This window comes from Canis lupus, chromosome 24, assembly GCF_048164855.1.
Source record: "Canis lupus baileyi chromosome 24, mCanLup2.hap1, whole genome shotgun sequence".
NCBI classification, from domain to species: Eukaryota; Metazoa; Chordata; class Mammalia; order Carnivora; family Canidae; genus Canis; species Canis lupus.
The window spans coordinates 18,280,557-18,544,185 of record NC_132861.1 but is presented as its reverse complement, the minus strand read 5'-3'; the positions used below and the strand labels follow the sequence as shown (position 1 = coordinate 18,544,185).

The window sequence follows — 263,629 nt, the reverse complement described above, 5'->3', positions numbered from 1 at the left end:
ACTTTTCACCCATTAGGTTGCTATTATAGAACAAAAACAACAACAAAAGTAAAAAAATAACAAATTTTGAGGTTATGAAGAAAGTTGGAACCCTGGTGTATTGCGGGTGGGAATATGAAATTATGTAGCTGCTGTGGAAAACATATGGCAATTCCTCAAAAAATTAACCACGGAATTATCATATGATCTACTTATGGTATATATTCCAGAGAAATGAAAGTAGGGTTTCACATAGATATTTGTACACCTATGTTCATAGTAGCATCATTCACAGTTGTCGAAAGGTGGAAATGAAGACACTATCCAAACATCCATCTTATCAGTTCAGAGCATTAGACATCCCCAGGCATGGCTGGACCAACCAAGGAACACATAGACGCAGGCTCAAGGTATGGGAAAACTAGCTTATCATTCAAAGGAATCTGTAGGACAAGTAGGGAATCAGCCCTACCCTAGAGGTAAAAATCACTAAATGTACCTAATTAAATCTCTAATATTTATAAAAGGAATAAAGGAATAAAAGTTATTTTTTAGATTCCAAGTCTCTTGAGATGGTAAAGATTTCCAGGGGACTAGATGAAGCGGCACCAGAATACCTTTTCAATGGCCTCACAGACCTTCAATCAGCTGCATCCACCTTCTCAGGAGACTACTGCGCACTGTTAGCTAGGATGCAATGGGGAATTATTTAGACCAGAGGCCTGAAAGATATCAGAAATAGGGAGGAGAACAAAAGCACGGAATGAGTGTGTTCTGTTTTGCAGAAGTAGCCGTTCCCACCAAGGAGCTGCCTAGCTAGGTGTTTCACCTGATAGCCCCTTACTTGAGTCGAAGGTGATTTGGAACTAGGACCTACACATAAGCCCCACTGACTTGTCCTGAAGTTATCATTAGTTCATTATAATAGTAATTTCTCCTATGGGCAGGGCTTGCCACCATATTTTGAACATACAATGGGGATGCCTGGTTGGCTCAGCGGTTGAGTCTGCCTTCCACTCAGGTGGTTATCCTAGAGCCCTGGAATCGAGTCCCGAATGGAGTTCCCTGCAAGGAGCTTGCTTCTCCCTCTGCCTGTGTCTCTGCCTCTCTCTCTCTGTCTCTCTCATGAATAAATAAAATCTTAAAAAAAAAAAAAAGAAAGAACATACAATGTATGTTGACATGCTAGATATGTGCGATTGAACCAAAGTGCCTAAATAAGAGGATATATATAGGTTCCTTAATGGATATGCAAGCTCCCTGCCCCTATCACCTAATACACTAAATAAAAGCTTCCTGTACTAAACCCATGGAGAAAGAGTGCTTTGAGAACTATTTCCCTGTTTCCTTACTGGTAACAAGTAATAAAAATCCTTTGCTTTCAACACTTTCATGGGTTGTATTCAACTTAATGCATCCCAAGGAGTGAGCCCCTTGAGTTTGGTTACAAAAGCAACCCAAGCATCCATTGTCAAATGAATGGATAAACAAAATGTGGTATGTAAGTACAGTTGAATATCATTCAGCCTTAAGAAGAAAACATTCATGCTACAACATGAATGAATCTTTTTTTTTTTAAAGATTTTATTTATTTATTCATGAGAGACACACAGAGAGAGGCAGAGACCTACACAGAGGAAGAAGCAGGCTCCCCACAGGGTGCCCAAAGAGGGACTCCATCCCAGGACTCCAGGATTACTCCCTGAGCCAAAAGCAGAGGCTCAACCACTGAGCCATCCAAGTGCCCCAACATGAATGAATTTTAAAGACATTATGGTAAGTGAAATAAGCCAGTCACAAAAGGACATACAATATATGATGCCACTCATATGAAGTACGAGAATAGTCAAATTCATAGAGAGAAAAACTAAAATGGTGGCTACCAGGGTCTGGGGGAAAAGGAAATGGGAGTTTAATGGGTATGGAGTTTCAGCTGGAGAAGATGAAAAAGTTCTGAAGATGGATGGTGGTGACATCAGTGAACGTACTTAAATGCCCCTGACCTGAACACTTAAAAATGGTAAATTTTATGTTGTATATGTTTTGCCACAATAAAAAGAGTGGAAGCAAAGTAAAGACATTTCAGACATGAAAACTAAGAACGTTTACCACCTACACACTCTCACCAGAGTGTAGCTATCAGGAGATGTGCCTGAGCACATAGAATAGTGATTAGCAAGAAGGAAGGTGTTCAAAACAAGAAACAATGGTGAATGTGGTTTTGGTAAAGTATGTTTGTGAATTTAATTATAACTAATGTAAAAACCTAAAACAACTTTCTTGTGTGTTTAAAAAAGAGTAAAAAGAAAGCTCTGGTCAATGATACCCAGAAGGGGGTGTTGGAAGGTACATATATAGGTAGTTAGATGTTAAGCTTGATGAGAGGAAAAAAATCTTCTAAAGGTCTGAGATATAAGGGAAGCCATTTAAGATTTTTTTAAGTCAGTAAGACTGCACATAACCTTTGTATAGTCTAATTTATGACTCACCAAGCATACATTGTGCACCTACTTTGTAAATGAGTAGCCTAAAGGAAAATCATCTTGTCTTTAAGATTTTTTTTTAAAAGATTTTATTTATTTATTCATAGAGACACACACACAGAGAGGCAGAGACACAGGCAGAGGGAGAAGCAGGCTCCATGCAGGGAGCCTGACATGGGACTCAATCCCGGGTCTCCAGGATCAGGCCCTGGGCAGGCACTAAACCACTGAGCCACCCAGGCTGCCCTGCCCTTGTCTTTAAGATATTGATCAATGTTCCTACTCTCTGCCTTTCTTGAGGTTAAAAATGTGATTTCTGCCTCTATGCTAATCTACAATTTTTTGAGCTTTTACAAGATGAGAAAAGTGTATGACCCTGTAAACACTGTTCATTCTCCAGAGCATGTTCTTCCAGTGAAGAATGTGTTTTCCTGGCAGCTGTCCTAACTTGGGCTCAAATAAAACTAACTTTTAGAGATTGTTTTTTTTTTTTTTTAAGATTTTATCTATTTACTCATGAGAGACACACACACAGAGGGGCAGAGACACAGGCAGAGGCAGAAGCAGGCTCCTCGCAGGAAGCCTGACATGGGACTCGATCCTCGGGCCCAGGATCATGCTCTGAGCTGAAGGCAGATGCTCAGCCACTGAACCATCAAGGCATCCCTAACTTTTAGAAGTTTTAAAAAGTTTGTTAATTTTGTGTGGAAAAGCTTCTTTTATTCACAAGCTGGAGAGAGATAGTGAAAAATTTTGCTAGAAAGAAATTTAAAAATGTATGCTAAAATAAGGGTATTCACTGAAAGAACAGAAATATAATTTCTAACTTATAAACTATCAGAATAGCAGTTGAGAAAAATAGAGAAAAGTTCTTCAGTCCAAAGGAAGATAGGAAAAGGGAGGAAGCAACAAAAAAGGATTGGAAGCAGAAAACATACATGAGATGAGAAAGTTAAAATCAGGGATCCCTGGGTGGCGCAGTGGTTTAGCGCCTGCCTTTGGCCCAGGGCGTGATCCTGGAGACCCGGGATCGAATCCCACGTCGGGCTCCCAGTGCATGGAGCCTGCTTCTCCCTCTGCCTATGTCTCTGCCTCTCTCTCTCACTGTGTGCCTATCATAAATAAATAAAATAAAATAATTAAAAAAAAAAAAAAAGAGAAAGTTAAAATCTACCAAATCAGTAACTAAAATTAATATAGAGTAAACACTACATTTTTAAACATAAAAGTGCTTGGGTAAAGATTGGAAGTAAAATATTACCAGCAGCAATTGCTTTTGTATCTTCCACAGTTCTATAAAAACATGATACTTTAATATGTGATCATTTTTAAAACAGAGGAAAATACCTAGCATACAGGAACAGATGGTAATTAAGGATCATTAAAAATTCCAAGACATCAAGGGCTTATAGTCTCTTTAAATACATATATGTAGATCTTTGCGAAAAAAAAAAAAATTCCAAGACAGATATTGGGGAGGAATAATTTCCTGTGCCCTTCAGAGTCCTTCCAGCTAGACTAGGAATCAAAGGGTGCAAGCTAGATTCACAGGAGAAAACCAAATTTAATAGTGTACATATGGGGAATCCACACAGACATGGAAATCCCAAAGACGGTGAGGCAACATGAAACTTGTATGAGCTAAGGAGAGGGGTAGGGGCCTGAGGATGCCTTGGGAAGGAAGACGTTTTTCGGGAGGTGAGTGATGTTTGGGAAACAAAGGTTGCTCTGTTAGGCAGATAAGTTTCTTAGGTAAAGAGGAGTCTGTCAATGGCTCACTTCCTGGTACAGGCAGGCAGCAGAGGGGGAGGTAAATAACTTCTTTGGGATCTGCTGGGTTTGGGTTGCTTTTAACTCAAAATAATCTTCATGCCAAAGTGGCCCAGGCTGCCCTTGGCCTCCACACAGGCCTTTGTCTTTGCTTCTTGTTGTAGTAGGAATGAATCTCACCACAGTCTTTCGATATGTCAGCCCACCAAAGTGTAGGTGATAGGCTGAAACACATGAAAAAACAAAGTCTGGTTTCCCTATTTCTACTGATAATAAATATTCTTTGAGAACTTCAGCATGGCTGGTTTGGGGGCACCTGGGTGGCTCAGACGGTTGAGCGTCTGCCCTCAGCTTGGATCATGATCTCCAGGTGCTGGGATTGACCCCCACATTGGGCTCCTAGCTCCGTGAGGAGTCTGCTTCTCCATCTCCCTCTGCCTCCCCCTCTGCTTGTACTCCCTGTCAGTCTCTTAAATGAATAAATTTTAAAAATCTTTAAAACATGAGAAAAGAAAAAAGAATGGCTGTGTCCTGCTTTAGGAGCAAATGAGTCAGTGAACGTTGCATATCCTCATTCTTCAATGGTGCATTCAGAGGAGAGAGGGAGCAGGGCAGGGTTAGGGGCAGGGCTGTACGAAGAGGGGAGTGGGCAGCTGCTCCAGGAGGCAGAGGCATCACTGAGGGCTAGCGGCCTGCTTCCCTCACCCCTTAGCCTGTCTTCCAGTAAGGCCTGTGCCCGCGTTACCTCACCATCTGCCCTCGCCACACTGACCGCCCTCCGACCCACTCCACATATTCATTCCCTCCTTTTACTCACTCTTGTAGTAAACATTTTCCAATCGCCCGCTTTGTGCCAGGCACTGTTCTAAGCATGGGGAACAGAGACAAAATCTTGGCTCCCATGAAGCTTTTCTTGTATTGTTCTTTCTTGTATTCTGTTAACCTCCATGCCATGGTTAGAGCGAGCCTTTAGGAAATCAGATCTTCGCAACACACTTGAATGATTTGAATGATGTCCGATGGGGCTTCAAAGGCCTTGCAGCCCTGTTGCCTTCCTACCCCCCACCTCATCTCCTCAGCTCTTTCTTCCCAGCTTCCTCTGGGCTTGCCACCCTCACTCAGCTACCTACTTCCCCCATGGCTTCCTTCTTTCCCCTTGAACCTCAGTCCAGGCTTCCTTAGGTCTTGGCAACGCTGTTCCATCTGCATGCTGTGCCTACAAAGTGTCCACTCCGTTCACCTCGCCCTGGTATTCCCTATCCTGCCTTCAGACCTGGCTCATCTCTGCCTCAGGGGAGCCTTCCCTGAATCCTCCTGTGTCCTGGCCTGGTTGCTAAGGGATTGGATCCAAATCTTAGAGGACCAACCTCTCTTCTGCAGATCATGTCTTTGCTGTGAATGTAAAAGTAACATTTCCAGTACCCATCACTTAGACAGCAGAAAGGCCACATGCCTCAGGAGAGATGGAGTCCAGCTTCTAGTGGCTTTTATCCCTTTTCTTTTTTAATCTCTTTACTTCAAAATAATTTTAAATTTGTAGGAAAGTTATTAAAATAGTATAGAGAGTTCCTATATAACCTACACCCAGCTTCCCTTACTGTTAGTATGTTAGTATGCCGTATAAGCACGGCATATTTATCAAAACTAAGAAATTAACTTTGGTACAACACTTTTAACTAAACTACAGACTGTTTTTTTTTTTTTACCAGTTTTTCCTCTCATGTAATTTTCTTTCTTCTTTCTTTCTTTCTTTCTTTCTTTCTTTCTTTCTTTCTTTCTTTCTTTCTTTTTTTCTTTCTTTCTTCTTTCTTTCTTTCTTTCTTTCTTTCTTCTTTCTTTCTTTCTTTTTTTTTGTTACAGATTTTGTTTATTTATGAGAGACACAGAGAGAGACAGAGACACAGGCAAAGGGAGAAGCAGGTTCTCTGCGGGTAGCCTGATGTGGGACTCGATCCCTGGACCCCAGGATCATGCCCTGAGCCTAAGGCAGATGCTCAACTGCTGAGTCACCTGGGCATCTGTCCTTCATGTAATTTTCTGTTCCAGTATTTGCATGTAGCTATCATATCTTCTTAGCCTCCTTCTGTGCACTCAGACTGCAGTAGGTGACTGTCAGCCTTCTGTGATTGTCTCAATGACCTCAAGAAAATATCAAAAACAGGAAGAACCAGGAAACCAGTTAAGCAGAAGCATGCAGGCAATATTTCTGAATAATCAGATATGATAGAAGCATAACATATTAAGATGACCCAAGGGTCTTTCTTGTGTTTATGTGGAAAGTAGAAAACCTTAATTTTTACATACAACCAAAGCATACCTTGCAAAGCACAAGTACCTGGAGTACTGCTTACCAGCACATATACCCTTTTGCCCTTTTAAATATAGAATCTTGTAGCTAACAGCTTCGGAGCAGTTCTTGAGAGCAGTCTGAGAAGATGTCTCCCAGGCTACAGTCCTTGGTAACACAATGAATAAGGTGCTTCCTAACCTCCGTGGAGGCTGGCTTTCCTTTGCTATTTCTCAGATTTCCTTTGCTTTGCATGGGGAAATACTTTTGAGGAGGATTGACCAGGTATTTTGTGGAACGTCCCTCAATTCAGGTTTGTCTGATGCTTTCCTGTGACTAGACTGGGGGAAGAAAACCGCAGAGAAGATGTGCCTTTCTCCTCACATCATGTAAGGGAGGACTTGCTTTTACTGGTGATATTAGTTTGAGCTCCACCACTTGGATGAGATGCTATCTCTACCGTAAAGTCACAATTTTCCCTTTTCCCCACACTATTCATTGGAAAGCAATCATCAAGTCCAGCCACACTCAAAGGACAGAGAATTAAATTTTACCTCCTGCAGGGAGGAATGTCGAAGAATGCGTGGACATCTATCCAAACCATTACAGTAACTGGTAAGTATTTGGGGAGAGGTACTTTGAGGCTATACTGATTCCTTGTTTCTCTGTGAGCTTTCTGCCAATAATTTTAACATCCATCTGGGGATCCAGGCTGCAGCAAGGCCTTTTTCTTTGCTGCATAGTTGACTAATGATGTGTTTCTTGACTAATGAAATGAAACCGAAAAGGGAGCCCAGAGATTTAGCTGTCATGGTGGGATGACAAGTAGATTCCGGACCCTGATGACTGCAAGAGTTTCTGGTTTGCTTGTATTTATGTCTGCACATCTGGAACTCTGTCCCCAGGAAAGCTTCTGGCCACTTGTTCACCCAGCGGTCCAGACATGTGTTACTGATGGCGTGTGGGTTACAGAGGAGAGTCTGGGCTTGGCTGCTGCCATTGGAAACATTGACTCCTTATGAGAGGACAGCAGGTTTTTAGGAAACGCCACACAACTCCACAGTCTCTACTGCTGTGATATCTCTTTATGATCACTTTGGATTAAAAGCTGACAAATTCTTGGAAAACAAAGGCAGAGATGACAGACCATGCCCCACAGGAGATAGGCAGATGCTAAGCTCTTGTGTGTGTGTGTGTGTGTGTGTGTGTGTGTAGAGGGTTCAGGATTTGGAACATGCAGTCTATGTTACATCCCCATATAATACACTGAGGTACCTCTCCTATGAATGACTATTTAATTAAAAAGTCACTTTCCCCAGACTATATAAACTTTTAAATTTATTTTTATTTTTTAAAGGTTTTATTTATTTATCATGAAAGACAGAGAGAGAGAGAGAGGCAGAGACACAGGAGGAGGGAGAAGCAGGCTCCACACAGGAAGCCTGACATGGGACTTGATCCCAGGTCTCCAGGATCACGCACCCTGGGCTGAAGGCGGCACCAAACCGCTGAGCCACCCAGGCTGCCCTATATAAACTTTTTAAAAGAGTGACTAGGTCTCTTTTGCTTACCACCAAGAGCCCAGCACATTAGTGAGGACATAAAAGGCACTAAATCATATTAATTGAACAAATGAATGACAAGCACCCTGGAATTACGGATATCCGTGCTTTCCCAATCTTTCTCGAACTCCCCCTAACTTTAATCACAGAGGCAATCTTGTAGACAAGCATTATACTCTTAGGTGCTAATAGAATAGTGTTATACTTTGTATTATGAGGTCAAAAAAAAAAAAAAAACATTCGAGGGCTAGTCCAGGGATTGAACTTTGATGCAGAGCACTATTCAGGATAAATTGACTAAGGAGAGTAGGAAAAAAATAGATTGTGGAGTCAGTGATATTTGGACTTGAATCCCAGGTTCATCACTTTTTAGCTACATAGTCCCATGGGATTTATCTCCACTCCCTAAGACTCACTTTCTTCTTCTGCGTAACGGGGGTAATAGCGTTTATCTCATAGTGTTTGTTGTGAGGAATACATGAAATTTGAAGTACAATGTGTGCACATGCATATATATGCAGTCTATGTAAAACAGTGTGTGTATATATATATATATATATATATATATTAATGTACTCATGAGAGACACAGAGAGAGGCAGAGACACAGGCAGAAGGAGAAGCAGGCTCCCCATGGGGAGCCTGATGTGGGACTTGATCCCAGGACCCTGGGATCACAACCTGAGCCAAAGGCAGAAGCTCAACCACTGAGCCACCCAGGCACCCTGAGAAAATGTAATGTTAAGAAATGTGTCAAACAGAGAACAAGAAAAGCCAAGGGCGACATAGAGAAAGCACCCGTCGCAAGAGCTTCCGCCCCTAAGGGCAGGGGCACAAAGGGACGAGGTTGACTGTGGTGGAACCTGGAAGCTTGAAGGAAGGGCCCTGTCCTGCCAGCTGGTGCTGGGCCCCAGGAACACAATGAGCTGGTTCTGAGAGCTCCAAAACAATAACAACACAAGCTGGAGCCTCGTACCACCCGCCACCAGGCTGAAGGATGTGACCCCGAGGACACAGCCGGGACAGCGGCAGGGACAGCAGCACGCCCTCGGCTCCTCCAGCCTCACAAGGCCTCGCCAGGAAGGCAAAACGGGCTTTGCAGGGTCGGCCCAGCGTCAGAGAGCAGAGCCTGTGGAGGGAGGGAGGGGAACTGGAGACAGTGGCTTAGTGACCAGCAACATCAGGTCACTTAATTTGATTAATTCATCATCTTGACAGCTACCAAGAAGTCCAGGGTACAACCTGGCATGTTTATTTATTCACTTCCATGGTGCTGTAGAGTCAAGTGGGGTCCAGAATTTTATTATTTGAAATGACCCTGCAATGAGTATTTCTTTTTTTTTTTTTTTATTTTATTTATTCATGAGAGACAGAGAGAGAGAGAGAGAGAGAGAGAGAGAGGCAGGGAGAAGCAGGCTCTATGCAGGGAGGCCAATGTGGGACTCGATCCTGGGTCTCTAGAATCACGACCTGAGCCGAAGGCAGACGCTCAACCGCTGAGCCACCCAGGAGTCCCTGCAATGAGTATTTCTTTGATACTCTGGATTGTCATAAAATTTTGTAATTGGGGAGAGCTTTATGACATTCTGCCAACAATAAAGGAGATATTAATTAATAATATTTTTTGTCCTGCAATATCAAACATCTAAATGTTATATAAATCTAGGTGGTATAGATGTTTTAAACAAAATATTTTTTCTGCTCTCCATCGTTTTGGAAAGGAAACTCTCACAGAAGGAGGACGGCCCCGGCGGGGTGCATCGAACAGAGCAGGGTTCACTAAGGGTTTGATTCGAGAGATACCCTAACCTATTACAAAGTGTCGCCTAGAGATTCCAAAGATTAATTTCCTTCCCCACTGAGTGTAACCAGTCACAAAAGGCGCATTTTCGTGGCAAATCCAGTAACTCCCTGTGCAATTTCTCTAAGAGCTGGTAAATATTTAGTCTAGGCCTTTCGGTCCAACACCAGTCCAAAGTCTCCACGGTGCTTCTCTTTCAATCGGGAAGTCATCTTCAAAATGTTCTGTAATTTTCTGTACCTTTGCTTAGTTTTTCTGTTAAAGATCATGCTTGGTGCTCAGGGCGGATAAAACATTTTGGAAAAGCAAGACTGCCATCTTGTGGAACATTCATATTTAGGGTTTTTTTTTTTTTAAATAATTTTAAATGAACTGCAGACCTACTACAAATGATTTGCAGGACTCTTTAAATTTTTCTCAATACAGTTTTTTTTCTTACACGTCAACCTTTTGGCATCGGGGTGGTACTAGTGTTGATTTGCACCCCAGCTTTTGAGCACGGTAATTTCCACTAAACAAAACTTAACCCCTCTCCTGTCCTGTGTTGCATTTATCTATTTACCTTTTCTTTATTTGCATCAAATTCCAATCTTGTAGTTTGCCTTCCACTTCCGCAGGGAAAATCAGGGAAATTTCTATAAAAATCCTATAACAGTTACAATTTAGAGGGGAATATCTGCCACATAAGAGGAGCGGGGAAAGAATGTGGAGTTCACTCTCCAAAGGTGGGGTTCAGCTCAGCTGTCTGACGTGCATTTGTTGACTTTGGTTCTGCTTTTCTGTGGTACAGGAGAGCCTGGAGTCTGGAGAAAGGTTTACATATCATAAGAGGATTCCAGGCACTAGTGCTTCTGCTAGTGTATGGGATACCTAAGGGCTTAGAAAGGAAGACCCAAGGACTGACAGGGCTGGCAGCTGAAGGCCTAGGTGGCTGCTCTCTGCTTACCCAAATCTTCCTACTATTTCACCTTTGGTACCATATAAAAGTCTAAAACATGCCCTAGCAAGAGTAGGAGAAAAAGTTTCAAATATATAAATAAAATTAAAACTTTTTCCATAGCTTTTAGTTTATTGCATACTTTCAAATGTATTGGTGAAAGAGGGTTAAGTCTATTGAATTTTTGGAGTAACTTGCTCACTGTATCCTTTTTATGGCCAGGGAGCTATTTTCTTGAATGTTCTCTTAAACTTTATCTGTAAATTTCACTCTGCTCCTCCAGCAGTGAGTAGTTTGCCCTGCATGCCTCTAAGACTCCTACACGGGTTTTGCTTACAGAATTTCAATTTGGGGGAAAAGAATTTACTGTATGTCTGCCCAGTCACTTCACATTCTTCTGAGAGCAGCAACCTCTTCCTTAGAAAAGGTCCCTCCAGGGACGCTTGGGTGGCTCAGGGGTTTAGAGTTGCCTTCAGCCCAGGGCCTGGTCCTGGGGACCTGGGATCGAGTCCCACGTCGGGCTCCCTGCATGGAGCCTGCTTCTCCCTCTGCCTGTGTCTCTGCCTCTGTCTCTCTGTCTCTCTGTGTCTCTCATGAAATAAAATAAAATCTTTAAAAAAAAAGAAAAGGTCCCTCCTCTGCCACACCCCCAACCCTGCAGGCTCCTAGGAGCTGCCATGCTCTCTAGATGCCACCCTTCTGGCCACAGTTGATTGGCCTGGGATGGAACCTGAGCCAGATGGCCAGCCCACCAGCACCTTCCCCAGGAGTTTCTGAATTTCAGAGAGAGCAGAGTTGGTCCTTCTTCGGTGTCCAGTGTCCATGCAGTGAAAGAGAAAGAAACTGATACAGAGGCAGAGCCCAGCAAAGGGTGGTGAAAGTTCTAGTGGTTTTCAAGTCCTTAGCTGGAGTTTTTGTAAGTTCCAGCTGCTCCTCTGACCTTCCCAAGGTTTGGCTATGTGACACCTCAAGGTGTTTCCAATGAATTCCTCTAACCTATTTCAGAATAGTTTTCTACCGTCTGTGTCCAAAAGTCCTAATGAATACACGTGGGAAGAACCACATCAAGGTTGTAGGATGGTCAAGAAAGGCTGGCCTGGCCAGAGGTTTTTTCGTTTTTTAAGATTTTATTTATTTGATAGAGAGAACTAGCGAGAGAAAGCCTGAGCATGGGGAGGGGCAAGGGGAAGAGAATGGGGTGCTGATCCCGAGATCATGACCTGAGCAGAAGGCAGATGCTTCACGACTGAGGCACCTACGTGCCCCCTGACCAAAGTTTTTCATCCCTGTAAAAGCAGCTGAGATGGAACCAGATTATCAGAAGGTTGGTGAGAATAAAATCAGAACAGGGGGCACTAATAATGTGATCAGAGGGTGTGATAACCACAGGCTCTGGTAGCCTGATGTGCCCATCTTTTATTTTATTTTATTTTATTTTATTTTATTTTATTTTATTTTATTTTATTTTATTTTATTTTATTTTATTATTTTATTTTATTTTAAATATTTTATTTATTCATTCATGAGAGACACAGAGAAAGAGAGAGAGAGAGAGGCAGAGACACAGGCAGAGGGAGAGGCAGGCTCCATGCGGGGAGCCCAGCACGGGACTTGATCCTGGGCCTCCAGGATCACGCCCTGGGCTGAAGGCGGCGCTAAACCTCTGAGCCACCGGGGCTGCCCATGCCCATCTTTTAATAGGATAGATCTGTCTCAGAAGAAGGATGCTTCACTGATCAGCTTCCCTCTGTCTGGAAAGTTCTGCATTGCATAGCTTATTTCTGTGGTGTCTTTTCTATGCTTTTGTAGGTGGTCCATAGCTCTTTCTGATTTATTGAAAGAATTCAAAAATATTTATTGAGCATCTACTCTGTGCCAGATGTTGTTTTAAGTGTTAAGAACTGTCCAGGTGGTTATTCACCCTAGTGAATAAGAAAAATTCCCTATTCTTATGGAACAGAAATTCTAAGAGGATAGAGAGATAATAAATTTTAAAAATGTAATCTATAATGGTAGGGGATGATAAAGTTCTATGAAGAAAAATAGAATAGGAAGATGGAGAGTTTTAGGAGAACACAAGAGGATGGGCATTGGTCTGTGAGAGTTTCTTTGATAAAAGAATCATTTGAGCAGAGAGTGGAAGAATGAGTCTCGTGGAAGACCCAGAATCAGAACAGTTTAGGCCAAGTGAATAGCAAGGGACAAACGTCTTGAGGCAGGAGTGAGCTTGGTGGGGGTGGTTTCAGGAGAAACAAAATGGCCATGATGGCCGAGCAAGAAGGACAGCAATGGAGGTATGGTTGGGAGGTTGGGAAGTAGGAGCAGGAAGGTAACCTAAATGGCTTATTTATTTTTTTAGTGGTTACCCTAGAGTTTTCACTATACATTTGTAGCTAATCCATGTCTTTTTTCAGAGCACAGTCTACACTTCCTGGACACTGCAGCTGGGTCCTGCAGTTATCTTATGACTGGGTGTTGCCAATTCCTTCCTCATATCCTGCAATTACAGCATTGCTCTCATTCATTTCACTCATCTGTATGCAGGTGATCCAGAATCACCCAAGACATTGTTGCTGTTATTATTTTCAACAAACCATTAGATGTGTTAGATCAATAGAGAATAAGAAAACAACGACATTTATGTCTTCTCCAGTGCTGTCGCTTTATGTAGAGCCGAGTTTCCGACCTCCATAATTTTCTTTCTTTCTGAAGGATTTCTTTTAACATTTCTTGCAAAGCTGGTACACTGGTAATGAATTCTCTCAATTTTTGTTTGAGAAAGCCTGAGAGTTTTTGTTTGTCAACTTCTCTTTTGAAGGATGATTTTGCTAGAATTCTAGGATGGGGGGTTTTCCTTCCAACTGTTTTAAGTATTTCACTCCATTCTCTTCTTGTTTGTGTGGTTTCTGAAGAGAAGTCCAGTGTATGAGCCTGAGAAGGAATTTTCTTTGAGTATACTAATATATTTTATTAAGTTATAATATGAATCCATTTTACTAGATGTTGTTGCCTACCTCAGATCCTTTAGATGGTTATTTTATATTTTTGTTTTATACTGGACCTCAGGTGCATAGTGTTGAGTTGGTCATACTCCTTATTTTGAGGCATGCCATCATTATGGGTCTAAGCAATGTCTTTCTCAATTTATTTATTTTTAAAGATTTTTGTTTTCCCCTTTACTCCTTTTCCCCAGCCACTCCTTCCCATCCTACCCTCTGCCAGTATTGTCATTCTTATATATATTTTAAATTTGGGTAAATTTTATTTGTTATCAATCTTTTTTTTTTTTTTTAAACTCAATATTAGGGACACCTGAGTGGCTTAGCAGTTGAGCCCCTGCCTTTGGCTCAGGGTGTGATCCCAGATTCCTGGGCTCGAGTCCCACATCAGGCTCCTTGCATGGAGCCTGCTTCTCCCTCTGTCTGTGTCTCTGCCTTTCTCTCTGTGTCTCTCATGAATAAATAAATAAAATCTTGGAAAAAACTCTCAATATTATACTTTGAAGATTTACCCATGTTGTTCCAGTTTATTTTATTCTTTTATTATTTTTTTAAGATTTTATTTATTAATGAGAGACACATAGAGAGAGAGGCAGAGGGAGAAGTAGGCCCCATGCAGGGGGCCTGATGTGGGACTCAATCCCAGGACTCCAGGATCATGCCTTGGGCTGAAGGTGGCGCTAAACCTCTGAGCCACATGGGCTGCCCACTGCTGAGCCACCCGGGGCTGCCCGTTATTCCAGTTTATAGTTCTATGTTCTACCTAGTATTCCACAGCATGCACTCACCACATTTTACTTATGCATCTTTTAGAGGTGGACACTTGTGTTCCTCTACCTTCCTACTACTACAGTTAATACCGAGATGAACATCTTTGGACATGCCCTCATGTAAGTTTGTGCTTGTTTCTCTGAGTGCCTTTGTCCAAGAGTGACACTCCTGAGTCACAGGGTGAGCACATACTTAATTTCACTCAAGATCGTTAGATTGCTTTTTAACCAGCAGCACATGGGGGAGGGATTCCATTACTTTATGTCTACATGAAGTAATGGAATATTATCAGATTCCTATTTTTGCCAGTCTGATAAAGTGTAGATTGGTATCTTGTTTTAATTTGCATTTCTCTGGTTACTAGTGAGCAAACATTTCTTTTTTAGTCACTCAGATCCATCTCCTGCTCACTACACCTTCCTTTTGTGAATTACCAAAATCAGTATTAACTGCTTATTTTTCTGAGATCTTTCTTTCTTTCTTTTTCTTTCTTTCATTCAAGTAAGCATTATACTCAATGTGGGGCTTTAACTCATGACCTCGATATCAAGAATCACATGCTCTAACCACAGGGACAGCCACTCCTCATTTTTTTTGTTGTTGTGTTGTTATATATATTCTAGATAGTACTGACCCTAGGAGGTATTTTTGACAAATATAGATTTTTCTCTTTTGGATCTTTTAGTATAGTAGTGCCTGAACCTATATGCAATGATTATATGTTATTTTATTATGAATTCTTTAAAAAACGTATCATTTTATCTTTTTAAAAATATATGTTTAAGAAGGTTATGTTACCTATGGATTTCATTCAGGATAGGAGAAAGGATATTACAAAATATTTTTTTTAAATGGTGGTGGCTGGGCAGCCCTGGTGGTTCAGTGGTTTAGCACCGCCTTCTACCCAGGGCTTGATCCTGGAGACCTGGGATGGAGTGCCATGTCGGGCTCCCTGCTTCTCCCTCTGCCTGTGTCTCTGCCTCTCTCTCTCAATCTGTGTCTCTCATGAATGAATAAAAAATAAAATCTTAAAAAAAATGGTGATGGTATTAGGAAGGACATTGGGTCTCATTAGGTTAAGAACCACTGATCTAGATATTAATCCCTTGTTGGCCTTTGACATTTCCAAATATTTTTTCTCAGCCTATCACCATTGGCTAATCTTGTCTATGATATGTTTTCTTAAAAAAATAGCTTCGTTGAGATATAATTCACATACCAAACAGTTCAACCATATAAAGGGTAAAATCAGTGTTTATTGTGTATGACCAATTTTTAAAAATTGTGTAAAATACATATAAAATATTCCATTTTAATCATTTTAAGTATGTAATCAATGGCATTAATTACATTCACTATATTGTACAACCATCATCCCTATTTTTTTTCCAAAAATGTTCATCACCTCAGACCAAAACTCTAACCATTAAGCAATAACTCCTCATTCTCGATCCTCCCCAGTGCCTGGTAACATCTAATCCACTTTCTGTCTCTATGAAGTTGCCTATGAAGTACCTCTAGAAAGTACCTATATAAGTAGAATCATACAATATTAGTCCTTCTGTGTCTAGCTTATTTTTCTTAGTGTGTTTTCAAGGTCATCCATGTAGCATGTAGCAGAACCTCATTTCTTTTTGTGGTTGAATAATATTTTATTGTATGGATATACCATATTTTGTTTTCCAATTCATATGTTGATATAATGTATATAATTTATAAGTACATAATGATGCATGAACAATAATGAACATTGCCGTCAAGTATTGGTTTGAATTCCTGGGAGTGGAATTGCTGGATTGTATGGTAACTCTGTGCTTAGATTTTTGAGGTACCACCAAACTGTTCTCTATGAGTGGCTGTACCATTTTAAATTCCCACCAATAATGTAAAGTGTTCCCTTTTCTACACATTCTTGCCAAAACTTGATATTTTCGGGATTTTTTTTTGATAATACGTATCTTACTGGGTGTGAATTGGTGTGATTTGTTTCCCTAATAGCTAGTGATGTTGAGCATTTTTTCATATGCTTAGTGGGTCATTTGTATATCTTCTATGGAGAAATGTCTATTTAATTCCTTTGCTTATTTTTCAATCTAGTTGTCTTTTTGTTGTTGAGTTGTAGGTCTTTATATATTCTGGATATTATCTTTTATCTGATATATTATTTGTGAATATTTTCTCCCATCCTGTGAATTTTCACTCTCTTGATAGTTTCCTTTGATATATACATCTTTCTAATTTTGATAAAGACCAATTTATCTGATTTTTCTTTCATTGCCTGTGTTTTTAGTGTCATATCTAAGAAATTATTGCCAAATCCATTATGAGCTTACTTCTGATGTTTTCTTCTAAGAATTTTTTAGTTTTACTGTTCATTGAGTTTCTTGGATGTGGATATTCATGACTTTCATCAGATTGGGTAAGTTTTCAGCCATTATCTCTGCAAATATGTTTTCTGCCCCAGGTTCTCTCTCTTTTCTGGGATACCTATGATGCATACCTTGGTTTGTTTAATAGTGTCCCACAGGTCCCTCACATTTATTTTTCATTTTTTAAAAAAAATTTTTTTTTTATTTATTTATGATAGTCATACAGAGAGAGAGAGAGAGAGAGGCAGAGACAGAGGCAGAGGGAGAAGCAGGCTCCATGCACCGGGAGCCCGACGTGGGATTCGATCCCGGGTCTCCAGGATCGTGCCCTGGGCCAAAGGCAGGCGCCAAACCGCTGCGCCACCCAGGGATCCCTATTTTTCATTTTTTAAAATCTCCATATCTTAGACCACATAATTTCAAATGTATTATCTTCAAATTAATCCATTGTTTGTTCTGCTTGTTCAAGTATGCTGCTGAATTCCTTTAGTGACCTGTTTGGTTCTTTTTCATAATTTCTCTTTATTGACATTCTCATTTTGTTCAGATATCATTTTCCTGATTTCCTTTAGTCTTTGCTCATGGCTGCCTTTAGCTCATTGAACTAAATATTTAAGGCAGTTAATTTAATGTCTTTGGCTATTAATTCCAGTGTCTGGGCTTCTTCAAGGATGGTTTCTGTGAAATCCTTTTTTTCCTGAGAATGGATCATATTTGCCTGTTGCTTTGTAAATTCCGTAGTTTTTTTCTTGAGAACTCAACATTCTAAGTATATGTTGTAGGAGACCTAATTCTCCCATTCCTGCGGGATTGCTTGTTTTTGTTTTTTTGTGGGTCACAAAAAAACAAAGAGGATATCCATCCTCTTGTGGCTTTCCAAACTATTTTTAAAAAGTATGTTTTCTTGTTTTTGTGGTCACTGAAGTTCTCCATTTTCTCTGTGGCCTGCTACTGACCTGACAAAAATTTCCTTAAAAGTCTGGTTCTTAAGAGGGGGCAAAAGATCTTGCCTCTTGTAATCCCCTGTAGTGCAAAAGCTGCTTGCAGGAAATAGCTGGGACATCTGTGCTGCTCCTTCAGTGGCCGAAAGCAGCAGTTATTAACACAATGTTCTTTTGGCCACCCTGGGTCTAGTAGGCCACACCAGGTCCACAGCTTTGTCCACAGCTGCCTTCCCCTGGGCTGGTAACTGCAATCTTGCAAAAGGCTCAAATTCACCAATATTTACCAGCCTCTTCACTGAGCTCTCCCACATGCTGAACCTCTTCTACTAAACTCCAGAGTTTCAAAACAGTAACTTAGACAGTTTCTGCCAGTTCAATAATTGTTTAGGTGAGGGACAGATTCTTAGTTTCCTACTCTGCCATCTTCCCTGACATCACTCTCTATGTTTTATGTAATTTAGCTCCCAGGCGGTAAACCTATTTCTAAGTCGTGGGATGGCATCTCAGTTTTGTTATGGTCTTTAGCACCTACTCTGTCTTTCAATCATGTCATAGTCCCCGGCCAGATTCTCTCACTTGTCCTCTATGTTCAAGGCAGAGGCCAAGCCAGAGAGGTCTTATAGTTCTGAGAGGACAGCTTCTAAGAGAGCTCTTCTCTTTTTCCTGCCCGGTCCTGTAACAGAATGGCTGAAATATCAGGAAAAAGCATGCACATATGGGGATATTACTTGTCTCATTTTTATGTCCTCCCTCCTTTCCTCCCGTTTCTTTCTTTATTCTTTATTTCTCCCATACTTTTTGAGTAACCGCTATGTGCCAGATCTTTGATGGATGCTGGGGAGATGGTGTTAAAAGAACTACAGGTCCTTGTTCTTAATGAGGTATTAGTTGAGTGAGAGAGGCAAATGAAGAATCCCAGTACACTTGGTGAGGTTTGAAACAGGTGGAAAAAAGATGCTGAGGGAACTGAGAGAGGGAATGCCTAAATGAGTTTGAGGGAAAAGTAGGGAGAAAAATGGACAATTTCACAAATGAAGTAGCACTTGAAGAAGTTAGCCAGGTGGGAATATCTTCCAGAAGCACTATCAAGTCCAGGAATGAGAACATGGCCAGCTGGGTGCTAGCAGATAGTTTTGGTGTAAGGTGTGTGGGGGTTAGGAGAGGAGGCCAGAGAGGCTAGGTGGGGACAAGATCATGTAGGAATTGAATTTTATGTTGTAGTGACTGTAGTGTCACAGGATTGTCAGTAGTGGTGACATGATCAGATTTATATTTTAGAAAAATTAATCTGGTGTGAGGCCCGTGTGTGGTTCAACTGGTTAAATGTTCCACTCAAGGGCAGCCCGGGTGGCTCAGAGGTTTAGCGTTGCCTTCAGGCCAGGGTGTAATCCTGGAGACCTGGGATCAAGTCTCACATCGGGCTCCCTCACCGGGAGCCTGCTTCTCCCTCTGCCAGTGTCTCTGCCTCTCTCTCTCTCTCTGTGTTTCTCATGAATAAATAAATAAAATCTTAAAAAAAAAACGTCCCACTCAATTTTGGCTCAGGTCACGATCTCAGGGTTGTGGAATTGAGCCCCACGATAGGCTCTGCACTCAGTGTGGAGTCTGCTGGAGATTTCCTCTCCCTCTGATCCTCTCCCTTGTTCACTCTCTTTAAAATAAACAAATCTTGGGATCCCTGGGTGGCGCAGTGGTTTGGCGCCTGCCTTTGGCCCAGGGCGCGATCCTGGAGACCCGGGATCGAATCCCACGTCGGGCTCCCGGTGCATGGAGCCTGCTTCTCCCTCTGCCTGTGTCTCTGCCTCTCTTTCTCTCTCTCTGTGTGACTATCATAAAATGAAGAAAAAAAATAATTAAAAAAATAAAATAAAATAAACAAATCTTAAAAAAAAATGGTGTGAAGGCAGATTTGAAAGAAGTTGACAACAGTAATTTAACACATAATGAGGATTTACTGCCATGCATTTTACATATATCTTGTTTAATCCTTGTAACACACTGTTATAATGGAATTATTATTTTTTATTTTTTTATTTTTATTTTTTATTTATGATAGTCACACAGAGAGAGGCAGAGACATAGGCAGAGGGAGAAGCAGGCTCCATGCACCAGGAACCCGATGTGGGATTCGATCCCGGGTCTCCAGAATCGCGCCCTGGGCCAAAGGCAGACACTAAAGCGCTGCGCCACCCAGGGATCCCTTATAATGGAATTATAATCATTCCCACTTTTTAGATGAGGAAATGGACACAAAAATTAAGTACCTTGCCAAAGGTTAGGGTTGGTAAGAGATGGGGCTGAGATGGAATCCAGGTAGTCTAACACCAGTATGGATGTTTAATCACTGTGCTTTTAGTGGGGGTTACAGGATTCTTTTGTGGTGACCTAAGGAGTAACTGCTCAGGGCAGTGGGGCTGGAAGATGGAGAACAAGTTTGGGAGATTTCGAGGAAGTATAATTGACAGGACTTCGAATTTAAATATGGAGGAATAAGAGAGTAAGATTCTAGAACAACTGATTGGTTTCTGATTTGGTCAGTTGAGAGACATTCACTGAAATAGAGGAACACATGTGAAGAAGCAAGGTTTGGGGAGATGATGAGATCAGTTGTGGACATATTGAATTGGGTCAACAAAACAGACATCCAGAAGGTAAATGGGCCAGGAATTCAGGGGAGGGAATAGAAGCCAGAGATGTGAATGACGTCTTTGTCCTTTAAGGGAGTAGACAAGGAGAAAAGAGGCAAGGCTCAGGATAGGATAACCACCACCATCTCTGTCTTCAAGAGATAAGCAGAGAAATACAAGATAACCACCAAAATATTAGAAGACTCAATGATCATTTATTCAACACAATCACAGTAAAGGAAATGATTGAAGATTCAGTTCAGATTAGGAAGTACAGCTGCTTTCAAGGTGACTGCCTCCACACACCTAACAGGAGACACCGGCAAATCTAGTTTGCTTTCTGATACAAATATTTTATCCATATTCTTTTCAAATGGGATCTCCAAGTTGTTTGCCGCAATCATACAGTAATGATGAAAATGACATATTCATTTTTGACTTTTTTTTAGTTGTAGAACATTTCCTTTTGTTTCAGAAAAATTGAAGATTGTATCCTCAATTCTTGGAAACTCCTTTTTTTAAAAAAATATTTTATTTATTTATTCATGAGAGATAGAGAGAGAGAGAGGCAGAGACACGGGCAGAGGGAGAAGCAGGCCTCCATATAGGGAGCCCGATGTGGGACTCGATCCCCGGACTCCAGAATCACGCCCCGAGCTGAAGGCAGGCGCTAAACCGCTGAGCTACCTAAGGATCCCCAAGAAAACTGTTTTAAGAAAGCCTACTCCTCTGTTCCCTAACACTGCTTTATTTAAAAAAAAAAAAATCTTAATTTATAATGGCATATTTAAAAAGTTTTCTGGTTAGGGGTGCCTGAGTGACTCAGTCAGTTAAACCTCTGCCTTGGGCACAGGTCCTGATCCTAGAGTTCAGGGGTTGCTCCCTGCTCAGTGGGGAGTCTGATTCTCCCTCTGCTGGAGCTCTTACCCTACCCCTTCTCTGAAATAAATAATAAAATCTAAAAAAAAAAAAAAAAAAAGTTTTCTGGTTAGTTTTGAGTCTCTACACTCTATGTTCCATGACAACAGTGACCATTTGTCTTCAGCATTTTATGCTTGGCAACCTAGCAGGTTGTTTGCATACTTGTTAATGGACACTAAAAGCCTTCATTCCCAGGATGCCTGGGTGGCTCAGTGGCTGAAAGCCTACCTTTGGCTTAGGGCGTGATCCCAGTTCAGGGATCGAGTCCCACATCAGGATGCCTGTCAGGGGCCTGCTTCTCCCTCTGCCTGTGTCTCTGCCTCTCTTGAATAAATAAAATCTTAAAAAAACAAAAACAAAAACAACTTTCCTTCCCTCTCTCTCTCTTCCACTCCTTGCCTTTCTCCTTCTCTTTCTCCTCTTCCTTCATTTAACAAATATTTGTTAGATGCCTTCTATAGGTCAGGTAGTCAGATTAAAAAAATTATCTTTATTTACTAATAAAGATGAATAAGGCGGGATCCCTGGGTGGTGCAGTGGTTTGGCGCCTGCCTTTGGCCCAGGGCGCGATCCTGGAGACCTGGGATCCAATCCCACATCGGGCTCCCGGTGCATGCAGCCTGCTTCTTCCTCTGCCTATGTCTCTGCCTCTCTCTCTCTCTGACTATCATAAATAAAAAAAAAAAAAAAAAAAAAAAAAGATGAATAAGGCATTGTTCCTGCTCCTGATTTAACAGTTTATAGAGGCATACTTGACCTGTAGACAGCAGCTGGATTTCTACAACTTTGCCACGAGGACAGGAGAAGGAAAAGCATCGCCATTTGAAGCTGGTGTATGTAAATGCTATGGGGTGGGGAAACATGAAAATGAAAAGTATGGGTGTATGGGCCAGAAGTTTTATAGGGCTGGAGCATGGTATCCATGGATGTTCTGGAGTGTGGCCAGAGGGAGTCAGTGTCAGGTAAGAAGCTGGAAAAATTGAGACTGTGAAAACACCAGACACTAATCCTGGTTTTTGACTTTTACACTCCTAATGTTGACTCATAAGGACAATTGGGCAGACAGACAGGAGAGAGCCAGATAGTATTTTTATGGCTAAGAGGAAATGATGGAGGATGCACATCCTTCACTTGTACTGCTTATCCTTTTCCTTGGTCTGGTTTTACAATAAAGAAACACAAAAGCTAGTTATTTCTAAAATAATGAGTTAGCACATATTTGTTTCATAATCAGCAGCAAAGTAAATGTGTTTCTATAATTGGGCAAAAGTCTTTACCACTTATCATTCTCAAGCATCAATTATACAAGTCTTCCATGTAGCAGATTAGCATGTTTCCAGGCCTTATCATTTAACTGTGAGGGACAGATTTTTCTTGTTCCAGTAATCAATTAATTAATTATCAGTGTAAACTCACGGATTCTTAGTTTATTCAATAGGCTATGTTCCATTACTGACATTAATTACTTTGATACTCAAATGGAACCATATTTGGCCAGGGAGAGCCCCTTTACATTGGCGTTGTCCTTTTTTTTTTTTTAATTAATTAATTTATTTATGATGGTCACACACACACACACACACAGAGAGAGAGAGAGAGAGAGGCAGAGAGACACAGGCAGAGAGAGAAGCAGGCTCCATGCACGGGGAGCTCGATGTGGGATTCGATCCCAGGTCTCCAGGATCGCGCCCTGGGCCAAAGGCAGGCGCTAAACCGCTGCGCCACCCAGGGATCCCTGGCATTGTCCTTTCAATATGTACTCCAGGCTCATCTGGTACTTTTCCTGCTCTAGTCTCAGAATCAGCCATTTAACCAGGGAATGGAACATGTTTTAAATATTTGCCAAATTCTTGTTTGAAAAGCATATTTAAAAAAAATAATTTGCATTTACTGTGTTAAAAATGCATTTATAACAGCATTTTATATTTAATGCCAATTTTTAGTGACATTTTAAACATTTACCCACAATCCAATATATCCCATGAGACCCTGATATTATGATCAAGATTCCCCCAATTACACTGATTTTTTTTTTTGTTTGCCTTTTTAAAAAAAAAAACCTCATGACCTCAAGATCAAGACCTAAGAGCTCAACAGTTGGACACTCAACCAACTGAGCCACCCAGGTGCCCCACTAGGTTTTTGAATTAAAAAAAAAAAAAAACCTTAAAAAAAAAAAAAGATTTTATTTATTTATTTATTGATGAGACACACACATACACACACACACACAAACACACACACAGAGAGAGAGAGAGAGAGAGAGAGAGGCAGAGACACAGGCAGAGGGAAAAGCAGGCTCCATGCAGGGAGCCTGATGTGGGACTCGATCCCGGGACTCCAGGATCATACCCTGTGCCAAAGGCAGGCACTAAACCGCTGAACTACCCAGGGATCCTCGAGTTTAAAAATTTTTTAAAGTAATCTCTACACCCAATGGAGGTTCAAACCTACAACCCCAAGATCAAGAGATTGAGCCAGCCAGGGGCCCCACCACTCACACTAGTTTTTAAGAACATAAACTAATGAGGCTGTAAAGGGATGAGAGTATTTACATTTGTAAAAAAATAATGTTTAAAACACATGTAAAACAATACATGTAATTTTTGTATCTGTATAAATATTTTATTCTGTTTTCACATAGGATATTGGGATTTACATATTATTTTAGAGAAAATTAATATACAGCTAACAAGCAAAATACACAAGGAGCTTATGAGATATGACATACAATGAGAAAACCTGAGATGTTTTAAATTTAATTTGCCTTACTGGGATCATCAGGACTCCTGGATGTGATATTGGCCTGTGTATCAAATATTTTTTTCTGTAAGTACTAGCCGACACCTTTCTGAAGAGCACATGGTAATACTGCGTCTAAGAAGTCCGTGAATAACTAGGTTTTCCATCTTATCAAAGTACAAAGCATTACTTCAATTCTAGATCCTCTGATAGAATCCAGTATCTATTTTTACTAAGTTCTTTGATGAAATTTTATTAAGAAATTATTGAATCAGAAAGTAAATACAAGGCATCTTTATATTACAAAGAAAATCAAGATAAGTATCTAGTACTTAAAAAAATTTCTAAATTACTAGTACATTTGGAGCAATATAGTTCCCATATTAGCTTTTTCTAAAAGAGACCTTTTCCAGCTTGTTTCCAGACTTCTTTTACTCCTTTAATGCTTTCTCTTTTCACACATTTCCAGTATTCCTGTATACTTTGTTGTTGTGGTACCTGTTAACCAAAGATAAAAAGTAAAGAGATCACTCTCTTCAAGGTTAAACATGATTTCATGTGAGCTCTTTTACTATTTCCCACACGCCTCCAAAAAGTACTTGAGGTAGATTATGTTGTAAAAGATGACTGCAACAGAACTAACTGTAAGTAAGACAGGATAAAAGGCAAAACAGTGAACATGATGTAAGATTATCCTTAGGGTAACTAAAGAATGGAGGCTGACTAAGCATACATGATTGGAACTTCCTCCCTAAGAAGATAATGAAGACTTTGGGTGATCTTCTTCCACCTATTGGTTTTAAAATGTAATTATTTCATAATGCTTTATGATATGTTTCCCTTTTTACGGTGAACTTTATTTAGCCATGTGGAATAAAAATTCTAAGCCTAAAACTTTGGTTTAGCCTTGCCTAAATTAAAAAGAAACTATATTTGATAAGAATCTTTAAGAAGAAATAATATATTTCACCTGAGTGCTCTGTGAATTAGAAAGTTCTGTATGGGTATTATTCCTCTCGGTTAAACAAGAAAGTAAAGGTTAGAAAATATTTGTATCCTGGTGATCACAGGATCAAAGCATTACTGGATATCTGCCAAATGGAAGCAAAAGTTAATTTAGATTTTATATATATAATATAAATATATAGAATATATAAAATACACATATGTATGTGTGTATATATGTTCTTTTTCTGATCAATTTACAGGTCTTCTATTTAGTGTCTTTTGAGAAATGGCAGAGACTGCTTGGTATATTAAATTGTTAACTGTGAAGGCTGGTTTAATTTCCAGGGATACGATTAACTATGAGGTACCGGGTGACTACAAAGCTTGTAAAACATATTTGCTTAAAGAAATCATACATGTTCATTTTCCATAAATAATGTTCATGGGAGGAAATGAATGTGCTTTTCTGAGTTGTAAATAGATAGTTTTATTCTCTCCCTCATTCTCTCTCATCTTCTGGCCTAACCTGCTTATCACATAGTTCTCTTTCCACTCTTGTTTACAGCCTGCAGACTATTTTATGGGAGTGCTTCTAGCATAGCAGATTCGAATTTAAACAAAATTTTGAGTTTTATTTGTCCCACAGACTAATATGTGAATTTGAATGCAATGATAATGGCTAACACGTATTTTGTGTGTCTTAGGCATTATACTAAGTATTCTACATGTAATTCTTATAAAATTTTTTCTGGGAGATCCTGTTTCCTCATTGCACATAGATGAGAAACATGAGGCTCTGAAAAATTAAGTGGCTTTGCAAGATTAGGCAGTTATTAAAGTGACAGGGCTGGGATTTGAAATTAGGTGTGTCTAACTACAGAGCCCAAAGCAAAATTCTAGGCTATGATTTCTGAACCGGATTTCTGGTTAGATTTATTAAAAAAAAAAAAAAAAAAAAAAAAAACATACTGGATCCCACCTCTAGGAGATATCTCGGTGTTGTGATCATAGCTTATAATCTCTTTATAAATAATAAAACTTCCACTTAAGACTACAGATTTGCCCAAATTCGAGGTGTAATATCATTCATTTAATTACATGTAAACATAGTTATTTAAAAAATCAAAATCTTTACCCATAAACCTCGATGCATCCTGTTTTTTAAAACACCAAGAAACTCTCCATGACTAAGACATTCATCACCATCCACATCAAAGATCTTGAAGACGGTGTCCAAAATATTGTTTGAGAGCTCCTGTCCAGTTGCTACTTTCACGGCCCTCTTAAATTCCGCTGAAAGAAAACATAAGACAACTCATCAACTATGTGAAATAGTCTAAGTGGAATTAATCTACATTTTATTATTTAAGAAGCAAAAACAAATCTAAACGTTCATTAATGAAAAGTAAAACAAAACCAAAAATACTCATTAAGAACATATTGAAATAATAAATTTGGTTGAGAAATGTCATGAAAGTAACTGAAAGAGAAGCAGGCTATTTTAATTTAAAAAATTTTAGGGCAGCCCGGGTGGCTCAGCAGTTTAGCGCTGCTTTCAGCCCAGGGCCTGATCCTGGAGTCCCGGGATCAAGTCCCACACTGGGCTCCCTGCATGGAGCCTGCTTCTCCCTCTGCCTGTGTCTCCGCCTCTCTCTCTCTCCTCTCTGTGTATTCTCATGAATGAATGAATAAAATCTTAAAAAATTTTTTTAAAAAATTTGTATTAATTAATTAGCTATTACTATTTTTAAAGATTTTATTTATTTATTCATGAGAGACAGAGAGAGAGAGAGAGGCAGAGACACAGACAGAGGGAGAAGCAGACTCCATGCAGGGAGCCCGATGTGGGACTCGATCCGGAGTCCCGGGATCAGCCCTGGGGCAAAGGCAAATGCTCTACCACTGAGCCACCCAGGCATCCCTTAATCAATGTTTTAAAGAAGGTATTTAAATATTTCTTTTCCCTTCTTAGGGAGAAATAAGGAAGTAAAAGCAAATAAAGTAACTGTTAACTGTGAGAGTCAATGTGTTAAGTCCAGAGTAACCACAATGAATTAATTAAAAGGCCAATGAATTGTTTTACTGACAACTGGCTCCTTGACATACATTCTAGTTGAAGAACAGAGTGATATTGTTTATAGATGACAAAAATTAAACTAAGTCATATAACTTACCCAGTCTGACAGGACGATGAGCTAAACTAAACATTTGCATGGCAATAGCAAAGTCTTCCAAGTGAGTCGTAAAATGACAAAATGACTTGAACTCATCCAAACTAATACTCTAATAAAATAACAAAAGTGAATTTTAATTACAAATTTGTAAATACATTAAATAATCTTAGAATATACACACAAGTCCTGTTTCTATCATAAAGCTTATGAACTTTTACAGCTTTCTAAGAAAGTTTATTAAAAAGAATGGGTAAGGCCACAGTGTATGGTTGCACAGACTGCACACTGGGTGAAAGGGGTCTCCTGCAGCAGGGCAAGACCTGGGGTGGCCTTGTGTTACTGACTGAATTGTCTCCTCAAAATGCATAGGTTGAAACCCTAATACCCAATATGATTGTATTTGGAGACAAGGCTGTTAGGGAGGCAGCTAAGGCTGAGTGAAGTCATCAGGGTAGGACTCTAATCTGATAGAGGACTAGCGTCCCCATAAAATAAAGGAAGAGACTACCAGTGCTCTCTCACTCTGCGTGTTAAGTATAGAGGAAAGGCCATGTGTGGACACGGTGAGAAAACAGGTGATCTGTGAACCAGGAGGAGAGACTTCACAGAAAACCAACCTGCCAGCACCCTGATCTTAGACTTCCAGGCTCCAGAATTTTGAGAAAATAAATCTGTTGTTTAAGTCATCCAGCCTGGAGTATTTTTTATGGAAGCCTAAGGAAACTAATACATACTGTTAAGTGGTCCGCCTCCTTGCTTTTCTGCCCACAGCACTGAGTAAGAGCACTGGGTTTTGGAGTTAGAGGAACCTATGTTGAAATTCCAGTTCTGCCATTTACTATGTGCATGGTCTTAGCCTCTTTAAGCCTTAAGTAAGTAACCTTTCACGAATTAAGTGATTTGTTCACCATCTACTAAATGGAATATCAGGATTCATTTGAACCTTGGTTCATCTGACTTTAAAACCTATGCACATAAAAACAAAACAAAAAATAAGTTAGAAAAACTAGTTTTTCCATTGAAAAAGTAAGTTAAGTCTAAAAAAGTTTCTCTTTATAGGGACCCTTCAGGATCATGTTCTCTGCTTAGGTGTGGTCTTTTTTTTTTTTTTTTTTTTGAAGATTTTATTTATTTATTCGTAAGAGACAGAGAGAGAGAGAGGCAGAGACACATGCAGAGGGAGAAGCAGGCTCCATGAAGGGAGCCCGATGTGGGACTCGATCCCGGGACTCCAGGATCACGCCCTGGGCCGAAGGCAGGCGCTAAACCGGTGAGCCACCCAGGGATTCCCCCTTATGTGTGGTCTTATTCAAGTTTTACTGCTTTCAACCTTTGTGAACTTATGGAATTTTTACTTTTAAAATTTTAACTAAGTTTTTGAAGAGGTAACATATAGATGGTAGAAAAATTCTAACTATGGTCTGTGTAGGTCACTTGTGAGAATCTAATGGCATTTTTATGGGAACCCATTAGTGTTCACCATTATCTCTTCTCTTTGGATTCCTGCACATATGAAAGATTACACTTTTTTGCCTCTTTGCAGTTACGTGGGGGTCATGTGATTAGTCTGGTCAATAGCCAAGTGTGATGTTTCTAGGCCAAAACATTTACTTGCTGGAATGTACTCACTCCTCCTTTCTTTTCCTGACATAAGCTCTGCAGATGATGTTTTTTCCAGATGGTAAAGCTCCAAGATGACAGAACTTGGGAGAGTCTGGGTCACTGCGCAACTGTATGCAGAGCCTCCTACCAGCCCACAATGGAAATGTAGCATGATTGAGAAAGAAATCTTTCTTGTGTTAGTCATGGAGATTTCAGGGTTAATTTGTAATTGCAACAAACCTAGGCTGTTCTGACTAATATAACCATTACATTTATAGATGAATCTAAGGGAGAACTGCTATTAAGATTTCCCATTCAGGGATCCCTGGGTGGCGCAGCGGTTTGGCGCCTGCCTTTGGCCCAGGGCGCGATCCTGGAGACCTGGGATCGAATCCCACGTCGGGTTCCCGGTGCATGGAGCCTGCTTCTCCCTCTGCCTGTGTCTCTGCCTCTCTCTCTCTCTGCGTGTGTGACTATCATAAATAAATAAAAATTTAAAAAAAAAAAAAAAAAAAAGATTTCCCATTCAATAATCAGAGATGTCAATATAATTAGGTAAGTTTTCTTTAGATCCATCAAAACTTTAGTTTTTTTATGTATTTGTTGTTAAATTTATTTTTATTTTATTTTTTTTGTTAAATTTATTTTTAATTGTATGTTTCTATTGTAATTATAAATGGGATCTTCATTATATCTTATTCCCTTTTTCCTTGTTATAGAAATAGCTTTAAAAAATTATATAAAAATATATGCCCACTTCAAAAACATGTATTGGAACAATGAAGTAATAAAACCAATTCATAAAGTTAAAAAAATCATTTAAAATCTCACAACAGTGTATTTTTTTTTTAAAGATTTTATTTATTTATTCATGAGAGACACACAGAGAGAGAGGCAGAGACACAGGCAGAGGGAGGAGCAGGCTCCATGCAGGAAGCCCGATGTGGGGCTTGATCCCAGACCTGGGATCAAGCCCTGAACCAAAGGCAGATGCTCAGGTGTCCCTCGCAACAGTGTATTAATCATTATTAGTAGTTTGGCAATCATCATTTCACATTTATATACACACACTAGTGCCATTAAACATTTTCTAACTTTTAATCTGTACATAGGGCAGTTACTGCTAATATATCAGCACTGTAACAGGAACTTTATTGAATTTTTACTGTTTCTAATGGCTTTTCAATTTGATTCTCTTGGGTTTTCTTTTTTTTTTTTTTTAATTTATTTTTTATTGGTGTTCAATTTACTAACATACAGAATAACCCCCAGTGCCCGTCACCCATTCACTCCCACCCCCCGCCCTCCTCCCCTTCTACCACCCCTAGTTCGTTTCCCAGAGTTAGCAGTCTTTACGTTCTGTCTCCCTTTCTGATATTTCCCACACATTTCTTCTCCCTTCCCTTATATTCCCTTTCACTATTATTTATATTCCCCAAATGAATGAGAACATATAATGTTTGTCCTTCTCCGACTGACTTACTTCACTCAGCTCTCTTGGGTTTTCTAGGCATATAATAACATCTCTGCAACAAAGACAACTGTGACTCCTTTCAGATGTTTATTTTCTTTTATCCTGTTAATTTACACTGGCTAAGATTTCCAGAACAATAGTAAGTAACAGTGGTGACAGTGAACATTCTTGTCTTATTCCTGACTTTACTGGAAATCCAAAAACTCATGTTTGCTATACAGATTCTATCTTAGGTAATAATTCATTCATAAGAAAACAGTATGTAAAGAACATTTCTCACCCTGATTTTATACTTAAATAATATACAGCAACATGGTTTTTGTTAATGTGCAAGTTACTTTAATTACACAAATATTTCTAACATTATTTCATCTGTACCAAGAAGCATAATAAAAAGGTATACCAACCTCTCCTGCTGTCAACTTCTCTCTTACATTTTTCCAATAGATGTCTTTATTTTCAGTGGTAGTGAAAAAAAGTAGCCACTCTGCAAAGTCTTCTTTTCTCATGAAACTCAAACCTTTAGAAAACTGAAGGAATTCCATTTCTTGAACCTCTGTTTGTAAATTCTCCATAAATCTAAATGTTAAAATACAAAATTGATGTAAGGAACTAGTAGTATTCAACTTTAATGCTGTAAACGGGATTCCAAGGCACCTTGAACATTACCTACTGAGTGGCCGGGCTCTTAAAATGTTGAGTCAAACAAAGTATTAGTTCTGTGCAAGGGGTGGGGGAGTAGAGGACACAGAGAAGCTGATTAAGTCCAATACCTGCTTCCATCTGTCACTTCCTATACTCAATTTGTGCAAATTATACTTGGCAACCTACATTCTGATAAAGATTTACAAAATTATGTAAACCATTGCATTGATATATCTATAATAGTTTTTTTTCAACATAGAAAGAAAAATTATTCATCATCAGAGATACTTAGAATTCAGTTGGGCTATTGTTTTTTGAATGTTAATTGTAATTAATGGTTCCTAATATTTTTCAGATACCAAACTTGACCAGCATAATCAATGGCTTTGCATCAAAAACTTAGATTTACCTAAAAACATTTATAATCCTTTGGACAATAGCATATGAATATATGATCAACATTCTTTTAAAAATAAAAACATGGCACTTTGATCAAACTATCAACAGCTCCCTTAAAAAAGTGCAGGTTGAAAGGATATCAGATTTAAAAAAATCTTCTTTGACCAAGAACGCAGAAATGCTGCACCTGATTTATTTCTAACCTAAATCATGTGAAAAGTATTATTATTTCCATGTGTCTCAATATGTTGCAGACAGTTCTATTCACTTTTCTACATGATAAAAGAACTGTACAATCTGTCATGTCACAATTTAATGGAATTATGTATGGGGTGAAAAATAGGTCTATTCCAGTTCAGTGGGACAAAAACTGCCACTGTTAAAAAACTACTTGCTTTTGGCTCTACCTTTATCCCATAAACCTTAAAAGCATGAAGGAGGAGTTTGATTTTAGGCTTCTATCTAGTGTGACAGGTAAGAGCCTGTTACCTACAACATTTCTGAATGTGCTAGCATACATAGATTTATCAATTTATCAATAAACCTCAGGCAGAGGTTTATCTAAAATTTGAAGCAATTCCAGTTTGGGCTGAAAGATCAACAAACCTTTTACTGATATGCCTTGTCCTTTGTTTTACTGAGTTTTATTATACAGTGTACCGTGAGAAAATTCAACTTATTAGGATTCTTAAAAAAAATGCTTTACTTGCAAATGAGTGTACAGTGAATTTATGAAAGTAGAAAATATGGTATAAACATATTACTAACTTGTTCCTTTCCTTTCTCTTTTTCTTCAGGCCCTGAGGTTGAAATATAAATTTAACTGCTGTTAAACTATACATGGTATAGTTTAAGCTACTTTTATCTGACTAATTATACTACTTTTGAAGAACATAAGTATATTTTAGGAAAACCATCTTTCCTATCTCTAAAATTACAGATCTTGTTATGACTTGAAAATCTTAGAACATGATTACTGGACATAAATATATGAATTGAAGAATTTATATAGTACATCAAGTCACCAGATACTTTCTTTTTAAAAATTTTTTTATTTAAAATATTTTATTTATTTATTCATGAGAGACACCAAGAGATGTAGAGACACAGGCAGAGGGAGAAACAGGCTCCATGCAGGGAGCCTGATGTGGGACTCGATCCCAGGACCTTGGGATCAAGGCCTGAGTCAAAGGCTGACACTCAACCGCTAAGCCACCCAGACGTCCTTCACTAGATACTTTCTAAACAAATTAAATAGTTTACAAATTAGTGGATTAATTGGGAACAATGGGAAAAAATGGCTTTTCATTATTATTATTATTATTATTATTATTTTAATTTTTTAGGTCATGGGGTGCTAGAGCTGGCTCTTATCAGCTCTGAGAATCCATTGTGCACACGTTTTTCTACTTTTTAATGTACAGTACCTTGAAATTGGCTTGGTATAGTATTTACATCACTCATTGGCAAATGCTACAAGTCAGGCTGTTCTTCCTGAGAGCAGATTGTTAAACGTATTTATTAGCACAGCACTGCTTATAGACATCTTTGAATTTATAAAAACTCCTCATGAATTTAGAACATTGTCAACTAATTGGTATTTTAGAATTAGTACATCAATACATCAAGAAGATGGCACATGGAAAGATCCTGAACTCAAGTCTTTCAACGGACACACAAAATCTACAGTTACATATCAATCAACTCCCTCTAAAAAAGACTTCAAAACTAGCTGGAGCTCCCGATGGCAAAGGACAAAAGGGCCACATTGTGATCTTCCTAAAAACCCTAACCCAGCATAACCAATTAGGAGGGATCTCACAAATAAGGAGCATATCCCTGAGGAGTAACAGTCCTACTCTATCAGGCATCCCAACCCCTGGCACCTACACTGCAGAGACAAGCTCCCAAAATGTTGGCCCTGAAAGTCAATGGGAGAAACAAAAAAAAGTGAGAAAAGAAATGTAGAAGAAAAGGCCCTAAAGAAAGTAGAAAAAAGGAAAAACGAGGCTGGAAAAACAGAGGTAGTGATGCAGAGTTGGTAAGTGCCATCAACAACTGTCTGAGTAGGCTGAGCATCATTTTTTTTTTCCTGAGCTATATATATATACTGATAAAGAATGGAATTTTAACAATTAAATCACTTGTTGATTTCATAACAATGAATATTCATGAGAGACATAGAGAGAGGCAGAGACATAGGCAGAGGGAGAAGCAGCCTCCCCAGGGGGAGCTGGACGCAGGACTTGATCCCAGGACCCTGGGATTTCGACCTGAGCCGAACGCAGATGCTCAACCACTAAGCCACCCAGGTGCCCTTATAATAATGAATAAACACTGAAATTCCAGCAGACAGAGCTTAAATTATACTTTGGTTTTTATTTAATTGGCTAACACGCATTTCAGACATTTTTTAAAAGTTTATTTACATAATCTCTAAACCCAGTGTGGGACTCGAACTCACAACCCTGAAATGAAGAGTCGAATGTTCTTTCAACTGAGCCAGCTAGGTGCTCCAAAGTATTTAGTCTTTTGACTAATTGTAAAAGTAAAAAACCAAAAACCAACCAAACCAATTTAAAAAACAACTCAAACAAATCACAATTTATCCACATGCTCCCTCACTAACTGATAAGTTTCTCCTAACATGTGGTAGTATCTACTTAATGTGTCTTCTGTCCCTCTGGTCACCTGGTCTAGTGCTAATTCCTTGAAAGCCCATTCAGTGTACCCAACCACCTACTGTGGGACTAATTCTTTCAGAAACTATGTGATTTAAATCTTTTAATAGAAACCTGAGTCTGAATCTTATCTCTTCAATTTCTAATATATATAACCTGGACCAAGCCCCTTATTAATCTCCTCAAATTCCAGTTGTATAAAGGGAAGACTCCTATATGACTTTCTTAGAACAGGTGAAATAATGTATGTGAAATACTCAGACAAATATCAGGCATGCAGTGATGGCACTGAGGATGCAGACTCTAAATTGCTTCAGCCTCTCTCTTGCTCACACCCTCAGCTCCCTGGGGCTGTGGAAGGCCTTCTCCAAGGGCAGCCTGGAGAAAATCATACAACTGCACATAGTGACACCAGCAGAAATTAATGGTCTCCACCTTTAACAGGGTCCTCAGCCTTGCCCACACCCTGCTGCCAGGCTAGAGAGCTCTCCTTTATTTCACTCTGTGGCTATTTCAATCCGTTTATATTCTCTACAAGTCTATCTCACTGGCTTTCTATCTGTCCTCAGCAGATGATCTGGCCAACTTCTCAGAGAAACTAGAGGTCACTACTTAGGAAATGCTCTCATTGTCTTGCTATCACTTGGGGAGTGTTAAAAGCATGCAGTCCTCTTCTCCCCACCTCCAATCTCCTTTCTGTCTCAGTGAAAGGAGGAGTCCCTTTTCCTGTTGGCAGCTACCTGTACTCTGAATTCCACTTATATTCCTTTATTTCTTTCTACTCAGAGGACTTGCTCCTCTAGTGATTCCCATTCACACCTGCATTCAGTCTTTCCCTCTTCACATCATCATTTAAACATGTGAGGAAATCTTTCTTACATTCCTCTCTTGCTACTGCCCCCTCTCTTCCTTTGCTATAGTCAATCTCCTTGAAAGAATTACCTATATTTTTTTCTCTACTCACCCTTCACTCACTCCTCAACCCACTGCAATCTGCTTTCTGCTCCCATCGACCACGTCCACCCTACATTCATCATTTTCTTTCCTAAACTTGTTCTTCCTTGTGTTCTCTAGCTCAGTGAACAGGTATCACCTGTTTCACTGGCTCCAATCAGAAGTCAGGCAGTAGCTCAGATTTCTCCCCCTTTACTCTTCATCCAGTCAGTCACCAATACTGTTAATTCCCTTCTAAATAATCCCTTGGACTCCTCCACTCTTTTCTGTTCCCACTGCTACCACCTTCGTCTAATCATGATCCTCTCTTCTCTATTAATGCAAGTCTCTAACAGATCTTCCTGGCTTTTGTTTGATTTCCTTGGCCAATTTGTGGATCTGATGATCACCTTACTCCCCTCCTTCAAGGCTTTCATGGCTCTCTGTTGTTCTTGGCATGGCATAAAAGCCTTCACAACTGTGTCTGTGTTGACCTTCCCACCTTCATCTCTTACATGTCTGGTTAAGTCACAACAAACTTCTAGTTTCTGAACCTGCCACATCTTCTGTTGCATTTGGACATCTTATCTATTTAGTAATTATTGGGTTTGGAAAACATTGGCTTGATAAATCTTGCCAACATTATGGAAATATGGATTCTTCTGGGAAATTAAAAACATGAACTATTTGAACAGAGCAGCAGTCTATCTACATTTACATCAATTAAATTATTCTGTGGAATGAAAATAAGCTTAAAATATTTCTGAGAATTTTTTTCTAACTTAAATTCACTGTATATTGGCAGTACCAATGAACCTATCTAGGGTAAGACATTCTGTATATTGTCAGTCTGTAATCAGTAGTTTAGGCCAAATAGATAAAAACATCAATATTGTATAAAGTAAAATCTGACCCAGAGATTTAAACAAAATTACTGTTTTATTGGACTGTAAAACAGGTTTTTGAATTTAATTGCTTTATCCTTAGTGTAAAGTCTACACTGGCTAAGAAAGGTTTTTGTTCCAGAGACTTCTATGTTCTTTTGTGTGAAGAATTTAAATTTATAATTTAAGAATTTCAATAACACATGAAACAAAATCTGGAATATTGATTGGTTAAATCTGACATCAGTACCTTTTCCAATTGATAAAAGAACAATAGAATGGAGTAAGCGTGGCTAAAAAAAGTCACTTAAAATGGAGTTGGGAGGACACTGAGGCAGGGCCTATGCACATTTCCTGTCTTGGTTCTCAGAAAAATGCTAAACTTGGCTTGTTGGCAAACTGCAAACATCCTGGATGAACACGTGCTATGTGCAAGAATAGACTTGAATGGACTTTCTGTCTCGTAGTGATCCTAGCAACCGACATACAGAATAGTGTTACTATAACCCTGACAGGGCCAATCATAAAAGAACAACTTATGTGATGTGCCAAAAATTCTTCTTTTAATTTTAAAAATCCCAAGTTTCTTTGTCTCTTTGGAGCAATCTGGGTTGCTGCCTTAATTTCTGTCTCCTGAACTTGCAATTCCTAAGATCCCAAAGAAATGCCTTTATATATATATATTATATATATATATATATATATATATATATCTCATTGCTTTGTAACTTTGTTACTTGTTGGTAGGTTTAATTACATTACTAGCATATTTTCAGAAGACTTTATAAGGCTAGGGATCCTTCATAAAACAGATACAACTTCTCAATTACTACTGAATTTTCAAATCCAAAAATTGGTAATAAAAGTGGAAACAACTTTGCCATTTGTGATGAAAAATACAAGCGGTGTCTGGTTTTCTCTTCTAACTAAAAAAAAATCCTTCTCTCTGAATTTTAAAACAGTCAGTCCTTGGGGAAAAAGATGAATATGCTATAATTTTATTTTAGTTTTGAGTTTTTTCTTTAGATGTTGGATTAAGGAGCCTTCAGGAAAAGAGGCTGAGGAAACTCTAAGCTAAAGAAATATCCTGACCAAGAGAGCTGGGGTATATGCAAACAGAGAAAACAGTCAGAGAAAAGAATTCCCTAAGAAGAGAGATCTGGGAGCTGGAAAACAAAGCTGCCAAAAAGTCTAAAAATAATTTAAGTTGATATGAGTTTGACACATATTCTGAGAGCTTACCATGTATTACATTGTGTGTACTTTAATATATTATATCACTTAATTCTTAGACTTTTCATGTGGGAGGATAGGATATTAACATAAATAAGAGTAGGAAGAATCGAATAAACATTAAGAAAGGAGATATTTGCACGAATTAGAGATCTCTTTTCCTTTATTAGGTTACAGTAAAATTGTTATAATTTATAATCTTTAAATTTACTTTTATATTTACTCCTAACTCTCTAAAGTGGACAGGACAAGCATCACTTTATAAATTTTTACAAAGAATAAAAAAAGGCACATGATTACTTTCTCAAGACCATACAGCTAAATAAACCGCATAAATAGGATTACAGCTATTTGTATCCCAAGTCCAGTGCTTTTTCTCTTTTAGACTGCTGCCAACTTCTAAAATTTTGGAATTTAGTATTTGTACTTGTCTATTAAAATATAAAGTGGTTTTAAAGAAAAAGCAGCTGAATTTCAGAAGCTGAAGTATGACTTCATGCTTAAAACTGTGATTTTAGTTGTTCTCTGCTGATAGATGCTATAAAAAAAGTTTATGTAATTTAAAATTTATTGCTGGTCTTACTACAGTTGTTAAAAAAATATATTACACAGTATCCTTTTTATAGGACCCATGGGAAGCTTTCTTTTTGGCCCTATGGGGGACAAATGTCCCCCCACCTTGTGTCGAATCAGTGAGCTTCTAACTTAGGGATGCAGTGAATTGTGTAACTGATCATGTAACCCTCTTCATATCATCTGTCAAATTTGTGGTTTATTCTTATCAAGTGCATAGAATCTCAAGATTTGCACTTTGTGTATTAGCCTAATTGCTGGCTCCATTTTATGAAACTATCATTGTTTTTCTTTTCTTCATCCTTCTCACCTGTTTCTGATAAGCCATCTACTTATATCTTTTTTTTTTTTAAGATTTTATTTATTTATTTATTCATGAAAGACACAGAGGAGAGAGGCAGAGACACAGGCAGAGGGAGAAGCAGGCTCCATGCAGGGAGCCTGATGTGGGACTTGATCCCAGGACTCCAGGATCACGCCCTGGGCCAAAGGCAAGCACTAAACCACCAAGCCACCCAAGGATTCCCCATCTACTTATATCCTATTACAAATGCCAATTTATAGCTGGACCGTTGTTCAGAATAATTATATATAGCCAACATATTAAAATTATATATTACTCAATATATTCATTATATATAATCACACAATAAATTAACATATATATATATATATATATATATATATATACACATTTATTAAGTAGATATTAGCACTGTGATTTCACAGATGAAGAAATAGAGACTAGGGACTCAGGTTAAATCCCATTTAATAAATGATGAAGTATGAACCTAAGTATGTCTAAATTGCAAATATGTGTTTTTCAAAATCAATAATACTGTTTTCTCTAAATGAGATGCTGATATCTATAGGCAAACATTTTAAGTAGCTACTACAAAAGCTGTAATTTTGTGTCACCTTCCTTGCCTTTCCTTGAAACTAATAAACTATATCTCCTGAAACAATATCCCTTATCAGAGAAGCTATAAGAAGGTGGCTGAGACCAAGCTCAAACATCTCTTTTCTAAAGAAAAGGATACATTAATTATACTCCGGTAACGGTAAAAATCAAACTCAAAGCTCCAAATAACACAGACCACAGGGAGATCCCTGGGTGGCTCAGTGGTTAGCTCCTGCTTTCAGCCCAGGGTGTGATCCTGGAGTCCCGGGATCAAGTCTCACATCACGCTCCCTGCATGGAGCCGGCTTCTCCTTCTGCCTGTGTCTCTGCCTCTCTCTCTCTCATGAATAAATTAAAAAAAAAAAAAAACAAGAAAACACAGACCACAAAAATTTTCATGGAAATTTTATTATTAATTTGGTCAGTATGTTGGTAAAAAGTTTTTAGAAACATTATATATATATACACAGAAGCTATTTTCTGTTACTTTATGACTTATGCAAAATTTTAAAGACATTTTATGATTATTAATTCTAGCTAGTATAATAATAATTTTAACTTTAGGAGAACTCTGTTCTTTTTTTAAAAATATATTTTATTTATTTATTCATGAGAGACACACAGAGAGAGCATGAGGCAGAGACATAGGCAGAGGAAGAAGCAGGCTCCACACAAAGAGCTGGATGCAGGACTTGATCCCAAGACCCTGGGATCACGCCTTGAGCCGAGGCTAGAGGCTCAATGCTGAGCCACCTAGGCGTCCCTAGGAGAACTTTGTTCTGTCCAAGAGACAAATTTTCAAAAACTGCATTTAAAGCATTTGTTGTTAATTGGATGTTTTTTAAACTGCATGATGGCAAGCCAAATCTCACGGAGATCATTTTTTAGAGAAATGCTAGTAAATTTTTAAAAAAAAAATAAGTAAGGATTTTAAGATTTATTTATTTATTTATTTATTCATAGAGATGCAGAGAGAGAGAGAGAGAGGCAGAGACACAGGCAGAGGGAGAAGCAGGCCCCATGCAGGCAGCCCGATGTGGGACTCGATCCAGGGTCTCAACGCCCTGGGCCGCAGGCGGCGCTAAGCCGCTGCGCCACCGGGGCTGCCCAGATTTTAAATAAAAGTACTCCCTTTAAAGAAAATTAAATTTACAACAACTTTAAAAATTAACTAGCTCAGGGAGTCTTAAAATGAAGGGGGAGTGGTGTATCAGTTTGAACAAGTACAGTTGATATGACAATGGCTTTGCTTGGTTTTAAATCATACTTTGAAATTTTAAGAAATGTTAAGATAGTAGTATTTTCAGGTATATAAAAAAGAGACAAAAAATTTTGTGGAGAAAAACTTCTAGAGAGGTTAAATGACCTACTGGAGTTTTGCTATGGAGAACATAGTGATTGGACATAATTCAGACTTGGGTCTTCATGCATTCTACCTCAATCCTCAATCACTAAACCCCACATTTTCATCTCCTAACTAGTTTTTGAAAACTCTACTTCAAAATCCTTATTGCCGCTACACTAGTTCAAGGTTCTCATCATTTCTTATCTGGAGTATCTCTCTCATAAAATCTATCCTTTATTCTGCTGCCAGAATGATAGGCACATCTGACCAGGTACCCTTCATTCTTCATTCTTCAGGGCCTCCTACTGTTGAGTTAATTCAAGCTTGATCTTTCAGAGTACAAAATCTTCTGCAGGCAAGTACACACTTCTCCAACCTCTGTTTTCGTTTTACCATAGTACCTTATGCTTACTACTCTAGACTCTACTGCTTATAATTCCCTTTACAAACCATACATTTTCATGCTTATATGTCTTTTCTAATGTTGTTCTCTTTTCCTCAAATGCTTTTCTGCCCAGACTATTTTTGCCTGGGTAATTCCTGCTCATCTGTCAAGATTCAGCTTAGATGCCATTTCCTTCACAAAGTTTTCCCTGATCATCTACTCCCAAACTCCAAACTAGTACACAATGTGATCTGTGCTATCAAAAACCCCTATGCATCTATGATAGCTCTGACTACAAATAAATAAATAAGTAAATAAATAAATAAATAAATTTAAAAAATAAAATAAAATAAATTGTATTCTATAAAACAGATACTGGGACGCCTGGGTGGCTCAGAGGTTGAGCGTCTGCTTTTGGCTCAGAGTGTGATCCCAGAGTCCAGGATTAAGTCCAACATCAGGCTCCATGCAGGGAACTTCTCTCTCTGCCTCTGTCTCTGCCTCTCTCTCTGTCTCTCATGAATAAATAAATAAAATCTTAAAAAAAAGAAAAAGAAAACAGATACCTCCTTTTCTAATAGGTTAGATATTTTTGAGAATGTAACTTTATATTTTATAAATACCATGTCTGCAGTTCTGGGAAATGAGTATATTCAATTGTTTTGTAACTTCTTACCTATAAATTTCCCTAAATGAATATAAATATTGCATTTACCTTCGAAATTCCCTATAATGAAGTTTTCTTTCTCCTCTTTTTCCAAAGAAATGTATCTGAAGGGTTGTGGTAATTTCAGGTTCTTTTACTGTTGATTCCTATAAAAAAAAAAGGGATACAATAATTTCAAGTAATTATACCAAAGAACAAAAATGGACATGGTAGCCTGGAACTCTTAGAACAATATCCATAAAAGATTCTTGTAACAACAACAACAACAACAACAACAAAGGTGGAAGAAAAAGGTGTAGCCATCCTATCTCTTGCTTTGCATAATACTTTTTTTAAAAAAAATATTTTCTTTATTTATTCATGAGAGACACAGAGAGAAGGAAGCAGAGACATCGGCAAAGGGAGAAGTAGGTTCCGTGCAGGGAGCCTGATGTGGGACTTGATCCTAGGATTCCGGGATCATGCCCTGAGCCGAAGGCAGATGCTTAAGTGCTGAGCCACCCAGATGTCTCATATAGTACTATTCTTTAACTATCTCTGCTTAAGCAGGAGAAAAACAATGAGGGCTAAAACACTCAATATACTCAAGATGGAGTTCAGCAGTAAACAAAATCTTAGAATAGTCCAAAAAGAGAGCTTAGAAATGAAATAAATATTATTTCAAAATGTGATCTTGAGGCATTTTTTAATGAAGCAGGACTGAAAGTCAGAAGGTCTGTGAATTTTTGCTGAATATTAGAAATACTTGAAAAACATCTGCTTTTCATAATTATAAAATTAATGTGATAATTCCATTAAGTACTGAGTAAAGCAGATTCACAGATTCTCCTTCAAATCTCTAGTAAACAAAAATAATCACAAAACAGAACTGCTAAAAGATTATCAGCTGCAACTAAACAATAAGGGGGATTACAAATTTAACCCAAATACCGTGAAAAAGAGCAGCTGGGAAAAGAAACACTAGATTCAGGTGTTGGATGGTCCCCCATGTCTTCTAATCCCATCCCTAACTCTACTTCTCAGAAATGGCAGGAGTGAGACTATTACATTAGAACTTCAGTAAAAACTTCAACTTAATGATAGATTAGTGGGGACAAATTGAGGACAACTCCAATAGAAGCTCTAATAGAACTTGCTAAGCTTAAACAGAGGGAAGGAGGGCTTCCAGGGTGCAGAATCCTTCACGGCACTAGGAAAGATTCTGTATGGGGTGGGATGTACCTTGGAGGGGAGGAGTGAACTGTGTCTACGATGCTTAATGAGATCAGAAGAATGAACAGAATATAGGTTCTTGAAGAAGGGCTGCATTTAGTCCAGAGGAGTCTCTTACCCCTTGCCTCTACACCTTTGGTCTACAGAACAATGGACCAAAATGCAATGCCTGCAGCTCAAAAGGACAAAGACAAATTTGTTCTAGATAAGGCATGAAGAGTATTTCATTTGTGCTTTACCATAGCAATGAGAAGATCTGGACAGAGCATAAGCATGAGCAAAAGAAACAGCATGCCAACTAAGCAACAGAACCATAGCAAGAAATAGAACAAATCAGCAAGACACAAAACACCCAGTCTAGAACACATAATGCAAGGAACAATATATGTCCCCATAAGCCCTTTATTAAAATGTTTTCTATTTTGAGATTAGAAAAAAAATTACTGATTGATGTCAAGGAGATAATTGTTTGTTTTCTTCTTGGGCATTTGTGGTTAAGATAGCGTTCAGTTTCATTCTTTTGTGTGCAGTAGCTGTCCAGTTTTCCCAACACTATTTATTAAAGAGACTGCTCTTCCCCCATTGTATATTCTTGTCTCCTTTGTTGAAAATTAACTGACCATGTACATGTGGGTTTGTTTCTGGATTATCTATATCTATAGTTCCATTGATCTGTGTTTGTTTTGTGGCAATACCACACTGTTTTATTACAGCTTTTCATAATACTGTTTGAAATAATGCACAGTAACACCTCTGGCTTTGTTCTTCTTTTTTTTAACATTCCTTTGGCTATTTAGGGTCTTTTGCAGTTCCTTCTACATAAGTTATGGTATACTAATTCTGTAAAAAATGTCATTGGAATTTTTATAGGGATTGCAGTGCATCTGTAGATTGTTTTGGGTGAATGGACACTTAACAATTTTGATTTTTCTAACATATGACACAAAATACCTTTACATTTATTTGTGTTACCTTCAATTACTTTCTTTTTTTTTTTCTTCAATTACTTTCATCAATGTCTTATAATTTTTAGTGTATAGACCTTTCATCTCCTTGGTTAAATTTATTCCTAGGTATTTCATTCTTTTTAATGCAATTGTAAATGTGATTATTTTCTTGATTTCTCCAATATTTTGTTAATGTATAGAAATGCAACACAGCTTTGTATATTAATTTTTTATCTTGCAATTTTATTGAATTCACTTATTAGTCTGACAGCTTTTTGGTGGAATCTTTAGGGTTTTCTATATACATTATCATGTCATCTGCAAATAGTGCAAGTTTTACTTCTTCCTTTCCAATTTGGATGCCTTTTATTTCTTTTGCTTGACTAATTGCTCTGGCTAGGGCTTCCAATACTATGTTGAATAAAAGTGGTAAAAGTAAGCATCCTTGTTGCTGATGTAAGATGAGTAAGAGGAGTAAGATGTTAGCTGTGGGCCTGTCATACGCAGCTCTTAATATGTTGAGGTATGTTCCCTCAACATACCTCAAATGGGGTATTACCCATTTTGTTGAGTTTTTTTAAATCATAAATAGATGCTGTATTTTCTCAAATGCTTTTTATGCATCTATTAAAATGATACAATAATTAGCCTTCATTTTGTGGATGTGGTATATATTATCTTGATTGATTTGTGGATGCTGACCATAATTGCATCCCTGGAATAAATCTCACCTTATCATGATTTAAGATCTTTTTTTTAAAAAAAAGATTTATTTATTCATGAGACACACAGAGACAGAGAGAAAGGCAGAGACACAGGCAGAGGGAGAAGCAAGCTCCATGCAAGGAGCCCAACATGGGACTTGATCCTTGGTCTCAGGATCACACCCTGGGCTGAAGGCAGCGCTACACCGCTGAGCCACCCGGGCTGCCCATGACTTAAGATCTTTTTTAAATGTATTGTCAAATGGCCTGTTAATATTTTGTTGATGTTTATATGTATGTTCATCAGGGATATTGGCCCTGTAATTTCCTTTTCCTTCCTACCTTCCCTACATCCTCTTTCTTCCTTTTTTTTCTGGTGTCCTTTGGTTTTGGTTATCAGGGTAATGCTGGCTTTGCAAAATGAGTTTGAGAGCATTCCTTCCTCTTCAATTTCTTGGAAGAGTCTGAGTATAGGCATTAAATGTTCTTCGAATGTTTGGTAGAATTCACCAGTGAAACCATCTCATCCTAGATTTTTGTTAGGAGGTTTCTGATTACTGATTCAATATCCCCCAATATCTGAGGTATGCGCATTCTTGGTTGGAAGATGTTTTCCTTTCATCACTTTGAAAATGTCATGCTACTCCCTTCTGGCCTGCAGAGTTTCTGCCATGAAATCTTTAATAGCCTTATTGGGATTTCCTTTGTATGAAGTAATTTGTTTTTCCTCTTTCTGCTTTTGAGATTCTGTCTTTAACTTTTTTTTTTTTAAAGAGTTTATTTATTTATTCATGAAAGACACACGGAGAGAGAGGCAGAGACACAGGCAGAGGGAGAAGCAGGCTCCCTGCAAGGAGCCCGATGTGGGACTTGATCCTGGATCCTGGGATCATGCTCTGAGCCGAAGGCAGACGCTCAACCACTGAGCCACTCAGGCGCCCCCTGTCTTTAACTTCTGACATTTTAATTATAATGTGTTTTGGTATGGATTTCTTTGACCTCATCTTATTTGGAACCCTCTGAACTTCCTGTACCTGGATATCAATTTTCTTCCCCTAGCTGGGGAAGTATTCAGCCATTATTTCTTCAAATACGTATCTTGCCCTTTCCTCTCTCTTCTCCTTCTGGGACCCTTATAATGCAAGTGTTACTCTATTTGATGTTGTCCCAGAGGTCTCTTAAGTTACCTTTAAAAATATATTTTTTTTCCCTTTTCATTGCTTTGCTTTGGTGAGTTCCACTGTGGTCTTCTAGATCACTAATCTATTCTGCTTCATCTAGTCTACCACTGAAGACCCTCTTGGTCTTTTTTTTAAGAGAGGGAGAAAGAGGTGGGGAGGGGTGGAAGGTAGAGGGGTGAGGGGGAGGGAGGGAGGGAAAGGAGGGGATGGAGGGAGAGAGGAAGAGAGAGAGAGAGAGAGAGAGACAGACAGTCTTAAGCAGGCTCCATGTCCAGTACACAGCCTAATGTGAGGCTTGATCTCACAACCCTGAGATCATGACCTGAGCTGAAATCAAGAGTTCGACACTTAATTGACTGAGCCACTCAGCGCCCCTTGGTCTTTTCTTATACTTTCTCTTTGTTGAAGTTCTCATTGTGTTCACCTACTCTCCCCACCGAGTTCCATGAGCCTCTTAATAACCATTAACTTAAATTCTTGTTCAGATAGATTACTTTTCTCTGTATCATTAAGGTCTTTTTCTGAGGTTCTGTCATGTTCTTCTGTTTCTTTTTTTTTTATTTTTAATTTTTATTTTTTTATTTTTTAGTTCTTCTGTTTCTTCATTTTGCTTGACTCTTGGTGTGTTTCTATGTATTAGCGGAAGCAGCTCTCTCTCCCACTCTTAAAGTAGTGCCCCTTGTGTAGGTGATGAAACTTCTCTTTCAACCTTACTTTTTGGTTCTTTGTTGTCTCTTGAACCTTTGTGATTGTCTAAACTACTTGATTTATTCTTGATATGACCCTACTGTTAGGGAATGCCAAGACCTGCCTATTCTAGGGGGAGGAATCTCATTTAACACTCAACTTTAGGTTGATTGGAAACAGACTCCCAGGCAGCAGCTTTTATTTATTTTTTAAAAAAGATTTTATTTATTTATTTATTTATTTATTTATTTATTTATTTATTTATTTATTTATTTAATTTTATTTATTTGAGAGAGAGAGAGAGAGAGAGAGAGAGAGGGAGAGACACAGGCAGAGGGAGAAGCAGGCTCCATGCAGGGAGTGCAATGTGGGACTTGATCCCGGGTCTCCAGGATCACGCCCTGGGCTGAAGGTGGCGCTAAACCGCTGAGCCACCCGGGCTGCCCAGGCAGCAGCCTTTTTTTTTTTTTTAATTTTTTTAATTTTTTTAATTTATTTTTTATTGGTGTTCAATTTACTAACATACAGAATAACCCCCAGTGCCCGTCACCCATTCACTTCCACCCCCCGCCCTCCTCCCCTTCTACCACCCCTAGTTCGTTTCCCAGAGTTAGCAGTCTTTACGTTCTGTCTCCCTTTCTGATATTTCCCACACATTTCTTCTCCCTTCCCTTATATTCCCTTTCACTATTATTTATATTCCCCAAATGAATGAGAACATATAATGTTTGTCCTTCTCCGACTGACACCTGCACCCCGATGTTTATAGCAGCAATGGCCACGATAGCCAAACTGTGGAAGGAGCCTCGGTGTCCAACGAAAGATGAATGGATAAAGAAGATGTGGTTCATGTATACAATGGCAGCAGCTTTTAAAACAAAAAATACATACAGTGCTGTGGGGCTACAAGCATAGTCCATGCTGCCACCAGACCAGGAGATTGAGAGGATACCCCTGGGTGACATTTGCAAAAATTGGGGTTCCAGATAAGTTAAAAGTATAAACTCCTTTCTGACAGGTCTAGTTGAGATGTAGGAAGGCCAAGGAGGTGTGCAAGGATGGTGTGTCTCTAACTGGGTTCCCTGGGAGCACCTCCTTAATTTCCATATGCATGGGAAACCTAAAGCCTGTCCCTTAAGCTGAAGCTCCAAGCTAAGTAAATAGGCCTTTTTCCCAGAAGATTGGGGTTATGTTTCAATCTGCTGCTGTGCAGTGTCCTGAGTTGGTGCCTGCCAAGAACTGTCCTGAGTGTTATATTCCTGTGGAGCTCAGGACTGTCAATCACTTTGGCTACCAGGGCCAGGCAATTGAGTGGTGTCCCTTGTGTGGACAGCATGTATCTCCTGGCTTTATCTAGGCAGAGTGTATAGGGCAAATCATGTTTGCTAGTGTCAGAAAAGTAGCAGCAAAATCTTGACGGTATACCTGTGTGCTTCAGGGTAGAGTGGGAGAGTCCCTTGTCTGTGCATGAATGCTGGCTTTAGGCTGGGAGCCTGAGAATGACAGCCCCAGTCAGAGTTACAGAGTGTTGCAACTGCCTACCCTTACCAATTTTATTTAGGGAATGAGAAGATACCTTGAATGTTGTGCTTGCCTGTCCCAGCTACAGAGTGGGGGAGTGCTGCAACCTTCTGTGCTCTCTAGCATCCTGAAGGCAGTGGGATGGTGTGGTGACTGCTTGTCCCCACCTGTCTTAGCAATGCAGCATGAGGGTGCTGCTTGTGAGCCTACCCACTTTGCTAGCAGAGTAAGTGGAGAGTGCAGAATTGGCTTCTGCCAGCACCTCTAACTCCAGGGAGAGTTTCAATGATCCCTTGCCTTTCCAGAAGATGCTTTTAGATTGTCAAATGAATTTCTTTTACCTGGAGTCTTGGTACTTTTCAAGCTACTACTTTCTGCTGGGTCAGGGAGCATGAGACTGCATGTGAGTGCTTTAAAAGGGTTATCTTAGTTTCCTATAGCACTTTGGGTCCCTTGAATATCAGCCCCTCTGCATTTCCTAGGCCAGATATTTTGGGGGCTCATCTCTCTGGCTCAGATCCCAAGGATGGGGGTGACTTAAGTGGGACACTGTCCCCTCACTCTTCCAGGAGAAACACTGGACTGGTGGGAATCCTCACTGTTGTGTCACAGTGCTGGGGGGATGTTTCTGGTAAGACCATATCTCTGACTCTCCTACCTATCTTGATGTGGTCTTTTTGACTTTTGTTGTCGAGAAACAGTTCATCTAGTTTTCAGAGGAAAATGATCCACATGTCCCGATAGATTTGGTGTATTTGTGGGACAGGGTGAGTTCAGGATCTTCCCATGCTGTCATCTTGCAGAAGAGCTCCACATTTTCTTAAGTATTTCCATAGTTTGATTTTTGACACTATCTTTGATTTCTCTGGAATTTACTTTGCTATAAGAATTGACATATACACCCAGCACTGTAGTCAGTCACACCATTAGTTATAAACAAGGATGTAGTAAATGCCTATTATGTGTCAGACACCATGTTAGGCCTTGGGGCTTCATGGTTTTCTGTTCCTGTTGGGTAACTGGGCATTCAACAAGTTATTAAAGATAGTAATCCAAGCATGAAAGTATTAAGAAGTTCAAGGAGCTTTGGGAGCATATAAAGGGTGTCTGACTCACTTAGCTCAGACAAGGCTTTCCTGAGAAAAATACCATTTAAGCTGAGATCTAATGTTTGAGTTGAAGTTAAGAAAATAAGAAGTGGGAATACAACATTCCAAACAGGAAATTAAAGGTCTGAAGGTGCTAGAGAGCATGGTGCTTTATGGCTGGTAGTAGAAAGCAATGATAATCAATATAATATAATATAATATAATATAATATAATATAATATAATATAATATATATATTCTCGCTTATGTGTTAAGCACAGTTCTAAGAGATTTAAATTAATTTAAAGAGATTTAAATTAGTTAATTTAATCCTCAAAACAACCTACTGAGAAGATTACTATTATTCTTTTTTTCTTTTCGGTTTTTAAATATTTTATTTTTAAGTAATCTCTACATCCAATATGGGACTTTAACCCAAGAGATCAAGAGTCACACATTCTACTGACTGAGCTAGCCAAGCAGCCCTATTATTCTCATTTTATAATGAAGACATTGAATTTTATGCAAAGAGAGGTACGCTAAACCCAGAGCCATGCAGCTATTAAGTGATGGAGCAGTATATGAATGCAGGCAGTTGGTCTTTCTGAGTCTGAGTTCTTAACCATTGTGCTATACTGTAGAAAAAAATGGTACAGCTGGAGGTTGCAAGAACAGTCAGCTTGAGGGTAGTTACATCCTATTTGTCCTTTTAGGTCATACTGGCTATCATGTGAAAACGAAATAGAAGAGACAAGACTGGATGCAGAGAGATCAGTCAGGAGGCCACTGCATAACTCAAGTGAGAAATGATGGTTGTCTGATAAAATGACAGTCGTGGAAAGAGAAGAACAAAGGAAAGATTTGAGAAATATTTAAAAGGTAGAACAGACAGTACTTAGTGACTGAATGGATGTGAGGGGTAAGAAGATGTCAAGGATGACTCCTAGTTTTCTGGATCATTGAAATGTAATTTGGTAATTAGTTTTTTTCCTACTGATTTAAAATGTTATCTATATTATATGCCAATACTCATATGTATTTGAGTTTATATTTTGACTATTCTATTGCTCACTATAACATTTCATTATCCCTCTCATTACTTGCATTTTCTGGAATGTTCTTGGCTAGTCTCTCATGGTTATTCTCCCAGATGAAGTTTAGAATCATTTTGCCAAGTTTCTGTACACTTCCTACCTCTCTAACACTAGGACCAAAAAGGAAACCATCCAAAACCAACCCTCCCCCAAAACACAACCAAACAAAACCAAAATCAAGTGCTAAGTTGTTGAGTTCTGATGTAGATTGTACTGAATTCATATGTTAATTTAGTAGGAACTGGACACTTTACAATGCTCACCATTCCTACCTAAGAATAAAGCCTATCTTTATTTCAATCTTCTCTTATCTTCCTCAATTAAAATTTATAGTTTATAGTTTTCTTCATGTAGATTCTTCTAAATGCTTTTTTGTTTTTATATTTTTCTATTTGTGCATAGATGACACACATTGTTAGTTTCAGGTGTACAACAGTGATTCCATATCTCTATATATTATGCTATGCTCACAAGCATAGCTCCCATCTGTCATCGTACAATGCTATAGATTAATAATTTGGTTACCCTAGATCTTTAAAATATTAACCTTTATTTTTCATATATCTTAAAAACTAATTATTAAATATTCAGTGTAATTAATATAAGCCTCATCAAAATACATTCTTCATGCTTTTGGTATATAGTATGGTATTTATTTTAAAGAGCAAAATTTTATACTGTATTAACTATATCAGTTTACCTAAAATATTAACTTTTAGAACTTATTAACTATGTTTATTAAAAGCCAATGTAAACCTACTGGCAAATTAAAATATGATAACTGCCTTCCGACTTACCATACAATAGAATGAGATGACAAAAAAAAAAACTGGAGAAAATGGTCAAAATACAACTATTCAGTGCTGTGGAATCTAACCAAAGGCAATCAACAAAATGAGAAGTGTTTTTCAGATGAACTACTCAATTTTGGGCAGCACACAATCTATGGCTTTCTTGCCTTGCCAGCTTTACCCCATGGAATTTTTACCAGAGAGTGTCAAGCTGTCCAAAACCAGTTTCCCTGGTGATCTTGGTGGCTTCCTTAATGGAAACTGCAGGCATCTTTGGAGCAAACAATGGACTGGCAGATGGGCAGGTACTTGAAGGTTTGTTTGAGGAGCTGAGACAACCATAAGGACTTGCTGAGCTCTCCTTGTAGCCCAGGTTGTGCTGCACTTACAGGAGAGACTGTATCAGCTCCAGCTGCCAACACATCCTCAGCTCAAAGAGCTGACACGTGTGTGTACTGGCAGGCTTAAAAAGAGCCTAAGTGTGAATATACTCTCACACAGACGCATCAGCAGGAAGAGAGGACACACCTTATTAGCTCTGTGTCTTTAGTACAATCTCTGGCTGGACACTAAAGCTGTGCAGACACGGGAATGACTTCTAGGAAGTCAGGCTAAAAATAAAAATCAAATAGATTTCCTGTGCAATAATTTTTCCCTTGAGGGAAAGGAGTCCATTTATAATAGTAAAAAAGCAATGCCACTAAGGATGCCCTCAAACAAATTTCAGATGAATGAAAAAATTAAATGTAAAAAACCAAAAGCATAACTAAACCAGAGGATAATCCTAGTTTTCTGGATCACTGAAATGTAATTTGGTAATTATTAAATATTTCAATAATTTTGATAGGTTAATATTCTTAAATATAAAATACTCTTAAATCTCACCTTTATTATTCTCTCCTAAATTTACATGTTTAACTATTTACTGCAGCATGATTCTAATAGCAAATATTTGGAAACAATCTTAAAAATCAGTAATATAAATGTCTATTCATATGATTAAATATTTGTTCATTCATTTAAAAATACTTACTGAGCATGTAGAGGATGCTTTGGTGCTTTCCCAGGCTATGTAGATACAACTTACGCAGTAAAGAATTTACTGTACCCAGATAGAGGTCTAGCTTTTGTCCTGGGCTGCTGGGAGGTGATTTCTACAATAAGTGTCTTGTGAACTTGGGGGTTTTGGGTCATACCAGACTAACAGTGAGATTTAAGGTGGTTTGGCTTGTGTCATGGGGTATCAGCATGACTTCCAGAATGGCTAGAGATGGGGGTTAGCAACATGGGCAGCCAACCAAGTTTACATAGCTGGTCCCAGGAAATTTCTGGACATTAGGGCCCTGATTGGCACGACTCTGTGTGTAGTTATACACCTTGCTGGGAGAGTTAGTGTTATCCATGACCCCATTGAGGAGAGGACAACTGGAAATTGCTGGTGGAACTTTCTGGACTGCTGCTTCATGTGTCTCTTCCTCTGGCTGATTGTAATCTGTATCTGCTCACTGTAAGAAACTGTACCCATGAACCTAACTACTTTCAGTGAGCTTTGTGAGTTCTTCCAGTGAATTATGGAGGTCTTGAGGGTCCCTTGAATTTGCAGTTGCTATCAAAAGCAGGTGGTCTTGTGGACTGTTCCCTAACTTCAAACAACTGTAAAGAGAGGAATGATGCTTACAGTTCAAAGCAGGACACAATTAAACAATTATACTAATGTGTGACAGATGTTATGATGGCAGACATACAGGGTATGATGGGAACACGTAGGATACATACATCTAATCTAGGAAAAGGGAATACTACTCAAGGACTTGGATGTGGGAAAAAGAAGTTCAGCACAGGATTGCTCAAAATGATGAAATATAAGAGAGAACTCTGATTTTAATAATTCACAAAATTTGAAGCATACATGCTCAAATGAAATGATGGACTGATTTGGAAATTTAAGAAAATCTCATGGAAAGCATGCTGTGGAATTAGAACTGATTGAAAGATTATCAATAGAAAATTTACTGATCTACTTTAGTGGTGGGAATGAAATCGGTTCACTTTCTATAGGAAATACTTGCTAATACTTGTCAAAATTTATCAACAACCTTAGAAATAGTCATATCTTTTGACCCAGCAATCAAATTTCTGGGAAGTTATCCCTCAGATATATTCACATATGTATAAAATGACATAATTATAGGATTATTAATTGCAGCATTATTTGCATGATCAAAACACTGGATATATGGTAAATGTCTTTATAGAGGGGAATGGCTACATAAACTAGTACATCCATACAACAAAGTATTATGGAGCTGTTAAAAAGGAGATATTCAGATGTATTGAAGAAAAAATGGAATAGTGTGAAACAATGCACAGTGTGCTACTCCCTGTAGAAAAATGGAGAAAAGAAGACATGGATATATTTAGTCACTTCTTTACAGAAACACTTATACACACATGAGTATCTCTGGGTGACTATACAGGACACTGAAAGCACTCATTGCTCAGGGAGAACTGGATGACTGGGAAGAAAATGTTGCACTCTCCACATACTCTTGTGAACCTTTTGAAATCTGGACCACGTGACCATGGGAATATAGCACGTCTCTTCAAAATATTTAGAAAAATGAAGTTACTGATAATTTTCCCAACTATGTGAGAATATTTATTTGACAAACAGAATAGAGAAACTACTATAAATATCAGTCTGTCTGGAAATATTTACTTTATTTGCACATACCTGGGACTCTGTTTCATTAACTATTGTTGTCTTCAAGTCATCTTGTTTACTTATGATCTTCTGTAGCTACAAAGATAGCAAACATGAATTCAGATATGTGACTACTAGACTATTCAAAGTAGCCTAAGACAGCCTAAGCCTAAAACAGATGTTTTTATTATAAAACCTATACCAGTTGCTATATATTAAATTCTTTCTCTATTATAGCTAATATTGTTACTTATTTTTTCTTGAATCATGTAAGAATCAAAGAAGAGTACTTACATTACTATTATTACAATTTGAATCATTTTTTTTCTAAGAAAGCTACTTAATACACACATATTCCAAAGATATTACCCTACAAAAACTTCATGATTACCCTCATTCTTGAAGATAATTTTTATCCATAATTTTTGTATCATTGATAGTTTATGGCCACATTTTCAAGTATAGAGCTTTTTTTTTAAGAGAGGGAGAGAAAGGGGGTGCAGAGAATCTTTTTTTTTTTTTTGAGGTGGGGAGGGGGGACATGGAGAGCCTGTGCATGAGTGAAGGGGGAGACAGAAGGGAGAGAGAAAATCTTTAAGCAGGCTCTACCCAGAGCAGACTTGGGGCTGGATCTCACAATCCTGAGATCATGTAAGATCATGACCTGAGCAGATATCAAGAGTCAGACCTTTAACCGACTGAGCCACCCAGGTGCCCCTCAAGTATGTAGCTCTTAAAAAGCTACTTACATCATATAAAAGTGATCTTCTTCTCCTTATGCATTTATAAAACATGAAAATAATTTTTAAAAAAGATTTTATTTATTTATTTGAGAGAGAGAGAGAATGGGGGAGAGGCAAAGGGAGAGGCAGAGAATCCCAAGCGGAGCTTGATGGCACAACTCTGAATTCCTGACCTGAGTTGAAACCAAGAGTTGGATGCTTAACTGACTGAACCATCCAGGTGCCCTAATCATCAAAATAATTTAAAAACATACATTTCTGCCAATTATAAAATTATCAATAGTATCTTAAGACCAAGTACATTTAAAAGCCTACCTTTCAGAGTCATTTGTACCAATCCTCATATGGAAAGCAAATTAAAAAAAAAGTTTTTAAAAAATTAAATGCAGACAAAAATCTGAAACTATGGATGCAAATGAATTAGGAGACAAACCTTCACTCATTTTTTTTCTAGGCTACTTTTTGTTAATAGTTTGAAAACTGCTTCAACTAATTCCAAGTTAATTATCTCAAGTTTGGCTGCCTCTATTACGTTAGTTTTTAGGCAAATAGTTTATCTCTAATTCCCTAAGTCCCTCAAACTTTCCCACATCTCCTCCCTGCATAACATTTTAGGGAAAAAGTGTTGAAAGGTTTTACATTTGTTTTATTTTTACTTTTTAGGTTGACAAATATATAATGCCAAGTTCAGTATCGTTCTCCTTTTGCTTACCATGCCTCCATTAAAATTTTTTTATGATGGAAAATTTGAAACACAGCAAAGAAGAGAGAAATCTGTAATAAACCACACATTCTTCAGCTTCAATTTATCAGTATTCTGTTATTCTTGGTTTCTTTATACCTCTACCCATTCCCAGTTCCTTCTCAATTATTATTTATAGCTCCTGAGGGAAAATTTATATACACTGAATGTATAAATCATAGCCACACAATTTTGACAAATGGATATACCTATGTAACCCATCCTCCTAACCTGGAATATAATAATATTTCTATTTTCTCAGAAAATTCATTGTGTCTCTTCCCAGTCAATCCTTTCTCTCTGCATCCCACAGAAAGAATATCAGAGTTCTAGTTTTTTTCCCCATCTAAACGAGTTTCACTTAGTTTAGAAATTCAAATAAATTATACCAGCTGGTATATATTCTTTTGTGCTACTACCATCTTTCACTCTGCATAATAGTTTTGAGATTCATTCATTTTGCATATAAGTAGTCTGTTATTTTTTTAATAATAAATTTATTTTTTATTGGTGTTCAATTTACCAACATACAGAATAACACCCAGTGCTCATCCCGTCAAGTGTCCCCCTCAGTGCTCGTCACCCAGTCACCCCTACCCCCCGCCCTCCTCCCCTCCACCACCCCTAGATCGTTTCCGAGTTAGGAGTCTTTATGTTCTGTCTCCCTTTCTGATATTTCCTACCCATTTCTTCTCCCTTCCCTTCTATTCCCTTTCACTATTATTTATATTCCCCAAATGAATGAGAACATATAATGTTTGTCCTTCTCCGATTGACTCATTTCACTCAGCATAATACCCTCCAGTTCCATCCACATTGAAGCAAATGGTGGGTATTTGTCATTTCTAATGGCTGAGTAATATTCCATTGTATACATAAACCACATCTTCTTTACCCATTCATCTTTCGATGGACACCAAGGCTCCTTCCACAGTTTGGCTATTGTGGACACTGCTGCTAGAAACATTGGGGTGCAGGTGTCCCGGTGTTTCATTGCATCTGTATCTTTGGGGTAAATCCCCAACAGTGCAATTGCTGGGTCGTAGGGCAGGCTTTGTTGTTGAGCTGTATCCCATTGTATGAATATATCACTATTTATCCATTCACTTATTGACAGGTGTTTGCACTGTCTCTAGTTTTTGACATTGTGAATCAAGCTACCATAATTTTTTTTTCCAGCTTTACTGAGGTATACTTAATATGCTAAAATTGCACACATTAATGTATACATTTTGGTGAGTTTGGACACATGCATACATCTGAGATACATCAAGGTAATAAACATTTCCATTACGTCCAAAAGATTTGTGTAACTGTTTTTTCCTTTGGTATAAGAACACGTAGCATGTGATGTACTTTCCTAAGTTTTTAAGTGCACAACACTGTATTCTTAGCTATATGTACTATGTTGTATTGCACATCTCTGCCATAAGCTTTCTTATAGAATTCTTTTGTTTTCTGTGTACCTATGTTTCAATATTTCTCTTGGATGAATTCCTAGGAAGGGAACAATTAAATCCTTCTTTATTAAGTTGTTGAGTTCTTTATTCTGGGTACAAGTCTTTTGTTAGATATCTGTTTGGGAAACATTTTCTCCCATCCTATAGTTTGCCTATTCATTTTCTTATTGGGACTCTGAATGAACAAAAGTTTTTATTTATTTATTTATTTTTTTAATTAATTAATTTATTTTTTAAATTTATTTTTTATTGGTGTTCAATTTACTAACATACAGAATAACCCCCAGTGCCCATCACCCATTCACTCCCACTCCTCGCCCTTCTCCCCTTCCACCACCCCTAGTTCGTTTCCCAGAGTTAGCAGTCTTTACGTTCTGTCTCCCTTTCTGATATTTCCCACACATTTCTTCTCCCTTCCCTTATATTCCCTTTCACTATTATTTATATTCCCCAAATGAATGAGAACATATAATGTTTGTCCTTCACCGACTGACTTACTTCACTCAGCATAATACCCTCCAGTTCCATCCACATTGAAGCAAATGGTGGGTATTTGTCATTTCTAATAGCTGAGTAATATTCCATTGTATACATAAACCACATCTTCTTTATCCATTCATCTTTCGTTGGACACCGAGGCTCCTTCCACAGTTTGGCTATCGTGGCCATTGCTGCTATAAACATCGGGGTGCAGGTGTCCCGGCGTTTCATTGCATTTGTATCTTTGAGGTAAATCCCCAACAGTACAATTGCTGGGTCGTAGGGCAGGTATATTTTTAACTGTTTGAGGAACTTCCACACAGTTTTCCAGAGTGGCTGCACCAGTTCACATTCCCACCAACAGTGTAAGAGGGTTCCCTTTTCTCCGCATCCTCTCCAACATTTGTGGTTTCCTGCCTTGTTAATTTTCCCCATTCTCACTGGTGTGAGGTGGTATCTCATTGTGGTTTTGATTTGTATTTCCCTGATGGCAAGTGATGCAGAGCATTTTCTCATATGCATTTTGGCCATGTCTATGTCTTCCTCTGTGAAATTTCTGTTCATGTCTTTTGCCCATTTCATGATTGGATTGTTTGTTTCTTTGGTGTTGAGTTTATTTATTTATTTATTTTTTTAATTTATTTTTTTATTGGTGTTCAATTTTGTTTGTTTCTTTGGTGTTGAGTTTAATAATGAACAAAAGTTTTTAATTTGGATCAAGACTAACTTACTTTTCCTTTTGTGGTTATTGCTTAGTGCCATAAGAAACTCTGAACTTCCTAGATTCTGATTATTCTCTTATGTTTTGTCTCAGAAGCTTAATGGTTATAGTTTTTTTTTTTTTAATTTATGATAGAGAGAGAGAGAGAGAGAGAGAGAGAGAGGCAGAGACACAGGCAGAGGGAGAAGCAGGCTCCATGCACTGGGAGCCCGACGTGGGATTCGATCCCGGGTCTCCAGGATCGCTCCCTGAGCCAAAGGCAGGCGCCAAACCGCTGCGCCACCCAGGGATCCCTAGTTTTTATGTTTAATCTATACATCTCAAATACATTTTTGTATAGACACACCTTGTTTTATCACACTTTGTAGATACTGCAGTTTTTAGAAACTGAAGATTTGTGTCAACCCTGTATTGAGCAAGTCTTGGTGCTATTTTCCCAACAGCATTTGTTCACTTTGTGTCTCTGTGTCACGTTTTGGTAATTCTCACAAGATTTTAAGCTTTTTCATTATTTTTATATTTGAACTACTGTAATGTCATGATAAGCTTTAATGGATTAAGAACTGCTTCTTATGAATGAGCACAGAAAATGGTTTCTCGAGATACAATCCACTCCTGGAGAAGACTGTGGAAATGACAACAGAGGATTTAGAATATTACACAAACTTAGCTGATAAAGTAGTCAGCAGGGTTTGAGAGCACTGACTCCCACTTTGAAAGAAGTTCTACTGTGGGTAAAATGTTATCAAACAGCTAGGGAGAAATAAATCATTTGTAAAGTCAATTGATGAGGCAAACTCCACTGTCTTAGGAAATTGCCACAATCACCCCAACCTCCAGCAACTACCACTCTGATCAATCAGCAGGCATAAACATTGATACAAGGTTCTTCAGTAGCAAAAGAGATGACCACTCACTGAAAGCTCAGATAGTATTTTTTAGCAACAAAGTATTTTTTAATTAAAGTATGTGCACTGGTTTTTCAGACATAATGATACTGCACACTTAACAGACTATGGTATAGTGCAAACATAACTTTTATATGCACTAGGAAACCAAAAAATTCATTTGACTTGCTTTATTGTGGTGGTCTGGAACTAAACCTGTGGTATCTCCAAGGTATGCCTATATATGATGTGAGGCAGGGGTTATAACTAATTTTTTTTCATATACATATCCTCTTGTTCTAGTCATTTATTGAAGAGATTTTTCTTTTCCTGTGAACTAAATTGGTGACTTTACTGAGAATTAAATGACCACATGTAGATTCTTTATTATCTTCTACTGATTTACTTGCCCATTCTTAGATCAATATCACAATGTTACCATTCCTGTGGCTTTGCAGTTAAGTCTTAAAGTCAGGTAGTGTGAGTTATCCAGAGTTGCTCTTGTTTCTAAAGATTGACTTGAGTGTTCTAGGTACTTTACTTTTACACGTATACTTAAAATCAGCTTGTTAATTTCTACAAAAAAAAGCCTGCTAGGATTTTGCTTGGTAAATTAAATCTTAGACCAATTTGGGAAGAACTGACATCTTAACGCTACTGAATCTTCTAACCATTAACATGCTATGTTCCTCTATTTAAGTTTCCTTGAGTTTCTATTGGTCATATCTGAAGTTTTTGGTGAATGTTTTTTTGTTAAATATCTACTTACTTTACATTGATATCATCCAAAGGAGAACTGATTTTAATTTCATTTTCCAACAATTTGCTACTAGTATGTGGATATATAACTGATTTCTCCATATTGACATTCTATATTGAGACCTTTCTAAATTTGCTTTTGGTTCTAGCAGCTTTCCTTTTCTTGTTGATACCTGTGAATGAAGTCAGATTTATTTCTTCCTTTCCAATCTTTTTATTGCTTCCCCCCGACTTGTATTGCTATTATTAGAATCTTCAGTAAAATGTTCAAAAGAAGAGATAATATATCTTTTGCCTCGTTTCTGATCATAAAGGGACAGCATTCCATCTGTAGCTTGATGCCATTTTTAAATTTTTTATAAATGCTCTTTATCAGATTGAAAAAGTTCTTCTCACTTTCTACTTTGCTCAGTTTTATTATGAAAGTGTTTATTTTATTAAATGCTTTATATGCATGTAGTGATAGGATCATGTTAATCTCTCCTTTATTCTGTTAATATGATGGATTGCACTGATTTTCAATAATTAAACAAATTTTGTATTCTTTGCATAAATCTCACTTCATTTTGGTGCATTACTTTATATAATATATAATGTGTTTTGCTCTGAATAAGTATTTTGTATCTTTATCCAGAATAAAAGTTAGTCTATAATTTGCTTTTCTTGTTAGATTTTTGCCAAGTTGTAGTTATCAGGGATAAGCTGATCTAATGAGAGGGAATTGCTCCTTTTTCTTGTATTTTTTAAGTTTGTGAAAATTGGTATTTCTTCTTCCTTAAACGCTTGATAAACTTCACCAGCATAACCATCTGGGTCTGGACATTACGTTGTGGGAAAGTTTTTTTTTTTTTTTTTAAGATTTTATTTATTTATTCATGAGAGAGAGAGAGAGAGAGAGAGAGAGGCAGAGACACAGGCAGAGGGAGAAGCAGGCTCCATGCAGGGAGCCCAATGTGGGACTCAATCCCAGGACTCCAGGATCACACCCTGGGCTGAAGGCAGGCACTAAACCACTGAACCACCCAGGGATCCCCACGTTGTGGGGAAGTTTTTGATAACAAATTCAATTTCTTTGATAAAGGGCTATTCGGATTTCTATCTTGTTAGTTTTGATAAGTTTTTTAAGGCATTTGTCCAGTTCATTTGAGTTATCAAATTTAGTCACATATGAATTAAGTTGTTCACAATATCTATTTTAATCCTTCTGATATTTGCAGAATCTGTGGTGATATCTCCTTTTCATTTCTAACAATGGTAATTTGGACCCTCTTAAAGTATTAAAATTAGATCCAGTACTGAAAATTATTCAAAATTTATCATACATATAACAATTTAAAAATAAAAATAGATGTTAACCATAATGGTTGTAAGTTTTTGTGCAAAATTTTAAAAACATATTTCTCTTATTATGACATTTAATATAGTTGTTACAATCTTTACAGTCATTAAATAGTGACAAGCAAACTAAAGCAAAGATTAATTAGTTCACTGAAATGAGAATTTTTTAGGAGGCTTATTCCAATAGGATGTGGAATTTAGAAGAATTAGGGTATGTCCCAAAGTTTTATCTGAGTGGGTCTGGTACGAGATAAAGCTTGCCATGTTAAGAAATAGAGTGTTTTGGCAAGGATGCAGAGGAAAAAAGGAACCTCAAGCACTGTTGGTAGGGATGGTAAATTGGTACAGCCACTGTGTAAGACAGTATCGAGGTATCTCAAAAAATTAAAAATAGAAATACCATAAAATCCAATAATTCCACTACTGGGTATTCACTCAAAGAAAACAAAAACACTAATTTGAAAAGACATGCGGACCCTTATGTTTATTACAGCATTATTTATATTAGTCAACATACAGAAGCAATCTAAGTTCCCATCCACAGATAAATTGATAAAGATGTGGTATAAACATACAACAGAATATTACATAGCCACAAGGGTGAGATCTTAACCATTCGTGACAACATGGATGGACCTAGAGGATATTATGCTAAATGAAATAAGTCAGACAGAGAAAGACAAATATATGATTTCACTTGTATATGGAATCCCCAAAACAAGCAAATGAATAAGCAAACAAACACAAAGGAGAATCAGACCTATAAATACACAGAACAAACTGATGGTTGCCAGAGGGGAGGTTAGTGGCAGGGAGATGGGCAAAATGGGTGAAAGAGAGTGGGAGATACAGGTTCCAGTTATAGAACAAATAAGTCACAAAAATAAAAGCATCGGGAATACAGTTAATGGTACCATAATAGTATTATATGGTGACAGAGGCTAACCATGCTTATAGTGAGTGCAGTGTAACAGAGCTGTTGAAGCACTGTGATGTATATCTAAAACTAATGTAACATTGTGTGTCAACTATACTCAGAAAAACTAAAAATAAAATAATAAGAACTTAAAAACCTTGTCATGTTAGTCTTATCCAAAACATTTTGATCTGTACTCAGGGAGAGGGTTATAGCAGGTTTTAGTGTACTTTGAAGATAATAGTGCTGTATGTATACTTAGTTCTATAGTAAAAGGTCCATTTGAAAGAGCACAGACATGTTATACTAGGCACAGCTGACCTTCAAAAAACATGGGGGTTGGGATGCCGAACCCATGCAGTCGAAAATCCATATGTAACTTTTGAGTCTCCTAAAACTTAATGACTAATAAATAGCCTACTGTTGATTGAAAGCATTACTGATAACATAAAAATATGTGTATGTTGTATTATACACTGTATTCTTAGAATAAAGTAAGTAGAGAAGGGAAATGTTATTAAGAAAATCATTAAGGAAGAGAAAATACATTTATAGTACTGTATTATAAAAAAAAATCTGCGTGGACCTGTACAGCTCAAACCCATGTGGTTTAAGAGTCAACTGTATCCTCTTATGTAAAAGGATTCTATGGTTTTAAGACAGTTCCTTTTTCTTTTTTTTGTTAAGATTTTATTTATTTATTCATAAGTGAGAGAGGCAGAGACACAGGCAGAGGGAGAAGCAGGCTCCATGCAGGGAGCCCGATGTGGGACTTGATCCCATGACTCTGGGATCACACCCTAAGCCAAAGGCAGACGCTCAATCACTCAGTCACCCAGGCATCCTAAGACAATTTCTAAAATAGCTGTACATGACACTGATTCATGATAGTAGTATAGTTAATGCCTATCATGTAGTGGAAGTGTTGTTCTAAGTGTTGGGAATATAGTAGTTAAGGACAGATAATATCCTTGCTGTCATGAGATTTACATTCTAATGGGCTAGATAACAGTGAACAAATAAGAGAATTTCAAATAATGTCAAGTGTATAACTAGAATAAGATAAAATAAAAGTAGGCTAACAGGATTCCAAGACTACTGGGCATGGGTTACTATTAGATAGGTTTATTCTGTGTGGTTCTTTGTGAGAACATGACATTTGGGCTGAGATCTGAATGATAAAAGGTACCAAAGGAATGGGGGAAAAAGACAGTCTGTGGAAGAAATAGGGGTGCTTTGAGAGAAACAGAAAGAAGGTAAAGTGGTCATATCAGGTAAATTACTTATCTCTATTTTGTTAAGTTGTTTTTCTGAGGTTTTATCTTGTTCTTTCATCTGGAACACATTCCTCTGTTTTTTCATTTTGTTTGACTTTGTATTTGTTTCTATGTATAAGGCAAAACAGCAGTATCTCCATCTTGATGGAGCAGTCATAGGAAGACAGGGGATGCGTTTCAGTTGCTTTTTATGCAGTGCCCTAGGGGTGGCAGCCTCCTAAGAATAGTCTCTTCAATTGTTTTAGTCACGTGGGGCCCAGAATGCAATGCTCCTTGGCCACTAGAGTCAGGCATTTAAAGGGCATCCCCTGTGTGGACTGCACATACCTGTCAATTTGGCATGGTAGGGCAAGCCTGCTGTTGGGTTTAGAAGGGCTGGGCCATGGGAGAGTGCACAGGTGGGGCAAACAGCAGTAGCAAGGTAAAATGGGACTGAAAAAATGGTGCTTGTGAGAACCTCCATCCCTGAGAGAGTTTCAACAGACCCCTACTCCTCCAGCAGATGCTTTAAAATTAGCCAATGAATTTCCTTCACATATGGCCCAAGTATTTTTCAACCTGATGTTTATGTACTGAATCTCAGGGTGAATCTATGCATGAGTCCTTTAAGAGTAGAGTCTCAGTTGCCGACAGCCCTTTGGGTTTCCTGGATGTAAGCTCCATTGGTTTTCAAAGCTGGTTATTTTGAAGGTTTACCTTTCCAGCATAGCTTCCAAGGGTTGGGGTTGGGATGCCTGATGTGGGGCTTGAACTCCTTATTCCTCAGGAATACATTCTTTTTTAAAAAAATATTTTATTTATTTATTCATGAGAAACAGAGAGAGAGAGAGAGAGAGAGAGAGAGAGGTAGAGACACAGGCAGAGGGAGAAGTAGGCTCCATGCAGGAAGCCCAATGTGGGACTCAATCCCAGGTCTCCAGGCTTATGCCCTGGGCTGAAGGCGGTGCTAAACTGCTGAGCCACCCAACCTGCCCATGGAATACATTCTTATTTATTTGTAAGATCCCTCCCACTTATAGGTTGCCATGCTGGGGGTAAGGTTTTTTTTTTTTTTGTAAGAACATGTCTCTAATTCTGCTATTCATTCCCATGTGGCCTTTTTATCCTTTGGTGTGGAGGGGCTGTTCAACTAGTTTGCTGGTCTTTTTCAGAGGGAATTATCTGTACACAGCTATAGATTTGGTGTATCCAGGGAGGAAGTGAGTTTAGGGTAATTCTACACCTTCATCTTCTCTATGCTGTCATTTTAAATTGACTACATCATACTTTGTGAGTTATTAAGTTTACTGTTTTATTTCTATGATCAGCATAAAAGAACCTGTATTGGCTTAGAAGGTTGATCTTTATAGTGTTACGCTTAAAAAAAAAAATCAGTGCCATATCCTAACATGCTTTTTTCCTTGTTTTTTTTTTTTTTCCTTGTTTTAATTCATGAGTTGATCATCTAAGAATTTTCCAAACATTTAGAAAAAATTATAGTATTCAGAAAGTGTCCCATAAATTCAGCATGTTAAATTACGTTGAGAAAAGGTATCTGAAAACTTTTAACATAGGTATCCTCAACAATTTCAGGAATAGAGGCTGTATATGTTGTAAAAGAGACTTGTCTAGTCTCTTGAACTAGGAAACTCTACATTTCAATGTGAGAAGAGACCTGAAGATGACAAATAGAAAAACATGTCCTCTACTGCCTTTTTTCAGTGTCTCCTTTATCTATAGGCTTTGTCATTCAGACTTGATTATCATCAAATGTTAGAATAATAAATCAGAACTTTGGTTTGGTAAGTATGACAGTGATATTACCAAAGGCTCTATTATGTCCACTTTATAAAATTACCTCCAACTTTACAAATCCAGGGATGTATGGATAGTGGACACAGTACTTCTAAGATTTGGCTCCCTATGCCTTGTGACTCCTAGAAATAGAAGCAGAAAGTTCATCCAGGTCTAAGGGAATTATGGTTTGTGCACATTCTAACAGCTTAATTTACATAACAGAATTTTACATTCATGTAGAATAGCCTTTTCATAATTATTAGCCTCATATTGAATAATAATCTTAAATATATCCCTTTTCTTATGCCTGAGGTAGATTGAGTTAGGTAGGATATAATGATATCTTGTGACTTATGACACTGGTATTTCAGGTCCTACTTGTGTGGAGAGATAGGTTTTCTACCTTAAACTAGTATCTAATTAATTTCCTTCCTTAAACATCAAGCATCTCAGAAGAAACTGCCATTGATTTTGCATTTTCTATCCATTCCTCTTTAGCCTTTTGCTCTGAAGCATCGTTCTTTACAACTCTTTATAAACTGCTTCTATAATGGTTCCCAAACACCTACAAAATTTAAGGAGTTCTCTAACTCTGTTGCTACCCTACTTGACCACTTTTAAAAAGTCTGATATTAAACACTTCCTCATGGTTGCTCTTTTCTTCCCTAGATTCCATTATCCTGCACTCTCTGGGCTTTCTTCTTACTTCTCTGGTATTCTGCTTACTACTATGCTTCTTCTCAATTTGATTCTTTGGCTTCTCAGTCTCATTTTAACCTCTTAAATTCAACTGTTTTCCAAGACTCTGATCTTTATCTCCTTTCACTCTACATACTCCCCTTTAGATCACATACTCTCATGACTTAATTATCACCTTTATCAGGATGGTTCCTAATCCAGGCTAGATACTTATCTCCAGACAGTTGCTTGCTACACTTGTCTATCTCTACAGGGATGTCCCAACAGCCGATAAAGGTCAACATTTCCAAGCTCAGAGTTAAGATCTTTTCAACCCAGTCCTCCCTTGCATTCTCCTTCAAATGAAGCAGCCTAACATTAAGGAAAGAGCAGGGCTTTAGAACTGGATGGACTTGTAATCAAATCTTGGCTGCAGTATTGACTGCATATCAATTTTCTCATCTTTAATATGGGGATACTATTACCTACCTTGTAGGATGCTGTAAAGATTAAATAATGTAACATATATGTTGAAAATAACCAATCCTCAATAAGAACTAGTCACCTTTTCTCTTAGATCACTTAATACTATAATTATTTCTAGTTAGGCTGGCTGGAAAAAGGAGTGACCACTGATTTCTCCTTTCCCCTCATCTCTCCAAATCAGTCAGAAACCAGATTTACAGAGTTTATTCCACAGCATATCTTGATTATATTTCCTACTTTTCATTCACAATTGTAAACTGGACTACTCTAAAGCTTAAAGATTTATTTATTTGAGAGAGAGAGAGAGAGAGCGCGCACAAATGCACAAGCAGGGGGAGTGGGAGAGGCAGGGGAGAAGCAGGCTCCCCCTAGAGCACGGAGCCTGATGTGGGACTTGATCCCAGGACTGGAGATCATGACCTGAGGTGAAGGCAGACACTTAATCAATTGAACACCTGCACATCCCCCAATCTCTTCTCTATTAATTCAGCTTTCACACTGTGGTGTTAGATGAATCTGGAACACTGAAGCACAATTCTCTCCATAACTGCCTGCTGGTTTCTCCTGACAGCAGTGTACAGTTCACATTAGGGGGTTCTGCCTCTTAGGTATCTCTGTTCACATTTCTGACACATAAGAACAGCAACAATGCTTTTATAGTGGTCTATATTTTATAAAGTTTGTTTCCTCAAGAGACCATGAATAATGGTTACTGATGCTAAATAGAGCAATATGGTTATTTCTGCTTTCCTTAGCCTGAATAAAGTTGAATTTAAGATAAATCTATGATGACTATCTAGTATTTCCTTTCCTGCCTTTTTTTTTTTTTTTTAACCTGAGGTCCTAAGTAAGAGCCATGTTATCTGGAAATCCTTGTTTTTTTCCACTTTGTCTATTCACAAGCACCTTCAATGTCTAAGTGGAATTCCAGGCTGCTTTGTAAACCAGTTGATGTACAATGGTAAATTTTATCCATACTATTCTTTTGGTAAAAGGCAGATTTGCTAACATTTGTTCACAATGATTTTGTAATAAAATAATTTCTTTTTTTTAAACCTGTATCTCTTACATATAACATGTTTGAATACATGAAACCTTCCAAATATTCTTTTCTTTTTAAAAAAAGGTTTTATTTATTTATTCATGAGAGACATAGGGATAGAGGCAGAGACATAGGCAGAGGGAGAAGCAGGCTCCTGGTGGGGAGCCTAATGTGGGACTTGATCCCAGTACCCTGGGATCACGACCTGAGTCAAAGGCAGATGCTCGACCACTGAGCCACCCAGGTATCCCCCCAACTATTCTTTAAGCAGTTACACAGTATAGTTTTCTCTATAGCTTTCTGTTACTTTTAACTTCTACCACTTTGAGAAAGTGAATACTTTTTTTTCTGAACAGTAAGTGAAACTTCATGTGTCTAAAGGTATACTTCAGGTAACCTCAATCCTCTGGAATACTCCAGCTTTCTTTCTTAAGTTGCAAACCCAGAAGAAAGATGTTTTTCAGCATTTGAAACAACTGTCATGAGGGACATATAATAAAATATATATGAATATTTATCAGAATTTATAGTCTTGTATATTCTAAAGCAGTGTTGTCCCACAGAAATATAATGGAGCTACATAAGTATTTTAAGTTTTCTAGTAGACAGATTTAAAAAAGTAAAAAAAAAAAGATGAAGATGAATTTATATACCAACATTATTACTTCATCATATATTAATATAAAAATTGAGATATTTTACACTTTTTCTTTAAAATCCAGTGTGCATTTTACATTTACAGGTTCATCTCAATTCAGATGTTACATTTCATTGGAAATTCTTGATCTGTGTTTTTAGATTTCATAAAATTTACAATTGAAAAAGTAGATCCATATACCCAACTTGCTTCAAACATATATGAAAATCTCCCAATATCTGAAGCAAATGTCAGGTTTTAAATTTAAATTTTACATTAATTACAATTTAAAAACTCAAGCTTCTTAACCACAATAAGAACCAAGCTTCTTATTTCAAGGGCTCAACAGCCACATGTGGCTACTGGCTAATTTACTGGACAGAGCAAGTAAAGATTCTGTACTTTACATATGATTTTTAACAAACTTTATTGCTGTTTTCCCACTGCATTGGAGACTGGAAGAAAAACTAGATGACTGAAATTGAAAGATCAACTGTTTAGTCTCACTGATATCAGTGATAAAAAACTAGTGATATCCTAACAATGAGGACAAAAGCCAGAAATATGAATTAAAAGCATGAAAGTCTAAGGCCATTCAGTGTAAGGATAAGTATCTCATGCCCTTAGGAAACTCTCAAAATCTAACTAGCCCATCATTATGAAACTGATCTTCATAAGGATAATACTAAGTTGTCAAAAAAAAAAAAAGATAAATTATGCACATTATAACTACTTTGAAAAGACAGGGAAATATATATATTCTTGGAGAGCTTATCAAAAAGAATTACAAATGTTAAAAATTTAATGTTAAAGGTAATTCTCAATTTTAAAAATCATTTATATGAAATATTTCATTGTCTGATACTGCCAACTAAGGAAGTATTAGTGTTACTCCTATAAATTCTAACCTTTGTCATAAGAGGTTTCAACAGGATGTCTTCTGTGTTGGAAAATCTGTAGCCTTGTTTTATGACTTATAGACTTTGATCCTTCTAGTATGTTAATAGTCCACAAATATTAGCTTTTTTCAGTTGCACTGGGACATAACTGACATATATCATTGTGTAAGTTTGAGGCGTACAAGCATGATGGTTTGATTCACATGTATTCTGAAATGATTACTGCAGTAAGTTTAGTTAGTATCCATCATATCATATATACACAATAAAAAGCAAAAGCAAAAAAAAAATGTTTTCTCCTTGTTATGAGAACTCCCAGGATTTACTCTTTTGCTATGTATCATATAGCAGTGTTAACTATGGTTGTCATGTTGTACATTACACTACTAGTACTTATTTATCAACTAACTGGAAGTTTATACTTTTTGATCATCTTCTTCCTAGTCTCCTTCCTCCCCAACCCTGCCTCTAGTAACCACAAATCTGATCTCTTTTTCTATGAGCTTGGTTTTTTGTTAGAGTCCACACAGAAGTAAGACCATACAGTATTTGCCTCTCCCGAGTCCCATTTTTTTTTAGATTTATTTATTTATTTATTTGAGAGAGAGTGAGCAAGCATGACTGGGAGGGAGGGCAAAGGGAGAGGGAGAGAGAGAATCTCTCTCCGTATGCTTAGATTTATACACTCTTTCAGATAATTTCTAAAATGTCAAATACGCCTACCTTTTTTGGATCTGGTTTTATAAGTTTAATCTCTGATTAGAACCTTTTGTCATGTCCTTTGTTTTTAGACTGTGAGATGGTGTCTTGTATATAAAACCAAGTATCTCAGTAATTAAATTTGCAAAGCCTGTGGAATGGAACTTTGTCAAAGGTGTTTCCTGAGGTATAATTCATATGTAATAAAATGCACTTGTTTAAATATAGTTTGATGGGTTGTAACAAATTTATACACCAAGTCACTAGTATCCTAACCAAGATTTAAAATGTTTCCAGCACTTAAAGATGTTCTCTTATGGAAGCTGCTGCTAATCTGCAGTCAATTCCTTACTCCCTTACTCCCTTACTCCCTCTCGACCCAGGCAACCAGTGATCTGCTTTCTGTTAGTATAGATATGTTCCTTTTCTAGAGTTTCATGTCAAAGGACTTATACTGTATGTACACTATTTGTTTCACTTACATACATCCATGTTGTTGTATGTACTGGTAATTTTTTCCTTTTTATTGCTGAGTAGTATTCTATTGTATGGATATAATTTGTTTGTCTAGTCACTTGGTGAACACTTAGGTTGTCTCCAGTTTGGGGCTATTATAAATAAAGTTGTTATGAATATTCACATATAGGCCTTTGGGTAAACCTACGTTTTCTTTTCTTTGACTCTGGAATAAAAACATAGGACTGAATTGCCATGTCATATGCTGAGTATACATTAAGAAGCTACCAATTTTGTTTTCCAAAATGTGTGTATCATTTCACATTCCCATCAGCAATGTAAGAGAGCTCCATGTTTCATGTCTCAAAAACTTTTTTAAAAAAAGTCATAAAGTAGTCATTTATATATGTACTCAGTAGTTATCAATGGTAGGTCTAAGAAGTTAGTATGTACCAAATGCTGTGTTATATATTTATCTACATATTTTATCTTTTTCTTCACAAAAGACTCTAATACATTAAAAACATTTAACTTTGGCACATACCCAAAAGTTTATATGCACTGAGGTATTTTTTTTTTTAATATTGTCATCAACATTCTTGAAATGGAGTGAAATTTACTGGTTGTATGTCTTAGAGTTGTCTTGGAAACATATTTTCAGCTTTTCAAATAGCAAATTTCTGGAAAATCTGCATCCATTTATACCTATTGTAGTTTTTTCATTTTTCTCTATTCTTTATGAAGGCTTAAGTTTTTATTTTTCTTGTTCCTTTTGTGGAGGTAGGGGTGTATAAGAGTAATTTTTTTTTTATAAGAGTAATTTTGAACATATCTATGAGGCCCTTTCCATTTTATTTCCTGCTGAAATCATAAAAATAAAACTCTAAAAAATGTAGATGCACAAGCTCATTTCTCCCACAGGAATCTTATGCTCTATTCCATTACACTTTTTTCAAGGTTGTAATATAGAAAATTTAACACTTTTGAATGTATAAATGATTTCTGGACATTTCATATGTAAGCAGTGGATATAATTTTGATTTTTATGGAAATGTACATCACACAAGCATCCAAATGTTTTATGATAAACCAAAAATAAGTAGAATCTACTTACCTTAAAAAATTCCTTTTTCTCAACCATCTCATTACCATCTGCATCCAGCATTTTAAAAGCAACATGAAACCCAGTATGGGGTTCTGCAATTAAGTGAAAAGTGAATAGTTATTTAAATGTTGGTGAAATGCAAATTATTTACTGATCTATAGGTCTTCAAAAGCTTCCAGAAACTATTATACAAGTGCCTAAACAGAGAAAAAAATAATCTCTTCTCATAACAATTTTCAAAGGCTGATATGTTTTCCTGGCTGCGTTGTTCTGCTATTAAGTGCTTTGCTTCTCAAAGCAAAATTAATTTGAAAATTTATTTCTTTAACTCTACCAGGAGCTTTCCTATATTCTTATAGTAACTTGGTTATTTTCATACTGATTATTAGTCTTTATTTCCCTTTCTCAGAGTATGGCTTTTAAAAAATCTTTTTATTTTGAAGTAATTTTAGACCGAAGAAATGTTGTAAAGATAGTGTATAGTGAGTTCTCATATACTCTTCATTCAGCTTCCTCTAATGTTAACATCTTATATAACTATAGTATCATTGTCAAAACTAAGAAATTAACACCCGTAATAGCATTTTTTTTTTCATTTTTAGCATTTTTAACTGAACTACAGACTATTTAGATTTCATGTTTTTCCACTAATGCTATTTTTCTACTTTAGGATCAAATACAAGAAACCATGTTGCATTTAGTTGTTAGGTCTCCTTATTCTGTTCCAAGTTGTGAAAGTTTCTCAGTCCTTCCTTGATTTTCATGACTAATCTGAAAAGTACTGACCAGGAATTTTGAAGAATGTCTGATGAGGGATTTTTTTTAACATGTGAAGGCTAAGTCTGATTCTTCTCAACAAGTTTTTTAAGGAGACAAAGTTACAGGGAGCCATAGTACAAAGGGAATAGAAGGGCTAATCTAACCCAACAGTATCATTGTGTTAAAAAATAAAAACTAAGGTAGCAATAATGTTTTAATGATAAAGACATAAATACCAAATTTCCAAAACCTTGTTTGCTAAGAACAGATAATTCCACATGATCAGTGACAAAAACTGTAGGGTACTTACTAGTAAGGATTGTAAGCAAGAAAAGATACTCAGTATATGAAATCAGTCCTGAAAGAGATAAAATAAAAACATCAGAAAGTAAGTTTCAGGTTTAGAAGTAATCATACATAAATACTACACGCAAACTTCATTTAATTAAAAACACACATTTTTGGGGCATCTGGGTGGCTCAGTTGCTTAAGCATCTGAGTCTTGATTTCTGTTCAGGTCATGACTTCAGGGTCATGAGATCAATCCCTGTGTCTGGCTCTGGGCATGGAGCCTACTTAGGATTCTCTCTCTCTCCCCTCCGCCACCCACCCCCCTCAAAAAGAAGTGGGGGGAGAAAAAATAAGAACACACATTTTTACTTTAATTTACCTCTCTCTTTGGTATAGTGGAAAATTTCTGTAACAGAGAATTAAGTATAGTACTTATACTTAAAATGATACTATACTATTAAAAAAGGGGAATGGATGTTGGCTAGCAAATAATAGGTATCCAGCACAGGTTTTATTTGCACAGCACTTCATGCAATTTCTGCTCAAATTTCACTGTTCATAACATCTCAAGTGGAGCAAATTTAAAAATTCAGTTGAGTAAAACAAAGATCTCAATATATAAAAGGTCAAACTATATTATTGAAAATGAGGTAATTAAATCTTTGCAGCAGTAACTTGATTTTCCTTTGGGAAACCATTCCTTTCCCCTTCTCAAACATGCAGTTTTGGTAGGATGATTCATCCTCACCTTTGAAGGTAGATACTGACTGGCCTAAGTCAATCACTGTATTCTCAGTGAATCGGTACAGAGATGGCAAAGAGCTGACCCAAGCTAAGGAGCAGGTTGCAATAGTCTGGCTGCAGGGACTAGTTCAGGGATGGGCCTTGACCTAAACTGGGTCGCTTAGAGTGGAATTTCTGACAAGAATGCTTAATCATTCACTTTATTATTTTTTTTTTCCTTCCCCAACCCCCCTGGATTTTGATGATGTGAGAATGTTTCACTTAGGAATGTGAGGCAATGGAGAGAGTGCCTGGAACTGTCAGACAGCCAGTGTTTAGGGCCTGAGAATGCAGCCAATCTTTAATTGGCAGACCTGAAAGATGGATACTGGTGATGTCTGAGCCCTGGATTAAGTTGAACTTGAAGCCAGCTCTGTGTCTGGCCACTAGCTCTATGTCTGTCCTTACTAGCTCAAATAGATAGTGTCTAGTTTTCCGTGCTTGCAATGAAAAGAATAGCAATAAATATAAAACAATGTCTTATAAATCATGGCTTCCTGATAAGCTAAAAAATTTTTCCTTCTAGATCATAAATTTGATATAATAGCAAAATACACAATTAAACTTTATCATGGAAAACTTCAATCATACACAAAAGTAGAGAGAATATAATGAGTAACTTACATATCAACTTTAGTAATTATCAACTCATTGCAGATTTTATTTTATCTGTACTTCTTTTCACTCCCTTCCCCCCCACTTCGCACTGGATTACTTTTTTAAAAAAGATTTTATTAATTTGAGAGAGAGAGAGAGAGAGCGCGTGCACAAGTGAGGAGAAGGACAGAGGCAGAGAAAGATGCAGACTCCCTGCTGAGCAGGGAGCCCAATGTGGGGCTCAATCCCAGGACTCTGGGATCATGACCTGAGCTGAAGACAGACACTTAACTGACTGAGCCACCCAGGCACCACCTCTGTCCACCCCCTCACTGGGTTATTTTGAAACAAATCTAAATATCTTATTTCACAGTAGAAAATTCAAGCTTTATCTCTAAAAGTTCCCTCCTCACAAATATATTTGCCACACCTAAAAAATTACCAGTAATTCCTCAATATCATCAAACTCACATCACTTTTACAAATGTCCCTATTTCAGAAATGCTTTTTTCAAGTGTGCTCAAATCAGGATTCAGAAAATGTCCTTGGTTTGCACTTGGTCAACAGGTCTCAAGTCACTTTTCTTTACTGTGGTAAAATACACATAACAAAAAATTTACCATTTTAGCTATCTTTAAGTATACAGTGTAGTGGCATTAAGTCAATTCATTGTTTTGCAACCATTATCAGAACTTTTCATCATCATAAACTGAAACCCCATATCCATGAAACACTAACTCCATTTTTTTTCTGCCTCCAGCCCCTGTAACCTCTCTTCTGTTTTCGGTTGCTATGAATTTGCCTACTCTAGGGACCTCATACAAATGAAATCATATAGTATTTATCCTTTGTGTCTGGCTTATTTCACTTAGCATGTCTTCAAGGTTCATCCATATTGTAGTATGTGTCAGAATTTCATGCCTTTTTAAGGTTGAAAAATACTCCTTTATATGTATATATACTACATTTTGGTTATCCATTCATCTGTTGATGGACATCTGGGTTGTTTCCATTCTTTGGCTATTGTGATTAATGCTGCTATAAACACTGGTGTACAAGTATCTGTTTGAATCTTTGCTTTTAATTATTTGGGGTATTTACCCAGGGTGCAATTGCTGGACCATACGGTCATTCTGTGCTTAATCTGAGGAACCTCCATACGTTTTTCAAAAGTGGTGGTACCATTTTACATTCCAACCAAGAGTACACAGAGGTTATGATTCCTCCACATCCTGGTCAGCACTTGTTTTTTCTTGATAATAATGGTATTAAGTGGTATCTCATTATGGTTTTGATCTGCATTTCCTTAATGGTTAGTGATGTCAGGCATCTTTTGACGTGTAAATTAGTCAACTGTATATCTTCTTGGAAAAATGTCTATTCCAGTCTTTGCCCATTTTTTAACTGGGTTGTTTGGTTTTCTTGTTGTTGAGTTATAGGAGTTCTTTCTATATACTGGATTTTAACTCCCTATATATGATTTGCTAGTATTTTCTCCTTTCCTGTGGATTGTCTCTTCACTCTTTTGATAGTGTACTTTGATTCACAAAAGTTTTAGATTTTTCTTTTGTTCTCTGTGTCTTAAATCTTTTTTTTTCTTAAAGTAGGCTCCATGCCCAGTGTGGAGCCCAATGTGGGGCCTGAATTCACAATCCTGAGCTCAAGACCTGAGCTGAGATCAAGAGTTTGGATGCTTAACCAACTGAGGTGAATATGAATATGAAGCTGAATATGAAAACTAAATATAAAAATATGAAAATTAAAAAGTGAGAGAAATAACGTCCATATGGAAGAAGCAATGGGAAATAAGCCCACGATGGTACCCAGACATGAAGAATGAAGGCAGAGGGTGATGACAGTGGATTTGCCCTACTGGCTCCCAATCAAATAACACACAGAGTGAGGGCCCAAGTTCAGAGCAAGGCAGGTGAGGACTTTATCTCTAGGTAATTCAGTGTTGTAGTTGCAAATAACTTCAGGTACGCATTTTAAGTGACTTACATTTTTGTGCATTACGAACTTTATGTTTGTCTTTATCTTGGAGCAGGTGTAATTCTTTTTAATAAAAAAGTCCAGTGTCTTCAGATATTTTTCCTTAAAAATATTCAGTGTTTATATGGAAGGAGAATAAATTAAATGTTTTGTCATTATCATAATACCTGAGAGAAGTGCTCTAATATTAGTTGAAGGATTAAAGGATGAAATACTTTGAAATACCATCCCTTGGTAGACTAAAAAAAATGGAGAGTAGCTTTTTTCCCTTTCATTTTGAAGGGAGTACGGCAATGTGAAAAAAATGGCCAAACTGCTAGACTGACGTGGGCTTGGTGCCAAGAGGGGGCCTCATTCTTCTTTACACACACGTATGTGTCTCTACAATGGGACTTTGTGAGAAAGAAAATTCCAGTGTCTTTCTTTGAAATGCTGACTTAAATAAAAAGCTTGAATAAACAGAATTGAGATGATGTGAAAACAGCAACTACACTCCCAAGATAGATTATAAACAGTATGGTTCTACAATAGCATTCTAGGCATCTGCCCTCTGAAAATGCTTTTAAAGAAAACTGATACTTCAGAATATAGGAGAAACAGTTTAATATATGTATTTTTTAATTTAATTATAAAGTAAATGCTGTTAAGTGGCAATGTTTTAAAAGTACATGTTAAATAGGTATTTTAAATAATTATATATATTTTAAAGATTTTATTTATTTATTCATTAGAGACAGAGAGAGACAGAGGGATAGAGACAGAGAGAGAGAGAAAGAGGCAGAGACACAGGCAGAGGGAGAAGCAGGCTCCATGCAGACAGCCTGATGTGGGACTTGATCCTGGAACTCCAGGATCACGCCCTGGGCCCGAAGGCAGGCACTAAACCACTGAGCCACCCAGAGATCCCCTAAATAATTATATTTAAAAATTTGTTAATAAATCCTTAAGGAAAGGCCATTAGAAGACATGACTAAATTCTGTTATTTGCTATGCTTCTCTACAAACATTTTAAATTTGGAACCATTCTAAATATGACTCGCTACTAAGTGCAATTTTGAGAATTCTGTTTCCTAAAGAGAAATTAACATATCCATCATAAGAACATATTTATATATCTTGATGAATCTGATAAATACCTAGGAGGCAGAATTAGAAGGATTTCGTATCTGACTGCATGTGAAAGATGAAAATGGCAAAAAGAGAAAGGGTTCAAAGATATTTCTTGGGTTTTGATAAGGTAGGTGAAAAGTAGTACTACCAAATGAGACCAAGAAAACAAAGCGCTGATTTAGGGAGGACCGTGAGTTCAGTTTGGGATATGACAAACTCAAGGTAACTGAAAGACCCACAAGCAGGCATGTGGCAGCTGGTTTGGGTACAGAAGTCTGAAGCTCAGGAGAGTAGCCAGGGCTACAGATACTGAAGGGGTTTTGAGAGTTTGCAGCATTATCCATGGGTGCTAAACCAAGAGGAGAAGGAAAGCAGTAAACAAAGGACAGAGATCCTAGGGAGCACCAACACTTAAAGGGCAGGAGGAGGAAGAGAAACCAATAACAGAGATAGGTACCAAGAGAACTGAGACAATGTAGTTTCCAAGAATCCAAGAGAACTTGTGGCACATGAATTTGCCTAATAATAATAAAAAGATCTTTTAGTGACACTTGATCTCAAGGCACAGTGGAGGAGCTTTATATATATTATTCCCACCAGAACCATGGAAATAGATAGAGATTGTAACCTTTATTTTACAAATGAAGTAGATGTTAAAGAAAGTTACAAACTCAGGGTATCCAGGAATTATGGAGATCCACAGGTTCAGCCTATGACACTTCGCATCCTTAGGGACGGGTGCTCTTTTCTCAGCTACAGTATGATACAGTGGATGTGTCCGAGGGATGGAGAATATGAAGGGGTAGGATTGAGACTCCAAGCAGAGTGGAGTACAAGCAAGCATAAGAAAACCCACATTAAGAGAGACCAGCATTTGGAAGAATGGTGAGCTAGCAGTTCTTACCCTGCCCTTTCATGGCATTTCTAATTCTTCCTACGTACATAACAACCCTGCTGTTCCTCATTTTCCTGACAGCTGCTTAGTTTCCCTGTCAAGGTTAGGTCATCCTTTGAGTCCTGATTTCAGTCTTTTATTAATGAAGGCTGTTCTTTCATATCTCCTATGTGGTAGGGAGATATGTTTAAAAGTCTCCTCCTGCAGGTGCCCAGTGCAAATTACTTATTCCTTCTCATTGACTTTGAAATGAATGCTATCTATCTTATCTATACTTGCAGTCATTTATTCTTCCTGGATCCTCTTAAAGCCTCTCTCCCTTTCTCTCACTTATCATCTCCTTTCCTTTATTTCTCATACTAATAACTTCATGTACTTTGCATAAAGGAAAAAAACAAAGCTTTCTGCTGTGGACTTCCACTTTCTGTTTTTTCTAATAGGCCATCACTAAAGGCCTTCCCTCCACCTCCCCAGCCATCCAGAAATAGTGGCTTTTAATGCTTTTAGAAATCTTGGAGATGCACGATGCCCCTATTCATTCTGAGAATATAAATAACTCTCCAGCTACCTAACAGGGAGAGAGAACTATCCAATAGGAAAATGTGTGAGTAGGTTGATGAATTTATCTCCTTGACAGTTGGAAAGGTGTATATATATATAGAAAGAGAGACAGAGACAGACATATAGAGATCTATGTGCCTGTAACTGAAAGTTTAAAGAAGTTACTGAAAATCCTCCTCAATGCCTTCTGAAAACAAACATCTATTTTATCTCCCTTATGGCACAGACACAGTGAGGCTGGCAAAGACATACAGAGTCATAGTGCTGCTCCTGAAAACTAGAACCATGATTTCCAGAAGTGACCACACTCTAACAGAGTCCTGACTAAATGCCTCTCATGAGGATGCCTCTCTGACTTATATGCTGATATGCAGAACTGCTTCATGAATCTTGCTACTACAAGCAGAGGCTGAATGGAGAGAATAGTACCCTCAATTTCAAGAAGTGAATAAAACCTTTTAAAACCTTCCCTCCCACCGAAAGGAGAAAGGAATAAAGAAAATATACAGATATTTTTTCCTGTCTGAAACACATTTTAGAAACCGAATAATTGGGATCCCTGGGTGGCGCAGTGGTTTGGTGCTTGCCTTCGGCCCAGGGCGCGATCCTGGAGACCCGGGATCGAATCCCACATTGGGCTCCCGGTGCATGGAGCCTGCTTCTCCCTCTGCCTCTCTCTCTCTCTCTCTGTGTAACTATCATAAATAAATAAAAAATTAAAAAAAAAAAAAAAAGAAACCTAATAACTTTCTATCTGTGGGACCCAGGAAATTGAACAAAATCCCCTACCCCTGGACAAGCAGAACAGGACTGACTCTATTTTGGGCTGCACCCGCCTTGCGCTGACCTGCTTATTACTTAGGGCACTGCCCCTCCCTAGTCAAAGACCAGGACACACCCTCACCGGAAATCCGGCTCAGCGGACCAGCATGACTGTGCAACTTTCTGCGATCCCATTGGCCACTGGCCCCTATAAAGTTGCTAAGCCTCTTAGTCTCGGGGTCCAAGTACCTGCTCCGCTGCCTCGGGTATACTTGGGCCCAGTCTCGAGCTTGTAAAACCCTCGTGTGTTTGCATCCGTGTTGGCTCCTTGGCGGTTTCTTGGATTTGCGATCTTGGGCACAACACTATCTTCCCTTCAAATTTCACTGTTACTTACAAGGCTTCCATTATAGCCTGTTTTATGGAAGCTCCACCACTGTTTGCTACTTCTCTATACCAAGAAAATGAACTTTTGCTTACTGCTCTTAGAAATCTCAACTCCCACATCACGCTTTAGGTCTCAAAAATACCACCCTTCATTTGCCAGATGGCCTCCCACTTCCTTTAGTTTGTTACGTCTTGCCTTCTACTCCATTATCTCCTGTGAAACAGAGTTTCACATTCATGCTAGGGCTGACAAGTCAGCCTCTGTGTTCAAACTCACCTCATCAGAATGACCTGTTTGATTTCCCCAGTTTAGGTAGTTCTGGTTGAATTTCATCAAAGGAGACAAAGAAGATACCACTAGGATGGTAAGAACACAACACAAAACAAAGTATGGGGTACTATAAGCCAAGAGAAGGGACTAGTCTGACGTGAGAACAGGTAATAGCATCAGTACGGCTGGGGTCATAGGTGCCAAGAACACAGAATATCTTCACTGGATCTAATAACAAGGAGGTCACTGATGGTTTTGTTAAGAGTGGTGGTGTTAGAGGATGAGTACCAGACTACAGTGGGCTGATGGCTGAGAGGTGAGGAACTGAGCACAACACAAAACAAAGAGCTTGGCTATGAAAAGGGATTACAAAGTATGGAGAGAGTCACAGGAGGAATGTGTTTCCTTAAATATGGGAGATGTTCATAAGTTATTATGTAAGACGGGAATGATATGGTGCCCAGAAAGAGAATGTGGCAGGGGGAAGGAATGACACCAGAGTGGAGAAGCCTTGGGAAGACAACAGAAGAGGCCTGGGGCAAATACAGAAAGGCAGCACTATTTCTGCTATTGGGAACAGTACTTCTATAACAAAGTGAAGGTGGAAAAACAAACATAGTTGCCGGATGTGGATACAGCAGACTTGGAGGCATTCCTTCATGTAAAGAAAAAAATGCCTTTAAAATTCACTAAATTCTTCTCTGCATAGGATATACATCATAATGAATTTTACTAATTTTAACAATTATCTCCAAGATTGTGAACACAGAATATATGATATTAGAGATACATTCTTATAATCTATGGTAGGGTAGTGCAATTTAAAAAACTGTTTTGTGCTTAACTGCCAAGATCAGGTTTATTTAGTTCAATTAGCTTAATGCACTTTATAGGTTATGTACTTTGAAATAACTATACATCACATAAGATACGGTAATACAATGAATAACTTTAATTTAAATAATATCCAGTTCAGGAAAAGCAAAAATATTCCATAGGATAGTTGCAGGTCATTAAGCATTAAGCTGATAAAACGTTAGTTACTAGGAGGCAGAAGTTTTACCTAATATTATTTTAGAAATATTTTACATCAAAAGGAAGTGTTTTAATGAAAAAGAAGATAAAATTACTTGCTGATAATTTTCATTTTTTTTTCAGATGTAAACATTAGTGCTAGCTGGATTTAATTCTGTTGATAAAGTAATACCAATTAATTTTAACTGGGAAGATCAACAAATTATTGAAAAGTTTTAATTGGAAATATTTTTTAAAAAGATGTAGTTTTTGTACTTTCAATTCATAGAAAGGCTGACTCAAATTACATAACAAAGTCAAGGGACTCACTGAAATAGATCAGAATAATTTGTAATTATCATATTCTTATTAACATTATCAGCATGGCATGCAATTTTAAATGAGCGTCTGTTATGTGCTAAAGAACATTTTAGGCAACGTGCTATGCAAATGACCACACATAGATTTATCCTCTTAGAGAATTTATGGTTTAATTAAAAAATATGACAGACAGTACAGTGCAACAAAATGCAAAGAATGAAAGAGAACAAGATCTCTGGTGGTTTCAGAGATTACTTTCACAGAGTAAGACACCTGATGAGCAGGAAGTTGGCAGGTGAGGGAAGCCTAGCTGATATAGCAGGTGGTATTTGAGGCACTCCTGATAGTATGGAAGATTAGTTAATGCAGGAGATGAGGCTTGTGGAAGAAATTCTTTTCAGAAGTGAAGAGTGTTTCTAAGGTCTTTGAAAATAAGTCTCTCTTCTAGGTACTACAGATTAATCTCTAATCTTTTAGATATTTTTCTCTTAAAATAATCTAAACTTCAGTTTTTATTTTATGACTCTGTCTTAAAATAACTTTTAATAGAATTCCTAAAATTATATACTTATATTAATGATTTATAAAAATGCTGAATTAACCTACTCCTTATTCTATATTCTGCCACAAGGTCAAAATTACTCAAGAATTCTCCCCACCCTTCTTTCTTCCTATGGGAGGCGGGGGAGGGGGAAACAATCAAATATAAAATAACTGAGTTTATATCCATAGACATCACTCAAATTTTCACAACTAGAAAATACAATATTTTTCTTCAAATCCAAAATGTGTTTAGAAAGTATTTGTCAAGAAAAGATATCTCAAAGTTGTAGCTCTGAGCTAAATATCAGTATCTGGAGTTTAAATATGATTCCTAAAATCTCTGAAGTGCCAAATTACTGACAATGTCCTAAAATCTGTATCAACTACAATTTAAAAGGCATTACTTATTTTAACTTATTAACTCACTAATAAGAGGCCAAGATCCAGTTAATACTAAAATCTTACAAAAACATAGAGCAATTACAATGCTACTAATATTATCAGTTATATATTTCCAATGTGCCAGACACATAGTAAGGAAACGGAGACTAATTTGCCAAAGATCAGACAGGTAACTAATAGAGCTGGGAAGCTTAACGCCTATGCTCCTAAGCAGTTCAAGGAGATACTATAAACATTAAAAACATCTTGTTTTATTATATTCTTCAACAATCCCATAAAGGCAGGCATTACTCTCTTGTTTTAAAGGCAATGAAAATGACAATGAAAGAGATAACTTCCTGAGGACAGAAAGCCAGGAAAAATTTGAATTTAAGTCTGCTGATCCAGAACATATGCTCTTATTTATTACCTAGAGACTACCTCTCAGTAAACTGCCACTTAAAAAAGTAAGGAGATTTTTAACCTCTTTAAATACATGTTCTGGTGCTTACTGAAAGGAATCAGGTCAGAGGTGGGGTGGAGGGGTATAAAGATAATTAGACAGTTTAGTATAAGGAACTAATACTTGTAAAATAGACTTAAAGTTTATGTAGTCCACTAAATACACACTGAAGTGTGAGCAGGAATTGATACTAAAATAAGCAATCTGACTGCTACTGACTTCATGGAGCTGGGGTGCTGACATTTTAAAACTAACGTTCACATGCAAAAACAAGGCACAAACAAATGTTGACAAGACAGCATTGCAGATCTCTCGAGCTAATTGTCACAAGCCTTCCGTATTGAATAAACAGGTCAGGAGCCACTAATTTGGAAGTTGGCTTAATTCTCCAACTCCTTCAGAAAAGAGGAAAGAACATTATCACCAACTTCAGGTGAAGACTTTCTCTACTTATCACAGACTGGTCCTTATATAAAAAAGACCACGGGAGCAAAAGACGTGAAGAGAAATCTCACAGAGGAAGACATAGACATGGCCAACATGCACATGAGAAAATGCTCCGCATCACTTGCCATCAAGGAAATACAAATCAAAACCACAATGAGATACCACCTCACACCAGTGAGAATGGGGAAAATTAACAAGGCAGGAAACCACAAATGTTGGAGAGGATGCAGAGAAAAGGGAACCCTCTTACACTGTTGGTGGGAATGGGAACTGGTGCAGCCACTCTAGAAAACTGTGTGGAGGTTTCTCAAAGAGTTAAAAATAGACCTGCCCTGACCCAGCAATTGCACTGTTGGGGATTTACCCAAAGATACAGATGCAATGAAACGCCAGGACACCTGCACCCCGATGTTTATAGCAGCAGTGTCCACAATAGCCAAACTGTGGAAGGAGCCTCGGTGTCCATTGAAAGATGAATGGATAAAGAAGCTGTGGTCTATGTATGCAATGGAATATTACTCAGCCATTAGAAATGACAAATACCCACCATTTGCTTCAACGTGGATGGAACTGGAGGGTATTATGCTGAGTGAAGTAAGTCAATCGGAGAAGGACAAACACTATATGTTCTCATTCATTTGGGGAATATAAATAATAGTGAAAGGGAATAAAGGGGAAAGGAGAAAAAATAAGTGGGAAATATCAGAAAGGGAGACAGAACATAAAGACTCCTAACTCTGGGAAACGATCTAGGGGTGGTGGAAGGGGAGGAGGGTGGGGGGGCGGGGGGTGGGGAGTGACTGGGTTGTGGGCACCGAGGGGGGCACTTGACAGGATGAGCACTGGGTGTTATTCTGTATGTTGGTAAATTGAACACCGATAAAAAATAAAATTATTATAAAAAAAAAAGACCACGGGAGACCCTCTGCCTATTTGTACGAGAATATTCAAATATATCCCAGTGACACTGAAATGAAATTCAGCTTGAACAGACAGGACAGTAAAGCTAAATGCTTTTTATTTATTTAACAATTTTTATTTACAGTGTAGTTAACAGAGTATAAAATTGGTTTTAGGAGTACAATTTAGTGATTTATGACTTACATGTAACACCCAGTACTCATCCCAAGTGCCCTCCTTCATGCCCATTGCCCACTTAGCTCAGCCCCCACCCACCTCCCCTCCAGCAACCCTCCCCTTTGTTCTCTATACTAGAATCTCATGGTTTGTCTCCTTTTCTCTTTTTTTCCCCATCCCCTAATTCATCTATTTTGTTTCTTAAGCACAGATGAGTGAAATCATATGGTATTTGTCTTTGTCTGACTTATTATTTCACTTGGGATAATATACTCAGGCTGTATCCATGCCATTGCAAATGGCAAAATTTCAATATTTTGATGGCTGAGTAATACTCCATTGTACATATGTATATACACCATCACTTCTTTATGTATTCATCTATGGATGGACATTTGGGCTCTTTCCATAATTTGGTGCCTGCTGATAGTGCTGCTATAAACATCAGGGTGCATATATATGCCCCTTTGAATCAGTATGTTTGCATCCTTTAGGTAAATACCTAGTGCTGCAATTGCTGCATCACAGGGTAGTTCTGTTTTTAACTTTTTGAGGAATTTCAATACTGTTCTCCAGAGTGGCTGCACCAGCTTTCATTCCTACCAACAGTATAAGAGGGTTCCCCTTTCTCTGCATCCTCACAAAAATCTGTGGTTTCCTAACTTAATTTTAGCCATTCTAACTGGTGCAAGGTGGTATCATCACATCATGGTTTTGATTTGTATTTCCCTTATGATGAATGATGTTGAGCATCTTTTCATTCTGTTAGCCATCTGGCTGTCTTCTTTCAAAATGTGTCTATTCATGTCTTCTGCCCATTTCTTAACTGGATTATTTAATTTTGGGTTTTTTTTTTTTTTAAAGACTTTATTTATTCATGAGAGACAGAGAGGCACAGGCACAGGCAGGGGGAGAAGCAGGCTCCATGCAGGGAGCCTGATATGGAACTTGATCCAGGGTCCCAAGATCACGCCCTTGGCTGAAGGCAGGAGCTCAACCACTGAGCCACCCAAGTGTCCCAGGGAATGTCTTTCTATTTCTTTGTGTCCTCTTCAATTTCTTTCATAAGTGTTCTATGGCTTTCAGAGTACAGACCTTTTATCTCTTTGGTTACGTTTATTCCTAAGTATCTTATGGTTTTTGGTGTAATTGTAAATGGGATCAATCCCTTGATTTCCCTTTCTGCTGCTCATTATTGGTGTATAGAAATGCCATAGATTTCTGTATGTTAATTTTGTATCCTGTGACTACTGAATTTGTGGATCAGTTCTAGCAATTTTTTGGTGGAGTCTTTCAGGTTTTCTACATAGGGTATCATTTCATCTGCAAATAGTGAAAGTTTGACTTCTTCCTTGCCAATTTGGATGCCTTTTATTTATTTTTTGTTGTCTGTTTGCTGAGGCTAGGACTTCTAAGTACTATGTTAAGTAATAATGGTGACAGTGGGCGTCCCTGTTGTGTTCCTGACCTTAGGGGAAAAGCTCTTGGTTTTTCCCTATTGAGGATGATATGAACTGCGGGCGGGCCTTTATAATGTTAAGGTATGTTCCATCCATACCTACTTTGTTGAGTTTTTTTTTTTTTTAAGATTTTATTCGTTAATGAGAGGCAGAGAGAGAGAGAGAGAGAGAGAGAGAGAGAGAGAGAGAGAGATTGAGAGCGTGGCAGAGACACAGGCAGAGGGAGAAGCAGACTCTATGCAGGAAGCCTGACATGGGACTCGATCCTGGGTCTCTAGGATCAGGCCCTAGGCTGAAGGCGGTGCTAAACCGCTTAGCCACCTGGGCTGCCCTGTTGAGAGTTTTTTTTTTTTTTTTTTTTTTATCAAGAATGGATGCTGTATTTTGCCAAATGCTTTTCCTGTATCTATCGACAGTATTATATAGTTCTTATCCTTTTTAAAAAAATATTAGCATGGTGTATCAGGTTGATTGATTTGGAAATATTAAACCATCCTTGCAGCCCAGGAATAAAATCCCATTTGACTGTGGTGGATAATCCTTTTAATGCACTGTTGGATCCTACTGATTAGTATCTTGTTGAGAATTTTTGCAACCATGTTCATCAGGGATATTGGCCTATAATTCTCCTTTTTAGTGGGAGTCTTTGTCTGGTTTTGGGATCAAGGTAATGCTGGACTCAGAAATGAGTTTGAAAGTTTTCCTTCCATTTCTATTTTATGGAATAGTTAGAATAGATTTTAACTCTTTTTTAAATATTTGGTAGAATTTCCCTAGGAAGCCATCTGGCCCTGGACTTTTGTTTGTTGGGAGATTTTTTTACTATTAATTCAATTTTGTTACTAGTTTATAGGTCCATTCAAATTTTCTATTTCTTCCTATTTCAATTTTGGTAGTTTGTATATTTCTAGGAATTTATCCATTTTTTTCAGATTGCCCAATCTGCTGGTAAATAAGTTTTCATAATATTCTAATTGTTTGTATTTCTATGGTGCTGTGAGTTTTTTCATTCATTATTTTATTTATTTATTTTTTCTTTTTGATAAGGATGGTTAGGGGTTTATCAATTTTATTAATTCTTTCAAAGAACCAATTCCTAGTTTAATCGATCTGTTTTACAGGCTTTTTATTGTTTTCTTTTCTATAACATTTATTTCTGCTCTAATCTTTATTTCCCTTCTGCTGGTTTTAGGCTTTATTTGTTGTTTCTTTTCCAGCTCCTTTAGGTGTAAGATGAGGTTGTGTATTTGAGACTTTTTTTTGCTTCCTGAGGTAAGCCTGTATTGCTATACACTTCCCTCTTTTTTTTTTTTTTTAAGATTTTATTTATTTATTCATGAGAGACACAGAGAGAAGGGAGAGGGAGAAGCAGGCTCCATGCAGGCAGTCCAATGTGGGACCCGATCCCGGGACTACAGGATCATGCCCTGAGCTGAAGGCAGACGCTTAACTGCTGAGCCACCCCGGCGTCCCTATGCTTCCCTCTTATGACTGCTTTGCTGCATCCCAAAGATTCTGGACTGTTGTGTTTTCATTTTCATTTGTTTCCATGTTTTAAAATTTCTTCCTTAATTTCCAGGTTAACCTATTCATTCTTTCTAGGATGTTCTTTAACCTCCATGTGCCTGTGGTCTTCCCAAATTTTTTCTGGTGGTTGATTTCAAGTTTCAAAAGAGTTGTGGTCAGCAAATATGCATGGTATGATCTCAATCTTTTTTTGTATTTGTTGAGGCCTGATTTGTGACCTAGTAATGTGATTTATTCTGGAGAATGTTCTATGTATACTCGAAAAGGATGTGTATTCTTCTGCTTTAGTTTGAATGTTCTGAATATATCTGTTAAGTCCCTCTGGTCCAGCATGTCATTCAAAGCCACTGTTTGCTTGTTGATTTTCTGCTTAGATTATCTATCCATTGCAGGAAGTGGCATGTTAAAGTTCCCTACTATTATTGTATTGTTACAGTTCTTTATGTTTGTAATCAATTGATTTATATATTTGGGTGCTCCCAAGGTAGGGACATAAATATTTACAATTGTTAGATCTTCTTGTTGGGGGGATCCCTGGGTGGCTCAGCAGTGTAGCGCCTGCCTTTGGCCTGGGGCGTGATCCTGGGGTCCCGGGATCGAGTTCCGCATCAGGCTCCCGGCATGGAGCCTGCTTCTGCTTCTGCCTGTGTCTCTGCCTCTCTTTCTCTCTCTGTGTCTATCATGAATAAATAAATAAAATCCTGTAAAAAAAAAAAAAGATCTTCTTGTTGGATAGACCCTTTTATTATGATATAGTAACCTTCTTCATCTCTTGTTACAATCTTTGGTTTAAAATCTAGTTTGTCTGATATAAGGATGGCTATTTCAGCTTTCTTTTAATGTCCATTAGCATGATGAATGGTTCTCCATCTCTTCGCTTTCAGTCTATAGGTGTCTTTAGGCCCAAAGTGAGTCTCTTGTAGGCAGTGTATAAACGGGTCTTATTTTTTTATTCATTCCCATACTGTATGTCTTTTGATTGGAGCATTTAGTCCATTTACATTCGGAGTGATTACTGACAGTAATGAACTTAGTGCCATTGTATTACCAGTAAAGTTGTTTCTGGAGATTTTTTCTGTTCCTTTCTAGTCTTTGTTGCTTTTGATCTTTCTTTCCTACTTGAAGAGTTCCCTTTAATATTTCTTGCAGGGCTGGTTCAGTGGTCATGAACTCGTTTATTTTTTGTTTGTCTGCGAAACTCTTTATTTCTCCTATTATGCCTTGTTGGATAAAATATTCCTGGCCCCATTTTTCCCACTCCAAATGTTGAATATATTATGCCTCTCCTTTCTGGCTTGCCAAGTTGTTGTTGTTTTTTTTAAAGATTTTACTTATTTATTTGAAAGAGAGAGAGAGCAAGTGCACAAATGGCAGGGGGAGGGGCAGTGTAAGAGGGAGAAGCAGATTCCCTGCTGAGTAGGGTGCCTGATGTGGGGGGGATCACAACCTGAGCCGAAGGCAGACATTTAACCAACTGAGCTACTCAGGAGCCCGTGGCCTGCCAAGTTTCTGTGAATTAAGTCTGCAGCTTGTTATGCTTTGTAAATTAGGGATTTCTTTTCCCTTATTCTCAGGACGTTTTCCTTATCTCTGTATTTAACAAATTTTACTAAGATATGTCTTAGTGTTGGCCTGCTTTTGTTGATTTTGATGGGAGTTCTCTGTGCCTCTTAGATTTGGATGTCTGTTTCTTTCCCCAGATTAGGTAAATTTTCAGGTATATTTTCCTCAAATAAACCTGGTGCCCCCTTTTCACCTCTTCTTCTGGAACTCCAATGATACAAATATTATTATGCTTTGTTATGCTGAATTCCCTAAGTCTACAATCGTAATCCAATATTTTCCTTTCCCTCTTCTTTTCAGCTTATTTTCCATAATTTTATCTTCTATATCACTTATATGTTCTTCTGATTCTTCCATCCTTGTGCTCATTACATCTAGTGGATTTCATATTTCAGTTACAGCAGTTTTTATTTTGGCTTGACTGGTTTTTAGGTCTTTTATCTCTGTAGTAAGGGACTCCCTGGTGTCTTCTATGCTTTTCTCAAGCTCAGCTAAGTAGCCTTATGATTGTTGTTTTAAATTTTGATTCAGGCATCTTACTTAGAGCTGTTTCAATTAGATACCTGACCATGACCTTTTCTTGTTCTTTCTTTTGGGATGAATTACTCTGTCTTTGCATTTTGTCTAGGTCTTTGTCTTCTGTGTGTTAGGAAAGCTTGTTATGTTCCCTGCTCCTGAGGGTAATGGCTATATGCCTAGCACTTCAGGAAGTGTCTCTGATGTATGCTGTATGCACTTTGCTCTTGTGTTTTGGCTGCTCTTCCCTTCAGATCAGTCCTCTGTGGAGTTTCTCCTTGCTTGCTCTGGGGAGTGTTTAGACCTTGTCCAGTGTTTGGCAAGTTTTAATTATGTGTGCTTTGGTCTGCTTGTTAAGAGGCTAGATCCTGTTTCCACCAGAGCTGAAGCACTCTATGGTCAGTAGGCTTGGTGTATGTGTGTGTGTGGGGGTTGTGCTGTTCTTCTGGGGGAGGGGGCCCACTCCTGCTCTGGTTCTCAGGCATGCCTGCCTTAGTAAAAAAGCACTTGCAGAGTGCAGGGTGGTGGGGCTTGGAATAAGCAGCTTGGATTTGGATGTCTGTGGGTACTGTGCTGTTTGCTCACTGAAGTCAGACCATGCTGATGGACAGGGGAGAAAAATGGCATCAGTCAGGTCTTTCCTCCCTGGAGTGGGGAGTTTGCACTACCACCACTGTCCAGAAAGCCCTCATAGAAAAGCTATCAATCTTTCCTTTGTTACCTAGACATCCCCCAGATCTCTGCCTTCACCCTGTCTGTGCCCACCTGGCAGCACAGTGCTCCTGTGTTTTATTTCAGAAAGACTGGGTTTGAAAACCTCAAATTTTAGAGACTAGGCATGATGCAGACTCACTCTGATCCTCTGGGGAAGGGTCTTGTTGCGCTGTGGCTGGTGCACGTTTGTCCCAGAAGGGCAGTCACATGAATGTGACACACACACACACACACAGAGAGAGAGAGAGAGAGAGAGAGAGAGGGAGGCAGAGACACAGGCAGAGGGAGAAGCAGGCTCCATGCAGGGAGCCTGATGCGGGACTCGATCCCTGGACCCCAGGATCACACCCTGAGCCAAAGGCAGATGCTCAACTGCTTAGCCACCCAGGCATCCCTACTCTCCCATCTTAACTCCTTTTCACTAAATGCTATTTATAAATTGCTTTTACTCCTATACATGACTTTGGGAAGGTTACTTATTTATTTATTTTTTTAAAAGATTTTATTTATTTATTCATGAGAGACAGAGAGATAGAGAGAGAGGCAGAGACACAGGCAGAGGGAGAAGCAGGCTTCGTGCAGGCAACCTAATGCAGGACTCGATCCCGGGACTCCAGGATCACGCCCTGGGCTGAAGGCAGGTGCCAAACCGCTGAGCCACCCAGGGATCCCCCTGGGAAGGTTACTTAATCCTTTTGTGCCTCTGTTAGCTACTCTATAAAATGGGGGTATGAAATGAAGTTACTTTCTTCAAAGGACTGATGTGAGGATTAAATGTAGTAATACATATAAGAGGCTCAGTATAGTATAGGAAGCCATCAGTAAGGATTTACACCTATTAAAACTGTTATTGATCACGTGCATTTGTTTTGGAAGCACTTACAGCACAGCACTGGTTAGGTCACTCCCCTGGGTGAGTCCCTGACTGACCACTCCTTCTCGAACTTCGTAAAGGGCTGCTCTCTCTTCTGTCCATTCTTTAAACTAAGTTGTTCTATCTCAGGGCCTCTTCTCTCCTCAGTGCTTCCTGCATGGTTGCATCTGTAACTGTGACTTCAACTGCCATTTAGATGGCTCACAATTCTTAAATCTGAACTCAGTATGTCCTAAACTGGACTCATTCCCTGCCTTTTCCTCCCCCAACTTAGTCTTTTCCTTATGATCCATGTATCTTGGTGAATGGCACAACCATTCACCTTGCTGATCAAACCAGAAACTTGAGCACTATACACGATTCCTTTTTCTTCCTCCCTTCTCATAACCAATCACTCATTAAATCCTACTAATTCTATCACCAAAATACCTATCAAATTTATCCTCTTCTCTCCATTTCTACTACCTCTTCTCCAGCCTATAACCCCTTGCACCTCCTGTTTCTTTTGCTCCCTCAATCCACTCAACCCTCAGAGTGACTGTTCTACTCTGATTTGTCACTTTCTTACTTTTCAATAGCAATGCACTCTTCTTAGGATAAGGTCTAAACTCTTCACTTCCCTATAAAGGGATATATGATTTAGGCTCTACATTAACTCTCTGGTTTATGTCCAACTATCCTTAGCAGCCTCATCCCTCTTTCCAAAATGGTATCTCTCCTCTTTGCTTATACATCTGGATGCTGGTCTATCCTTCACCTTTCCTGACTGAACCAATCTCCTACTCCTCTACTCCTCTATTTCTACCCAAATTTTCCTACTGTGCTCTCTGAAATTCTCTTTCCATAGTACACCTCTTTAACCTATTCATTGTATGTGTAGTCTTGCCAAATCCAAAACCCGGATCGCCACTAAGGGTACTGGTACCTTCACAGACTTCTGAAATGGAAGTTACTAATTTTTTTCTGCTTCAATGCTAATTCCAGACCCTTTCTCTTCTAACCTCTTTATAAAATTCTCTGTTTCTCTAATGCTATCCAGCCAGGCCACCTTTTGCTTTTTCTTCATAGTGGTCATTTACCAAAGTCGCCTCTCCTCATCCCTAGTCTCTTTCATGGGCACTGCTTCCTCTTCTACTCCCTTAAATGTTGCTGTTCCTCGGATCTCCCCGAGGCGTTCTTTTGCCACATTCCTCCTCCCCCAGCTTTAAATAAAACTGATGTTTTAATAATTAAGTTGTAATCTCTCTTGAGAAAGTTATTTCTTCCTTAAGTAGTATTTTATTATAATTTAAAAACATTAAAGAACTTGGCATTAAAACATTTTTTAGGTAGGTTCTCTACTGTATATTCTCTACCATACTGTTGCTGGCCTCACAACAATTCCTTAACAATATACTGGTTAAATAAAGCAAGTAAACAGAAATTTAACAAGTCAAAATTACCTTTATCACCAAGGTCTCTGAAAAAGGTTGCTCCAGAACGAGTTGGTTGGATTCCTGCCAGTATATCCTCGATATCCTTTGAATGCACATTAAAATCTTTAAATTTAACTTATAAAAGTTCATTTTTTTGTCACCAAGAAAACAAAAAGAAAGGGAGAAAGAACTCTCTCCCATACATCCTGCTTACCTTTTTTGTCAGCTTCTTTACTGCAGTTTTACCTACAGCAAAGAAGAAACATTATTTAATATCCACATTCCTTGGTAAAACTCAACTTCTACTAAAAACGAAAATCATTTAAAAGACAAAACAGACAACTAAATATTTCTAAGGAAATAAAACTTAGGCAATTTAGCTCGTGTCTTTAAACCAAAGTTATGAGCTAGAGAATTCTAAGTCTAAACACAAAGACATCATGGGTTGTTTTTAAGACCTATTTTTCAATTTCACTCACCCTATTTCAGACATATAAAATCTTTTTTAAAAAATATTTTATTTATTTATTCATGAGAGACACAGAGAGAGAGAGAGAGACAGAGACAGAGACAGGCAGAGGGAGAAGCAGGCTCCATGCGGGAAGCCCGACATGGGACTCGATCCCAGGTCTCCAGGATCATGCCCTGGGCCAAAGGCAGGCACTAAACTGCTGAGCCATCCAGGGATCCCCTAGACATATAAAATCTTACCACCATATTTTACTTCTCTTAGTTGTCTGCATCATAAATAAATTGTCAAACCTGATTAAAAAAAAATCTTTTTGCTTTCACTGATTAAAAAAATACAAAGCTGCCCTTTTAAACCGTAAAAGTTCTCTTAAGTTTTCAGCTCTCTAGTCAATTTAAAAGTCTAGCCAACGTGACTATACATTCCAAAGTTATTTTTAATAATTTCCTATTGGACAACAGATTTATAATTCTTTCAGGTGTTTAGACATCCTCATTATTGCTTACATCATTTTCCTCTTATCCACTATAATTTTTTTTAAAAGATTTTATTTATTCATGAGAGACAGAGAGAGAGGCAGAGAGACACAGGCAGAAGGAGAAGCAGGCTTCATGCAGGGAGCCCAATGTGGGACTCGATCTCAGGTCCCCAGGATCACACCCTGAGCCAACGGCAGATGCTCAACTGCTGAGCCACCCAGCCATCCATATCCACTATAATTCTAAAGCAATCAGGTGCTTCTTTTGTTGAGACTTATTTTGAAGATGGCCTCAAGTCATTTACACATCCAGAATGCTGAAAAATGTTTTACTTTCTTACATAAGTCATATGCATCACAAACTTCCCTTTCTGCTTCAAGATTATCTTATCTGTGAAGTTCCTTCAGTATAATTACATGGTCTATGAAAGTTCAGGTGACAGGTTAAAAAAAATGAATACTTTCAGATGTGCCTTTTCTGTACTTCAGGATGCTTAATTTGGACTATATATCTATTGGGGACACATTCTATCATTTGGTGTTAACAAATTGTCAGAATTTTAATTTTGCATTATTTTTTTAAAAGATTTTATTTATTTATGAGAGACTCAGAGAGAGAGAGAGAGAGAGAGAGGCAGAGACATAGGCAGAAGGAGAAGCAGGCTCCCCATGGGGAGGCCAATGTGGAACTTGATCCCAGGACCCCAGGATCATGGCCTGAGCCAAAGGCTCAACCACGGAGCCACCCAAGCGCCCTTTAGTTTTGTATTATTAATGAAAACAGTGGTTGTGGGCAGCCTGGCTGGCTAAGCGGTTTAGCACTGCCTTTGGCTCAGGTTGTGATCCCAGGATCGAGTCCCACATTTGGCTCCCTGCATGGAGCCTGCTTCTCCCTCTGCCTGGTCTCTGCCTCTCATGAATAAATAAATAAAATCCTTAAAAAAAAAAAAAAAAAAAAAAGAAAATAGTGGTTGCAGATATGACTGTATCATTTTTAGAAACATCTATGACAAATGTTTATAAACTTAGGTGTTACTATTTTGGGATAATTTTAAACAATGTGTCATCCAATGACAAAGAACCCTAGATTCTAATGTTAGGTGCTAATATACCCTTAGATCATCAAATAGTCAAAAGTTATCACCTAAATTACAAGCTTAAGGGTTTGTGTGAATGTGTATATAGAGAGATGATGGTAATACAATGCTGATAACAAACCCCAGAAAAATATGTAATACATATATTTTTATCTACCTTTGTATATTCTATTAAAAAAAGAAATTGATCACGATTCACATACCTTATGTTGTTCTTCTTCATGTTCAGATTATTCATTACCTTAGGCACTTTTATTTTTAAACAATTAAGGTTACTCCCCAAAGAGATTAATCCTTGTACCCAACAGAAAAAAGGATTCTAGGAAGTAATAATTGACATCTTGAAGTTGACAATATGGGTGGTTTCTAAGTAATAAGATTATTTCTAAGGGATCTTATATTTGCTTCATATCTAGATTTCTTTTTGGTCTTTTAACAATTTATGTGCTTAAAAAATCCTTCTACTTAATACTGAGTGAGGAAAGAAGGTAGCCTTTGCTTCCCTGTGGGCTAGAAGTCTTGATGCCAAATACCTAAGCCAGTAAAATTCAATACTATATGAATAAAATACAACAATAAAGTCATGAACTACAAAAATCACATGTAAGAATGAAACTATAAAACCCTATTGAGGCAGATTCCATATCTGTCCTTCCTTTTATGTAGCTCAGTGATTAGCATTTAAATATTGGTTGAGTGAATAACTGAAAAAAAATTAGAAAAGATTCCAGGAAGTCTTCTTATTCAGATCCCTGCCTTTAAGTGGTTAATAATTATTATCCTCATTTTACAAATAAAACAAATAAGGCTGACAGGCAAGAGGAATTAGGTCACAATGTGGGCACTCGAGGATTTCTCTTCTCATCAAGATTTTTCAAAAACAGGTGTTAGATGTCTTCAGTTCTATTAAAGTAGCAATTGGGAACCTGTGGACCACTCTCAACACTTCAGGAAATTTCACAGAACTGAATGATTAAACATGGGATGGTTAGAGAGGGAACAATGGTTATTTCATGTTGATTACAAGTTCTGCTGGTACTAGCATACATGTTTATCAAAAATGGAGAAACTAATGTACCTAATGAGCTTCTCTTGTATGAAATACTCTTCAAAATGGAATCAATAATTTTTTAAATGACAAATCATTTTAGCTGACAAAAAGAGGTCATTCTCTTATATAAAACTCATTTTTAGATTAAAAAAATAAGTCAGAGCTACTAGGGGTAAACATCTAATTTCTCTTGTTTCTTCTTCCTCCTAAGTCAATAAACTTTTCTTTCAGTAAGAGAAGGGGTTGTGATGTTTCAAACTCAGAACACCAGGGTAGAAAGTGTCTTACCCAGGTGTGCCTACCTGTATACCACTTGTTCATGCACTGTACTAAGGATACCACAGATAAAAATAAGAGGTCCATGGTCTATGGTATGATAAACCACGACTTTCATTCTTCTGACAGCAACTACAACATCAGGACATATTAAATATACCCAAATATTTTTGGCCACATTTTTCTATTTAAAAATGAAACCCATTTTATTTTATTTTATTTTTTAATTTATTTTTTAATTTCAAGTTTTTTTTTTAAGGATTTTATTATTTATTTATTCATGAGAGACACACACACACACACACACACAGAGGCAGAGACACAGGCAGAGGGAGAAGCCGGCTCCATGCAGGAGCCCGACGTGGGACTCGATCCCGGGTCTCCAGGATCAGGCCCTGAGCCGAAGGCAGGTGCTAAACCGCTGAGCCACCCAGGCGTCCCGAAACCCATTTTAAATTATCTAAAAAAAATTTTTGTGTGTGTGTGTTTGTTTTGTCTGTCTGGTTTTTTCTTGGAGGGAGGGGAAAATTCTTGCTTTCCTTTCTTTGGAAATATATAAAAAAACCCAGTCTTTTTATATGCATACCTTTCTCATATATATTCACGTACTCATATATGGAAATAACAGAATGGGGGAAAAACAGCAAAAAGGTAGAGCTAGAGTTGAGGCTGTAATGTTTTATTACATGAGCTTGAAGAATGGCAAATACATTGTGGCTTTTCTTGGCAGGGGGAAGCACAGATCTTGAAGATCTATGAAGCACTACAATGGAATTCTGGCTCAGGAAGTAGAATGTTTTTAAAGGTCTCCATCTCTTTGTAGAGATTCCGCCATGTGGCTTTCACTGTTTACAGAGGATTTCCAAAGTAAAAATCAGGAACAGGCACATCTTGTTAAAGACAAACAGCCATTTTAATACTTAAAATACGTAAAACTGCATTAATACATATTAAGTATTATTACAGGTCGAATAAATCTTTGCTGCTAGCCAAAATAAAGTTATTTGATGATTGTAACTATAAAAACATTATTAATGGTATCTAATTCCAGTTCACTTTGCTGGAGGTAAGCAGCCTTTGATACATAACAATTAGACAGCAGAGACACTGCCATCATTTCAGGTCTTTTGCATGAATATATGGAACAACTTGGCATCAATGTTAAAAATAGTATGACAGAACTAGTTACTCCAATACTTGCTTGAATTCAATCACAGCTAATATGAAAACTAAGGGAGAAAATGACATATTAGCAAAACAAACTTCCTAATATCACTAAATAAAAGTGATAACTGGAGGGAAAAAAAGGAGGGCAAATTAAATGGTGCTATTTTCCTTCAACAAAGTATGTGGTTTGCTCATTTCTACTGGAATATTTAAATAATGAGAGCAAGAGATATCCTCTGGTTGGTATTTCTTCCACAGGGAGACAAACAGTGACCTCCAAAAATGTCTGAAACTTGCCTACTTGTCAACTTTGCTAAACTGCTCTTCAAATATATTTAAATTATTTTTGAAGGGGAAAAAAGTGACTATTTTTTGCAACCTCAAGTACTGTGAAATAATAACATTACACAGAACACAGAATACAAAAATATTCCAGCAGAAATAGTAACGTAGTATATAATAACAGCAATAGGTCTCTTTATTCACACAACAAATAATTTAATTACAGTTTAAAACTGATGTATGGGGCACCTGGGTGGCTCAGTGGTTGAGCATCTGCCTTGGACTCAGGTCCTGATCCCGGGGTCCTGGGATCGAGTCTCATATCAGGCTCCTTGTAGGGAGCCTGCTTCTCCCTCTGCCTCTCTCTGTGTCTTTCATGAATAAATAAATAAAATCTTAAAAAAAAAACAAAAAACAAAAAACCCTGATGTAAAGGGGTAAATACAGCAGCTAGAAAGTAAGTAATAGGGGGAGGGGAAGACAGGGAAATCTCCAAACAAGAGATGCTGAAGTGAACATCTTAAGGTATGCATGAATTCGCTCAGAGAAATGGGGTTTAAAGCATTCTGGGAACAGCATGTGCAGTTCTGAGACAAGGAGAGTTGGAGCACTGTAGGAACAGAGTGGGGCCTGTCAGTTACTTCTACTGTGATGAGGAGGGAAGAGTGTGTGGTAGTTTTGGTGGCAGGAAGCTGAGGTAATTGCTACCTAAAGACTTCTATTTTCTCTTTGAGTAGGTGATCAAGGTAGTTTGCTCGAACATGTAGGAGAAAGTATAAGAAACTTAGCATGACATCCAAAGATTGCTAGTATAAAGAAAAACTGACTTTTGTGTAGAGATGCTATATCCTGACCCTGATAACTCACTTATTTTAGTAGTTTTATTATTTGTAGATGCTTTGGGATTTTCTACATAGGTAATCATGTCTCTGACCAAAGACCACTTTAGTTCTTCCTTTCAAATCTATAGGTCTCATTTCTTTTTTTCTTGCCTTTTGGCACTGGCTAGGACTTCCAGTACACTGTTGAATACCAGTGGTAAGAGTGAAGAGCCTTGCCTAGTTCTTGATCCTGGAGGCAGTCAATCTTTCACCATTAAAAATGATAATAGCAACTGGCTCTATGTCCATATGGCCTTTTAGGCCCAAAAAGTGCCATAAAGTCCTTGGAGGCCTAACACATCAATTCTTTTTTGGAAAATGAGTCTATCATCAATCTGTGCTTTTAAAATTTTTGATTATATAAAGACAAGATACCTCCTATAAATCAGTTCACTTTTCTATTAGAATTACCCTAGATGAATATTTTGGTTACATACCTGCTTAGACCCACAGGAGTTCTCTGCTTTAGAAAAGCATATAGTCATGTTTTTATTATTTTAGTGTCTCCATTTATCTTTCCTAAAAGATCGTAATTTTAAAACTAGTATTTTCAATTGGGTATAGGATTAGTATTTTTTTATACATGCATTTTATATAGCTTTATTATATTTCATAAACCATAAAAACCATCCATTTAAGCTGTATAGTTCAATAGTTTTTTGTATATTCACAGAATTGTACACTCATCACTACAATCTAATTTCAGAACATGTTACTACCCCCAAAAGAATGAAAAATCCATTAGCCGTCACTCCTTCTTCCCCACTCCTAGGCAACTGCTAATCTCCTTTCTGTCTCTAGAGATCTGTGTTTTCTGGACATGTCATATAAATGGACTCATATAATATGTGGCTTTTTGTGACTGGCTTCTTTCATCAAGCATTATGTCCTTAAGGTTCATGCAAGTTATTGCATGTATCAGTACTTCATTTTTTAAAAGAGCTGGGTAAGATTTCATTGTATAAATCTACCATATTTTGTTGGATCCATTCATCTGTTGGTGAACCTTTAGGTCATTTCTATTTTTTGGCTATTGTGAATAACGTTGCTATGAACATTCATGTGCAAGTTTTTGTGTGGAGGTATGTTTTTACTTCTCTTGTATGGTCTACCTAGGAGTGGAAATGCTGGGTCCTAGAAATTCTTCTCTTTCTTTTCTTCACTGTCAAGTTTTTCTCTCATCTGTCTATACATACACAATTGTTTTTCTCATCTTAAAAAAAACTCTTCCTTGAACTCACTTCCACTTCCATCTACTGCTCCAACTTTCTCCTTTTTACAGCAAATCCCTCAGTATCTATATTTGTTTTTTCCCATTTTCTCTTTTCCCATGTCCACTAAAAACTACCTTAGATAGGCTTTCATCTTCATACCACTCCACCAAAACTGTGCCTATGAAAATCACCACTAAACCCTCATGTTGTCAAATCCAGTGGTCAATCCATTCATTTACTTATTTGTTTTTCTGACTGAAGTATAGTTGGCAAACACTATTATGTTAATGTCATGTGTACAACACAGCGATTCAACATTTAACACACATTACAAAATGCTCACTATGGCAAGTGTAGCTACCATATGTCACCATACAAAGTTATTACAATATTACTGACTATATTCCCTACACTGTGCTTTACATTGCCTTGAACTATTTATTTGAGAACTGGAAGTTTGTACCTCTTAATCCCTCTCAGCTATTTACCCATTCCACAACCCATCTCCCCTTTGGCAACCACCAACTCCATTTTTTGTATTTATCAGAGTGTTTCTATTTTGTTTGTTCATGTGTTTTGGTTTTTAGATTCCACATTTCACTTAGCCTAATAGGGACCCTTTAGGTCCATTTTTTGTATTTATCAGAGTGTTTCTATTTTGTTTATTCGTTTGTTTTGGTTTTTATTTTTATTTATTTATTTATTTTTTTAAAAAGAGTTTATTAGAGAGAGAGAGAAAGAGGGAGAGAGAGAGAGAGAGAGAGAGAGGCAAAGACCTAGGCAGAGGGAGAAGCAGGCCCCATGCAGGGAGCCCGACACGGGACGCGAACCTGGGTCTCCAGGATCAGGCCCTGGGCTGAAGGTGGCACTAAACCGCTGAGCCACCGGGGCTGCCCTGTGGACCACCTTTAGGTCCATCAATGTTGCTGTAAATAATAAGACTTCATTTTTTTAAATGGCTGAGCAATATTCCATTGTGGTATAAAGATGTATCATATCTTTTCTCTCCCTTCTTCTTTTATGAGTATAGTTGAACATACATAACATTAGTTTTGGGTGTACAACATAGTGATTGGTTAACTTTATATATTATGCTATGTTCATAAGCATAGATTTGTTCCAAACACACTGCATCTTAATCCATTTATCCACTGAAGGACATTTGAGTTGCTTCCGTATCTTGGCTATTATAAATGAGGCTGCAATGAACACAGGGGTGCAGATCCTTTTCAAATCAGTGTTTTCATTTTCTTTTTTTTTTTTTTTTTTTTTTGTGTTTTCATTTTCTTTAGGTAAATACCCAGAAGTGAAATTACTGGATCACACAGTAATTCTAATCTTAATTTTTTGAAGAACCACCATACTGTTTTCACAGTAGTTGCACCAATTTACATTCTTACCAACAGTGCACAAGGGTTCCTTTTTTGCCATATCCTTGCCAATACTTACATTTCTTTTCTTTTTGATACTACCCATTTTGACAGGTGATGTCGTTGTGATTTTGATCTGTATTTCTCTGGTGATTAGTGATGTTCAGCATCTTGCCATGTGTCTACTGGCCATGTGTTTGTTTCCTTTGGAAAACTGTCTATTGAGGCCCTCTACTCATGTTTTAATCAGATTAGTTTTTTTTGGTGTTGAGTTGTAGGAGTTCTTCATATATTTTGGATATTAACCCCTTATCAGATATATCATTTGCAAATATCTTTCCCACTCAATAGGATGCCTCTTCATTTTATTGATAGTTTCCTTGCTATGCAAAAGCTTTTCAATTTGCTGTAGTCCCAACTATTTATTATTACTTTTGTGGTCCTTACCTGAGGAGGCAGATCCAAAAGAATATTACTAAGATCGATGTCCAAGAGTTTTTCACTTATGTTTTCTTTTAGGAATTTTATGGTTTCAGGTCTCATATTTAGGTCTTCAATCCATTTTAGTTTATTTTTAATGTGGTAAAAGACAATGGTTCAGTTTCATTCTTTTGCATGTAGCTGTCCAGATTTCCCAACACCACTGATTAAAAAAAGTGTCTTTTCTCCCATTTTGTAATGTTGTCTCCTTTGTTGTAGATTGTGACCATATAAATGTGAGTTTATTTCTGGGCTCTATTTTGTTCCATTGATCTATGTGTCTGTTTTTGTGCCAATACCATACTGTTTTGATCACTCTGATTTTGGAGGATAGTTTCAAATCTGGAGTGTGATACCTCCAGCTCTGCTGTTTTCTCAAGACTGTCTTTGTTTATTATGGGTCTTCTGTGGTTCCCTGCAAATTTTAAGATCTGTTCTAGTTCTGTGAAAAAATGCTACTGAAATTTTGATAGGGATTGCACTGAATCTGTAGATTGCTTTGGGAAGTATGGACATTTTAACCATATTTATTTTTCTAATGCACAAGCATGGTATACCTTCCCATTTATCTGTGTCATCTTAAATATCTTTCATCAATGTCTTATAGTTTTCAGAGTACAGGTCTTTCACCTCCTTGGTTAAATTTATTCCTGGGTATCTTATACTTTTTGGTGCAATTGTAAATGAGACTGTTTTCTTGATTTCTCTTTCTGCTAGTCTGTAATTAGGCAATAGAATGCAACAATATTAATTTTGTATCTTGTGACTTTAATGAATTCACTTATTAGTTCTAACAGCTTTTTGGAAAAAAAAAAAAATAACAGCTTTTTGGTGGTGCCCTTATGGTTTCTATACACAGTAACCTATCATCTGCAAACAGGGACAATTTTATTTCTTTTCCAATTGGATGCCTTTTATTTCCTTTTTTTTTGGTCTGATGGCCATGGCTGGCACTCCTAGTACCATGTTGAATAAAAGTGGTGAGAATTAGTAGCAGGAAAGGAATGATAAAGATCAGACAAACGAAATAGAAATTTAAGAAAAGACCAATATAAATAAGAGCTGGTTCTCTGAAAAGGTAAACTCAAACTATTCCAAAAAACTGAAGATTCCTCAGGCAGTTAAGCTCTACTGATTTTCAAAGCCAGATATCATGGGGTGTGATCTGCAGGGTGGGGGTGCCCAACGTTGGGCCTGACCCCCTCTTTCTGCAGGGTAAACCTCTGTGCCTTTGATATCCTTTTGGCTTGTAGTTTTCTCTGCTGGGGATCTGGTTCTGTACCTCATCATGTCCCACTCATTTAGATTTGGCTTTTTCTTCATGTCTGTAGCTAATTTCATGGAATACCTATTGTGCTAATTTCAGGTTATTCTCAGAGTAAGTTGCTCTACATGTAGTTGCAGGCTTGGTCTGTTTATGGGAAGAGGTGAACTCAGTATCTTCCTACTTTGCCATCTGCTCCACACCACCTCCAATAGTCAATTTTTACTCCTTGTCTTACTTGACTTGTTACTGACATTTTTCATGGTTGATTATTCCTTCCTCCTGGAAATACTTTCCTGCACTTTGCAATACTCTACTTTACTGGTTTTCTTCATTAACTGCCCCTACTCAGTTTCTTTTACTGCTTTCTCTCTCATCTCTCCAACTCTAAATGCCAGAATACCTCAGAGCTCATTTTTACTGCTTATCTTTTCTATCTAAACTCACTTTTACAATCTCATCAAGTATCTTAACTTTAAATAGCACAAATTCGCTGAAAAGTCTTAAATTTATACTTTTGGTTCAGTTCACCTCCTTACTTGTGTAACTGCTTACTCTTCTTGGAACTCTAGTAGAAACTTGTTAATGAATACCCACTGTGTGTCAAGTACTTTTCTGAACATTTGGTCTATGACACTGAGCACAAGAGACAAAAATCCCTGTTGTCATGGAACAAGCATTCTGGGGGTGGAGCACAGATAATAAACAATAAACTTAGAAAATTAAGTAAATCAGATATAGTATATATTAGATTGTCATAAGTGCTAGGAGAAAAACCTGAACAAGGTAAAAGGGATTAAAAGGGCAGCAGAATGAATGGATAGGTGTGTGTGTGTGGTGTGAGATTACATTTCTTCCCTGAGTAGGCAATTAGGGCAACGGAAGGATTAGCCAAAAGATATCTGGACAATGTGTTTCAGGCAAAGGGGACATCCAGTGCAAAGGCTGTAGGGTGGGAGCATGTTTATTGTTTGAGGAAAAGCAAGGTGCCCATGTGGCTAGAATGGAGTGAGCTAAGAGAATAACAAGTGTTCAGGTTAGGGAGGTGATAGTGGTGGACAGATAAGTTTATACTTTATAAAATACTTTAACGTAACATTATTTTTAACTTTTTGAAGAATGTCCATACTGTTTTCCAGAGTAGCTGTACCAGGTTGCATTCCCACTAGCAGTGTAAGAGGGTTCTCCTTTCTCTGCATCCTTGCCAACATCTATTTCCCTGAGTTGTTAATTTTAGCCATTCTAACCAGTGTGAGGTGGTATCTCATTGTGGTTTTGATTTGTATTTGCATGATGCCGAGTGATGTTAAACATTTTTTCATTTGTCTGTTGGCCAGTTGAATGTCTTTGAAGAAATGTCTGTTCATGTCTTCTGCCCATTTCTTGAACCGGATCCTTTGTTTTTTGGGGTGTTAAGTTTGATAAATTCTTAATAGATTTTGGATACTAGCCCTTTATCTGATAATATCTTTGCAGTATCTTCTCCCATTTCATAGGCTGCCTTTTAGTTTTATAAATTTGACTATTTTTAATAACATTTCTCCAAATGAAGTGTACTTCTCATGGCAAGGATGTATTACTGCTTTGTTACATACATAGCCTTATTACAAAAGAGTTGGTTCTTAAGTTGCTCTGTATGAATGAAGCAAAGGGCATAATACAGAGGAGGTAAAAGTCAGTGCAACAAGTGCTCCGAGTGTTAAGCTAAAAGTTATGGGAAATGCTAAGTAATTTTAAGTAGGAGAGTAAAAGGAACAATTGTTGGTATGGGAAAAAGATGTCTAGACTGAAGGAAAGGGGGTTGTTGCAATAATCCAGAGAGAAGTGCTGAGAGCCTAAAATAAAGCAAAAGAAATAAAAATAGAGAAAGACAAATAAAAGAGAAATTAAGGAGGCAGAACAAGCAGGTCTTGGTGATGAACTGGATATAAAAGATGAGGCAGATGGAGAGGTTTATGAAAACTCCCAAAAGATGGAGTGACTTAGGGATGTGATGAGAGTTGTGCCATCACAAAGATACAGGAAAAGACTTAATAAGAAAGATGATGAATTCATTTCAGACATGTTGAGTTTTCGATGTCTGTGGGGTAACACAAGTTTCTAATGGACAGCTAAGAGTTTTAGGCTAAAGACAAAAATGTCTGAAGTAACAGTCACAAGTGATAATAAAATCATTCAGGGATTATAAGGTGAGTAGAGCTTAAGAGCACATGGGCATTTAAGAGTTGACAGGAAGACGAGGAATCATAAAAGCAACTGAAAAGTAATGAATATATTTGTTAGCAAAAAAAAAAAAAAAAAAACCCCAACAAACTAGGGAATGTGTCTTGGGGAGAATGAAGTTTCAAGGAGAGAGTAAATGCTGTTAAAAGATCAATTAAGAAGTAGGCAGAAAAAGCAGCCATTGGTCTTGGCAATTTGGTCACTGGTAATCTTAAAGATAATATTCAGTAGAGAGGTGAGAGAAGCAGCCAGGTTGTGGTGTACGAGGGAGTAAGTGGGCTATAAAGGAAGGAGCATAGATGGCTGAAATCTGGCTGAGGAGAGAACAGCCAGAGAGAAGTAAGATCATGTTAGGGATTTTTTCAAGATAGTAAAGACATAAGACCACCTGTAAATTTCAGAGGAGGAGGCAGTAGAGATAAAAAGAATGACAAAACTAGAGGAGATGGTGGTGGAATTAGTCTTAGGGTGAGGAGCACACCACTAGGAGAAAGCTAATGACGGATGTGTAAGTGCTTTAGAGAATCTAAGTGAAGTTGAAGAACATGAATTTAGTGGCTCCAAACTGCACAATAATGTGATTTTCTCCCAATAGTTCTTGGCAGGCAAGGTTTATCCTTTAAAAAGGATAAAGATATTTGAAAGCAACTATTAGTGAGTGACAAAATGACAAACCATGTAGCTACAGAAAAGGAAGAAAATCCAGAAGAGCTGAGAGCTTGGGAATAGTAGAAAAATTGAGATTAGAAGCTTTTCTGAGGCCAAGAATAGGTGTATTGGGTATTAGGAAGTGGGTAAGATGGAAGGATAATTGATACATTGTTGCTAGAGAGTGGTTTCTGTAATTTGCAATTTCTAAATTGGAGCAATTCCAGGAAATGGACATGGGATGTGAATGATAAGAATACAGGTCACTGGAATTGAGAACCAAAGAACTGTAAGGCTAAAGAGATTTCAATGTAAAAGAACTTAAATAAGAGAAAATTATGTTTCAATCACATAACCTAGTTCTTAAAGGAGCATGCTTTTTATAGTATTTAGAGTACACAATGGGGAATTAAGGATGACACTGATCTCCCCCAAACCCAGGAAAAAATGAAGAAGCATCCAGCATCCACTTGAAAGAACATTAGCAAAGTATATTATTTGCAAAAAGTTCTGAAAGGTACAAACCAGGCAAAAATGAGTTTAGGATCTAATAAATCTCAGACTGCTTTGTTTCTTTCTATTTATACATGAAGACCATGGGTCACTGGGTTGGCTCTAGTTTTCCTTGTTTTGCTGTTCACCATGATCCATAGGAATGCAACCAAGATTATTATTATTCTTATCCATGATGAAAAATGAAGATGAAGTACATCATATGCATAAAGGATATATTATTTGGCCTGCAAATTACTGAATTCTTGATTTAGCTAAATGCCTTCTGATAGAGTTTAATTGCATTCCAATGAACAATAAAAGTGCAAAAGTTATAAGAGCCCAAATTGGTTAAACCAATGGTTGCATAAAAACAACAATGAAACAAAGAAAAAAAGCCACATAAACTTTAAATTTGATTAGAAGAATAGTATAGGTCTGTGGCTAAAATAAGGTAAAGCAAAAACTAGATTCAACTGAAAAAGGGAGGAAATTCTCTGATGATATTAAGCACAAGAGTAATAGTTTGATGAAGAAGAAAATACAAATGTTTAATGAAAATCAAAGAAGTGAACCACTGAATTAGGTGAAGAGAAAACACTGAATCAGGTGAAAAGAAAACAAACACTAATACATATTATTTACAGGTATACTTTAATATTTTGAGGATGATGATCAATTTTTACAACTTCTATTTGAAGCGCACAAACAAATGAGCACAAATTATAGTATAAGACATAGACAGCATTGACATTTCTGATAACCAAGAGTTGATTGGCTGCAAAATATTTCTAAAGAATTCTTCCATTATCCTTTGTTTCCTCCTATAATATCATCTTCTTCGTTCTGTATCCTTTAGAATCAAAATTCTTAGAAAAAGTAATCTATACTTGCTTTTTTCATTCCTTCTAATTCTCTCTTTTACTGCCCACTACTCTCATGAAACTGATCTACCTAAGGTCCTAATGACTCATGCTAGTGACCAAATTCAATAACCTGTTTCCAGTTATCATTCTACCAGACCTTTCTGGAACATCCATACTACTGACCAAACATTTTCTGACTCATATGACACTGCATTCTCGTTTCTGGTCAACAGTCTTATTTTAAAAATCAATTGCTTCTTTTGCTTCATTTACCTTTTAAATGTACACTTAAGAAGCATTTAAAATTTTCTTTTTTAGACCAATATTATATTTTGCAGAGGAATTAGAAAATTGCAAGAACAAAAACAAAATATAAAAACTAATAATGCCAAAAGCCAAGAGTGTACTATTAGAATTTGTACTACAGCAGTCTGTATTTTATTTAAAAACAAATATAAATAAGAAAAATATGCACTCTTACTCTTTATACACTTTTTAAGAACCTGCTTAAATCGACAGAATTGAAGGGGAAAAGGCAGTTCTACAATAAGAAACTTCAATATTCTACTTTTAACAATGAACAGGGCAGCCCCGGTGGCGCAGCGGTTTAGTGCCGCCTAAAGCCCCGGGCATGATCTGGAGACCCTGGATCGAGTCCCACATCAGGCTCTCTACATGGAGCCTGCTTCTCCCTCTGCCTGTGTCTCTGCCTCTCTCTCTCTCTCTCTGCATCTCTATGAATAAAAAAATAAAAAAAAGATGTATTTAAAAAAAAACAAAACAAAACAATGAACAGAGCCACCACCAAAAAGAGTAATAAAGGAACTAGAAAACCAGAATAACACTATATACCAATTAGACCTAACAGATAAATAGAACACTTAAGAATATCAGTTTATACATACTTTTCATATACACATGAAATACTCCAGAATAGACCATAAGCTAGTTTAAAAATCAAGTCTTTATACATTTAAAAGTTGAAATCACATAAAATAACAGTGGGATGAAACTAGAAATAAGCAGCAGAAGGAAAACTAAAAGACTCACAAATATTATGGACATTAAACAACACACTCTTCAAATAACTGATGGGTCAAAGAAGCAATCACAAGGGAAATTACAGAATACCTTCAGAATAATGGGAATAAAATCACAACATATTAAAACTTATTGGATACAGTAAAAACATTGCCTACAGGGAAATTTACTGCTATAAATGTGTACATTAACAAAGAAGAAGATCTCAAATCAATTGTACACATTAAGAAGCTAGAGAAAAGTGCAAACCAAACTGTAAGCTGGCACAGGGAGAAAATAATAAAGATTTAAGTGGCGATAAACAAAACAACAGAATAACAGTAAAGAAAATCAACAAAACCAAAAATTAGTTCTTTGAAGAGATCAACAAAATATAAACTTTAACCTAGTTTGATTATAATAAAAGAATAAAAGCTTAAGTTAAATTACTAAAATCAGAAATGAAAAATGGGGACATTACTACCGATTTTACAGAAATAAAAAGAATTGAGAGAATACTATAATTAATATGCCAAAAAATTGGATAACCTGGATGAAATGGGTGAATAACTAGAAATAATGAAATAAATGAGCAAAATGAACCCAGAAAAATAGAAAATATGAATATACTCAAACATGGAGATTAAATCAGTGATAAAGAAGTGTCCAACAAACAAAAGCCCAGGACCTGATGGCCTCACTAGTGAATTCTATCATTTTAAATTAAGAATTAACACCAATACTCTTCATACTCTTCCAAAAATTGAAGAGAAGGAAACAAGTCTAAACTCACCCTAAGAGACCACTATTACCCTGATGCCAAAAGTAAAGACATTAGAAGAAAACCATAGGCCAATACCTCTTGCTAATATCGGTGTAAACATTCTCAACAAAATACTAGCAAACAGAATTCAATAGCATGTTAAAAGGATTATATACCATGGCCAAAGGAGATTTATTCCTGGAATGCAAGGGATTCCTTCATATTTAAGATACGAAAACCAATCCATGTATTACATCACTTAATAGAATCAAAGGAAAAATCCCCACATGATCATTTCAATGAGTCTGAGAAGCACCTGACAAAATCCAACATCTTTTCATTATAAAAACACTCAATTTCCTAATGTACTAGGAAAAGAAGGGATCTTCTATAAAGGGCATATTTGTAAAATGAGAGAGAACTATATACTCAATGGTAAAGTCTTAAGAGTAAGATTAGGAAGAAGGAAAGGATGACCAGCTGTTTACACCAATCAGTTCAACAAGTGTCTATAAGTTCTCAACAGAGCAATTAGGCAAGAAAAAAGAATAAAGGGCATCCATTTAGAAAAGGAGAAGTATAATTATTTCTAATAGACATGATCTTGTATGTAGAAAATCTTAAGAAAATCACTAAACACCGTTAGAATAAATGAATTCATCAAAGTAACAGGATAAAATAATCAACACACAAAAATCTTGTATTTCTATACACTAGCAATGAATAATCCAAAAAGGAAATTAAGAAAATTCCATTTGCAATAGTATCAAAAGGAATAAAATACTGAGGGGTCACTCCAGATTTCTTGTGGCAGTTGTTTGTATACCTTTTCCCATTTTTTTACTTTCACTTTTTTTGTTTGTTTTTGCATCTAAACTATCTCCTGTTAACAGCAAACAGCAAATAGTTGGATCTTGTTTTTAAAGCTAGTGTGACCACATGAAAAGATGTTCATCACCACTTATCATGAGGGAAATGCAAATCAAAGCTACAATGAGATATCATCTCATACCTATAAGAATGGCTAAAATCTGTCAGAATGGCTAAAATCTCAAACACAAAAAACAAGTATTGGTGAGGAGGTTGAGAAAAAGGAACCCTCTTGCACTGCTAGTGGGAACACAAACTAGTGCAGCCACTGTGGAAAATAGTATGGAGGTTCTACAAAAAGTTAAAAATAGAACTACCATATGATCCATCAATTACACTACTGAGTATTTACCCAAAGAATATAAAAACACTAATTCAATTACATACTAATTCAAGGGGATACATGCACCCCTATGTTTATAGCAGCATTACTGACAATAGCCAAGATATGGAAGAAGCCCAGGTGTCCATCAACTGCTGAATGGATAAAGAAGATGGTACACGTATACACACACACACAAAGAATATTATTCAGCCATAGAAAAAAAAAATAAAATATTGCCATTTGTAATGATATGGATGGAGCTAGAAGTATAACGCTAAATGAAATAAGTCAAAGAAAAACAAAATACCATTTGATTTCACTCGTATGTGGAATTTAAGAAACAAATGAGCAAAGGGGAACAAAAGAATGAGAGACAAATCAAGAAACAGATTCTTAATTTCAGAGAATAAACTGATAGTTATGAGAGGGGAGAGGTGTGAGGGGATGAGTTAAATAGGTGATAGGGATTAAGGAGGGCACTTGTATGATAAGCACTGAGAAATGTATAGAATTGTTTAATCATTATATTGTACATCTGAAACTAATATAACACTGTTAACGAACTGGAATTAAAATAAAAACCTAAAAAAAATAAATGTAGTCTGACAACTTTGCCTTTTGATTGTACTGAGTCATACATTCACATTTGACAGTGGTACTGATATAGCTGAATTTGTATCTAGCATTTTACTTTTTGTTTTCTAGGTACGTTAGGCCTCCACTTCTCAGGGAGGCACAACTTTAGGTATGCCCACAATCACTGGGATGGTAATACTTTTGGCAGTTCTCCTGGTCTCTTTTCCTGACCATATCAAGATGTTAAACTCCATCCTCAGCTGACTGCTTTACTGTTTCCAAGAATGCTTGGGACATAGGCACTGCTCTGGACAATAATAAAATCAAAATTGGGATCCCTGAAGGAATAGTTCCCATGATCAGTGTTTAATATTTGTTATGAACCCTCTAGTGCTCTTTCCAGCTATCTTTCATTCATTCTCTTTCGCAAACTAGACAGCTTACAGTTAAAGCCAGCTATCTTCATTGAAACTATCAATAATCTCCCAATTACCTTTCACCACAACCTCCACTTGTTTTTCAAAGCACCCTTGGGCTTGAGCTTCTCTATGCTGTTTAAAACAATGTCAGTTTCTTTGCAGAGATATCAGAAGCTTTTTTTTTTTTTTTTTTTGCCACCTCTTTCTTTCCCCAGGCAAAATCTCTTAGCCAGGGCTCTGGAGCTGGGAGTAGGGCTCTCAGTGACACCCCTATTCTAAGAGGTGGGTGGTAGTAATCTCTGATCTCAGAGTGGAAGCAAAGCCTTACGAGCCGGGAGAAGAGACATCAAGATTCCAATATTCTCAGTGGCATGGAGCCCATGCAGAGCCTCCATTCTATGAGTGAGGTTTGGGGGACAAGAAGAAAGCTCCCACCTTTCAATTGCACTTGCACAGAAATCAGCCTCTGCAAGTAACTGAAGGCAGGATGAGAAATGCTAGTGTCCTGCTCCCCTGGGACGTAACCTTCTGACTGGGAATTGGGGATAGAGAGAACCCTGTGTTCTTGGCTGCACTAGTCTGGAAGGGAATTTTGGCTTCACCCCTGGAATGAGGAAGGGATTAGTCTTAGTTCAAACAGCACAGATTCTCACTTTTTATCCTATTTTAGCAGATTTTCTTGAATATATGGTTCTTCATTTGCTGTATGACCTTAGGAATGTTTCCTGAGATTTTAAATGATATTTTAAAATATTCAATCAGTGTCAGTGGGATGCAGGTCCATGGAGCTCCTCATGCTGATGTGATAGGAGTTTATCTTTTCAGTTTGTTCACTTTTAGTACTAAATAAGATACCATTGTACAAATATGGGACAATTTATCCATTCTCCAAATGAGGGATGTCTGGGTTGTTTCTTGGTTTTTTTTTTTTTTTTTTTCTAATACTGCTGCTATAAAATATTCTTATACATATATCCCACTGTATGTACATGGGCAAGTATTCCAATTGGGTTGTACAGTATGCATACACAGAGGAATGGGATTTCTAGATCAAAAGTTATGCAAATGTTTAACTTTATAAGACAGTGCCAAAGTGTTTTCTAAAGTAGCTGTTTCAATTGGTACTTATACCCACTGGGGTATGAAAGTCTATATTGATCTAGATCCTCTACTACCTTTGTTAACAGAATTAACTGCTGCCAACCTACACTGTAAAAATTTGTATCTTACTGTTGTCACTAATAAAGGTAAATGTATGTTTATTGTTCTTGTATGTTTTCTCTTCTGTGAATGCTATTTATTTCTTCCATTTTTTGATTGGATTGTCTTTTTCTTATTGATCTGTATATATTCTGAGTATTAATTGTCAGTCATATATATTATACATAAATGTTACCAGTTTGTGGCTTGTCTTTTCAATTTCTCTAAGGCAAATAGAGCTGATAAACAGAAGTTCTAATTTTAATATAGTTGAATTTGTCAATCATTTATGTTAATGCTATTTGTGTCTTCTAAACAATTATTTATTTATTAAAATATTTATTTGAGAGTGAGAGAGAGCACACATGTGTGCATGAGGGCGGCACAGAGGGAGAGGGACCTGAGGGTCTACCCGAGCAGTGGACCTGCTCCTGCTGAGCAGAGAGCCAGATGTGGGATCACGACCTGAGCCAAAAGGTAGATGCTTAACTGACTGAGCCACCCAGATGCCTCTACTTTTTGTGTCTTATTTAAGAAATGTTTCTCTAACACAAGGAAACAGATTTTTAAAATTATCTTTGAAAAATTTTTACTACCTGTCTTTTAATTGGTGTATTTAGATCTTTCATATCTAAAGTGATTTTTGATATAGTTGGGATTACTATCTACCATATTTGCAACTGTTTTCTATTCATTGTTCTTGCTTTTGTTACCTTTCCTTTTTTGTCTTTTTCTGCCTTCTCTGATTTTAACTGAGCATTTAGTACAATTTGATTCTCTTCTCTCATAGCATGCCAATTATGTTTCTTTAAATATTTTTTATTGGTTTCCGCAAGGTTTGCAATATACATTTATAACCAAACTAAGTCTACTTTCAAGTAACACTATACTGCTTCATGGTAGTACAGGTGCCTTATAGCAGAGTATCCTAAATTTCTTAATCTCATTCCTTCGAACACTGCTGTCATTCATTTCACTTATCTATAAGCTATAATCAATCATCCACTATGTTGCTGCTATTGTTATTTGAATAAACTGTCAGATCTGTTAAGAAAAAGAAATGATTTTCTTGTATCTTCATCTATTCCATTTCTAACTCTCTTATTTTCTTCATGTAGACCTGAGTTTTTGATCTATATCACTTTCCTTCTTTCAGAAGAACATAACATTTCTTTAGAGCAGGTCCACTGGTGACAAATTCCCTCAGTTTTTGTTTGAGAAATTCTTTACTTCTTTACTTTTGAAGGATAATGTCACTGGATACAGAACTCTAGGCTGGTGGATTTTTCTTTGAAAATTTTGTCCATTCTGATACTCTACGTCTTTTGATTGGAGCATTTAGTTCATTTAAATTCAGAGTGATTACTGATGAATATGAATTGAGTGCTATATTACCTGTAAAGTCGGTGTTCCTGTAGACTGTCTCTGTTCCTTTTGGTCTCTCTTTTCCGCTCAAGGGTCCCCTTTAGTATTTCTTGTAGAGCTGGTTCGGTGTTCACAGACTCCTTTAGTTTTTGCTTGCCTTGAAAACTCTTTATCTCTCCTTTCATCCTGAATGACAGCCTTGCTGGATAGAGTATTCCTGGCTGCATATTTTTCCCATTCAGCACACTGAATATATCATGCCACTCCCTCTGGCCTCCAGATCTCTGTGGACAGTTTGCTGTTAATCTTATGTGTCTACCTTTGTAAGTTCGGACCTTTGTTCCTAGCTGATTTCAGAATTCTCTCTTTATCTCTGTATTTTGCAAGTTTCACTATCACATGTCTTGGTGTTGACCTGTTTTTATTGACTTTGAGGAGAGTTCTCTGTGCCTCGGACTTGAATGCCTGTTCCCTTCCCCAGGTTAGGTAGGTTCTCAGCTATAATTTGTTCAAACAGACCTTCTGCCCGCTTTTCCCCTCCTTTCTTCTGGTACTCCTATGATATGGAGTACACTGTCCAGGGCCTGGTGCTTCAGGAAGTATTTCTGGTGTATGCTGTGTACATTCTGCTGTTGTGTTTTGGCTGCTCTTTCCCACAGGCCGGTCCTCTGCTGAGTTCCTCCATGCTTGTAGTGATGAGTGTTTGGACCTTTAAGCCATTATGCTTGGGTTTGTTTAGGATAGGCCTGATAAGAAAGAAAAAAAAAAAAGCCCAATCCAAGAAAAGAGAAGAAAAGGAACAAGCAAGCAAATAAACAAACAAGAAAGTATATGCCTGATTCCAAAGGAAAAGAAAAAGAAGGCAAGAGGGGAAAAAAAAGCCTGATCCAAAAAACTACAAAAAGAAACAAGCCAACAAATGAACAAAAGAACTATAAGCCTGATGGCAGGGGAAAAATATATATTAAAAAAAATATGTGAATAAGGAAAGAGAGAGAGAGAGAGGAAGGGAGGAAGGAAGAAAGAGAGGAAGGGAGGGATAAAGGAAGGAAAGGAGGGAGGAAGGGAGGAAGGAGTAGGGGGAGCTGAACTGAAACGGATCCTTTGGAGCAGTCTACAATCAGTAGTCTTGACGCAAGCAGGGGGCCTCTGTTGGTCTTCTGAGGGAGAGGCCTGCTGCACTGCCTCACAAGTAGACCTACCCTTGTAAAGATTCCACCACCTCCCCTCCCTGGCCACTGCAGGGGGGTGGGGTTTGGTTTAAGTGACTCTAGGGGTTGTGTTTCTGTCTGAAGTCTAATTGTGCTGCTATTAGGAGTGGGGGTGCAGTGGGGGCAGATGGGGTCAACCTGCCTTCTCAACCTGAGGAAAGGAACTTATGGCTGCCGCTGTCCCAAGGCCCTCACAGAAAAGTGAATGATCTCCTCTTCTGTGTCCCAGGCTATCAGAACCCTGCCTTCAACCCATCTGTGCCTGGCGGTTGGCCCGCCCTCCACACCACTCTCTCCCTCCATCCCTGACTCTGCTCTGTGAGAAGGGTTTCCACTGTTCTGTAGTGCCATGACTTTTCGCTCTCCCAATTCATGTCTCTGAACCTCACGTCTGTCACGTTCTTGCCCCAATTGTGCAAATTGTTTTCTTAATCCTCAGATTGATTTCCTAGTTGTTCAAAATGACTTGATGTTGATTTAGCTGTGTTCCAGGGTCCCCCTACTACTCCGCCATCTTAGCTTCTCCCCCTATCCCAAAATTCTATTTTACTCTACTCTCTTCTTGCTTGCATGGTTTTGGAAAAGAAGTATAATTCTTAACCTTGTTTCCCTTTAGGTAAAGGTTTTCTCCCCAACTTCTATTAAGATTTTCTTTCTGTCTTTGATTTTCCATAGTTTGAATGATATGCCTAAGTATAGGATTTTAAAAAAAAAAATTATCCTGCTTAGGATTCTGTGAACTTCTTGAATTTGTAGCTTAGTGTTTACTAATAATTTTGGAAATTTCTCAGCATTAATTACTCTGAATATTTCTCCTGTTCTTTCCTCTTCTGGTATTGCTATTACATTCATGTTAAAATTTTTGAATTGTCCCACACTTTTTGGATGTTGTTTTTTTTTTTTTTTTTTTTCCCAGTCTTTCTTTTTTTCAGTTTGGGGAGTCTTAATTAACATGTCTTCAAGCTCAATGATTATTTCCTTGGCCCAGAGCATTATTCTGATGAGCCCATCAAAGGCATTCTTCATTTCTATTATAGTGTTTATTATTTCTACATTTCCTTTTGATTCTAAGGGTTTCCCCACCTCTGCTTACCTTGCCTATCTGTTATTACATGTTGTGTACTTTTTTCTATTAGAGCACTTAGTTATATTAACCATGGTTATTTTAAATTCTGGTCTGCTAATTCCAAAATCTCTGCTATATTTTTATCTGGTTCTGATGCTTGCTTTGTCTCTTCAGACTGTCTTTTGCCTGTTAACATGTCAACTGAGTTTCCTGAGAATCAGACAGGATTTATTAGGTAAATATTACTTAGAGATAGATCTTAAGTGTGAGGTTCTATTTTATATGGATAAAACTAGGATGAGTTTAATTTCTGCTACAGTTGTATGTGTGAGAGGCTTTTAAACACTTCTTCTGTTGTCCTTGTTTTTGTTTTTTCTGTTGTTTTCATTTCCTTAGAGACTCCTTCATATATAAGGTCTGAGGGTGCAGTTCTTCTGTGGTATTCTCCTTAGACAGGAGCCTTTGTGACGTGTGGTGACGTGTGCAGGGAGGCGAGGAGCTTTATAACCTTATGATTAGGTGTTGGTCTGTTAGCGAGCCAGTGTCCCTGAGCTGTGATATTCACTAGTGCTTTAGGTTTTTTGTTTTCCTCCATAAGTGAAACAGGAAAGCTAGAGGGGGCCAGAGTTGGATATTTCCATTCCCCTAGGTTGCTTAAACTTTGGTAAAAGTTCCCTGTCTGTGTAGCCCTTCACTAAGGAGAACAGAATGCTCTGGAAGTATTTTCAAAATGATTACTTTTCTCCTCTTCCCGAGGGAAGATTTTTCTTAGATAGTCACTGTGAGAACCTGGTGGGACTCCTCTAGGTAAAATTCACAAAAGTACACGGGACTCTCATGGTGGGGTCTTCACAAGTTTTTTATTGAAGTCATCTCTCAATATTGATAATGGTTCCCCAAGTCTTTGTAGTCTTTTTCAACTCAATTTATACTTGTTATTTCTTACTTTGGCCTAGCCCCTATCACCTGTCCCACCTACAGCTACCTACAGGGTAGTACTTCCAGCACCCCCGATAGGTGTCAGGAAGTCAAGAAGTTTTCAGAGAACACTTTTATAATAAAGGCACAGAGGATAGGGCCATATTTATTCTTTGCAAAGTAAAAGGGACCTATATTCATTGTCACTAAATACGTTAACAGAATAATTAATTTATCTAGCATATTAGTTTTTGGTAGTATTGATGTTTTATATTGATAATGGTTCCCCAAAGTCTTTGTAGTCTTTTTCAACTCAATTTATACTTGTTATTGCATACTTTGGCCTAGCCCATATCACCTGTCCCACCTATAGCTACCTCCAGGGTAGTACTTCCAGCACCCCTGAGAGGTGTCAGGAAGTCAAGAAGCTTCCAGAGAACACCTTTATAATAAAGGCACAGAGGACAGGGCCATATTTATTCTCTGCAAAGTAAAAGGGATTAGGTTAGGTGATTAAACTAAGAATTTCTAACATCATGTGGAAAAACTAAAAGTTGATGGTTTATGAAATAAAATTACATAATTATAGCTTCTGGATTTTGCTTCTTATTGTATTTTTTTGGGGTTCTCCCCAACTGCTTTAATCTGGTTTCATTCTTTGCCCAATTTAAAACATCAATACTACCAAAAACTAATATGCTAGATAATTTAATTATTCTGTTAACATATTTAGTGACATTAAAAACTTACTTGTTTTTCTTTTGGTTCTTTAGAAAAACCTATGAACAAAACAAAATAACTATTTCTTAAATACATAAAAAGTTCAACTACACTTCTTTCATGAAGAATATAAAGTCTAAATAATAAGCAAATGCATGGTACAAAGAATTATACTTGAAATGAAAAAGAGCTGTTACCAATTCTGAAAAATAGAAGGTTTTTAGCCTTAAAGTTTGATTAAAAAAAAAAAAACTTAAAAAAAATCCAAAAACAACTTACGTTCCACTTGCTCAAACATCACTGAAAAGAGGAAGTCTCGTGGTGTCATATAATATTCTCCTTCATGTTCTAGTGAAGAAAACTGCATGAAGCGCTGTTTACGAAGGGACAATTTTTCTCCCATCTCTCCAGAGTCAATATTTTCCTAAAAGAAAAAGAAATTGCAATTTAAGACTTTTTTTCAGTAGGATTCTCCAACTTAGCTACTTCTAGAATAATTATTAAAGAGTAGCTTTCATGTTTAGGTCTAACAATCTCCACATTTTTAAATCATTCACTAATAAATACTTACTTACTTGTCTACTTATCACTCTTTCAGGCATGAAGATAAAACAGTGAATGATCCTAACTTACAGAACTTTCATTCCAGAGTGGGGGAAATGACAATGAATACATGCAGAAAATAAGGTGAGATAATGGGAAGCGCCACAAAGAAATAACAAGCAGGATAAGAAAATCATAAGGAGTAGTTTTTAGATAGGATACTCAGGGGAGGTCTTTCTAAAGAGGTAATATTAAAGAGACCAAATGAGGTGCAGTTAGTGAGCTATGGGGCTCTCTGGAGGAAGAGCATCTGAAGCGAAAGGGAGACAGAACATAAAGACTCTGGGAAACGAACGAGGGGTGGTGGAAGGGGAGGAGGGCGGGGGGTGGGGGTGAATGGGTGACAGGCACTGAGGGGGGCACTTGACGGGATGAGCACTTGGTGTTATTCTGTATGTTGGCAAATTGAACACCAATAAAAAATAAATTTATTATTTTAAAAAAAAAAGAGCATCTGAAGCAAGAGGTGAAGATCAAAGACCATGAGATTGGTGTATGTGCGTGTATGTGGTCCAAGGTATGCCTGATGTGTTCACGGAATAGTGTGGCAAAGATAAGATGAAAGAGAGAGGTAGGCAAGAGACCAAATACAGCTGTGTTTTTCCACAAAGATAAAATATACCATGTCTGATAAATAGCTCTGCTTTTGGAAATATGTTTACATTATGGGTGGAGAGTGCTAAAAGGACAAGAACTGGTAAAATATTGTCAGTGTAAAAGTCTGTATAACAGAGGCAATGGCACCTACTTAGATCTTGACTCAAATGCTAATGGAGAGGATACTGAAATCTTTATTGCTAACCTTTTGTTGAGCACTTACCATGTGCTGGGGACTATACTAATAAAGCACTCTACATGATTTATTTAGCTAGTCTTCACAATAACTGAACAGTACTACAGCAGTATGGCAACTAAAGTAAATGGCGCAGCTAGGATAAAAAACCAGGGTGTCCAACTCAAAGTGTGTTCAATCCCTTACCTATCACACTAACCTATCCATGGCTAGGCATTGTATCCTATGCAGACTGGAAGAAGACAACATGGCAATCAATATAGCAATTTTTTTAAAAGATTTTATTTATTTATTCATGAGAGACACAGAGACAGAAAGAGAGAGGCAGAGACACAGGCAGAGGGAGAAGCAGACCCCAGGGAGCCCGATGTGGGACTCGATCCCAGGTCTCTAGGACCAGGCCCTGGGCTGAAGGTGGTGCTAAACCGCTGAGCCACGGGCTGCCCAATATAGCAATTTTTTAAAAAAGATTTTATTATTTATTCATGAGAGACACAGAGAGGCAGAGACATAGGCAGAGGGAGAAGCAGGCTCCCCACAGGGAGCCTGATGTGGGACTTGATCCCAGGACCCTAGGATCATGCCCTGAGCCAAAGGCAGATGCTCAACTGCTGAGCCACCCAGGTGTCCCTCAATATAGCAATCTTGACACAGAAAGAAAGTATTATTTGTGAAATCCAAAAGCATACTCTTACCTTGGATTGCTTTCCTTAAAGCACTGTTTTGACCTGGACCACAACATCCTTCCTGAACACATATCACTTCCTTTTCACACTTACTACTACTGAAACTATTATTTACCCTGACACACAGTGACATTTACTGACTAGAACTGAAATGGGGGGCGGGGGGGGGGGAATGTGAATTCTAGTTGCTTAAACCTCTAAAAATTCAAAGCTAACAAAATTCAAAGTTAATAGCTCCTTTTTTGGCTATCTCAGTTTTCTGACTATTAATTCTCTCTCATTTTGACAATTGCTTTCCTTGAGCAGTTAGCTTTATACCTCTTTTATGTTCTACACAGTGTATACCAGAATACTGGACATATATAGACTACTCAATAATACCAGAGTGAACTGAACCCCTATCTTCTTCAGAAATTGTCTATTCATGTCTTTCCTTTTCTTTCCCCCTAAATTACTACTATAAAAATGACTCACGAGGCATGTTTTAATTACATGAGTCCATACTTTTATCATGAGTCAGAAAACTGAATTTTATTAATACTCTGAACATTTTACATATTAGGCAGATATAGTAACAGATATATTATTTTATTTAACAAACTGATACTGAGTATGTGTAGGAAAACAGTGGCAAACAAGATAAATATCAATTCCTATCAGAATACACTAAGTGCTTCAGTAGTGAAATTACAGAAAGTGTACAACTGAGACAGAGAAGAGAAGGTGTAAGAGTCTTCTCAGTAAATGTCACAGCATTGTCAAAGTCCTATATATGAGACAAAATATAGCATATTAGAAGAACTGAAAGAAGAGCATATACACTATTAGCTTAGAGAACAGTTCTATTTATTATACTAAAGTTAATACATAGTCTATCAAAAGGTTAACAAAAGTAACTAATCCACATGGAAATACAGTATATTTCCAAGCCCTTAAACAAATGTTGTCTTTCTTTCTTTATACTTTCTAATATCTAAGTTGTTCCTGACTAATTAAAAGAGTACCTTTTTACCCAACTCAATCCTTTTTGTATACATAAACTCTTCAAATTTCAAACAACTTAAAGGAGTCAATTACTCATTTATTCTCCTCTTCAAATGGTCTCATAACAGGACAGATATTAACTCTGCTTCTCTTAGTTTTCATGTTATCCTCCATCTTGTAGCAGTTCTACTCTTAGTATATTGAAAATGACCAAGAAGTAAAAACACAGGTTTAACCTCACTCTTTTATAGCAGGACATGAAAACTATTTTCAAACAAATTCTATTTTTTTCCTTCTTTAGATTTTTAGAATCTAAGAATCCCATCTCATTGTTACCCTTTTCCATATGCCTGTGTATCTATAACTTGTATAAGCATAACATTTCTGAAGAGTCTTGAGAGGAATCAATTATTCTGGGAAGTACCATTTTAAATAACGGTTGGTTGGGTGGTCATCTCTTCCAATTTTGATTAAATATCCTCTCCAGTGAACAAAAAAAAGTAGAGGGGGTAAAACCAAAATTTCCTTTCAAGGGTTTATTTCTGAGCTTAAAGTTGTCATGTGAATTACAAGTCATGAATTTAGAAGGTCACTTATAAACAAATGACCTCCAAATTTGTCCTACCACCATGACTCTATTGGTAGATGGCTGATACGCATATCAACCATCTAACAACCCCTACCAACATTCTCACAATTCAATCTGGTATTGTGGCCTTTAATTCCTGCTACTTCATGATATAAACAAACCTATTCTCCTACCCCTCAAATCTTTTAACTCCCATGCCAACACTAATAATGGCTTTCTTTTTGTTGATCCTTTCTATTACATCTCATACTCTGCTTATTGAGTACCCAGCTACCACCTGGAGGTCACCACCACTGTAGATTCTAATCCTCCTACTTTTCTTATGGAATATAAAGTGGAAGCCCCCAAAGTACAATCTCTTACTACTGGTCTTTCCCTGCATCCTAATCCACCCTTCAAGTAAATATTTATGAGAATCTACTAACTTGACAACACTCTAGGAAGAAACAGAACATGTATGAAGGAGGCAATTGTACAGTAGTATACCCTAACAATAAAAGCTTATGTTAATTAAACATGTAGTATATGAAGGCAAGATGCTAACATCTTTATTTACATGGTCTCGGGATCCCTGGGTGGCGCAGCGGTTTGGCGCCTGCCTTTGGCCCAGGGCGCGATCCTGGAGACCCGGGATCGAATCCCACGTCGGGCTCCCGGTGCATGGAGCCTGCTTCTCCCTCTGCCTGTGTCTCTGCCTCTCTCTCTCTCTATGTGACTATCATAAATAAATAAAATTAAAAAAAAAAATTTACATGGTCTCACTCAACCTTCACAATACCCCTGAGGATGGACATCATCTTTAATCAACCTCATTTTACAAAAGAAGAAACCAAGCCTTGTCAGGGTTTATCAGCTTGCCTAGGTTTGCACAGCAAGTAAGCTGACAGCACAGGTGGTATGACAACAACCCCAGTCTTAACCACTATCCTAAACTAGCTTCTCTAAGAATTACATAAATTAGGAAAACAAGGCAGTGTGGTTAATGACAGCTGAGGTAATTCATGAAAACAGTGGGATTTAAGCTAGAGGAAAAAAAAAATGACTACAACAGGAATTAGCCATCTTTTAGATCTGGACTATTGTCCATTTCCTAAATGATATGTATTACTGCTCCTGTTCAATCAAACTTAAAAGTAAGTAGGATTTCTAATATGTTTCTTTGCTATAATAAGTTTATGTAGGGTGGGGAAAAAAGTATTGTTTTAAAGCTACAGCTTTTGTAATTCAGAGTTAATGAACCAAGAAATTAGTTTTATTTAGGTTACCTTTATCATACAATAGTTGAAGTTAAGTTTATTTATTTTTTAAAATAATCTCTACACCCAACATAGGCTCAAACTCATGACCCCAAGATCAAGAGTTGCATGCTCCTCTGACCAAGTCAACAAGGTGCCCGAGTAGTTGAATGTTAAAAGTACATTTTAAAGGACCACTAGTATAATTGATGTGCATTATATATTTATGCTTACTTCATAGAATTTAGATAATTTACCTTTATTAAAGTATAAGCATGACACATAATGTTACATTTGCCATTTTTAATATTTTACTTACCTATAAGGCCTATTCCAGCCTTACTTCATTTGTATAATCATTCTGATCAAAACTCAGGCTTATTGGATGGATTTAATTGTCAAGAATTAACAATTCTCCTTCCTCTCCAAGCCTTTCTTTCATCTCTATGCTTTTCCTACTCATATGCTTGCACACTCTCTCTTTTCTCACCACCCCTTCCTTTCTCTTCCCTTGCCTGTTTTCGGTGGCTTTATCATTTTTAAAGATTTTACCTTAAGTAACTTCTATACCCAATGTGGAGCTCAAAGTTACAACCTTGTGATCAAAAACTGCATGCTCTACTGACTGAACCAGCCAGGTGCTCCAAAAACAGAGGAGTTTTCAGTGGGCTTATTAAAAATAATTGGTTGCTGTTTTCAGCTTGTAGTATTTTTGTTTGAAACTATTTGAACTATTATTGTTATTGATATTGTTGCAGGTACTCATTCCTTTTAATCTTCACTCATTTCCTTTAGTCTCTTTCTCACTTTGGCAGATATGTGGCCCATCTGTGGGAGACTGGGCTTGGCAAACTAAACTAAGGCAAACAGTGGCTTGTAGACTTTGGTAAATGTAGTTAAAATATCAGTTTGGATGGAGAGGATGAGGAGGAATAATAAAGTTCAAAATATTAAAGTTATATTTGAGAGTAACAATATATAAGGAAATCCTAGCTTATTAGTATTGCTACGTATCTGGCAGTGAAAAGTTCATTAATTTATTCTCAAACATTTAAGAATCTCTTTTTTAAAAATTTAATTTCTAGTGTATTATTAGTTTCAGGGGTAGAATTCAGTGATTTATCATTTCCATACAACACCCAGTGGTCATTACATCAAGAGCCCTCCTTTTTAAGAACCTCTTATGTGTCACTGTTCCATAGATATATGATGGTACTATGAGGTCTTCCCTTAAGGAGTCTACAAAGGAGAGTGTAAGACAGCAAATAAATAGTTAAGAGCACTGTCTCTGAGGTCAAACTGTCTGGGATTCAAATTCTAGTACTGTCACTTACTAGGTATGTGATCTTGGACCAATTACCTCTCTGTGCTTCATCTGACTGATACGGAAAATGTGAAAACTGGAATCAAACTGCTCAATAAATCCCAGCTCTATCACTTGGCCAAGTTATATTACTGTTCTCCTTTACTTAACCTTAATCCAGAAAATGGAGAAAATAGTAGTATTTACCTCTAAGGGCCTTTTATTTATTTTTTATTCATTAAAAAAAGTTAGGTATAATTAACATACAATGTTGTATTAGTTTCAGGTATACAGCATATTGATTCAACAATTCTATATATTAATCAACGCTTACCATGATAAATGCAGTCACTATCTGTCACCATATAAACAGCTTAACAATAACCCACAACCCTCGGAACAACTTCTGTCACCATATAAGTTATTACATTATTACAGTATGCTGACATATAGGTTTGGAGGACTTCAGAATGTCAAGAGAAATGTGACTGCTTTTTCCTAGGGCTAAATCAATTCCTTTCAAAGATAAAAGTATTATAAGGCAACCCATAATAAGTTATAAATGTTAGAGAAGGGAGATCCAAATAGCCTGACAGTGATATAGGAGAGAAAAATAATATAAAACAGACATGGCTGCAATAGTCTGGACCAATCACTGTTAAACCACCAATCAGTGGCCTCTGGGTCTATTTTTGGTGATGATCTTCAGGCATTGAGAAACTGCTAATTATATAGGGAATGTTCTGTTAAAAATGTATGAAAATATGTAACATAGTTTAACTGTTCTTAATGCATGTTTGGCATAAAAAGGATGTTTAATTACTTACAAGGGTAATTTTTGTCATCTGGAAGATTCATTCACATGCACACTCCTAAGATGCTATATAAATTCAGCATTACTGCCTGATCTACTATATATCCAAACTACTTTGTAGAATGCATGTTATATATCATGACTATGTTTATACAAACCGAAAATGATTAGAATTGTGACTGAAAAACAGTATCTTTCAGAAAAACATAACTAGACATAGTTTGGATTTGTCATAAATACTATTACATGTCAAATAAAATTAGGTAACAGGATGTAAGTCTTTTCATCTTTCCAATATTGTTAACATACGCCTTTAAAAGAACTTACCACTAGTGTATTCTTAGTGATAATGAGGTATCACTTACAGGAAAAGCATCTATAAATAGCATTTCAGTACGCTGACGTATAGGTTTGGAGGATTTCAGGATGTCAAGAGAACTGTGACTGCTTTTTCTTCGGGCTAAATCAATTCCTTTCAAAGATAAAAGTATTATAAGGCAACCCATAATTTTAAACAATTTATTTAGGATATAAATGTCAGCATAAATATCAATATTCACGTCTAAAATCCTTCTAAGTACTGAGGGCTATTTCCAGGCTCTGGAGAGTATATGAGCACCAGAAAGAATCTACTACATAAACAAGTGTTCTCTTTTTTCCTTTGGATTTTTTATTTTGAATCTTAAATCAATATAGTGATCCACTTGAAAATAAAATCTGGGAAGATCCTTTCAACTCTACTAGTTTCCTCTAAAAAGGGGGCTATAAGTTACCTTCTTGAGAGAGTTAACTCTTAATAAAATCAAAGGGTCATTAAAAAGCAAAACAAAAATGAAACCTCCCAAAATGATGAGGAAGGGGTAAGTCAAAGTTCTTAAAACCTCCCCTACAACACAACAACAACAACAAAAAACAAAAGTCCAGTCATACTGATGCTAGCTCTTAACCTCCTACTTTAAATTGGTCCTAGAAGGATCTTCTGATAATCTGGATCAAACTAGAAAGACAACACTAAGACTGAAAACTAGTTTCTTCTTCTAAAGAGTGCCATGTAGGGGGGAATGAGAGATTGAAATCCTGAAATTCCTCACCGATTAGGGCCACCCTGTAGAACTGTGTGCACTACACAAATCTAAGGGAGCGCCACTCACTTGAGTCACCATGAGGTTGTTCAGCAAATGACAGCAAAGTGCACTGAGGAAGGGGTATGCTTTTCTAACTGTACAAAGTTACCACATGAGATGGGATAGTGCTGTCACTGATGTGTCTCTGCTTGAAGGGACTATGCAGGCCAGAGGAAAGTACAGGATGTCCCATAGGAAGCTCCTGTCACTCCGTGTTCACTAGAGGCCCAACAGTTGGCCTTTTTCCCTCCTGTGTTTTATCAAAGGAGGGCCAGCATCACTAAGGTGGCTTGGTTGGGCAGAGGGAAATACTGTATTTGTGACCACAGATCCCTTAGGCAGCTAAATGACTGAATAGTTGATATAACTATTAACATCCTGCTTTTTAGCTAATATTCTAATGAGAAGATAAAAAAGATGCTCAGATCAGGATGGAAAGCTGTGAAAGATACACATTCACATTATTTTTGGCAAACAACATATTTGCCTAGAACGTGTGTTTAAAACCTAGTGTTGGGCCTATGCAAATTCTGTGGGGGAAAAATGAAGATGAGCAATAAGAAACAATGAACAATGAAAATCACATTCTGAAAGAAAATATGAAAAAGTTACAGGAAATGAAAGTGGCAACTTTACAACATCAGAGAGCAAAGATAAGATGTAAGACAATAGAAATAAATACCTGAAAAGGGAGTTGGTCTAGCTAAATAAGAGAAATAGGAGGAAAACACCATTACAAACCTTAAAATACTTTAAGAAACAAAAGATTAGAATCAACCTTGCAGAAAATGTATGGATGGTGTGATAGGAAAAAAAAAATCACACAGAAGGCAAAGAAAAGCAATCAGGGGAAGAATATCCATATGTGTGACAGACATGAAGGACTCAACATATGAATAACTGCTCTACTCCAGGAAGAGAAAGAGCAAAATCTAACATCAATTTCCAAAATATAGTAGAAAAAAAAAAACTTTACTGAAATGGAGACTTGAATTTGCTACTCTGTTTGCCACTGTCCTCCATGTATGTACTTTGGGTTTGAATAATCCTAGAAGACCTCAAGGGACATTGATCAGTTTTAATCTCTTTCAGAAAACCTAAATAAGGTAAATGTTAGAAAATCTAAATAAGGTTGAAACCACAATGCCCCTATTGCTGGATATCTTAAAAACTGTCTTCTAAGGACTTAATAAAGAGAAAGAGCACCATAAGAGATAAGTCATTTATTTCTAAGGTTATTCTTAAAAGACATGTATCACTTACATATTATGTGGGGGAAATTAAAGCAATGCAAAGGAGACAGCAAGCACACTGAAGCTACTCAACCCACAGGGCTGGACAGAACTTTTTTGCCTCTCCTCATCTCAACTTATTTACTGCAGTTCAAGAGAACTTTTCCACTAGGAATGAATTAAACACTAATCTTAACCTTTATCTGAATAATGAGATTTCATAAGAAACTTCTACAAATCTACTCTGTTGGCCAATGTATACTGTTACACATAAATAATCAATGGACTGGCATGAGGGAAGCAGCTGCCAGAGGAACGAGCTCTCCAGAAAGAAGAGTATAGAATGCAGTGGTGGAGATCAAAGGGCTGCCGAGAGCCTGTTGGTGGCTCTCTGTTACCCGAAACCCACCAGAGACTGAATTTAGAGTCTTGGTAGGTGGAAAGTGATGGTGGTGGGGATGAATTCCAATTACCACAACTATTTGCTTCTCAAACCTGCATCTACAGCTAAATACATGAGAAAGGAGGGGCAGCAGAAATGCTGGGATTTGGGGCTATACTGAACACGTGAGAACCATCCACATGGTTCTGGTTATATATAAAATGCTCCATGGATTTCAAGGATTACTTGTAATGCAGGAAAAAATGTGACAAAGGAATTAAGAGCAATGAGTGATGTGAACTGGATAAAAGAGATCTTTGAAAGCTGATGACTTCTGTTAAAACATTTCCCTAGTTTATTGCCTTTAAAGCAACAGGTGCTTCACCATTCTGTCTCTACTTTTTATCCATGAAGTGACAAATCTGAAAAAGTTAGTTCTCTGTTCTTTGTTGGACATTCTTTGATTTCTGCATTCTCAGGAAGAAAGTGAGAAAGAGATTTCCTTGCAATGCTTTTAATATATACAATATACCTTACAATGCATTAGATAAAATGTAGTAAAACAATATTCATTTGGGACCTTTATTTTGGAATTTGTAATAATCTGTAAACAATGTAATTGCTTTATTGTTTTTGAACTTTCTGTGGTGCAATTGAAAAGACTAATCTTTTCTTCGTAAAGAAAACTTTACAATTGGAAAATTTCAGTCATTAGAACTTTCCCATTTCGTTCTGAATTGGGGAGATTTTTTTTTGTACCTGAAACAAAGTAGTGCCAGACTAAATTAGAAATATTCACTGCATAAGCTATACTTTACAATAAACTCTACAAATTCACAGAGTATTAGCCGAGGAGACAAAAGTCCCTCCTGGGAGACCTGGAAGCTCTGGGAACTACTTTGGGTGGCTTCTGAACATTGTCTGATCTAGTGACGGCCTTGTCTAGACTGTCCCACAGACTGAAAAACAGCTAATGTGACTTTTCTTAGATAAGCGTGGTAATGAAATGGCACATGCTTATATATATTAATTTTTTAAAAACCCACAGAATTCTGTGTAGAGAACTAGCCACTGTCAGGAGATGCTGATAAGTAAAAAAATAAGCATCGTCTCTTCTAGTAACTGCTTTCTCTTTCCTGATAAGGTCATTGAGCAGAATATTAACTTTCCCTTCCTTCATAATTACCTTGCAGGAGGTATATAACAACTACATAAGTTTTTGTTTATGTTCTTAATGAAAAGTTTAAATTAGGCTTCATGTGATTAAAAAAAAAGACTAGAAATCTCAACTTAAAACTTCAATCCCCTCTTAAAGTTTCAACAATATCATTCATCGCAACCATAACTAAAAATGTTTTTCTAAGGAAGTGCAGAGTTACTTCAGCTTATTACCCACCTCACTGCCCCTACCCCCACAAAGGACAAGAGAAACATTATTTTGTGAACTTTCTACAACTATTCAATGCCAACTTATTTAATAAATATCATGTGTCTCCAATGACCATTTGGAGACATCTGGAGACATCTTCTCATTTATAGACGTAAAATGAGAGACGTTAACCTAGAGGAGAGAAGCATAATGGAATGGAAGGTGGGAAGTGCTAGGCAGCAGTATGAAAGGAGCAACTATCATTTAGCAAGTGTGTATGTCTCACAGTGATAAATTTCAAACTATGATAATTATTTTAAAATGTTATTTATCAATCATGACATTTTGACTTCTCACTTTTCAAAATGAGATATGCGCCAGACTAATATTTTTCAAGACGGTACAATTAAATTTAAGTAGAAAGCTAGTAACAGGTCTAGTATCAGTAACTTTATCTTGATTGTGATCTCCCTTCTTTGGGCAGCAGAGCAGTAACAACTAAGCTTTGTGATGGAAACCATGATCTAATTTCTAGAACCTTATATATCCATGCAAGAAGGTCTCCTTAAAACTGAGAACTTCAAGTAAGCTTGGAGAAAGTGCTGCTATCAAAGGGCTGAGTCATAAACAGAGGATACTAAAGATAATAACATTTAGGATACTGTATCCTACGATACATGACACAGTATGGAGCAATGAAGGGATGGATTAAAGAATCCCTCTCTCCTCCCTCCCACCCCTTCATGAGGAACAGCTGCAGTCTATAGCTGTAAGTATTTTATAGTCTGGGACTGCAGAAGGAAAGTAATTCATTCCTATAGTATTTTGCATTGCTTTCCCCCCAGGCTCCCACATTCTCTGTGATCTACTCAGACTTCCATATCCCCAGTTCCCAGCAAAAGACTTTCTGTCCCTTTGGTTAACAGGAAACCCATTGTGAGAACGGCTGTGTAAAAGCCTGTGGCTGAATACTGATAGCAATTTTGCCATTCACCAAGTCCCTTAAGCCCCACACCCTAACCCTACACAAAATTTGGTCAAAAACTGGAATTTTTTTTTTTTTAAACAGCACTGTTACTTGCATACAAATAGAAATTGTACCCAAACCAAAAATAAAACAATTAAAAAAAAAAAAACCTTTTGGTAAGTGGAAAGATAATGAAAACCTGAATAAAGGGGCAGATTTGCAATCTCTAATTAAAAACAAAATTATGTTTCTATTTAAAAATGCCATTGGTACTATTGTTTTTCTTTTCAATGAATTGGGTCTTTGTGCAAAATATTGTACTAATTAAAATGTCAACCTTAGTTTTGTTCATTGCTAATAGGATTTTCCTAAAACTGATTGGCTTGCTAGTGTCCTTAGCTTCAGTACTGACCTGGCTACCCTTCAATGAGCTTCAACAAACCTTTGCTGCATACTTTTCTAGAAGACAGATTAAATAACCATTTATTGATTTTGACTACAATTAAAACACTACACAAAGCTAAGCATGTAATATAGTTAGTTGCTTCTTGTACCTTTTTTCATTTGGCTACCTTATTAGTTAAGAATTAATTCTGGTAGTTACTGCTCTAGAAGTCCTTCCCTGAGTACCCATTTTAGGTTCGGTAGCATCTCAGTAGAAGTACAGAGATCCCTGAGTAAACTTTTTTCAAGACCTAATGATTCTAACTGGAACTGTCTAGAGCCCAATACAGTGAATTTTTTAGGAACAGAGATATCTTTTTTCCCTCTGTATCACCAGTGCCTACTACATGATTAATATTGCTAAATGGTTTTTGTTTTTTTTTTAAAAAAGAAGTGTGCCAGGAATGCATGGATCTCTATGAATGGGAATCAATTCCCAACTCAGAGTGTGACATTAAAAAATTAACTTAAAAGCAGATTTTTGGGGAGTGCCTGGGTGGTACAGTAGGTTAAGTGTCTGCCTCTTGGTTTTGGCTCAGGTCATGATTCTCAGGGTCCTGGGATGGAGCCTTGTGGTGGGCTCCACGCTCAAGTCTGCTTGAGATTTGCTCTCTGCCTCTTGTCTCTACCCCTCCCGTTTGTGCTCACTCTCTCTCAATTAAATAAATACAACCATTTAAAAAAAAGAAAAGATTTTGGTTTTTGAACTAATATCCAAAAGTTTGTTTTTTTTGTGTTTACATACTTTAAACCCTATTTATTGAAATATCTTTAGATAGCTACGTAGGTACTCTGTTGTGTGCAACTGCACTAAAGTTTGCACACAAATGGAAATAAAGGCCTTTTGTTTCCTTTTATTATAACCACAAATCACTGCACCTTGTTAAGTACTTCAGATTTTTAAAAATGCCTTCATAACAAGAGTAAAGAGGTAAAGCCATTGACAGGTGGTGGCAATGTTAACCATATCAAAGAATATTGCCTTATTTTTTTGCCTATTGTAGAAATCATGGAATCTCAGAAATAGAATGCTCTGAAACTGGATTACACCAGCTGCTTCACACTCTCCTATAAATCTTAATGAATGATCCAATGTATTTCAGACCTTACACCATGTGTGGTTTAGATTTTAATGGATTTTTTCAGCTTTGGCTTGGAGTTCACTGACATAACTTAATATAGTATATTTATGATAACATTTTGATATTAGAATGTACTTGTAGGAGATGAGCAGGGGATAAGCCAGACATTTTACCAAGCATTGGCAAAACTGGTAGATTTTACTAGCAAAGGCACTGAGATGCATGTCATTTGTATTTCTGTTGATGTTTACAAATTAAATTACCAGTAAATAAAGTAATATATAGATTACACAATACAAAAAGACAACTAATAAACAGATATGACTATATATTTTGGCAAATTAATTTACTATTCAAGCAAATCACTTAAGACCTAATAAAGATTTGCCTAAATCTTTCTGCTTTTACCATATTCCCTGGACAAGTTTCATGAGAATATATCCATGCTCTCATTTAATAATTTCTGAAGAGAGTGCAACAGTGGAGATTTAAAAAGATTCCATAACAGACTCTGCTTTATATTGACTGGAAAACCAAACAGATTATTTTAGTTTAGTTTAGTTTTGTTTTGCTTTAAAGTAGCACCAAGCACAGCTAAAGCAAACCAATGCTAAATAAATAAATGGAAAAGAATTTTCCACTTTACTATTTCAGATGCCACTACTTCTAGTACTCGGTCACTTTTCTCCTTCAAATCCTCCTCCACTGTTACAGCAGTTGGTGTCAAATGAGGAATCATGAATTTCTATAACTTAACCTGCAAGTACAGGAAAGAAACAGTATAAAAGTGTGCCAGTAAATCATATACTAAATTAGCAGAATTGTTAGCATTTGCCTAGGCAACAGTGAGGTGTGTACTAAATATGAAGTTCTTTGGGTGCATGTTAACGAAAAATCTTTATTTTGACCCCTGAGAATTTTAGAATCTTACATAAGAAAACAAAACCAGTGAAAACGTGTAGCTGGTAAGTTGTTACATATGTACGTTAAGGGTAGGTACGGGCAGAACTAGCACTTGGGTAATTCTGTTAAAATTTACTTGGTGATAATTAGTCCTGTACTCTGTAACTAAGAGAATAATAATTTTAGTTAACTCTTGGGAAAAGTAAGGAAAGAAAAAAACAGATATATTTGTAGGTTAGAATAAACAGAGCCTAAAGTAATGAAATGATTCAGGGAACCCAAATCTCCAAACTTGAATTGTTAGGAAAGTCCCAAAGAGTAACTCTGAATATTTAATTAAAGACTTGGATGGATTCTGTCACTTAGAGGGTAAAATTAGTTTCTAAATATTTATGGCTATTGTTTAGATACTTTTAACTTACAAACTTTATTTTTTTTTTAAAGACTATTTGATAGAGAGAGAGAGAAAGAGAGTGAGTACAAGCAGGAGTGGCAGGCAGAGGGAGAGGGAGAAAGAAGCAGGCTCCCCACGGAACAGGGAGCCTGATGTGGGGCTTGATCCCACAACCCTGGGATCATGACTTGAGTTGAAGGCAAACAAACACTTAACCAACTTTAAAAAACTTATATATATAGGGGTGCCTGGGTGGCACAAGTCAGTTGGGTGTCTTGGTTTTGGCTTGCGTCATGGGATTGAGCCCCACATGGGGTTCCCACATAGGTGCAGAATCTGCTTGGGGCTATCTCTCCCTCTGACCCTCCTCCTCTAAAATAAATAAATCAATCTTTAAGAAAAAGTTCATATAAGTACTATGTATTATCAGTATTAATAATATTCCAATGAACTTATAAGTAGACCCTTAGGCTCTGAGAACTTGAATAACTCAACCTGCTCACAGGATAGAGGGTAAAGAGAATAAACTTGAAGACTCTCCTTCAGACAATGTGCCTTTAATATTTAAAGGAGAGGGATATGGTAATTGACCAAAGTATGTGTACCATTTATAAAGCTATACACAGGATAAGCTACTACAGTAAGGCTAATGAAACACACTGGCTAGAAAAGAGAATGTACAATCAGAACAGAAGTGAAGAACTGGTGAGAGGGAAGAGTAAATATCGAAAAGTAAAGGTACATACCGTTAATTATCTGATTTGAAGGTAAAATCATCGAAAAGCTAGGAGTAATGGAGTAAGACATGATAAAAGCAGTGAACTAGAAGATTAAATTTTAGACATTTCAAACATTTCATAATATGAAGAAAAACAAATACTTAGAAGCCAGAGGGACGAAGGATAAAACTTAAAAAATTAGAGCAGAGGTTCTAAACCCCACACTACATAGTCATATCTCTTAGTGTTCATAACTCCCTGAAATTTCATGTGAAAACGTGTATATGCACTTTTAGGAACAAAGTATATACCTTTTATCACATTCTTTTAAAAATTTTTAAAAATTATTTATGCATTTATTCATGAGAGACACAGAGAGAGAGGCAGAGGCAGAGGGAGAAGCAGGCTTTCTGTGGGGAGCCTGATATGGGACTCGATCCCAGGACCCCAGGACCACGACCTGAGCCAAAAGCAGACACTCAACCACTAAGCCACCCAGATGCCCTGTTTGATCACATTCTTAAATGGATTCACAGCCTAATTAAAGATTAGAAATAAGTGACAATGATGAATCGGCAAACATAGGTGATAATATGGTAAAATACAATGATTAGTAAAATAAAATGTTCCAATTTTAGTGCCATATTAGACTCAATCTCTGTTCAACATACAGTTGTAGGGATCCCTTAAAATTTAAAAGAAAAAAAAAAGCTTCCCAAATAGGACTAAGTAAAAATAAGAAATTTATTAATTCCAGGTCCTTTAAAAAGGTCTTACATTTTCCACCAATTAATGTAGATTAATTTAAATAAAGAATACACAATTGCTGTCTAGCTGAAACAAAGCAATGTACTAAAGGACATCTTTGCTGTATAAAAATACCAAACAGAAGTTTGGTCTTAATGAAATCTTATATGCCTATCTTTACAACTCTTTAAAAATTGAGGTATAATTGAAATACAATACTATAATGCACAATATTGATTTTTGTATCACTATACTTTTCCACCGATATGGTGCTAAAGCCATTGTAGGGTGCTTTCCTCAAACTAGACACTACTCTATATAAAGAAACCATCATCACACTAAGCATAATAAATACTTACCAGCTTTTAGTAGAAAGGCTACTAGAGAAACATGGATAAGAAGAGACTGGGCAGCAAGGACATGGGGCAAGAGACAGTCTCCAAAAGGACAAGGACAGCTCACTTTCACTATAATGAGCCATTATTTCAATAACATGAAAGTGTAGTATTTTGTTAATAATATTATCTTGCAAAGTTTTAAGAAAAACTTTCCTACTCAAGATATAAAACCCAAAACTTTAACAATGACAAGTATTTTTAAGTCATAGTAAAAGGAAGATGGTTTTTACATTCTTTTTGCCTTTTCAATTTTCTGTAATATACACATATTTCAAGAAAAAAGCTAATATAAGTAATCTTTAAGAATCAAGATATAGCCAACAGCTCCAAATCCCTTTCCTAATATATTCCAATGAATTTCAATAACCATAATAAAACAGTATTTTGATGGTGTATCAAGAAGCAATCTTTTCATGACTGTAATTTAGGATAGATTTAATCACTGTCTAGTGGTCAAGTCTACTCTTGAAACTCAAAATCCTAATTTAAAAACAAAACAATTGTAGTACTACATAAAAAATTACAACTAAAACATGATTAGTTAGTATTAAGTCTGTGTCTTTGGCTCACATTATACCACTGTCCATTTTCTGTTGCAATGATTAAATACCAATGTTTGTTTATAGTCATTCTTTTCTAGCTTGCCATTAACCTATCCCACACTTGGTAGGTGTACTAGAAGAGATAAGACTTTCATATTATACTTCGATGAATGTAGGACTGATAATCAGATGAACCTTTAGCCAGTGCTCAGCTGTTTACTACTTTCTCTTTGCAGTATTCAGTCACAGCCATGGGACACACACTGAAGCAACACATAAAAGCAGTACTGTACCACAACAGCAGTTTCCTGACATGGACTTCAACCCTGGAGCAATTCCAAGCATTCCACAACTCCTCGACTATGGGTTTAAACAGAGGCAGAAGCCACATTTGGGTTCTGCTTCTGATTTGAGCTGGTTTTCCTAACTGGGCAAATTATGAGCAAATAAACTTAAAAAATTGCCTTTAAAACACTTTTAAGAGTGTGATTTAATCTCTTGGTTACAGTGCACACACACAAAAAACATAGAAATCAACCCATTTATAATTTTTAAAAAAGATTTATTTATTTGAGGAGAGCAAGAGCTATCACAGAGGAAGAGGAGGAGGGAGAAGCACTCACGGCTGAGCAGGGAAGTGATGCAGGGCTCAATCCCAGGACACTGAAATCATGACCTGAGGGGGGGGGGGGGAAGACGCTTAACTGACTGAGCCACCCAGGCACACCTATAATTTCTTATTATGTATAATCTTCTAATTCTATATATTAGCAAATGAGAAAAATGACATGATACTCCCAAACAGCAGATATACACTAAGTTGATCATATTTTGTTTTGAAATATCTAGGATAATTTGTGAAAAAAAACTGCACTTTACTATTTAAGGTTTATTATGTCTAATTCAAAAAATGGTTTGCATTTTCAGGGTAGACAACAGCTAAGTCATGAAGAACTGAGAAGGGAGACGCTTGGAACTCAGACATAACATGAAACAAGGTATAGAGTTCCTAGTACATAATACATAAATCATATAATATATATGGATAAATTTAGGATTTTATAAGGCTGTATTTCTCAACAGTAACCATAACTCTTATTCTATATATCGCAGATTCATGGAACTTTTATAGATGTCAATAAAAATTTTCTACATGGACCAGGCTGTACTTAAACACATGATTTATTAACTATTATTTCTAGAGTGAAGCTATTTATAATATGAAACATTTAACAATCTTATTTCATTCAATCTTATTCAATTTTTAATCCATATACTGCTACTAGTGGTGGTTTAGGATATGTTTATTTGGTGTTGTGATTCATGAAACTCTAAAATTCACAATAATAAGAGCATTAATTTGTATACATGATCTACTACAATATATGTTTTGTAGAATATGAGTAAATAGGAATTTTTTTGCGTGGGTCCAGCTAAGCAAACCTAATTGCAAAAGGGAAGATTAAAATAAGTTTCTGCTTTGATATTACAATTTGTTTTTCTTTTTTTCTTGGTACCCCCTACCCCCGAGAAAAGTACCACAAAAGATTTACAGTAGTATATGTAAGTGCTGCTGTCCTCCTAGTATACAAGGAAGGAAAGTAAGACAATCTCTCATTCACGTAAGACAAATAGCTATGCCAAAAGCACAAATTACATCTAATTACAGGGTATAACTTTGTCATCTTTCTTTTCATAATCTAGCCATTTACACACTTTGATTTTTTTACTTCCATTTAGGTTTATTAACATCAAAGCTTTGTCATCACTTATCTGTTTCTAGAGACATTTTTACCTGAGGCAATAAAGAATAAAAATGTCTTCACATTCTTGCTTTACTGTTGACTAAAGGAAGCTTTAGTCTTCCCTGGCCTTTCAGCATTTCATGGCTATTAAACTTCTGTATGTTGCTGTAAAGTATACTGCCCTTGGCATACCAATTTTAAATGTACTATCATTAAACCCAATGTACTGCACACATATACATTCCAATTCAAGTATACTACAGTAAGTTCGTGTTACCCATTGATAATGATATTAACATCTTTTACCCCTTTTTCACAAAAATAATCACCACAAATATAGTCAGACAACTATTGCAAAGAAAGCAATACCAACTTAATTTTATGAATTGTATAGAGTTATCACAGCAAATTAAAATAGCTCCACTGTATTAATTACACAATCGGGGTTTTTATTCACTGATACATAATAGAAATGCATTACATCGAATGAAACTTACAAGTTCAATTCCCAATTAATATATTTGTTTGACGGATTAAACACAATGATCCATATTCCTTGCTTTTATTTATTTAAAATTTGTGACCATTTGTTTAAGTTGGGTCATAGCCACAAAATAGGAATTCAAATGTGAATTTAAATATTATAAGAGGAAAACAAACCATCCCTGGTGTTCTCTTACTATTTTAGACTTTAAATATTTTAAAATTGGACATCCACATGCAGAAGAATGAAACTAGACCACTCTCTTGCACCATACACAAAGATAAACTCAAAATGGATGAAAGATCTAAATGTGAGACAAGATTCCATCAAAATCCTAGAGGAGAACACAGGCAACACCCTTTTTGAACTTGGCCACAGTAACTTCTTACAAGATACATCCAGGAAGGCAAAAGAAACAAAAGCAAAAATGAACTATTGGGACTTCATCAAGATAAGAAGCTTTTGCACAGCAAAGGATACAGTCAACAAAACTAAAAGACAACCTACAGAATGGGAGAAGATATTTGCAAATGACATATTAGATAAAGGGCTAGTTTCCAAGATCTATAAAGAACTTATTAAACTCAACAGCAAAGAAACAAACAATCCAATCATGAAATGGGCAAAAGACATGAACAGAAATCTCACAGAGGAAGACATAGACATGGCCAACAAGCACATGAGAAAATGCTCTGCATCACTTGCCATCAGGGAAATACAAATCAAAACCACAATGAGATACCACCTCACACCAGTGAGAATGGGGAAAATTAACAAGGCAGGAAACCACAAATTTTGGAGAGGATGCGGAGAAAAGGGAACCCTCTTGCACTATTGGTGGGAATGTGAACTGGTGCAGCCACTCTGGAAAACTGTGTGGAGGTTCCTCAAAGAGTTAAAAATAGATCTGCCCTACGACCCAGCAATTGTACTGCTGGGGATTTACCTCAAAGATACAAATGCAATGAAACGCCGGGACACCTGCACCCCGATGTTTATAGCAGCAATGGCCACAATAGCCAAACTTTGGAAGGAGCCTCGGTGTCCATTGAAAGATAAATGGATAAAGAAGATGTGGTTTATGTATACAAAGGAATATTACTCAGCCATTAGAAACGACAAATATCCACCATTTGCTTCAACGTGGATGGAACTGGAGGGTATTATGCTGAGTGAAATAAGTCAATCGGAGAAGGACAAACATTATACGGTCTCATTCATTTGGGGAATATAAATAATAGTGAAAGGGAATAAAGAGGAAAGGAGAAAAAATAAGTAGGAAATATCAGAAAGGGAGACAGAACATGGAAGAATCCTAACTCTGGGAAACGAACTAGGGCTGATGGAAGGGGAGGAGGGCGGGGGGTGGGGGTGACTGGGTGGCAGGCACTGAGGTGGGCACTTGACGGGATGAGCACTGGGTGTTATTCTGTATGTTGGCAAATTGAACATCAATAAAAAATAAAATTATTATTAAAAGAAAATCTCCCCATTAAAAAATATTTTAAAATTTAATGCCATGATAGAGTATGTTACTCATATTAAACTCATAATACCAATTTTTCTTCAAAATAACTTATTAGATGATACTTTTAGCAGCAATGGAAAAACTCACCAAAACACAGCCATTAGAATTTTGTGGTATTTAGCCCTGTATTCATCATACTGTTGTTTCTAAGCTCTCATTCTTCAAGAACTCCGTTATCCCCTTCCCACTAACTCTGGGTTTTTCTCTTTAGTAGCAGTCATTATAGGTCCCTCTGATATGGTCTATTTTTCCAGAGCAGTTCACAACCAGGCTCTTTTTGCCTGTTTTTTAATAGACGGAAAGTCTATTAAATTAGGAATTAGGTCAATGGCCAGCTTCTAGGACTAACCCAAACCTTTGCTTTCACTCCTGTTACAACAGAAGAAGAATCCTCTTTTTTTTTTTTTTTTTTAGAATCCTCTTTTATTGTCAAAGTCCAACCTTTCTACCTATGGTCTTGACTCCATATAACTTCCTTTCTCAAAGACCTCAACCTATAATTATCCCCTGAAATATCTGTAACAATTTTTGCTTTTTATTACATCAGCTCTATCAGCATTCAAATGCCTCTATTGTCTCACATTAAAAACAAAACCTAACCTTGGTCTCGTATCTTGCCTCTTCTTGGATAGCTAGCCTTCACAGTTAAACTTGAAGAATGAAGTATCTCTATTCATATTCTTTGCTTCCTTTCTTTATCATTTCTTAGCACATTCCAATTAAATTTCTGTCCCCAGGATTTCCCTGAAATTTCTCATCAAGGTCAGGAACACATTCCCTACTGCCACACCCAAAGCCCAACTTTCTGTTCTCACCATCTCAGCAGCCAACAGACCTAAGTAAACACCCCACCCCTTGAAAGGTTTTCTCAAGACTATACTATAATGTAGAACATTTTGCCACTTATCTGTTTTGGTTATGCAAATGTCCCACTTTGAGATTATAAAAAACTACCATATGAAACTTCTTGCTATACTTCTTACCATAATGATGCTACAGTATCCTCTTTATGAAACTGTAGAAAATAATTGTCTTATTCACAGATTTAGTTGTTTCTAAGCAACTGACTACTATGAAGCATATAACTGGCCTGTTCTCCTCTTTGAACTTGTTGCTAAATTTAAAATCAATTTTATGATTAACCTCAAGCATAACACAAGATCTTATAGCATTATTTTATTTTTTCTATATTCATCTGAATACTACTTTTCTCTCCACTTATTGCCCACAATAGCACTTTTTAAAGCCATTTAAAATCCTCTCAGCATCAAGCTCAGGGTAAACATTCAAATACAGTTTAAAAAAAAACCAAAACAATGACAGCAACAAGGTCAGTGGGGGAAGCTGTCTACTTCAACTTCTTAGAAGTGGCTTTTCTAGGCATCCTCTTCCCTCTTTCCTTCTGATTTTCAGAACCTATTACTTAGTATCCCCTAGCAAGTTGTTTTGTGTTACTTAGGCTAAAAGTCCTCTTCTTTTAGAACAATTCAGAATTGGCTGCAGCTCCTCTCTTCCTTCTTCCCCTTTGCCAGGGATAAGGAGTGTAGGGCATGGCATGTCCAAGGCATAGCTTCCAGGAGACTGGTTACATACAGGGAGATCCACTATTCAAATACAGATCTTCGGGGATCCCTGGGTGGCTCAGCGGTTTGGTGCCTGCCTTTGGCCCAGGGTGCGAGCCGGGATCGAGTCCCGTGTCGGGCTCCTGGCATGGAGCCTGCTTCTCCCTCTTCCTGTGTCTCTGCCTCTCTTTCTCTCTCTCTATCATAAATAAAGATTAAAAAAAAATACAGATCTTCCTTGAGTTATGATGGGGTTACATCCCCCAAAAAACCCACTGTGAGCTGAAAATATCCTAAGTCAAAAATGCATCCAATAGACCTAATCTACGAAAAATCACAGCTTAGCCTAGCCTACCTTAAATGTGCTCAGAACACTGACATTAGCCTACAGTTGGGCAAAATCATCGAACACAGAGCCAGTCTTATAATGGAGTACTGGCTAAATTATGTAATTGACCTAAACTACTGAAACTGACAAATAGTATGGTTGTAAGGGTATATGCTGTTAATTACTCTTGTGATCACATGCCTGATTGGGAGCTGCAGCTTGTTGTTGCTACCCAGCATCATGAGAGTAGGTACCACACATCACTAGCCTGGGAAAAGGCCAAAATTCAAAGTATCGTTTCCACCAAATGGGCATCACTTTTGCACCACTGTAAAGTCTAAAAACTGTAAATCAATCACCAGAGGTTGGTGACTGTCTGCAAATTATGACGGTCATGGATTGAAACCCTCTGAATAAAGCAGGAATCCATGAGTCCAAATGAATGAATGAATGAATGAATGAATGAAAGAACAGTGGAGAAGAGAAAGCCTCATGAAGCCTTAAACTATCTTCCCACAAAACACTAATTAATGATTGTAAAATACACATTAACTTTACAATGGAGAAACCTGGCAGACACCATCTTACCAAATGATAAAAATTAGTATCATCAGTAGCAATCTATATCATATGCCTCCTTAATATGATACATTGAGAAGAACACAGCAAAGCTGTAGTGTTATTCTTAACAAAAATACATAAATCATGAGGAAATATCAGCCAAATCTAAATTTAGGGATCTAAATTCTGCAAGGTAACTAGCCTCTGCTTAGTGAGGTCAAAGGGCTTTAAAATTGCAAACAAGTCTTAGAACAATATACATGGACTGAAGCTTGGAGGGAAAGGCACACTAATTTTGAACTGAATTTAGCCATTTTAAACATAGCTTTAGTTGCATACTCCATTTATTCATTCACTCATTCATTCCTCAATTAAATAACTATTATGAGCCACAGACTGCTAAGTGTTGTTAGTAAAATAATAAAAATGAAAAATTATGTATAAGTACTTTAGAATGGTAGTTGCACAATTTAGCCAAGTGCCCTGTCACTTTATCACAAGAACTGCCTTTCCTCCAGTTTCCACTAACATGTTCCTCGCTTCCATTTGAGACCTCACCAGAAGTACCTGTAACATTCATAGCTGTAGGAACAGTCTCTTCAAGGCAATCTAGACCATTTGTATCATATGTCTCAAAACTTCCCCTGCCTCTATCCATTAATGCCTTATCTAATCCAAAACCACTTTCAGTTTTAGTATTTGTTTCAGCAGCACTCTAATTCCCAGTACCAAAATCTGTTATTAGTCAGGGTTCTCTAGATTCTAGAGAGGAATCCATTCTAGAAATGCGCCAATAAGGTAATCCTATATCCTATATGTATAAAGGGAGAGAGACAGAGGGAGGAAGAGATTTATTTTAAGAAACTGGCTCATCGGATTGTGGGGAACAGCAAACCCAAAACGTGTGGGGCGGGCTGTAATTTCTGGATTCAGGCAAGGTCTCTATGTTGCCTTCAGAGACCAAATTCTTTCTTCCTCAGGAAACCTCTGCTTTGCCCTTAAGGCCCTTCACTGACTGGATTACATGATGGAGGGTAATCTGCTTTACTCAAGTCTACTGATTTAAATGTTAATCACATCTCTGGGTGCTAGGGTGGCTCAGTTGTGAAGCAGCATCTGACCTGATCTATGGGTCGTGAGTTCAAGCTCCGAGTTGGGCTCCACACTGGGCATGGAGCCTACTTAAATGTTAATCACATCTAAAGAAAATCTTCATAGTAATATGTAGACTGTTTAACCAAACAACTGGGAACCACAGCCTTACCAATTTGACACATAAAATTAACAATCATACTGACCTCACTAATTTCCTGTCATCATTAATGTTATGTCTCAATAATATAAAAATGATAATTTCAACAATGTTTATAACCTTTTAATTTTTTTCACTACAATGAAAATATTCTAAACCTCAGTTACTATACCATAATATCAGGAATTTTACAAAGAGCAGTAACAAGTAATTCCATGAGAAATCTCTGATGGAGGAGGATGTATCTTACAACTATGGAAATGTACATCCAACAAACATTTAAGTTTAGCGTTAGAGAGACAATATGAAAGAAAAGCTCATTTTGTTGAGTTCTATTCCTTGATAACAAATAACTGAAGAAACACAAAGTAGAAGTTGGACTCTATTAAATGCTCACATATTCTCAGCACTGCATATGATGCCAGTAAGAAATCCAGTCAGTGCCCTTTGTAACAAGTGGTCAACTGGAGTTTTTCCTGTTGAAACCTGGGTCAGACATTCTTCAACTCTAGGGTCAATTGTTTCAGCTTCTATTTTACTCTTCTTTGTCCTGCTTTCTGATGCTGGAACTGAACCCCCTGCAGAATTTTCTCCTTTGTTAGCTAGAAGAATTTTAGCTTCTGTCAATAGAGGGCACCGGAGTGACACTGAAGAAAATAGAGGTGGGAAGGCATTTCTGCCTTTTTTATTCAGAGCTAGAGCCAAGCGTCCCTCACAGACCAGCCAGGGCCACTTTCAGTCAACTCCAGCAAGCAGATAAAGTAATCTGGCTGTACCCTCAGTATGCAAACTTCCCATTTGGTGGACAGCTTCCATGGCTGCTCTGGTGGGGCCATTAGGCCACACACAACCCACCAGATACCTCTTATGAGCAGCTCCAGGTGCTACTTCTAAAGCAGCTCTGGCCATGCCATCAGGCCACATTCTTCCACTCAGTGGGCTGCTTCTATGGACCAGTTCCAGACCCCACACACCTTGCAGCAATGACAAGCTTCTTCCAAAGACTAGCTCTGGTCTGTACCATCTGGCCAGAGCTACTAACAGTGGACTTACTATTTCTCTGGTAACCATGCCCTCTTCAAAGAGGCTAAATCTCAGCTTCTGGGGTTGGAGGAGCTTTCCCAAGTCCTTAGTTCCTTCTTTTTGAGGCTACTTTTTGACACCTACTACTTGTGAAGCCCTTAATATCCTTTACTCCTTTAGAAGTCAACCACCTTTTACTAGATAATTCTTTATATTAAACCTCGTCATTCAAATTACTGTTTTAAATTTCTGTCTCCTGACTGGACTCTGACAGAGATCAATCCTACCTTTAATTTCATAATCTATAACTGTTCAAAACCAATCCAGGAACTAATATTGTTAAAATGTTGGGGTGCCTGGGTGGCTCAGTCACTTAAGCATCTGCATTCCCTCTCTGCCCCTCCTCTCCACTCCCATTCAAATAAATAAATAAATAAATAAATAAATAAATAAATAAATAAATAAATAAATAAATAAAATCTTTAACAAATTGTTAAAATGTCCATACTGCCCAAGTGATTTACAGATTTGATGCAGTCCCCATCAAAATCCCAATGGCATTCTTTACAGAAATGAAAAAAAAAATCCTAAAATTCATATAGAACTACAAAGATCCTGAAAAGACAACCCAATCTGGAGCAAGAAGAACAAAACTGGAGGCATCACACTTCCTGATTTCAAAATACACTACAAAGCACAGTAATAAAAATAGCGTGGTATTCGCATAAAAACAGACATATGGAACAGAATAGAGCCCAGACGTAAGACCACACACAACAGGAAAAGGATAGTCTCTTCAACAAATAGTGTAAAGAAAATTGGATATCCGTACGTAGAAAGATGAAATTGGACCCTTATCTCATACCACATATGAAAATTAAAGAGGATGAAAGACTTAAATGACAGATCCAAAACATTAGACCTACTAGAGGAACACAATGGGGAAAAGCTTCTTGACAGTGATCTGGGTAATGATTTTTCTCAATGTGACCAAAAGCACAGGCAACATAAGCAAAAATTATCATGTGGGATTGCATCAAACTTAAAAAAAAAAAAAAGCTTATGCACAGCAAAGGAAACCACATAGTGAAAAGCAACCTACAGAATGCGAGAAAATATTTACAAAGCATTATCTGATAAGGTGTTAATATCCAAAATAAATAAGGAACTCACACAACTAAGTGGCCAAAGAAATGAATATAAACTGGTACAGCCACTACGAAAAGCAGTACAGAGGTTTCTCAGAAAATTAAAAATAGAATTACCATATGATCCAGTAATACTACTTTCCAGTATACATTTGAAGGAAATGAAATCAGCACTTCCATATTCACTGCAGCATTGTCTACATTAGTTGTCCATTGATGGCTGAATGGAAAAGATGTGATATGCAAAATATTATTCAGTCTTGAATGGGAAATCATGCCACGTGCAACAATATGGATGAACACGGAGGACATTACGCTAAGTGAAATAAGCCAAATACAGAAAGACAAATGTGACATGATCTCACTTAGCTGTGAAATCTAAAATAGTGAAATAGAAGTAGTTGCTCGAAGTTGGTGGAAATGGGAAGATGTTGATCAAAGAGTAAAAGTTTCAATTATGCAAGATGAACATATCCTAGAGATCTACCATTAAGCATTGTGACTACATTTATAAATGTTGTTATGATACATCAGAAATTTGTTAACAGGGTAAATCTTAAGTGTTCTCATCACACACATATATACATTCAATGATAACTACATAAGGTGATGGATATGATAAATAATTTGATGCGGTGATCATCTCACAATGTATAAAAAATCAAGTTGTATACTTAAAAATTTTTACATGTATTTAAAAATTTTTAAAAAGATTTATTTATTTTTGAGAGAGTGCTCATGCACAGTAGAGGGAGGGGGAGAAGAAGAAAGAGTCGGAAACAGACTCCCTGATGAGCACAGAGCCCTATGCAGGGGCACTATCCCAGGACTCAGATCATGACCTGACTCAAAATCCAGAGTTGGATGCTTAACTAAGGCACCCCTCAAGTTGTACACTGTAAATATGTATAATTTTTATGTTGATTATACCTCAATAAAGCTAGAAAACAAAACACCCTTCTAGGAGTGCTGCTAAAAATGTGGGAATGGGAGGAACTTATATTCTTCTTGCCTTCTCTTTTGGCTATTGCTTTCATCTAGTGCTTAAACCACACGAACTTTGTGTAACTCTGTTGAAGCATCTGTGAACATACTAGACTTTACTGAAGACTAGAAGGGCAATGGGGAGATCGAAAGGTTACAGAGAATCCAGTCTTTCCAATTTTGTCCTTCCTTCTCCCTTTCATTTCTATGCCCACATTTCCTTATGTGCTCCATATTCTTCTGCCTCTCCTTGCCCCTGAAGCCCAAGCCAGTTACATTCAGGCTCTTATGGGGCTTACTCTCCACCAGAAACTTAGTAGGTAAACCAAAACCAAAACTCTCCCTAAGAAAAATTTTAACCAATTATGAAGGTACAGATCTCATTATATTTACATCTTAATATTTCAGTGTAAGAAATATATGTATATATAATGTATACTATGCATTTAACTATAATATCAAAATATATCAGAATAATATAAAAATATAACATCACAAAAAACACAAAAAATATAACATCACTATTATCAAAATATAGTTTTTATTTATATGGTTAGTTTTCACCATATGTCAGGATTATTTCCAAATTCAAAAACAATTTAACTGGCTTGGGGTTCACAAGTTGAAGCATCTCAGTAACTAGAATGAAAGTGCAATTACCTTTATTTAAATTCTAAAATTAATTTTGATATTTTAATATGATAGCAGAGGACAAAAGCTTACTATATAAAGACAAATATAAAAGTGAATTAAAAATGAAATCTCATACACATGAATAGATGAAATGGACTCATCTTTAAACTTTTGAGAGAAAGGTATACCTATTATTGCTACAAATTCTATCGATTTATTCACCCATTCAATGTTTACCACACCTACTATGCACAAGACTTTTCTGGGCCCTTGGGATATAGCAGAAAAGAGCAAGGTTTCTTATTTACTTATATGTTCTACTGGGAATATGAGATGACAGATCTTTATGAGCTGAAGTGTGTAATTGAGTATATACAGAACATTTAGTAACTTAGCTGATTCTAACCATTTTTAGATACTGCTTGTCTAATATTTCTGTAAATGCCAATCAAATAAAAGTTAGACAAGGTCATTTTGTTATACAGTGCAGGTTATTCATTCACTCTTTAAATAAACATATTATGTCCCATTACGTGACTGTAAACATACAAAGGTGAATAAGATGAAGAGACCATTTTTGTAGGAAAAGACAAAATAAACAAATAGATAAAATAACTTTGGAGAGTAATAAATTCTACTCAGGAAAAAACCGATGAGGGGGCACCTGGGTGGTTCAGTGGTTGAGCATCTGCCTTTGGCTCAGGGTGTTATTCCAGGGTCCTGAGATTGAGTCCCACATTGGGCTCCCCATAGGGAGCCTGCTTCTCCCTCTGTCTGGGCTTGCCCATCTCTCTGTCTCACTCATGAATGAACAAATGAATCTCAAAAAAAAAAAAAAAAAAAAAAAAGTAAAGAAAGAAAGAAAAAACTGATGAAATGTTAGTGGGGGAAATTTCAAAGATATATAAATATACACAAATACACATATCATGGAAATCGAATACCTATGAAACTATATGACATTTGAATTTATTTAGAATAAAAAACATTTATACAGTATTATAGACTAAGTTATTCAAAATTTTTTTTTAAAGATTTATTTATTCATTTGAAAGAGAGCATGTGTATGTGAGCATGCATGGAGGGGTGGGGGTGGCAGGGAAAGAATCTCAAGGAATTGCCCTGCTGAGTGTGAACCCAAAGAAGGGCTTGATCTCAAGATCCTGAGATCTGACCTTAGCTGAAATCAAGAGCTGGACACTCAATCAACAGAGTCACCAGGTGCCCCAATAATTTCACTTTTTAAATATAATTTTTAAACAAATTTTTCATTAAAAGCAAACGAAAAAAATCCTGTTATGCAGTCAGGGAAACATAGCATTCAACGTCACATAAATAACTTGGAAATTAAGATAAGGCCAAAAATACAAACATTTTGAGAATAAATGAAATATTGATAAAATTAAAAAGAAGGCAAATACTATTACTGTTTTGTCAACTGTGAACTATATTGCATTTTACTTTGGCTTTATGGCTTTTTCTTTACCTTCCCCCCAACCCCTCCAGTTTTAGGTCTTATTATTACAATGATATGGATGGTTCAGAAAAGCTTTATAGTTAGTCTGATCTGACATAGCATTGAGGATTTACTTAGTCATATGAAAATTTGTTTTCATTAGTTGTAGTTTATCAATATATTACCTCTAGCTTATAAAAACAAAATACAATAACAGCTTTTGTTACTGAAATACCTGCAGGAAGAAAATAATTTTGCCATTCTGACTCTAACCACTCCTAACGGCTTTCACCACTGAAATAATTTTGTTTTTAAATATATCATTGTTTATTAACAATGCAGCTACCCTTTATAGAAAAATGGACTGGAATAATAGAACACTTTTATATTTCCCCTTCTAATCATTTATCTGATTTTACTATGTCTGAACCAATTAAAATAATATTTTAAAGGGAGTAATAGTAAAATCTTAGAACAGTTTTCAAATATTCTTAAATGTTTCAGAAGAAGCAATTTACAAAAAAGTAAATATTATGCTCAGGTGCTACAAAGCAAATTCTCTAAGGATCTGTAGGATGAAGTGTTTTCTTGCTCAGCTGAAGTCACTACATATTTTTAAAAACACTACAATTGCATTTTATGTAACATCTGCAACTCAGATTCTTTGCAAATTTATCTTCTAAATGTCTTTCAAATTATCCACTAACTTATCTCTCTCTGGAATTCCAACAGCTCCCTCATCCAGTTTTCAATTCATTGTCTTCACTAAAGTCTTGATACTCTTTCTAAAGGTCAAAGCCAAATTTGTGATAGAGAAATATATGTAACTTTATGCATGAAATAACATGATATAGTGGCAGATTGGATAAATACTCTGATTTCAAAGATGTGATACTTTGAGATACCTGTAACAATAACAGGAAAATATCTGAGATTTCTGTTGACAACAAAGTCAGCTGTTATAAGTACTACATCTTTTTGCCTAAATCTGTAACTGAAGAAAATGTTAAATTATAGGTTAATAAAAAAGAAAGTATTATTTTTCTATTTAAAGTCATAAACTCCCTGAATTCTATGTCTGCACCTTTTGGGGTACAGGAGGGTTAAGAACCCCCACAACATCTCCCTGTTATCTTCAAGATAAAAATTTCTGTCATAGAGCTTAAGGGCACCTCTTGATGATTCTTTGCTACCACTCATCCCATTTTGAGCCTTATCTTTTTACAGCTCACATTCTACACAGTCACTCTTCTGCAGAATTCTGCAACATAATCCCTTTGCTTATAATGTTCTTCCCATTCTTTTGCCCAGCAAACTTCCAGTCATTCTACAAGTGCCCATATATCTATCATTACTTCAAAAAACCAAAACTGTTAGGTGCTCTTTCATTGTGCTTCCATAGCACCCAGAACTTACCCCTATCACATTTACCAACCTGAATTAAAATTGCCCTCCCCTATTAAAACATAAGCATTTGAACTGTACTTCGAACTGCTAGTCCTTGCATACCGCTGCAGAACAGGCACTTCAATAATTACGGAGGGATGGAAAGAAAGAAGGAAACTCCAATTTATTTGTTGTTTCATGACCTTGATTTCTTCTACCCTTACTTTCTGATCAACCCTCACAAATGCAAGCTGTTGGTCACCATGGGAATCATGAAAGTATAGAATTCATTAATATAAATTCCCTATTTTTTTTTAAAGATTTTTAATTTGCTTATTCATGAGAGACACACACAGAGAGAGAGAGAGAGAGAGAGGGAGAGGGAGAGGCAGAGGGAGAAGCAGGCTCCACGCAGGGAGCCTGACATGGGACTCGATCCCAGGTCTCCAGGATCAGGCCCTGGGCTGAAGGCAGCGCTAAACCACTGAGCCACCCGGGCTGCCCTAAATTCCCTATTTTTACTGGAAAACACCTCTGTGATGACCGAGAGTGAAGGTCATTATTACTATTGTTAAATATCCATGTCAGGAAGATTCTACCATCCTGCAATAACTATACTATCAAGATGGTATGTGTATGTATCCATCAGTAATTCTCAACTGTGCACACATGACTCCAAAGTGGTGGTTGTGGCAGAGGGATTAAGAGGCCCCCTTTTAGGGCAGTATTATCAGAATGACTGAGGGAGAGGGAGAGTTTTCAAACTACAAGCCCCTCAATTGAGCCACTGTTGCTGAGAGGAATGTGTGGTCATCTGCAAGTCTACCGTGGTGGTAAAAGGGATGAGAACCACTGTTTTGAATTGGTCCAAGAGCAGATCAAGCAAATGCTGTGTCAAAAGACTTCTTAAAAAATGGATAATAAAATGAGGCTGGGTGGTCAGTCTGTTCAGCTACTGACTCTTGATTTCAGCTCAGATCCTGATCTCAGAGTCATGAGATTAAGCCCCATCTTGGGCTCTTCATTGGACTGTGGAGCCTGCTTCAGATTCTCTCTCCTCCCTCTACCCAGCTCATGCATGCTCACTTGCTTTCTCCTTCTGTCATAAAAAAACAAAATAAAACACAAAAAAAACATAAAACCAGTGGATAATAAAATCGTTTCTGCATTACTTCAACTAGGCCGAAAGTACTACAAGTTGGAGGCGGGGAGAGAGCTGGGGAAAATTCAAAATATACTGGTATAAAATTGAAAACACAGGTGGGCTAGAAGTGGTACCCCCACCCCCCAAAAATACAATGAGACGACTAATTGAAATGAGAATCTACAAATTGCTGAGGGGATAAAAATTGAAGTCATGTTCTGAAAGGGAGTGAATTACTGTAACTTCTGAGTACTGATAAATTATAGTGTTACTACAAAGGGCTTTGAATGACAAAACTATTTATTTATTTATTTATTTATTTATTTATTTATTTATTTATTTATTTATTTTTAAAGATTCTATTTATTCACGAGAGACACAGAGAGGCACAGAGACACAGGCAGAGGGAGAAGCAGGCCCCATGCAGGGAGCCTGATGTGGGACTCGATCCCAGGTCTCCAGAATCACACCCCGGGCTGAAGGCGGTGCTAAACTGCTGAGCCACCTGGGCTTCCCGAATGACAAAACTTTTAAATGTGGATTTTATCCTAGGCCCAATGAGGCAGTAATGGTTTCTAAAGAAGGGTAGATTCTGTGGTTAAACAGTGATATACTTGGGATGATTAACCCAAGGGTCCTCACAAGATGAATTAAGAGGCTGAGAAAAGAGAGAAACCAAAGATGAATAATAAATTGAATCCCTAGCACCAGAAGAACTAACAAAAATGCTACAAAATACCACAAGACAGATCCTTCCATCTATGATCAGAAATGGCAAAAGGATGAGAAATTTATTGCATTATCTGTGTAGCATCTTAATTTAAGTAAAAATATCATTGACAAATGACATTATCAAATAATAAGTAAAAAATATCATTGACAAATGATATTTTTTACTTATATTAAAGTAAAATTTGATTTTAATTCACAAGGCCTCTTCCCGTCTCTTTCATCGTATCTGATTGTTCCTTGGGCTTTTCATTAGAAAGGAATAATGTAAACTTAACAAACAGAAAGAATACCTGCTGCTGGTTTTCAAAGCAATGCACACACTAAAACTTATTAAAAGTCTATAAAATATCTAAAAAGCAGTAATTTTTCAAATCTTCAAACACTTTACATGGCAATTTTATATTGAAGTGGGGAACTTTTTACCTTTAGTACCTGGAAGTTTTCAAAGAGATGTGTTTTGCTTAGTGCTTGTAGTCCACTGAAGCATTAAGGTTTATAATCACGTAATGATGTTCCTTTACAGTAGATCATACAATCTGTAAATTATCAGCCAGCTAATTTTTATGGTTGACACTTTCATGATTAAAAACAAGTCATCTCTTAGGGACAGCTTCACCGTGCTATACAAAGAACCAGCCAAAGCCTCAGTTACAAAGGTGGACTTTATGTCGGGTGGGGACCTGGACACACAGCCATCACGGATCTGAGCACCCCTTCCCCACAACAGAGAGGGACAGGGGTCGCCGTGCTGCGAGAACGCTGCAAGTCACGAGTGCCGAAGTGAGACAGGCTCCCACTCATCACCGCCAGTTCACGCAGGGGGCTTTGTGTGTTTGCCTTTCGCGGAATTCTCACCAAAGAGCCTGACTCTCCGGGCCCTGACCTCGAATGACCTCGGGGCGCGCGGGGGGCGGGGCGCGGAAGGAACGCTCGCTGCCTGTCGGGGGTCTCCCGCAGCACGGCCCCTACCTGGACTCGGGAAGAGGAGCCGGGGCTGCCCGCTCCAGACCCTCACCCTCCATCCCCGGAGGTCTGAGGGCGGAGGGGCTTGGCTGGGCTGGCGAAAAGGACAGATCCCGTACCTGTGCTAAGACGGTGAGGCTGCCTTGGGGTGCCGCGACGTTCTTGCGGCCATGGTACCATACCACTCCTGTGCTTGCTAGGGCTGCGCCGGCCACGGCCGCGGTCAGGGGGCCGAGGCCGGGCAGAGCTCGCCGTCCCGCCGCGACCCCACGCCGCAGTCTTCCGCTCCAGGCTGCCAGCCAAGCACCTCTTGCCGCAGCGGCCGCCATCTTTGCGGAAGCGCCCCATCTAGGAGCCCGGAGAAGTCGCGCGCAGCCGCGGATCTCGCGAGACCCGGCCGGCCTCCGCCTGGCCCCTGGAGCTGGCGTCCTGGCGGGCAGCGGTGCGGGGAGAGCTGCGGGGGGGAACCCGGACGTGGTCAAGACGCGACCCCGAGTGGCCTCCCCGGTCGCGAAAGAGAGTTCCAGTATTGTGTAGGCAGGCCCTACTCTTTTCGTTGGGAGAGTGTGTCACTCGCTAGGGGGAAGCCCGTGTTGAGGCCCCGCGGGTTCGAGGGAGGCGCGGGTGGGTGAGCCAGGCCCTCGGGACAGGGATGTGCTGGATCGTGTGGTCCGGCCCGGGTGGACGGGATCCTCCTAGTGAGGAGCTGGACCGTGTGGAAGCCGTCTGAGCGCTGGAATCCCAGCCCTGCACATTCCCCACAACTGCACTCGCTCCAAATTCCACAAGCCCACGCGTGTTAACGATTTCTTCATTGTTGTTCTGAAGTGTGCAGAAGCTGCAGATACTTTCCCGCAGGCGGTTTAAAATAAGATCAGTTAGCTCGCCCAGCTTCTAGTAAACAAAAAGCTTTTAAAAATGGTTTTTAAAAAATTGTGTGCGTGTTCTTACTCTAATGGCTAAGCAAACTTCATTGATTTTGAAGTGTGGTAAAATATACACACCGCAGTCTTCACCATTTTTATTTTTTTTATTTATTTATTTATTTATTTATTTATTTATTTTCTTCACCATTTTTAAGTGTACGGTTATTAGCTCAGTTGTGTTGGGGACATTGACGTTGAGCAACCATCTCTACCGTCCATCTCCAGAACTTCTTTTCCTCTTGCAAAACAGGCAAACTAAAAAAAAAAAAAAAAAAAAAAAGTGTCTTCCCCATCTGTCTTCTTCATCCTTCCCATTCTTATATTCTTGACTGATCTCTCATTTTTGCTAAATCCTATCCTATCCCAGCCTTCTAACTTTGATGCAGTATTTTCTAATGAGCTCCGGAACAAAGCCTCTCTATTTCAGGCAATCATTATTTGCCCAGTGTTGAATTTAAACTCTGTTCCAGTTAACTGTTACCTATTATCCCATCTAGGACCGAGTCAGATGCAGAAGAACACTTACCCCACTACCCCAACAGTCACTGTTGTCTGTTGTCAGTGTTTCCCCTTGGAAAGGCTGAGAATAATACCTCAGTCCCAGGTGTTCCATTGGTCATGGGAAATGATTTGCAGGAGGCTCATGCCTCTAGCAGAGGCCTTTGTTTTGTAGCCTCTGGTCCTCCATTCTTCAGTCTTTACTTTTCAGAGTACATTTACTTAATAAACTTTGTTCAGCCTCTGAAATGTCCTTAGTCATAGAAGCTTTACTTGGACATGTGGTAACTTACAGCTAAAAGATGCCAAGATCCTTAGCACGTAATCAGTGCCATCTTGACGTTTGTAAAACAAACAAAACACCGAAAACTGAAAAACAAGTGCCACACTAAATCTAATTTGACCACTTAATTCTCGGATTGTTTTGTCATGATCTGCCTCTAGTTCTTGCTCCCTTTTTCTGAGCCAACTTGTCTAAATCTGCAGTCAGAGCTTCTTCGCTACCCCCCCGCCCCCCAGCTGCTGAAACCACTTTGGATGTGCCTTTCCAGGCGAGAAGTAAGCAGATGAGACTCACTGTACACACTTGTGAGCCAAACCACAGGGTTGGAATCCTGTCTGTACTAGGATAATCCATGTGATTTGGGGCAAATTACTTAATCTCTTGGTCTCAGTTTTCTTAACTGTAAACAACTCTCATGGTTTGGGATTGGGGGATTACTGAGATACTCTGTAGAACTAGCAGAATGCCTGGCACATTGTAGGCTCACCACAGATGTTCATTTACCTTCTTCAAATTTTGGCTTACTCCCGCCCTCTCATCACAAATGAAATTGGCTGAGACCTGACCTCTGCTTACCTTGTAATATAGTCTTGATTTCCACAAACCATAGTTAAAATGGTAGTTAAATGTCTAATTCACACAGTCCCTCTATCCATTTAATGAAGCCCCCACATCTATTGCTTAGTCATGGCTCCAAGCCCCAAATAAATGCATATTCCCATTAGAACATTCGGCATATTTAGAAATATTCTATTTATCCCACAGTTTGACATCGTTTTGGGAAGGGCTATATCTTCTTTTGGACTGGTACAATGCCCAACACATATTAGACATTCAATGAGTGAATATATGAATAAGTAAAAAAAATAGAGGGCACAAATGAAACTGGTGGATCTATTTCCATTCTTTGATATCAAACATACAGAAATATATATAGTTTAGTTTTTTCAAGACAAAAACCTTACTTTAAATTATTTTGCTGAAAATCTTTGAATGTACTTGGAAAACTGCTTTGGTTTTTTGGTTTTGGTTTTATTGTTGTTGGTTTTTTTGTTTTTGTTTTTGTTTTCTGCATTATGTGCCCAGGCCTGTAGAACTCTCATTAAGATTTAATCTATTCAAACTTTTCTTCTGCAGAGAAACAAATTCTTATAATAGAACCAATCTCTAGCCGACTAACCGTTCTAAGTATGAAATCTTCCCTGGCAGCTGCTGACATTTGTCTAAGTGCATTGACTATATTGGTCTTTTTAGGCTCCAGCTTTGTTCATTTCTTCATCATTAGCTGTAGAGAAAATATACATCCTCGACTGGGATGTATTTTCAACCATGTAGTTTATAAAGTAATCTCTGAGTAAAGAACTGCTTCTAACACTGAAAGATCTATGCTGTTTTAAATCATAATTGGAGGAAAAACAGAAGAGAAACAGTGATAGTTCTAAAATATTCTAAATTCACTTATTCTGTGCTTCTTTTCTGGAGGAGGGACATAAGTTATATGACAGAAGAACTATTCTCGGGGGACTTCACTTTTACTGGAGGCCAGGCCTGAATCCAAAACAATGCAAGATGGCATTTAACTGTTATACAGAGGAGGAGGAGTGTGGTTGGCTAGAATAGTCAAAGACAACTAGGGAAGGAAGGAGACTTGATCAGGAACTTGGAAAGTGAGAAAGATTTGGATAGATAGGAACCTCAAAGATTGTAGGAACAGTAGAATTGAGAGATGGGAGAAACCGTGTTATGGTGTGTGTTTACCTAGCACGGAATAGAAGGACTGGTGTAGGTCTGGCCTTTAGTGGCTTGAGGGCCACAAGGGTATCATGCAGTGTTTCCACTAATATATGGAACAACTTTTAGCTCTTTTGACCCTCTATACAGGTTTGTCTTGGGGTATTTATGCCTTTTTTCTGATATCCTCATCCACCTTGTGTCTGATCTCCTCCTTTGTATGTCAGATACTCTCCACCCAGTGTTTACCTTCTTCCTGTTCTGGCCTTTCTCTAAATTATCCAGGGGCTTCTCTAAATTATTCTTCTTACCTACAACTAAAAGTTTGATTTTCTTGGTGTTGTTGGTCTTGAACAAAAGAGATCAACTAGCTTTTCTTATTGAAGACATTTACTCTTGTACGTTCATGACATTAAGTCAAATCAATCTTTGATCTTAACATGTTTAGGGAAGATAAATAAAACTTGCTATCCTGATTCTGAAAGAGTCCTTGCTGTTGCATTACAGAATAATGTGAAGATTGATTATCTTAGATGGAGAAGAAAAAAATATGGAGGATCTCAAAAGATAAAGAGGCTGGACTCAGTCCTTTAGCAATAGAGCAAGTGGCATACAGATGGACATTATAAAGAACCATTGCTTGGAATAGACAGAGGTTAAACTATATTTATGGTGGATAATTGTGTAGCGAAGGGTATGAATCACTCTCAGAGGCCCTAGATGAGTCAAAGAATTGCTAATTATGTCTTTTTTGTGCAGTTTGGGGCCATGGGTAAAAATATCTGGGTATCATGATTGATACCAGCTTGTGTAGAAATAGGTCAAGATTAAATCTTAGTGACAGTGAAAAAGCAGTGCCAAGGGTTGCATTTTCAATGTCTTTCAGATCCTCCTCTGCTTCTCATTCCCTTCCCATCATCCCAGCTTACACTCTCATTACTGCGTGCTTTGATGATTGCAATCGTCTCTTAACACGTACTGTTGCTTCCAGTCTTTTTCTCCTCTGAAGCATCTCATAGATCTATGTCAGATCAATCTTCCTAAAACATTTCTTTCACCATACTTCCATTAGCTGTGTGATTTAACCTTCCTAAACCTCTGTCTCCTTGTTGGAAAATGGGGGTTTGGTTTCAGTTTATTTTTCCAGTTCTAAAATTTTCATTCTATGCCATTCCAAAGTGGCTTTTTTTTTTTTAATTCGGCAAACTGTATTGAGTGTGAAATATGTGCCAAGCTTAGTGCCATAAGTTAGAGATGCAAAGACAAAGAAATAATAGCTCTCTCTGCTGTGTTTTGTCATGAGAGGGGTCTCCACACATTGGAGTGTGGCCCCTATATTTAAAGCTTTTTAAAGCATGTTGCCCCTAATTATGTACATTTTTTATTTCTTAAACCTATACATTTACAACTAAATGACAAAAAGCACAGAGTAAAAATTTTAATGATGATAAAAATTAGCCAGTATTTATAAAATAAAGTTTTAATTTTGTTATTAAAGGTGCAATAAATGTTTTGCTCTCAAAAAATGTTAATAATATCTAGTGAGATCAATGTGCTTAAATTGGCTTTATTAAATTGGGTAATTTTGGTTTAAGTTTTGTGAGAAGTACAAAGATCTGGCTTATGTTTGGTTAATTTAGACAGTTTTTAATGACTATAAAAACTCAAAAAGATATCTCATAAAAACATATTAATTCAAAGGAAGGGAGTGGGTGTGTTATTAACTGAAGTAATGAATCATGATATATGTGTCTTTTTATTTTGAGAAACTTAAAATACATATGAAATTGGAGAGAATAAAATGATGAGCCTCCATGTACATCTAATCTGTCTTGAACAGTTACCAACTCATGACCCATCTTGTTTCATCTGTAGTACTCCCATTTCACCCAACTAGATTATGTTGAAGTAATTCTCAAACTCACACAATTTTATTCTAAATATTTGAGTATGCATTTTTTAAAAAGATGATTTAAAAGAAAATCCACATACCTATTTCTTTGTTTTGTATTTTTTAGTAGTGTTTGTAATCCAATAGACACACAAACATTCACTGAGGAAAAAAGTCACAAAGATGACATAAAATGCTGGGAAGTCAGGGGAACACAAGGGCAATGGGAAGAAGCAGAGTGCTGTGCAAGCGTGTGTAACACTTCCAAGTCATGGGGAAAGTGACCTGTGCTATTATGAAGTGCACTTATGGAGGATGAGTGATGGTACAACTTTTGAAGTTGCAAATAAGATGTTCTCTGAGGACACATTTATGTAACAGATTGTATCTTCTTGGGAAAGTTGATTATTTTCAAGTCAGTTATAGTATCTCCAAAGTTCTGCATATCTCACCAAGAAAGAAAAATAACACTTTTCCTTCCTTTGCCCCCTTTCAACTGTAAATCATGTATTTCCAGCGAATCAAAGATAACCAGTGGAAGAGTTAGGAAACATGGCATGTCCAAATGAGCAAGAGGAAGAACTGGGCAAGAACTAAAGAATCTAATGAAATGCTCCTTGATCCAAGGTTTCAGCAGAAATTTTTAAGTCCATGATATGGATTCATGTGCATCCGGACATCCAGAATATGTTAGCCTATGTTCAACTGTGCAAAAGATGAAGGCATTAAGTTAGCACAAAAGCTTCACATTTTTGCTGTTTCTTAAAAAATAAAAAATAAAAAATAAAAAAAATAAAAAATTTCAATTTCATTGTTTTTCTTTCTCCCAAGAGTAGTTCTGTTGGTTCTGTCTTTAGGCCACCAAACTATGTAAACATGTGGTAGCAGCACCACTAGCCCAAGATGATTTGTGCAGCAGAGGCCAGCAGAACTAGACGCTTGTCATCCGGCAGAAGAATCTGAGTTTCTTTCAGAAGCTTCTTCCTCCAACTGATTCGGTTGCCCTGAGTTTGCTTTGTGCTTCAGAGACTCAGAAAAAATAATTTGATATGGTCACTATTCAGTAGGTCTCTCAGAGACAATGATGATCATGAGGTGTCAAGAAATGTTAGTGCTCTGGCAACATTTGAGGATAGGGGGGGAATTGGGATAGGAGACCCTCCGATGACTCACAGGGTGGACAGATCTGCACCTGAAACACATGCAGAATGATGGTTGGGCTGTTGATCTGCTGCCTTCTTGGCTTGCAGGGAGGTGGTGCAGGTAGCCTTGAGGGATGAGGGATTCAGTCTGGCTTACTTCCTGGCCATGATCTCCATGACTTCTAGTTATGAGGCCATTAGCTGCAACCTTTGGTGGTTAGGGGTTGAAGATAGGACAGCTGAAGAGAAAAGCCTGCAAACCCAGAAGTAGTTGTCAGTAACAAAGACAAGCTGTGCAGAAGTTGGCTGGCTTTTGAAAGCCAGCAGTTCCTGCCACACAACAGGGGATGTATTCACAAGTGGAGCCAGTACAGCTGAATCTGTAAAGTGCAGAGCAACGTCTTGTTTGGGAGTGTGCTTCAGTGTGGGGAGTAGGGTTTATAGACCATCCAGGTAGAGTGTTAGGGCTGTTTCTGGACTGCCTGCCATGAAGAGGGGACCACTGGAAGTCTGTCTTCAAGGAACAGCCACATGGCCCATCTGTCCTGTTCCACCTAAGCCCGGAACTTGGACATTAGGTTCTAGTGGCCAATTTGCAGGTACACTTTGGAGATCCCCTTGGCCTTTTCAGGAGCTTGAGATGTTTTGCAAGGATAGGCTGGCTGAGTGGGCTGAGAGAGCTACTCCCCTTCAGGAGGAGGGCCTGAGTAGAAGCCACATCTAGAACCAAGAGGGCAAGTGAACTGAAACACCAGGAAACCAGAGTGTGAGCACTGAGCCCAGGCATGGGAGGTTTGGAGGCCCCTGTACCTGTTGCTGATATGTGCAGTAACAGGGTAAGAGCTTCCTACCAGGGGCAAGTACTGCTGCTTTAGGAGTTTCTTCCAGGGCTGCAGCAGGGCTGCTGGCCATTGGCTGCTCTCTGCTGCTCACATGTAACTGTCCTGCGTGGATGAGCTGTCATCCCATGTGCTGGGCATGGAGTGTGGTGAGGACAGCAGGCAGTTAGTTGCATGACTGGCACTTCTGACTGCAAGTCTAAAATACTGCCCTGATATTTATATCAGTTCCAGCCACCAGTTAGGGGAAGATTTTGTTAGTTTGACCCCTGAAACCTCTGATTTCCTTGATATCACTCACTTGTTCATTCAAACTAATTGGGCTTGAAATTTGCCAAAAATGTTTACTTCAAAAATTTTGAAGGGATAAAGAGATGGGCAAAACGGGTGAGGGGGGTTGGGCAGTATAGGCTTCCAGTTATGGAATGAATAAGTCATGGGGATGAAAGGTACAGCACAGTGAATATGGTCAATGGTATTATAACAGTGCTCTATGGGGACTGATAGGAGCTAAACTTGTGATGAACACACTATAACATAGAGACTTTTTGAATTGCTGTGTTGTACATCTGAAACTGATATAACATGGTATGTCAACTATACTTCAATTAAAAAAAAAAGATTTTCAAATAGGTTAGAAAATTTTGTGTTCAGGCTTTGTAAATGTGTAGATAAAAGAGTTTTTGTAAGTCACACTTGCATTATTTGAGGGCAACATATCACAGACTGATGCAGTCATTTCCAAATATTGGTTTCCAAAATGTACTTTCCGAGAACAAGTTTCTTTCAAACAGCAATTACTTTCTTGGTTGGTCAATATTAGACATCACTTTTGCCCTTAAAAAATAGATTAATGTGGGTTTTTAAAAAATTTACTGTATTACTAACAGCCGCTTGTAGAAGTGGGCAACAAATCTGGAACACACCGTTTTTAAAAGAAAAGTGTACAACTCATCTTTCCAGTGACAGTTGCTTAAATTACTTTGCTGTCAGTTGACTAGCAAACTGTTGTGTGATCCAGAAAAAGCTTCATAATCACTTTCTATCTCATTTTAAGAGTGTAGCAAATATTCTATGACCTATTAAACATCTTCTTAAGAAATTAAGCCTTGATGGTTTCTCAGTTGCAGCACTATTGACGCTTTGGGCCAGATAATTCTTTGTTGGTGATGGCCTGTTCTGTGTACTGCAGCACGTTTAGCAGCATACCTGGCCCCCACCCACTAGATACCAATAGCACCCCTCCTAGTTGTGAAAGCAAGAATATCTCCATATATTGCTGAATTGTCTTCCAGGGGGCCAAATCTTCCCCAATTGAAAACCAGTGTTCTAAGATGTTAGCTGTAGGAAGGGAGTGAATTTTTCCTGTTTTGTGTAACCATTCTATTATTCCTAGTGCCTAGAGCAATGCTTACCACATAGGCATTCAATAACTACTTATTAAATGAATGAATATTATTGTAGTCATTTTTATTTTAACAGGAAAAACAAGGATTTTCTCAATGAGTTTTGGGGCTTCTGTCTTTGTGGGTTTTTTAAAATTAAATTTTTAAAACAGATTTTATATATTTATTTGAGAAAGAGTGAGCAAGAGAGAGAACAGAGAGAACACAAGCAGGGGGAGCAGTAGAGGCAGAGGGAGAAGTAGGCTCATCACTGAGCAGACAGCCCGATGCAGGGCTCCATCCCAGGACTCTGGGATCATGACCTGAGCTGAAGGCAGACGTTTAACTGACTGAGACACCCAAGCACCTCATGGGGGTTCTGTCTTTGTGATTAACAAACCTCAGAAGGACTTTGTGAACATTTATCTTTAAATTTAGTAAAATTTTGTTTAACTTCTGAATTGGATGTTGCTGGAAAAAATGATTTGTAGAGGCTTATCTTCATGTTCTGGATAGTTTATTTTGAATTCTTTTTTTGGTGCTGTACCATTAATAACTAATTATCTCAAGACAATATACACTTAGGATTAAGTTCATTATTACTGATAATAGATATAAATCCATTTTCAAATATCCTTCTTGATAATTTGTTTTGTCTTTACTGACTTTGTCTGATTAGATAGTTATTTTCATCTCATAATAGGAAAGGAGGAGCATGTGCCCTGCTATTTTTACCTTGCTCACTGGAATTTTAGTATTATGTTCTATTTTTGGTTTTTGCAGGAGTCTTTTAAAGCTAGTTATCCATTATCATCAGACTTATTTTTATTAACGCTAGATAATGTAATCTATTCTGGGTGTGCAGAAACCTGACAATGATCAACTACTGGCATCTGGTACATTCCTTCAGGTCGTAGAACCCTTAATCTTTTGTCAAGATACTTCACATATTGTGATACGAGGCTATCTTCTATCATGTATGTGTATTATTTATATTTGGGTAGTACTGCATATATGTATTGCTTATAGGTGTTTTTTTTCTTTTTGTTGGATTAAAATAACATAGTACATAGAAGCTGTAATATTTTGTTTGTGTGTCATTTGTGGTATATACATTCACCTTTGAGAATCACAGGTCCAGTACATTTTGGGTCAAATCTATCTCCCAGCCTCATATTCTCAGTTGTCGCAAAGACAGTGTTATAAATAAGCCAAATCTTATTTTATTTTCTTCTTTCAGGGCACACAGGAAGTTGCATTTCCTAGCTTCTCTTGCAGCAAGGTGTGCAATTAAAGGGAGTTGGCCTGTGTTCATTCTGAGCCAAGGGGGTTGAGTCAGTATACCTTTCTCCGTGCTCTGCATTGATCATCTTCTGCAGTAATCTTGGAAGCCATGCATTCTGGATGGTGGAGATGTAAGAGAGAGCGAGATCCCCTGCTGGAGGAGAGCTGCCAAGGAGAATGGACAGTCTACATATGACTTTGACCCTTTTTGTGTTAAATAGCCTAGGCTTTGTGATTGGATATTAGAGTACCTGGCATGAATTGCCCTGCCTGATACACAGGTTCTCTGTTAATATTCCCGATCTAAATTCTCCAGTACAGTTCTCAATTATTGACTGTCTTTCACTGACATCACTCTGAAGAAGACAGGAAAATGAAACTCACTGTGAAATTGTTTAAAGAGTGTCGAAGTTATAGCCCACCAAGTCATATTGTATCTCCTAGTTAGAATCTAGAGGGGGAAATTTCTCTTAGTTCCAGTAGTAAGAAAGGATCCCTCATCAGTCATTGTACCTGGTCTTCTTTATTTTGTGACATTTCATGCCTGGTAATTGATCATGTTTTCTTCAGTGCCAACCTTGTGGCTTCTGTCTTCTAACTGTATAATGTATATTAATCTGCTATACATTATTAATTTTTGTTATATGCGTTATCCTGATTTTCTGCCTTTATTTTCCTGTGTCACTGTACTTTCTTCTATAACATAAAAATAAATCCCTCTTTTAGTGTTTTTAATGTTTATTTTAATGCCTCAAATATTTTTTGATAAAGAAGCTGCTATGAATACATTTAAAAATATGTAGACTTTTACTGTTATCTGTTTGGTCATATTTTCAGTAAAAAATGAAAAGAGAGTTTGTTTGAGAGTTTGTAACGTGTCTTCTAGAATTTTGGTATATCTCCCAATAACATTTAATATATATTTCTTGGTTGATTAATTAACAAAGATATTAGTATATGTGTTGATTTAAAACTTATAAATTTAAAATGAATTAGATGTTACAATGACACAGAAGTTAGGAAAAGGAATATTATAATACTAAACAGGTAGAGATTAGACATGAAGTATAGATAAATCTATATGGTGTGCATGACTTTGTTACATTTATACTTGTCTACATTTCCGTTCAAATGATCTCAGTGTGTATTGTGCTCTTTTTGTAAGAACTATTTCATTTCTTGCTCAAATGTGGATATCAAATAACTTATGATTTGGGCAGGAATATAGTGTTTACAAATGTCATTAAATTTGACTTTAATGAAGTCAAAGGAAAAAAGTAGTGAAGTAGCACATGGGACATTTTTGTTAATATAAGAATTACTTAGGTATATTTTCCCTAATGCAAGTATCCAAATTATCATGGCTGCAGTAAAACAGATACCTAAATACAGCATTGTGATTTTTTTTTAAGATGACAGTAATGATGAATTACATGTCATTGTGAGTGAAGATAAGGTACAGGCAGTCGTGGTATCGGCCAATGTCAGGTGGGAAGGCAGCCATGCTGTGCTCAAGTAAAGGCTCACCCGTGCAGACACGAAGGCACTGTGGACAATTTCCATACTTTCCTAGATGTCTGTGATGATCCCCTGGGATAGGCTTTGAAAAATCACTGTGGCTCTTGGTCCTTATTAACTAGTAACTCCTCAAAGAACTGTCTGCAGCTTCAGAAAGATATACTGTGTTTGAAAGCATGGTTTCTTTATAGGTGAACTGTCAGAAAACCAATATATATGGGTATGTATATGTGTGTGTGTGAAAAAATTTGATTGTGAACAAACAAGTATTTGAATTTGTATGAAGGATCTTTCAGAATATGATAGTATGATATGTCTGGAGGGTGTAAAATTTAGGAGTAAAGTAAAATATTACTAATCTGTATATAATACAGTATATAAAGTATTAAATTATATAGTGTGGATCTGAAGCATTCTTGAGGAAAAAAAGGTAATCCTTTGTTGAAATTTTACAGTGCTTCTCTCTTGGTGAAGTCTTATCAAAGTTCTAAATCCTTTTTCTAGCATGTGTGAGACTCTTCAAAAATACTTTTGTCAGAGATCAAAATTCTAAATTTCAGATTGGGTTAAATACATTTTATATTTTGTCCTGCAGCTGTTGGAGCTATATTGGAGTAAATTGAGAATTGCCTTTTAGGGCATATTTCTCAACAGAGCAGTTTTGAAAATGAAACCAAATCTTCATGCTCCACTTGACGTTGGAATTTAAGGTTATTTTTATAGGCTCGATTGCAGTCAGTATGTGAAACATTTGAAGGTATTAGAATATAGTAAGTTATAGTTACAATAATTTTCTTCCAACCTCTTGTTCAGTAAATAAAAAACAGGAATACAAATTATATCTTGCTATCATGTTTCACAGTTTTTCATCTTTATGCTTTGACCAAATAGCACATTTTCTTGTGTAAAATGTTTCCTCCTTTTTAATTATAGTCAGATTTGCTGCCTCAGCAGGTAGAGCTTTTATTAACTTGGAAAGTATGTTTGGGTGAAGTAGGGGATATAGGAGCAAACCCTTCAAGGAAAATCATGTCTGAAATGTGGCATGGTATCTAAATATAGCCTTGACTAAGTCCCTCAAACATTGAGGTACTGGAAAATGTTCAGGTATCCCTCCTGGGGACAGATCTACTTTCGATTTTACAAAGTGGTGACTGTATGAAGTCACTGGAGCTGAACAGAAAAAAAGACTTCAGATTCAATGTAAAACCCACAAAAGAAGTAAGCTGAACAAAAGTGTGAGCAAAGGAAGAACTGTGTCCATCTTTCTTTTTGTATTTGACTTGAAAGGCCTTTGACCCTGGGCACTCCTGTGAAGTAGACCACTTTTGTTTTTGTCTTATCAGACTTCCTCCTTCCATTACAGGCCCCTGCAAGTAGCCCGGGTACCATTCCTGGAGGGCCTTGTCCTAAGCTAACTGCCAGCTAATCCCCAGGAAAGTATATGTGAAAGGTTTCTTTCAGAAAATAGGGACTAGCTGTCCCTCATCTCCGCTGACTTTGAGGAATCAGGCTCAAACTACAGCTTACGGATGGAAGGATTTAGGTTCGTTTACAGTGAAGACTGGTAAATATCAGTTCCATCGTAATTCCGGAAGTCTTTCAAAATGAGAGAATTCCTCCAGTGTCTGAGACAGCTGAAATCTTAACATTAATCTGGGAGGCAATGAAGATGTGATAGCTAAAGAGCAAATTTCAGGTAACTGTATTATAGTGGAATGTGTGATACCAATGTTAGTCTTTTTTATGTATACAAAAAGATATTTGAATTCTGATCATTATTTATTCGTGAAATTCTGAAGATCCCAGTTTGGGAGCAACTACTAGAAAACCCTCATTTTATATATTTAAATGAATAAGTAATGAATAAATAAAAACAAAAACAAAAGAACTGAAACCTAACAAAATTAATGGCTTGCCCAAAGTTAAATCACCAGATAATGACAAAGTCAAGAATAGAAAATTCAGATTTTCTAGTCTCAATTGAGCACTCTTTCTATAAGAGTATACTACTTCTCAAATTTAACATTTAATTACAGTTAATTGACAAGCTTTTCCCAAATAATTTAAATATCCATAAAATATAATACCAGCTGAGGCCTAGCTTGTTACCATCCTTCTAACGAGCACAAAAAGATTTATTGGAATCAGTGTGGGCTATTCTGAATAGTTTAGATCAGTTTTTGAGACTGTAATGTGCAAGTAAATGACTTCGGCATCTCATTACAACGCATGTTGAGTTCCATAGTAATAAGGTGGAGCTTGCATTTCTAACAAGCTCCCAAGAGATTCTCATGTGACAGCTGGGGTTCAGGATAGGAACAGAAGACCCTCAGTGCCCTAAGAAGAGTGTGGTTCTGACAGAGAACTTGCACTTCAAATCCCAGATGAAAAAAATAAGGAAAAACCAGACAACAAATAAATATATCTTGAATATCTGGTTTTTAGATATGTATATTATTCTTTGTCAATGTTAGCTTTTTCTAAGTAGAGGAAAAACCTGCCCTGGTGAGTCCCTTTTTTACTTTTTATACGGTGTAGAAAACCACTCATTACTTAGAGGCTGTTGAGAAATGCCAAATGACGGTCATTACCATAGGTCACTGGAAATATCCAGGTAAAAGTAGAACATTCAGTCTTGTGACACTCCTTTCAGTAATGGATTATCAGAATGGCTGGATGCTGGATTTCTTTGCAACTTCATTAATTCCCCCAAATTCTTGCCACTTCACAGGCAAGGGAAAGAGCAGGCATGTCTTCAATTCCTAGGGAGATCCTGCAGGTTTCAAGGCTAAAGGACGGACTGTGTGTAGATGGATGGCTATTAACCATTTTCTTGTCAGACCAGAGTTTGAGGGTGAGAGTGGGAGATGGAAGCATTGACAAAGACAGATTTTCTCAAAAGTAGTCTGGAGCTGTACTGTCCTATACAGTAGGTGCTAGCTACTTATGGTTGTTTAAATTAACTAAAATTAAGTGAAAAAAATGAAAACCTAGTTCTGTAGTTGCACTAGCTACATTTGAAGTGCTTGGTAACAGGTGGCCAGTGCCTACTGTGTTGGGTAGCAGTGTAGATAAAGGTCATTTTCATCATCTCAGAAAGTATTAGTAGACATAAGGGGGAAAAAAAAGGACTGAAAGCTTGATTTGAGTGAAGGCTGGAAGTTACTGAAGAAATGTGTAACTAGACAATGATTGTTTGAAAACAACATTCAAACTGGAGAAGGCTAATGGAATGGGGCAGGCTTGGTGTGGGGAGAGGGGAGAGGAAGGATAAAATTAGTTGCTCACATTGTATCACATCATAAGCAATTCTTTTGATTCATTCCTTTTTTTAATTTTTTTTATTTATTTATGATAGTCACAGAGAGAGAGAGAGAGGCAGAGACATAGGCAGAGGGAGAAGCAGGCTCCATGCACCGGGAGCCCGATGTGGGATTCGATCCCGGGTCTCCAGGATCGCGCCCTGGGCCAAAGGCAGGCGCCAAACCGCGCCACCCAGGGATCCCCATTCCTTTTTTTTTTTTTTTTTTTAATGAACAGTGGGTACACACTACATTTCTTCACACATTCATCCCCGAATCCATCTTCTTAGGAAAACATTTTATTTACCAGAGCACATAGTGCTTTCTGCAGTGCTTTATACATATTTTATGTTATGCAAACTACTCTTGATTTTATGTCTGCCCAGTAGTAGATGTGCATTCTGTGTTAGCTCAGTTTATTAAAGTGCTTTACTCTGGTGCTCAGATATCAGGATCAGAGGTTCTGCTTTTATGTCTTATGACATTTTTTAGTAATTCTGTTTTCATTCATTCGTTTGTTCAACAAGTATTTATTAAACACCTATTAGGTACAAGTTGACTTGTTGATTCTTCCCCTTTATTCTCTTTTACAGCAACAGCGTCTTTCTTCTGGTTGAAAGTTTGAACATAACAAAATGAAATTACCCAGGCTGAACTTAATATTACAAAATATTTTCTAAGTAGAGCAAACCACATTGTTTGGAAATCTGGGCCAAATGGATTAACTTCTATCTTAGGAAGAGAGAACTTTTATAATTTTTTCTTCTTGAGTCTTAAGATCCCCTCTGATCACTCAATAGCCTTAGACCCTGTATCTATTTCATGGAGCCTCCATAACAAATTACCACCAACGGAGTGACTCAAAAAATAGAAATGTATTCTCTCCCTGATCTGGGAGCTAGAAGGCTGAAATCAAGGTGTCAGTAGGACATGCTCCCTCTAAGGAAGCATTCGTTTTTGCCTCTTTCTACCTTCTGGTGCTCGCTGGTAATCCTTGGGGTTCCTTGGCTGGCAGCTGCCTCCATCATCATGTGGCTATCTTTTATGTGTGTGCTTCAGTGTCTCTGTGTCCAAATCTCCTGCTCCTTTCTCTTATAAAGACAGGAGTCACTGGAATAGGGTCCAATTTAGCCTCTATGACCCGATCTTAACTTGATTACATCTGTAAAGACTATTTTGAAGTAAGGTCATGGTCACAAGTACCAGGTGTTATGGATTTTTTGGAGGAACAAAAAGATGTTGGAGGAACATCTTTTTTGGAGGACACAGTTCAATCCACAACAGTCACTTGAAGTATATAAGCACATGCATGTATATGCAGGTCATTGATTTTAGCCCCAATAAGAGTAGCAAGGAAGCGGGACTACAAGAAGAGCCTGAGGTTCAACAAGAGAAGAAATAACATTACTCTGACCCTTGGTCCTTACAGCTTCTTCAGGGAGCAGATGGGATGAGCCGTGAGAAAGATCAAAGACAACCCGGGACCAGAGGGCAGAGTGATGAGCACACTGGACACCAAACGGATTATAAATCACTTCTAGTCCTTTTAAGTTACTTCTTATGCCTTTTATTTTCTTCTACCACTATTCCTTCTATTTGTCTCTTTTCCCTCTTACCCCTCCCCTTCCATTTTCCATTCAGTCTCTCTGTCATCCCTTTCCTTTGAGCCCAAAAGCAAAGAAGAAATATATTATGTGATCAAAGAACTTTCAAAAGACACTTGCATAGTTTCCATTAGGTTATAGGTGCTTTATGAAATTTTATTTTTTTCAAACAAAACAACCTAAATCTAGGATTCTGAGGACAAATGATAGGACAGGGTTTGTAAAATTCTTTTGTTTGATGTCAACCAAGTTTTGGTTGAATCAATCTTCTAAAATCCTTTGTCCTGTTTTATTAATTCCCAAGGCACATTATCGAAATATACAACATTCCCTAAAGAGCTGACCATGTTATATGTTAATCTACTCTGATCTTCCTGAGACTTTTGTTCATTCTTACTGCAAATATTTGTAAAGTACCCACTATGAACAAAGAATTTTCCTAGAATTGTAAATGATGCAGAAATAAATCAGACACAGGCCTGCTTTCAAGAAGTTTCCAGTTTGGTGGGAGAAAGACTCATATATAAATAATTCAGATATAAGGTAAAGTGAGATAAATGCTGCAGACAGGTTCAAAGTATTTGGGGAGTATTTGGGGAAAGAGGGACTGATTATCACTGGGAGTGCTCTTGGAAGAGGTAATGGAGTTTGCAATAGGAATTCAAGAATGGAGAGTTATGTCAAGTAGCAGATATTCCTTGAGGAACATTACCATCAGGATACTGAGCAAAGGTGTTGAGGTAGGACAGAGTAGTAGGATATATTCTGAGAGAACAGTAACAGGTATATGGTATGGATAAAGAGAAGTGAAGTAGAAAATAAGGCTGTAGAGAAGTTTAAAGATCCAAGAGTGAAGGATTTTCCTTTGAGTTCTAGATTGAAGTATTTGGTTTTCATACTATGTTTAATGGAGAATCATCAACGTTTCTCATTGGAGGACTTTTGGAAGATCAGTTAGGAAGCTATTGAATAGTCCAGGAGTCAGAACATAAAAACCTGACCAAGGAAAGGAGCAGAGGATATGGAGAATAGGAGGATTTGAAGTACAAGATAGAAGTAAAATAAAAAAAAAAAAAACCAAGCAGCTGATTGGATATTGAAGATGGGGAAGAATATAGAACAATTGGAATCTTGGCAGTACCATGAAGGGAGGCAGTAGCAGTGAAGAAGGTCATATAGAGAGAAAGGATGTGGTGAGGAAGGGAATAAAAATTCTATTCTGGTCTTGCAGTATTTGTGAAATGTTGATGCAGCAAAGTAGTCCAGCAGGTAGTGAAAATGCTTGTTTAGAGTTTTGAAGAGCAGTCAGAGTATTTTTGAGTTCAGGGATGAATATTATTAACTAAAGAATGGATTTTAGAGAGAAAGGGGGTGATCAGCCCTTTCTATGCTATGGAAATACCATGTATCTACACTTCAAGCACATTTATTATATTGGAGAAACATTTAGAAACAAATGCATTGGCATTTACTAAACATAACTTTGTCCAAAGAGGAAAAATGTATAAAATAGAAAAACACTAAGTGGAATAAGAAAAGACTTATGGATTCCAGAGGGGAATCAGCCTGATTTAAAGAATTGTTTATTGATTGAGGGAAGTCTTGTTATTGACAGATTTTTTATTTTGTAATGGGTCATTGAAAGGTTGTAGAATGTATTTACATAAAAGTGTTACTGTAATATTTGAATGGGACAGTCAGAACAGAGAGCTGTGTGGACAGACCATTAACTGGAAAATAGTTTTGTCCTCTATGTTTGAGTCCTTCTAATTAAGCAGGAAGCATGTCTAGTTTTATTTAACTTGAAGGTGGATTTCCTCACAGTAATAAGTGTCCAACAATGGAACAGGCTTGCTCAGGAAGACTTCGGCTTCCCACTCAGGAAGTGTTCAAGAAAAGTATGGTTGGCCATCTGTGAGATATTTCAAAAGGCATTTTTACTTTGGGAGAAAAAGTTGGCCTAAATGTCACCCAAAACCCATGAGCTCAGTATTAGACGTTAAAGATTGTGTTAGTTGCTCCCCGGGTGAGAGGCTGGTTATTGCCCTTTGGTTCCAATGGCAATTCTGTTCTTGATTCTCTTGGAACCCAAAGTCAAAAGGATCACAGGAGATTGTAAATAATCTTAGTGTCTTTTATCTTTCCTCATAATTCTTATTTTCTAACTTTTGAACATTTTTAGTTCTTGGTTGTGGAGAGTAAGAATGGAAATGTATCTTATGGGATGTTTTGTTTTGTTTGAATTTTGAAGGCAGCCACAAAGAGAAGCTTTACTTTAAAATAGTATCTTAAAAATTTTATTTCAAGTCAATTCTTGGAGTTTAAATGGAAAAATTATCCAAGTATGCCTATGTTGGTATAAAGTTTCACTATTAATACAAAATATCTTAAAGTTTTGCATTGACTATAACACTGACAATTTTATCTATACAGAAGAGAAGCACCTCATTGTTTAATTTGTTTTTTTTCATTTGAACTTACTCCTTTCTGTGCTTGGAATATGTGCTTATGCTTATTATAAATATAAAATTAGTCCAATTAACTATGGCAAAATGAAAATAGCCTTTGTAAATCTTAAATAAAACAAAGATAAAATATACCTGTTTGGTATCCTCTCCCACTACATTAGTGTTTTTGTAATAAAGTTGTGGTTCTATCATTTAGTAGTCTTAAAGCCAATCTTGATCTAATTCTAGTCTCATTAGCAAGAGTTATATTCACATATATTTTTTCAACAATAGGTGGCACTAGCATACAAGCCTCTCATGTGTATTCACCCCAACAGAAATGTTAATAAGTGGGAGGGAAATATAAGACATGCCTGAAGACGGAGAATTCAGTTCTGATGAACATAGATATATTGGGGAGTCATGTGAGATACAAGTAGTTTTTGGGCAGGAAGACACTTCAGAAAATGAGCATAGATGCCTAAGCATATGAGGTAGTCTGGTCTCTTGTTGAGGAGAACAACAATAAAATAAATAAAACCCAGCTCTCTTGGAGAATATCTAACCAGCAAATCTACCTAACTTATCAAAATAAATTCCAAAGAATGAAGGAAACCAAGGATTGTCTTTCACATCCTACTGCAACATTAGCAGGAGTAGAAGTGTAGAAGAATATGTGGAAGAAAAAAGAGAGAAGTTTAGAAATAGGATGATGATTGAATGCTGTAGGTATTTGAAACTTCACAAAAGGGTGCTGCATACTCTCTGCCTATTTCTTCCTAAAAAGTATACAAAATGTAATGACTTCAGAGATGTCCAAGAAAATGTCCTCTGGGGAGAAAAAAAAAAACAATGAAGATGATGATGAATTGACTAATTATTATGTTTGTACAGTTGACCTTTGACTAGGCACTGCACAAACATCCCTGTATCATTTTGGATTCCCTAAAACCTAACTGCTAATAACATACTGTTGACCAGCAACCTCCTGATAACATAAACAATCAATTATCACATATTTTGTATATGTATTATATGCTGTTATCCTACAATTAAGTTAGAGAAAAGAAATGTTATTAAGAAAATCTTAAGTGACAATACATTTATAGAACTGTACTGTACTTACCATAAAAAGTCCATGTACAGTGGGCCTAGGCAGTTAAAACCCTTGTTGTTCAAGATTCAGCCATAATCACATTATGGTTTTCCATTTGCAAAGCTAGCACACATGAAGCTTTACTTTTATTAAAATCCACTTAAGGAGCATTGCAATTTGAGTGTTTGTTAGATTGCTATTAACCATAGTCAAACAAATGCTTCTTGCTTAAATAAGCTAGATTTAATTTTATACTGCTACATAAAAATTTAATTGCTATTGAGGCTTTTCTTTAAATTAACAACTTTATTAGAATAAGAGCACAACAATTAATATATTCACACAATACCTCTGGGTCTCCTTTTCCTTATTGGTAAAATGTAAGGGCTAGATTATTTTTAATATTCCTCTGCTGGTCTATGACATTGCATATAAGAATGACATATGATTTAGAGCAAAATTTAAAGAAATAATAAGCACCCAAAGTACAACTAAGTATTTATTATTAATGCTTTAATAAAATTAATCCTTAAAATTTTTTCCTTGTAGTAATAAGTTGACAAATTTATTTTGAATCTTTTCTAATGTCAAATATCTATAGGCAATAATATAGTTCAGATATTCCTGGATTTCTATGGTCTTTGGAGTAAAAATATATTGCTTTAAATATATTTGCATTATTTAATATCTTTTATCAATAAAAGATTTCTCATCTACTTTTCCTGCTTGACTACTAAAGTTATGAATATGTTTAAAATTCTAATTTGTATCAAATACTTAAGGTGAACAATTCTCCTTAGTAGTTCAGTAGACTTTGTAACCTACTTTTGACATTAATCAATGATAAAAACTACGTTGGAAGAGGAAGCATTAAAAAGGAAATTAAAAAAAAACAAACTCTTGTCCCTCATATAACATCTGGTGGTTTTAAGAATGAGGTCAAGTTCTACTTCTTTTGTAAAATCTTTTCTTACATTCCTAGCTACCCAGCTTGACAGTATTTGGTGACTGTTGTCTTCATTTGTATATGTTTCTCTCCAAGTAGATCAAGGTTTTCTTGTGTATTTCAATAATCCAAATAAGAAAATAATCCAAATTATGTTCGTGTGTATTTTACTGATATTTTTTTTTGCTCTATTTTCCTTCTCTTTTTTTCCCCTTTGAATTTCTATCACAGATGCTAGATTGATTCTGATCCTGTCCAGAGTTTATCAGAAATAATTAAGTAGACTTTTGACCTTAAGAAAGTTGTGGTTTTTCTTCATCATGGACTTTGCAACCATTACTCCAATTGTTTTCTTCCAGAACTTTGTTGTGATTTCTCACTTGTTGATAGACTCCTCTTGGTCTTATTATTTATTTGGGTTTACATTTTAGCAGAGTCTCAGAATGGAGAGAAGAATGCATGTGTATAATTTGTCTCGTATGACTAGAATTAAAAGTACTTTTATAGTTATTTTGGTTAGAATTTAAAGACATTAACTTAGATCACTGGTTCTTAAAGTTTGATCCTTGGAGCAGCAGCATCAGCACCATGTAGCAGTTTGTTAGAAATGCAAAATCTTGGGCTTGTCCTGGACCTATTGAATCAAAACTTTAGGGATGATTCTGAACAGCCCATGTTTAACAAGCCCTCCATATGATTCTGTTGCAAGGTGAAGTTTAAGATCACTGAATGAAGAAATCAGACACCTCTTAGGGTATGATTTCTTTCCTATTGTTTTTGTTTTTAGATTGAATTAATTTTGGCTTTTTTTTATTACTTCCTTCTTTGTAGTTTCTTTTTATCTTTTTTTCCTTCTTACTAACTTCTTTTTTAAGTGTACACCTAAATTTCATCTTTATTCTTTTTTCTTTTTAAGATTATTTATTTGGGGTGGGGGGCATGAGTGGGAGGAGCAGAGGGAGAGGGAGAGAATCCCAACCAGACTCCATGCTGAGCACAGAGCCCAAAGTGGGGCTTGATCTCATGATCCTGGATCATGACCTGAGCCAAAACCAAGAGTCAGACACTTAATTGACCATGTCACCCAGGCACCCCTGTAAATTCTTTTCTAAAATAAGCATCTAAGTCTTTAAATTTTCATGAATTACTGCTCTTCCTATACCCCTAACAAGTTTTCGAATATGGTTCCACTCTCTCTCTCTCTTTTAATTTAATCATATCAATTTTATGTATGTATATATGTAATGTATATAAGTAAACTCTACCATCAGCATGGAGCTCAAGTTGCATGCTCTACTGACTGAGCCAGCCAGGCGTCCCTCAAATATGGTGTTTCTATTATTTATTTATAAATGTTTTAGATTTTTCACTACTATATTTTCCTTGACCCATTTTTAGAAGATTTTCTTTAATTTCCAAATATAGAGACTTTTGTTTATCTTTTGCTTAATATACTGTCTTGTGCCTAGAGAATATGACTTGTGTGATATTTCAGTTAAATGTAGAGACTAGTTTTATTTTAATTTTTGTAAATATTCCCTTTGTGCTTGAGAAAAATGTGCATTTTCTAATTATTGGATCAATTCTGGATAAGTTCAATAAGTAAAGCTTGTTTGTGCATTTTCTGATTCTTTTATGGTTATAGTTGGAATTGCTTTTTTTGTTCATTGACCTGTCTTATTTCATGTTTGGGAAAAATATGTTACTCTCCTGAATCCATATACATATCTTATGATGCCAATTTGTTACTTTCTTCCTATAGTTCTAGCAGTATTTTTTTTTTCATTTTGAGGTATATAAATTTTGTAATTGTAGTAATTTGTTGGTGCACTGAATCTTTTTATGGTCATGTAGTGATGTATCCTTATTAGTGCTTGTGGTCAGAGAATTTCTTTTGTTTGAAATAAGTATAGCTACTCTAGCTATCTTTTGCTTATTAGTTTCCTGGAATTCTTTTTCTATATGTAAAGGTGAGTTAAAATTTACTTTGCAATTTTCTGTATCTGTATGTTTTGCATTTTGTGGACAGCATATGACTGGATTTTGCCTATCTTTTTTCTGGCAAATTTACTTCACTGACTTTTATCATGATTATAGACATATTTCAATTTGAATATCTTACTTGGTGCTTTCTATTTGACTACATTTTCCTATGCTTTTTTACTTTCTTATATTTTAAGTATTGATTTTTAAAAAAAAATAATTGTTCATTTAATTCACTTTCTGTCTACTGGTTGGAAAGGATACATTCTATTTTCATATTTGAAATCTTATGCATGATTATCTTATCAACATTTAAAGTTAACATTTTAGCCCTCTTTTGAACAGTTCAGGTCCTTGGAACACTTTAGCTGATCACTTTATCCCAATTTAAATGATATTTTTATTCAACATTTTATTCTAGCCTTATATTTCCAAATAGAACATTATTATTGATTCAAATTATTTTCCTGCATTCTAAGCAACTTATTTGCTTACTTATCCTTCCTGCATCTCAGTCCCTCCTTCTGAGATCATTTTCCCTTTTCCTGGATACATCTTTTATAAGTTCCTCTAGCATAGTCTATTACTGGCTTGTTTTTTTAATTTATCAGGACATTTCTTTATTTTGAACTCTGTCTTGAGATACAACTTTTCTGGGTACACAATTCTGTACTGATAATTATTTATTCTTAGATTTTTCAAGATATACTATTGCTTTCCTACTTCTGTTATTGCTTCAGAGATGTCTGCTCGCAATCCAGTTGTGGGTTCTTGGTGATCTGTCCTTTTGCTCTTAAGATAACTTTATATATGGTAAACAATAGTTTACTAAGATGTGTCTAGCTGGGGATTTAAAAAAAATTTTCATGTTCAAAACATGTTTTGCTTCCAATCTCTGTAAATTCATGCCTTTCTGGAAATTCTGTCATTACCTTTCTACTCCGATCTCTTCTTCATTCTGACAATTTTTGCCTATTAGACTTTTACTTTCCATTCTCCTGTATCTATTAATGCTTCTTTCAAATTTTCCACTTTCCTATCATTCTATATGCATTCTATTTCTTTTTTTAGATCAGTCTTCCAGTTCACTGACTTTCCTCTTCATCTGTGTTTTCTGTTGTTTTATTTATTGGGTTTTAGAATTTTTAACAACTGTTATTAAAGTATTTATTAATTTTTTTATTGTGATAAAATGCAGCTAACATAAAACTTATCATTTTTACCATTTTTTATGTGAGTGGTATTAAATACATTCACATTGTTGTGCCACCATCACCACCATATATTCCCATAACTCTTCATCTTGTAAAACTGAAACTCTATACTCATTAAACAGCAATTCCCCATTGTCCCTTCCCCCAGCTCTGGGCAACCACCATTCTACTTTCTGTCTTTATGATTCTGACTACTCTAAGTACCTCATATAAATATATTCATACATTGTTTGTCTTTTTGTGACCAGCTTATTGTTACCTAGCATAGGTCATAAAGGTTTATCCATGTTATAGCATGTTGGAGATTTAATTCCTTTTAAAGCTGAATAATATTCCATTGTATGTATAACCATATTTTGTTTATCGATTCATCCATCAATGAACACTTGGGTTGCTTCCACATTTTAGCTACTGTGGATAATGCTTATGTGAACGTGATTGTACAGTATCTCCTTGAGACCCTCTTTTCAATTCTTTTGGGTGTATATCCAGTATTGGAATTGCTGGATCACATGGTGATTCTGCTTTTAATTTCTTGAGGAACTATTTTCCACTGTACCATTTTTACATTTCTACCAAAATCTTCTAATTTCTTCACATTCTTGCCGGTGCTTATTGTCTTCTGTCTTTTTTTTTTTTTTTTTAAATAGTAGCCATCTTTATGGTAGCCATCTTTATGGTTGTGAGGTGATATCTCATTGTAGTTTTGATTTGCATTTCCCTGGCAATTAGTAAAGTTGAGCATTTTTTCAAGTGCTTGTTGGCCATTGGTCGGTCATAACTTACTTGGAGAAATGTCTATTCAAGTCTTTTGGCCTTTGACCTTTGAAATGTTTATTCAAGTTTCTACATAGTCTAGATATTAATTCCTTATCAGAATTAGAAATATTGATTAGAAAAAATGATTAGAAATTAGATTAGAAAATATGATTAGAAATATTGTCTCTCATTGTGTAAGTTGACTTTTTACTCTGTGCATAGTGTCTTTTGATCCGCCAAAGTTTTAAAATTTTTATGAAGCCTAATTTGTATATTTTTCATTTTATTACCTGTGCCATTGTGTCATATCTAAGAAATACCTGCCAAATCCAATGTCATGAGGTTTTATCCTATACTTTCTTCTAAGAATTTTATTATTTTATATTTAGATCTTTAAACCATATTGAGTTAATTTTTGTATATGGTGTTAGGTAGGATGCAACTGCATTCTTTTGCATGTGGATCTTCAATTTTTCCAGCACCGTTTATTGAAGAGACAGTCCTATCCCCATGAAATGGTCTTGGCACCCTTGTCAAAAACCATTTGGCCATATACATGAGATCTTATTTCTGGGCTGTCTATTCAATTCCAGTGGTATATTTGTTTGTCTTTATGTCCATACCATTCTGTTTTAATTACTTCAGCTTTGTGATAAGTTTTGAAATCAGGAGGTATGAGTCTTCCAGTTTGTTCTTCTTTTTCAAGATGGTTTTGAAGTAATTTGGAATCCCTTCAGATTCTGTATGAATTTTATTTTATTTTATTTTAAAGATTTTATTTATTTATTCACGAGAAGCAGAATGAGAGAGAGAGAAAGAGAGAGAGAGAGGCAGAGGGAGAAGCAGGCTCCATGCAGGTCTCCAGGATCATGCCCTGGGCTGAAGGCGGCGCTAAACCGCTGAGCCACCCAGGCTGCCCTCCATATGAATTTTAGGATGGGCTTTTTTATTTCTGCAAAAATCATTATTGGGATTTTGATAGGGATTGCATTGAATCTATAGACCATTTTGAGTAGTATTGGCACTTTCATGATATTAATTGTTCTAATCCTTAAAGGAAGAATGTGCTTCCATTCATTTAAATCTTCTTTAATTTCTTTCAGAAATGTTTTGAAGTTTTCATTGTACAAGTCTTTCATCCCCTTATTCTTTTCATTAATATTGATAATTAAATTATTTTTTGTAATTTTCTTTTCAGATTTTTCACTGTTTATGCATGTATAGAAATGCAACAAATTTTTGTATGTTAACTTTGTATCTTGTTACTTTGCCACTAGTTTTAACAGTTGTGTGTGCGGGTGTAAAATCTCTAGGGTTTTTTACATGTAAAATGATGTCACCCGCAAACAGACATAATTTTACTTCCTCCTTTCCAATTTGGACACATTTTATTTCTTTTTCTTGCCTAATTGTTCTGGCTAAAACTTTCAGTACTGTGTTGAATATAAATAGTGAAAGTGGACATCTTTCCCTTGTTTCTAATTTTAAAGGAAAAGCTTTCTATCTTTTACTATTGTACATGATGTTTACTATGAAATTTTCATATATGGCTTTAATTATGTTGAGGCACTTTTATTTATATGTATATATTTTATTGGAGTCTGAGTAGCCAACATATAGTGTAACACCCAGTGCTCATCCTGTCAAGTGCCCCCCTCAGTGCCCGTCACCCAGTCACCCCATCCCCCTGCCCACTTCCCCTTCCACTACTCCTTGTTTGTTTCCCCGAGTTAGGAGTTTCTCATGTTCTGTCACCCTCGCTGATATTTCCCACTCATTTTCTCTCCTTTTCCTTTTAATCCCTTTTACTATTTTTTATATTCCCCATATGAGTGAACCGATATAATGTTTGCCCTTCTCTGACTGACTTACTTCACTCAGCATAATACCCTCCAGTTCCATCTATGTTGAAGCAAATGGTGGGTATTTGTCCTTTCTGATGGCTGAGTAGTTAATATTCCATTGTGTATATAGACCACATCTTCTTTATCCATTCATCTGTCGATGGACACCAAGTCTCCTTCTACAGTTTGGCTATTGTGGACATTGCTTCTATAAACATTGGGGTGCAGGTGTCTCAGTTTTTCACTGCATCTGTCTCTTTAGGGTAAATCCCCAGCAGTGCAATTGCTGGGTCGTAGGGTATCTCTATTTTTAACTCTTTGAGGAACCTCCGCAGTTTTCCAGAGTGGCTGTACCAGTTCACATTCCCACCAACAGTGCAAGAGGGTTCCCCTTTCTCCACATCTTCTCCAACATTTGTTGTTTCCTGTCTTTTTCCTGTCTTGTTAATTGTCACCATTCTCACTGTTGTGAGGTGGTATCTCATTGTGGTTTTGATTTGTATTTCCCTGATGGCCAGTGATGCAGAACATTTTCTGATGTGCTTGTTGGCCATGTGTATGTCTTCTTTGGGGAAATGTCTGTTCATGTCTTTGAGGCAGTTTTTTTCTTTTTTAAAGATTTTATTTATTTATTCATGACAGAGAGAGAGAGAAGAGAGAGAGAGAGAGAGAGAGAGAGAGAGAGAGAGGCAGAGACACACGGAGAGGGAGAAGCAGGCTCCATGCAAGAAGCCTGATGTGGGACTTGATCTCAGGACTCAAGGCTCACACCCTGGGCCGAAGGCAGGCACTAAACCGCTGAGCCATCCAGGAATCCCCTAGTTTTTTTCTATTCCTGGTTTGTTTGGTGGTTTTTTTTTTTTTTTTAATCATGAAAGGGTGTTGAGTTTTGTCAAATGTTTTTTCTGCATCAATTGAGATGATCATGTAATTTCCCCCCCTTCATTCATGTGATAAGGCATATCACATTGATCAGTTTTCATATATTGAGCCATTCTTGAATTCCATAAATAAATCCCACTGGGTCATGGTGCACAATCCTTTTAGTATGCAGCTGAATTCTATTTGCTAGTATTTTTCTTCTGAGAATTTTTGCAACAATATTCATTAGCAATATTGGTCTGCAGTTTTCTTACTGTTTCTTTGACTTTCGTAGTGCTGGCTTCACAGAATGAATTAGAAAAATGATCTCTCCTCTTTAGTATTTTGGAAATGTTTGGGAAGGGTTGTACTAATTCTTTTCTTTTGGTAGAATTCACCAACAGAGTCATAAGGTATAGGGCTTTTCTTTGTCGAGAAATTTAAAATTACTGATTCAATGTCCTTACTAGTTATAGGTTTATTCAGATTTTCTATTTGTTTGTGATTTAATGTTGGTAGGTTTTGTGATCTAAGAATTTGTTTATTTCACCTTGTTTATCCAATTTTTTTGTGTACAATTGTTCATAACACAATCTTAAAACACTTTTTATTTCTGTAGAATTAGTAGTAACATTCCCATTTCCATTTCTGATTTTAGTAATTTGAGTTTTCTCCCTCTTTTTTCTTAGTTCATCTAGCTAAAGTTTTGTTAATTTTGTTGACATTTTTGAAGAACCAACTTTTGGTGTTATGATTTTCTCTGTTGTTTTTCTATTCTCTATTTATTTTTCTTTGCTCTAATCTGTATTATTTCCATCCTTCTGCTAATTTTGGGTTTAGTTTGCTCTTTTTTACCCTAGTATTTTAAGTTGTAAAGTTAGGTTGCTGATTTGATATTTTTCTTGTTTTTTAAATGTCTGTTTTTATAGCTATAAATTTCCTCCTTGGCACTGTTTTCACTGCATCCCATGTTTTGGCGTGTTATGTTTTCATTTTTGTTTATTTCTAAGTATTTTATAATTTCCCTTGTGACTTCTTTTTTGATTCACTGATTATTTAATAGTGTGTTGTTTAATTTCCACAATTCTGTGAATTTTGGGACACCTGGGTGGCTCAGCGGTTGAGCGTCTGCCTTTGGCTCAGGGCATGATCCTGGAGTCCCGGGATCGAGTCCCACGTCCGGCTCCCCTGATGGAGCCTGCTTCTCCCTCTGCCTAGGTCTCCACCTCTCTCTCAATCCCACGTCCTGGGCTGAAGGCGGCGCTAAACCGCTGACCCACCTGGGCTGCTCTAAATCAATAAAATCTTTAAAAAAATTCTGTGAATTTTCCAGTTTTCCTTTTGCTGTTGATTTCTAACTTCATTCCATTGTGGTCAGAGAAGATATCTTGAATGATATCTATTTGTAAAAATTTACTGAAACAACTTTTAACACATGGTTTATCCTGGAAAATCTGCCACCTGCACTTAAGAAGAATGTGTATGCTGTTCTTGGGATAGAGTGTTCTCTATATGATTATTAGATCTAGTTGGCTTATTGTGCTGCTAAGTCTTTTTCCCTTATCTTTTATCTGGTTATTTTATCCATCATTGTGGGGTATTGCAGTTTCAAACTATTATTGTAGAACTGTGTATTTCTGCTTTCAATTCTGTCAGTTTTTGCTTCTATATTTTGATGGCCTGTCATTAGGTGTGTAAGTATTCATAATTGTTGAACATTTTTACTGTATTGAACACTTTATTAATATATAATGTCCTTCTTTATCTCTTCTAATTTTTTTTATTTAAAGTGCATTTTGTCTGATATTAGTATAGCCACACCTGCTCTCTTTTGGTTACTATTTGCATGGAATATTTTTTTTACAGTCTTCAACCTTCAACCTGTCTGTGTCTTTGGATCTCAAGCAAGTCTCTTGTAGACAGCATAGAATTGGATTATGTGTTTTTTTCCATTCTGCCAGTCTCTGTCTTTTGATTGAAGAGTTTAATCCATTTCCTTTAAAATAATTGTTGATAAGAAGGGACTGACTACTGTCATTGTGCCATTTATTTCCTATCTGCTTTATGGCCCTTTGTCTGTCATTTCCAGCATTACTGTCTTCTTTTGTGCTTAGTTGAGTGTTTTGTAGTGAAATGTTTAAATTCCCTTCTCATTTCCTTTTGTGTGTAATGTCTATTTTCTGTGCGATTACCCAAGAAGATTACATTTAATTTCCTGAAGTTACAATATTCTAATTTGAATTTATACCAGTTTAACTTCAATAACATATAAAAGTGCTCTTTTACAGCTATGTGCCCCCACTCTCAGTGTTAATGTTACAAAATTACATCTTTATACATTGTGAGCCCTAATGTGTAAACTAATAATTCTCCCAAATATGTTAGCACCTTAAATTAGCGATTGTTAATTTTTATTTTTAAATATTTTGTTTTTCATAGTCTCTTATTGCTTGCTAATTTTAGCCATTCCATTTAAACATTAAATATATAAGTATTTTATAGTCTATGGTCCAGTGTATAGTAATTTAAATATCTGAAGTCCCTGAGAGTCAAATTGTTTTTGTTGTTTCTGCTAACTCTCATTTATGGTGATCTATCTTTTCCCTTCTGATTTTGTGATTTTTTTATTGAGAACTCATATTTTTTTTAAAGATTTTATTTATTTATTCATGAGAGACACACACAGAGAGGCAGAGACACAGGCAGAGGGAGAAGCAGACCCCTCACAGGGAGCCCAATTCAGGACTTGATCCTGGAACCCTGGGATCCCGCCCTGAGCTGAAGGCAGATGCTCAACTGCTGAGCCACACAGTTCACACATATGTCCTGAGAACTCATATTTGGTTAATTAGTATGTGGAAAACCTAGGACTTCAGTTGAGAACATTTGTTTTGTCCGGAAGTTAGGGGTTTCATTGGACCTGTATTGAGTCTCTGGCTAAATCATCATGTCTCTCTTTTTCTTTTTTTAAGATTTTACTTATGTATTCATGAGAACACACAGAGAGAGACAGAGACATAGGCAGAGGGAGAAGCAGGCTCCCCACAGGGAGCCTGATGTGGGACTCGGTTCCAGGACCCTGGGATCATGCCCCGAGCGGAAAGCAGATGCCCAACTGCTGAGCCACCCAGGTGCCCCCCCCCCCGCCCAATCGTCATGTCTTTATTTCAACTTCTCTCCCTTCATGAGGAATAGGTTGATATTGCCATGCAACACAGCACTTATGTGTATAGCTCGCTGGTTATTTTTCTTCCCTGTAAGCTCCATGGTGTTAACTAACAATTCCAAAAATCTTAGTGGTTTAAAATAGCCAAAGTTCATCTGTCACCCACATAAGGCCTGATGCAGGTCACAGGACTTGCCAGGGCACCTGTCCTCCATGCTGTGACTAAGCAGCCCAGGTTACTTTGTTCTTCTGGTTTGACTGTCTCAATGTGAGGCCTCTCCTTTCACGGCGTAAAAGGAAAAGAGAGCGTAGAGAATTATATATGAAGCCTTTACTCTATCAACTCCAAAAGGACACTTGTCATCCAGCTCATATTTATTGGGGGAATTATGTGACTCTTCCAGCTGCAGGGGTCCAGGGACATACAACCTTCCATAGGCTCCAGAAGGAAAGGAGAACCAGATATTGGTAACTCCTAAGAATGCCTACTGCAATTTAATTCCTGAAAGTGCAGCAATGGAGCAAATACAGCTTTTTATACAGAATATATTTGTTGCATGGTGTGAGGGCCTTTCAGACTACCTAGATTGCAACTCTGCTGGTTGGAAGCTCATAGCTCATTGTTATGCACACTAAGATTTGAGAGCCACTAGATGTCACAAGTTCTACTTTGAGTTTTAAAAACTCAATTGGGATGCCTGGGTGGCTCAGCGGTTGGGTGTCTGCCTTTGGCTCAGGGCATGGTCCTGGGTCCTGGGGTTCAAGTCTCCCATCAGTCTCCCTGTGAAGAGCCTGCTTCTCTCTCTGCCTATGTCTCTGCCTTTCTCTCTCTTATGAATAAATAATAAATCTTTAAAAAATAAAATAAAATAAAAACTCAATTGACTAATTTTGATGAGGTGTATGGAATAATGAGATATTGCTTAATTTTATTTACCCCAAAGCAAATACTTGTATTCTTTAAATGTGATAAAATAGAATATAGTGGATATGAATTTGGATAGAGGTAGCACAGAGTATATATATTTTTATATAAAAGAAGATATTTGAAAAAACGCAAGTTAAACAGGATTGAGAAAGGTGAGTGATTTTTGGAAAACTTTATAAGGCACATATGCTATCATTTTACCAGGATCCTTTGATGCATTTGAGCACTTTCAGATTCCTCTCTGGCAAGTATTGATAATGTGTACTCAGGTGAAATGATCAATTCTAGAACATTTAAGATGTGTAACATTAGTGAAATTAGGTCTTTTAAATTCTTATTAAAATTATTAATTTTGTTACTTTTTTATTGATAGTTTTTTTAAGATGGTGTTAAAATACGAAAATTTATATATATGTGTATATATATGTATGTGTGTGCGTGTGCCTCTAGGCTCTGAAATAAACTGGATTAAGAAGTCTAATAAAGCATGTCAAGACCAACAATATTAACTGATACATTTTACTCCAAACTCAAGTAAGATTTACCAGCATCTCTATATCTAAGTCTAATGCAAATTCCAGAGTTTTGAATAATTGGAGTGTGCAGCTGGAAGAAACAACTTAAATAGGAAAGAAATCTATTACGTCACAACACTATTAAAGAAACAAATATAGAATTACTAGTGTTTAAATCTATTTTCAGTATTTTAAAATTATATGTTGCATGAAAATGCTAAACTCGAAGAAGCTTATTGAGTCTCTAACTTCTCTGAGCAGCTGCCAAGGGCTAATGGTTATAATTATTATTATTATTGATAATAATAGTAATTAATAGTAAAATCTACCTTAAAATCTGATGCTTTTAAAAATAATATTGAAGATGACAAAGTGTATATAAATTTTCCCTAATAAAGTTGAAGATTGTAAAACTGCATCGTAATTATTATTTCCTGTAAAGCACATCACATTTTAACTGGGATTATTTCCTGTAGTCAAGATATTTAAAGAAAATACTTAAGAAAAGTACTTAAAGCATTTTAGGAATAGAAGTGTTATCTGAATAGGGAAAATATATTATTATTCTTTTTTAAAAAAGATTTTATTTATTTATTCATGAGAGAGACAGAGAGAGAGAGAGAGAGAGAGGCAGAGACACAGGCAGAGGGAGAAGCAGGTTCCATGCAGCACGTCCTGGGCCAAAGGCAGGCGCTAAACCACTGAGCCACCCAAGGATCCCCATATTATTATTCTTATATTACAAAGGGAAAAGACCCATTTGTCCATTATATGTGGTAATATTTGAATGCTGATTTAATTGACCTTATAATAAGATACTCTGTTTTTAATAAGAAATTTTGGTATGATATTCTGCAAATTTCTTGTATACTAACAAAAAAGAACAAATTTTTTTCTTAGAACTTAAGTGTGGTGTGATAATGGTCAACATAACTGATGCCACATGCCTAGCACCTGACATCATGCTCAATATGTATGTCATTTACTTTCCCAGCCTGAGGAGGTAAGTTGCTATGTTTGACTTCACAGGGGATGGAGGCTCAGAGATTTGCCCAAGGAGAGTCCTATTCCAGTCTCCCTTCTCCTTCTCCTTCTAAGATTTTATTTATTTACTTGACAGAGAGCACAAGTAGGCAGAGCAGCAGGCAGAGGGAGAGGGAGAAGCAGGCTCCCCACTGAGCAGAGAGCCTTACACTGGGCTCCATCATGACCTGAGCCAAAGGCAGACACTTAAGTGACTGAGCCACCCAGGAGTCCCTTGAGTTTTTCTTCTTAATTTTGATGCTGTGTTACCTCCCAGGGAGGAAGTCAGTGTACCACTCTACTAATATATTGCTTCTTTTAAACCTGACCCTCTGGGATGTCAGGGTGGCTCAGAAATTGAGCGCTGGCCTTGGGCCTAGGGTATGACCCTGGAATCCCGAGATTGAGTCCCACATTGGACTCCCTGAATGGAGCCTGCTTCTCTCTCTGCCTGTCTCTGCCTCTCTCTCTCTGTGTCTCTCATGAATAAATAAAATAAAACCTTAAAAAAAAAACCTAATCCTTCTTTGACTATCAGTGGGATAGTAGTTGATTTGTGTATACACAATGAAGACAATATATTGGTAAATAAAACTAATGTTAGTAAAATAAGAGGTGGAATTTTAAATCCCCTTTTTGAATAAAGGAATTATATAATTTTGGATTTGGAAGAAACTTTTGAAATTATTTATTAGCTCCTTAATTCTACAAATCAAATGACCTCAGAGACTTGAAGCTTTTGTGCTGGATCCAGCAGTAGAACCCAGGTCTCCTGACTTCTAGATAAGTACTTTCTTCTAGATAAAATTTTTTGTGTTTTTTTTTTAAAACTCCATCTTTCTATTAGACTTTAGTAATTTAGCCTTTTAAGTATAGACTAGCAAAACCAAAGCCTGCCCTGTTACATTTAATGTTGCAAATCTTGTTTACTTCTTACCAAATATTCATGAAGCTACATTTCCTGCCTTCAACCCTTTCTTTTTCTTACTTGTCTTTATTGATTAATTCTTATATAGTGTGTATCCAGTTTCTATAGATGAAAGGTGACTGCAAGATGAATCTGCTGCCTTTGATGGACAATAAAAATTAGTGATATAAAAATAAATGCTCTATGTGTTCATGAAAATATCTTCAGACAATGTTTTCCCTTGTGGATATCCTACTGGAAGGCAGAGGCAGATGAATTCCTTAGCTTGTGGCCACCAACCTAAGGCACGGGCAAGAATATTTTGGAGGCAGCCTACACCTCAAACCTCCTTCTTGATCTAGTCGGTAAAGGCATTCCTCCTCTGGACAATATTGTTAGCAGGTCCTCAAACTGACCATCACCCTGTCTTTAGCACCTGTTGGACACTGCTCTGCCATAGCCCATAATAGCTACTTTTCTCTCATATTGGTCTAACTCACCTGTGACAGTGCCAGCTGTCCTGGCACAAAGAGATCTATGGTAATGGAAGCAGTAAGAGCAGTGTGCCTTGGAAAAAGGCCCCACTCAGATCTCAGGCATTACTAATGTGTGCGCCCATCGTTTGTAGCAGTTTCGGAGCTGTGGGATCACAGGAAGACCAACAGCTTTGCTAGCAGAGGGCCAGGTAAAGAGAGGGGAAGTAATGCCTCTGAGATGCCAACTCAGTGCCTGGCTTGTGCTAGGGACTGCGAGTATCACCTCATGTGGTTATTCAGTCTAGGTGTATAATCTTCATTTTCTAGAGAGATAGACTCCCATTCCTGAGAGGTCTGGTAACTTGACCACTGTGGCCCAGCGTATATGGGCAGACCCAAGACTTGCTGATGTCCACATGGCCTGTTGTGGGCCTGTTCACACTTAGATCCTCACTGTGTGCTGAGCCCTGTAGGCTGCATTTCCTGAGCTCCCATGTCAGCTGGCTTCTACCTTGGTTGGGCTAAAAGGGCTCCAGGAGGAGCTTGGCAGGAAGGGAGAAGCCAGGGTATCTCTTTCTTTGCCATGGCTCTACAAGGTCTACCGTGGGTTCAGCTTCCACCGAGTGAGCCTGGGTTTCTGTTTGTTTGTTTTTTTAAGATTTTATTTATTTATTCATGAGAGAGAGAGAGAGAGAGAGAGAGGCAGACACATAGGCAGAGAGAGAAGCAGGCTCCATGCAGGGAGCCCGATCCCGGATCCCAAGATCACGCCCTGAGCCAAAGGCAGATGCTCAACCGCTGAGAGCCTGGGTTTCTGATAGCACACGTTGCCCTTTTAGTTCAGGATGTTGTTGCCAATCTGCAGACTGCTTCACTCAGCTTTTCCATGGCCTCTGTAACACCTCTAGTCTAAGTTTACTTAAAAGTTTACCCCCCCAAAAAAAAGTTTACTCCAAAGTTTACTCAAAAGTTAACATAAAAAAAAATGGATTTAAACCCAAGAGCTGTCACCACCTGCCTTCTTTTCTCTAAAATTCGGTTAAAACTTTTGCCTTCTTTCTCTTGGGATTATTTGAGGCTCACATGAGACAACATAGGGGAAGACTCTGCAGTAAAGAGATGTTTTATTATTGATGTTTCCAACACTGAAATGGATTACCTATACAGGCATTGGGCCCCAGGCTTTGGCAAAGCCTTTCTGTCTAGAAAAGCCCTCTGTCTGGGTGGGGTTGGGGGACGGCTTTAAAATTACTGCTGCTTGGGTCCCATCCACGTGGATTCTGATGTCAGTTGTCCTGGGCAACCCAAGTTTTCAAAAATCTCCAGGTGGTTCTAATACACAGCCGTGGTGAGAATCAAACATAGCTTTCAATCAGTGGTTCTTGAAGAGTGGTCCTTGGACCGACAGCATCAACATCCCCTGGGAACTTGTTAGAGCTGCACCTCTTTGGGCTCCACCCAGACCTATGGAGTCTGAGACTCTAGAGGGGGGCCCACCAGCTGCAAGTAACAAGCCCTCCAGGTGAGTCTGGTGCCCGCTCAGGTTTGGGTGCCTCAGTGTTAGGTGAGTGTGCCTTCTTTCAGCTTCCGAGGTTTAGCTGTCCCTGGCCTTTTCTCTCATTTCACTTCTGCTCTCCTGTGGCTGCAAAAGGGAAGCTTCTTGCAATACTATCACGATTCTTCCTACTTCCTGTTACCATGTGCGTGTGCTGCTTATTATATATAGGGCTCTAGGCTGCTGCTTCTAGCAAGACACTTTTGGGCATTGAAAGGAATTTATTTATGCAGACCTAGTTATAAAGCACACACTGTGTGCCAGAAACCGTGCAAGGCCCTGACAGTGCCATGTGGAAAGGGGAGGTGGTCTCTGTCCTCACCGCACTTGTGGCCTGGGGAGAGACCACCAGCAGCTAAGCAATGAACATCTATCATAATAAATGCTGGCAAAAGAGCTCTTGCCCTAGCACGTAAGAACAGCACTATTATTTCTCTAAGATCAATGATCATAAGATTTATTCATATAAATGAAGATAAAGCTAATGTACAATGTTTGATGAAGAGAGGGATCAGTTTCACTAGATGTATATTTATTTATAAGGCTGTGATGGTTTCAGTATGTCCCAAATGGGCAAAACCTGATGTGAGACCAGCAGGAGTCTCCACCAGCCAGGCTAGCCCCAGGTCTGATCTGAAATTCCAGTGGAGGAGGCGCCTTGCGTGTAGCCCCTCATGGAGTTCCTGGGGCTAAGGTAATGCACAGGTGGGCCTGGGAGGCAAGGCCTTGGCCTGTACAAAAATGAAACTGTGGTTCCCTAGCCTAGAGGGTAAGTGTCTGCTTGGGCAATAACTAGGAAGGCGAACATCTTCAAAAATGTGTATGTATTTATGGTTTGGAACCCTGTCTGATGTGGTGAGATCTAAGCGGTAGCGTTGGTTCTCTCCACAAGAGGGCGCCTATATTCTTCGTTTTTATTTTCTATCTGGAAGCAAAAAACAATTTTCCTACCCGCACAGGATAAACAGAAGAGTGACTTATGTTTTGCTGTTTGCTGAGCTAATTTCATGTAAATTTTGACAGTTGTATTACATTCCAAACGGTTATAATTTTTTTCCACTGGGACTTGGGAATATTAGATGAGGACATGAGAAAAACATGGGCTGTTCATCTCCTAACAATATCCTTATAATAGATGAGGTCTATGCTATTTGGATTATCTGGAAAAACATCTCCTTCATTAGTGCCTATGAACAAGACCTGTCAGTAAAATATTAGTCTTCAAAATAGGCTTCTGCATATTTGAGAGAATATTTACATAATACAGAAAACAAGTGGTTGATTCATTTAAAATGGTGAAACAACTGAATAGTACTTTTTCTTATTATTCAGACAGTTACAGCACCATGGAGACATTGCCATTAATAAGTTCAGACGTGAGTAACATGACACTTTTGCAGATCGCACGCCGAAATAAGAAAGGGGCTGGCCGTCTCCAAGGGGGCTGGGGGGCAGGGGGAGGAGGGTAGACACATGTGTGTAAATACACAAACTCCTTTCAGTGTCCCGAAAGGCTGAGTGGAGAGATCTGAAAATAAAGATCTGTGGCCTCTGAGTTTATTGTCAAAGTGCAAATCGATAATGAAGTGATAATGAATGAATAGATAATGAAGGCAGATAAGAGATGGAAGAAATAGGAGCTAAGTGTTGGCGACACTAGACAAAAGCGTGTGAAGAATTGTCCCTGTGGCTCGGGCTGCGGCCCTACCTGGCGGTCTGGGTCTGATACGTGGGCCCGTGGGTGGAGATGCCCTTTTGAGAGGAGATTTGTGTGATTTTCTGGTTTCCTGGGGAATAATTCCCTCTCTCCCTCTTCGCTTGCCGGCCCCTACCTTTTTACTCCTAAATTAATATGACCTGGGGAGAGGGGAAGCCTAACTCAGGCTTTACCTTCGCACAGCTTTCTGCAAAGGTGAGGGAGATGGAAACGTCTGGGCCTGATGACTTGGCTCACGTTGCTCTGAGAGTTTCTTCCCTCCTAAGGTGAAGAAGAGCTGGGGCCGGGGACCTTTTCTATCCTACTCTTACGCTGGGCGTTCTCTTAAGAAGTCTCAAGGGTAGATAAAGCCTTCAGCTTTTAAGTTGCCGTGACCCCGCGTTCACACTGCTGACCGTGTGGACACGCCTGCCTGCGAGGAGGTTTGGGGCCCGGGGCCGATTTCTGTGGAGGCAATCAGCAGAGAGCATGAATGGGAGGGATGGTTGGGAAGCTCTGAAAGTCTCCAGTGTGCTCCATGTTCTGTCATTATCTCGGGGTAATTGGAGTTGAGAGGGGAGGACCTCTAATGAGCGGCTTCTGTCCCCTAATGGCTGGGGGACTGGAAATTAGCGCGGCTCCCGCTGTTCTCCATGAGGGAGCCGGGGCTGCCAGAGCCGCCAGCGAGTCCCTCCAGGAAGTTTGAGGCAACGGCCTGATGGTAGCCTCGCTAATGGCAACAATTACAGACCGGCCTTTTCAATAAGACCCGTGTGCATCAGTTAGAGACTAATCTCATTGAGCAACAACAGGCCTGTGACAACGTCTATTCAGGGACCAGTACTTCAGCGCTGCTGGTCGAGGTGGTTTTCGTGTCTCCCGAGGAAGCCAAAACAGACAGAAGGTGACACTGACCCATTCTCCTCCCCGAAACTGAAATTGCAACAGCAAGTGAGGAAGGAAGCATGCCTTGCCTCAAAATCCACCTCCTGCCGAGGCAGCCCCTTCTTGCACCAGGGCACTCTACTTAACAAGGACGGAGCATGGCCTCCCTCCGGGCCTTGGCCTTCACTTCACCGGGAACATCTTGGAGAAAGTGGGAGGGACAAAAGGCAGAAGAGGCTTTTCATGATGAGAACCCATGAATGCGGGGCAGTTCCCTCGGGGCGTGAATGAGAGCTGGTCAATGCTATTGAAAATGATCCAACCGGTTTACTGTCACAGTTTTTTTTTTTTTTTTTAAGATTTTATTTATTCATGAGAGACACACAGAGGGAGGCAGAGACATAGGCAGAGGGAGGAGCAAGCTCCGCACAGGAAGCTTGATGTGGGACTCAATCTCTGGACCTGGGATCACGTCCTGAGCTGAAGGCGGACACTCAACCACTGAGCCCCCCCGGGTGTCCCCTGTCACAGGTTTTAACACCTCTGGTGACAGAACTGGGGCTTCCAGATCTGGCTGTGAGAGTCACCATATTTTAAGGTCAGCGACTTGGCTTTACTTCATCTGTTGGAAAGACCAGTCTTGCGCTGTCATGGCAGTGTTGACTTGTCCCCAGAAGGACCCAGACTCTGAGAATGAATAGGAGAGCGTTCTCCTGCAGGGGTATCTGGTGCAGGGTCAGCTCCTCTGTGTGAGTGCCTGTCAGGCCCTCTTCACAGGCCCCTCGCTTGCATCACCCTACTCCCCACCTGGGAAAAACCCCTCCACTTTTCCCCACGAACACTCTTTCTTCAAATGATAGGATTCATTTATTTTTACTGAATTAATATGTTAGTAAATTTGGCATAATATGAAAACATGTACTTCATCTCCTGGGTGGAAAGACCGAGGTGTTGAAGGAGTTGCAAATGTTTTTGAATATAAAAACTATAGAAGGAAAAAAAAATTAAGACAGCAGTATGGGTACTGGGTAGATTTCAAGATAAGCTAGGTCTTTTTCATTGTGATAATTTTTCTTGAGCGTCATTGGTTGACTCAAATCTGGACATTTTTTGTTTGGAAAAAAATCCCAAGAGGCTTCAGATTTGCCTTAGCTTCCTGGGGTTTGTTCACATATGATAGCTATTGACTAATCATCATTAGAAAAGTGGAGATGAGAGAAAGCAACAAATACATGTAGTGTACTGAGTTCTAAAGAGTTTTAGTTGTCATTGGTTTAAGCGTTTAAAGCGTTTGTTGCAACCACAACATGCAAACACAAAAATGACTCGTAAAATATAATTTCACTAGAAGATGATCCTTTATCCATTCAGAATGAGGGGACAGTGCTGAATTCAGCTCACAAGTGACCAAATTGACTTAGATTATTTATGCATGAAAATAATTGCAGGTGCAAACAGGGCGTGAACCTTTTGAGCAACCGGCCTTAGGTGTGCTGGTATAATAATGCCTGGTCAAGTTGAATCCTGTAGTATTTGTTCTCTGCTTTGGCTTGAGTCATTCCAGTGACTTATAGCTTTTTCTTCTTTTTTCTTTTTTCTTAAGAGGAGAAGCACAAGGAAAAATCACAGATTTCACCTAATTTAAAACAAGAGTTTCCTATTGACTGATTTGACTCTTCTCATTGCAGAATTTAGAGAAAGCAAGCAGTTCACAAAGCACCTATTTCTGGTTGGCAATCCAGGTTGTCGTTTCCCACATATTAAACATTGTCTATATTTTTGTGACACTTTGCCTAAGAGTTGATAAAGTGCTTGTAAAGTAATGGTTGTTGGGAGCGCCTGAAATCCCCCAGGAACTAATTTGTTGTTGTTTTTATTCTCTGACTAGAATGGGAGTTTGCCTAAGAGGTCAGCAATTTCCTGCAGTGATTTTTGAATCAGAAGTAGATTTAAGGTATGAAGTCACTTTTTTTTTTTATGTGTGATCTCTGGGTTAAGAAGCAAATTCCTCACTTTGAAGGCTCAAACAAATGTTTTTCTTTGGAGAAAGAGAGCAAAGAAATTCAATGCACTTGGTAAACACGCCTGTCCCATATTGATTCCATCATAGAATGGAACTTGGCCTATAACGAAGTGGTACCAGCCTGAGGTGGTGGGGTTACCTAGGCATCGCTCTTGGGCCACAGAGACCTCAAGCGTGAGTGGAATGGTGACCTTTGGCAGCCATCAAGCCAGGAAAACAACATGCCAATTACCAGGGAAAACAAACAGCAAGAAGTTTCTACACACCCATCCGGGAGATATGAATAACAGAGTGCATACATTTTAAAATTTAGCACATTTTTGCTGCTCAATAAATGCATAATAATAATAATCATCATCACATTTTTATTAGACACTGTGCATTTATGAGCAAGCTTGGTGGTCTCTTTGGGCCTTTGCCAAAGTCTAATGGACCCTTCATAGCTGTTCAGATTTCTCTTTCAGGACTTCCCTTCCTTTCTGCATAATCTAGGGAACAACAGCAAACCCACCTGGAGTAAAGGCAAAGTGAAGGAGGTAGCTTTTACTTTATCGGAGAGTCAATCTACCCTTGCTTTTCCAAGCCAAAGACGTTCTTCTAGAAATCACTGTGCTCAGTAACAAAAGTTGAGCAAAACATAATCACTCACAAAGGAAAAGAAAAATGTTAGCATTAGTCTTTTGTTCAAAAATTGGTTTCTGATCCAGGTGTCAGCATTCATTGACCTATAATGCCAGACACTATGCTTACTTACCAGTAATGGCAAAGGTGGGGCTTGGCACAAAGCCATCACCTCATTTTTTAGAAACCAGAAATGAGATAGAGTTGAAGGCAAAGTTAATGCTGTAACATACTATTTATCAGATATAATCTGACTCGAAACACAGAAAGATGAGACAGGAACATTCATTCAGTCAATAAACAAATCTTTATTGAGCACCTAAGTTGGAGTAACCCCTCTTCCTGGAACTTGGATATATTGGACAAAGAGCCCTGACTTAGCAGAGTTTACATCTGGGTGATGTTGGTGAGCATGCGCTACTGAATAGAAAGTGCAGAGAAGATCCACACCTCCAGCCTAAGTTTGGAAGGTGAGGAAAATAAAAGCAAAATAACGAAATCAGTGTTATGTAGCTGAGGGAGACACAGTTGAAATTAGACTTTTTGGCATGATTCAAGTGTATGCAGAATCGTTACCTTGGAGAGGACGGGGGCCATCTCCACTGAGGGTGGTACAGAAGGAGCCAAGCCACCTGCTAGGAAGGAAATCTAAACTCAAAGGTTTGGAAGAATGGCAATGAGAACTGGAATGCAGTGCCAATGGAAGGAAAAACAATGAGATAAATTACACGTGGTCTTTCCATAACTGGCATGAACTATCTTTAAGCTTTATTTATTCTACATTTAAAAATTCAAAATAGCTGTAAATGTATTGAACATGAATAAGCAGTAAATTGTCTAAGGGAGATAGACACAGACTAGTGCACCATACAGAGACCCGTACATGTAGAGTAACACGTGTGTTTTGTGTCTAACTTGTATGTAGAGGACTGGGTTTACACAGAGCAGACATTTTTCTTCCATCTGAGGTAACATTCGTGGAGGAGGCTGGTTCATCACTTCTAGACTCCCAACCCCCTCACAATGCATGTGCATAGGATATATATTTATATGTTTACTGTTGTTTGGGTTGGTCTTTTAAACTTTTCTTTCCAATGTATATATATAGTCAACATATCTCCCAAACATATCTCCCAGAGGAGAACTATTGGAGATGTGCTTGGAGTGAGTTCATCCCTTGAATGTTAGGCAGGTACAAAGAGAGTGGGCAGGTAGGTTTCTTTCTTTCTTTCTTTCTTTCTTTCTTTCTTTCTTTCTTTCTTTCTTTCTTTCTTTCTTTTTTAAAGATTTTATTTATTTATTCATGAGAGACACACAGAGAGAGAGGCAGAGACACAGGCAGAGGGAGAAGCAGGTTCCATGCAAGAAGCCCGACTTGGGACTTGATCCCGGGACTCCAGGATCAGGCCCTGGGCCGAAGGCAGGCGCCAAACCTCTGAGCCACCCAGGGATCCCAGAAGGTAGGTTTCTCTGGGGAGCATAATTAGTAAAAGTTTAGGGAAGGTTAAGAGCAGGGCCTGGTGTGGTCATTATACCTACTTCTGTTCTCCCTTTGCCAAAGGCTACAGAGTTCCTCCCAAGGCAGGTTCCCCAGTCACCACCCAGAGTCACTTAGGGCATGCTTTAAAAGTGTGGATGCCCCTCTGGAAGACAGTATGGAGGTTCCTTAAAAAGTTAAAAGTAGAGCTACCCTATGACCCAGCAATTGCACTATTAGGTATTTACCCAAAGGATACAAACATAGTGATTTAAAGGGGCACCTGCACTTCAATGTTCATAGCAGCAGTGTCCACAATAGCCAAACTGTGGAAAGAGCCATGATGCCCATCGATAAATATATATCGATGGGCACACACACATATAAACATAGACACACACACATATAAATATTACTCAACCATCAAAAAAGAATGAAGTCTTGCCATTTGCAATGATGTGGATGGAACTAGTAGATATTATGCTAAGTGAAATAAGTCAATTAGAGAAAGACAATTATATGGTTTCACTCATATGTGGAATTTAAGAAATAAAACAGATGAACCTAGAGGAAGGAAAAATGAAATCAGAGAGGGAGACAAACCATAAGAGACTCTTTTTTTAAAAAAAAAAGATTTATTATTTTTTTTATTTATGAGAGAGAGGGAGGGGGAGAAAGAGAAAGAGAACACATAAGTGGGAGGAGGAGCATAGGCAGAGGGAGAAGCAGTCTCTCAGTTGAGCAGGGAGCCAGATGTGGGGCTTGATCCCAGGACACTGGGATCATGACCTGAGCCTAAGGCAGATGCTCAGCCAGTTGAGTCACCCAGGTGCCCCTGAGATTCTTAACTCTAGGAAACAAACTGAGGGTTGCTGGAGGGGAAGAGAGTCAGGGGGTGGGATAGCTGGGTGATGGGCATTAAGAAGGTCATGTGATGGAAACAGCACTGGGTATTATATGCAACTGATGAATCACTAAATTCTACCAATGAAACTAATAATACACTATACGTTAACTAAATTGAATTAAAAAATAAAAACAAACAAACAAATAAAGTAGATGCTTTGGTGCTACCTCAGACATACTGAATTGGAGTCTCTACTGCACACAGGCATGTGCAGTAGATAAGGATCCTGAGATTTCCAGGAAAAGTTCTGGAACTCCTGGTACATAGACTTGGTTCAGTAGCAGCAACTGCATTTGGCAGCCAGTTCTAGGAAACTGTTTCCAGTGGAAAGAGGGTCCCTTGATAAATTATTGAGTTATGTTTAAGAATCAATTTATTGACCTTCCTAATAGAGGTAATGCACTTCAGTAACTAGTTTTGCACAATGAAAGAGAAAATTTCTGATTATGTTGATTATGTTGATAAGGTACAATAATGCTATAGCTTCAGAGTTTGTGTCTATTGTGGCACCGTTTATCTAAGGAACTCAACGTATCTTATAGGCGTTCTTCTAAAAATGGTTTTGACAGAGGTTGTAAACGTTACTGTCCTCACTTTTCAGTTCAAGAGCAACAGATTCATAATAAAAAGTCACATCTTGAAAATAAAAGCCAGTGTTTCTCTAGACTTCACTGCAGTTCACAGACACCAAATGGTACAAGAGGAAAATTTTTGTCATTAATGTCAGAGCATTAAAATTGAATGGGGGTGGCATTTAGATATTTAAATATTGTTAACAGATATATGTATCACAGACTTATAACTGAATTCTGAAAGGCTTGTCCCAGATTTATCAATTAAATTCGATATTCTGTATTTTTACTTTTGTGTGTGTGATTAACTTCAGAAATGACTATAGTAAGACTTTCTCTGATACAGAACTTTTAAAGGTGGGAAAGAGTAATTGTGAAAATGCTGTTTCCCAAATTGTAGTCATAATTTCTATGCCTAATACTCCTTTCTGTTTTTTTTTCCTTTGGGCATGTCTATGTAGAGTAAGTCAAAAGTTTTAGTAAAACTTTAGATTAGCATTCTTACTAAAAGAGGAGAGAAATCCTAGCAGTGTCTGAAGTGGTCCCAAGCAGCTGTATTTTTATGTCACTCTGCACATAAAACTGAGGCATAGCCAGAACTGAGACCTACTCCTGGGGTTTCCTACAACAGTAACCATACTCTGCAGAATAAAAAGCAATCTCTCCAATCTAATCTTGACATTAACAAAAAATAGGAATAGTGACAAATTATTTTGCCAACCCAGATTTGTGCTTTTCCCATTTATTTGAGTGGTCAGCGTAAATCCTACTTTGATATTTAAATGTTTATTATTCTCGAGAGCAGCGCCATGGCAGTCGGCAAGAACAAGCACCTTACGAAAGGCGGCAAAAAGGGAGCCAAGAAGACAGCGGTTGATCCATTTTCTAAGAAAGATTGGTATGATGTGAAAGCGCCAGCTATGTTCAATATAAGAAATATTGGAGAAACACTAGTCACAAGAACTCAAGGAACCAAAATTGCGTCTGATGGTCTCAAGGGTTGCGTTTTTGAAGTTAGTCTTGCTGATCTGCAGAATGATGAAGTTGCATTTAGGAAATTCAAGCTAATCACTGAGGATGTGCAGGGCAAAAACTGCCTGACTAATTTTCATGGCATGGATCTTACCCGTGACAAAATGTGCTCCATGGTCAAAAAATGGCAGACCATGATTGAAGCTCATGTTGATGTAAAGACTACCTATGGCTATTTGCTTCGTCTATTTTTTGTTGGTTTTACTAAAAAATGCAATAATCAGATTCGGAAGACCTCTTACGCTCAGCACCAACAGGTCCACCAAATCCGGAAAAAGATGATGGAAATCATGACTCGAGAGGTGCAGACAAATGACTTGAAAGAAGTGGTCAATAAATTGATTCCAGACAGCATCAGAAAAGATATAGAAAAAGCTTGTCAGTCTATTTATCCACTCCATGATGTTTTTGTTAGAAAAGTAAAAATGCTGAAGAAGCCCAAGTTTGAATTGGGAAAACTCATGGAGCTTCATGGTGAAGGTAGTAGTTCTGGAAAAACTATGGGGGATGAGACCAGTGCTAAAGTTGAATGAGCTGATGGATATGAACCACCAGTCCAAGGATCTGTTTAAAATTCAGACATTTAATGGTGACAAATAAAAACATATTTGTGATGAAAAAAATAAATGTTTATTATGCTCAAGTGTCTGAAATCAAGGCTCTGCCAATAATTGCAGAAAAATCTAAATCACCATCTTGTTTTTCTTTGTCACTATTGAGGGGAGTTGGAGATTATCACCAAGTTTTCTTCCAATTATATGATTCCATTTAATGGCTCTGATAAGTGAGTATTTGAGTATACTAAATAGGTTTACATTTTTAGAGGAGTATTCTCATCTAAATAGTATTCTCATCTCTCAAGTATTCTCAAGGTATTGTAAGAATTCATGTATATAATGGCTGAGCCTGGTCAATGGTATTTAAGAAACTTTTACACTAAACAGTTTTCTACCACACTAGGAAAATAATGGTTTTGTTGTGGGGCTGAATTTGTCTGTTTAACTGATTCCTTATTATTGAACATGTTATTTCCAACTATAAAAAGTTTTTTGAGTTTAGTTGACACACAATGTTACATTAGTTTCAGGTGTACAATAGTGATTCAACATCTCTATACATTATGCTATATGCTCACAAGTGGAGCTCCCATTGGTCTCCATATAGCACCTACTAAAATATCATTGACTATATTCCCTAGGCTGGACCTTTTATTCTAATGACTTATTCATTCTCTAACCAGAATTCTGTATATCCTACTCCCCACCCACCCATTTTGCTCATCTTTTTACCCTCTCCCTTTGGCAACCATCACTTTGTTCTTGTGTTTAAAGGTCTGCTTCTGCTTTTTATTTATTCACTTGTTTTGTTTTTTAGATTCCATACATGATTAAAATAATACAGTATTTGTCTTTCTCTCTCTGACTTATTTCACTTAGCATAATACCCTCTAGGTGCATCCATGTTGTCGCAAAGGCAAAATCTCATCTTTTTTTTCTGGCTGAGTAATATGCCAGTGTGTATAGACATATCTTGGCCATCATAAGTTATTTCTCATTCTTCCCCTTTTTCAGATGTCTTTTTCTTCCTGAATAGGTGTAATGATAAATTTTATGTGTCAGTTTAGATATTAGATATTTGGTGAAATAATATTCTGTGTGTTTCTGTGAGAGTGTTTTTGCATGTGGTTAACATTTATATCAGCAGGCTGAATTGAAGCTGCCCTCCATAAATGTGAGTGGGTCTCACACAATCAGTTTATAGCCTACATAGAACAAGAAGCTGACCCTCTTCTCTGAGAGAGAAAAAAACTTTCTGCCCTGATGGCGTTTGACCTAGGCATTGGCTCTTCCACCTGGCAGCTTCCAGCTGAACTGGGACGTCAGCCTTGCAGATTTTGGACTTACTGGCCTCTGTAATCTCATAAGCCGGTTCCTTATATAAATCTCTTCCTGTAATCACTCTCTATATAATAATCTTTATATGCATATAATCTTTATATGCAAAGTCTAATAATATCTGTAATAAATCTCTATGTATATATGCATATTTACACACATGTATATATCATATTGACTCTGTTTCTCTGGACAACCCTGACTAATACAATGGATGATGAAGAACACATGACTTTCATTGTATTTAGAAACGTTTTTTTTTTAGTGACAATATGGGATTGTTAGCAGAAAAACATATGTTGTGTTATTTGTGAATTACAATCATTGGCATGGGGGTGCTATAGCTATAATTTAGAAAACTTCATGGGATCCCTGGGTGGCTCAGCGATTTGGCACCTGCCTTCAGCCCAAGGTGTGATCCTGGAGTCCTGGGATCGAGTCCCACGTTGGGCTCCCTGCATGGAGCCTGCTTTTCCCTCTGCCTGTGTCTCTGCTTCTCTCTCTGTGTCTCTCATGAATAAATAAATAAATAAATCTTTAAAAAAATTTAGAAAACTTCCTTTTATTTTACTTTTCAGATGAAATAGATTTTGAAAAGAGCAAATAATGTTTAATATAAATTCCATTAAAGAATAAATGAAAATTGAATAAGTCATTTGAGATATGTAATTTAAAACGTTAATAATGTAAATTTTGTTTCATGAGTTTATGTTTCAGCAACGTGACTGACATGTCAAAATACTATCATATTTAAAATTTTAATAGTTTAGAGATTTTATTTTTAAGTAATGTCCACACCCAACCTGGGGTTCAAATCCACCACCCCAAGGTCAAGAACCGCAGGCTCTACTGACTCAGCCAGTCATGTGCCCCGAAAGTTTATCTATAATCAATAACTTTAATTGACCTAGAACATTAGTATTTTTAGTCATTTAAAAAAATGAACATATTTTCTTCATTTTACCCTTCCAAAATCACTAAAAACTCTGACATGATTTTAAAGAGTAATTTCAGCAAAGTCTGGAAACTGAAGGTTAAAGGAATTAACAACTTATTTTCTCCATAGACCTAGTTTTTGAGGAACTTGATTGGAATTTGTGGCAGAGCTCACACCAGGACAATCTAGACCAGGGTTCCTCAACCTTGGCACTGCTGACATTGTGGGTTGGATAATTCTTTGTTACATTTTAGAATGTTCAGCAGCACCCTGGCCTCCACCATGTACCCCTGACTGAGCAACCAAAAATGTATCTGGACCGTGCAGAAAGTCTCCCGGTGGGGCAAAATCAGCCCAGGCGAGAACCACTGGTGCGAACACATATGGCACGAGCAAGGCTAGTTGCATGAATAAGTAGAGATCACAGCCTAAAATACATGTAAATAAGGGATTGTCTAATAAAAATAAAATTTAATAAAGAACAACAATCAAGAAACTTTGGACTCCATGGGGTAGGGATCATAGCTGTTCTGTTCTTCACCTTTTGCCTCCTCACATTTGACATTGTGGTTAATAGGGAGCTGATTTTGCTTTACACTGACTTTTGTAATGCCTCTCTGCCTTGGTTTTCACCAAATTTAAGGCAACAGCCTACCTGGAATAAGACTACTCTCCTAATTTGTTAAGGCATTCTCTAGTGAGAGAGCTTTTAAACCTCTGTGATGATTTTGTTTGATGTAATGATGGTTCAGCGAAGTAATAAAGTTCCCAATTGACCAAGCTTTATGTTACCCCTGCCTTGGCAGGAAGACAGGGATGTAGCAAGGACCTTATTTCCTGAGAATTCCATTTTTGGTGAGGTCTGGAATGAGCTAAGAAACTAGTGGCTTTAACTAAATGAGGAAGTAGGAGAAAACAGAAATGTTGGGTGACCATGAGGGTCCATTTGATGCATCCATTCGGTGAGGCTATAGTCCCCAGTTATTTAACCACTCATTTGGGTGTTACTTTGAGATACTTTACACATGTGGGTACCATGTACAATCAGCTGACTTTAAGTAAAGGAGACTACCCTGGATAATATGAGTGGGCCTGATCCAATCAGTTGAAAGACCTTGAGTGTAACTGAGGGCTTTCCCTGAGGTAGAAAACATTTCACCTTCCCCCAGCAGCTTCAGCTTCTGCTCCAGCAGATCTAGTTTGCAGGCCTGCCCCACAGATTTTGAATTTGCCTTGTCAGCCCTCACAATTTTTTGCAATAAATCTCTCCCTCCCCTCTCTCACTCTCTCCTCTGTTTCACCTCAAGCCTTAATGTTCAAGCTGGTTTACAGTAGGAGAACTACAAGCATTGTTATTATCAAGGGACAGAATGGGGACAAGCCCCTATCTTGTTTATTTTGTTTTCTTCTGGAATCTGGCACATGGCTCTCAATAAATGATGAATCGAATGAAATACGTTATTAGCAATTACTGCAAAAAGCTCTGGAGTATTATTTTTTTAAAATACAATCACTGGGGCGGGAGGGATTTTTTTAAAACAGATTTTATTTATTTATTCGTGAGACACACACACACACACACACACACACACACACAGAGGCAGAGGGAGAAGCAGGCTCCATGCTGGGAGCCCGATGTGGGACTCGATCCCGGTGTCCAGGATCACGCCCTGGGCTGAAGGCGGCGCTAAACCACTGAACCGTCCGGGCTGCCCTCTGAAGTATTTAAAACAATATTTTAAATGTTTCTGCTAGGAAGTTGGTGATTTCTATGGAAAAAAAAGGGCATCATTTAGCTTTCAAAATTCAAAAAAAGAAAAGTATTTTCATTATATAAGTAACACTGAGCACATTATTGAAAATCTGGAAAATAGAGGGAAAAATACCTTATATTCACAGTCATAACATAACTAGTGTTAGCATTTTGGTGCATTTCCTTGAGGCTTCCGTTCTGAACCCCTACCCCAAGCAAATGCCAGTTTTTGTATAGAGGCAATCATGCTGTATTTAAAATTTCCCCTGCTTGCTGCTTTGTTATTGCTTAATCTTCATAAATCTCATTTTTTCCTTTATTTATTTAGTTTTCTGTTGAAAATAGCTTTACCATTTAAGTGAAGTCAATTTATACTCTTTGATAAGATGTACTTTAAGTAAGCCCCTTTTAGATGTTCGGCATTTCACATCGGCTGTATCCCTTTCTATCCTCTAAACAAGCATGCGGCAAATATTAGCATCCCCATTGTACAGATGAGGAAATTGGTCTGGGTGTCGCTGAAGAGCTTGTCCAGTCTGCCATGGCAGAGCTTTCAAAAAATGCACTCTTTCTAGTTTGCCATGCTGTCTTGTCTGCTTATTTTACACCATATTCTCTTCTGTGGGTAAAGGGATTTACAGACTGTGGGAGAGCACTCTTTTTCATCTTGTTCCATGGGAAAGAATATGGGCAAAGACTCAATATCTGGTTTGATGTTGTATCATACAGTGCCAGCATTTTTCTAAAGTTTGACAAAGTGAGGATGTCTTTTTTTCTTTTATGACTATTTATGCTTCATTTCAATCTATGTTTTCAAATTTAGTTCACGTTCCAATAATTTTTACCAAGGAAAAGTTAACTATGGAAAACCATAGTTTTAGACTTTGGGTTAGTCACTGGCACCCCTCCCATTTGAAATCCACAGACAGATACATGCTTAAAAATTGACAGAGAAAAGTGCTACATCATCATTCAACTCAAATGGAAGGATGTAAAGTAAAATGAATAAATAAATAAAAATAAGTAAAATGAAGCTATGATTAAAGAAATGTTCAAAGATTAAGAATGGGCACTGTCAGTTGAATCTCCTTTTCATGTGAAGTAGTAACAGCATTCTTTCCATATTGGGTGTAATTAGAAATACTATGAAACTTTGGTTGTTTTACTGGGTGTTCAACACATTGAAGTAAATAATGCCACATTAAACAATCCCAAATGTGACTGATCAATTAAAATTAATTGCACATGATCAAATTATAGCATGAAAAACACTACTTCACTTCCTTTGCCCTCAAGTAGCTCCTGTATATTGCAAATAAGAATGCTTCCCCAGAATTATCTATAGTGATGTTGTATGCTGAGTATGGTTATGTTTTTTAACTTTTTTGTGGATTCGTGCTATTTCATTGTTCTTGAGTAAAATATGCAAGTTGATATTAACTCTGTGTCTTCTGGATCTGGCCAATTTATGAGTAGGACTTGTTCTCTCCCCTTCTACCTCTGATTTCTAAAATAAAAAAAAATTATGCATTAATGCTGGGGGAAGATTTCTGACCACAGGGACTTTCTGGACCTCCTTCAGAGAATACCTAATGAGTAGTGCTGGCCACCATGTCAAAGACCAGCTTAGCTGAATAGAACTACTCTGCTACAGTGAAAGGGACTTTGTTGAATTGCAAAAGCTCTCTAGAAGGTACTTAAACATGTTGTACATTCCATTTCTTTGAAAGGTCAGCTTGGTAAACCTATCTAGAGAGATACTAAGGATAAACATATCCTCCCAGTTCTACAACATTGAGAAGCAAGCATGGTTATCTAGAGGTGAGTTTACATACCAGCATAATTCATGAAATTTATGTGCCAGGAGGTTCATATAGGGTACACTTTTAGTGCTATATATATATCCTTAGAAAATTTTGGAATGTTATTTTTGATTTTGTATTTTCTTCAATCAGTAACTCAGTGGAAAATGCTGTCTGAGGTGATTGTTTCATAAATGTTGTAAACCTACATTTATGAAGATTTAAGGTGATTCACTAATCATCTTAAATCCCACACTGAATCTGTCTGTATTCAAGCATTCTTGTAAATGAAGGCTAACAAGTGCAAGTCAGTTGTTGAAGACTATGCTGTCTAGCGTGGTAAAAATCTCCCATTTATTTTTATGTCCTTAATTTGGAGACTGTAGACAAGCTAGGTCTCAGAAGAACTGAGGAGAGGCCTCCTCCCCTTCAGTGCCAGTTGTGCCTGGGGGGTGTGCTTCAGAGATTTCCTGCCCAGTCGGGTAGCCTCGTTTACCTATGCCAGACTTGGGAGAAGTCTTTTTTTTTTTTTTTTTTTAAATTTTTATTGATTTATGATAGTCACAGAGAGAGAGAGAGAGAGAGAGAGAGAGGCAGAGACACAGGCAGAGGGAGAAGCAGGCTCCATGCACCGGGAGCCCGACGTGGGATTCGATCCCGGGTCTCCAGGATCGCGCCCTGGGCCAAAGGCAGGCGCTAAACCGCTGCGCCAGCCAGGGATCCCGGGAGAAGTCTTGAACCAAGTGAGACAGTGAATGTGTAAGACCTTCAGAAAGGACTAAACACGGTGACGTATAAGGTAGAATCATTATGATAATCACCTTCACATCTTCAAGATTAAAATGTGAAACTTTTCCTTTTGGATAGAACGTAGTTGGTGGAGGCAGGCCACTAGGAGGAACTGGAAGAATGACAAAAATGAGATTTTGGAAGGCACAAGGCAGTCATGGAAGAAATGAGTACTAGATGAACTAAAAGGACAGAGAAGGAAGAATTGTTCCCAGGCAAGTTGAAGACTGACAGGTGTTCTTGGCCCTAGTGGCATTTGTTGATTTGGGGTACAGGTCTAGGATCAGATGTGGCTTAGGCAGATGGTCCTCATGAAAGGAAGAGAAACCAGCAAAGCTCTAAACAATACAGGGCCTAGTGTGACAAATTGGAAACTTGAAACGCTTCACACGCAGAGCTGGTTTTCTCTGCAAAATATTTGCTGAGTTATCAGGATTCATAGGATGATGGGGAATGGGGCTGGAAGTTTCTACAGGGCAAATGAAACCTCCCACAAGCTTACATTCTTAAAAAACGAGAAGCCTCTGGGGGGACAGGGCCTACTTCAAGCACACGGCTGTTTCCTCTTGGCCTTAAGACTTTTGCCAGATGTAGACATGTTGTGTGTGTGTGTGTGTGTGTGTGTGTGTGTGTGTAAGGAACCTGGAAAGCTGGTTTGAAAACGTCTGAAATCTTCCAGAGTTGAGGAAACTGACATCCACTGGGCTCTCCATCAGAAGTAGGGCAGGGCTATGCCCCAGGAACAGGGTGGATATAGACAAAGGCCTATAGACAAAGGCCTATAGTCTCATCCTAAAACTGCAACCCTGCCCCAAACCAGTTAAATTCCTGATTGGATTCATGTGATCAAGCCCTCATATCTAAGAAAAAAAGGGACACACTGTCTAGTGCAATAGAGCATCAGCAATAACCTCCACTTTTCTATATGCAACATCTGGCATATAGTCAACAATATCTAGTCGTGCATGGATATAAATGAACATAGGCTGTACAAAAATAAACATTTTCTAGATGTTTTCTCCCACTGTAAAGAGATTCCAATCTAATCAGAGAAGCAACTCTTTGACAAAAGTAGGAAGTTTATGCTGGCTAATAGATAAGAGAAATTAGATGCCTGTTGTTTTTTGCTCATCCTTTACTATATTTAAAATATGGCTTCAAAAAATGTAAGTCACACCTCTGGAATTATTTTATTCTTCTTAATACAATTTTTGCTTTCAAAGTTTTTCTATTCTTCCTATGTCTATGTTTTGAGGTACTTACTAAAAAATACTAACTTGGTAATTACCCATTGAGTCACTAAAAAGCATTGGAGTGTAAGAAATGAAGCAGACAGATATTCCATTAAATTTAGCATTCTTGTTAATGATAACAAAGGGCAGAGTTAGAAAAAAATGGAGAAGAGAATATAGACAGATAACTCAGTGGGAGTCTGATTACAAATTTAACCTAAACTGGGAAGAAGAAGGAGGGGAAAACCCAGGCTTTTGTGTTGGAAGGTCTGCATTAGAATCCTGCTCCATTGCTCCCTGGCTGTGTGACTCTGGTCAAGTGTTTTAAAGCTCTCTACAACTTAGTTCCCTCAACCTTAACAAGCAGAGGTAATGATGTCTAATTTATACTGTAATCAAGTTTGAATGAAACAGTGTATGTGAAGTTCTTTGCATGTACTGAGTGATAAGTATTATTGGTATTGTTATTATTTATACACCATCTATATTCTAAAAGTGGGGAAATAAAAATAATAATAAAACTAGGGAAGTAGGCAAGAAAAAAAATTAAAATGAGTTATGCTGGAGTGACCAAAAGGAAAGTGGGGAGAAATGGGAATGAAGAGGCAAACATGGAGGGGAGGTCACATTTGGAATTTGGGCAGCTTTGCTGGCCATGAGGATGAACTTGGAGTGGAAGGTAGTGCATTTTGAATTAGCAATGTGATCCAATATTGGGACAATTAGAAGTAAAGAAAGTCCAGGGCTTTGCCAGCCACGTTTTATTTATTTATTTATTTATTTATTTATTTATTTATTTATTTATTTATTTATTTATTATGATAGTCACAGAGAGAGAGAGAGAGAGAGAGAGAGAGAGGCAGAGACACAGGCAGAGGGAGAAGCAGGCTCCATGCACCGGGAGCCCGACGTGGGATTCAATCCTGGGTCTCTAGGATCGCGCCCTGGGCCAAAGGCAGGTGCTAAACTGCTGCGCCACCCAGGGATCCCCCCAGCCATGTTTTATGATAGGAGAAATAAGGAGAGGAAGGAAGAAAGATAAAATTAACAGGAGAAAATGCTAAGGAAACACAAGAATTATACTGAAAGAGATGGAAAGGAACAGCATTTGGATTTGACTCTGTTACATTTTCAGAGATGTGTTAATTCACCCACCTGGGCTGTGTGGAGGAACAGGGTCCCCGATCATGTTTTCTGTAGTTCCTCTCAAGACATTTGCATCAGGCACTGTACTTCCGTTCCTTCCAAAGAGGAATATGTGATTACTTTAAAACATTAAACCGTACTTCTGTTTTTGTAAATAAACACTACTTTGTGTGGTTCAAAGTGGTAAGAAAGTGTATATAGTGAAAATCCTCCTTGCTATCCATTGTCCGCTAGCTATATAATTTTTTTTCTTGAAGGCAATGAAAGTCATTGTCTTTGTTTCTTGTATGTATTTCCAGAGATATTTACTTACATGTATAAATATAAAAGTTTTCCCTTTAGGACACACAGGATGCCATAACATATAAGCTGTTCTGGATTGTATTTTTTTCTCCTTAACAATATCCTTTGATATTAGTTCATGGCAGATTAGATTAGTTCATGGAAGTATACAAAAAGCTTCCCAATTTTTTTTCTTTTACCAAGTTGCTTAAGATTCTATTTTATAGATTTCTTTAAATTCATATAACCAGTCATTCTCGATGGACACATAGGCTGTTTCCACTATTTTGCTACTGCAAAGAGTGCTACAGTAAGGAATCTTCTGCACATGTGATTTTGTACATGTGTACATAGATATTGAAGATAAATTTCCAGAAGAGAGATTGCTCAGTCAGAGGATCTATGTATTTGTGATTTATAAGTAGATATTATCAAAAGTGCCCTTCTTAAAACCTGTGTCGGGGGCACCTGGGTGGCTCAGTGGTTGAGCATCTGCTTTCGGCTCAGGGTGTGATCCCGGGGTCCTGGGATGGAGTCCCGCATCGGGCTCCCCGCAGGGACCCTGATTCTTCCTCTGTGTCTCTGCCTCTCTGTGTTTCTCATGAATGAATAAATAAAATCTTTTTAAAAAGCTGTGTAAGTTTCATCTCCACAGTAATGTATGAGAGCATCTGAATTCTCCAAACTCTAACACAGTGTTTTATATTATTTTTAAATATTTGTCAAATTTATAGGTAAAAAATGGTATATCTGCACAGTTTTTTGCATTTAATATAAATGGAGTTGAGCATATTTATTAATGTTTAAGAACCATTTGTATTTTCTGTAAACTATTTTATTCTATTGTGAGTATTTTTCTTTTTTTCCCCCAACACTTTAAATATGTCATTCCACTCTCATCTTTCTTGCACGGTTTCTGAGGAGAAGTCCAACGTAATTCTACCCTTGTTCCACTACAGGTAAGATGTCCTCCCCCCTCTCTATCCTTTTACAAGATTTTCTTTGTTTTCTAAAGATTTTATTTATTTATTCACAACAGACACACACACACAGAGGTAGAGACATAGGCAGAGGGAGAAGCAGGCTTCCTGTGGGGAGCCTGATGTGGGATTCAATCCCAGGACCCCGGGATCACAACCAGAGCCGAAGGCAGATGTTCAACTGCTGAGCGACCCAGGTGTTTCTCAAGATTTTCTCTTTATGTTTGTCTATACTTTAGACATGGAATATGTGTTGAATATGAGATACACTGCATATTTTTTTGGTTTTTATCCTACTTATTATTCTCTGACCTTCCTAGACCTGTGGCTTAGAATCTGTCATTAGTTTTGGAAAATTCTTAAATGTTATCACTTCCAATGTTTCTTGTTGTTTTTCTCTCTTTCATCTCCTTCTGGTATTCCCGTTATGTGGATGCTACTTCTTTTGTTATTTTCCCACAGTTCTTGGATATTCTGTTCCATATCTTTCTTTCCTTTATCTTTGCATTTCAATTTTAGAATTTTCTATTGACCTATGTTGGAATCTCACTGGTTCTCCTTGGCTGTGTTCTGTGCACTGATGAACCCATCAAAGGCATTCTTCATTTCTTTTGCAGTGTTTTGGATTTCTCATATTTCCTTTAGATTCTTTCCTTTAGTCTTCATCTCTCTGCTTACATTACCTGTCTGTTCTTGCATGTTATCCATTTTGTCCACTAGAGCCCTTACCTTACTAATCATAGTTATTTCAAACTCCTGGTGTGATAATCCCCAAACTCCTAACTCTTGCTTTGTCTTTTCATATTATGCTTTTATTCTTTAACCTTTCAGAATGCTGTGTAATTTTTTTTGTTGAAAACTGGATTTTATGACTTGGGTAAAAATTACTTAGGTAAACACCTTTAGTGGAGATTTTATATTTATCTGGTGAGGAACTAGGCTGTTTTTATTGTTTGCAGTGGCTATGGGGTCAGGGGCTAAAGTTTCTTCCGGTGTCCCTGTTTTTGTTTCCTTTGTTGTCTTTGGGTTTCCCTAGAGATTTCTAAAATAGGGTCTGAGTCCTGCAGTTCTTTTAGCTCTAATCCTTCTTACTATACAGGAGCTCTCTGGATGTCATGGTAAGATGTAGGGGCAGGGGAAATGTTCTATGGCCCTATGACTAGGTCTCAGTCTTTTAGAAAGTCCCAGTTGAATATTTCCTTTTCTCCACAGTGAGGTCTGGAAGGGCCTGGTGGTGGATATTTCCCTTCCTCCAGGTTGATTAGGTGCTGGCAAAATATCTTTTCTCGAGGCCAGGCTTTGTTAAGAAGAATAGAGAACTCTGGGCATATTTCAAAATGGTTATTTTCTCCCTTCCCTGAAGGAAGCAGGAAGAAATTTTTCTCAGATCTTCTCAGTGAGAATCTGGTAGAGCTCTTGGGGGTACATGTCAGGAAAGTGTAGGGTCCCTTCTAAGATTAGGCCTTTTCTGAATTTTTAACTCTCAAGCTTGTTCAAACTGAGCTCCTAACAATTCATCAATGACAGTTAGGTGTTCTTACTGATACTAGTTCCAGAGGTGGGCTCCTGTTCCTCTAAGGTATGAGTCTCTACATCTATCTGTCTTTTCAGTTTTCATAGCAGCAGCTTATCCTGTGACCTGAATTCTTTGAGGGATCTAAGAATATCTGTTGACTTTAGTTTGTCCAACTTTTTTCTTGTGTGGACAGCAGTGATGATTTCCAAGTCTTTACATGTCAGACTGGAAAATAGAAGTCATATTTTTCTTATTGATTTATAGGAGCTTTTTGTATATTAGGGAAATGAGTTCTTTTTTTTTTTTAAGTTTTTATTTATTTATTCAGGAGAGAAAGGGCAGAGACATACTCAAAGGGAGAAGCAGGCTCTCTGAAGTTAGCCGGATGCAGGACTCGATTCCAGGACCCTGGGATCACGCTCTGAGCCCATGGCAGACAGTCAACCACTGAGCCACCCAGGTATCCTGGGAAATGAGTTCTTTAACTTGATATGAGATGCACATTTTTTTCCATTTTGTCATTTATCTTCTGAATTTGTGTTTTCCCTCCACACAATTAAACAAATATTTTGTATGTGTTAGAATTTGTCATTATTCCCTCTTAGACATTTGGGTTCTGTTATACAATTAGTAAGACCTTCACTACTGAGATTAGAAGAGAATTCTTCCATTGTTTCTTTTAGTACTTGTTACGGCTTTTAAAAAAAATATTGAAATATTTGCTCAATTTAGGTTGTATCCTCATGTAAACTGTGAGGAGTACATACCATTTATGTTTTCCCAGTTGTCTATTCAGTTATTTCAAAACCATTTACTCAATTGTTCATTCCATTCTCCCCCTATTGCTTGCCTTATCACATATTAACTTATTCTGTGTATTTGGGTCTATTTCTGTGATTTCTATTCTGTTATTGTTTTATCTCCCTATTGATATTCTAATATAAATAGATCATATAGCAACACTACTCTGTTTTGATACTATAGCTTTAAAATATTAAAAAATATTGTATAGCTAGTTACTCTCCATATCTCTTGTCAATTTAAATTTAATATTCTTTTTTTAAAAGGTTTTCTTTCTTTATTTAACAGAGAGAGAGAGAGCACACAAGCAGGGAGAGCAGCAGAGGGAGAGTGAGAAACAGGCTTTCAGCTGAGTAGGGAGCCCAATGCCGGGGCTGGGATCATGACCTGAGCTGAAGGCAGAGGCTTAACTGACTGAGCTACCCAAGCACCCCTAAATTTAATTTTCTATATTAACTTTAGCATCAAGGTTAAGTTTTTAGATTAATTTAGGAATGATTACATATTTATAAAATTGAATTTAAAAAAATCTAAGAACACTATATGCCTTTCTATTTGTTCAAGTATTCTTTTGTGTCCCTAAGGAGCTTTAAGTATATTTCTTCATTTAGATCTTGCACATTTTGTTAATTGTATTCCTAGGAAATTTATCTTTCTTTCCCCCACCCTGATTGTAACTAGGGTCTTTAATCCTTTATTATGTCTTTTAGCTGATTGATCCTATGTGTATATAAGATGTTTACTTCTATATATTTATTTTAGGGAAACATGCCATTTATAAATATTTAGAAGTATATGCCTATTAAAATAGAAGGCAGTGTACATAATGGCGGTCTGAAGTCCCATGAACTTAGCACCACCATTTATCGGCACTGTAACAATAGGCATGTTACTTAATCTTTTTAAGAGAGGGAAGGGGAGAAAGAGAGAGTGAGTGAGCAGAGGGGTGGGGGACAGACACTCAGAGGGAGAGAGAGAGAGAGAGAACCTTAGGCAAGCTCCATACTCAGCATGGAGTCTGACTTGGGGCTTGATCTCACAACCCTGAGATCACAACCTGAGGTTAAATCAAGAGTTGGATGCCTAACCGTCTGAGCCACTCACCCAGGTACCCCTTCCTGAATATGTCAGTTTTCTCATGTGTAAAATGGGATAATAATAGTACCGATTTCATAAGGCAGTTTTGAAAATTAAAAAGATAAAGCACAAAAGCACTTAGTAGACTGTCTGGAACATAGCAAAGTAGTCAATAAATGTCGACTACAATAGTCCTGTCCTCTTACCATTGAAACTTAAACATAGTCCATGGGAGTCAGACTAGCAACAGACACTAGTCTGTTGCTCAAACACTCCTCTCCACTCCACACTCATCACAGTTCCCAATCCAAAGCCTTTGACCAAAGGGTTATAAAGTGGGAGTGGGAGAATGTGTGAAATGGAGGTAGAAGGGCAGAGGCCCAGTTACACCTTTATTGTTATAGGAAAGGAATGAAAGTATTCCTTGGTGATATGCATTTGGGGGTTCAAGGAAATCAGAGGAGGAGACACATGTTAATGAGCAAAGCAGCAGAGATGGACAGAGTACTTTTGTCCAGTGGTCTCCTTACATCTGTAGATACTTCATAGCTTACAGGCCATTTTTACATACATGTATCATAAACCTATATTTACAGTGACTTACCCAGGGCCCATGGAGGGGGTATCAGTAATCATAGGGAGTAGATCGTGAGGTTGCAGGGAGGGTTGGACAAGCTAGTTCCACATCTGCTGATGCCTATTCTAGTCTCATTTATCTTTGTACCTGTCTTCACTTACCTCATCATTTATTCCCACCTGAGTGTAAGCACTAAATGATCAGCAGAAAAGATGACAAACTGGAAAAAAGAGAAAACCAGAAGGATTAAAATATTTTAAAAAGAGATAGCCTGAGAGAGCATTGGGATTGAAATCAGTAATAATAGTATTTGCTGAATATCTCATGGACAGAAATCTAGGGGGAACTACATTAGGATCAGCATAATAATAGCTACTCTGTCTTAAGTGTCTATTGTGTGCTGCCTGTTTTATGTGCGTTTTTCCTTTTATTCCTAACAACAATCTTCCAAGGCAGGTGTTATTAAGCCAATTACACCACAGGTCTAGAAAGCAAGGCCTCATTCCTCTTGGAGCTTAACATCTATGTACTCATTGAAGAACACTTGTAAAATATACGCAAACAGGCGTGGACATAGGAGCTGGTGATCATGGCAGAGCTGGAAGGGAATCTTGAGGAAGTCAGCCAGACAGAGCCAGTGGAGTGAGTTCCGGAGAAAAAGGGATGTGATCAATAAAAGGAAAGATACTGTTTGCATTACTGTAATAGGAAAACAGGACCAAACAGAAGGAGAGAATGAAACCTGACCAGCAAGTTAAGAGGACAAGGAAGCAGCAAAAGCTTCCTGCAGGTAGAGTTAGGGATGCAGAGGAAATGTGGATTAAATTCGCCGCAGTAGAGTAGATGCTCGAGCGGGCAAACTGCTTCTAACCGGGAAAGTGCTCTATCAGCTACTTAGCCCTGTCTCCCACTGCTGCATCCTTTTTAAAGTGACAGTCACGAGGCTGCGGGATTCGGAAGCGGAAATGGTCTTTGCTCATTGGCTCACAGTCTAAATTCAGACCGAAAGAATGTGGTGGGAGACGACTGGTGGAAATTGTCCCAGTCCTGTCTTCAGTGGAAATGTCCACGTGCCGCCCGTGCCTTCCCTTACCGAGGGTCTCCCTCTCCCCATCGGTCCCGCCCGCCTGCGCTGACCAGGTTTGTAAGGAAGTGAGCCTGCCAGCAGGCTGTCCCCGAGGGTCCAGGACCGCCCCGCTTCGCCCAGCGCCGCCGGCTGCCTCGGTGATTGATGCCAGCTACTCGGGCGGGTTAGGAGAGGTGACCCCCCTCCGCCCCGCCCCTCCCGCCGCCCCGGCTTCTCGTGTCTGCCCCGGGGCACTCAGCGTCGGAGCCCACCGCGGATGTGACCGCCGTAGATGCCGCGGGGCAGGGCTCGGGTGCTTCCTCGACACGTAAGCACGACGCACGGAGCCAGCCCGCGGACACCCAATGACCTGGGACTGCGGCAAAGGGGTGTGGGAACCGCAGGGAGGGAGGACCACCTCACCTCTCGCCTCCCCCGGCCGGGCCCCAGCCCGCCTCCCACCCCGGGGGCAGGGCAAGGTCGCTCCAGGTCGCCGCACCTCCTGCGCCCGAGAAATCTGCACATTCACGACTCCCCTACGTCCACGGGTGAAACCGCTGTGTCCCGAGCAGGGCCAGCCCAGTGTCTCACCTCCAGCCCGTAGCTGACCCCCGAGGCGGCCCCCCCGCAAAAGGCGGATGCCCCCTCCCAGCGCAGGGGTCCCGGCTCCGCTTCGCCTTTGCTGCCCCCTCGAACGTCCTGCCGTCTGGAGCTGAGCTCGAGTCTCGGCAACTTTCACCATCTTGACCCGAGAGTCGAGCCCTCCCTAAGACAATGTGAACAAAGAGGCGCGGGGAGGAGGGTGGCCCGCGGGTGGGCGCCGGGGCGGGGGCGGGGCGGGGCAGGGGCGGCTCGGGGGACCCAGGAGCCCGCGGGCTGTCCCGGGAGCGGAGCGCGCCGCCGGCTCTGGGCCCCTCGAGGCCCGCGGTGGCGGATGTCTTTGTCCGGCCTGTGGCTGGGCGCGAGGGCCGCCGGCCACGAGCGGAAAGCGGAGCCTGGCTCCGGAGCTCAGGCTTCCACTTGCGGCCCCGCGAGGCGGAGCAGGAAGGCGCGGCTGCTGGCCCCGTGGCGCCCCCCACGCGGCTCCGCGGGGCCTGCGGCCCTAAGGGAGGGACCCCGGACCTCCTCCGGCGCTTCCCCAACCGCGGACCGGCTGAAACAGCGGGGGCGGCACGGCTCCCCTACCTGGGCCCACTGGCGCTCCTCCACCCGGCTCTCCAAAGGTGCGCGTGCCCGTCCGAGTCGGGGACCGAGGCGCTCCTCTGGCGCCCCCCTGCCGACTGGACCGCGGCGGCCGGGACCCGGCGGCGGGCTGCACCCATACCTGCCCCGACCCCTGCCGCCGGGAAGCCTGGGACAGAACAGGCCACTGGTGCCTCTGTGCGGGCGTGTGTGTGTGTGTGTGTGTGTGTGATACACACACACACACTCACGGCTGGGCTCACATCCATCCGGCTTACCTGCAACACAGTTGGCGCTTCTGTGTGTCTGGCAGGAGAATGAAAGAGAAACTGCCGTGCCCGTTCAAGCTAACTGAGTCAACCCCACGTCCCTCCAACTCTTCCAAGTAAGTTTTATTTTATAATGCAATGCAACATTACAGAGTCCATGTGAAAACTACTTTCCCAATCGTAGTCCGAACCTCTACCAATGCACCGAGGAAGATTTAGGCTACCAGATGCAGTGCCGCAGGACACTCGGGCGTACGGCCGCCGGCGCTCTCCGCGCATCTTTCTCTGTAAAGCGGGTACCTCGGCTGTGCCCTGGGAAGTCCCGCGCTCTGGCACGCGGCACGGGCCTGCGGCAGCGGCGGACGGGCGCTAGGACCGCGGGGCGCCCGGGCGGCCGCGGCGCTACCTTAAACCCAGCCCAATGCCGCTGCTGCGCCACTCTGCGCGCCGGCGGGGGCTGCGCAGGAGGAGCGCTCCGCCCGGTACAACGCTCCGCGGGCCGGCGCGGCGACACCTGTTCGCGGCAGCCCGGGCGGCACGCGAGCTCCCGGCCGTGGCTCTCCTCGCTCGCCGCTCGCCACCCGTTCTAAGCCAATGGACGTCTGCCGAGCCTCCGGAGAATTCTGGATACTAGCTTTGGACGCCTAAAGTTTTTTTCTTCTTCTTTTTTAAAAAAATTATTATTATTATTTTTGGAGGGGGGACCAGGAGGGGAGATTTTGTCGCCACCGCCAACGTGAGATTTTTTTTTTTCCCCTTAAAGGATTCATGCTGATGTCTGCAGAGTCGGTTAGAGTAAAAACAGCGCATGCCTTCCTGGAGTCGGGATCCGTAAATTCTGACGTAGCCCGTGCATCTTAAAAATCCCTATAATAACGCCTAGGCATTTAAGTTGCTATGGTCATTCTGATCTCAAACCAAATGGAGAAACTACGGATTTTTTTTCCTTATTACGGTCGGATGGGATGAAGACCTTCCTGCCTGCTAAGAGCTGGGGATCTATCTATAGAGATACATAGATATGTTTATCAATATGTCAGTGTGTGAGTATAAAGTGGTGGTTTCTTAGACTATCAGTGGTTTGACCTTGAACCTGTGCCAGTGAAACAGCAGATTACTTTTATTTATGCATTTAATGGATTGAAGAAAAGAACCTTTTTTTTTTTTTTTTCTCTCTCTGCAACTGCAGTAAGGGAGGGGAGTTGGATATACCTCGCCTAATATCTTCTGGGTTGATACCGTCATTATTGTTTATTCCTGTGCTCCAAAAGCCGAGTCCTCTGATGGCTCCCTTAGGTGAAGTTGGGAACTATTTCGGTGTGCAGGATGCGGTACCGTTTGGGAATGTGCCCGTGTTGCCGGTGGACAGTCCGGTTTTGTTAAGTGACCACCTGGGTCAGTCCGAAGCAGGGGGGCTTCCCAGGGGACCCGCAGTCACAGACTTGGATCATTTAAAGGGGATTCTCAGGCGGAGGCAGCTATACTGCAGGACTGGATTTCACTTAGAAATCTTCCCCAATGGTACTATCCAGGGAACCAGGAAAGACCACAGCCGATTCGGTAGGTATACCATTAACCCTTTAATGTCCGTGCAATGACCTGTCCGGGTTATAAGTACCCAGAAGGTGGCGGCCCGGGGGTGGGTGGGTGGGGGTGGGGAGGAGGGATGCGGGAAGGGGTCTGTCCCTCTGTCTCTGTCTTGCCAGCTTAAAAAAAAAGAAGGAAAAAACAAAAAGCCTCGGGAATTGCAGATCTGCCGCTGGCACTGATGCAAGTCTACATTGAAAGCCCCCCCCCCCCCCCCGCGACTTTTTTTTAAAAGGAGGACATGATTTATAAATATAACAAAAGTCTCTAGTTCTTTTGCATCAGATACTCGGGAAGATGGGGTTTAGGAAGTTTCTTTTGAATGGGCTGATTGCACGAGTTTAAAGCTTTAATCATTAACTACTGAGAACTTGAAAATGCATTTTGCTGAGGCAGTGGTTATCATCTTATGGCCCAAGGAAGTTTTTGCTCCTTCTCCTTTTCTTCTAATAAGTGTACTGCTTGAATTGTAAATTAAGCGTATTGTTTATTCCCACCGTGAGGGTCTGAAAACCCCGTAGGCGAAGGTTGCTGACGGATTGTTCTGCGGGGAGGAAGAAAGTCATATTTTAGACTCGGAGAGCAGCGGAGGCAGAGGCGCTGGGGGAACAGGACTCGGGAAGGGGCAGAACGCTCACCGGGGGCGTTTGTCCTTGCAGCTATCAAGTTATCACTAACGTGTGCAGCCCCGCGTGGGTCTCCTGGGTGGCTCTCCGGCGTGCGTGCGCGCGCGTGCAAACGCTGCGAGCTAATTTTAAAGGGCATTCGGAGGATTTCATTTCCCAAGGAGGGTTCTTGTGACTCAGCACTGAGGGCTGCAGCCCCGAGAGCTGGTGACCGTGCTCACCCTGATGCCTGCACACAGGTGCCTGGGGGCCGCCCAGAGCCCAGCACAGTGTCAGGGAGCTCAGTGCCCGCGAAGGGAGTCTCGGTTGTTCTCCTTAGTGACTAGAAAGAAAGAAAGCGCCAGTTGGACAGCCAGACTGTTGGAAGGAGTTAACTTCTCAGTGAACCCACCTGACAACACTTAAACTAGGTCGTAAAAAACGAAGTCCTGTGATTTTTCTTCCTCATGCTTTAATGCCAGATGTTGAGCACAGCCTAAACTATCTGTCTAGGTTCGTGGGGCTGTCGATGATGCCAGGAGGTGAGGATGGGGATGGTCTGGGACCATCCCCAGGATGTTTTCCCTTTGCTCTTCGCCTAGCCCAAGCCCCAAGCCCCAAGCCCCAAGCCCCAAGCCCCAAGCTGAACCTCCTAGTGTAAATTGTGGCAGTCTCCCCTCTGCTTCAAAAAAGAAAAGACAAAGCTGTAGCTCTTTGCTTGGCAATTATTCAGTTGAAATATAACTGCATCCCCCCCACCCCCAGATAAACTCAGGTCTGATTGTTGCACAGCGAGGACTAAACTTTACTCCAAGTGCTGCTGTATCCGGCCGCTTTAAGGGCTGCCCCGGTGCCGAGCGTGCGGTACTCCAACCGCAGGCGGTGGGCGGCCGTGGGTGGGGGACCGAGCGTGCGGCGTCGCACGGCCACCGAGGACACCTGCACCGCGCGGGCGGACGGCGAGGGCCCTGGGCGGGCGGCCTAGGTGCGCCTGGCGGCGGGAGCCCGGGTCCTCCCGCGCGCGGGGCCGGCAGGTGCCGAGGCCGCCCGGGCCCCCCGCGCTCTCGGCGGCCGCCGGGCCAGCTCCGCGCGGTCCTAAACGCACTCCGCTTCCGCCCCCCTTTCTACCCGGCTGGAGCGCGCCCTTCGGCGCTGCAGGGACGCCTCGTGTCTGGGGCGACGGGCAGGGGCTGGCACGCCTCTGGCGGGGTTTAGGGAATGAGATTGTTTCTGGCCCACGTTTAGCCCCTCCGCTTCCTCTTTGTGTGTGAGTGTGGGTCGCGCGGGGCCGACGGCCGCCGCCCCGGGCAGCGCGGTCTTTGCGGTGTGGGAACCGCCGGAGGCGCGCACCGCGGCGGCCGAACGGGTGGCGGGGACCGAGGACCGGCCGCAGGTCGTACCCTTGACCTCCCCGGTGTCCGCTCGGACCCATCTCCCTCCGCCGAAGCACGCAGCCAGGTCTCGGAGAGTCGATGGCTCCGCTGTGCCCGGGAGGTGGGTCCGGGGCCCGGCCGACAAGGCCGGAGCCACAGGGCAAGGGGTGGGGGGACAAAGGGCCGCCGAGGCGGTGCAGGGGGCGCCGAGCTATTGTTGACGGCGTTCGGGGAGCGGAGCTCGCGGCCTGCCCGCCTGCGTTCCGGAGCCCCGGCTCGGGCCCCGGCCTCCGGGCTGGGAGGGGTGGGGCGAGGGGCAGCGCCGCGGGGTTCACCGCCGCAGGGCCAGGGCAGCCTCATTGTGTGTGTTCGCCGATCCTGGCCTCGGAGAGGGCGCTCGGAACCCGGTGCAGCCCGGCTGCTCCCCGGCCTGGAGAGATTATGGGATGTTCCAGTGGGGGTTCTCCACGGCCCCACCCCCATGGGCTTTTTAAAAAAAAAAAAATGTTAGCGCAGTCACCTTTAGGGTAGGACGTTCGCTAAATGCAGTCGAGTCATTAGAAATCCAGTAAATCCACAGGGGAAAGTGAGGATGCGAGAGTGGAATTGTGGGGACCACGAGGGTGGAGAGAACCCAAGAAGCGAGTTCTGGGGTCAGCAGACAAGGACGGCTGCTACAGCAGCTGAATAGAGATCATCAAACAAAAACTAGACGTCGTCACCCCTCACCCCACTCCACCCCACTCCACCCCCAGTCCTGGAGGTTGGAGAAAGGTGTCGCCAAGGAAGTGACATCTCCACTCCTTAGGCTCGGTTGGCACTGTCGGCTGGGGTGGTGGGGGCGGCGCGGGAGGGAGGAGAGGAGAGCCCCGGCCCGGGTTGGGGGAAGGGTCGCCGAGCGGGCGAGCTGGAGGGTCGTCCTGAGCTGGCTGCGGGGGAAGGGCGCGCCCGGCGTTCCGCGGTGCCACTCACCCGCGTTCGGATGGAGCCGAGTGGGTGGCTGTGCGCAGTGGGGGTGGGGAAGAGGCTGAGGCGGGAGGGTTATTTAAGTCTTTCATCCGGTGGCAGGGAGAAGCGGCCCCCGGGGTGGCAGCAGTGCTGCGGTCTCCCGCCGCTACCGCTGCGGCAGGTCCCAATATTAGCAACCTCCGCAGCGAGGTGCGAGTGCCGGGAGCCTCCAGCCCGCGCTCTCAGCCCCGCCCGGGAGGAGGCCGGCGCGTCGGCGCTAGGACCCGCGGGGAGCGCGAGGGGAGGGCCCGGGAGCCCGCGGCTCCGGGCTCGGGCTCGGGCTCGGGCTCGGGGAGGGGCGGCGGGGCTGCGGCAGCTCCGCCACACCTGGCGCTCCGGCGCGCTCCCCGCAGCCTCTCCTGCCCCCCTCCCTGCCGTCTCTGCAGCTTCCCCCAGGGCACTGTGTCTTCACCCCGATTTCTCTCCCGATTCCCTAGAGCAGAGTAGCCGTGGGTCGAGGGTGGGGGTGGGCTTACACCTTGATTAAACAGAAGGTGCATTTCTACGTGCAGTGAACTGGTAGAAGGAAACGTGCTGGAGAAATGGTTTTGCCTCCCCCAGGCAGCCGCAGGTGACTGACTGCAGCTGCTGGCAAGCCTGGCGGTGACACAGCAGCGGCAGTGCAGGGGACTGGGGGCGGGGGACTCACGGGCGTCCCAGCAGGAGCTGCGGCAGCGACAACTTAGGTGGGACCTTGAGGGAGCCCTTTGTTTTTTCCTTTGGGGGTGGTGAGGTGGAGACCCGGTGCAGCACGGAGGAAAGGGACAAGGAATGTATCTCTGGGTAATCGGCTGGGGGAGTGAGAGGTTTCATTTCATATATATATATTTATGTATATATATTTTTTCTCTTTAAAGCACTTGCTAGACGGAAAAAAAAGTGAGCAGAAAATCAATTGAGGAAATGGTAATGCAGAATAATAAAAAAGTGAGCGTTGGTCCTGATCCGCTATTTAACTTGGCGCGAGGAAGCCCGAGTGGATTGACCGCTTGACTTCGTGGAAACGTGGCTGCTTCTCTGCCGCTCAGCCTCTGGGCCTGGCCTGGTGGTTCTAAAAGGCCAGGAAGGCCAGGCTTCATCAGGACCCCACAGGAGCAGGGCCTGGGGCTGCATGCTCAATACCTCACTAAAGGAAAGACTTCCTATTGAAGGTGTTGTCTTCCGGATTGGTTCAGATTCTTGAAAAATTGGAGTTGTAAACTCCCATGTAGTCAGTCATTTCCTAAAGAAACTGAGGTTTGCTCTAGTTGCTACAGACTCAGACTTATTGCATCTGGGGCTTTGAGATGATTGATTTGGCAGCCCTGGTGTGGGATTCTCTGGGTGAGCAGGGAGCTCCGGAGGGAGGGGGGTTAATCTGTTTTGGAAAGCTTCGTCTTGCCTCTCTCCACAGTCTGCATACATTCTTGTCCTCTAAAGAATGCAGCTCTGTTAAGTGTTGGGGGCTCTTAGGCTAGAGGGTTGTTTAGCATGGGCCAAGAGTGGAGCAGCTTCTGCCTGCCCTCCCATTGGCCATGGCTGGCCTCATTATGGCCTTGGGGATGAGGCTCAATGTGGAGGGGCTCTTGGGAGCTGGGCCACGTTTAGGTTAATGGTCTATTTGAACTGAGCTCTGGGCTGAGGGCTCACGCCTAGTGATTGTGGAGCAAGGATAAAGTCTGGTGTGGTCATTTGCCTGAGGTGGTCCCAGGAACTGTCCTGGCCTTCCTGTGGGCCAGAGATCACCTCACACCCCATCAGACCCCACCCCCCTTGGGCCCACCCAGTGAGCACATCCTCAAAGGAACTCTTGGCGCCTGTGAAAGAGAACAGCCAAATGCCACTAGCCACCGAACCTGTGCTTCCCCTGTCACTCAATCACTACCCATTACTATGACTCTTCTGACTTGATGTCTTGATTGTCTGCTTAAGAGGAGAGACAGCCCACCACAGTACACATGTGAGGGCCACGGTTGTAATGTTGGGCACAATCCCATCATTCCTTCCCTCCCTTCTTCCAGTCTTCTTTCTTCTCTTCCTCACTCTTCCCTTCCTTCGTTCCTCTCCTGTTGCTCATTAAACATTGAAATGTTGCTGCACAGAAACCTTCTCCTGGGTTGCTCCGGATCTAGCAGCCCTCTGTACTGCAAACTCATGCAAACAGATAACATGGGGAGTGGTCCGCGCTCAAATAAGTGTGGTTGGAAGCACTCACTTGGCTCAGGCCCAGGGAGAGGTTACTTGACTTGGTAGAGGTTATAGAGTTTATTGTGGACAAGATGGTACCAGGAATGATAAGGATTTCAATCTGGGCGGAGAGGATCTTGAGCCAGGTTGCCAGGTCTTTCTGACCTTAACAACATTGGTGTTCTCTCTGTGTGTGGGGGAATGCTGTGACTCACACATTCAGGTGTTCTGCTTGCCCTTAGGTCACTGGGATGACCTCATAAAAGGCTGGGCTGTTCTTCTGAGGTCTCTTTCAAGGAGCTGCAGAGAGATGGATGGTGGGTTGAGATGATGAAATCTTTTCCACCTGGGCTCACTATATAGGTAGTTCCTTCTCACATGGAGAGCCCCTCAAAAACTTTTCTCACTTTCAGGATGCCCTCTCTGACTCCCCTTCCCAAACTTGAGTGAGCTACCCATTGTTGGACACTGGCCATACCCTAAACATCTTCTTGCTGCCTTTATCACATTATTGTCATATTTATCTGTTTGTCTTTCCTTGCACTAGATGGTAAGTTCTTTGTGGATAGAGGGCTTAGGCTATATCTTATTCATCTTAGTATATTTAACAAATGGCATATTTCTTGGCTTATGGTCACTCAATAATAGTTATTTTTTTTAAAAAAGATTTTATTTATTTATTCATGAGAAACAGAGAAAGAGAGGCAGAGACCCAGGCAGAGGGGGAAGCAGGCTCCATACTGGGACTCGATCTGGGTCTCCAGGATCATGCCCTGGGCTGAAGGTGGCGCTAAACCGCTGAGCCACCCAGGCTGCCCAATAATAGTTTGTTGATCCAATAAGTCAGTGCATATGAATTAACACCTATCTGGTTTCTTTTTCTAGCATCAACATCTTGCTAGAAAAAGAAACCAGATAGATATCTTAATACTTTCATTTCTAAAATATATAATAATAATTTCAGTGTTTAACTCTTAATAGAGGTTAATTCTGTGCACATAAACAATTTGGGTGAATAGTCTGCATACATAGGGGATGCCCATCTTCCCAAATTCGGCATGATGAGAGAGCATAGACAGCCACAGGAACTCACCTGCTTTTCACTTTCTCTGCTACTTCAAGTCCTACTCCTTGGGTCTGTGGAGACTGATCTAGGTAACGTTTTCTAGTCACTAGTAAGGAAATGACTATGCAAAAATGGTACAGAAATCATGGATACATGAAAAAAAGGTAAAAAGAATCATAAGATGTACATAATCCATAAGGACATAGGCTTTGGTGTCTGATTGCTTGGGGGCAAGTTATTTAACATCCTTAAGCCTCAATGTCCCCATTTATGAGGTGGAGATTAAAATATTGTAATGTCAAGGGTTGTTCTGAGCATCAAGTGAAAGAAGGCCTCTCATTTGGCAGAGACTAAATATTCAAGTGTTCAAGCTATTATGATTGTCATTGTTGTGGTTATTGATAGTCTTCTTGTTGTTCTGAAGACAAGCTAGTCAGATGGTTTTGTAAGATCACACACACCCCATCGTTTTGGAGCCTGGTGGGCAATGATGATGAATATTCATGATTAGTTCTCTGAGCTGCCTCCCATTTAGGGAAAACAGAGAGGTCGTGAAAGACCCTGTTGGAAGATGCAAGTGTCTTTTAGTTTTGTGATTAAACCCTTCCCCATTGACATGGGATATTAAAGTGGTCAGACCTCAATGGGTGTAAAATGAGTCCTATCATTCATTTTATAATGAAAATTGGACATTAATGAATTCCTAACACTAATTTCAGGATCACCCCGACCTATATTGTGGTGTGTTTTCAGGTAGTTAAAACACACCGCGTATGCATGTGGCTCCTAATGGTAATAAAATGCCATGATTTAAATTATTTTTATTTTTTAAGATTTTATTTATTTATTCATGAGAGATACAGAGAGAGAGAAGCAGAGACACAGGCAGAGGGAGAAGCAGGCTTCATGCAGGGAGCCCGATGCTGGACTTGATCCCGGGACTCCAGGATCACGCCCTGGGCTGAAGGAGGCGCTAAACCGCTGAGTCACCCAGGGATCCCTAAATTATTTTTAATCATAAGAATCAGAAATAGCACAATGAAATGAAATAATTGTGTCAATAAGGGAGTGCATCTCATGTGAAATAAATCTATGGAAATATTTCCTTATTTATCTTTCCATTTGCTTTGTGAGGTAGGGAAGGCTAGTAATAAATTAGCTGCTTTTAGATGCCATCTCCCAATATAGAGTTGGGGATTATTAGATCCAAAATACAATGTGTAATTTGTCTTTATATTTTTTTCCATACACTATTTCACATTTTATGAAAATAGTCTTGCATTTCCAGATAGATATTCTATAAAATGTAAACCCAAGATATTTGTTACATTTTGTGCTTATCAAAGAATTAAGAATACCCTTTATAAGAAATCTCTCTTCTTCTTCTTTTTTTTTTTTTACATCGTCTTGGAGCCCTTTGCTTCATTAGATTTATGTAGTGCATGTCTTCTTTCGATTGCAACACAGTCTATTTTGTGAGAGTTGCAAAATTAATTGTTTAAAAATCCATGTAAGTGCTTTTTTATTAGTCACATGAGACTGCCTATAGCATACTGTTATCCTTAGTTTTTTCCTAAACTCTTAAATATAAGTGAATTTTTTAATATTCGAGATATTTTTAATACAAGAACTTGGTATTTGGTATGTGTTAACTCAAGGTCTACACAAAATGTAGCACTTTATGACAAAATTGAGCAAATGGCTAGCACAAGTAATACTAGCATTGTCCCAAATATACAGTTGGGTAATCATCTTAAAACAATAATATAGTTAGAGAAATTAAAGCTGCTGTTGTATGGCCATAAAATTCTGGATTTATACCCAGCTTAGGTATTGTTATTCTTAGTGAGGTAAGCAAGGGGAAACTAAAAAAGAGGATCATTATGTTAGTTTGATTTTAGGGTAGAGTCTTCCATGCCTATTTTACATCAAGAGCGTTTTTTTGGTATCAGCACCCTCCCCCCCGAATATTATGTTATCTTAATTGCTTAACTAGCTCTCTGAGGCTTAGATAAGTACAGCAAAAATCAATACTTTGTTCAGGCAGAAATATTTGGGATGTGTATAGGCTATTGTAATTTTTCAGATGGAGCTCAATAAAGTTACGCAGTAAAGATCTGGATAATTTTCCTTAGACACCAATCAGGTCTTGGGTTAGCACTTCGTACTCCTGTTTTAGGGACAGAAGACCATTCTCTGAATAGAATATTTCCAAATATATACACAAATATATGTACATATATACAAATAACTAATTTCATATTTACAAAGTGGGAGTAAGTTGCTTTCTCTTAAATTGTAGTCTTGTAAATTTATTTAGAAGATGTATTTTGGTTTATCTGTTATGTCACTTCTTAGGGTATCTGTAAATACTAGCTTTTTCATTTTTAAAGTGTTTTGTTATGTGTTGTGTTGGTAAGTCTTTTAGTGTCATTATTATAGAGTTTAATTGAAAAATCAGCTCTTGTAGGAGGTGGTTTTAAGAGAAGAGACTTCTTTAACGAGTGTGAGATTATCCAAGTTGGGAGCTGGGCTCAGTGTCCTCTCAAAAGTCCTAGGGGTGCTGAGACTAAGGAATTGCTCTGTGCTCTGACCTGTCTTTTGCCTTCTGCCGTTTGTCTTACAGGCATTCTGGAATTTATCAGTATAGCAGTGGGCCTGGTCAGCATTCGAGGCGTGGACAGTGGACTCTACCTCGGGATGAATGAGAAGGGAGAGCTGTATGGATCAGTAAGTACTGTGAGAGACTTTGCCAATCTCTATGCCTCACATTTGATTCAAACTGCATTTTCTCTAGATTGTAAATATCTAGAAATGAAACTGAATCTGTTTGGAAGTTCTTGCTTTTGGAGAAAAACCACTTTGTTTTTATTTATAGATATCAGCCCTGGCTCTTCACTAGACCAAAGTTTCTAAGAAAATGCTTTATTTATATGCCAAACCATTTTAATTATCAAGTAAATAAAAAATTCACAAGTGTGAAAAATCCCATCTTCTTGTATTGAATGGGAGTTATTTTTGAAATGAATTGAAATTATCTTCTCCTAAGCTTTGCAAAGCAGTGTAATTAAAACTAGAAATAGACAACCATGCTGTGAGTATAAACCCTTTCTTTGAGCTACATAAGACTTTCATTATGTAGAGAGAAGAGGGAAATGGAAGTTATTGTCAGATATTCATGTATGTGAATAATAATATAAAAATATTATAATTATTTGCAAATATTATGAGTTTCTTTTTTTCCCCCGTCTCACTTCCCATCTCTACTGGGTTGTAGGCTCCTTGAAGGGGGCAGTGAAGAAGTATTTATTACGACCTAGCAGGTGCCAGGTGCTTCCATGTGCTTAGGGATGACAGTGAATGAGACAAAGTCCCTATTTCTGCTTTGAGAGAAGGGTACTGACATTAGATCTTTGTTATCTCTTTACTTGTGCTAGCAGGTTTCTAAAACACAGTGCATGCTACACAGTAGGAACTTAATACATTTTTGCTAAATGGATGAGTGTGAATCATAGATTATTAGTTACTATAAACTTAAGTTTTCAACAAAAAGCTTGTAGTGCAATCAACCTTTAGTTTTTCCTGGCCATTACTGGTGGCCAAGGATTTAATCCATGTTACCTACAATAGGAGAACTTTGATTAGAAACTACAAAAAGTTAAAAATTAAAAGAAACTCAGAATGGGAGACAGAAATAAAGGGGATTTTCATATATAATTAGGATAAATGTTTTCTAGATATATTCCTTGCCTGTCCACATAAAGTGAATATATGTGTGTGTGCATGTGCACACACATGCAAGGGTTGGAGTAGTATCAAAACTTTTACTCAGACACTGCATATGACAGTGACTGGCCTGTGTAATTTGAATATAGCACACATCACTTTTAATGATGCAAGACTGGTTTCTCTGCCTTGGTAAAATTTGAATCTACACTAACCAGTGTAGATTTTGTTAGATATTTGTCCTTTTTTTTTTTTTTAAAAAAAAAAAAGCTTTCTTGAGAGAATAGATTATTTTAAAATATGTTTTTAAGCATAAGATTGGGTTTAGCGTTTTATTTTTATTTAATTTTATTTATTTATTTTTAAAAGATTTTATTTATTCATGAAAGACACACAGAGAGGCAGAGACATAGACAGAGGGAGAAGCAGGTTCCTCGAAGGGAGTCCAATGCCGGACTTGATTCCTGGATGGGGATCATGCCCTGAGCTGAAGGCAGACTCTCAACTGCGGAGCCACCCAGGCATCCTGGGTTTAGCTTTTTTAAACACAGATCATGGTTTAGATAAAGTTATTTACTGCCTAAATTATCTTTGTCAGCACTTTTAAGTGCAAAGCTACAAGGTATAAGGAAGTTTTCACAGATATTATTATTTTTATAGAGGGAGAGTGATGAGGGCAGAGGGAGAGGAAAAGAGAGAATCTTAAGCAGGCTTCACACCCAGCACAGAGCCCAGCCTCACAACCCTGAGATCATTACCTGAGCCGAAATCAAGAGTCAGATGCTTAAGGCCTGAGCTGCCCAGGGGCCCCTGCTTTCACACTTCTAAAACATAAACTAATGTTCTCCTTTTGTCACCCCCTCATTTTTTTTTCACTTTTAGGTATATGGAAATTTAATTTATGGATTAAATAAAGTTGGTCACATTTGAACTTGGTAAAATGCTTCTTGTGTGTAGGGCACAATCCAAACTTCAGTGGGTGGAAGGGACTATGGTTTATCATCACCATCTTCAGACTCTTGATCACATACCACCAGCAAAACAAATTTGTTTGAGTATGGATTTCAACAGTGTATATTAAATTACTTAAAGCTTCTCTATGTAAAATATAGTTCATATAGATTATTTTATTTTATAAGACTCATATTAAGGTAAACATTTTTAAAGGTTGTAACAAATGAGTAAACACAAATGGAGGCTGTATTTGCTCCCTGGACTACCTTGCATGCCCCTGCAGAGTACCCTCCCCTGGAGAGAGATGACCAGTCTTCCAGATGAACTTGCCAGCATGACAGCCTCTTGCAGTTGATTGGTTGGCAAGGAAAGCATGCAACTTTGAATTCAGCACAGTGGCATTATGTTTGTTGTCCAGCTGAGCCTCATCTTGCTGTCTGGGTTCTTCTGGTGGTTTCTTGCTCATGTCTCCTCTCCTCTGGGGGCTCTTCTGTCTTTGGATGCTTCAGTCTGCAGCACAGGCTGGGAACAGAGTGTGGACTCTAGAGGGTGCCCTGAGTGTAGACTCAATCAATGTCCGCGATGGTTCTGCCTGTGGTGGGGGCAGAGAGCTGGGGAACCCATCTTGGCATGTTTTCTGGGAAGTCTGATTGCCTAGTGTTGGGCTTTTTTGAGTGCACAGAGTGAGTGGCTAGGAGCAGGCTTCTGGGCCCACTGCTGCAAGGCCAGCAAGTGACACAGGTGTCTGAAAACCACAGTCACAGAACCTGAGCTGGGCAAAGGGGGTGGGTGGGGTGGGTCCAAGGAAAGGCCTCCATTTCCTCCCATGCTTGAGAAATGCAGTTTCTCTTGTAAAGAGTATCTTCAGGCTTGGAAACTGCTGGGAGGAAAGTATAATAAGGAATAATTTCCAAATTGTGATTTCCTTTGTGGAAGGAAGAGTGGAAGAGTGTCTGTAGCGGCTTGTCTGCATCCAGCTTGTTCCCTCTCCAGTCCATTTGCCACACTCTTGGGAACATTACCTTTCAAAACTCCTATACGAGTGTCACCTCTCAGGGTGGATTATTTATCTATCTATTTATCATCTATCTATCTATCTATCTATCTATCTATCTATCTATCTATCTATCTATTTTTTAAAGATTCATTTATTTATTTATGAGAGACACACACAGAGAGAGAGAGAGAGGCAGAGACATAGGCAGAACGAGAAGCAGGCTCCCAGTAGGGAGCCCGATGTGGGACTCGATCCTGGATCCTGAGATCATGCCCTGAGCCTGAGCAGAAGGCAGATGCCCAACCACTGAGCCACCCAGGCATCCCAGGGTGGATCCTTTAAAGGGGAGCAACCGTGAGCTGTAGCAGAACATTCAGTACTTTTCACCAACCACTTTGCCTGCATCTGCACATGGTATGTGCTCAATAAACACTTGTTGGATTGAAATGAACTAAGCATTGCGATTTGTTTTGATGCTTCATGAAACACATGGGCATGGACCTCACTGTGTCTGCTTGTGTGGTCAGGTACACAGTCAGTACTGAGAACTCTGCTGGAAGGGAGAATCCCCATCTTCCATTCCCATCCCGAGTTAGGCTGTGATATGCTGTCCCTGGTGTGTCCAGCCCTAGGGGGACGAGGCTGAGGCTGGAAAAAGAGTGTAGTGGCAAAAGCATGGCAACAGGAGTCAGGAGACTTGAGCTCTCATTCTGTCTCTACTACCAGTGAAGTGCTGGGCTCTTGTTCTCTTCATCTGTGAGGTGAATAGCTTGACTTGGATGTCTGGGATGTCTTTTCTTATTCTGGATCTCAAGAACTTGTGGCTTGGATTTTTTAGGCTTTACTCTCAAGTCTCGTCTGCCTAATGCACGATGTTCTCTATGTACACGAAGTGTTCATGCAGCAAGATCTTTTTGCCTCTTACGTATAGAGCTGGCAAGAAAGCAGGTGGTTTTCCTTTTGGTCTCTACCTAAGGCAGGAGAAGGGAATGAAGATGTGATCTGTGCTCCGCTGTGACTAGGTATCATGTTTTCTGTTGGGTTTGTGGTTATGATATCTGGTGTGGCAGTGGAAATGAGGAGTGACTGAAATGTTACATTTTCATTGTGATAAGACTAGGAGAAGGAGGAAAAAAAGAAACAGGCAATGATTGTGCTATGAAATACAGTTGATCCTTAAATAGCATGTGTTTGAACTGGGTGAATCCACTTCCAGGCAGGTGTCCCCCCCCCCCCAATAAATACAGTGCAATATTGTAAATTTATTTTCTCTTACTTGTGGTTTTCTTAACATTGTCTTTTCTTTAGCTGACCTCATTGTTAAGGATGTAGTATGTAACATATAACATACATATATATATTAATGTTATTGGCAAGCCTTCCAGGCAACATAGGGCTATTAGTAGTTCAGTTTGGGGGAAGTCAGAAGTTATATGCAGATTTTCAGCTGCACAGGGATCAGTGCCCCAACCCTGTATTGTTCAAGGATCAATTATACACTAAAAATTTCAGCTTAAAGAATTTTTAGCTATATGAAGTTGTGTAAAGCTCAGCAAACTAAAGTGGAGATGTTTTGTTTCTAAACACTGGGGAAACCTTGAAAAGAGTTATAGAAGAAGGCTAATAGAAGATTGAGGAAATAGCAGATTTCCACTCAAAAAGTAAAGCAAAATATAGCAAAAATTAATTTAAAATGTATTTTGGGATAAGTTTTCTCTTTTTGTCTATGTAATTCTTTTGTTTTCAAGTTTATTTTAGGAATGTATCTAAAAGGCCAGAGGTCAATGGGGTCATATTTCTTCAGAAAACTTAGAATTCTGATCCCCTTATTTGAATATGGCAGTAGGAAAAACTACATTGCTAGTGTGTATCATGATATGATTTAAGGGCAATCTGAATAATTCTGGTTCTAGGGTAGGGATTGATTCTTGCAATCGTGTGTTAATTCATATCAATTCCTTTGTTTGCTCATTCATTCACAAACATCTATAACTACTCTGTGCCTGGCACTATGCTGAGTGTATAACAGTGCAGCAAAGATCTCAAAATCTGGAGGGAGAAATATATTTATAAATAATTCAGTGCAATGTGAAGTGCAGTATATTAGAGAAACACACAAATTTCTTGGGAGTCTGAAAGAGTGTTTAAATAACTGCATTGGTGGTAAATATTTAAACTGGATCTTGAGGGATGAATAGGAGTTTCAGTAAGGGTAGGGCAGACAAGTTAGGGCACATGAGCTTTCAAATGTGAAGATTAGAATATCCTGCCTGTGTTGTAGAGAGATCACACACACACACACACACACACACACACACACAGCCAGAGGATCATAGTATTAGGGTATTAGTTTACATTTGTCACTTTGATTCCTATCAAGGAGATTCTAAGTAAGGCTTGGATAGTTACTTTTAGAGTCTTAATCTAACCTATCTGAATGTTATTGAGATACTTTAAAGCATCAAGAATAATTGACTGTAATAAATATCTCTTTAAAAAAGAATGCCATGGAAAAATTAATCTCCTTCAAGAAGCTTGCATTTAATAAAAGTTATTTCACTTTTTCTTTAAAAAAATCACTACAATTATAATGATACAGGAAAGTAAAGGATAGAATCTGTAAAAGTGATACAAAAGGATGACATGCAGATTTCGAGCTTATATCCCTTCTACAGCACTTATTTTATTCTCTCCAGAATTTTAATTCCTGTTGGTCTTTTCCACTAGATTAAATTTCTAGGAGTCGGTTTCTCTGTCTTTAAAATCTTTCTGGTTTTAAAGGCCTGGCAGTACACATTATGTGTGGTTGGCATATGGTCAGTGTTCATTGGCCCAGCTATTCAGCCTCTTATGCCCTGCATCCATGCAGAGCCTTGCTGTGTTTAAGCACCGTGTGTCGATAGCACTACCTAGTATGTGGTTTCCTGCTTGCAGAGTCTTGTATTTCCTTATTTAAAGACCCAGACCTTGTAGATGGCAGAGTGACTCATTCCTACTTCTTGCAGCCCTCAGACCAGTGCTTTGGAACCCGATCATCATCCTGATGCAGATGCTTATAAAACATGTGTTTCCCAGTAGATTTGGTTGTTTCCAAAGACACAATTGGGCTCCGGTTTATATGAATCCATGTAATAACAAGGTGTGATGGGTTTTTGACTACGTTTTCTATGTGTATAAACTTGAAAAAAAATACATTGGCTGGGGCCGTTGTCTCTGCTGGGTAGAGGTATGTGAGTCAAAGGATTTCCCTTGCAAAGTGTTTCCATGGTGTGGGGTACAGGGGCGAGAGATCCTGTAAATCCACCTGTCCCAGAGTGAAGGAATATATCAGTCTAAGAGGAAAAAAAAAAAAGTGTCTCAGATCCCTAGAAACCCCTACTGATTTAAATTCTTGTTATTCTGTCATTTGAATACAAACCGATGTGGACTTCTTATTCTTCTTTGGCAACTCCAATTCAAAACCTATTAATATTAAAACTTACACTCAACCTAAGACCAATGAAAATCCAGATTGGCGTGGTTGATTTGGTGAGATGGAAGATACACTCTGACTGAGGCCAAGATGCTGCTTCACTGTCAGTGTGGCCCTAAAGGTTTTTTGAGCTGAGCCCACCTGTTCCTTGGAGCACCTTGGGAAGGCAGTTGTCCCCCTAACCCCCCAAGTCTTCCTATTCCAATTCCTGGGAGACCAGATGATGTCATGTGGTCTCTGCTGTTGTGCCAGGTGTGTTTTTTCCTTTTCCTGTTAGCCTTGATAGTGAGAATAGCACTAGTTAGCACTACTTAGTACAAATACATTCCCGGGTGGCAGTATATGGTTACAGATAGTCACCTGGAGGGTCCAGAATAGCCTTAAAACAATCCCTTTACTTTTTTATGAAATGAAAAAACAAAATGAAAACATTCACCTCTAAAACTTGCAGCCCTCCAAATTTGGTCCCTTGTCTTCCTGGCATCTGCAGATGCCAGTTTTGAAAACATTACAGCAGGTGTGAAGTCCAGTCAGGAGAGTTGGTGGGAATACTAGAGAGGCAGCACAACCCTGGCACTCGACTGGATTCTGCACTGGTGATCGTGAGCAACGTGTGAATGAGCAGCATAAACTAGTGTTTGTGGAACAGGATGCCATACCAAATGGCCGGGCACCACTAGACTTAGCAATTTGTCATTGTGGTTTTTCAGTTCACATTACTTTGATGGTAGATGTTTAGGCATGTCCTGTGGAGAGTCTCCAAAGAATGTAATTCATATAAAGGAAATGAAAGGGTCATTTGTTTGGTAATCTACTTGATAGCAGTATGCTCTGGAAATAGGTGGTTTTAACGGATATTTTGGGTAATAGAGCACTGCCTTATACTGCCTATGTACATTGCCAATTTTCAAAGGATTGAGTAATAATTCTTTGATGATAAAGAGGGCAGCACCTCAGAAGAACATTTTCTACCATATTATTTGATTTAGTTCCTACGCTGTCCTTGTTTTAGAGAAGGAGAGAGTGAGAGTTTAGCAGCTTAGTGGCTTATTCAAGGTCAAATGGTGACAAATTACAATTTGAACATAAGCGGATGAATAAACTTTGTCCAGTACATGCACATAAGAGTTGCCATCCTTTATGTGAATACAAAATAATTCTACTGGAATCAACCATGTATTGGAGAAGGATTTTAGTATTTCCTTTACAGATAGGATTTTCGAACTGTTTTTTGTTTCTAGTAGCCTAGTTTTTATATTGTGGTTGATTTGTTTCCTTAGCATCTTTACTGATGGCCATTAGTGGAAAATCATCTTTTAACACATGTATCAATTTGTTTATTTAATTTTAGTTAAGTATATGTTGTTTAGTGGGGGTAACTTTACTGATTTATTGAGGCATATTTAAAACATTCCAAAGTCACAGAACACAAGCCTGGAGACTTATAGGCCTTGGAAAGGGTTTGGTTTTAATCATTAATAGCTCAGTAGATTGCTCTCCTCTCCTCTGGAGGAGGATGATTCTGGGTACCAGGCAACATGCTTAGGACTGGTCTTTGTTAGGCTCAGGAGTCTTGGAGTAGAATCTTCCTCATGACAGGTGCAAACTTCACATAAGATCCCTTCTGTCTTCTTTGGTTTGACTCCGATTCCCTGCTCCATGCTGCTGCCTCTTCTGAAGCCCTGCTGCCTCAGTGTCTGATGAGGAAAGGCTGAGAGAAGGGCTGTTTCTGGGGTAGAACCTCCCCTGGGATCTAGTTCTTCCACGTCCCTAATAGAATTCCATTTCATAAAGGGCGGCTCTGGGGAGCCAGGGACTTGGTTACTTTGTTTTCCATGGAACTGCCACTAGTTAAAACAGTGTCTTGCATGTAGTTGAAAGTATGAACGTATTGTCAGTGGGATCCCGAGTCACCTGTTTTGTTTGTTTGTTTTTAAAGAAGACCGTGCAGACCCTGGCTCTTAAGCACCTAATTTAGGAAGATTAGAGTTAATTTACAGACTGGAGTGGTTCCTGACCATATTGTGTACAAGGCTCTCTCCCCACCTTTTTTTTTTTTTTTTTAAAGACTTTATTTACTTATTCATGAGAGACACACAGAGAGAGGCAGAGACACAGGCAGAGGGAGAAGCAGGCTCCCTGTGGGGACCGTGATGCAGGACTTGATCCTAGGAGCCCGGGATCATGTCCTGAGCTGAAGGCAGATGCTCAACCACTGAGCCACCCAGGTGCTTCAAGGTTCCCTTTTTGATAAAAAATGTTAGGGAGTCCCATGGGGTAGTAATTGTGATTATATATTTCATATATATATATTTTATTTATTTATTTTTATTTTTTTATAAGGTTTATTTATTTGAGAGAGACCACAAGGTGGTGGGTGGTAAGGGCAGAGGGAGAGAGAGAGAGAGAGAGAGAGACTCTCAAGCAGACTCCCATCTGAGCGCAGAGCCCACCATGGGGCTCAGTCCCACAACCCTGATACCAGGACCTGAGCCGAAATCAAGAGTCAGGCCCTTAAGGACTGAGCCTCCCAGGGGCCCCTGTGCTTGTGTCTTTTGATTGAAAAAAATTCATGGTGATACATTGTGGCAAAAAGTGCTGTGAATTCGTTAACATTGTAAAATGCACTCGTTACAGAACAGTTCGTGTGTATATATTTGAAAAGAGCAGCAAATCCATGCCGTGGCTATTGGACCCAGGTAGCTGCCTGCCGTGCCGGGTGCGGGTGCTGGCTCTGGCTGTCTCGTGCTCAGGTTCCCTGCGCCTGTGAACTCTGGTGAATTTGCAACCGGGGAGTGCGAGGGCCACCAAGAGAGCATAACACGAGGGCAACCGGGCCCCAGCTGCCGGCCTCCCGCCTCGCTTCGGCCGCTTTCCTGGCCCCGCCGCCGGTTCGCCTCTCCCGCGTCTCCCGGGGTCCCGAGCGGCCTGCTGGCCCCGCGGAACCTGCACGGCCCGTCCGCCCGCCCGCCCGCGGCCTGTTTCAGAGGCGAATGCTGGTCGCATGGCCTCCTGCTCCTCTTTCAAGTGTGTCAGCCTCCCAGGCCCTGGGATCAGTCATGCCAGACAGGCTGGCCAGAGTTGGGGCAGTCTCACTCATTCACACTTTCATTTGCATATTTGCTCACTCAGGCACACACACCCTCACTTGCTCACTCACATCCTCACTTGCTCACACCCCCTTGCTCACACTCACACCCTCACATGCTCACTCACATCCTCCCTGCCTCCCTCACATACTCACTCCCTCACGCCTTTTCTCACTCACATACTCACTTGCTTACACCCTCACACCTTTGCTCACTGGCTGACACACTCACTTGTTTACATACTCACTCCCTCATACCCTCAATCCCTCACACCTTCACTGGCTCATACTTTACTCACTCACAACCTCACTTGCTCACACACTCTCTCACCTTCACTCACACCCTCACTTGCTCACGAATTACGTCCTTACTCATACACTCACTCACACTCTCACTCTTTCATACCTTTACTCATTCACACATTCACTTGCTCATGCCTTCCTTTGCTCACACACTCACATCCTCACTCACTCACTCACACCCTCATTCCCTTACACCTTCACTGGCTCACACCTTCACTCACATTCTCATACCTTCATTTGCTCACACACTCACATCTTCATTCCCTCACACCTTCATTCACTTATACCTTCACTACCCTTGCTTGTTCACAGTCTTCTCACACCCTCAGTCTTCCCTGCTGGCTTTCATGAAGCCAACATCACTGACACCCCTACTACTAATACACGCTGGTACTGTAGTAGGTGCTAGAAATATACTTGCTCCTCATTATTTGCAGAGTGTATATTTGCAAATTTGTCTACTTATTAAATTTGCTTAGTGACCCTAAAATCATTCCTGGTGGCATTTCCATGGTCGTTTGCAGACATTCAAGGAGAAGCAAAAGGGAATTGCCTGATGAGCCTGTTTCCAGCTGAGATCCTACCATGTGATGCTATGCCTTCTTTCAGCTCACACTATAAACAATATCCTTTTGGGGATCTATTTAATGCCACATTTTTCCTTTTTTTAACTTTTTTGTTGGTGATTTTACTGTTTAAAATATCCCTCCAAGCATAGTGCTGAAGTGCTAGCTGGTGTTTCTAAATGCAAGTTGGCTGTGACGTGTCTTATGGAGCAAACCAGATAAATGAGATAGTTTTGTGTGAGCATGAACTTCACAGTACTGTTGGAGGTGAGTTCATTGTTAATGAATCTATGATATTAACTTAAATAGAAACCCACAAAAAACAAGGTTATGCACTGATTATGTGACCAAAGTGTTATGAGTGGCTTGTGTGGAACCAAACCCCGTGTTTCTCTTGGCAGCAGGGTGTCGGTATTTACTACTTCAGCGTTCATAGTGGCTTCAGAGAACAGAACTATGGCGAATAATGAGATCAACTGTACATACAAATGCAAAGGGCATTTCCTCTTGTGGATGAGCTTAGAACTGGTCCATGAACTTGCAACTTTGTGTGTGTGTGGGGGGGCGGGGGTGGGTGGCAGATACACAGACCAAGAGTTATAATTTGGTAGGATACTTGTTATAATAGAATTATGTACAAAAAAGATTTGGGGGAACTTAGAGGGGAGAGATTAATTCTGGAGCAGGAGAGAACTTGAGGATTATTCACAAAGGAGATGGAGAAAACAGGCAAGTGTCCTTAGGAGAGGAAGGCTTGTGTGAAGGCAGCTTTGCTGCAGGATTCGGAATCATGGTGGCTACTGGACATTCCTAATTCTATCTTTACTTCCATTCCCCCTGCCATGGTCTTTGCTTCTGTTTTTCCCAGCTGCCGCCAGAGGCTACACTGCTGACATTTGGAGTGACTTCTGTCATTACCGTCAGCCCTGGCATGGGAGGTGCCCTTGAGCCTCACAAAGAAGGCGACTGCCTCCCTGGAGCCAAGTGGGAGCTGCACCCTTCAGGGCAGTGACAGCGGAGGCCAGGCCACCCTCTACGTCTTGCCTCCCCCCTCCGTGCCGGGGACTGATTTGTACTTGTGCATAGACGTCGTTTCTCAGTCCTTTGACTGGGTACACCTCAGCAGCATCCTAACAGGTGGCTGAGAAGAGTGTCTGCCTTCCTGACACCCCTGATGCAGAGGTCTCCCCCTCAGGATTAGAGGTTATAGTGTTAAGTGGGAGAGACATAGACGGATCTGTCTTCCTTTGTCCTCTTTTTTTTTTTTTATTTAGTATTTTATTTATTTATTCATGAGAGACACAGAGAAAGAGAGGCAGAGACACAGGCAGAGGGAGAAGCAGGCTCCATGCAGGGAGCCTGACGTGGGATTCTACCCTGGGTCTCCAGGATCAGGCCCTGGGCTGAAGGTGGCGCTAAACCGCTGAGCCACCCAGGCTGCCCTGTCCTCTTTCTAAATGCTTAAAATCCTGACATAAGCTGATCCCCTTTTTTCTTATTCTTTTTTTGGTATTTTATAAATCATTGAAATCTCTATCGTGACTTGCTTTTCCTTTGTAATGAAGCACTCAAAGCTCAGTGCGGTGTTCCAAGAACAGACTGGCCAAGGTCATAGTGAAGACATCCCTTCCCATATGGTACCTAATGTGATTACTTTGCATGGAATGAGTTTTGCCCATTTAGCTGCCATGTTCCATTGTGTGTCCACCCTTAGCTCTAGGTTTCATCCCTCCATCTATTTTCCATATGAATTGTCATGTTTCAGATAGTTTTCTCTTGACTGTGTTAACTTGGCCTGTATCTTTTTTCTTTCTCTATCTTTCAAGGTTGGTTTTTCCCATTTGCCATGTTTTGATGGAATAGTGAAGCCTCTACTTGCATTTGGAACAGTTCGAAGTTGGGGGTAAAGCACAGAGTAGTGGAAAGACAAGGCTTAGCATCCCAGCTCCAGCTTGCTAGCTGTGCGACCTTGGGCAGTCTACTCAAACTTGCTGAGCTCTGACTGTGGAACAGGGCGAAGGACAGCCACATGTCAGCATTGCTATGAGGCTGAGAGGAGACGAAGCCCATAAAAGAGCCAGCACACTGCGTGGCTTGCAGTGGCTCGTTAGTACAGGCTTGTTCCCTTAGCGTTCTTCATGGACGAGTGTGGCAGTGATGAAACGCTGCCCTGGTACAGCCTCTTGTGCTCCTTCCTGGATGGGAGGTGCACAGAAACTCTGTTTCTTGCAAGCTTGAATTCTGGAATGGAGATTTATGACATAGTCTCTGAAAATAAATGTGTTTCCTTCATTCCTGCATCCCTGGAATCATAAAGTATTAACCATGAAGCCTTGCTTATCAAGATTAATTTTAGATACTTTACTTTTATGTGTAGCTCATTATTATTTTATCCACGTAGTTAAAGAAGTTTCTTTCTTTGGGATTTACTTTCCTTTGTATTATTGTAACTCTTTTTTCTAATGTTAACATATTGGTAAATTCACCAGGCTGTCACAGCACCCGAATGGCTACTGTCAGAACGGTTTCTTTTTCCAGGATTAAAGCACTGTTTTAAGAAGGATCCATGTCAGCATATGAATTTGGTTTTGGAGCAGTGGAATTATTAGTTGATAGTATCAGCCCTGATTATGGTTGGAAGTGGGCTGTCACACTCTAGCAGGAAAGGGGCCTTGAGAGAATTAGACACAGTCACCTGAGTGTTCAAAGTGGAGGGAGCAGCAGCACTGGTCACTTTCTGAGAGATCAGGACCATTTATGTATCACAGGTTCAGAGGAGGGAGGAAACGTTTGGGTTCCAGAGGAATCTGGGCTAGCATGAGTACAGTTGAAGGTAGGAGGTAGGGACCCAAGAACTGGGGTGGGGAGACAAGCTTTATATACCTTGAGATTTTACATAGGATTTCTCTGTAGGTGTTGGGAGGGGATGGGGGTGTTTGAGAAATTCAAGAGTTCTGGTATTATTTTTCTGTGATGTTGTATTTTGTCTGCCTTATGTGCATGTCCTACTTTCCCATGATAGGTTTCAGTGCTCTATCTACAATATTGCGGACTTTTTGTTTTCTTGTCAGACTTGGTTTTTCTCCTAAGCCAGTTCTCCTGGGGAGAACCTACAATGTAGGCTTTGTTGGTCAGGCAGACATTCATCAAATAAGGCATGTTTCTGGTGGTCAACATGGTGAAGAGGGCAGTGGCAGGTGTCCCAAAATGCAAGGAAGTGTAGTAGATGAGACACCTTCCAGCGTGGGATCCTCCTGATGGTCTCCCAGAGAGAAGAAAGAAGGGGCCTCTTGTGCCAAAGTGATGTCTTCTTCCTTGTCCTCATTTCTTCCTTGAAATAGCAACCTTATTCCCTTGGCTGCTTCTGGAAGCATTAATTCTGTCTGCATTTCAGATCAGCTGCCCTAGCCCTGTCCGCAGTGGGCAACTGATGCAGCACATCTTACTTGATGTTGTTCCCTGTTTTCCTCCACTGCAATTTCTTTTTCTTTTTTTAAAAGATTTTATTTATTCATGAGACACACACACACACACACAGAGGCAGAGACCACAGGCAGAGGGAGAAGCAGGCTCCATGCAGGGAGTGTGACGTGGGACTCAATCCCGGTCTCTAGGATCACGCCCTGGGCTGACGGCGACGCTAAACCGCTGAGCCACCTGGGCTGCCCTCTACTGCAATTTCTTTTTCCATTTCCTGTTCAATATGTCCAGCTACTCCCTGTGGTATATCTGATGGTTATTGTGGAAAAAAAGTAGTTGGATTCCATTGTTTTTGTCTTTCTGGATCCCTTATTTCCTTAATTTCCCCTCCCAGCTTTTCAGCTTTCCATGTTTCCGCCATTGTGTGTCAGTCTGATTCTTGAGGGTGTTCTGCTCCCGGCTCTTCCCTCTTGTGCTACTTACCTAGTGTGGGGTTTCTTCAGTGTTTGCAGGTCTTTGATGTGTATTTTCAGTGGTCACTGGATGACTTACTACTCTTACCAGCCATCATCTATGCTATGAAATGTTACATGTGATTTCTTTTTACTTTGGTGTTCTACAATCCTAAGAGAAGTTCCCTGAATTTTTCCCCTGGGGTTCTTTGTGGAACCGTTAACTGTGCCTCATGTGCATAGGGGCACAAGCAAGTATCCCTTAAAGTGAATATTGGACTTCTCAAAGTTGAATCCTACTGTACCTGGAGCAAGGTTTTTTTCCTCTGTGGGACTGCATCTCTGGAAATGTATTACAAGTTTACAAGCTACTGTGATTTGCTAAGCAAATATCCATGCCCATAGGCAGCTTTTAAGGAAGGCCCCTGAATTGTCTAGCCTGCCCGTGGTTCTGTTTTGGCAGCATTGTTGGTGCTACAAGGCAGGTGAGTACATGGTGTAGAAGATGTCTGTGTGTCTCTGGATTTAGACTGGGCCCTGGCCCTGGCCTTGGAATCCCCAAATGCCCAAGTAAGCAGCTTCTACTTGAGCATTGTGTGTGTTTGTTTTGTTTACTGTTTGTTACTAGTGCAGAAAATGTAGTAATTCAGAATTTTCTCTATATTTTGATGAGACCGAATTGCCTGCCTCCTTGCTTCATTTTGTTTATATTGACCAGGCACAACTGATTCACTTATTCCCACAACTCCAGGGTGGTTGGTATGAAAGTGGGCCCGTCTGGAATAGTGGGGGTTTTTAAAGGGGGTTTGAAAGACGGGGCTTATGGTGAGCTGTATCAAGGGCACAGAGGGTTGGCTCTGAATCGGAGTCTAATAAAATAAGAAGTAGCGCCCTCTTGCCTATTCTCTGTGTTTGTTGCTTTCTGTCTATATGGGGACTTCTCCCAGGAGAGAAGAGTTAAAAGACCTGGCTTCTTATTAATGGTCCTTTTAGTCATTATATTTAATCACCCTGATCCTTGCAAGAACTCCCATTAAGACTTTACTGCTAGATTATTAATGAGGAAGAGAGTACATCTGAACGAGTCATTGTGGTTGAGGGAGGTTGAAATACCATGACTGTAATAAACGGGAGATATGAGAACAAGCGATTACATCAAATCATTAACTTACAAAGTGTTTGAGAACTCTATGATCAAGTTAGTTTCTGTAGAGTCACTGACCTCGGATTTACGGGTTGGGCTAGTTTATGCAACTAGTTTAAGTGAACCATTGAGTTCAGTAAATGCAACCATTTTGGATACTGTGGTTAAAGCTACACCATATATATCTACAAAAATATTTGTATATATATTTATGTATACATATGACATAAGCCTGTATGGTTTCCATGAGAACTATTGAGCCTCAAATTCTGAAAAATTCTGATTTCATTTTTTAAGTGGGTATAGATATGAATTGGGCATAATAATGCCCATGTGGACTACACATTTTCCAATTGTCTAATATCTTAAAGTGATGTCTATCTTATAACATTCCTAAACATTCTCTAGGGTGTGCTGTAATTTTCATATTATTATCTCATTCTTTGGATTTAATAGGATTCGTAAAAGTTTTGAAGTTTTAATTTCAGTTTTTCCCACTGCTTAGAATTTGATGATATAAAATGAAAAGAGGTTTCCATAGTTGCTAACATTCACCAGATTTTGTTCCAAAACATGGACTTTAGTAGACTTTTGAATTAAATCCACATTCTCCACCCAAGCCTAGTGATATAATCCAACAGTTCAAAGATAGGTATGCCATAAACAGCTATAGTTAAATAATCTAAAAAAAAATTAAAACATGGAAATACAATAAAACAAGAATTGATCACTTTATAGTGGAATACTCTATAAACTGTCTGCATTGGAAACATGTGGTGAGTTTTAAAACATCTGAGTTCTATAATTCTAAAGTGTATAGTTGATTTGAAGGCAGAAACTTTTTTCCTCCTCTGCACATATAGAAGAATACAGGTTGATATGTTTTTGCTGTCCCAATTTACACTCATTTGCTTATTTTTAATTTAGAAAAAGCACTGTGGAGTACAAATACATAAGTATAGTCACCTCAACTGAATATTTTGTCACTGAGTTCTAGAGTATGATCATAAAGAGAGTAATTCTATAAATCTTGCTATTTTATCTGTCTATCCAAAACAGAAATCATGTGTTAATGTAATCACACATGAGAGGAAGAAATTATTTAAAAGCATTTACATGGCATAAAAAAGTAACAGGGTCTTTAATTCTTAATGATCGTTTTAATTTTTTAAGATATGTCAGTTTATCTGAGTGGCATCATACTAATTGTGTAATGATTACAGGAGTTGAAAAGTACCTGTGCTTTTGCAATGGAATATCTGCACAGTCTCATTTAACTTAAGTCAGACAACTCTTTAGTGTAGGAGGCAATTGAACTCTGTTAAGAATCGCAAAAAGTGCTGGCTAGAAATGATACTGTTTTAAGTGGAATAATTCACTTTATTTTCTGGGTTGCCTACAAAGTTCCATTATGTGTATATAAAAAATGCTATCATAGCCTGCTAGGGGAGTGTTTTTTGAGCAGTGAAAAGGCTAGTTCAGTTTCTTAGCTTACAACTTTTTTTAAAAAGATTTTTTTTATGAGCTAAAAAAACACCCTCGAAACATATAAAATGAGAATCTTTTCATAAATACTAAAAACAAATGTGTTCCCTTGCTAGATTGTGAGTTCCCTACCACTGTAGAATTTTGTTCATAATCTCTGTTTTCGTTTAATCTCTACTCATTCTTCCCCCAAAGTGAATAGGGTTTTCTGAAAATTACATTTTGTAAAGGTAAAGAAGAGAGGAAGCATATATGAATCTTAGACCAACAGCTGCTGCGTGTGATTCCTGAGCCTGGTCCGTGAGCCCTCGCCGTTTCCCTGCGTGGCCCTCCTGGTGCCTGGCCCTTTGGAAAACAGCATCAGAAGGCTCCCCGAGGAGGGGGTCAGGAGGAACCATGGTGCTTAGTGAAAAGTAGAAAAAAACCCAAAAGGGGACTGTCTCCAGAGTGCGGCGCATCCAGCAGGGAGGGCTCCTGGAAACTTCTTGCTCTGGTGGCTTCGTTCCCATCATAACGAGGTCCTGTGGCATCGACCCGGGACGAGCCATTTCACAGACAGCCTCCCTGTCCGCTGTATTTAATGGGCGAAGTTGTATTAGCAGTTTTCCAAAGTTGGTCCCAGTTGCGAGAGGTTATGGTGTTAACAAAATGTCAACAACCACCGTGGTTTATGGAGGCCTTCCTCCGTGCCGGGCGTGTCCTCTGACTGTGTGCTTGTAACAGCCCTGTCCCAAGATACTAACCTGCCTTAATGACGAAGTTTCTGAGGCTCGTAGAGGTTAAGGACAGATGTCGTACATGTCCCCAGCTGGTGAAGGGCGGAGTTGGCATCTGCATGGCCCTTGGGCACCACGGTGGGCTCTTCACCAGCCAACTACCTGTCTTCTGCTGAGGTGACATGTGTGTCTCTGATCCAACAAAGGCTACTGTACTGTAGATGTGACAGGTCTACAAAGCAAACATGAACCAGTACCTAACTCATGATTCCAAAAGGAGAAAGTGTGCTATTGTTTTTAAGTAAAATGTCTATCAGTGATATGATTTCCTGCCGAGAAAAAGAAAGCTTAATTTGAATTAGTTCTTCATGTTTTTTGAGGAACTAAAGGTTCAGTATCCAGTTCCATACTCTGGTCCATTTTATTAAGTAAAAAAAAAAAAAAAAAACAAAAACAAAACCATAATTTGTTTAGAAAATTTACTTAATCACCGCAAACCCAAACCAGACATTTTTAGCCAGGAATAATCTTGTCTGTGAGGAGAATATTTATTACACAGATGGAAGTAAAGACTAAAATAGCTGGTAATGTCTTTAACACACTATTTTTATTTCGTCAGTCTTAATAGAGATGAAAGAGAAGTCACATGCAGCCTCATCCCCCAGCTCAGGGGAGGGGAGAAGAAGAATGCGCCCCTAGTTTTCTGTGTGTAGAGTGAGGTGCCTTGTGTACAGTGAGGTGCCACTGCCTCTGAGCTGCTCGCCCCCTCCTCCTCCTCCTGGCCCCCAGTGGAGTAATCCAGCTTGGGGCGGGGGGGGGGGGGGGGGCGGCCCATAGATGACTTCTCTCTCCCCGCAATTCATTTTGTCCCTACAAACCCAGCATCCGCGCTCCAAAATTTCCCCAGCATTTCTGTCCTTGACAGATGCATTGTTTTTTCATTTTCTCTTGGCCCCATTTGATTTAAGAAGAACTTGCCCAATGAGATAAGATTATGTCACAGACCCTTTCAGGGCCTTGAGGAGTAATAATCAATTGGTGGAGGGGGGGATTGCAGGCCCTATGTGCTTTGGAGTGGCTCTTAAGCCCTCAGTTTCTCAAAGAAGTAGGGAAGCCAGCCTTCCATCGGACTGTTGATTTCATCAGATTCTCTCCCTTTCCCCTTCATTTGCTCTCCTGACTTCCTCCGTTGCAAGGATCTGATGGATCCTGTGCAGCTGCAGTCTGTGAACTCAGTGCACTAAATCGTGCATGTGTGTGCATGTAAGAAGGACATCTATATTTTGGTGATGTCTAGTTTGCTGTCCTCTGCGTCTGAATGTCAGAAAGGGAAGAATATCAAAGATAAGGATCTGTGCTGCTCTTTTAAGTCTGCACACGGATGTGTGTGGTTTTTGGTTTGTTTTCTTATTCATGTAAGGTGCCAGATGGGTGAGAGCAAGAGAAATACTTTTAAAAGGTCATTTTGTGTTAATTTTTAAAAAGTGCCATCATGGAAGGTATTGATTTGAAAAGTTGCAGTCCGGTGGTGAGAGGGGCAAAGAGGCCATTCAATCCTGTTGGCCCGTTTCTCCAGGGGACAACTTTTGTGACTGGGTTTTGGGATGTGAGGCAGAGGTTTCTGGTCATTATGACTGCTCACGAGACACCTGGCTGCAGGAGCTCTGGGTTGTGGGGATAAGTGGGACCCAGAGTTTCATAAGGCTCAGGTGGAGGGAGAGGTGCACTTCATCTGTGAAAATGGGGAACCTTTTAACTTTGGGAATGTGGGGAAAAGTACAGTTTTTCTGTTGGTAGATGTGTGCCTGAGAATGTGGCTTTTTTAAGTTGGGGGGCTCTTTCTGTCTAAATTCAAGGGAGTAGGAGGGTTGCAACAATTGTTTTTACTTCTTTGTATCCAGGAAGACTCAGTCACATAGAAAGCATTCTATCTTGAATGTGAACCAGGGATTAACTGTATCAGAATTCCCCCCAGGGCCTGTTAAAAATGCATATTTCCAGACTTTCTGGATCCGAATTTTAAAGGATTGGAGATTGAACATTTGCATTTTAAAGAAGCAATGCAGGTGATTGTTCTGTAACCCTGAAGTTTGAAAAGCACTCTTAGAGTAGTAAGTAAACTCTACTGCTTCAGAGGGCAGGGGATTCTGACAACAGTGTGATTGTTGAGAATGTTGGGCAAGTACTTTGTAAAACATGTATTAAAGATGAGGCGGGTATTTGAACCTTTGGCTTCAGCTAAGGCTCTCCCTTGCAGGATGGTCACCAATCCAATTGCTGTAGTAAAAATGGGAACAACTCGAAGCATTGATCATCCTTTGTCTCTTTGTCTCTTTCAAATAATTGATGTATGAAAAGAAATCTAACCAGAAAATATTTGGAATCTTTTGCACTTCAGCCATTATGAAAAAACAATTAAGCGTAGTTAAATTTATATAGCCAGGCACTTTTTTGGAAAATACATCCCAATGGTTAAACTGGGTTAAAATCAGTGTTTTCTCATCAGAGTGATATTATGTAGCCATTGAATGTTGCTTCAAATACAGAAAACAGCTCTTTTGCAAAATATTTATTTGTTTGCTTGTTTGTTTGTTTTAACAGGAAAAACTAACCCAAGAGTGTGTATTCAGAGAACAGTTTGAAGAAAACTGGTATAACACGTACTCTTCGAATCTATATAAACACGTGGACACTGGAAGGCGATACTATGTTGCATTAAATAAAGACGGGACCCCAAGAGAAGGAACGAGGACTAAACGGCACCAGAAATTCACCCATTTTTTACCTAGACCAGTGGACCCCGACAAAGTACCCGAACTATATAAGGATATTCTAAGCCAAAGTTGACAAAGACCATTTCTCCACTTGAGCCCTTAACAGAGTAACCACTATAAAGGTTTCACGCGGTGGGTTCTTATTGATTAGCTGTGTCATCACACCAGCTCCACTGTTGCCAAACTTTGCCGCATGCATTCTGTACGATGGAGGCTTGGAGGGGAACATGCTGATTTTGTTGTGCACTTACAGGCTTGTCCTCCTGGAGGGCCGCCGCCGCCCACTCGCTCGGTCTATTGTGAGCCGAGGAGAGGGAGGCTGAGCGGAGTGTGAGTGTGTGTGTGGATGGGTAGCAGGGGAGGTTGAAGAGAAGCAGAAGCAGAGAGGACAACGGCCTGATGCATGCTGGGATTTAGACGCGCTTTTACATTTTTGATCAATTGTCCTTCACCTTGTATCAGCACAGCTGCCATACTTCGACTCATCAGGATTCTGGCTGGTGGCCTGCGCGAGGGTACGCTGCATTTGCAAAGGCATGGAGGGTGCAGTCTTACTTACAAGACTTTTTCAGTTTAAGGCTCACTGGTGCCATCCCAGTGAATTTAAAGCAAAGACCTCTTAGTAATAAAAAAAAAAGTTAAATTTATTTATAGAAATTCCAAAGGCAACATTTTATTTATTTTATATATTTATTTATTATATAGAGTTTATTTTTAATGAAATATGTACAGGCCAGATAGGCATTTTGGAAGCTTTAGGCTCTGTAAGCATTAAATGGCAAAGTCCGCTACGAACCTGTGGTAAATTCATGCAAGTAAATATAACGGTGCATGGATAGGAGAAATCCTAATGACCCTAATGTACTAAAGGCGACAATCTCTTTTGTGCCCGTATTATTGTAAACTTATGCACATCATTCATGACACTGAGTATTCACTCTTCAGACTGCTTGTTTCATAGCTTATCCCAGAGGATTAAAGAGAAACTGGGTCTCAAACTTTTATTCTGTGTCTGTAATATTTCCTCTCTCATAAGTGACTTATTCCATCACTGTAACTTCACGGTTGGAAAATACAAGGGTTGGTATCTAGCCTACGTGTTTGAATCTCTTACAGAATATACCAAAGCTAAACAATAACTATGCTTTTATTTTAGTCGATCTCCAGGACAACAGGACTAACATCAAACACTGTACTGATTTAGAATCCTCAAAACGAAAAAAAAAAAGAGCTTATATAGCACAGATTTTTAAAAAAAAATTTTTTTAAGGGACAAGAGTCAGATTAAACAGGATCATTCTTGGAGACTTTTTATTTGTGTACTTGGCTATCAAATATGACGTTATACAAGTACCATAGGGGTCATTGTGACATCTTTTATAGAAAATTGCTTTTGGTGTGAACCGTCGTAATACATGGGAATAGCACCCTTCAAGGAAAACGTGCAACATAACAAATCTTCATCAATAATGACAATGAGGGGGAAAGTATTATCCTTGCTGACTATGTTTTGTTTTTAAAAATGGTCTTCACAAGCGCTCAATTTTTTTAGAGGGGAGGTTACTATATAGAATATCTTTTACAAGGCTTTTATAACATTTTATGCTGAAAAGCATAAGAAAACATATTTCTTTAGTAGCAATAATTTTGGAACTTGCCCTTGGGCAAGGAAGACTATTTCTTACTATATACTAAGGAGAAAAGAGCCAAATTCTTAAAGCAATATTTAGGAAAAAGGAATTTATAACAAATTCTCATACCACATATAACACTTTCTAGCCAGTTATGTTGGGAAATTGAAAGTGACAGTTAAAAAATGTGTTGGGATTTATGTAACTAATTTTAAAATTTAATATTCCAACTTTGTTTTGCTCTGATGCACATTCTTTATGAAAAATAAAAGTATGTCACTGTTGAGTTAAAGCTGTTTTGAAGTAGAAGCGCATGACTTATTGCCATGAGCACATGTGGCCCTTCTATAGGCCAAGTTGGAGTATGTAGCAGAGCCCTCCTGCTGATGTGCATTAAGGAAAAACTAAGTCTCACATTTGGAATTAAGAAATATTTGGGGGGAGGGGACAGAAGCAATGTAAAATAGTTGATTTATGATAAACTCAGAATGTCCTCTTCATTTATTTTCTTGTTTTTTTTTTTTAACTTTCTAAACAGAAACTGCATTTAATTCTGAGATGTAGTATTCTTATTTATTACTTAACCCTTTGCTGCTGCTAAAATGTGCACATATTCAGGCTTCAGTTTTTCCGAAAGGCATTTAATATTTTTGGCTGAAAACATTAAACATCTGACCACAGGGAAGAATCAAGTTTCTAGGATGTCATAGGTACACTATTTAGCACTGAAGAAATTGGTTTTAGGAGGTAGCCAAAAGTAATCTTGAAGTAGCATGAGATGCTAGATGATCGGCCTAAAAGAAAGCAACCAACTTGTGAAAAATATTAAAATCTCCATGCATTCCCAGAAAATGCTACTTTAACGTCTACTTTTGGAGTTATTTTGTTTTGGTACCTTTTTCTTTTTCTTTTTTTAAAGAGAAACAAAATGTTATATGCTTTTGGCAATGGATACAATAAACTGTAATGGTCTGTAAATAAATAAATATTGACTTATGCAATTTATGTAAATAAGTGTTCTGGGAGAGTAGATGGCTCAGGGTTTTGGCGTGGGCATTGTCCTGTTGGGCATTAGAGCAAGTGGGTTTGCAGCCGGTTCTTGTCATAAGAGACCCAAAGCCCATTGGATGGCAGCTCCGAGCCACTGTGGGATGGGTGGTTCCAGGTTTCACAAACAGATGTTCAGATAGCCAAACCATTATCTTACTGGTGCCAGTACTTGCACCTTGGTCAGAGACTTAATGGGCACAGACTGAACCACCCTCCCATCTGTCATGTGAATGTCCCCAGGCAGTGTGAAGGACATGCCAGGTCAGTGTTGGGGAACTTGTCCCTGCCAGGTCCTGTTCTGTAGATAAATGAATGGCTTTAGTTTATGGTGTTTTCCTTCTATTTCATCTCATTAACACTACAACATTGTGTTATTTACTTGATAATCTGTAATTGTATGTAAATACATACAGGATTATGTAATTTGTGTAAATACATAATTACAGACTTTTGAAAACTGGTATTTTTTACTTGATGTCCATTTTGGAGCTGCTTCAGATTATGTGCCTACATGAACCAATGGAATTTTAAAAACATGCTCTCCTTGCTCTTACAGCTGTTGCGTGTGTGTTGAGGGGATGGGGGGATGTGGAGGGTGGAGGGGGAGGACAAACATATCCAGATGTCTCTTCATTTCTGTGAGCATTAGATGAAGAAACAAGTAATCTGGGATAAAGATTCATGAACTTGCAGCAAGCAAAATGCAGTGTGTGCACATATTTACATGGATGGGTGAATGGACAGAGGCATATTGTTTGAGGTCAAATTCTGTTTGCTGCATCATTTGACCTTGAAGTGTGCTTTATTTAGATCCACTGCTTGTGGTGGATCCACTGCACGAAAGAGCAGTGAAACTGTGGGCGGGTGGGGAGCTATGCCAGATGGATTCAGAAAGGTGTGTTAGCCACCCAGCCCCACGTAGGTGTGCGTATGTATGTGTGTTATACACACCACATAATGCCCTGTGTGTCCATAGATGTTTAGCATTTTAGAATTGATATTTTGTTGTTAAAAGTGGAATGGGGAGGGATTACAAGGATAGACAGTGCCTACCTCCTTCAGTATATAGCCCCAAATTTCAGGATTCAGGTTTGCAGAGTGGCCCTGACCACAATAGGTGTGGTTACCGAAGTGTGAACAGTGACCGGGAGTGTGATTTCTTCTTTTACTTACAGTGTGCTTTGCTGACTGCTTTCCTTTAGGTATTTAGGAGAATTCCACCCCCCCCCCCCAGTTTTACTAAGACCCAATGGGTATGTGTCACTGTATAAGCTGAAGGTGTACAGCATAATGATTTTACTTACATCACCACAATAACTTTAGTTAACCTCCATCATCCAGAAGAATTTTTTGATGTAACATTTTCTTCACCAGAGAGGAACATGTGGAAATAAGAAATAACCTCTTGTATCATTTTCCTTGGAAAGAAAGTGAAAATGAATATTCTTAATGTGTATTCTCCCTCTTGCTTCTATGCTGGCTTAGTCATCAGGTTGAGAGACATTTGGCTCTAAAGTTGGATGAGTATTATGACGGCTACCAGGGAGGCAAATGAAACACCAAAGTGAGGTCTCTTTGTTACTTTGGTTAATGGTAAAAGAAAATTCTGAAGAGTTGTTATTACCCACCAAATGACATTCCATCTTATATCTTGGAAAACATTTTTAAAACCTAATTGAAAAAAATTGTAGGCATACCAAAGATCTCAGGAGCCTGTGGCAAGCTGCACTTATAACTGGCTCTTTTTTTTCCTGTCTCTTCTAAAGATCCTTCTACTGACATAAGAGTTTTTGGTCACGATTCTCATTTATCAGTGGACTTAACCAGGAACATTTGATGCTGGGAACTAAAGAGTTAAAAGAAAAAGTGTAATGAGGACATTCAAAGCTGAATAATTGGTCCTGCCCTCCTCACACAGGGGAAGGACAAGCATTATTGACGGTGTTCGAGTGTTCGTGGCCCAGCTTGGAGAAATGTATTTTTTAAAAACATTCATGCAGGCTTCTTCTAACCATTTTGTGGGGTGTTGCAAAACATTCTGCAAGCTCCACCTGGGTATTGCCTCTGGCTTCTAGAGTATGCATATGTACAGGGTAAATCGACAGCTTTGTGAGATTTTTATTTATGACTAATGAAAAGAGGGCTTTTCTTAGCCTGTGCCAATATTGATTATAACTCTTCTTTCAGAAGGAAGGCGTACTCTGAACATCACTTTATGGTTGACCAAAGTCTCTTTCCCGCCCTGTTTTTCTTTTCTGTCCCTGTCCCTCCCTCCTTGGTTTTGTTGTGTGGAGCTGGCATCAGCAAGAAATAGGCACAATTCCAGATAGCACACACAGCATTTCAACAAACAGGCATCCTGGTGTATTGGATGAACGTGTGGTAAGGAGAGCACCAGGGGCTGTGGGACATAGTGTGCCTGGTACAGACTTAATGGCTGGTGATGTGTCAGGTGAAATATGAAAGCTGATAGGAGGTACAGAAAAAGTTGTAGTCGCTGGCATTCTAATTGTGTCAAAAAAGTACTTTATACTTGGAGAATTTGGGCTCATCGTATTTTTTACTGATGTTCCTTGGATGCCTGTGACTGAGCTTGAGGATGTAAAAGGTGCTGGCTGCTTGGCCAGCATCAGTCTTGGAGGGCTTCCCACTGTTGGTGAAGGGGCATTGCTTCATGGAGATGACCAGACTCAGTTTCTGCATTGGATCAGCTCTGTTGCCCTATCCTTTCTGAGGCTGTGCTCTTTTGCTGGTTCCTGGTAGGTTTCTATCCAGAGGAAGGTGACTCTGTTAGTTTTTGTTAATATTACTCACTACGGTTTTCCCTCTCACATTTGCCTTACATCACAGGCAAAATCCACAATATGATAGTGGTTAAATTAGAGGATAATAAAAGAGGTAAAATAGAACATAAATTTTTTAAAAAAGATTTATTTGAGAGAGGAGAGGAGGAGATGAGGGGCAGAGAGAGAGGGAAAGAGAGCATCTAAAGCAGACTTCCTCTAAGTCCAGAGCCTCTAGGCTGGATCCTGTGACCCTAACTAAGATCAGGACCCGAGCTGAAACCAGAGGTCAGATGCTTCACAGACTACCACCTGGGCGTCCTTAAACATAATTTTTAAAACATGCACTTCATTCTTTCAGTAAATATGTATTGAACAACTGCTATAGAACATGGAGCAGTGTTGAGGTTTTAATAGAGAAAAAACCCTAGATGATTCTGATCTTAAATACCAGGGTAGTTTCTATGTCAATGATTATACAAACATATAATACTCGTTTAAGATACTATAGGCCTGGGATGTCCACATTATAAGGCAATTAGGACAACATTGGTAAGTTTCCATGAACTTCACTTTCTTCAACTATGTGGTCGATTTGCAGTAATATATAAAAATTCAGAGGCAACCCCATTCAAATCCTATTGTTCTAAGGAGGATAGCATTTTAAAAGAGTGTCCTCAGATTTGATGATACAGATTTTTTCAATGGATGAGCTTCTTCTTGACAGTAAATGGGTTTCTTTTGAGAGAAAAATCCAAACCAGAGCCGGTTGTTTCATTTCTCCCTCTCTAGGAAAATCCAAAGGAAAAGGCAATGGAATTCTGAAAGTTTATCACTTTTAATGGTGATATCTTTTAACGGTGCCAGAACTCGGTGAAGTTAAAAGAACTGATGAAGCTTGAGGAAATATTTTCCATAGAATTCACCTCACTGAGATATAAATGGGTATATAATCGCAGCTTTAATACCAGAGAGATGAAATGTTACATCTTTCATTGTTGGGGTTCATCACAATCACACACCTGTGGTTAATCAGCTTCTGATTTCCTTGTTGCTTTGCTTCTGTTTCCTTTTCTGTTATAGGAGTGTCCTGCCTTTCCACTCTCCTGGTCTCTTTCTCCCTACTCTACATTTAAAGAGTACACATATTTGGGTCCATGTTATAGGGTAAATAGAACTGACGGAATGTGATGGGTGGTCTTTGCAATTTTCCTAGAAGAGGTTTATGATCCTAAATTTGGCTTAGGAAATGAGGGCTAGTTGAATGAGAGCAGTACTCCAAGCAGGGCATAATGGCAAAGAAGGAAGTTCTCCACCCTTCAGGAGGTAACTGTCCATTACCCTCTCCGGTTGGGTAAGATCTAAGGGCAGGACATTTTCATGATGCTGTCAATTGCCCAATGTCTGAAGTGTGATAGATTCCAGTTATAAATGACTCTTTGATAAATGAGTGGAACATTAGAAATCAGGCTATTTCTCTTGATGATCTACTTCAGAGCAGTAACTTTAAACTTTGTGGTGACTCTTGGGTGCATATACATGCTTCCTGTTTCTTTCTCCTGGCGTATTTTCCAAGCAAGAAGGCTGAATTCTACTACATTCATCTTAGAGCCTTCATTTGGTTCCAGATGCAGAATACTTATTCCTTTTAACATATAGATATTATGTGGAAGAATTGCATTATTTTGACAATGCTTCCTGTTGAAGGAAGGGAATCAACCTGCCTGAAAATACAGCTTAGTCACCTCTAGCTCATACCCATGAGCCACGGCCCTATTCTGTGTTCCACGTGGTCCTAAATGTGTTCTCAAATGCATTAGTACCTTGAAATGGCTGAACTGCCTCTCAGTGTAGTTGTTCTATGTCCTAATTAGCTGGTTACTGTGGACACTTGGGTCATATTTTTTTTTAAAGTAGCAGAAGTTCAGATTATAGGAAAACTAAAAATAGAAATAACAAAAGTACTGTTGAGTTTGAGTAACTAAAAGTTACTTTTTGTAGTCATGGATCACATTTGGTGCTTTTATTTTTTTTTAACAAACTTTTAAAAATCGCTCAACTGTGGAGTTTTATTCTTAGATAAACCCATAATTCTTCAATATGTCTAGGTAATGCCTAATGGATGATTTAGAACCTGACCAAAATTTAAAAGAAGGGAACTTTTCATTGAAATGAATTAATCTATTCAGCAAGTAATTATTGTTATATACTGTATTCGAGGGATTATGAAAATAAAAACAATTGATAAAATTTGTTTTCATATACAGTATGACTATATATTCACTTGGCTTATGCCTACCCCTTGTAAAAGTGTGATAAACTAATTGTCATTAAGTTTTTCTTCTTATATAAAATATTACTTCTTGGAGAAGAGACCTAGGGTGTGATTTGAAGCAGAGTACCATCTCTCTAAAGAAGGTACTTAAAAAAAAATAAGGCAGGTACTTTAAATAATGGACATATGCCATTTGAAGATCTTTTGGTTTTCATTCAACGGGGTGCTTAAAATTGTTCAAAAAGGAATTCTTTCTTGGTTTCACTTTGAATTAAAAAATGTCTCTGAAAAATAAAACATGCATTAAGTTAATATGATGTAATTTATCATACCTTGTTGGCATGTTTTATAATGTTTAGTCTATATTTTTAGTTTAGAACAGCAGTTAAGTTTCAAAATTGCTATGTGACTGTATTTATCTCAGAATCATGTGATGGCTTGTCATGAGGCTATCTTATTTGGGAACCACACCCAATGGTTCTGAGCACACTCAAGGAACTATATTAAGGAGCATGTGACAAATGTATGACCAATTTATAAATACATTTGATTAGTATTTCTCTAGAAAGGGGCTGTACACTGATGAATACATAAGTATAAGGAAATAACCTCAGGATAGAGAAAAGACCACCCTATGAGGTGGCCCTCCAACAGTACTTGGAGTTCACAAAGAATAGTGTCTCTTTCTACCAGCCAGACTAGAAAACCTCAAGATTCATAGGGCATTGGGTACAGTACACAGAAGGGTCTTGCCTCAGTTGTGAAGAATAATGAGCTTCAGACTAAATACTATTGCAGTCCCAGCTAAAGTATTTCATTTATTATTTTATTTATTTATTTTCATCTAATGTTTATTTTTAAAATATTTATTTATTTGAGAAGGAGAGAGAGAGAGAGATTGAGAGAGAGAGCACAAATGGGGAGAGGGGCAGAGGGAGATGGAGAAGGAAACTCTCCATTGAGCAGGGAGCCTGATGCAGGGCTTGATCCCAGGACCCCAAGATCATGACCTGAGCCAAAGTCAGATGCTTAACTGACTGAGACACCCAGGTGCCCCTTATTTAACATATTTTAAAAGAAACACCAAGAAGGATCAAACTATTTTAAGCCAACTTCATCCTAGAACAAGGCACAATAAAATTTATGGGAATAAAAAATATCTAGCACCCAGCAAGATAAAATACATATTTGTCATCTAATTAAAATCACCAGACATACAAAGAAGCAGGAAAATACAACCTATAATGAGAAGGAAAAAATCATTCAATTCAATCTGATGTAGAACTGACAAATAGAATAAACAGAACAATAAATTGAAATTATTATAACTATATTACATATTTTAAGAGGATTTTGGGACAAGGAAGGTACAAAACAAGATTACAGCTTGACTTCTAGAGGTGAAAAGCACAGTGTGTGATATGAAAAATACATTGGATGGGATTAATGGTAGATTAGACATTGCAAAATAGAAGGTACATGCACTCAAAATTATAGCAATAGAAACTAAAAGGAAGACAGAGGAGAAGAGAAAAAAATATCGAATAGAGCATCAGTGAGCTGTGGGACAATCTCAAGCAGCTTAATATAATTGGGATCCTCAAAGGAGAGGAGGGAGGGGAAGAAACAAAAAAATTTGAATAAATTATGACCAGAAAGTTTCTAAATTTGGCAGTAACTACAAACACAAAGATCCAAGATGCTTAGTGAAACTAAAGCATAATAAATGTGAAAACCAAAACAACAGTGCACCAAGGCACATAATAATCAAATTGCTGACAACTAGTGATAAGAGAAAAAATATTAAAAGCAACCAGTTAGAAAAAAACACATAATACATACAGAGGAAGAAAGTTAAGGATAACAGCTTTTCAGAAACAAAGTAAGCAGTAAGACAGAAGAGTGACATCCTTAAGGTATGGAAAGAACAAATTTGTTGAACAAGAGTTATATACCCAGCAACAATGTATTTCAAAAACAAAGGTGAAGATTTTTTTCTGACATACGAAAACTGAAATAATTTATCATCAGTTGATCCATTCTGTAAGAAATATTGTAGATATTAATTGTAATGTTAAAAATTCTAAAATCTTAAAATCCTTCAGGAAGAAGAAAACCACATTGGAATTATGGATCTATACCAAGGAATGAAAAGCACCAGAAATAACTACATGGGCAAATACATAAGAATTTTCTTATTTAAATCTCTTAAGAAGATAATTGACTGTTTAACAAAAATAGTAACAATGTGCTGTAGGGTTTATCACACATGTAAAAGTCAAATGCACGACAGCAATAGCATAAACCAGGAAGGGGATAAATTGAAGTATGTTATTGTAATGTTCCCATACTATATATCCATAAACTGGTATAATATCACAGTAAGTTAAAGATGTGTGGTATAAAACTCTAAATCACTAAAATGATAAAAAAGAGTTATAATAAGATGATAGGTTTGAATCTATCCATACTAATAATCACATTAAAAGTAAATGGTACAAATATCCCCAAACAGAGATAGATTGGATTTAAAAAAGCAAAATTCAGTTATATACTACCTATAAGAAACAAACTTTAAAGACACAAATGGATTAAAAGTAAAAAGATGGAAATATAAAAAGTAAAAGATGGAAAAATATATACCATGCTAAAATCCTACAAAAGAAAAAAAAGAGAGGCTATATTAACATCAAACAAAGCCGTTTTCACATCAAAGCATGATATCAAGGATAAAGAAGCTCATCTCATAATGAAAAAAGGAGTCTCTTCATCAAGAGAACATAAAAATCCAAAATATTTGTGTGCCTAATAAATAAAACTTCAACATACATGCAATGAAATGTGATAAAACTGCAAGGAGAAATAGTCAAATTCACAATTATAATTTGAGATTTCCATAACCTTCTTAAATAATGGATAGAACAAGTAGAAAATCATTAAGAATATAGGATATTTGAGCAACACTATCACCCAGTTTGACCTAATTGACATTTATAGAACACTTACCCTTGGCCCCCAGAGCAGAGTATATATTCTTTTTTAAGTGGCCAAGGAATATTTTTAAAGATACTCTGAGCCATAAAACTAATCTCAATAAATTTAAAATAATTTAAGTCATACAAAGTATGTTCTCTGATCACAATAGAATTCAACTAGCTTAAAGGTCTCTGGATGATCTGAAATACTGAAAACTAAATAACATACTTCTAAACAATACTGAAGAAGAAATTAGAAGTGAAAATTTAAAGTGGTTTGAAGTGAATACAAATTAAAATACAACACATCAAAAAGTGTGGAAAACTGCTAAATTAATACTTGGAGGGTAATTTGTAGAAATAACTTCCTATATTAGAAAAGAAGGAAGTTCTCAAATCAATTATCTCAAATTCCATCTTAAGAAACTAGAACAATAAAAGGAAACAAACCTAAAGTAAGCAGAATAAAGGAAAAATAAAGGTTGGAGAAGAAATTGATGAAATAGAGAACATAAAAACTGTAGAAAAAAATAATGAAACCCAAAGCTGTTTTTTTGATAAGATTAATAAAAGTCAATAAATCTTTAGCCAAACTGATCAGGAAAAAAAGAAAACACAAATTTATAGATATCAAAAGGATGAGGTGACATTGCCACAGATTCTACAGATGTTAAAATAAAATAAAGGAATATTAGAAACAATTGCTAATGTTTAATGTTGAATAAATTAAACAATTTAGATTAAATGGACAAATTCCTTGAAATTGTAAACTACTAAATAACAGCGCTGACCCAAGAAGCTGTAGATTACATGAATAGCCCTATTTTTATTAATATTTATCATATTTAAAATTTAATACAATATTATTAATGTAATAAATTAATATACATACATACATGACAATTTATATTAATATTCATTAGTAAATTCATAATTAACTTTATGTTAGTAGTTAAAAACCTTCCCACAAATTAAACTCTGGGTTCAGAGGCATAATTGGTAAATTCTACCAAACGCTTAAGGAAAAAGTAATACAATTTTAAAGTAAACTCAGAAAATTGAAGTAAAGAAATTACTTTAAAATTTGTTTTGTGAATTAATACAAATAAGGGCATGGTAAGAGGAGAAAGTGACAGTATCCCTCATGAACATAGACGTAAACACTATTTTTTTGTATATTTTTTTTTATTGGAGTTCGATTAGCCAACATATAGTGTAACACCCAGTGCTCATCCCATCAAGTGCCCCCCTCAGTGCCCGTCACCCAGTCACCCCATCCCCCTGCCCACCTCCCCTTCCACTACCCCTTGTTCGTTTCCCAGAGTTAGGAGTCTCTCATGTTCTGTCACCCTCGCTGATATTTCCCACTCATTTTCTCTCCTTTCCCCTATAATCCCTTTTACTATTTTTTATATTCCCCATATGAGTGAACCCATATAATGTTTGTCCTTCTCTGACTGACTTACTTCACTCAGCATAATGCCCTCCAGTTCCATCCATGTTGAAGCAAATGGTGGGTATTCATCCTTTCTGATGGCTGAGTAATATTCCATTGTATACATAGACCACATCTTCTTTATCCATTCATCTGTCAATGGACACCGAGGCTCCTTCTACAGTTTGGCTATTGTATACATTGCTGCTATAAACATTGGGGTGCAGGTGTCCTGCTGTTTCACTGCATCTGTCTCTTTGGGGTAAATCCCCAGCAGTGCAATTGCTGGGTTGTAGGGTAGCTCTATTTTTAACTCTTTGAGGAACCTCCACACAGTTTTCCAGAGTGGCTGCACCAGTTCACATTCCCACCAACAGTGCCAGAGGGTTCCCCTTTCTCCACAACCTCTCCAACATTTGTTGTTTCCTGTCTTGTTAATTGTCACCATTCTCACTGGTGTGAGGTGGTATCTCATTGTGGTTTTGATTTGTATTTCCCGGATGGCCAGTGATGCAGAGCATTTTCTCATGTGCTTGTTGGCCATGTGTATGTCTTCTTTGGGGAAATGTCTGTTCATGTCTTTTGCCCATTTCATGATTGGATTGTTTGTTTCTTTGCTGTTGAGTTTAATAAGTTCTTTATAGATCTTGGATACTAGCCCTTTATCTGATCTGTCATTTGAAAATATCTTCTCCCATTCTGTAGGTTGTCTTTTAGTTTTGTTGACTGTTTCTTTTGCTGTGCAGAAGCTTTTTATCTTGATTAAGTCCCAATAGTTCATTTTTGCTTTTGTTTCTCTTGTCCTCATAGATATATCTTGGAAGAAGTTGCTGTGGCCAAGTTCAAAAAGGGTGTTGCCTGTGTTCTCCTCTAGGAGAATCTTGATGGAATCTTGTCTCACATTTAGATCTTTTATCCATTTTGAGTGTATCTTTGGGTATGGTGTAAGAGAATGGCCTAATTTCATTCTTCTGCACATGGCTGTCCAATTTTCCCAGCACCATTTATTGAAAAGACTGTCCTTTTTTCAGTGGATAGTCTTTTCTACTTTGTCAAATATTAGTTGACCATAGAGTTGAGGGTACATTTCTGGGTTCTCTATTCTGTTCCATTGATATATGTGTCTGTTTTTGTGCCAGTACCACACTGTCTTGATGATCACAGCTCTGTAGTACAACTTGAAATCCGGCATTGTGATGCCCCTGGCTCTGGTTTTCTTTTTCAATATTCCCTTGGCTATTCGGGATCTTTTCTGATTCCACACAAATCTTAAGATAATTTGTTCCAACTGTCTGAAGAAAGTCCATGGTATTTTGGTAGGGATTGCATTGAACGTGTAAATTGCCCTGGGTAGCATACATTTTTCACAATATTAATTCTTCCAACCCATGAGCATGGAATATTTTTCCATCTCTTTGTGTCTTCCTCTATTTCTTTCAGAAGTATTCTGTAGTTTTTAGGGTATAGATCCTTTACCTCTTTGGTTGGGTTTATTCCTAGGTATCTTATGGTTTCGGGTGCAATTGTAAATGGGATTGACTCCTTAATTTCTCTTTCTTCAGTCTCATTTTTAGTGTATAGAAATGCCACTGATTTCTGGGCATTGAATTTGTATCCTGCCACATTGCCAAATTGCTGTATGAGTTTTAGCAATCTTGGGGTGGAGTTTTTTGGGTTTTCTATGCACAGTATCATGTAATCTGCGAAGAGGGAGAGTTGGCTTCTCTGCCAATTTGAATGCCTTTTATTTCTTTTTGTTGTCTGATTGCTGAGGCTAGGACTTCTAGTACTATGTTGAATAGCAGTGGTGAGAGTGGACATTCCTGTTGTGTTTGTGATCTTAGGGGAAAGGCTCCCAGTGTTTCCCCATTGAGAATAATATTTGCTCTGGTCTTTTCGTAGATGGCTTTTAAGATGCTGAGGAATGTTCCCTCTATCCCTATACTCTGAAGAGTTTTGATCGGGAATGGATGCTGTATTTTGTCAAATGCTTTCTCTGCATCTATTGAGAGGATCATATGGTCTTGTTTTTCTTCTTGTTGATGTGACTTATCACGTTGATTGTTTTATGAGTGTTGTACCAACCTTGCATCCCAGGCATAAATCCCACTTGGTCATGGTGAATAATCTTCTTAATGTACTGTTGGATCCTATCAGTATCTTGTTGAGAATTTTTGCATCTGTGTTCATCAGGGATATTGGTCTATAATTTTCCTTTTTGGTGGGGTCTTTGTCTTGTTTTGGAATTAAGGTGATGCTGGCCTCATAAAACGAGTTTGGAAGTATTGCATCCCTTTCTATCCTTCAGAACAGCTTTAGTAGAATAGGTATTGTTTTTTCTTTAAACGTTCGATAGACATAAATATTCTAAATATAATTTTAGCAAATTGAATCCAACAATATGTAAAATGGATCATATATCATGTCGAAGTAGGATTTATCCCAAGAATACATGGTTGATTTACCAATTAAAAATCAATCAATGTAATTCATCTTATTGCCAAGCTAAAAAAGATAACATTATCATCTTAATAGACACCACTAAAAGCATTTGAGAAAATTAAAATAATTCCTGATAGAATCCTCGGCAAATTAGGAATAGGGAATAAATCCCCTCACTATGATGAAAGGTCTACAAGGACACTACATAAACATCATACTTACCAAAGACTGACTGCTATACTTCAAAATTGAGGAAGAGGACAAGGATGTCCTGTCTTACCACTAGAGATCCTAGCCAGAGTCATGAGGCAAGAAAAGAAGTACAAGATATCCATATTGGAAAGTAGGAAGATGTCTTTCTTTGGCAAGTGACACAATCATCTATGTAGAAAATTTGATGATATCCACAGAAAAGCTACTAGACTTAAAAAAATTAGTTTAGCAAGACTGTAGGATGCAGGATCAATATACAAAAAAATCAATCGTATTTCTGCAAATTCTTAATGGATAATCAGATGTTGAAATAAAACAACATTTAACAGGATAAAAATATTTAGGGGTAAATATGACAAAAGATAGTTGAGATAAATTCGCTGCCAACCACAAAACAGGGTTGAGATAAATGAAAGAAGGTCTAGATAAATGGAAAGATACAGGGCAGTCCAGGTGGCTCAGTGGTTTAGCGCCACCTTCAGCCCAGGATGTGATCCAGGAGACCAGGGATCAAGTCCCAGGTCAGTCGGTCTCCCCACATGGAGCCTGCTTCTTCCTCTGCCTGTGTCTCTGCCTCTCTCTCTCTCTCTCATGAATAAATAAAATCTTAAAAAAAATAAAAAAATATATTTATTACTCTCTATCTTAGAAAACAAACATCCATGAAGAAAATGTAAGTTAGCAATAAAATCACTGAAAAATAGATTTGATATGCTAAATTCATTATTTTCTATATACTTTAAAAAATGAAGCCTTTCTAAGAGCAATTTTACGTATACAACAAAATTGAGGGGAGGTTTCAGGGATATCCCATATGCCTCTTGCCTGCACACATGCATAGTCTTCCCCATTATCAACATCCCTCATAAAAGTTGTACATTTGTTACAATTGATGAACCTACACTGTCACTTCATAATCAAAGTCCATAAATTATATTACAGTTCACTCTTGTTATATGTTTAATGGGCTTGGACAAATGTATAATGACATGTATTTATCATTATAATATCACAGAGTATTTTCACTGCCCCCTAAGCCATTTGTGTTTTGCTTATTTATTCCTCCACCCCTCAAACCCCTGGCAATCACTGATATTTTTATTGTCTCAATTGCTTTGCTTTTTCCGGAATGTTGTATCATACAGCATGTAGTGCTTTTAGATCGGCTACTTTCACCGATCTTAATACTGTACACTGAAGTTTCGTTCATGTCTGATAGCTCTTTCCTTTCTTTCTTTCTTTCTTTCTTTCTTTCTTTCTTTCTTTCTTTCTTTCTTTCTTTCTTTCTCTTTCTTTCTTTCTTTCTTTCTCTCTTTCTTTCCTTCACCTTAAATGCTATCTCCTTGCCTGCATGTGCCACAGTTTATCCAGTCACCTACTGAAGGGCATCTTGGTTGCTTCCAGGTTTTTGGCAATTATGAATAAAGCTCCTATAAACATTTGGGTGCAGGTTTTTGTGTGGACACTAGTTTTCAACTCCTTTGGGAAAATATCAAGGATTATAATAGCTGGATCATACGGCAAAAGTATGTTTAGTTTTGTAAGAACCATCAAACTGTCTTCCAAATTGTGTACTATTTTGCATTCCCATGAGTAGTGAAGGAGAGTTTCTGTTGCTGTACATCCTTGTCAGCATGGACAGCTAATTTTTGACAAAGGTGCAAAGGGAATTCCGTGGAGAAAGACAGCTTTTCAACAAATGGTGTGCAACAATTGGATATCCATTTGCAAAAGATTAAATTCACAACCTTGTATACAGAAATTAACTCAAAATGGATCATTGACCTAAAACATCAAACAAAAAACTATAAAACTTCTAGAATTAAACAAAGGAAAAGTTATTGGTGATGTTAGGTAAATATTTCTCAGATACAACACAGAAAAGGCACAATTTCTTTCAAAGATACTATTAAGAGAATGAAAAGGAAGTCACAGTCTGCAAAGTATGTGTAGACTTATATGTTCCAGGGATTTTATCCCTTATATAACTATCAAAACTCAAGAAAATGGGCAGATTATTTGAATAGACACTTCACCAAAGAATTTATGAATGGCATGTAAATGCATTAAAAGATACCCAACATCATTGTTCATTAGGGAAATGTAAAATAAAACCAGAAAGAGATAGATACTATTACATACCTATTAAAGTGATGAAGATTAAAAAAAAAAAAGACCATTCTAAGTGTTGGTGAGAATTTGGAGGAACTGGAAGTCTCATGTACAGCTGGTGTATGTAAAATTTTATAATCTCTTCGGAAAACATTTTGTTGCTTTCTTAACGCACTAAACATATATTAACTCTATGATCCAGCTATTCTACTCCTATGTATGTACTCCATAGAAATATAAGCATATGCTCATAAAAAAGACATACACAGCTTTTAAAATAATAGCCAAAAACCCTGGAACACACCCAAATGTACACTGCAGGTGAATGAGTAAACTATAGATTGTGTATACCCTGGAATACTGCCCAAAAATATAAACAAACAAATTACTGAAATAAGCTGCAGCATTGATGAATCTCAAAACAGTTCTACTAAATGAAAGAAGCTAGACAAAAAGGAATATGTACTATATGATTCCATTTAAGCAAAATTCTAGAAAATTCAGTCTGAGGTAGAGTTATATAAAGTGGTTGTCTGGAGATGAGTAGGATAGGCAGGAGTAGGAGGAAGAACTTATGAGGGACATGGGGAGACTTTTAGAATGATGGATGTGTTGTTAATGATCCTGATTTCCTGGAAGAGTGTAAATAGGTCCAACTTATAAAATTATGTAGGTTCGTGTAGTTTATTGTATGCCAATTACACCACAATGAAAATATAAACAATATGAAATGATTGCAAACAATATCAACTTTCCAGAGCCATTACATAGATAAAATGGTATGATGGATATTAGTGTGAGCCTGGCACATCAGGGAATCCAAAAATAAGTCAGCTCTCCTTACTTACACCTATAGCCTGATGTTTTCCCATCAAGGAAGAACTCCAAAATTTGCTAACTAGCAGGCAAAGGGAGAAGAATTCTGAGGAAGGGAAAGAGTATTAAAATATTTGTGTTTTATGACTGTTTTGAACTCAAGTGATCAGCCAGAGAAGGGCAGATGAATCTGAGGATGAGCATTTCCTGATGTACAATGGCTGAGAAAGTGGCCCCCACCTCAGTCTTAATGAAGCTTCATAGGGGGATGGCACACTATTCCTTAGGAGAGAGAGAGACTTGACTTAAAGTGTGCAAAAAAGGAGATGTGGAAGCAAAACAAAAAAACCAACAGTAAAATCAAAATGTGTATGTAGTATCATATAGAGTCCCTTTTTGGGGATGCTTTGTAATGATTAATTCTATATTTTTAGTTCGGAACAGGAGTTAAGTTTCAAAATTCCTGTTTAGCTGTTTTTATCTCAGAAACACGTGACAGCTTGTCACGAGGCTAAATTGGGAACCACACCCGATGGTTCTGAACACACTCAAGGAACTATATTAAGGGCTATGTGACAAATGTATGAACAGATTAAAAACCCATTTGATTAGCTACTGTTGTCTAGAAAGGGCTGAGTATTTGAAGCAAATGCCAGAATTCAGACCATGCTGTGAAGTTTGTGAGAGATTAGAGGAAAGAATTAATACAGTGTGTATCCAATGACAGAATTATCCTTTCTACCTCACATTCGAGATATAATATTTAATATTTAAGACATGACATGAAAGTCAAGACCATTGGGTTATGGATTAATGGTCTGAAAACAAGTTATATATAAAGGAGAGGAGAGCCAATCAGAGCCTCAACTTTCTTTTCTACAACTAGAATGAGAACTTTTCACTTGGTGGGCAGTAAATAAATAAATCAGCTATGGTTTGTTTCAATAGAAACTAAACCAATATGTGCCTTGCGGTATATAGCATTGTGCCTACACTAAATGGGAATCTACTGGACTTAAGAATCACATGTTCCAACTGTGCTGATTAATTATTTGAAAAAGAGATTGAGAACCCGGTGAAACATTAATCATACTGGTGTCAATTCACATTTGGGTGATATTAATTTATAAAGCATATTTATTTGCATTTTTCAGGGGATGGAAGATTAATGAGATGAATAGACATTTTAAGAATAGTGGAATTGCCACTAGTATCATTTTCAACATTTACTAGATAGCTATTCTCCACCAAGCCACTTAGCACTGGGTTTAAAAGTACCGACTCTGTAATCAGGTTGCCTGGCTTTGAACCCCATCTCCACCACTTATTCCCACTTTGTGGCCTGGGACAAAGCTGTGTGCCTCTTTGTGCCTGAGCTTGGTCCTCTATTCCTACCTGCCCAGTGTTTCTTGTCAGGATGAAGGACGTGAGGATCTGTAAAGTATTTTCAACACAGTAAGCACTCATCAGATCTCAGCTATCCTCATGTACCTTGCTTTTGAATCCTTAAGATAACATGACAAGGAACTTACTGTCCTTGCTTTACAGAGAGCAAACTAGCTAGTTCATGCTCTATCTGTGTTTGTACCTAGGCTTTCGGACTTTGGCTCAAGCTTTTCTCCTTTATATTGTATTACAACATAAGAAGGGTGCTGTTTGCTAAGATTTCTTTTTTTTTGGAAATTCCCACCTAGCATTTTTCTTAAATCATAGTGGATTTCCGTGTGCTCCTCCTGACTCTGCTTTGGCAGTTCAAACTTGCAGTCTGGACTGTCCTTTGCAAGCTGCAGTGCCTCTTGGAATGCAAAGCAGAGGGAAGGCACAATCCCATTCACCTTCACCACATTCCAGAGTGGTGAAGTGATGACCCAGCATTAGCTTCTTGTTCTTCTCCTTCTTCTTTTGTTCCTCCTCCTCCTATTAGTTTGAAACAAACATAAGCAAGAGAAGTGGTGACTTGATTTGGTTCTGTTTCCCCTGAGAGTGAGAGACAATCTACCTTAGAAGACAGTGATCTAATTTTCCCTTTATGTATCCCAATCACATGCACACTTCTTTCTGTTAAATCTTCTGAGTGTGTTTACTTCATCTTCATACAGAGGAGATCTGGCCTATGGGTAACCCAGGAATCCTGATATAGTACCTGCCTGGACTTACTTTGTCACTGGACATGATATAGGAACTGCAGATAGGTGGGGACCACTGTTGATTCTGGTTCATTCTTCCCTTCTCCCAACTAGTGGGTAGCTGACTTCATCACTCTCCAGCTAGAAACTCAATTTCCCAGCCTCCCTTGCAGCTAGGTTTGACCACCTGGTTAATTTCTAGCCATGGATGCAAGCAGAAGAGATTTATGGCATTTTTGGACTTGGACCACAAACATCACATATTCATTCCCCCATCTTTCACTCTCCCATAAGTTGGAACACATATGACCTTGAGACTCAACTTTGACTGTAAGATAAGCCCAGTGTCCTAGGGGCTAGTGGGATGGTGGACAGTGATAGGAAGAAGCCTTAGTTCCTCAAGGAGAGCATCCAGCCCACATACTCTGGGCTATTAGAAGAGAAATAAAGAAAGATATTACTGACAGCATATTGTTAAACCGCTTTAT

General features: G+C 38.5%; 2 protein-coding genes and 1 pseudogene across 5 annotated transcripts; 2 read left to right on the top strand and 1 right to left on the bottom strand.

The window, feature by feature from the left end:
- Positions 1-24,049: 24,049 nt before the first annotated feature.
- Positions 24,050-150,125, bottom strand: MICU2 (mitochondrial calcium uptake 2). Of its 3 annotated transcripts, XM_072795786.1 has the most exons (12): positions 149,858-150,125; positions 115,779-115,923; positions 91,003-91,034; positions 90,816-90,891; positions 71,135-71,182; positions 70,075-70,157; positions 52,995-53,060; positions 41,084-41,181; positions 30,797-30,968; positions 27,314-27,422; positions 26,275-26,432; positions 24,050-24,689 (listed from the first exon to the last, which is right to left on the bottom strand). In XM_072795786.1, exons 1-12 carry the CDS (start codon positions 150,065-150,067, stop codon positions 24,585-24,587), a joined length of 1,302 nt encoding a protein of 433 aa, XP_072651887.1. In that variant the 5' UTR covers positions 150,068-150,125; the 3' UTR covers positions 24,050-24,584. The 3 variants fall into 3 exon arrangements, with proteins under 3 accessions (XP_072651887.1, XP_072651888.1, XP_072651889.1); XM_072795787.1 differs by lacking the exon at positions 52,995-53,060; XM_072795788.1 differs by lacking the exons at positions 90,816-90,891; positions 91,003-91,034 and having other exon boundaries at positions 149,858-150,100.
- Positions 150,126-194,851: 44,726 nt separating this feature from the next.
- On the top strand, positions 194,852-195,625 carry LOC140616437 (small ribosomal subunit protein eS1 pseudogene; annotated as a pseudogene).
- Positions 195,626-210,870: 15,245 nt separating this feature from the next.
- On the top strand, positions 210,871-246,425 carry FGF9 (fibroblast growth factor 9). Of its 2 annotated transcripts, XM_072795785.1 has the most exons (5): positions 210,871-211,004; positions 212,426-212,497; positions 213,145-213,941; positions 222,813-222,916; positions 243,111-246,425. In XM_072795785.1, the coding sequence occupies exons 3-5, from the start codon at positions 213,665-213,667 to the stop codon at positions 243,354-243,356; spliced, it is 627 nt and encodes a 208-aa protein (XP_072651886.1). In that variant the 5' UTR covers positions 210,871-211,004; positions 212,426-212,497; positions 213,145-213,664; the 3' UTR covers positions 243,357-246,425. The 2 variants fall into 2 exon arrangements, with proteins under 2 accessions (XP_072651886.1, XP_072651884.1); XM_072795783.1 differs by lacking the exons at positions 210,871-211,004; positions 212,426-212,497 and having other exon boundaries at positions 212,816-213,941.
- Positions 246,426-263,629: the final 17,204 nt, after the last annotated feature.

Bases quoted from the DNA above. Each gene is read 5' to 3' on its own strand.
- MICU2 (XM_072795786.1), bottom strand. From the start codon at position 150,067: ATGGCGGCCGCTGCGGCAAGAGGTGCTTGGCTGGCAGCCTGGAGCGGA. The intron at 70,158-71,134 runs GTAAGTACCCTA...ACTTAATTGCAG, and splicing joins CTTGCTTACAATCCTTACTA to AACCCCATACTGGGTTTCAT. The intron at 30,969-41,083 runs GTAAATGCAATA...TTTAACATTTAG, and splicing joins CATTATAGGGAATTTCGAAG to ATTTATGGAGAATTTACAAA.
- FGF9 (XM_072795785.1), top strand. From the start codon at position 213,665: ATGGCTCCCTTAGGTGAAGTTGGGAACTATTTCGGTGTGCAGGATGCG. The intron at 213,942-222,812 runs GTAGGTATACCA...TTTGTCTTACAG, and splicing joins GAAAGACCACAGCCGATTCG to GCATTCTGGAATTTATCAGT. The intron at 222,917-243,110 runs GTAAGTACTGTG...TTGTTTTAACAG, and splicing joins AGGGAGAGCTGTATGGATCA to GAAAAACTAACCCAAGAGTG.